Source organism: Catharus ustulatus, chromosome 8 (genome assembly GCF_009819885.2).
Source record: "Catharus ustulatus isolate bCatUst1 chromosome 8, bCatUst1.pri.v2, whole genome shotgun sequence".
Lineage (NCBI taxonomy): Eukaryota > Metazoa > Chordata > Aves > Passeriformes > Turdidae > Catharus > Catharus ustulatus.
Genome location: NC_046228.1, coordinates 23,700,894 through 23,944,686, shown reverse-complemented (window position 1 = coordinate 23,944,686; position 243,793 = coordinate 23,700,894). Strand labels below are relative to the sequence as shown.

The 243,793-nt window shown below is 39.2% G+C and overlaps 2 long non-coding RNA genes across 2 annotated transcripts; both read right to left on the bottom strand.

Moving 5' to 3' along the window:
* Positions 1 to 2,524: 2,524 nt before the first annotated feature.
* On the bottom strand, positions 2,525 to 20,901 carry LOC116999593. Its single transcript, XR_004418587.1, has 5 exons — positions 20,803 to 20,901; positions 11,052 to 11,181; positions 9,764 to 9,871; positions 5,953 to 6,170; positions 2,525 to 2,702 (listed from the first exon to the last, which is right to left on the bottom strand). It is a non-coding gene; the product is annotated as an uncharacterized LOC116999593 (long non-coding RNA).
* A 183-nt stretch (positions 20,902 to 21,084) lies between these two features.
* Positions 21,085 to 141,745, bottom strand: LOC116999594. Its single transcript, XR_004418588.1, has 4 exons — positions 141,690 to 141,745; positions 26,371 to 26,499; positions 25,403 to 25,635; positions 21,085 to 21,187 (listed from the first exon to the last, which is right to left on the bottom strand). It is a non-coding gene; the product is annotated as an uncharacterized LOC116999594 (long non-coding RNA).
* Between the last annotated feature and the right edge of the window lie 102,048 nt (positions 141,746 to 243,793).

Here is a 243,793-nt window from a genome sequence, read left to right as displayed (position 1 = left end):
AAATTGCTGACAATTACAGCAGTACTAGAGTTGCTAATTCTCATGCTTCTGGAAATAAAGCACCACTATTCTGAAGCAGAGATGTGGTGCTCACGCCGAGCAGAGCCCCTGACCCAGCTCCTCCGTGGTACAAACCTACACTGAGCTGTGAAGGAGGCAGGAAGGAATTCTGATTTATAGCATCTGAAGGGCTGACCCAGAAGCTGGAGTAAATGGGCTTGATCTAGCAATTCCCAACATCCTCACACTCCAGCAGTATTAACGATCAATTAGGAGGCACTTTGTTTCCATACCGCAGCAGCAATAGCTTTAGCCCTCCTTTGAAAGGGCACAAAAGGGCAGAGGGCAATGGCTGAGCAGAGAGATGACAAAATAAAGTGGGGAGAAACCAGGGACTCTCAGGAACCTAACTGCAAATCTTGTAACAAAATGCATTTGGACAGAAGGGACTTGGTTTCAGATGTAAAGTAAGCTAAATAGGTGAAAGAGTTCTCTTTAAACTGTCATCATTAATTTAAGCCAAACTTAATTAAAAAAATAAACTGAAACAGCTGGGTGTAGGAAGTGGCTGGCTGACCTCAGTGCTGAGGCTGTTTTCCTTTCTCCTTTTAAACCATTGTTCATCAGCTTCCACTTAAGACAAACCAGAACCGTCAGACTAACCACAATCAAAACCATAGGGCTTGCTTGCATCTAATATTTCTCTCTGTGTCATGACATCCATTAAAAGAAAGTAAGGAGTATCACTGGAAAATTCCTTTTACACATTCCCATGTTACCTGAATGAGAGGAACACTGAAATCCTTACAGCCTCAAAAGCATCTTCTATCCCAGAAGACCTTTGAATGTGCTTATGTGTTTATAACTTTTGAAAAAAACATTATTTCTACTTCTTATTCTGCACAAACTTCTGAATAAAAGCAAAATTACTGCTTAATCTCTGCCACTTACCCCAGCCATCCTTTGTAAATAGTCAGATCTTTGGGGTAGTTACTATCTTAGCATATGTGCCTTCAGAGCCTCTCCTACCACACTTCTACCTGGTTCATCCATGCAGAAATGCAGTGCAGGCACATGCTAATGGCTGAAAGGCAGCCTGCTTCAGCTCTGGGTGGAGAACAGTGCACTGCTCCTCTGGAGAGCATACAAAGCATCTCATTTACTTGATTTCCAAACAGTGGGGCACCAAAAATGTTCTAGGGCTAATGTCACTGTGCTAGTCCAGCCCAACGGCGGGTTCATTCCTGCACTCCTGTCACCACGGACCTCTCTCAGAGGGAAGGACTACCTATGGCTCACCTACTGTGGATTTTCTGTTGTGGGATGTCCAACAGAACACCTGCTTCTATGTGAAAATACTAGAGTGTTATTGAAACTCATCAATTCTGCAGTAGGAGGAGATTACTAACATACAGCACACTCCCTATACATTTCAAATACAGATCAAATGATAGTTTCTGAGAGAAGTTATTCCACAAGTAATCAATTATTCTTAGGAAGGAAACAAGATCTCTCAGCTTTTTTCTTAGCTGATAGTCATCAATGCCCTCAAGCACATCCTTTTTACTTTGGTGGGACTTACTAAAGTGTCTGAAGTTAATAATATGTTTAAGACCCATATTTCAAGAGTCTGAAAGACTTATATAATGCAAATAATCACCTTACCTTTGCAGGGCTTGTCTTAGCTTGGAACAGGCATCAGAAAGTCATTCAGGAGTAGTTATGTTTTACCACACAGAGAACAGAACTTAGAAAACATTTAACACCACACACAAAACCCAGGACAGACTAATGTATATTTTTGTAGTAGTGAGAAACATTAAACTCATTCATCATGGTAACAAAATGGTGCTTACATCACAGCTCCTGCTGCAGCAGGGAACACTGGTGCACACACAGGTGCCACGTACAGACAACAGATTACAATATTTTTCAGTATCTCAGTAGCATATTGCCACACTTTGGAATTTCTAAAGGCAATTCAAGCCAAATATCCCAATCTGTAAAACTTTAAGTCTCTTTGGTTTTGGTGTTAGTTATCATGTCTAGATTCCCACTACCACTGTAACAAAGTAGGAGTTTCTGGTGGTTCTGTGTGAGTTCTCTATCCCTTTTAAATTAGTCTAGTTAATGCATTTTCATCTCAGTGACACTTGTCCTCCCAGCCCACTGCCATGGCTACCCGAGTTGTGCAATGGCTTTGAAAAACCTACTGTCATCGCTGGATCATTTCACACATTTAAAAGGACCATCTATCAATTCACTGTTAAAAAAACACATCAAACTCAAACCCATGGTGGTTCTGTCTGTGGAAAGGAAATGGTGATCTGCCCATCCAACAAGGATTAAAGTTACCTTGTTCCTTTCTGTTCTGGCAAGCTCCTAAAAGCCAGCTCTGACCGCTGTGGATGCATTCAGAAATGTGCAAAGCACAGCAGGATCTTGTGCTGCAAAGGGCAAAGTGTTCCTCAGTGCTGTGCCTGGCATGTCCCACTCTGGCTGGGGGAGCACTCACCTGCTGCAGCTCTGGGCTGGGGCCCTGCTGAAAATCGCAGAGCTTCTCTCCCCTCCGTGGTGGGACTCCCGCACCTGGAAACGCTGGTGCTGCCTGGCTCTTGCTGCAGGGGAGCACAGGAACCATGAGATGAGTGCCATGAGCTGCCTGCCCAGCCTCTGCAGCACCTCGTGTAGTTGGAGCAGTGCTAGAAAAAAAACAGAGAGAATTTTCCCTGAAAAACCTTGAAATCAATATTCCAGTAAATTATCAGATGCTGAAGAATAAACAGGTTGTCCCAGGATGAAGCAATTAATTTGTTTTACTCTTTGACCTGCTAAAATGCAAAAATTGCTGTGGAATTTACTCTGTGTGACATGTTCAAGCAACAGAGCAGTCTCCATTAGTGCTAGTGTTTTTCTAATTACAGCTATAAATAAAAGCTAACCTCCATCCTGATTCAAAATGGATTCCATGGACTGCCAGGTGCATAGGTGATGCAATGCAGAGAGATGAATGCAGCAGCATTTGCATCATCATATTGACTTACAACTCGGGGGTTAATTATTGCATTCTTTTGCCAAGTACTGGGACAGCCATTTTTAGTCATTTCCAAAATGCTAAAAAGAAACTTGACAGCATCTCATTAGATTAGAATAGACAAGATGCTTGAATCAACAGTGGAATTTTATTAGGGATGCTCAAGTATTAAAACAAGAGCTTTTCATTTTGATATTGTATACTTTATGCTGTATTGATTTGGTTTTATTGATTTTTAATAAAAAAAAAGTGTAAGTGTTTCTCCAATGGTGTAAATTAATTGTTATTGTGCCACAGAAAACAGAAGACTGCACCACAGTAATTAACATTTCCTGGCAAGGAAACTAAGTGAGCGTGCTGCTGCAATGGGCTTTAAAGCATATTTTGACATAGCACAAAGGCAAGCATATGCCTGTGAGGGGGTGATGAGGCAGGCATGGCAATCACAGCTACACAAGCCCCATGTCCCTGAGCTCAGCTGGGGCTGAACAGGTTCCCAGCCCTCCTCCTGTGCTTTTCACACAGCAGTCTGGGGTGGCTGTGGATGGAAGGTGGAGGGTACCCCTCTTGTAGCAGCTCTGTTGAGGCACCTCACCAAACTGCAGAGGTGCAGCTGTGAACCTTTCTGAAGCTTTCAGCTCTTGGCATCCACGAATCATCCTCTGTCATATCCCTACACCCTGTGTAGGTGTAAGGGATTCTGAGCAGTTCAGCACACAGAGAGCCCCTCAGGCCTGGCTGGAGCTGATGGGCTCTGTAATGGACTAAGGAGCTTGGTCCTGCCAAGCAAGGGAAAAGGAAACACCACATACAGCAGCTATTCCAGCATCACTTGAAATGAGGAAATTGAAGATAATTTCCTCTTCTCCTCCTCCATGAGGCACCTTTAGAGGACTTGAACAAACTTTAGTAGAATGAAGTCAATACAGCTAATTCCTGAAAGATTACTGTTTAACTAAGAAGGATAAAAAAGGACCTTCTCTCAAAGTAATGAGTGAGGAAAGGGAGGTACAGATAGCTGAACAGATTAATTAGCAGCTGGGAGATGAATACTATTGTGTTAGCCACTGTAACTTAAACCAACTCAATCCCTTCTTTTGAGACCATCTACATTACAGACTAATTATAAGCTATGTGCTACAAGACAGGAAGCTCTTCTTAAATAAGTTAAAACAGATCCAGTGACAGTGATAAATCCATTAATAAAAAAAGAAAGCTTTCTATAGCTTTTCTCACACAACCAAGTTTTCTTCTTTTGTACTAAGTTAAAAGAAAATTTTCATGAAGTAAATAGTTTTTTGTCTCAGCAAAATGGCTCCACATCAACACATCACCAAAACCCAGGAGCTGGTCTTTGTGTATCCTCAGATAGAAAGTATAAACTGCTGGTGAAGACTAACCCTAAAGCTGGAAGTAGCAAGGTATGGAATATTTAAAGGAATATTTAAAGGAAACACCATATGAATAGAGAATCTCTACAGGAAGAAGAGCCTGTTACCACCCTGACTCCTGTAACCACAAGGTCTTCAGGGTTAGCTGAGAGAACAGCTAAAGCCCAACTCCAGCTCAGGAATCAGCATCCTTTGGTCTCTCAGGCATCTGATGTATATCTCTTGTCCTAATCTCCAGCTTCAGGGAAGCTTAGTAACTCCCTGGTTCCCAGTTCTCTGGTGAAGATCCTACACTTAGGCAAAAGCAGAAAGACATTGTGTAAACAGGCAGAAGATTTCTGTAACTGTTCTCTTTTCTTTGGAAGTGATAGAAAAGTGGAAATTGAAAGTGCTTTATGTTTTGTTCAGAGAGACTTGGGCTACATGGATAAGTAAATCTGATCTCTCACCTACTTTCCCAAAAATGTAACTAAAGTGCTAAAGATGGAGACTCCATCCTACTGCTGTCTTTCCCTCTTGTGCAGATCTTCACAACAGGGTCTTGCTGTGGCATGCAAATCAGACTCAGAAGGAGTGTCCATATGTCATTTAGCCTTTGGTACATGTCATCCAAGAGGTACCAATCTTCTTGTGAGAGCACCAGTGAGGTCCAACTATCTGGAGCAGAATTGAGTTCTGGGGTGCATTAGAGGCTCCTTTGTGAAGCTTCTATGAAGCATGTTTCAATAATTTTCAATATTTGAACTAGGTATTTTATCAAAATAAAATTCTCTGTCAAGGTAGTATCTTACTATCTACTCTTCCTATTGTCAAATTGATTTTTGCCTGTAAAGGGCAGTCGGTGGTGTACACAGATTCCCAAATACTTCAGACATCCTGCTTGTTGATTACTGATGGCTCCAAATCAAAGCCTCAAATTCCCATTTTGGTATTTCAGATAGATTTAGAAATAAAAGAACAGAAAACTTTATTCCATCACAGTAATAGTTTATGAGATTAGTTATAATACAAAATTTATTCTTCATGAATACCATTTTCCACTCTCAGTCAATTTTCCAGAAGTCCTGCTACTGGATGAATTACTCAGAAAGTTTTAGACCTGACAAGCCCTGCCTATATGGGCAGATGGAATAAATTAAGGAAGTTGTGTGAAGTTCAAATTTTTGTGTCTGTTTTTCATATAGCTGTATTTGATATCACGAGCCTAAATCAGAGAAAATAGCAGCAAAACTCTTACTGGTATAAGTGGCAGACTGAGATGAGCAGTACTTCCTTCCAACAGGCTCCATAGAAGTCATGTCACAAAAGTGACAAAAAGTATTAACAAGCATGTGGGTAAGATGAGACCTATAAGGCAAGAGCAAAGCCATGGGTGGTTCTAACTCCATTCGGTAGAGCACTGCATTATCAAAACTCAGTTTAAATTTTAGGAAATTATATATTCCAATGGGCTGGTACAAAATAAATCTATACTGTTAAGTGGATCAAGACATTATGGTGTTAGTCATGCTGATAAGGTTTTCTTACCCTTGTGGTGATCTGTAGGAGAAAGAATGTTTGCCTGCAGAGGAGATAAGACAGTAAAACTGCTCTGCTCTTGTACTGCTGTGATTCAGCGGTCAGGAGCTATTTCCACTACTGAGAAGTTCAGGTCCAAAAAAAATCCTCTGGCAGTTTCAGCTAGTGACTTCATGATAACTTCAGACAAAGCCTTTTGCTCGAGATAGGATATGAATTGAAACAATCTGGTAAAGAAAAACATTCAGTCAGTATTCAACAGAAGCGCAAATCTAAAAGTATCCCCCCACCAGACATATTTTAATGAATGCATAGTTACAGGGTGACTATGTTATCTCATAGTTTTCTTGTGTCATTAACTGAGAAGAGAGTTCTAAAAAAGTGTCCCCACAGAAATCTTATTCATATGTTGCATTATATGTTCCAGCACGGGCACCACTTTAGTTTAATGGTATGTTGGATGATGGTACAAATTTATAGGCAAAGGTTTACATCACAGACAGCTGGAATGAATAACAATAAATTAATTTAAAGTGCTACAAAAGTGCTCCCCATAGTATGCAGTGCTTATGTGCTCAAGACTAATAATTTATAAATGCACATCTTTTATAATACTGGTCTAAAGTCCTGAAAGCAGCTAGTTAAAAAGCAGTCACATGACATAAATTATTTTTATTAATATTTCAAATGCATGATTAGGGTGGGCACCATGGTCATTAGCATTAGAGGGCTTTCATTTATGGTCTAGAGCAATGAAGCAATAGCCAGACACAGAAACCAGCTGAGCAATGGCAAACAACCATTGGGACTCCTAGGGTCATTCCTGCTGCTTCCTCCATGTGCTCTTTAGAAGCCAGTGGTCATCACAGCTAAGGCTGTTTCCCTTCCTTTTGCTTCTCTGTTATGTTTGTCACATTAGACACTCAGAAGGCTTGAAGAATAAAAAGATGTGCTACTGAGTGCGTCAGAAGCAGCTGTGCATCTCTGCATGGCTTTCCTTCCATCCCCAAACACCAACAGCAGTGGTGCAAAGGGTGCTCTAACCCCTGCCCTCATTACACCAGCAGTGCTCATTTCAACACTGAGCCAATATCGAACTCTTGTACAAACTCCTGCTTGGATGGGGGAGGTTGCTTGAAAACATTTTACTTGCTTTGGGATGACACATTTTTGGTTCCGTGTCAGGGAATAGGAGAGAAGTGATGCCTGCAGGCAAACAAGTATTTGCACTAAAGCATAGTGGAGACTTAGGATCAGGGCAGGCCATAAGCTTTCCTTTTGGGGCACAGGACTATTTTTTTCCTAGTGTAACCCAATGTCTTTCTGCAGTCTTGTGTAGTGAAAGGGTATATTCGCTATTGCTTGTGAGGGCAAAAGAGAAACCAGCTCAAATAACTGGGGTAATGTTGCATCTTTTTCCCCAGTGCAGCTCTCTGGGATACCTCACTGCGGGAATGTCACTTGCCTTAATACCACCCTTACTTTCCCCAGGCAAATTTGGCTGCTTCTCACTTTCCTTGGTAATAAAATAATTTACTTCCTAAATGCATAGTTATTAATCTGAGGTTATAGAAGGAGTCTTTCACACGGAAAGAAGGATCATGAATAATTTCTGTGTCTCTTTTTTTGGGCCATTGCCATGTATTAGACTACATATTTGAATCTCAGCAGATTGAAAAAGTATGCGCCACAATCAACCCCATTCACTTTGGTGGTTCTTTAGCAAAGAAAGTGGAGTGAGACACAAAGTGGGCAGAAGTATCATCATCTGGCCCCTCCCTCTTTTTAAAGAAAAGAAAGCTGTTTGTGCTACACAGAATTCAAGCTTCTAAGTAACAATGCCCGATTAACTTTTTTTTAGTATCACAAACATTTGCAAATTCATACTCTCTCTCCTCTTCCTTTCTGGCTTTCTTTGAAAGTACTTTGTAATGTAACACGTTTTTCCAGAGGTCAATGGGGACATATTTGCATTTTGATACACTTCAAATTTTTGCCTGCAGCACGCCACTCAAATGCACTGTGCTAATCAGAAGCCAGTAATGATCTCCTGCATGCTTCAAGCGGGTGGCTGGGCATATAAAAGCACCTCAAAATGCAAAATTCGTGAGAGAGCAATACACAGTAAAGATAAATAAATACAAAAAAGGGACGATGCTGGCAAAAGCAGTTTGGATTTGTAAGCTGAGGGTTCTGCCTGAAATAAGCAGCTAATGTGTTTATGTGCACCACTGGAGTGATAAGGGGACTGGGGGGGCTCCTGCCCCAGCCAGCTGCACTGATGGACTGCAGGTTCCTCTGGGCAGATCACTTGTACATCAATACACCCAGATGAGGCATAAGCATTTCTGAAGGCTTTTTATATTGTCAGTGATACCTCATGTTCTGAACAATCCAAATCCAAGATTAGGCAGGATCTAGGAAAATGGGGCAGCCCCAAAGCATGGGTTTAATCTGTGTGGAGGTATTTTATTTTTAGCAGTAATGATAGGTTTACACTCACATTTGCCTGCCTAAAGTAAGGGGGTGTGTGAAGCTGTATGGGAGAGAAATAAAAACCCAGAACTCAAAAGATTTTTTTGAAAAAAAAAATAAAATTTAAAGCATGAATATCTTTGACAGACAGAGTCACAAGAAAACCTGAGCATTTCCTCAGTAACCACTGCATCAGGAGAAAAACTCCCGATAAGCAGATGTTGCTTAGGCAGCAATCAGCCAGGCAGTGTGTGTGTGTGGAGGGGGAGAGGGATGGAGACAGAGCCAGGCAGACAGGTATTAAGGCACTGTGGTGAGTGTGTGTGTGGCTGCAAAGGATGGCAAACTGCCTGAGAGAAAATGACATATGAGCAAAACCAAGCTGCTCTGCTGAGTATTTTATATGTGTTTTTAAGAGAAAGCAGCAAAAAGAAATCAGGAGAGAGAGACTGAAGAGACAAGGCAGGAATGACCAAGCAATTGTATGTCTGGGCTAACAGCGGCATAAGGCAAGAAATCCAGGCATCAGGGAAATCATTTAAAGCCATATTGATTCGTTTTGGAGGTGAGAAAAAGCAGATGCACTCAGCTACTATGGAATGGCTCTGACAGCAGCTACAGCTGCTCGATTTTTGTTATTTTTTTTTAAAAACGAGTTTCATTCACAGAAAGCTGGCACTATAGACCCAAACCAGCCTGCACCCCTCACTGCATCACCTCTTCCCCCAGATGGAGCTGCCACCCAGGGGTGCCCCAGCCAGGCAGCGCCTGCAGCCTGGCAGCTGAACCCCAGGCAACCCAGGATGGAGGAGAGAGGAACAGAGGGACAGTGGAGGGCAGTGGATCAATGGCTGAAATCCAGCAGCTCGGGCCATTTCCAGTGAGCTGGGAGCGTTTGGAGGCAGAGCAGGTTTGGAGGCAGAGCCCATCCATCTCCAGGACAGCCAGCAGCTCTTCCCGGGAACTCTGCCCAGCCCCGGGCCCCAGCAGCGCACAAAGCAAGGCTGCAGAGCAGAGAGGGATCCAGCACTGCTCCTTGTGTCTGGAGAACACGAGGTGAATTGCACATGACACGGGAAAACAAACGGGTTTAGTGTTCTGTAGGAATCCTACCTGTTGGGGAAAGAAAGGGTGGGGGTTTCTACATGGAAGTATCATCAGGTGTTGCCTGTTCTGCAAGCACTGTGTCTCTTTAGATTTGTATTGATACCTTAACTCAGCTGGTCCTTCACCTGTTTATCCAAGATGTGATTATAGAATTCATACAGAGACACCATGGCTGAGATCTTCAAAATACTGCTCTTGAAAGCCAGATACCTGTCAAGCTCTGCGCTAGGTGAATTACCCTCACTCACAGAATGATCCTGATCCTCAGCCAAGGCTTCTGAGCCTTCCCCAGATTCAGATTTTTCTCATGCAGTCAGCTTATTCACTGTGAAGTGTGGTTTCAGACCTACAAAATTCAGTTCAAACTTCAAGCATAGTTACAGCATCCAGTTCAAAATTTTCATTTTCTGTTTAAAAAGAAACCAGACTCCATGACAGTGAGGGTAAGGGATGTTCAGGAAGGTTTCCTTAAGAATAAAAATACTACTGTTTTATTCAATCTGAAATGAAATTTGGTGTGGTTTTATTATTTTTGGAAACAAAAATCTAGGTGCTCTTCTGAATTAAACCCTAATTGCTCTCATAGCACTGCAGACACTGTCCCATACTTTGTGTTTTCTACTCCAAGAACCTCAGGTGTAACCAGAAAAGGATGTGTATGTGTGTGCTCACTGGCTTGGTCTTTCACAAACATCTGCTGAGGAGCATATTTTATTCATAGAAATGTGAGTTTGGCATAAAAAAGGTCAGAATGTTTCTATCAGGACAGTTTTCCCATAGAAAATAGTTTTCAGGTAGATGGAGTGCTTTGTAACTATATAAAATTCCATTTTTCTATTGAAAATGGATATTCTGGTAAAAATGTAATATTCCCTTCACTGAAGGTACATGAAAAAATAATTAAACATTGTCTTAACTGGCACTAATTCACATTTTTTTAGTGGCTACACTGAGGAGCGTTAATCCAGAGTAACTTCTCAGCCTCATTCAAGTTATTTGACTTATCCTGTTGCAAGTAAGTTTGAAATGTCAGTCTGGTTCTTGTGATGAATACCTTCTAGGTATATACATACAGACAAAAAAATTAACAAAAAACCCAGTGCAATTCAAACCAAGAGGCTTAATGGATTCTGTGTCAGGATTGTTGTGAAGAGTTCCAGCTCCCAGTGGATTTGGTTTCAGTACCAGTGGTTAGAACATGTCAGAACGTGTAAATTTATAATTAAAAGTAAAAACATACAGCCAAGTACTTAAAATAATTTACAACTGTATTTTTATCAGCTATAATTTGAAAATGATCAGTGTTAACTAGAACACTGGCTCAATTTTAACAGTTAGGTACATTTTCCACTAAATTAAACATACCCTAAAATATCTTTAGATCTGATGACTGAGTAGTTTAACAGCATCTTAGCAATACTGAAACATCTTTATAAGTCTTTAGATTTATTTGTAGATCAACATATTTTCTTTTTCACTTGCTAAAAAATTTAATCCTTTGCTTTAGATAAAGAAAGAAAAATTACCATGAGATAGGGTGAGAGTCTTGTCTTCAGAAAACCACAGACCATTCCCACAGAAGCCAAACACAGGGTGCAAAGTCTTTGTATTACTGGAAGTACTTCAGGATCTGGATTATGAGTCAATGGTAGTTCCCTGCATGGATTCAAGTGGAGAAGGTAGTTATTGATATGCAAATGCTACTTTTTATTTTTAATTCAGCTGGTTTGCAGCAGGCCAGATCACTTAATCTGAAAGTATCAATTAAAATGATCACGAGTGCTGCACTGATTTAGTGTGACAGGTATCACCTTGAACAGGATCTACTGTAATTGGCTTTTAATGCTTTTCCAAAGGGGTGCCAATTTTTTGCATCTAATAAATAACTAAATTGGGGTAATTCTGTTTTCCAGGGCAAATATATAAAGTCAAGAAAACAGGATGAGAGCAAAGTAATCCCTAGTGTAAACTCACTGACTTCAGTGGTATTACACTAGAAATAGTTGCAGATTGGGGTTTCTTATGCAAAAATTGACATGAACTGTGCCTAATAAGAAAGTACCTTAAATCATGCCTTGGGCAAAATAGCTCAGTTAATCCCAAAATGTTGTTGCAAGAAAATCCCTTCCTTTCCACAGTTTTCTAAGGGAGTTATAAGGTATGTTATATAGCCAAGCTTTTCCAAGGAATTTAAATAATTTCTTGATTCAGATCAGCCTAATATTTTTGTGAAGCATTTTATTAGTTAATTTTCATCTCTTTCCCCCTCCCAGCCACAAATCAAATAGATTTACTAGGTTACTTACTGCAAAACTTCACAGCTTTTCAGTCAGCTCTTGCATATGCTACAGAAAATGCCAATTCTGCTTCCTTGTCTCTACGCCCCTAAAATAATCTGGGCCCCCTTTTAATTCTGCTTGTATGAAGTCAGGAAACATTTTCATGGAGTTACATGAGCACTAAGTAACGCAGTTGCCCAGAAATTATTTTAAAAAATTTCAGTATATAATAAAATCAAAAGAAAATGAAGTGAAAATGGCCAATGTAATGAAACATTGGCACTCAGTCAGAAGTTAGGTGCTGAGTTTTACCTTCGCTTTCCTGCCCTACCCTTTCTAAAATACTATGAGAGAAAATAAACACTGAGATGACAATACTGAAATAAATCCCAAAACATTTCAGAAAAATCTCTGCTATGAATTTTTTAAAATCTTTTTGACAAAATAGTGTTTACAGGCAAAAAGGATTCTGTCAAATAATTTTCAGCTGGCTTTCCAAATGAACAGCACTGTGGAAAAAAAAATATGTCCTTCCCAATGTGTCTGTGTGGTGTGCCTGTGCCCACTGGTGACTAACCCTCAAGCTCAATAGTTTCAGGTTTGCCCCAGTGCTGAGTGATTGCTTTTTTCCCTACAAATTTAAGAAGATGGCAGCTTTTACATGAACAGAGCATCTTGCTTCTATTCCCTTCCCTACAGCGTTTCCACATGCAAAACAGCAGCCACAGAAGTCCACTCTGCTTTGCTGGTGATGTGCTGCACATCAGACCCACTTGCAGTGCTAGCAGTCTGAAATATTGCTGAGTAGGGGCAGCAGGAGCTGGATCTTAATGATTTGCCCCCTCCCAATCATTTGGGCTCATTGATTTCTCTAATTAAATATGCATTGCACTTCACCATTATTCCCAATGATCGCATTTAATCTCAACAGGGCCAGAGATAGGAGAGCCTTTCCTCACAAACTGCTTTTGCCAGCCCTGCTGTTCTGGAGGGGCTCTTGGTATTTGTCTGGTGCTGTTTGGCTACATCCTCCTTTCCTCACTGAACTGTTTTCCCCTATGTATTTAAGCCTCTCTTCCTTTCAGCTGAGCCTTCCAGCTTTGCTTTAGAGGGCTGGAGCTGCAGTTCTGTCTGACAGTCGTGTATGTAAAGCTGATTTATTTGGCTGCTGTGGCATTGCGCCAGGGAAGGGGCTGTCTGAATGGTGAAGCTGTGAGGAAACTAATTGCATGATGGACTGCAGTTACAGGAGAGTCTTCACTGTTTGCTTCATCTAATCGTATTTGCTACCAAGGACTTTTCTTGTTTGCCCCTTTTCCATTGTTTGAATTGGAGGAATACCAGGTTTACACCAGGGATGGGCTTGGCTGATTGGTTCCCAAGCCTGTATCACTAGTTCCATTTGTTAAAGAGACTCAAAAACTGCCACTGCTGTGAGTGTTCCCTTGCTTTCTCATCTCAGACTGGAAGGCTTTGAACTTGCCAAGCTCTAAGTTCAGCACTATTGTTTGTTCTTCTTGTGCTGATGAAGTCACTAATCTCTAAATGAAGGGCAGGGAGCTGTTTGGGTTAGCAATTTCATAATCTTCGACAGAGAAAACAGAAAGCCTTGCAATACAGGTGGGTTAACAAGAAAAGGATTTCCCTCTGCCTTGCTTTCAAATATCTTTCTGAACAGTGAGCCTGAACTGAAACCTTGGTTTGCAAAATCCCAGCCTATGGAAAGAGCAAAATCACAAGAGAACTCAGTGCCCCCAGATGACCTTTATTTGGGCCGTGCTCCATTTCTTTGCAAGCAAACATGCCTTGCTAGGCATTTACAGAACAGAAAAACAGAAATACTGCTGCTTGTCTTTACTGTTTCTACTGTGGGAAGGAGTGTTGGTAAATGATGGGCCCAATGATAAGCTAAGCGATTTCCAACCTCAAACCACAGCTGCCTTGGGGCCAATGCCAACCACTGCCCCAGTAGCACCAGACAGTTTGTTACTCTGCTTGCACGGCAGCATTGATGCTCTTTCCATGCTGTTGGTGGTCCCATTTTTCATTTGAGAGGTTTATGTTTATCTTCCTTATGGGTGCCAAGTTCAAGTCAACATTGACTCATTCCAAACTAGAGAAGCTTGAGGTGAAAACTCGGAGTTTCTCCTGAATCCACCACAAAACTTTCTCCATAGCCACCACCTGCCTCCAGAGAGATATGGGCTGAATCCTGAGCCCAGACCATATGCAGGCACAGGGGAATGGCTGCAAAGCCTTTATGGATATTTTGCAGACCCCTTATATGAAATAGTTTTAGAACCCAGCCTTATCTAAATCACTTTCAAACCTTTACCTGTTACATGTTTCAAAGTGGACATGTATCACTCAGCTTTTCATTCTTAGTTGGTGTTACTCTACCATTTCCTTTCTTTGCTTTCTTTCTTGTCTTTGCATAAAGCAGAATTACTATGCTGGTGCTTTCTTTTTGAGGTTAAGGGAAAGTCTCCCATCAACTTCACTGAGCAGTGAACCAGACCTGCTAAATTTCAATCGTCAGGGCAATTTCCTCCCCTCCTTCATGGTGTCAAAGACCAAAGGCATGTTTGGAAGGTGTGTGTTTGCTCACTACCTGAGCTCTACGAGGTGCTCCCTCTCAAAGCCAAGAACTTCAAACAGGGACCTGCACCCAGTGGTAACAGCCAGCAAACAAAGGGAAATGACAGCTGGAGCTCAATGCAAAAAGTCGGTCTGACAGCTTTGCTGCATCCTCCCAAAGAACTCAGAGAGAAACTTTTGTCAGCTGACATCTTGTTTACAGTCCCTGGTGTTCTTCCTACAAGGACAGAGTAATTTTTAAAGCAAGATTGGCTACAGCTTTCTCCATCTCCTAAGGTAGCCACTAGTAAGAGCTCTGCAGCTTAAGCAATGTCAGGATGCTGCAAATTTCTATCTAGTTCCCTCATTCATGAATTTCAGCCCAAGCTTGAGGAAGTTCAGCCAATACATCACCTTAAATCTTCCCCATACACTTCCTCATGTAGGAAGCTGCAAACCTTGCCAAGCCCAAGGGAGCCACCCTCCCTTTGCAGGGCTACACTTCTCAGCAATAAGGGGCAGGATGGCTCAGACAACAGAAACATTCACAAAACAAGATAGCATTGCAGAAGTTTTCAGAACTTGGACTTCTGAGTAGGAAAGGTTTGGGGAGTTAGGGTTTCTGGGCAAAGTGGAAAAAAAGGAAAAGAACAAAAACAGGATGATGAGTAGACACTTACTTTGATATACCAAATCATAACTTTTAGCAGAGAAGCAGAGTCTGGTTGTCCTTGTGATATCGCACATCAATAAGCCAGGACGTTATTCGTCTCTCCTCGCCCTAACCATGAATTTTTCAACTCAAAGAGAGACTGCAGATTTGATAACCAGGAAAACTACAAGAAAAAGCTAGATCAAAATGAAACATATATGCTGCCCGGTCAGATGATGGTAAGAGTAGATGTGGGCTTTGTGGAGCCTGAGGACATTCAGAACATTGAAGAAACATTGCAGAAAAGAGCCAGTGCCATGGCACTGCACTGGTGGCAGCTTTGAAGAGATCAGGTCAATATAGTAGATTTCTTCTATGGAGTGAGTACAAAAAATACAAAATACACAGAGGTACAAAAACCCATTTTCTATCAGTGTTTCTTTGTTCATCTCCCTCTAAGCCCTTCACATAGTTTGAGCTGCACATCCTCCTCACATACCACACTCCCCTAAAAGATTAGCAGTGCTTATCTTGCGTGTGCCTGGGGAGCATGCGCCTGGGCAGAGAGTTCTTGGCCAGCCCACAGTCATTTTTCTGGGTCCTCCTTAAAAGAAATCAGCAGCTTCCCCCTTTAACTTCAGAGGGCAAATTCAATCATAGAATGACTTTCCTGCAGTCGGTACAATTAGCAGGAATGTGTTTGACCCCAGCTTCACCTTTTCTGAAATGCAGTTCCTGGTACAAAGTGTTGCAGGGCTCTTGAGAGTGACATGTTATGAGTAACTGGATGTCAGGATCATCGTCGGAAAACAAACAAATCCCAAATAACTGGAAAGTCCTGAACCAGAAATTGGCATAATAAAAGTAGAAATAATTCCTACCTTCCCACCTTTCTCATAATACAAAACCAGTGCAATGCACCACAGCCCTCACCCCAAACATGTTCTGTTGCCTATCATGTCTTAGAAAAGCACAGCCAAAAGTTGGGGTTTGATGGCTGCTGCATCATGGAAATGTAAATATACACTTCCACAGAGACAATGACTGAAACACTCCTTGGGGCCATGGAGGAAGTGAAAACCTTTTGTTTCACACATATTTTTCTCATGCAGCTTGATATTTAAGTATTTTTTCCTAAGGAAACAACAACAACAACAGCAATCTGCCTAAGCTTACACTCTATTCATATGTAGAAAAGAGCCATCTATCTTAGAGCTAGGAAGCTGGGAATCCCAAGTCAGAAGCAAAGTCCTGGACACCCAACAGACCAGCAGCGCTGGCATGTGGCACTCAGTCTCAGCTGTGCTGTAGTCTGGGGACAATATTCTTATTTCTTGAGAAATACCACATGCACTGCCCTGCTCCTTTCATGATATATGTACAATGACCTCTCTTTTCCATGTCAAACATGGTTTAATTCTTTTCCTAGGGCATCATTTGCACAGTAAGCCTTTGCCTTCTGTGACAAAACAACAAAACTCCCTTTCCTCCACTGCCACTTGTAGAACAATCCCTTACTCCTAGGAGCACGTGGGCAGAAATCCTTTATCTTTGTGCCAAACTCAAAATGATCACCTCTAGCTTGCCTCCAATCTGTTTGACAATGCAGCCCTTATGTTAATTCTATGAAGAACACACCACAGTCATTTTAATCCCAATTTACCCAAACACAACTTTCATCTGACCACTGCACAGTATGAAATGCAGTAATGAAAAATGCAAGGTATACAGCCCAAATTTTCTTAATCTGTATTAAAAACTTCAGCTTTTTCAGATGTTTAGAGAGAGGCAAAAACAGATATGTGGACATTGCAACACCTTTGCAAATACTTTTATTTTGCTTTTGCTCACCTCTTTTTCAATGACATGATGAAAAATTATCATGAGGAGGGGAACAGGAGGAAGATAGAAATTTGGATGAGATTCAGAACTTGAACCCAAACTTAGCCTTTTAAATTTCTCTGGCTTGGGTACTTTACACGTGAAAGACTTTTTTTTTTTTTCCTTAAGCTAAAAAATGCTTTGGTTTAACACACACACTCCCACCCCACTCACATCAGACCAGTCACCAAAGCAAATCAGAGTGAGAAGATAAGACAGCAGGGACCAGGACTGCAAGCATCATCAACTGGACAAGTAATTTAGCCTGCTTTACTCCGAGTCCTATCCAAACTCAAACAAATCCCTGTTAAACCAGGGCTTAACAGGAAAGCCCCACCTGTAGCTCATCCCCTGGGAAGCTGCAGCAATCTGGCGGGAGTTAGGAATCAGCCTTCTAATTTGATATCCCCTGTACACAGCAGCATTGCATTTAGTGATGATTTGGGTTTAAAGTGATCCTGTTTATTTCTTTGGGATGCTTATTTCCACCCTGCTGCACAGCATGCTTTCAAAACAGGGGTCAATTAAATAAATGCTGAGTGTGACTTTAGCAGAGCACCCAATTTAGACCCATTGATTCTAAATGGGTTTTCCCTGCTTTTGGAGTGCCATAGGTCTGGCAGGTTTGGTTTGGCACTGCCTCTTTGGTTACTGCACACAACTTCCTTGTACCAGGACTGACCAACACCTCCGTGTGCTCCTGTGATTTGCTTTGATATCCCCTGTGGCTGGTGCATTTGAGGTGCAAGATTTCCTGTGTTTGCTCCCAGAGCAGTAGTGGTCGGTGCCTTTAGCTCCTGACTGCCACAAGGGCTGCTGAATGAAATTCTGGGTGGAAAACCACCACTGCATTTCCTGAACAAAGATAATAATTATGGTAATTGTATCACTTTAGCTTTGCTTGCCTGTGTTTATGAGCAAATTGTGTGAGTCAATGAGAACAGCAGCTTCTTCCCTTCAAATTAAGTTGTGCAGGGTAGATAGGATAAGATTTTTTGTTTGCTATGTTTTCTTCTTCATCTTTTCACATTCACCACAATTCTTCACCTCCACTGTCACTTTTATGGCAGTGTTTTCCTTTTCCTCCTCTTCATTCATGGGGATGCTAATCTTTTGTGTCACAAGAAGCACAACCCCTCCTTTATATGGGCTGTGCACAGCCCTGAATTATACAGTTAAAAGAAAAAATAATTTCACCTACAAAATGTAAAACAACATAATTTTTGCCACTGTTGCTTTTATTTTCATTGCCACTAAATCCAGTCTGGATTGAATAATTAAGCGTCTATCTGTGTCATGGGTTTCAATGCTGAACATAATCCATTAACCCTGCAGGAGCAGGGTCCTTGAATTCTAAATAATTCCGGGACTAAGCTGTGATGAATCAGGACTGAGATAAGAGCCATGCATCTCTAAAAAAATCTGGAGCATGTTCTTGGCACTCAAGGTTTTTTCTGTGTTGCAAGCAGTTTTTGCTCTTCCCTTTTTTAATTTCCCTCATTCAACTGACTGTCATATGAAATGCAGAAAACCTCTGCTTAGAAAAAGTGTTTGTTATAGTTCATTCTATTTTTTTTTTTTCCCCTCTGAAATATTTGTATATAAAGAGCACCTTACCATTATTTGAGGCTCATCTGTTCATATTGCTTATTCTGTGCTTGGAATTGTCATAAATCTCACTCTGGTCTCATTTTTTCCTTCAGACAGAGCCTTATTAGCCGTAACTAGTCCTGGACATGCTGATACAGCATGGTTGGGTGAGCACAATCAGTAACAACATTCCTGGCACCAGTATGAATGTGCTGGCCTGTCTGTACCTAGCAAGCTGTGGGGCCAAACAGGTCTACTAAACAGGTAAACTAAAGGTGGACAGTTCTCTCCAGCACTTCAGCTGCTGCTGGAAGCAAGGGAATTAATGTTTTCTACATAACACAGTTCATTTCAAGATCTCTTCCATAACAGATACTTGGGAGGGAGAATGACAGCTCCACCCACGGATGCACAACTCTGCAAAATAATAATAATAAAAAGTACCTCTGGGCATACACAATACCCTCCCCAGATAAAAATTCATAGTATCACAGCATAGTTGGAAGAGATCCACAAGGACCATCTAAATCTATTTCCTGGCCTTGGACAGATCATCCCCACGAGTCACACACCCTGTGCCTGAGAGCATTGTCCAAACCCTGCTTGGGCTCTGTCAGGCTGGTGCTGTGACCACTGCCCTGGGGAGCTGTTCAGTGCCCAACCACACTCTGGGTGAAGAACCTTTTTCTGATATCCTAAACTTCCCTGTCACAGCTTCAGGCCCTTCCCTCAGTCCTGTCCCTGTCACCCCAGAGCAGAGATCAGCGCCTGCCCCTCCTCTCCCCCTCTCAGGAAGCTGTACCTGCAGTGAGGTCTGTCCTCAGTCTCCTCTGCTCCAGGCTGAACAGACCCAGTGACCTCAGCTGCTTCCCTTCAAGCCCCTTCACCCAAAACTGTCCCCAGCACTGGAGGTGGGGCTGTCCCAGCTCAGAGCAGAGTGGGACAATCCCTGCCTTGCCTGGCTGTGATGCTGTCCCTGATGTCCCCAGGACAGGGATGTCCCTCTGGCTGCCAGGGCACTGCTGGCTCACATCCAGCTGGCCACTGACCAGGACCCCAGGTCCCTTTTCCATGGCACTGCTCTCCAGCCATTCCCCTCATCCAGGGTTTCCCTGTCCCAGGTACAGAATCCAGCACTTGTATTTATTCTGGTCTGCTGCATAAAAGCAGCCTTACAGCTATTTTGCCCCATAATTTCTGTGTCAGCACCAACCACTTCTAAATGGACTGTTCCCTTCTGAGAGCTAACCAGGTCCGATTTAAAGACTCTGACTGATGGAGAACTTTCCCACATTTGTGATCAATTACAAAGTTTAAGTAATTGACTGATTGCTTGTCCTCACAGCTACAAAACACTTATCAGGCCTGTGTATTGGCATAAACCTCATGAGCAGTCAGCAATGTGAAAAGGGCTCCTGCCTGATAGAGGTGGTGAGAGCAAGCCTTGTGCTGGGCCTGTTAATTCAGGAAATACGGAATGCCAGGTTCCAAGGAAGGACTCAGTCTGGGGTCTCTGCTGGTCAGGATGGACACTACCATTTAATTCAGTGCTCTGCAGTGTTGGAAACTTTTTCTTACTGATTCAGCTCCCCTTTCTCTGTTTGAGACCACTCCTACTTCGCAGATTTAAAACTGCTTATCTACTCTCATTTGAGAGAAGATGAAAAGAAATAAATAAAAAAGAAGAATGCATTAGGTGTAACATCCCCTTCTTCCAATGCTAGCCATGTCACAAGACAGCCTACCAAAGGGCTAATTCTGAACTCTGGGGAAGCAGAACTTCAACTATATAGATATTCTTTCTGTACTCTAAGAAAACATGTACAAACTGAGAAAAGTAGGTATAGCATTAGAAGAAAATGTTATGAGAAAATTAATAAGTATATTTAGATATCTCAAAATATATCCTCAGTCCAAATACCAGATTGAACAAACAAAACTAGGTATGAGCCATTAACATTACTAATGCTGCATAAGTTGGGAGTAATCACCATCATTTAATGATTGGTTGTGAGACATATTCCAGAATATAGCACATTAGTAGTGAGCTTTGGTTTTATCACAGGAACATAATAACTGCTGGGGCTAAGCACAAAAATGAAACCACTGCTTTTCAGGTCACAAAGAATCTTAAGTTTTCCTATAGTAAGTTAACGCTTTGCAGAACAGCATAGAACTGGAACCTGAAGATGGATGCAGGCTGACTAATGAAATGTGTGAGCATTTGCAGGGGAGGGACCTTTGTTTCTTGAAGAAAATTTGGCATTATAGTAATATAGAGATAAGTTGCTATGATACCTGATATGAAGTAGGATGAGCATGCTGGTTAAGTTTAGACATCTTTAGAATATCAAGACTTTTCCCTTTGTCTTCCTCTTTCTTCTTCATTACCTCATTTTTTCTCTCTGAGGAAGAAACAATAATTTAATTCTGATTAATATACAGAAAGTCTCCTACAATGGGGATGGTTAACTTACAAAGAAATACTTTTTGAGCCATGGTTTTAGCTTAACTGAATGGCTTCTGTACAGCTTTAGCTTTGCTTTGTGGACCTCTAAGAACATAAGGCCTTACCATTTAAGCAGGACCTGTAGCTAGTGCTGGAGTTTGAAGGGGCCTCCTGAAGTAAGACACTGACCTGTGAAGGAACCATTGTCTTGGGAAAACAGCACTGGTGTGAAACCTAGAAGAAAACATAACCATAACCACAGCAGAAACCAGCTTGCACATCTGTGAGCTGCCTCCAGCTCCTCATAAACAAGAGCTGTAACCTCATTGCCAACGACTGAAAGAGCCCTAAGAGAGATAGATCTGTTGTTTTACTTGTGCAGGAAACCTCGTTCCCAGTTTCTCCAGATACAGCAGGAGTGGAGAAGGTCTGATGCGTCCCAGCCCACCCACTTGCTAGGGAGGCTCTCAGTGGACTTCAGCCACCCATGGTGGCTGAATAACTGAACCAAAGCACTGCAGAAATAAACTGCTGGTGTGCCCAACCCAGGGTTCTAATGACTGAGATGACCAAACTTCGTGTACCTGCACGTGGCTCGCAGTCTGCTGTCTTTTGGGGTCAGTCCCTGCATGTTAGGAGCCAGCTCGTCCCCTGAAGCTGTGGAGGCACGTGCTGTGCTGCTGGCTGAGGAGGACCTTGCTTCAGCCTTGGGCCACGAAGGCAGGTGTCACACTGCTCCCTCTGCTGCTGTCACTGCCATTATGACCAAGGATGTGGTACCAGGATGTGTTTCACTAAGCAGAGATGTTGCTGAAGCTGCTCTGGATCGATGAGCCATAGCTGTCCCTTCCCATGTAGAAATACCACACGTTTCTGAAGGACTGGGGACTGCTACTGAGATCTCTGGTGTTGTACACAACCTGCCACAGTGACAGGTTCTCATCTAGCCAGTAGATGTGTGCTTCTCAAGGAGATAATTACAGTCTGGGGAGGCTCTCTGTGGGCTCAGTGTGTGCAGAAACAGCAAACAGAAGTCTGTGGTGTTGGAGAGGAGCATGGCACAGTTGCGTGAGTCAGTCTGGTATCAGAGTATTAGAGAATAAATTGCTCTGCCCACAACCTTAAGGACTGCAGATAATGCGCAGCAATGAAGTTTTATCTGTGCTCAAGTACATATTTTTTTATGCAGCTAAAGCTATGTTGCAGATGTTCTTCACTAGAATAGATTTTGCCTTTGCTAATCCTGTATTAATCTGCTGGTAGAGCTATAGCTGTGTGATTAGCACTGGGCTCCTTGCAGAGAGGAGCCTCTGGTCACCCAGGGCACAGCTCCTGCGCCCGTCCCTCGGCACAGCTGCAGCCGGGGTTCGGGTTTGCTGCACCCCGCTCCTACTCCCAGTGCGGGCTCTGCCAGGAGAGGGAGCTAGGACTCTGGGATTCAGGGCCCTTTGATGTTTTCTGTTCACAAACCATCAAGGTGCTCCTGCTGTCCAACGTTAACGTAGGCTCTGCTGTGTGGCTGAGTGCATGTTCAGGGGGCTCATGCTTTTCTATGGAGGACACCTATTGAGGAGGTGTTTGGCTCCTGCCAGAACTCTGAGGATTCTGATGCTCTGAACTGTGTTTTGAGGCTCTCAATCCCTTTTTGAACTGCTTCACCAGGTGAACTCCAATGGGAGTTGGGACTGGGTGAGAACGAAGTGAAGCCCACAGATTGTGAAATCTTGCAGTAGGTTCAAATCCACTGCTGGAGTGGGGAAGGCATCCAATGAGTGCAGAGCAAGGCAAGCAATGGCTGGGAGGAGGGAAAAGTTTTGGATAAGGCTACCATGTGGCAAACAGATGTTGGACAACATTTCTTTTAACCTAAAAACATATTAGCCTTCTTTCCCCTGCAGTATATGTGTTTCATTTTGAACAAGTAACTGGCAGCTGGAGAAAGTTATTAGAAAATGCTCTGTCTATATTCCAGCACTTGCAACGGCAGCAAAATTACCTATTTCCTATTCTGCCCAAGCTTTATGTCTCCTTTCTTAGATATTGTTGGCCTCAAGTCAAGTTTTGCTTAAGTTATGTATCAGAAAGGGAATAAGTGGAACTCCATCCTTGTTTAAAGTGTAGAAAAGGGAGTTTAAACAAAGCTGGCAGAGATACTGACACAACTATTATCTAGGTTCTGGATGTGGTTGGGCCTGCTGGTAAGAAAACAGGAAATAAGTGAGAAAACAACTCTTAAAAATGTGAAAACCAGCCAATTCTACAGGGCTCCACTCTGTGTTCAAAAGTCTGTAAGTACTGATAAAAGAGCCCACGTGATGTGAAAGTGCCGTGTCATTATCACCGGCCCTTTCAGTCTTATTATCATTTCAGTTTTCTCTGAGTTATGAAGCCTGGCAAGGGAAGAGCATGCTAGTGAAATCTGGTAGTGTTTCCTACCTGATTTGAAAGCAAGAACAGAGTAATTTGTTTGGGACAATCATGGAGGTCAGAGGAAGAGCTGCTCAAACAGCTGGGCTCTGTTAGCCAGGAAGGGGCCAAGCTAGAGAAAATATTGTTCAATAAAGCACGGTGTGAGCAGACACTGGATATAGCAAATAGTAAGGGAGGCTCCTTCCTAAGAAATGCATTTTATTGGCTCTGTATGAGTAAGAAAAATCCTGTGATCTGTTGCCTTTATTGCATATTACCCTGGGGTCCAAGGGGTTGGCTTTGGCTGCTGACACCAGCAGGCACTGCAGAGCACTGGGAAAGAAGCTGCTCCCAGAAGGGTGGCCAGAAGCCATCAGGGTTCAGGAGGTGTTGGTAGCCAGGCCCCCAAGTTTATGGCTCTCAGCATTTCTATCTTCACAAAGAGCTCTAACTGATAAGGATGAATGGTGTGGAGTTGTGCATGTAAGAGCTGTGGTTGTGACTTCCTATCTCTGTACCAGCCAACAAGTTATTATAAAAATAAATACCTCAGTGGCAGCAGCAGCATCCCCAAGGGCCTATTTACTTCCACTGGCATGAACTAATTCCTGCAGAGGAGCTCAAGCCAAATCCTGCAGAGACCAGCGGGAATCTCTCCAGGCTCTTGCAAAGGCAGTTTGCACACTGGAGAAAATGCTGGTGCTTGGTCATATTTATTGCCATGTCAGTTAAAACATGTTGTCAGTTAACACCTTCCCTAACACAACATATATTTTCTAAAGCTGAAGGAAAGCGAGCTTTTTCACCTCCTTTTATTCTTCAGGTAGTTATTCTGATTTATTTCTGAAATTGCACAACACACTAAATGCTGGTTCATGAAGTGGCCAGGGATCAATTATTACCTTTTCATGTGCAAACCGATCTTAAGGCATCTATCCATCTCTTATAGTCCTATCTACAGAAGATCTGTTCAATTTCAGAAAACTGAAAACATAAAAGGGAAGCTAAGGCAGGGTGACATTTGCTTTCCTTAGCTTGCTCTCTAAATGTTTGATGGGTGAGTTTATTATCTGCAGGAACAATGAACAAGCCAATACACCCTTTTCAAGGTTTACAGGTGCCTTAATGTAACTTGCTCATTTAATTTGGATCTATATACCTCCTGAGAAGGGCAGAAGATTTTCATTTTCAAGGCCTTATTTAGCCATAAAATGTGTATCCCGTTAGCTGAGATCAGATCTATGAATTTCATTTCATTTGGTGACAGGAGAAATAGCGATGTATGTATCACCCTCTCAATAACTGCTATTAGAAGGTGTGGGTTTCATGAAGAAATAGTGTGTTCCATGTCATAACATCTTTCATGAAATAACATTCAGGGCATTTGTAGCATAAGTATTTGAAAAGTATCAGTTCGCTCTAATTTTAAGAGTGTGGGGAAAATACAAACCCCTTTTGTGGCTGGAGCTGGCCACCTGAAAAATTAGGATGGATTTTGCTGGCTCCAACAAAGTCAGTAGGAGATTTTCTACAGCCTCAACGGGGCCAAAAATTCTCCTAGATTTCATACTATTATAGATATTGTACAATTTAGCCACCAAGGTCATTAAAATGCTATAATCCCTCGTGTGATACATGATGGGGTAAAAGCACTTACAAAGGTATTGCTTTCTAAACTGGTGTAATTATAGTAGTAATTCCCAGAGAAGTATTGCAAATGCATTTCCAGTTCCAGTTTCTCAATTTTTTTGTCAGTGTTCATTACAGTAGTGATATGCTTGTGTCTAAATCTTGTTGATGTCCTTCCAGAGGGCAGTAAAAAGCCCTAAAGTAAGTAAAGAAAAATTTAGTTGATGATTCTGACTGGCTGCTGAATCGCTGCCTTTTGAGCCCTGTCCCTCAGCTCATAATCTATAATGTTTGCTCTTATACCACACAGACTACTCACTCTTTGTTTATATTCATCTCCTTACAGTTTGTCTAACTTAAAGAGAAAAAGGAAAAAAAAATTAAAAAAAAGAAGAAAATTAAAGTCCTCACCACATCAACAGCTGTCAACGCTGAGCTGCATTTTCAGCCCCTGGGAAGTTTGCAGCTGGGCAAAGCTCTCTGTAGGGCAGTGGGGGCTGCTTTTGTTCAGGCTCTGGTGACAGAGCATGGGGCTCTAGCACCAAATCTCAGAGCAGGGGTCTACCCCTTCCAGCAGTGCAGAGAACAGAAATCTTCTCAAGATACCGAAGAAACACTGAGTTGTGAGCCCTCCTTTTCTGGTTCTAAGAAAGGAAAGGACATCAGGTCTCTGAATTATGGCAAAAAAAGATTCAAACTGAGATAAACATGAGTCTTGCAAGGGGTGAGAAAAGGGCCTGTTTCCTGATGGTGATCCTCTCAACAGTGATGAAAATCAGCTAGAGGTAAATCAAATTAAATGTTGTCTTTATGACAAGTGAGAAGCCTGATCTTAGGGCCCACTTATTTTTAACCTTACAGTTGCCCCATATTCCTTAAGAGCTGGAGATGAGGCAGTGAGGTGCTGGAGGCTCTGGGATTTTGCTTTTCCCAGGACTTGAAATTAGCCTTGTGCTCTGTACATGGGTGATACATGAATTTCCATCTGCTCTGAAGCTATCGAGATGTGCATTTCTCTTTGCTTCACAAAGGCACCCCTTTCTACTGCTTAACTGAGCTCTCAGATGTTATTTGAACAAAGAAGTGAAGAAAACCAGTAATAAGCCTTGGGTATTTATTCTTTTCCTGTGAGTGTGTCAGTCCTTTGACTGATGCTGACAGGATTTCTGTTCCTGTTGTGTTACTAGCTTCTTCACAGGTGCTACCAAATAAATACATCACTTTGGAAGATGATTTCTTACAACTGCCTGGCAAATTGCAGGGACGCTGTCAACTCATTCCTCACATGCTTTTATCAGACAGATACCAGACTAAAGACTAAATGAACAATACCTACTTTGATCAGATACAAGATTAAACATCAAATGAACAATACGTACTAGGCCTAGATTTGAAATGGTCATTGGGTTCACTGTGGTTTTACATCTCCTCATTAGCCCCTGGAGGAATCCAGTCACCAGCAGAAAACATTGCAAAGGAGCTTTGTGTCTTCTAAGGCAGAGGGAAACCTGCAAATAATAACATTTTGATTAAATACACCCCCTGAAAGCTTGTGGTGTTTCAAACAGATTGCCAGTTTGGACTTTCAGAAACCATGCATTTCAGTGTTTTTTAAGAATGCAAAGCATACAACATTTACATCTCAGAGTTTCATACACTCTTTTCTAGTAAATAAACCCAAGAATTTCTATTGTTTCTCAAAAAAATTGTTGGTGTTTAGTACATGTGTATAGTACACAAACAGTCTACTAAATCCATGTTTACAGCTTTGTTGAAAGTTAAAGGGACATAGAGGTGAGTGGATATAACATTGCACTGGGATTCAGGCTCCCACCTGTCTGGGGAAAACCCAGTTATTCCACCATTTTTGGATTTAATTGTGGAGGGGTTTTTTTTTTGTTTTTTGACTTGAAGTATTTTGGCTGGCAGTGTTAAGAAGCCACCACATTCTAGGCCAGGATCTGCAGTGTTTAGCCAGCAGGTGTTTCAGCCCTTGGTGAGTGTGAGAGTCTGTAGCACTGTACAGGAGACACAGGTTCAGCAGCTGTGTTGGCCACGGAGGTGAGCAGTGCACAAATCAAACCCTTTAACCAAGGCTTTATGAAGCAGATGCTGCCATATATTTTACTGATATAAAAGGGCTCAAATCTCCCAACTGGTGGCTTTGGTTGCTATAATAAAAATTATACTAAAATTAGTGTCTGATATATTAATTCATTTTTTGGTGATAAATAGCTTGATCAGTTCTGTGAGAAGGACAGAAAACTTGATAGGACATATAATCTACTGGGACATCAGAAACTGTTGTTACTCATGTGTCTACATGGGAAACAGGAAAGCAAGAAAATGTAGTGCTTCAAGCATATTCTAAACAGATCATTGTGCAGAAAAATTCTCTCAACACAGAAATCAAAAGGTTTGTAACAAGGAGAAGCAGTGCCTGCTCTGCAGTGACAGCTTCATGTTTATTTATTCTAGAAAGAATAAGAAGGAGATACTAAAGTAAAGACAGGATAATTTTATTCCCAGATCAAATAAAGGAACACAGAGTGTGTTCTGAACAAAGTGATTACTTTAGGGGGAACTAATACAATGAATGTTATTAAATTAAACAACTTTTTATAGGGCATCTCACATTAAGGATTTTAGTGTAAGTAATATTTCTGTCAGGCAAAGTGATGCAAGACAAAATAGCTTTTATAGAGGTATTCCTTAATACAGATATTCCTGTAAAAATGTATTCTATCTAGTACACTTCCTCTGTAGCAAATTATCACTTTGCTTAACAGCTCTGAGAAACAGCGATGTCAGGAGCAAAGATGACTGTTCTCCTTTCACTAGATGCCAGAAATCTTTGCTTTTAAATTAGTTTTTAGGTGCTAGTATACATAAAGCTGAGGTAAATGTCTGCTCAGCACAGATAGCTGGGAGAAATCCTCAGCTCCATGGGAGCTGTCTTCAGTGCAAATCCCAACTCCTTGCCTGTCTGCCCTACCTGTGTGTGGGAATTCTCAGGAGCAAACCCTTGCAGTGCTGAGCACAAGGTGCAGCTAAGCTGAATTTTTTACAGAAACCATGCTTTTGAGTACATTTACACACATTGGCTGTGGCAATCAGAGCTAAGAAATGTGGACCTATTGCATCTTTTCCTCTCCTGAAATGGACATCCGTATATCACCACACTTGAAGACCTAGAGCTACATTTTATTATCCTAGAATCTGAGAGGTCTCAGGGGGTAATTATGTATAAAATGACTAAAACATCTTGCCTCAGGTGCAGAGCTCTGGAAAGCCATGTCTTCTCTAAGGGTCGTAAGAGTGAGATGAAAAAGCCTGACTGCATCATCTTGTATTGTTCCCTCCAGTGCCTTTGCCAGTAATTTATCAAATCTGTATTTATCTTAGCATTTATATATGGCTCCCATTGCACCACTTTGCAATATTCAATTCCTTTATTCTCACAAGGGCCCTATCTGGTATATCCTGCATCACATCTCATGCAGTCTTGAGGAGAAGGATCATAGCAACAGAAAATGACAGGAATGTAGTCCCTTTTACTTATTTGCTACCTCAATCTCTAAATTGTGGTCTGATGCTTACTAGATAGGGCTTTGGTCTCTCATGTGGGAAATATGAAATGAGCAAGAGGAAACTGAGTTTGTTTAGAAATATGAAGGGCTCAGAGTTGTCCTCTATTTTTTGTTACTTTCTGCCAAAATATTGAGGACTTTTCAGGAACTAGAGAATTTACACATCATGTCACTGCAATTATTTGGTCAAGGTCTATAGCTTTTATTATTCAGGAAAGTTGACTGCAAAATGCTGATGTGCTTTTTGTGCTGAGGTATAATTTCCTTTTCTTATGGCACTTGCTGAAGAAAGACCTGCATGTTTTAATCCAATTTTGTGTTTTAATTCTTTTACTTTCTCAATAAAAATCTAAAAAAGCCTCCCAAAAATTCCACACAAAACAAAGGAGTGAAAAACAATAAATAAATAAATAAATAAATAAATAAATAAATAAATAAATAAATAAATAAATAATCCACCCCTAAATCTTTTGTTTCTTGTATTGGGAAGGATTTCTAAATGCTTTAATCTTTGCTCTGACCAAACATTACTAACCTGAAATTCCATCTTCAGTTGGTCATATGCAGAGATGGTATAGATCTCTTTTCCAATGCAACATTTCTCTGGGACAAGAGATTTTGAATCTCTGTGGTTCCTGAAGTATTGGAATGTCACAGAGAAAGGCTGTTTGGGTTGGGTACAGAACCAAGAACCAATTGTTGGGCGAGGAAGTGTCTGCCTATTTTCTTTATGCCAAGGAGGGAAGCATAGCATATTCTGTTAACTATTTATGCTCATCCTGACTTCATAGAATCATGGATGGATGCAGGCAAGTGACACTTGGAAAAACAGGACTTGAGAATTCTACTGCTCCCGGAGAGCTTAAGTGGCAAAGGCACTATCCAAGAACAATGGAGGATATATTTTGTATGGAAAATATATTTCTGGTGGGCCTAGACTCCATTATTAACCTTAGAATTCCCCAGGCTTTTATTAGCAAAGCACACTACCTTCAGTCACAGCACTTACAAGTAATGTCAGAAACCACCTGTGCTGACCTGAATGGTTTATTGGTCACTTGCACAAGCTATCAGGCAAAGTACAGTGGAATAATAAAACAGATTATGAGAAAGTCTGCTAGAACTTTCAAAAAGTTATAAAGTTACCTACACATACAGAAAGGAGGTGCAAGCTCTGGCACTTCCATGTCTAACCCTCAAACAGCCATCGTCTCCCTATCGATTTGATAGTAATTCAAGTTTTGAATAATACATTGGAAAGACTGTGATCTTGAGGACTTGTTACAGACATTTTCTCAACAGTCCAATCCAGACTGGAGGCTGGAGGCTTTGTCTACAGGCTAATTGTTGACTCTTGTTTACCCTCTGGGCACTTTTCGCAGTTCTGGCAGAAAAAACAGCCTTGCAGTGCTTGTAAAATATGGAATACATTTGCATCGTAGCAAATGAGAAACGAGTCCCAAAGTCTTAATGCTAACATTGGTATGAATGTAAATTTAATAGACCTGCAGTTTTTCCTTAACAGCCCCCATACCTTCTCTTTGTGATTCACAAGAGAAAACAACTCTTCAATAAAAAATATTTTAACCTTCGAACCATGCAAAGAAGTATTATCGTCCTGAGGAAGAAAAAGCATAAATTCAATGTAATTGTCCATTTATTTTTATTTTACTTTTCACACATAACAATATTACCCTTCTCATCACTCCTGCTATTAACAGATGGAAATATTCAACTGTAGAAGTTGCCCCAGTTATGAGGTTCTCTGACTTGTTCTAAACCACGGAGGGTAATGCCCAGGCTGCCAAGAGGCATCATTCTTTCATTTATGAATGCATGTTTATGAATTTCTGGGGATGCTGAACCACCTCTGACTACATATTTTGAGATAAGGACAAGTGCTGATGAGACTTAAATCATCCCCTTCACAGACTTTGTATTAAGGGGTTTGCAATGCACATAAATACTTTTATTACCAATAAATGCACCACAAAGTGCATTAAAAATCTCTAATATCATATATTGATTTCACATCTTGTGTCTTGTTTGAACTAAAATTTAAACAAGTGAAACTGGATAAAACACTTCTCACCAGCTTTGCAGTTTTAGAGAGATTATTTAATTTACTTTGCTGGAATTTTCTCACTGACAAACCTGAAGGAGTACAACTAAGAATGGTAGACTACCAAACAGCCAGTGAAAATTTCTTCATGCCAGGTAAAGAATGGACATAAAGAATTTATTAGCGGACTTAAGCGCAGGTGTTCTCCAGTGCCATTTTAAAAGTTCATTCCTCAGTCAAGGCAAATAAAAATAAAAATAAATTTTAAAATATATTTAAAGTTTGCTAAGTTCCTGTATTTAAAACATGTGAGTAGTTTAGCTTTCTCAGCACTTCAAGATACTCGAAAACTGAGCTATAAAGGAAGCTAGACACCCAATTTGCAATGGAAATATATAAGATGATGAATTGGATTTAATGGGCTCCAGTAAATCATAACATTAATGCTATTGCATGATACTTCACCTTAGCACCAGATTAAAAAAAATCTGTCTCAAGTTGAAAAACATATGCTCTAAACCCTCCAAGTCTGAGAAAAGAGCCAATTACTTTGAGATCTGTAAGCATATTAAGCACATCTGACTTTTGGTTTCAGTACAGATATGAAACATGGATGAAATATCCTTAAAAATTTTACTCTTTAAAATTTAATATCGGAATTTTCAGGACTAATGGACCTTTACAGATTAACATGTTTGTCACAGTTTTAAAAAGAATTGAAGAGTATGCCTGTTTTGGGGATGAAGAAACATAACCAATTTCACAAATGCCTTTTATCAAAACATCAATCCGGTAGAAAACACAAATATCACACAGAGAAATAATTAAAAAATGTACGAGCTGTGAATCTTGGATTACAACCAACTTAATAAAATTGCAAAGCCTTAGTCACTTTATTAGATGCAATTATTTTGTCTGAATTTTCTATGTGAAACTCCTATGACTTCTGTTCTTTCTTCTGTTTTGCCTTTTTTTTTTCTTTTGAACATGACTATAACTTTACTGTCTAAAATTGTGAGTGCAGTAGAAGTTTCTGTCATGTGGAATGGAAAGGAAAAAGTATTTTGGCAACTAACTGAGTAACTAACCCAGAGAGTCTCTGTTACTTAATAGTTGGTCAGGATATTTTCCTAAAGTTCCTCAACATGAAAAAGAAACCACCTCCTTGTGAACTTCCAAGTGTGAGCAGTAAAGGAGTTTCATACAATTTTCCAATGGCCTTTTGAAGGATAAGGAAACTGTAGTGTTCTCTTATTTCTGGCCCTTCCTTCAAAACTGCAGAAGACACTTATCCAAGCAAATGCTAAATATATCATTTAAACATAATTCTAAGAAAGGTGAATAGTTTGTCAACCTGGGAATCTAGCAAAGAAAGAGTTATTCAAATATATCCATAACTGTAACAAGCCATAGAAAGGTCACAAAAGTGCAGGCACAATTACACGATATTCATGGCTAGGAGAAAGATAATCCAGAAATTCTCAGTTGTACTAAATTTACAGACTCCTAAGCTTGTGTTCAGAAGGGTCAACACATGTCCTGGTGTTGGAACCCTGAAGCCTGGGAGTTTTGAACTTTCTGTACTTTCTGGCACTGACTCTCAAAAGAGCACCACTTTTGACTTGAAGCCTTGGAGAAGACTTCCAAATTTGAGTGATGGAGTTAAAACCACTGGTGTGGAGTCTATGTAGAAGTGTGTAATACCACTTGGTGAAGGGTTTGAAATTTGGGGTTTTAGAATACGGGACAAGATGGAAGTTCTTGGGCACTGACCCTTCTTCCTTCCTGTTCCTTTTTCTTCTTGATTTTAGGTAGTAGTTTTTGGTTGGATAGAAAATCCCACACTGTGGGTCACAGGCATTTGGGTCAAAACTATAAATAATGGAGATGTTAGTTTTTAATTGGATAGTTAGGCCTTAAAAGACCTTGTAATGAGCAAGACACAGCTCCATTTTGTCAATTTTAGCTTGTTAGCTAGAAGTGCTGTAGCACTCACTGCACTATAGATAATAATTAATAAACGACTGAGTCTGAACATGAAAATCCATCTCTTGAGCTTCAATCCTGACTCTGAGTGAAGGCAGAGGAGAAAAGAAGCCAGCCACTAATATCCTGGTGCCTCTGAGCTGCTTTGGGGCACACATAGAGCAGGCATGGCTGGGCTCAGAGGAGGGAGCTCCTGCCTCATCCACTGGGCTCTGGCAGTGGCTCTGCCCCATGGTCTCTCCCAGGAGCCACAGATCCATTCCTGCCCTTGCTGCAAACCTTAGTGAGATATGAACAGCTGTGCCAGACCTACTTGTTTTCCCCTTGTTACCAGGGTCTAATTAGACACTATCTAACACAGAGAAAAACAAAGAGACACCTTAGTGAGGAAGTTTTCAGTTTCAGTGAAAGAACCAAAGCACATGGAGATTCTCAGAACATGGGTCTCACGTGCACATGTCAGTCATGAGTAAACTCTTGACTGAGAGTCATGTTTGGAGATGAAGCAGCATCTTTTGGGTGAATTCTTCCTCTAAGGGATGCTGAATACCCGGGTCCCCTTCAGCAGGACAGACTTCCTGAAACCGCATCTTTCCAAAGGTTTGAATGATTGGGTGTGGCAAAGACAGTCTTGCCATTTACTGGCATCTTTGACTAAAGGAATTTGTTAAATAATCATTAAAAAAAGAGAGTTAAAGAGTTCACTGTTTCTCATTTTCAGCAGAAATAGAGGAATTTCTTCACACTGGTTCAGAAAAGGGGAATCTTTTCTGGCATAGAGGGAGTGGGAAATGGGCAGCAAGGACAGAATCACAACAGCTGACTGTCTGTGCAATTTATGGCATGATTTTTCAGAGAGAACTGCCCCATCTGTGCAGACTAAAGAAGCTGCCAGCAGTAGGAACAGGCAAGGTTTTTTTATATACTTGGAGGTGCTGGTGACATTTCCCACTTGAAGCTAAGGACAGAAATGTGGGGCGCAAAAGGAATAGTAGAAGTATTCCATGACCTGTTTAAACATGGTTTTAACAAAACTAGGGCTAGGGTCACCTAAGCCATCTACATTTTTACTTCAACTGGTCATTTTGTTTCAGCAGCTTCTGTGTATCATACTGAGAATTTCCATACTTGATTCCTTCTATGCAAATGCCTGCCTGTGTTTCAATTGTCAATACATATGAGTGGGGAGTTTGCACACTGACTTGTGTATAAGAGACAGAAAGGGAATGCATTTTATCTTTGGCAGTAGAGCAAAGCTTTTAACATGTGGTGCACTTATTAGCCTGACACTCGCCTTTAAGAGCTGCTGTAGTTATTATTTATCCTAAAAATGTGATATATTTTCTACTGTCTTTCTGAGTATGACAGAAAAGGAAATTACTCAGATTTTGCCTTCAACATCTCAATAGTTCAAAGAAGCAAGTAGAAAATAATTATATGACACAAAGGGAAAACTAAAGCAACTCCCATAATTATTTTCTCCCACCCAAATAGTATTACTGGCATTTGGAATTTCCTCCTGCCATCAGAAGAACACCTGGATTTCCCTTTCCATTGTACAATTTACATTTCTATAATTTTTGCACACCCAGAGCAGAAATACCTGCTTCTATTCCCTTGCAAATACCCTGTAGTAATTAGAAATGACCTGAAAACACAGTAGGATGTTGGCAGTTTCCCAGGGAAATCAAAGGTGGGAGTTGCTGGGAGAATTTGAGCTGGGAGGGCTGTGTCCACACTGGCTGACAGCACCTACAAAACATCAATTGCAGGTTGAGGCAGAAAAAGACAAGAGGGAAAGGTGGCTCTCAGCCAGGTCAGAGGTGGGAGCTTGGGTCCTGTGTTCTGGTGTGACAGACACTGCATGGATGTTGGCCACAGAACTTATTTCTCATGCACCATCAGCCTCAAATCAAGCTAATCCAGGAGGCTGGCTAGGCTTTGGGCAAGTCAGAATGGTTATCATGCCAACAGATCATAATGTGCTATTGACCTTGGTTTAGAAAAGATAGTGAGTTTTGTCTGAGTCACTCTAACACTGAAATATGTCCTTGACTTTAAGCTGGGACTAAGTCCCACTGAAACACTGTTTAGGACACAGAATGATTACCATCAACAGTGTTACTTAAAACCAGAGAAAAAACAGAGCAAATTAAAAAAATTAGAGCAAAAATATTCACAGTTTTTAATAAATGCAGGTAATGAGACCACTCAGAGCAGCAGGAATTTGGCCTGGCCAGATGTATTTGTGCAGCCAGGTTATAAGATCTAAATTTAGACAAGCACAACCACAAACATAAACAATGTGTAGTGAGTGTTTATGGCCTGCTCATTTATGTATGCCATGATTTTGTCTGTGCATCCTGGCCTCATAAAATCAGATAATTGTTTTGTTTAGATCCCCAAATGTCAATTTGGGCACTGCTGGATTTTTTTTCTCCACAGGAAGGACTTCATTTTCAGGAGGTGCTGAAAGAGATCTGTTGAAACTTATCCTGTGCTGGGTATCCATACAATAGGGGATGACAGCCATGGGAATGGTGACACTATTCCTACACCTTCACTGCACAGACCAGCTCAAACACCCATGGTAAGTGAGGAGTTCTGCAATTGGGAGGTGCATGTACCAGCCAGCACCACACACTCAGAAATCCACATTTTCCATAATTATAAACCTGGCTTATAATGTTCTTTAACGAACGTGTTTGCCTTGACTATAGCAGCCCATATAGAAACTGAGACCTTAGTAAGAGAGGGAAGGCTTCATAGATACAATGAAAGGAAAAATCAAGCCTCAAAAAAAGTGAAAGGAAAAACTGAAAACACCTACACTATCTATATTGTAAATATTCTGGATTCTTTCCTGGAAGAGAAAAAAAGAGGGGGGAAAAGGCTCTTCTGTAGATATATGTAAGAAGTTGAAGGTTTTGATTTGATCAGTTACTGGCATGATGCCATAACTGACAAGATTCTTCAATAAGTTAGATTATCCACCACTAAAATCTTGATATATTGGGTTATTAAGATCCAATGTCTTGCTGAAACCAAAGGAATTTAGGATCCAATCCTTAATTCAGTTTAGATTTACAAGGAAGAACTCTCTGAAGAGCTGAGAATAAATCCTGCAGACAGGTAGTTCTGGCACTGTTCCAAGTCTTACAAAAGCTGTGATGTCTTTCTAAGAGGTCCAGAAACCTGGGCTGTTTCTGAGTTTGTCTTTTTGAGCACACCTACTGTGGGCACAAATGCTCCTGCTTCTCAAACCCCACTGGAAGAACAGCACCTTTTAAAAACAGTCTGGTGATAATAAAACCTCACCTTAAATGGGGATTTTGTTGGACAGGAAGGGTTTGAATATTCATTTATTGTCTCCCTCTACATGCCCAGTACAGACAGTTCCATGAGACACCTCATCCCCCTTGTACAACGAATGGTGCACTCTGTGGCTTAAAACTCACTCTCTGTGCTCTTGCTCTCATTATGAAATGTTATTGTATTTGGAACTTGACATAATGATGCCCATAACTGACCTGTCAGTGTAGATCAGAACAAATCATATTCAGCATGGCAGGTAATTGTGATTAAACCTTGGCCCTATTTTGTAATATGAACAAGCAGCTCAAGACCTGTCTGGGAAGGGCTCTAATAATCAGACCTCCATTTTCAAAGGTACAGAAATTTTGTCGATATGAGACAACTAAAGTGAGACAAGAATTTTAAAAATTCAAGAAATTAACATGATGTATATGCTGCAGGCTGTAGTTTAATCTTTGAGAAATACAGCTATCTGCAGCAGAGGCATATAGGAAATTTTTAAGGTAACCAATGGTAAAGGTATAACTTCCTTTCAGAGCATCATCCTGTACATTTAAAATCCCTTTTGGAGCAAGCCAGTGTTTTCAAGCTGTTCTCTGCCAAAATGCCCAGTGTGTCCTATTATCTACAACAGTATGTGTGCTATTCTTTCCCAAATCAAAGCTGGTATTCAAAACTGGACACATGCGAAGGGAGCAGGGCCTGGATATGGCCCAGGAAAGATTTTCAGTATTTTGAGATCAGAGCATTTTATTCTTTTGGAAGATGTTGGTGCTTGTTTTTTGTGCAACATGATATCGGCAGGTATGGCTCAGAAGATACCGTCCTCACATAGAGGGGCGAGCGGATCCACACCTGCGTGGCTGCACTAGATATTGATCATGTCTTCTGGGGATACACAAGGAAAGAAAAGGAGGATTTTTCCCTTTTAAATCCGTGTTAGGAATTATGCAGTTCTCCAGTGGAGCCCCTCGCTGGCTGTATGTGCTGCTTTGTTTCCTGTAGTGAGAGGGATATAAAAAGTGCAGATAACGAAACCTAACTAGAAGGGTAGGCCTCTTAAAAGTATTCATTGTCTGGGGAAAGAGGGAGGAAGGAACTCACCTGACCTTGACCACCCAAGCTTTTAACGCTCAAAAAGACTTTCAAAGCTTTCTGAGGGAGATTTACAGCTGTGAAAGGACGCTGGAATTACACTGCGGCAGAAGGAATATAATTCACCTTGACTCACTCCCCTCCCCCAAAATCATCCAAGTCACTTCTGCATTTTTAGAGATGTGAGTACATTGTTTTGGAAATTGATTGACAGAATCCAAGGAATTCCTAGTTTAACGCCCTCACACAGTCTCTTCCTCTAAATTTCTAGCAGTTCCCTCTCAGTGGCTGCCTTTGCTGTGAGAGTCAGTCTCCACATCCCTGTGCTCTCTGCTACAAAAGAAACCCATCACCCAGGGTCTGGGGCTGCTGCAACTAACACATTGCAGCCATAATAAGCTCCTAAAAGCACTTACTGATAAAGGCAGCTGTTGTGGGCAGGCCATAGTTCTCAGCCCTCTGGGCTCTTATTATCAATAGCAGTCCAGTCTGGATGCCTCCTTACTAAACTACTGCAATATTATTGCTGGCTCTATCCCCAGAAAGTCCAGGCAGGGTTAGGGAGCCACAGTGTTGCACACTCAAAATTCATGGTCTCTAAATTTTGCATGATATTGTTATTGTGCTAATATGTCCCAACAGCAATAATAAAAAATATCTGCTTCCAGAGGCACTGAGAGAATGACTCCAGATCAACTCCCTGTTCAGACCTCCAAGAGAAACTGTTTTTGTCAAAGACTTCTTGAATAATGGGGAATATACAAACAAAGCTCCTGGAATTCTCAGCATCTAGGGCTGCTGCTTCAATTTTAACTTGCACAAACACAGGATTGCTCTGGTGGCAAAAAGCAGGTGCTTTTCTTTTCTAGTATTTGAACAATTTCAGGGTCTTTGGGTTTTTAGTGCCTAAGGGTACAAAACAATTCAGTGCCTGAGAGAATGTAACTCTAATAATTTCTTTCAGTCAGAGAAGCTGCAAAAACAGAACAAAGTTTTCTTTTTCACTCTTCATGCATCAAGAAAATGATTAGAGGCTGGGGCAGCTCCTGGCAGGTGCAACTCCCACAGGGGCCCTGTGCCACTTATGTCAGGGGTACGTGATGTGCACACAGGACTGCTGTGCTGCATCCCAGCCTGTCTCACCTGCCCAAAGAGATGCTTTGGAGTGCTGGGATCTCTGAACCTGCTTTCAAGTTCTTTACTGAAGGTACAAATAATCATGACAAGCTACAGGAATGTGATCTCTTCCCTTCTCTCCTTTCTCTCTGCTATCATGTATTATAGTGAACATTCTGGAGGAGATCAGTAAAAAGTCCCTGAATATAAGCCTCTGCACTTAAAATATCAAAATTGCAAGTAGGACCGTATTCCCTGAGTTTTGGAAAAAAATGGTACCATTTTATTTGCAGACTTTACCGCTAGGATCTTCCTGAATTATTTTATTCATTATGTTTCTTCTTTACAATCAGTATTCATTTCACAAGTCAATAACATATGGGACGTATCAATACGCTCAAGTGAAGATGACACATTCATAACTCATACAGCTGTTTTTTCACACCTGAGAAGGAATATAATGCTCCATATCAGTGCTCATCCACAGCTGTAGCACATAAATAAAAAACGTAGATTGTGCGGAAAAAAGAAACAGTGACTTAAAAGAAAACTCAGCTGCTTAACTGCACATTGCTTCACTCCTCAGAAAGCTAGGAATCTATTAAGCCTGGTTGTGAGAAGTTGTTCTTTCCAGATTAACTCTTTGTCAGGGAACACTGCTGGCTGTGAGCTGTGATTGGAAATGAAAGGTGTGAAGCACCAGGAGAAGCAGCCATGCCCTGGGCAGGGAGTGTCCCTGGGAACTGCGGTGCATCCCACCACTTTAGAGCCTTTTAGACCACAAAGGAAGGGTTAAAGATTTTGCTGCATAGATTTTGCACTTTACTACAACTCATTTGTGTTTAAGATCCAGCTGCAGCTTTCTAGGTGAACTCAAAGAGCCAAGACCCACACCCCCCATAGTCTCTCCTCCAAGAGCAAAGCAAACCAACTGCCACTTCTGACAAATGCCAAGACCTCCCCTTTCTCACCATCTCTTTTCTTCCTCAGCATTTTCTCCTCATCAGACAATGCTCAGATTTAGGATCCTTTGCTCTCCTGACAGCACTCACTCTGGTCCTGTCTGTGGCAGGCACAGCCAGGTGCCCCAGCAGTGGTGGCAGCAGCTCTGCTGTGAGCAGGGGGCACAGAGGGCACAGTGCCCCAGAACCCAGCCCCTCCCAGCTCCAGATTTGCCACTATGCTCAGACAGTCTCCCTTTAATATCATCACCTGGTTATTTTGCTTCAGCTTCCTCATGCTGTGTATTTGTGGGGGCAAGAGCTACAGAGCAAATTCTAAGTATTTTGTTCAAAGTAGATGTTTCAAGACTTTTTAAAATGGTTTCCACTCTTTTCATTTTTTCTTCCAGCACTATTTAATTTTTAAAAAGATCATCTTTAGAAAGAAAGGTCTGTCTTTTAAAATATTTGCCAATTCTGAGACTTTAGAAGAAAAAAAAACTAGCCACTGTTTCTCTCAAACCTAGATAGGACCAAAGCTGTATGTTCCTGCAGAAATTATGTAAATAAATGCCCTGATCCCAGAGAAGCGCTGGCCTTTGTTGATCATGTCTGTGAAAAAACAAAGCAGCAAAAAGACAGCACAGTAATGATCACACTTCTACAGGAACAGACAGAAAGGAATTGGTATTTCCCAAACAGATTAGGAGGTAGTTGAAATTAATGTTTTCCAAACTCTTTTGGTCTAAAAAAATAACGGAGGCAAAAAAAAACTACTAATAAAATTCATTTACTTAAGGCTTATGAAACTCCTTCCTATTCCTTGGTCCTAGCTGTCTGTTACAATCTATTGCAGGACTGTGACAGCATTTAGGAGTTTAATGCCCATGGAATAGAAAGTTGTCACAGGTTGATGGGCTCCTGCTGCTAGATAGTGTCCACATCATTAATCATGGACACTTATCTCCTCTGCCTCACAGGAGAGCCACAGTGACACTTGCTCACTTTACAGTGGAGGACACCAAAAACTATAATCTACCAGTGGTAAATTTACCATGAGATTGTGACAAGGACCAGAGACAAGTATAGGCAGCTCAGGAACACATTTATCATGCAGTGATGAGGACTCCAGCTGACCTCTGGCCTCATCCACACATCCCTGCTCCCATCTGCAGACCCCACACTGCCACTCAGCCCCTGTGGCCAGGGCTGCAGCCAAGCCCCTGACTGCCACTGTGCCAGCACCTCAGTCTGCAGTCTGAGCTGATGGACCAGTCAAAACAGCAGCCTAGTTTGTGTCTGAACAGAAAGGAACATTTTTCTTTGCATTAATCCCAAAAAATTCCCTTACTTTCATTTGACACAGAAAAATTTTGTTGGGGAAAAAATATTTGCTTTATATTCTTAAAGACATTTCTGATGTAATTAATTCAATTGAGAAGGAAAGGTTAATTTCATGCTGCAGTCAAAAGACAGAAATATGTGTTGAAGTAAAACATTAGTCAAAATACTCTGGAAAACCAGATTAGCTGAAGTTCTAAATAGGACCTGAGTTAACAGGTCCATTTAAAAAAAGACTATTGTAACTAATGGATTATAAAATATTCTAAGTGCTGTCCAACACTGTAGAGAGATAGGGGACACTGCAGTGTCCAACACTGTAGAGAGGCTCTTGATGAAGCCTCAAGTCACTTTGAGATTTGAGAGCTGTGCATAAAAAACAGAGCAAATCACGTTCTACCAAGATACCAGGAAAAGATGTGAACACACACACACTGTATAATATTCTGGTTATTTACTGCTAGCTGGAACTGGGACAGCAAATACAATATAGTTAAGAAAAAAAAATTACCCACTGCTATGACTTACTGAAGGGAAGGTAGATGGCAGTGTATTCTATTACTTGAGATATCTAAATCTGTCTACTTTTACACAAAACAACTAGATTTGAGTATGTAGGGAGAATTTTCCTATGGGAGGTTAATTATCACTGCTCAAAGCTTTTTTTTAGTCAGCCAAATAAGACTTTTTTTTGCAGGTCCTACTTTTCTGTAGGTAACTGATAATTTACCTTGGACACCTCCCTTTACATCAACCAGCATGTCCATAAGAGCTGGAAAAGTGCTAATGAAAAAAAGATGATAATAAGCAAACAGCCCTCTTGATATTTGCAGCTCATCAAAGGGCTGGTCAGTGTTTTCTTTAGTTTATTTGGAGCAGATTTTGCATTCAAAAGTCGGAAACTGGATATTTTGAGTACCAAAGAACATCACAACTGATTATGTAATCTCAGAGGGAATGATATTTTTCATTATTTTCTTCCCTATTGCTTTTATTTCTTTGTATGACCTATAATATGTCCCATAAACAGAAAAAATAAACCAATTCTTACGGTTTTTTAAAATGAAGATGTTAGATGTTAAAAAAAAAAGTTATAAAATCATTATAAATGATAATACATAAAATAATAAATGAACAAACAAATAAATGCTGTTAGATGCTATTCATCATGTTAGATGACTGTTCAAGCAAATGAAAAGATGAGTACATTGATAAGGATGAAGTACTTTGAAATTATTTTGCTTAGAACTCAGTGTTACAAACACCAAAGGTGGGATTTTGATCCCACTGTGGCTTAAAATTGGTGCAATTTTGCTGAGTTAATTTGGCTTTATTGAGACATAACTGAGGTCAGAACTGTATCTTGATGCTGCTGTGAGTGAATAAAGGATGAATCAATATTAAGTTTGTTCTTTCCACGTTTGTGGTTTTTTGATGGCCTGTAACAATGAGACACCAGTGTGCTACTATTATCCTTCATAATGAAAACTTATCTTGACTTGGACTTTACATTTCAGGACTTCCTTTTGATATTTCCAGATAGTTTCTCTGTAAAGATATGTATACTAACGTTATGTTGAAGGGCAGCAATATGATAATACTGTTCTAGCTGAGATGCCAACAAAGCTAACTCATGCAATTTCTATTTTTCTCAGTTTTGCCTTCATGAAATTTATATTGCTTGATTTTATTTTTAAAAGGAAGCAAAGCCAGTATACCAGATCACAGAAATAAACGACCCTTTTTCCTTGTTTCTGTAAACAACTTAACTCTTTGCTATATGACATAAAGGAAGAACATGCAAACCACACACAAAAGAAAGAAAGATAAAAATGAAGTGTATGTTCTTAAGTGATTCTGACCTGATCTGTTATGATCATTTAGATACAGCGAATATCTTAATAATTCGTGCCATTGGGTATCTGTACTGCAGTATTACATAAACATGAGTGACCAGAGATGTCTTTTCTATAGAAAAGATTGAAATATTGGGCCAGAAGAGAATCATGAATCTTTTGAAAATTTGTGAATGTGTGATTATGAATGCATTTCATAAAATTCCAGGCACTTCCATATTTTCCCAATTTTTTCACTAATTGTAAGATTTCAGATATGTTGGCCTGCTGCAGGTACACTTGTAACCTCCCCATCAGCAAACACAGCCTAATGGGAACTGTCTTGCCACAGATTTACTTTGAAATACATACTTTGCACATATCAGCCTATTTTAATGCCAAACATATTGTAAACCTTTATTAGTGATCGTGGGTCAGAGTGGAAATGAAACAGTCAAGGTAGAAAGGAGGAATACTTGTTCATCTTGAATTTATTTCAGGTTTATTCATTTCCCCCATGTTTGAGCCTGTCTCTCATCTTTCAAACTCAAAACCTAGAATTAGTGTACATGAATAATTTGGTGTAACCACATACACAGTATATGAAAAGAAAGCTCAGGAAGAAAGAATTACTTGACATGAATTGTCCTGTTTTTCAGACAGTTTTTCTGGCCTGATAAAATGTTACATTTGTATATTTGCAGTGCAGTGTTCCAGTAGCATGTGCTGCTATATAATTCCACTCAGTCTCTTAGCCTCAAAGAATAGATCTGATGCTTTCTTTCTCATATTTTACTTGAGACATTTAACTTTTTGTTATTTTCAATGCTTTTAAATACTAAAATGTGGGATATCAATAAACTGGTACCATAATTTAAGACAATTTGGGTTTTTTTCTGTTTTCTGTGACACTCCTTTGCTCTCAGGTTTAAGACAGCTGGTGAAAGGCAGAAAAGCTGCATTCCAGGAGAAGGAAGAAATGCAAATCTCCATTCCCCCTGGTCCCATGCAGCATTTCAAACTCTTTATATCATTAGGAATAACCTCCCTTCACCGAGTGCTTTGGCTTGGGACTGTGGCAGTAGGAAGCTAATTCAGTTACTGTCTATTCAATTTGAAAACATATAATTGTGTTTGTTTAATCATGGCCTCTGCTGAGACATGATCTTATGATCCTGTAATTTTTTTACCAGACTTCCAGGCAATAAAAATCCCAGAGAATTCAGTGCATCTCACAATGCTCACTTGATTTCAACATTTGAAAATTCACCATTCAAGAAGTCACTACCCTGGGCTGTGGTAACAAATCACATGAGTGTTCCAGGTCCATCTCAGTACAGGATTTCTTAAATTACCTCTTCACAATGGGTCAAAATAGAATAATTTTTTTTACAGCTACAGCTATTTCAGGGTAAATATGTGAATAGAACTATAGACTTTGGACTTTCAAAGTCACCTGAGAGAATTCAGCATCTTGCTTTTATGTCAGTTCTACAGGCCTTGAAAACTTCATTTGTGTGTGCTGAAAAACTCATCCTCTATCCTTTTAGATACAGTGATAGGAAGATTTTGCATTTGTATATTATATGGGTACATACTGTAGCCACTTAGTCATAGGTATGAGGAAGTGTCTTAAAGAGAAACCACATCACACTGGATGCATGCAGCCCTCCATAACACCACTGCTATGTGTTCAAATACTGAAATTTTATCGCAACTTATTTGTTGTTTTCCAGAGAGGTAAAGCTCACTTACAGTACTCCATGTTTATCTCACGGAATACTGTTCCTTAAGGAATAAAAATATGAAGCATCAGTAATCTGGGGTTATTTGTGAAACCCAGTCACATTTGCATTTATTCCTTTGTCAGTTGATACAGGGATATTATGTCACATTGTAAGTTTGCAGATAATTGAGGGGAAATAACCACAATAATGAAGTCACTGCTGGATTACATTCTGATAGGTGGCAAATCAATTCATTTATGATACTTCCTTTGTCATACTAAGGTATTTTATTGTGCAAAGAAAACCTCTCAAATTAATAAAACTTAAATCCATAAAGTCCTATGTATCAAGTAGCGCACCATAGAAAAAGTATCAATCACTAAAAGAAGAAAACTGATAAATGCTAGTATGAGAGATCATTTGTAAAAAGAATCTTGCTTTGAAGAGGATTATGCTCTAACAGGGATACACCATGGTATGAATACATGCTTATACCATCAGTGTGCAGACATCTGTAGATATGTACACAGAAAGCTGTGCACACACACTGATGCTGTGACCTCTGTTACCTCTTTTGTATTTGATTAGTTCTGCTGGCAGGTACCAATTGCAACACAGAAAGAGCCCAGTGAGTCCCAAACAGTTGCATCACAATGTTATTTAATAATGCTTCTGTGGTGCTTTTGATTTCAAATGAAATATGATTTAATAACAAGAAATAAAGCTGTTATTAGGCTCTTTCTAACATGATTTAGCTCAAATGGGATTTCGTAAAATTGCTAAACTTGTGTAAAAAGGAAAGAGCTTAGAGAGCCTTACAAATTATGTACGCAATAATGTATTTATTCACCCCCCTTCCATCACAGCCTGTGCACATTTGCAAAAGACTCATTCGTGCTGCACAATACACTTCAAGAGGTCGTAATGAAGCAGTGATACCATCACCACCTTGTCAAAGATACTGCACAGACAACCCTGGCAAATACAGAGTACAAAAAGCTCTACAGCAGTGCCCTTCAAATTCATGGGCTCTCTTTAGTGATCCCACCACTAACGGTCATTTCTTTGGTAACACTGAAAGAAAAAATTTCCTTCTTTAACATAGTGAAAAGCAACATGGCACAAATTAGGCTAGGCTGAAAATTTTAGAGAATTGACATATCTTGAGGAAACCGAATTATCAATTACTGGAAGATTAAAACTGCCTAGCCAGTGGGTCAAGACTAACTTTTAATTAACAATTAACAATTTAATGCATGTTAATGTTTTCTGCAGTTTGAAGGGTTTCAAAGTGTTCAAGGTAAGTGCTAACTAATATTTCAAAGAACAGCTAGTGTGCTTTAAACAACAAACAAACAAAACCCAACCAACCAACCAACCAACCAACCAACCAACCAGGCTTTTAGTTCTTTAAGTCAGATTCTGGATTTTCAAACGTACCAATACTCTATGGTGGGGTTTCAGTTTACCACTTCTTTTTTAACAAAGGAGTGGATGAATGGATGGATGAAGAGGAGACTGAGGAACCCCAAAGCTTATTCACAGTTGAATAAATGATGAAACCTACTGGAATTTGCTCAGCTCCCAAAAACTGTAATAAAATTGGAAATTGAGATAGAAATTTCTCAAGATTTCCCAGGAAATTTTCATAGCTATTTTCTCCATTGCTCAGGTAACCCTGTCCAGATGATTTGTGTAACCAGCCCCTGAAGCCCAGGCTCAGCAGTGTGAATTCTGTGCTGACACATGTATTGACATCCTGAATAGGCTGTTAATTTTTTTCCCCCAAACTGGAAATGTTTGCTTGAGCATCACAGTAAGTAAACAACCTGTAGTTAAACAATGATCAAGTGATTACAGCATCTACCCATCAGTCCTAAAAAAAGCCTTTTAGTACATCATGGGCCACCAAGACCAAATCTTAATCAAACACAGTAGTATATCTTCACTAAATAATGGAACAGTTGAAAGATGATAAATTTCTATAATAATTTCTTTCTAAACTGATGCTCTGTGAATATGTTTAATGAGTTGCCAAAAGAATTTCAGCCTAGCTTAAAGCAGTAGAGGAAAATGTAAACTGCCCTGTGGACATTTCTTGGTGCTGCTGGTATGGGAGGCTTGACTCACTGGCACCAATGACAGCCTGATTTGCACAGATGTAAGTCTCATGAATTTTGAACCAGCAGAAGCACATATATATCACAATGAAATATGATTCTTTTTCCAAGTGGCACTACAACAATGGAAATGTCTTTATGCAGGCAATTAAAAGGAATTTGTTATTTTAAACGGAAGCATAGTTTTTTCCCCATGTGTTTACTCCTAATGAGACAATAGCAGCAATTGATCTGATTTACTGGAAGGCACATCTTCTATAAATTCTTCTTGTAAAACCAGTGAGTTAAAAGAATTTAGAGTAGGGAGGTTTTACCTGCATCACTTGTGTCAGCAATCTGAAGGGAGGTGACAAATAGGCATATAATGAGACACATGGCTTTATACCTGGCAATCTCACACATAAAAAGAATGTCAAGCGTATTTGACAGAATGAAATGAAACTAAAATGTTAGCATTAATTGCTACTCAGTGCTGCATTACCAGCCCCACAATCCAAATCAATTATGAAGATTTGTATCAGTTGTGAGACCAAAAAGATTTTGGAAGCCTGTCAACTCGAGGGTGTCATTACCTAATGATGATATGACTGCTCTGGGTTCTGCTCAGAACAAGGATAGTCACAACCACCCACTTCCAGGACTGCAACCAAAATGGTTCAAATGTAGTATGTTAAAGGAAAGTTGACAGGTGTATGGTTAAACATCAGAGATTTGAACAAAAAGATGTATTTTCCACGTGGAAATACAAACCTCAGATTGCTTAGGGGAGTACCCCCCACCCTGCTCATCTAAGTTAAATGAGAATTCTGTGTGCTGCTCCAGAAGCCATTACATTTATTTGATTAACAAAATTAAAACACTGATACACTGAGGAATTATAGATTTATTTTTTTTCATAATAGTAGATATATTTTGGTACCTTAAAGAAACAGTTGTGTGAAGACTTATCAAAGTTTGCTGTGTTGGTGAATTAGTCAAGGAAGTAACTCCTCAAGTGGTGATAGCAGAGATGATAAAATCTTACAGCAGAGTACTGTTAGATGAAGAGAACTTCTTTGTTACTGAGAAAAAAAATTCCATCTAGAAGCAATGGCATGGGATTTTTGTCCCTTCATTCCATCAATGAGATCAAATGGATGGTGATTTAGGTAACAAGAAGAAATTTCATGTGAAGGAATGGTAAGTGAATGTGGTCTTTCCCATAGGCCTTCCCACGGTGCTTGCAGAAGGATAGAGAAGACTATATTCAAAATTCTGCTTTTATTTAAAAAAAAAAAAGCTTCCTCCATTTTCAAGGGAATAAATTGCTCTCCCTTTGGAAGTACAAGATGCACAAGACTGTCTAGGAAGTGTAGCATCTCATCTCCATGTACAGTGCACAACACCTCTGCATCCCTATTGAATTGTTTCCTTTGAGAGAAGTCTTTTGCATATACTGAGGAGAAAATATTAAGTAAAGCAAAATATTTCTGCAAAGCAAATCTGCAGAATGGAAGAAAGATAAAAGCAGAGTTAGCCAGAGGACCAGCAGCCTCTGTCTCTCTGGGTTTCTTTTCCCAGCTGAGCTGTGATGGAATAGCAGCACTGACAGTTGTCACTCTTGTGTTGGGTGTTGGTCTGATGCATCAAACATCTTCTACTTTGAAACTGCCCAGCATTAAATGCAAATAACTGGTTAAATCACACAACCCTGAGTCCTCCTAAGAATAACACACCTGCATCCACAGGAGAAGGGAAAGGAGAAGAACATGCCAATGAAGCATGACTTCCTGAGTTCCAGTGGGTTTTGCTTCTTGGTTTGGTGTTGGGTTGCTTTTTTTTAATTTTAAATTTTTTAAAATTTTATTATTAAATGAAGGTTGAAGCATCGGAGTCTAAATGTCCCATCTTGTGAATACATTTAAGCTATTCCTATTTGTCCCTGATCTAAGCTCTACACAAAAAAGAAACAAGCAGTGCCAAATGAGTAAAACCTACCACTGGGTGAAAATATCCATTAGAGAAGGATTCTAATTTTAGAAATAGGTAGTTTAAGAAAAAGTATACTTAGTTTATCTTCAAGATCATCAAAGCATACATTATTCTTTAATGAAAGAATGGCATCTACTTTGCGTTAGCCAGACTTTACCAAATAAGGATGTTCTTTGGATGGTGCTGAAAATCAAAGTGTTAATGTCAAAGCTGAACGAAGCACTGTTTTACTGTATTTGATTCTTGCTATAGGAAACAGGCTCTTGATTTGCATCTTGGGACTGCTCTTCTGCTGTCCCTCCCATTAATTATGAGCTTCCAATATTTTACTGACATTGATACTACATGCTGAAAGACAGGAACAGCTCAGGAAAGATCACGGAGTGAGGGAACAGTATCCTTCACGTCCCCTAGCACAGAAGTCCACTGTCTGCTTCATCTCCCTTCACCAGTGTGTAACTGAGGTCAAGAAGATTTAGTACTTTGGGGTATTTTAGTCAGCCAAAGAAACGTTAGAAAAGTTAGAGAGAAAATGAAGGCAAGAGCCATATAACTTATGCTTGGACCATGTTCAGTGGAAAGAAGGACATGAGCCCATCACATGGAAAAGCTAGGTTAATGTTTATGCATTTTCAGTGGTTTTCTCTCCATATGTAGGCAGTATAAAGATTACTAACATAAGATTTGATTTTTGTCCCTCAAAGCCTCTAAACAGACTAGCAGTACAAAATGTTGACTGTGGAGTCCTTGTGGTGGCTGGGCTCTGAGTCTCCCACAAACCTTGAGACTTACTGAAAATTGCTTCTTACTGAGCTACATCAAATCCTGTTTTAGCAAAATTTTCTAGTTCTCCTGACTCCTTTTCTGCAAATTCACCATTCAAAAAGAGTTTAAATAGACATATATAGTAAAATAATGGAAAAAAAGAAGTAATTCCCTTTTCAGTAGCATGAAAATAAGATATAAATATGCAGAATTGGAAGTCTCACAATGTCTTTCAAACTATATGCTACTCAGTGTATTAGAGACCAAGTGTGAAACACTGACCTTGTTAATTCTAGTAGTCAGGGACATAATTTTATGTTCCAACTAAAAAAGATTTTCAAATTTACTAAATCTTCATAATGTCTGTTTTCACTTACATTTCAGAATGCCATTACCAAGATAATCAGTGCTAACTAGTACTAGTTATCTTTGAAATTTGTTCCTTGATCAAGACATCAGTATGTTTTGGACATACTAAACAGCATAACAGCTAGCTTTTTAAAATTTTCAATCTACTCCCTGCTCTCTCTTCCCCCACTCCTGAATTTTAATCACCTTTTGAAATCCATATAAAAAGTTAGCAGTGTTCCTGTGAAAGATTTTAATGGTTACCATGTAATGATTGGGATTGTATCTTGTCTTGTACACTTTCAGAGAATAGTACCAGGTGCTTAAAAAGAGACTGTAGGAGAAAGGCTAAACCCATGTGTCCCACTTACTGCCCTGTGATTATGGGGTGTTTTGCCAATCAAGAACACATTAATTCACAAGTAATATCTTGTTATAGACTACCTAAAAGAAAGTTGTTACACAAGGTTAATTTTTCAGCTAATAAGCACCCACTCTGCTTTCTTCAGTAATTCCTAAAGTCCGCGGGACTTCTTTATGATTACATCTTTGCATTCAAACCAAGCCAAACAAAGCAAAGTACACAGAAGCCTTCCCTCAGCTTTGGGTACTCCTGCCTGCACTACAGAGCAGACTCTGAGGCAGGTTGAACTCTGCCAGCTATCCTGAAGTTTATGGCCTCTCAAGGATGAATGGTGTGCTTCAAGGAATAAGATTTAGAAATGCACCCATCATAGCCCTGTGAAACAACAGACTGGAAGGATGAATAAGAATCTTTGCTCTGGCCTTTATTAAGTCACGGAGGCTTAGTAAAACATTTCTGGGAGAGCAACTACATTTATCTTTTCCATTATAGCATTTGAGCCCTGAGCATCTATGAATCCTATTCTTCTTTTCTATCTGCTTAAAAGCAGCACTAGTAACTGGTGTTAATATCATTGATAGATAGCATTCATTTGTGTAAAGAAATAAGAATTTTACCTTACTTCACACACAAATCCTCTACTGCAATTTTTGATCCTGTAATTTGTAATTGCAATTTGTGCTTGATTCACGTGCTCACAGTCTGCTACTGAAGTGTTGTCTATCGGATTTTTGGGCATCCTTCACACACAGCAGGTGACAAAACTCGGTGCAAGCCTATTCCAGTGAGACACCAAGTATCCCAGTGCTCCAACACTAGCCAAACCTGGGCAGGGCTGGGACCAGTCCTGGGGTGGCACATGCCAGGGGGTGGTTCCTCTGTCTTGGAGAACTCCTCTGTCTCAGATCACCAGCAAGTATTTCATTCCTTCAAGCACCCGGCTGCTTAAGATATATTCCCTCTGAATTTCATGTCTTGTTTGAAAAGATTACTCAAAATCAATGAGGAAGACAGGCTAGGAAAACAAATGTAGCCAAGTAATTTCTTAAGCACGGTTATCTTTACTCTGAAGAGAACACCAGGGAGTTACTAATCTTTACAAAACCAAAAGGATCCCTGAGACATGCTGCTTTTCTTTGCAGCCCTTCAGCTGATATATGAGTCCAAAGCCTGGTCAACACTTAAATCCAGACAGACTCCCACTTGAATTCTCTGCACTGGCTCATTTTTCTGGCAAGTTGCAGCGGCTCTGTATTCAGCCCAGACAGTATCTTGCCTTAAATACATTTTTAATCCTGTTTTGCCACATAGTCAGCCTACATAATTTGAACCTCGAGCCTGGGGAAGCAACCCAATAGAATAATTACTGAGTCTTTCCTAAGCGATGCGTCCGGCCAGGCTGTTACAGCAAAATCAATGTTTAGCATCAGCTCCCAGTCTCCACCTCTCCTTCCCCCAACCTCCAAATCAAGCTAGTTTTTCAGTAAAAAGACGTCCACATAGATTTTCACAGACAGCCAAACAGAGGATTAGAAACCACAATTTACAAACCAGACCTGGTTTGATACAATAGATACTGAATAGGATGTACGAGCTTTGCTCAGTGTCCTCACTGACTGCTTCTGGTCATTAAAAACACCGGTTCCCTGGAGTATTGGTGCCTTTCCTACTCTGACATATTTCAGTGCAGCTCCTGAGACTCTCCCTTCGAAATCTGTCTGTTCTCATTTCAGCAGGATGCAGTATTTATTTACTTCTGCAAGGAAAATTCCTGCTCAAATTGACTGTTGCACTGCATCTCAACAGCATTTCCATTTGATTCCAAAGGTAAGAAATACCAGTAATTTCACGATTATAAGCCGCACCATTTTGACTAAAGTTTTGCTCTGTACCCGGAAGTGCGGCTTGTATTCCGGAGCCGCTAATATATGAAAAAAAGTTCAGAAATTTGCCAACTGGAAATGCGAGCATGCAGCAGCCCCAAGCCAAGCCAAGTGTGTGTGGTACTGAGCAGGGCCAGGGCTGCCCCCGGCAGCTGCGAGGGAGGGGGAGCTGTGCTGGGCCAGGGCAGCTCTCCAGTGGGGTGGCGGGAGCTGAGCCGGGACAGCTCTGTGGCGGTGGCGGAGGGGCTGGGCCGAGCCTGCATGGCCCCGAGCCAGTAAACCCCGTGTTCCTGTGATTCTGTTACTAATTGGCCACTTTGTGAAAGTTGCACATGGATCCTCGCTGTGAATGAAAGTGCGGTTTACAATCCGCTGCGGCTTATATATGGAGGAAAAATGAAACATTGCCGACACCCTGGAAATGTGGCTTATAATTGGTGCGGCTTGTAATCGTGAAATTACTGTACATGCAAAGAAATTCTGTTAGTTCCAGAAAGAATATTTTAATTCTTTAGAAAGAGAAATGCTGAAATAAATTATCTCCATTAAAATGCCTATTGCAAAGTGTTTGATCACAACAAAGGCAGATTCAAAAGAAGTTTACCTTTAGGTCAACTGACTGGCAAAATAGGTTGCAAGGTTTTAAGCGATGCCACAGAAATGGACTGAAGAATGGGTAATGTTGATGTACAATTTATTCAGCAATCTTATCCCATTAACTTTGAAATAATGGGTTTGTGCATAAACACAACTTTACTGCCTCAGACAATATTTCTTTGTGGATTAAAGTACCTAGTACATGGCCTATAATTTGAGGTACTGCTCAAATGCATGCATAATCTCAAAAAGCCTACAAATAACATTTTTTGCCTTTTTTCTTTCTTCCCAAATGAGCCTACGGTATTTTCATCAGTTCTATTCTTGGTATTTATCCAGTTCTTGGTTGAATTCTTTGGCAAATCCCATAAACAAGAAGAAAAAAGGTGAAATTCAAGATTGCTGCCATATCTCCACTGCTGCTTTTAACATCTTTCTATGTTTCAGAACAGTGATGGTTAGAATAAGCACACAGTGCAGCATTATTTTTACTCAACCCACTAATTATATTCTTAAAAAAATTAGAAATTGCATTTTCTTGTAACAACAGCACTAACATAAATGCTGTAATAATAAAAATAGCCTCTAGATTAATAAAAAATAGCTTCTAGATTATCATAATTTAAAAAGAAGTTTAAAATCCATTGGAAAATGCAAGTAATTTAAAGACTCTTTTGAAAAACAAGAGCTACTCTGGGCAGATCAGCATTGTATTTATTATTGTAACCATGGAAACAATATAAATTCCCATCTGTTAAGGTATTCGTTTGCTGCCTGCCAATGATGAGTATACTGTACTCAGTAGGTGAATGAAATGGTTATAATTTCAATGAGTAGCCAGATATGTAATTTTTCTTCTCTGTGAAGCACAGAAGAGAGCTCCTGGATGTGATTTAAAGCTCTATGAAATGTTTGGAATGAAAGCACAAACCCTGGGAAATTTGCCTGGCTCCAATGCTTTGTGACAAACCAGAAACTTGGAATCTGCCTTTACGAAGGGTCATACTAAGTTTTGAGAGCCTGGGGAGAAAGGGGAGTGGGGAAAAAAGAAAACAAAACAAAACAAAAACCCCACCAAAACCAAGCAAAAACCAAAACAAGAACCCCCCCCCAAAAAAAACCAAAAAACCACACACACACATACAAAAAAAAATAAAAAAAGAGAGAGAGAGAGAAACACTAAAAAAAAAAAAAAACCTGCAAAAGAGAAAAAAAGCAGGGGGGAAGTAATAACTTTTGTGCCATCACAAGGTAAGTTCAGTCAATCTGGTCTCCTTGATTGAGTCCTGCTTCAAGGTTTGGGCTCATGCAGGGTTTGACGAGAGCAGAAGTGTCTGCTCCAAACTCTTTGAACTTTCCACATGCTGAGACCTGGATCGGAGTTTGGGATTTGAACTCCACAGCTTGATCTGTCTGTAATGGGCTGCAATGAAACAGTTGAACTCAGCACTACAGAAGCACATTTGATTGTGGAATTCAGGCCTATTTCTGGTTCAAAATTGCAGTCAGAAATTCGGCTATGTGCTTTTTATTGCTCCTTCGTGGGCACACTTTGAAATATGTGGCACCTTCCAGACATTCAAAAAGGTGTAAATTTTGTCTATCTGACAAAGATAGACTGTGTTCATCTGACTCTTTTGTCCTAAGGGAGCCAGAAGCTAGAAGATAAGGAAGCTGAGAGAACTAAAGAAAGAGGAGAGGAAAAAAAGTTTATGACAGTTACTAAATTCTTATAAGTCTAAATGTTTATTTGACAGATATTCCTGGTAACCTTTGGGATTTTGCAAACAAACTTATTATAATACAGGTGCAATATGGGAAAAAGGGAGGAATTCAGAAAGAAGCCCAGATCTGTTGTATAATAATCCTTCTGACTCTGTGTATATCATTATTTTTTATAGTGTGAAATAGTGCTAGAGGAAGGAGGAATTTGCTGGACAGGGCTTTTTTTCTTTCAATGTTTGAAAAGGTTGCTATCCAAGTGATCAACAGCCTAAACTTTGAAATACAGTATTTTTACTCCAGGGGGAAATCACTGTTGCCAGCAATGACTCTGAAATGGTCAGAAGGAAAATATTCAGAATGTCTGAAGAATGTATTGACCAATAACTTTTTTTTTTTTTTCATAACATCCTCAATTAGGCTTAGCATCAAAAACTAATTATACTGTGAGATGTTATACTGTTGTCTTGCAGAGCATTTTTAGTTATGGAAAAGATATTGAATGTCAACAAACATGAAATTAAATAATAGTTGAAAAGTAAGAATGCAAAAATGATAAAATTGTTACATGTAAAGCCTCTTTCTATGTGTTTTTCAATCAAACAGCCTGGCAGTGAAGTCTTAGGATGACAGCAGGTAGTCCCATGTAAAAATCACAAGTATAAACTTACAAACTGGAATTGGTTCTGCTTTTCACATCAAATGAGTTATCAATCGAGAAAGGAAGTGATAAATATTTTTGGTACAAATTTCCAACGTGGAAAGAAAATGGATTGGTGTTCAGGAACTTAGGAGAGCCTGCACAGCCAGAACTATTGAAAAAAACTCCACAAGAACTGGATTTTGGAATAGTGTGTGGGATATGAAAAGCCATTTGAATATAAGCATGCATTAAAATTTGAGGGTTAAGGGCTCTTTAAAAAATCTTCCTGCTTGCTCTTACTGAGTTTTCAGTCCCTGTATATATGCAAATAGTTGAAGGGAAAGGATTAATAGGAAAAAGCCAGAGGAGTGCTGAAATACGCATCCAGATTTAAAGTTAGAGCAGGACTTTAAATTTACAGGATTCTCTCTCAGCAGGTAACTTTGAGAGACATCTACATCATAACAAGCCAGAGAATACACGAAGATCCTGCTGGATTTGGCCTCACACATAAGCTATTAGGTTAGACAACATTTGCCTTAAAATATTGTCAAAATTTTCACAGAACATCTTTTCAGAATTTGTTGAGCATCTATTTGTACATTCTCTGTGATTGCAAATGGCACTCGTGTTAATGTGCAGTTTAATGTAGGAAGATGCATTTGGGGAGCAGCAGCAGATTTTGTAGGCATATTTAAGAATGTTAATTTGAAAATGTGTGCTATAAACTTTGATAATTTTGGAATACACCCTAGAGAACTCTCAAGTGGCAAACATACAACACCTACTCAGAAAAGAAAGAAAAATAAAGAGAGCATCAACTCCATTATAGGCAAGCAAGCAGAGCAGAACAGGAAAATTACCGGGAGGAATTTTACAAGACTGAATACCAGAATGCCCTGAAAGCCATCACCAACCTTCCAGACAGGACTGATTTATTCTCTGTGGAAGGACATGCTTAATTAACATAGAGGGCCAGTGATAACTGCTACAGTAAACATGAACCCAATACACTTTACATTTTGATTTTCAAGAAGCATCTGATATTCAGTTTCAGATCAGAGATTGCTGGCGTTGGCACTGAGACATTAGGAAAGGTACAAAGCCACCTGCTAGGTAGGGAGCTGTATTTAGCAGCATCTTTCTTGATGTAAAATCAAAGAAAGAGGATCTAAGAATGGCTCCCCTCTCTATTGAATAAATAACTAATGATTCAGTCAAAGAATGACACCATGAGCTATGAACTATGAGCTAGTGGCTACATTAATGTGACAAAGAACTGTATGTGTCCCAGAATAATCTCGCCGTGTTGTAGCAGGAGGGCAAATGTGGGAGACTTGGTGTTATATACATTCCCTTCACTGAAAAATACTCATGCATTTTAAAAGATGAATAAGCACAATAGTTGGTGAGTTGTAGAGACTGAAACAGACAGTCCAAGTAAATAACAAAGGAAGAATTAAAATAGATAGAAGCTTTTCTGAGACGCCCTAGGTATTTTCCTACAATCAGTAGATCATCACCATCACCTCTAACTGCAAATTAGAGACCAGATCTGCGTTCATTTGTCACATCAGCAATGTAGATTTGGTAGCACTTTCAAACTGAATCCAAGACTGACAAACCCTTTCTTTCACCACTTCTTTAGAAATCTTTAAGTATATGACTGCTAGGTACAATAACATCTTTCTTCAAAGTAACTAGAAAGAGAAAAACCATTCTTAGACTATTAAAAAATGGATTATACTGAGTCAAAGGCTTTTGTCTTGACTGCTCTGATCATGTGTTCTAATAATTTTTTAGATTTTATAAAACACAGAAGTTATGTCTTAAATATTTGTTACTAGTAAAATAAATTCCCTTATTTTATAGTAGAAGGTCTGGCAAAAAGTAATGCCTGTCTTAAACCCAAAATATATTTATAAATTACTAGTATGAAATATCTCTCAGCTGTTTTATAACTTGTAGGAATTCTCCCAGGGATTCTTGCTCTTAGAGTAAATGTTTTCTGTGCATAGCTAGATTATTGTTTTAGTAAGCTGTTTTCTCTTTTTTGCTCCTTCAGGTGTTATAGGTTGTTCTCATCTTTCAGGGGATTCTGAACAAAGAAAATACTTGCGCTCAGAGATTTTTATTTTCAATTTTGTTAACACTACAATAATTTAATTTATCTTCTGCTTCTTTCAGAGAATCAGATTTGATTTTCTCTCTCCCAACACCCATAGAAGAAGGGAAAGGACCAGGTCTTACACTGCCACGCAGAAGAGTTTGTTAGAGGTGAAGTGCATTCTCTCATGCCTCCTGAAGCAATTTTTACATTCTAATGTAAAGTCCTCTGTCAATCCCAATCTCAGGCACAGAGACTCTAAGCAGACTACAAGGAAACAAAACAAAAATATGCTTGGGGTCTCTATGACCTGGGGTCAGGAGAATGGGTGGAGCCTGAGCTGACTGATGGTGTTTCTCTGCTGGGCTTGGCTCTCTGACAAAAGTGATGTGTAGGTGGTCACCCCTCCTTCAGCCTTCCTCAGGATCTATTGCATGTTCCCTTTACCTCACCAACTGGCAGAGAAATTAGAGGTTTTGGTGGTCCTGAACTAAGGGGGTGTGTGCATTCTCTATTCAGCTTGCACAATAATGAAGACACATGTAGGCTAACATACCTTCACAGCACAATAAAACACTGCAAAACCCCCAAAATATTACCTTGCTGTCAAAATCAATAGCTAAACTGCTTCTGATTTCACAGCCATAATAGTTTCTGTTTAAGTCTTTGTATTGTTCACTATTGCGAGATGCCTGCATGTCCTAATAGCTCTGTGAAATGCTTGGGAAAAGCATTTGCTATTGGTCATGGTCACTGAAGGGGTTTTGCTAAAAGTAGAGGTAGCAGTCTGAGGCCCCCAGCACCTGGGGAAATTCTCTGTACTCTGGCAAGTTGCTGAAGCTGCGAGATAAGACTACAGACTTTCAAAGGACCACTACACACATCCAAGCAGCCACTCCGACATGTGCATGAAATTGCATAAGCTCTGTATCTGCCCTGTCTCTCCCCTGTCCCTTGACCATAGCAAAAAGTCAAATTGTCTCTTCATGGAGGCCAGAGAGCTGAATGTTTATTTGGACCCTGAAGGGCAGAATCAATAGGATCTATTTAGCAGCTGAAGAATTCCAGCTTTTGACTGTTCCAGTTTATGTTGGATAGTCCCTAACAGCACTGAGTAGCTTTATTTAACATGGTGGTAACATGGATTATAGGCTACAGGGAGAGGTGTCCGAGAGGCATTCCTGGACAAACCCAAATGTCCTGACAGCCAGTGTGTTCATCTGAACTGCTAGAGAAGAAATAGGACAAGCCTAGGCATAGCTGAGACCCTACCAACTGTACTACTGTTTTTAAAATGCCAGTAAGAATAAATTGTCATGATGAGATCACTCAGATGGAGTTGTGTGGCAATGGTACCCAAAAGCAAAATGCAGTAAGAATGGAAGGAACTGATGTGATACCCCCATCCTAAGAGGAAGGGGTCTGTCAAGGGTGCTCTGTAGCAGCTCCTGAACTCTACCAAGTTCCTTGCTGAGGAACAAAAGGGTAAAAATGGGGATCTACTGCTGATTTTTCTTATGCCATTGGGTACATGGCAGTGTGTCATTACCAGAGTAAAGCTAGAATTCAAGATTTGCTTTCAGAGAGTGCCAGATATCTGATCATAAAGAGAAAGTTAAAGGGATTAAAAAGTCAACTGGATTTTTGTAGATACACAATTAATTATGAAGGCAAAAAATATGACAAATATAGCTTCTAATAATCCAAAATTTAAATGCTGTAAGCAGACATCCTTGCATGCATCCTGGTAGGTTCAGATCAAATCACAAATTCATCAGTCTGACACTCCAATTCACCTTGAAAGGTCACGTGTATGAGAGAGAATTGCCACAGGAAGGAAACTGGAGAGCTTTAACAAGAGGTAGCAAATCAAACAGCTTATGAACACAAAACCAGAAAATGGTTTCTGATATCTCCTAGCCTGTGAATGGCACTAATCATCTTCTATTCCAGTTGTGAGATATTGATACTAGACAGAGGTGCCATTGAGGCTGACATCTGTACTGTATTTGTTTATCAGTGCAGAGTCAAAGGGAAAATACTTACCAAAAAACCTAAAGCCCAGTCAATCCCCCAAAAATCTAGTCATTTTTACCCATACCAAGGTTATGGGACAATTAATGCAGCAAATTGACCAAGTCCCCAAGCAACAGGTAAGATATCATTTAGAAAAATACCGCAGTAATATAGGTAGTATACGGGGTATATGTAGAGCCCTAGTCTGGACAGCAGTGGGTAGCAGGAGGCCAACAAGCAGAGAGAAACAGCGGTTCCTCTATTGTCCTTCATGACTATTGAAAGAAAAGGCTGCCAGACCGTTCAGAAAAGACCAAAACATTGTCCAGTCGTGAGAGAACCCTGAGGGCCCATATTATGCCTCCTGCAAGAGGTGCATTTGCCATGCAAGGGCAGTACATGGACTTACTATTCTGTTTATATTTCTGAGAGAACCACACCCAGAATTTTGACGGCATTACAAAGCAGGAAGGCAGAAGATGGAGATGTTCAGCTAAAGAACCCAAACATTCATACAGTGGGGACTGTTTCCCTTTAGACAAGGCCTGAATAAAATCTCTCATGCACACATTATCTCATCTTGCAGCATCTCATATTCCATTAAAACTGCCCAGGCAGACATGCATGCACTTCCTCCTTTCTGTAACACTTCTGGGACCACTGCTTGTCACTCATGGGCATAATTCCTACCCCTATAGGGATAGATCCTGTTGCAGCACTCTGAAGTGATGAGATAATGCATCCCCTTCCTGACACAAGAAAGAAGGAATGAACTAACAAGTGGAGTCACAAATGACTAAAAGTAGTCTCCACAACAACTTCCTCTTGCTACGTTTTGAAGCACTGAACTTCACTTGTCTGTTGCCCAGCTGTATCATCAATAATTATAATGTGCCTTCCTTTGAGAGAAAAATGAAAGAGAATGACCTCATGTTATTTCAGAAACAAGATGGGATTTTTTTGCATGTGTTTCATAGTGAAAATCCCTAGTATTACTCCCACGCTGTAAACAATACATCTACTATTGCCCAATAATTTCTGTATCAGTGTGAATAGCAACAATTTTACAATAATTAAAATAGGGTTATATTTCTCAGGCTCTTGCATTCCAAGAAAACACATTCTTTTTAGTAGCTCAAATTTTTAAACAGATGCAGAAAAACACAGGTGACTAAAGAGTATGGGACCAAATTGCTTGTAGTTGCAGAGTGCTGCAGCTCCCTTGGTGGTCCTGAGCTAGATACTGGAGAGGCACCTGCTGCAGTTTGCTCCTTCTGTTTTGCTCTGTTAATGCAGGAGAGAGTTACTACACTATGAGAAATATGGTCCATTACCAGCTACTTCTTCAGGATGTTCAGGGGGCAGTGTAATTGCTTTGCATAAGGTACTGAGAAACTGTGCTCTAATCAATCACTGATGGTTGGAAATGCTGTGGAATTTAAGGACTCTAACTGTCCATCCATCTCATTTAGGTGCAGCTCAAAACTCACTTGTTTTGTTGTGGAATGTTCCATTTAAAAACCAGATCAATTCCTTAAGTGTGGATGGAATTTTTATCATAAAAGATTATTATCTAGATTATTCTGCTTCTCTGTCTGCATGGTGGTATGATTAAATAAATACAAACTAAAGCTGTGGCTTTCTTCTCTCTAGGAATATTAAATTAATTATAAAAATTGACTTAAGATTGCAATAGTGATGCTTATTTGAATGAAGAAATTCAAAATTCTGTGGCCTATCAAATTTGGACAGAAAGACACAATTTTATTTCCCACAAAAAACCTTCTGATATGATGAAAGCTGATGATGATTTTCAGTAGGAAAAAAAATACAGACAGGGTAGCTCACAGTCTATCAGGGATGCTTTTTCATAGCAGAAGTGACAGAAATATTTTTCCCCCTAATTCACACTGTATCCTGAAATTTGAACATAAAACTTTTGTTATTAGAAAATTATTATTAATGAATAAAATACTGTGTGTTTTGTTGTTTTTTTTAAAAAACTGGACGCATCCAAGCATTATAATTTATACAGATAACCTTTCTAGATGTGTTTGTGACTTTTTAACATCCTTTTTCTTAAATAAGGCTATGGACACATTAAAACATAATTTAAAGAAAGAAAAATGAATTTTCAACAGGTCTCCTTTGAGCATTGTCTGTTTTATGGTATGAGGGTACTACTAAGTCTGTTGAACAAACAATGAGGTCCAATTAATTTCTGCTTCAGTCTTTTTAATTTCCTCAAATTAAAATTTACCATCAATAACTTAAATCTATTTGTCCTATTAGTGCTTCATTAATCTAATTTTAAGTCTCTGGTTAGTCCTTATTGGCCCAAGGAAGGCATTTAGCGAGGTTTGGGAACAGGAAGAAAAGGTGTATTACTAACAAAATTTATTACCAACTTTTCTCAGAAACAATTTCTTAGACCATTTATTTTGGCTCTCCAGTTGCTTTTCAGGGTAACTCTGTCTGTGGAATTTGAAATATGTTTTTTAGACTGAAATAACAAGACTGCTGATTGCCTCAAGTGGAGCTTCTCATTCTGTGCAGTTATCCATAGCTTCAAAAGCAGTCCATTACAAACCCCTCACATGTTAAATCTCCCAGTACAGTACTAATACTTCACTGGTCTAAGCCAGTTTGAAGGATTTTTTTTTAACAAAAGAAATCTAATTTGAGCATATTTCAGGAAGGTTTCCAGAATGTTTTCTTCTTTCCTTACCTCAAATGCCTTAGGATTATATCAGAATGCTCTAAAATCAATGAGAAGGTAGAGTGACCACTGTTTATCTAGCACAGCAAGCAGAATGTTGAAAGGATGATGACTGTTCTCTTCTTCCAATATCTGAATTCAATGCATAAACTGGCAATTGCATAACCTGGGAATTCCATTGTAATTCCAGAGATAACCGACACTGAGCATTAAGAATTTAAAGATGGTACTCAAACACAGTAAATTTGTAGCTATTCAGTAGAGGTCTTGGTGTCTGCTTTGTACCTTCCATACTAGACCCTCACCAGGAATCTGAGAAGCATTTTACTGGTCCAGAGTGCATTATCCCTGTATCCTCTTTCCCTTCTCCTTGGAAATCCTCAGCATGAAAGAGAAGAAACCACTTGCTCCCCTGATGCTTGTGACTTTGGGTTTGAAAACCAGGTTTACTAGAGAAGAATTTCTCTTTGAGACAGGTGTAAGATAACTTCAGCTCTGGGATCTGAATTCCTCAGGATTAAAGTGTGCACCAACACTTTACATCAGTGGTGAATTACCTGGATTCCCTTGGCTGCTTTTGCTCAGTCTTTACTTCTGATTTTCTCAGGGGCTTACAGAAGGCTCCCAAAGCACTCGCTAAAGCCTCTTTTCAAACAATTGCCCAACTCCTTCCTCCTGCTCCCACAGGACCACCTCCATCTCAGTTGCTGTATCCCTGTTCTGCACTGCACCCACTCTGATTTCATGACCAGCAGGCAATAACAAAATGGATACAGCTGACAGAGTATTTCTCTTTCACTTCCCCCATCTCATGAGGACTTTTCATGAATAATATTCACTGCCAAAGACACAACCACACTAAGCCTTGTACTGGGAAATGAACAGCAAGTGCTGCTACAGATGGCCTTGGAGTGGTTAGCTCCTTAGCAAACGCTGGTGCACGTGCTGACAAGTGTTATGATTCATTCTGAGTGCCTGGTTAAGGCAGGTCACTTATTGACAGGGGACAGGAAAAGCAATCTCTTAACATTCTACCACATGGAAACCGTAAAGAATTAAACAAGAAAGGCAGACACATTTCTCTACCAAAAATTCTTAAGCAAACACATGGACATGATCCCTTGCAAAAGGTCAGGGAAGGCCACTGGGGTGATGTATTTCCAAAGTGGATGGTTCATTTAAAAGATTCAGTCTAATTTCTGTTAGCAAATCCTCTTACATAAGCACTACATTTTTTAAAAGTGCTTGAGGATTTAAGTATTCCTCAGTTTCATGGCTCCCATTTTAGTTAGCTCTTAAAGAAACTAAAATTTTTTAGAAAAAAACATTTTTTCAGCACTTTCTGTAAAAAAATAGGTCACTGCCTCTCTGTCAATCTGGGAGCACCAGAAGAGAGCTTGGAACTCCCTACTCCAGGCAGTTCTGCAAATGGTGTCATTTGAAGCAGTGGCTCCCAAGGAGCAAGGTGTGATCACATTGCAGAACTTTGGGTACATTACAGGAGAGGTGTAGAGTTCCCAGTCCTCACATCCAGAGGTGTGACATGACAAACTTGGGGCTGACAAGGACGGGAGCTACAGATTGGGTCAATGCCATCGTGCAGGGCTGGTGGAGGACCAAAGCTGACCAGGACCCATGCAGAACAACTTGTGTTCTCCACAAAGTCAGGAATCACTGACTGAGGGGCTCACTCCTTCTCTCCTCAAAGCTGCTGAAAATTTTACCATTCATGAGAGGAGCTAGATCTAGTTCAGTTACTTAACTTTGAATGTATAGTATCATTTCTTTCCCCCCACAGCCAAAAGAATTAGCTCCATTATTACATTTTACCATTTGACAGCACTCTGCTAAACAGTGCTCAGAAGTAAAAATAGAAAGACTTTTAACCAGAATGCTGATTTACAGCTCCAGAGTGATAAGTAATCTAATGCAAATAAAAATAAAATCCTACATATTGCCTTATTTTTTTTTAAATTAACAATCTCCATAGCTGTAAGCGAGAGAAATTAATTATGCCTGGCCTTACATCATGCTCAATGTGTACTGATGCAAATGCACCCTATTTTAATTCCTCTGAATGTTAATAATAGAGCAAATGAGCACTAGATTATGTTATACAAAAGCAATGGAAGTAATTAAACTTCATTTAATAAAATCATCAGGGATACAGAAGCATTAATGACTTACACTCCTCCTCTACAGGGAGTGGAAGACATGTTGGTACACAGGAGCCTGAGAACCACTGAGATGAGAGCAGTGTAAATACATAAACAGGAATGCTAAGGTAAGTAGTGTATCATATATGAAAAGTCTTAGAGTGAAAGCCCCAGGCTACAATAAATTATTTACTTTAAAGCACCAGGAAATAGTACCATCTCAAGCAAATGACAGCAAAAATATCTTCCATCCTCTGAGAGGCAAAGCATCAGTACTGAATTACTTTGTAAGTGCAAAGCTGGTTAAATGTTGTACTGACAGTGTTAGAGGGAAAAAAATGCTTGGACTTTGAATGGTTGTTCACTTTGTACAGCCTTCTGACCCTCTGTAAATTTATATTCACAACGAGCATTGTGTTTGTACAACTCCTGTCTGGAATCTCTGTTAGCTCTCCGAATGCTCTCACTTGGACACAAAACCATATATTCATGTTTTATGACCATGAACACAGGCTGATCACCATTTATTCCTTGTTTTCACCCAGCCCTAGTCATCTTTTTTCTGTTACAATAACTGCCTCCTAGCTAGGAAGAGGGAAAACTACCATACAAATTAGTTGATGTGTACCACAAGTGATAAGCAGTGATACCACTGCTTATTGGCAAGAAAATTTAAAATCTAAAGAAGCTAGATTTGAAAGAAAATTAGAGAAAAAAATTAAAAATCAAAAGGAGCTAGATCTGAAAGAAAATTAGAGGAAAAAAAGAATCCACATCAACAAGAAGCACTATTCTGTCCTCATGGCAAATGGAATGGAATTAATTTCTTTGCTACAATAGCACTACCCTAAAAATGTTTTTATGAACATTAAACCTCAGATGACTGCAAGAATCTGTAAAAAGCAAATTTAAGCAATCATAGGTATTTGTTTTTGTTTGGACTGTGTGCTTTTATTATAAGTATCTTGACTGCCTACAAAGGATTAATGACAACTGATGATAGCAGTGATAATATTTTGGTATTTTTCTATAGAGAAAAATCTTTGTGCAAGTATGAACCATTCATGAGAGAAAAAAAAGCCTAACTGGACAGCAGACATAAGCAAAATGCTTCAGATGTTTGAAGGTTCTACATAAATCTAATTACAAATTTTACAACTGTTTTTGAGCATTTTTCAGAAAGTGTACTCATAGCATAATTCATGCTGTGCACTTAGCTGTGGTGGCATTTCACCAAGAGCTGCACTTTTAAATTTTTTGTAAATAAGGCAGCCACCAGTGACTTGTATGATAACTTGTATTTTTTATTTGAATCCCAGAGAAAACAGCTACTAATGTTTTGTACATCATCTGTCTGTATGTGTTTGTGCATATATATATGTATACTACATATATATATAAATTATATTAATTGATAAGATTTTCTTAAATCTCTCCTCTATCTCTGGAGTATTTTTTTAAATGCAAAAACTTTTTGATGTTTATCTCAGCTCAAGTTTCATCCACCTTTTCACCTTGGATATATTATCCAAGCCAAACAAATATTTACAACAGAAGGGATTTGTCCTGAGTTTAGTTATGTCCATATCCAGCACTTTCTAAAAAGAGTTGAAGTGACATAAACCGAGCATAAAATATCTGTTGCACAGTAAGTGATAGCTGTGATATGTGATGAGGCTTTATGGGATTTTCTTGAAAAAAGGGCTTTTATGAAAATTAAATGTTGGTATTACTGCTCATAAACTCTTGCAGAAATATAAATACATTTGGCATAGATGTGACTGTTAAGAAAACTTATTGAGACTGTGACATACATCAATGTTTTGTTATAAGCATCAATAATAGACAATAATAAATTTTCACTTCTGGCAAATGACTCAGGGCTCTCTTGCAGCATGGGTATATTAGAAATACTGCTTCTCATTAGATGAAAAAGAAACAAACAACAACTTGAAGGCCAGTGGCTGAAGTCTGACCCCAGCATCACAGGCCAATGTTTGGGGCAATGCCTTCTGCTCCCAAGGAGTAACTTTTGGTTTGCATCACTGTGTCCAAGATCAATATCTGTCCCCACAAGTACAGCAAAGGGTGATTTTCCTTCACTTGACGTGCAAAGAAAAAGGGGTCATGCTAGGAACACTGTTCTCTTGAGGAAAGACAACAGCACAATAAAAAAACAGTAACAGCAGGGAAATGTTCAATCAATCCTGGAGCATTAAGGTGGCACATCAATTTGTGCAGCACTAGTTGTCACTGTGTGGAAGCTGGCATTGGTGCCATTTTCTATCCAAAGAGATTTGACTTATTTTCTGAGCAACAAAAAACTCCCACTGTACTAGGACCCCCTTTTCCACTGTGAGAAAGCTTTATTATTATTTCTATGACAAGAGAGATCTATTTCAAGCTTAAGGCAGGTTGGATAAAAGCAAAGAGTTCAATCAATAGCAGATCCCGTTCCCACTTATATTAAAGAATGATTGAAGAAGAGTTAAAGACAGGTTGGTAAAGACAATTTCAGCAGTATCACTGAACTGCTGAGACACAAAGCGTGGCTCTTTTACCTTCCTTTGACCAGGAATTAAATATCTTCTGTTTTGTTAGATATGCAGTGCAGGAAACAAGATTGTGGAGGCATTCTCAGATTTACATCAATGTGATTGTGATCAGTATTATTATCAGGATAGTGTTTTTATATTGCTGTGCTTCTGTAATTCCCATTGAAGGGCATCTGTTTGAGGTACACTAAATAGTACCTGTTTTGAGAAGCTCTTTACATTTATTCACTTGAAATATTGATGACTGTTTTAAGTTGGTATAATAGCATATCATATTTCATGAAAGGATTGCAAAACTGCTCATCCACAAAACTGCCTAAAGTGATACTCAAGGTAAAGACTGCAGAGGCTTTTAAGAATAGCAAGAAACAGCAAGAATTGGTGCCACTGATGTGACTAATTTCAGAACCTCCTTGCTGAAGTTCTCCTCACACATTGTCCTTGACTCTGCCCTGGTGGTGCAGCGCATTTGGTGCATGAAGCACCCGCTGCCTGGAGAAATTTCCAGTTCAGCCTAACAGAAACAAAGGGGGAAATGCTGCAAAGGAACACATATTTAATCTGAACTGTAGAATTCTGTATTTCTGTAGGATTAACACTAGCATCCATTCTTCTTCCTAATTTCTAACTTGTGATGCTACATGTACTACTCAGTATTTCAGACATATTGAAATGGTGGGTGGTTTTACAGACCATATGTGCTGTAATCTCGAGACACATCACAGCATGTTAAAGATGGAGAATCAGATGCAGTCCTCAGATTGAATTTTTGGTTCCCTTGTTTTGTGGGTTTTTAACAGATTTACCATAAAGTTAATTGAATTCTGCTTTCATTTGACTTTAAGCAGATGTGTAAGTAAGAACTTTTCATGGAATTTGTTGTGACTTGAAGTGAAAGGTGAGATAGCCAGCAAAGGATTGTTCACAATTCAATGAAAATCAGGATTAAACAAATGACTTATTCTTAATTCCCTTTGAAAGTTTCAAAGTCTTCATCCTCCTCTTCCATGTTGTGCAACATGAGAGTACAGGATGCTTAGCAGATACTATTAATTTCTAGTTTTATGCACTCTGGTATGCGTGATTGGCTCATGAAGTAATGACTGTTTTAGACTATGATGTAGAAAGAAATGAGTATTACTGTGAAGCCTTAGCCAACTTTAAAAGCAGTCTGTAGCCAAATCTTTCTTGAATTTTTTTCATGAGAATCTCAGCTTGATTTTAAAACATTAACAATGTTAAGAACATCACATATGTTTTAGAGAACCAGCTGAAGTATGCAGGGTTCTCTGCATGGATCCTAGCTCACTTATTTTCATATTTGTCTGCATGTAGTTATAGAGGATGGTCTTTTTCATATTTTGCTCTTTTACAATGCTTATTAAAAAAATTAAATTGACAATTAGTCAAACCTGGGGTTCCTGACTTACAGAAGATGACTAAAATGAATGTTTGAACAAGACTGACAGTGAGCACTCAGCTTTAGTTTCAACACTCTTCATACCCCACATCCCAAAAGATCTACAAAGTAAGGCAGAAGATATTGGAATACTGCTGAGACATGACACACCAGCATATTATGCACCAAGTGCAGTTTATCAAACATGACCTCTGTAAGAGCTCTGGTGCAGAGTTTGTGTATTTATTACAAAAACCCAGCCCAAGCAACCAGAACCCCAAGCCACCCACACCTTCATGATCAATACCTTTCACTTCATTAATTGCCCTGGATGTATATAGCACACCTACTCAATGTTACCACAAATAAAAAATGTTACAAATGTTACATGGCCACCACTGTAACACCATCAATGGTGTTCCTACAGGTATGCTGGGAGGAAGAGTCTAACTTGAATCCTTTAAGATTTCAAAGTGCTGTCAGCTGAGCTGGTGGTGTACACTAACCCAGACCACCTATTTCCTAGGTGACTACCACATGCAGGTATTCATAGATAGAGTTTTGATACTTCAAGAAGAGCTACTAAATAAAACTCTTCAGTTGTGTCTTACCACTAAAGACTCCCTGTTCTGATTCTCCAGCTCACCAAAACACACATACACGCAGACAGTATCCACCTAGTTTGTATTGAGCACTGTGAAAGAAGTGCAAAATTGCTTACCAAATTTCCACATGCAATACAGCAATCTAGCCAGAGCCATTTCTCTCCAGCTTAAGTAGTTGTAAGTCATCTACCAGCTCGGTGTGCAAGCAGTGCTTAACCATTTGTGAAACAGTGAGACATTTGTGGACCAGTGTTATTTACAGAAGCTACAGGAGAATTTTTGCTGAAAGCATACATTTGGGCAAGGCACTTCATGGATATTCTGTATAGGAGATAATTTTCCTAATCATGCAAGAACACTTAGAGGAAAATGCACATTTACATCCAGTGAGATGAACTGGCAGAACTCCCTCCCCCATGCTGCACCCCAAGAGGTGTGAGAAGCCTCATGACCAGAGAGGAACATCCCTGCCCCCAGCTACACAACCACCCATCTTCAGAAGTTACAGGGTGCCTGCCAGCTTTAAACTGGCCCAAGTTACCTAAACGTCATCTGATCTTGCTATCATCAGAAGACTCTCTCTTGTCTCCACCCTTATCTGCTCTGAACAGGTCCTCCTCACAATCTTAGAACATTATAACAGTATAAAGTATAACTACTTAAGGCAATGGCCTTGGTTTCAAACAATTTTTTTCATTTTAATATATGACAACTTCAGGGTAGAAATAGTTCTCCTTTTTTCACTCCCTTCACGAGACAGACTCTTAAACTAGATGCTAGGTCTTAAATTAGTACAATTTGTTTCTCTAGCGATGTAAGTAAAACTACTTTTTGAAACCAGAAGAGTTAAATCAGCAAAACCCCATAAGGGTACTTTTATTTTAAGCCAAATACTTTAGGAATTGTTTTTGGCCAAGGTAAAATATGCTACTTTTACAGCATGATCTAGAGGATATACATCTGTTGAAACAATTCCACAGAAAAATGTAAAATGCAGATGATGAAGCAATAGATGAGTCCTTAGTGCAGTTATTTTCATGACTCACAGTGTTGGTTCAGGTGGTTTCTCACAGTGTAACTCTTGTCCCAGAATACATAAGGATGTAGAAGCTTTTTTTTTTTCTGGTGATGGGAAACCAAAGGAAAGAAGCCAGCTAAAGTAGATTCATGAGGAAAGAAAAGAATTTCAGTAAAAAACTTAGGCTAAAGATTGTGTGGTTGCTCTCATTTTGTTTAAACATTTGCCTGTCATGTGGGAATTTGGGAAAAAAGAAGTTTCACTTACAGCATGAATAGGAATAAAAATGTTAATTTTGAACGATACCCATTGTAAAGTCGGCCCATTCCTTAAACTTGTGATTATTAACTTTGTAAGTGCCAGCAGCACATTGAGAAAATGTGTGGAGAAAGATCCTTCCCTGCAGAGTTGTGTCTCATGGCTCAGCTGTGAGTTTTTGAGCCCCACATATCTGGTACTTTGACAGAATCAGCTGTGGGTGGGTTTGAGGACTTGCCCTTGCCAACTGGTGCTAGAACTCAGAATAACACATCAAAATATGGATTGAAAAACTGGAGAAAAAGGAGAAGAAGCGAGGAAAATCCTACCAGTGCCCTATAGTTCTTGCTCATACATTCAACATGGTAATATTAGAAGCTGTAAATTAAGAAAACATACATATATACATATGTTTGTGGAGAGAGATATGTTTAGTCTAAGTTGAAGAGTCCATGTTTTAGGAGGGCTCAGAAGCCTGCAGTCAGGAAAGCACTATAGCTATTAAGTTTAAATATGTGTTCTAATGATCAATATTTAGCAAAGCTTACTGCAACACACAGGGAGTCCCACTGGTGTTAACACAGACTTTCTAAGTTGCTTCTGACCTAAGCATGTTTAGCTGACCTGGATGCACAGAAATGTGAAGCTTGCAAACAGGTTTAGGGAACATATCTTTTAGTGGTTTAGCATAAAAGAAGACATAGAGATGGAATTACATTTTTATTCAGTTTAATATTCTTTACCATAAACCTAAATGCAAGCTATGTCCATATAAATAAAAGAAAAAAAAAAGTAACATGAATTTGAATTAGAACATTTCCTCCAGACTTTCTTCTTAGAGGCAGGTTCTTTCCCGGTGCAAATTTCCATAATTTAAATGAGTTACAACTGCTTATACCAGCTAGACTTGGACCCATCTATCACCTCTATTATCTAGATAATGTGGAAAATAATCTGTTCAGAGCTTTCATTTTGAAAACAATGTCATGTTACAATTCTCAGCAGAGTCAAAAGGCTCCCCAAAGCCATGCATGAAAAATAAACTGTAACCTTTTAAGATTTCCAAGCTGTATGATAAATAATACTGAACTAATAATAACTCAGAAAGAGAAGCACTGTTTATCTTATTTTTCTGCTTTAGGGGAAAGAATCTAGGTAGCAGATTTTGTCATGATTTTATTGCTCATTTTCTGTTCTGCAGGTTTCTTTCTTTGTGCTCATAGATGGTAATGACTTTTGCAAGAGAAATAAATTGTATTTCCATGGGAGCCAGGGCGTTAGGCAAATTGCAAAAGATGATGATGAAATCTGGACTAAGCTCACAACACACTCCAGGTCCTGATGATTTAAAAACATTCCTTTAGCAATAAAAATCAAGTCTTTAAGTGCAATCCTAGCAGCCTGCATGAAAACAAAAACATACACAGGACTATTCTGGTTTGATTTATAGTGCTTTTGCCTACTGGAAAACTTAGTGCAAGAAGCTTGCCAAGGTCAGTGCTTCTGCTTTCAGATTTCTTTATGAAAAAGGAGAAAGCAAGCCGCATTTTCAATTTTTTCAAAAGACTCTGGCACAACGCCAGCCACTAGGCATTCAAGAGGTGTTCTGTAATCCATTCAACTGTAACATAAAGTTTTGTAAAAGGTATGCTAGCATATTCTGCACTGGTTCTGCTAATCAGTAATGTTCCATTAAATTGGCCACTGTCATATTAAAGAAAGATCTATACAGTTTGTGCCCTCTTGTAACAATAATATTTGACAATAATTATAGCGATACCAAGGTGTAGGTGGTCCAGTTGGCAAGAACAGCACAATATTTCTCTTTAATAGTGACTTGATCAAACATGTGTGGGTGCTTTGTTGAGGCTTGAAGAGGACTATAATAGCTGAAATGAGATAATTTGCTGACAAAGTTGTTTCTTCTTTAGGAGAACACATCTTTCTGTGCATGTGTGTGTGTACATGTACATCCCCACACACAACCACCTCCCAGAGAAAATAACCCTTAAGCAACTGTGCACTGAGAATGCTGATGGGGTGGAGCACTGTGCCAGAGGGAAAAGGGAAAGCATGCCAGGCTTTGTCTGTTCGGGAAGAGGCTTTAACAAACAAGGGCACAGCATTGAGGTTTCTGCCCTCCAATGAAGAAATGGTGACTGTGATATGGCAGACATAGTGCAAGGATAAATTTTGTTTAATACCACAGGGCCACTCTCCTAGCTCTGGGCACTCATGTCTGCCACGTGCTACGATTGCCCATATATTGATCGCAGTAGCACAATAAATGATACAAGCCAGAGCACTGAAATGATCACCATTTAAGAAGACAGCAAACCTCTCTATCCTCACTGCCTACAGAGCACAGGAGTGAGCCACCAGCAGCAAGAGCTCCCAAGTCAGCTGTCCTCCTCCAAAGCCCCCACACTGCCCCCTCCTGTGCTGAACTCCTGGCTGAAGGGCCACATTATTCACTGGGCCAGACAGCTCTACAGTGCAGCCCCACCAGGGGCCTGGAGACAATTCTTACCAACAGCTTAGCTAGGAACTCTTAATGGTGTTCTTGACAGACCATCGTGTGATAATGCCCCTCTGTATCCTCTACCTTGGCATGGCTGCTGAGGCCAGTGAAAAATGGCCAAATGAGACACTACTGCTGCTGCTGCTGCTGGACTAAGCACCCAGGAAATGGTAAGTGCTGGGAGCTAGAGGTGTGGTTTCAACGTTGTACAGAGGGGGAATGCGTGTGCAAAATGAAAGAAGCCTCAGCTTTCAGAAATACATCTTTGAGAAGACATAGGAACACAGAATGGCTTGGCAGGAAATTCGGGAGATCATCTAGTTCAATGCCCCTGCTCCAGCAGGACCACCTAGTTCTGGTTTCCCAGTACATTGTTGTCAGGTTTTGAGAATAGCTGGACTTCACAACCCCTCTGTCCAACTTACTCCAGTGTTCTACCACCTCCACATGCTCTTTTATGTTCAGATGAGTTTCACACGAGCCAGTTTATCTCCACGGCCTCTGTCTTGTCTCTGGAAACATGCAAGCTGAGCCAGATGAGTGATCTGTCAATTCACAGAATTCTGGATTCGCTGTGAATTCTGTGATTCTGTCAATTCACACTATGAATTGTGGATTTGTGGGAGTTGCATGGACACAGCAATTAGCCTAATGAAGAAACCTGTGCAATCTCTCTGAGGGGAACTGTATTTTTAAGTTCTTTTCTCTCTACCCCTTTCCAGTATCCTGTCCAGTTTATCAGGAAAGCCTAGAGTGCAAAGATGTCAACTTGAATATATTGAAATGCATGGAAGAAGTGAATGGGGGCTGGGGGGTAGTTAGTTGCTGGTACAGCATGGTAAGGATGCTACCTTGGATATCTGTAGAAGTGTCAGATTTTTTTTTCAGCTGTACATGAAAGGTGAATAGAACCAATGCTTCAGACATAAACTTGTTCAGCCAGTTCACAATCTGGAACTGAATTTGTACCATGATGATTTAAGTAATTAGGTACTTTTTTTTGGCGAGAAGAATAAAAATTAGTATTCTGTCAGTTTCCAGATGTTTTTGCCCCTAAATAAAACAATAACATAACTAAAACTGCCCAATTTCAATGAAGCTCTGTATTCAATCCCTGGTAGTGTGTACCCACTGCCTCTAGCATTTTACAATGGAAACCAGTCGTTAGCAATCAGAAAAGAAGTCAGAGCCTGGACAAGTATTTCCCATTGTACTTAGTGGTGATACCTTATGAGGTTATTAAGAGATAATGCACAAAGTCCATGTGGTTTCCCCTCCTTTTCCTCAGTGTCTCTCTTGTGAAGCCTCTGTGGTATTCAGAGGACACCAATGCATGCCAGCAGGAAAGCTGCCCCCCACTCAGAGTGATCCATTATGCCATTGATTCAAGCCAGATGCAGGGCAGGACAAGTGCTCTGTGCTCCAGCCTGGCCACCAGCCCTGGGGGCCCCAGGCCAGCTGCTGATGTCCTGACCTGCTGCAGCACACGAGGCCACAGGATCACAGCCTGAGGTAATACAGCCACAGGCAAATTTTCTGTGATTGCTCTGTTCCTCACCTCCACCTTCACTTCATGCTGAGAATGCTTTCATGTGAGACAGTGACAAAGACTGGCAGAACCCAGAAATCACCTGTTGCAGTTTCTGCTCTGACTTTTCCCGGGGAGGACAAGAAATCCCTTATGGGGTATAGCTCATTGTTTCCCCCTCCCACCCTTCAAATCAGGATGGCTTCCCTGGATAACTTCCAGCAAGTATCCCATATGTCAGAATAGGCTTTTCTCTTTGTTCTAGAGTATGTTGAAAGGAACTGCCAACAGTAAATTAAAAAAATGAAATAACTAGCGGAGAAACTAGAGAGAGACAGCAGTTGCTAGTGAAGGATATTGCAAGATGATCACTAGTTAAAACAAACAGGCCAAGTTCTAGTTAGTTTTCCAAGATTTAAGAGAACCACTTTACAATACTAATACAATATGGTCAGTAAAATGATTTCTGGAAAGTTCTAGATAATTTTGAGTTACAAGTTATTATCCTCCTTGATTTTTTAATTCTTAATAACCAGGAGGTGTGAGCAGGAATATTATTAAAGCCACCTGAAAGCCCATAAGTGAATTTTAATTAGATGATGTTATAATTGTGTGCTATTTCTGACAAATGCTTTGTTGATTTGTCTTTGAAACAAGATCAGAAAAATAATATTTTGTTGAAATTTTAGTGTTTTTATATACTTTGTCAGCTCAGTAACTCCAGCCCATCTTCTGCATATTATCTTGAGATGAGTATAAAAACTAAGTGGACATTCATTTCCACAGGTGTAACTATAAAACAATGTGAGACGGATTTTAATCACATTAAATAATTTTCCCTCTTGCAAGACAAAATAAATCAACAAAACAGTCTAATATTTATAGTTTGGAAGAAGTATTTGGAGAGGAACCTCTTTTAGAATAAAAAGCAGTTCTGAATTCTTCCTTAAAGGTCATACCTGCTCTAGTGGCTAACTTTAAACACATCTGAGACACTATTCAAAGTAATGAGATCAGAGCTAATGGGTTCATTCACCCATCATGAAAATCTCATTTTTTCTGTTCTTAATGTGTGCTTGAAAAAAAAACAAATCTGTATTTTTGTCATCCAAAGAGGAACTAACAGTGAGCATAGCAGAATAAGCAGTTTTCACAGAGGAGCAGATAGTTTGATTTGGCCTGACTGCTCAAGGCATGAGACATCCTGCTTAGCTAAAGGATGCTGGAGCCTCCACTCATCACATCACTGGGTATCTTCTTTGCATGGGTGGTTAAGCTCCATGTGAGGGTTGGACAGCCAGCAGCCCAGGCACCCAGCAGGTGTGAAGCCTCAGCACAAGCAGGGGAGCACCCTTTGTGTGCCAGCAGAACCTGCCTTTGCTGGAAAGTGAGAGCAGCTCAGCAAGTGTAAGGCAAAGCTTCTCGGGAAGTTTACTCTGGTTATTTCAAAAAGAGCCAGCTGGCCGCCATCACTGAGAGCTGAAGCCAACATGCAATTTAAATCAGACCACAGGCAGAGATTTATCTGTGCTCCATCTGTAATGTGGGGATGAGATCGAACTGTGCAACTTTGTGTTTGCGAGGTACCTTGAGACTGGGTGGAAGGCCAAAAGGGAGTGCCAAAGATTCTGTTATTATGAAAAGCCATTCAAAGATAAGCAAATGTTGATGTTAGCAAAAGCATCAACTTCCAAAGCCTTTTAAAATTCTTCTATGAAGTAAATTAATTTACATATGAAATACCCCAAATGTATTTTCTTTGGTAACAGCAAATTATCTTCCTATCAAGTAAGTACAGATTGCAGAAACCTAATTGGACTTTAACAACTTGTGAAAAATTATGGATGTTGTATTTTATACATGTAAATGTTTGATTTTGTTTAAAAAACAGTCCCCTACCAAAGAAAAAAATCAATACATTTCATGTAAATGAAGCTAAACATAAATGTCCCTATTGTAGCCTCAATTTGTTTATGTAACTCCATTGGCAGCAATGGATGCTGTGTACATATCCAACTGAGTGACATATTGTGTTAGCAAGAATCTCACAATTACAGACAATTACCTTTTTTTTTTTTGCACCTGGTGCGTACAAGTATTCTTTGTTAGTTGGATTTCTTGAAGAAGGAAAGATTTTAATGTAAATCTCCAATGTCTCCTGAAGTTAAAGAACCCCAAAACCAAACCACCACCACCAACCTGAGAATAACCCAGTAGAACTACAAAAAATCACAAACAACTCTTAAACTCGTGACATGGTGGTGTTTTAAAGCGAACAAAAATAAAAAAGCTCTAGGTATAAACAGCTTCTCTGTTCAGAAAGAAACAAAACCAGGAATACCTGTTATTAATATATAATTAATAATTATCAGTAGTCTAAGTCTCTGGATTATGTAAACATGTACTGCAAGAAATCCTTTTCCATCCAATCTTCTGCACATGTGTCCCCTGCAGCACTTTATAACAAGTAAAATTTGAGTGCACAGGTAAGACAGGAATTACAGTAATTTCACTACTACAAGGCGCACCGGATTATAAGGCGCACCTCTGGGAGTCGGCAAATTTCCGAACTTTGTCCATATATAAGGTGCACTGGACTATAAGGCGCACTTTTTTTTTGTAGCAAGGATCCACGCGCAAGAAAGTAATGAATTAGCAACAATCACGGCAGCCATGCTGTCTTGGGTTACAATACAGGATGTGATCAAAGTATCTATTCTGTCATTATATGTTGTGACCAGGTGGGGTAGTGATCCTTATCTTCATGGGAGATACTCTGCTAATGGGCCATCCATTGAAACCAGGCAGGCCATTGTTCTTTATCTTTGCACCCCCCATCCTTCCTCCAGGAAGTAATTTTCTGCTAATGGCCCATTGAGTCCCACTGTGTGACTGATAAAATTGCTGCATCCCATTGAGAGTTGCTCCAGCCAGGGGGGAGCCCAGCCTTTCCTACCTAAATAAAAACTGAAATTCTGGGACAGCAAGTCACCTTCTTTTCTCTGGACTTCAGAGGAAAACCGTACTTTTTTTCCATATCGTCGCTGGACCTTTGGAGGGAGGCTGCACCTTTCTACAGGAGCACTGCTTCAACTGAACCACATTTGTCACTGCGGGAGGACTGTAGCCACCATAGAATGGGACTGCTACCAACACCCTGCCTGACGGGTGTCACCCTGACGGGGTGTCAGGTTGTGCTCTGACTTTGTGTCTTAGTTTGGAGGACAGGTGTCTGCTAAGAAAGGCAGGAGCTTCTCTTTGAAAGGGAGAATGTAAACCCCCTCCCTCCAAATTATTATAATTTTGAAATCAAGGGGTTCTCAGGTAAAGATACGGGAATTAGGAATAACAGTTCTTTACTAGGGAAATTAAAATAGAAATACAGTACTACAAAGAAACAAACTCCAAACACTGACAAAGTCAGAGTACAACCTGACAGCCCGTCAGGCAGGGTGTTGGTAGCAGTTTGATTAAATAGTGGTTGCAGTCTTCTTGCAGTGACAGATGTGGTTTAGTTGAAGTAGTGGTCTTGTAGAAGGTGCAGTTTCCTTCCAGAGGTCTAGTAGTGATGTGGAGAAATCTCTTTTTTTTCTAGAGTCCAGTAGAGAAAGGCCTCCTCGGTGTCCTACAATTTCAGTTTTTATCTAGGCAACAAAGGCTGGGCTCTCCCCCTGGCTGGAGCAACTCTCAATGGGATGCAGTAATTTTATCAGTCACACAGTGGGACTCAATGGGCCATTAGCAGAAAATGACTCCCTGGAGGAAGGACTGGGGGTGCAAAGATAAAGAACAATGCCCTGCCTGGTTTCAATGGATGGCCCATTAGCAGAATATCTCCCATGAAGATAAGGATCACTACCCCACCTGGTCACAACATATAATGATAGAATAGATACTTTGATCACATCCTGTATTGTAAACCAAGACACTTTTTCAGTGTTTGGGGTTTGTTTCTTTGTAGCAGCTTGCAGCTCGCACTTCTGGGTTGGCAAATTTCCGAACTTTGTCCATTACATAAGGCGCACCGGACTATACCGAACTTCTGGGCTCAGACCAAAATTTTAGTCAAAAGGGTGTGCCTTATAGTAGTGAAATTACCATACCCTTGTTCGTCAGAGCGTGAAAGAGGAAGGTCTGTCAAGAGATAAAGACCCTTATTCCCCAGAAACAGCAGCAGTCCAAACACCCAGGCTGAATAAGAATTTCTGTTGTTAAAGAAACTTGTAATTTTTTTGAAAGGCTGCAACACTTCCACCACCCTAAGGTAAAATGCTAAAAGTTGACAGTGACAAAATACCTACGATTAGAGACATGTTCTTTGCTCAGCCTATATATTCCTCTTTCAGTTTGGATAAGTTATTAACTTCTGAACTTCCTTTAAAGCATCTGCAGCATTCTAGAAATGTTGTGTGTTCAGCCAAAACCCTAACAAACATTGCAATGTTAGGCTCATGCCTCTGCCAAAGCATCAGCAATGCCACATGCTAAACTGGGAACACATGGACACTGATGCAGTAGAGAAATAGAGTGAGAAATACAGAAAGTCTCCTCACTCCCAGAGCTCACCTCTGTCCACTCTGTCACACCTGGACCTGTGGGTTGTACTTCTGCTATGAGTACAAACAAAATGAGAAAGCATCCAATACCAGAAACTAATGGGCCCCTTCAGAACGACAGTTTCTTCTACTGCAAACCAATTTCAGTTTAATTGAACTAATTACAACTCAATAGAATACTCTCTCTTTGGAAAAGTACAGCATTGCATACACAAAAGTATATTTAAAATAACCCTTTCTAAAGTAAGTTTAGGTGCTTGAAATGCACAAAGTGGCAGATCAGTCTGGCACTTGACCTCAACTCAGCCCTCTTGCATGTACAGGGTATGATGCAGTCTTTAATTATATGGTTACATAATTATATTTCCACAGAAACCCAGATTTCTTCAGTGGAGTGGGATATAGAATGAAAGCATATGGCTTTAAAAATGTATTTATGGTAATTTAAAGAGATTAAAAAACAACCAGTACTGAAAAGATCATTTATCTCAGCAGTAGCAGATGGGGCTCCTGCTGAGATCAGGACTTCATTGTGCTCTGCTCCGTACATGCACATTAGATCAGACAGCAGTTGTTCCAAAGACTTTACAGTCTAAGTAGGGCAGTCAGGCAAAACTACAGGAAAAGGAATAATTTCCTTCATGTTACTAAGGGGGAAGTGGACATACTGAAGCACAAATAAGTTAAAGCAAGGTCAAGTGACTGAATTCAGCTTTGCTAAGATGAAACCAATTTTAACCCATTACTACTGGCCTCCTGATCTTATACTGGTTTGTAAGAGGAATATAGTTCTAGGCATTCACAGATTTAGAGGTTGGGGGAAGTGTTATTACCATGAGCTAGGTTAGTCTTAGTAGTTTCCCATTATTCCAGATTTCTCTAAGTACCTGAAGGGAGGTGTCAGAGGATGGAGCTGAACTCTGCTCGCTGGTGACAAGCAATTAGAGAAGAGGAAACGGGCAGAAACTGATGCACAGGAAATTCCACCTGAGCACAAGGAAGAATTTCTCTACTGTGCACTGACCACACATGGGAGAGGGTGTCCAGAGAGGCTGTGGAATCTCCCTCACTGGCGATAATCAAGAACTGCCTGGACACAATCCTATGCTGTGTGCACTGGGATGGCCCTGCCTGAGCAGGGAGGTGGGACCAGACTCACCCCCTGTGGGCCTTTCCAGCCTGGCCCCTTCTGTGATAGCTGCTGTACTTGTTTATCAATGCTACAACTGCCACAAATTTGCTTTTCCCTTCATGGCCAAGTCAAGCCAAGTTGCTCATTAACTGTGCCCTAGTAGGCAATCTTGTGTTATAAAATTAAAAATTATCAACTAGTATTTCCTCCTAAGAGGGAAAAGTTCAGAAATGACTTCATAAAATAAACTAAGTTTAGCAGCCTTAGAATTAGTAACTAACCGAGTAAGCATATTACACAAGTATGACATGTTTTAATTGAATTTACAAGTTCTTTGCAAAAGAGAGGCAAAGCCCTACTAACACAGTGCTGAAGGTCAGGGCTAGGGATAATTTGTCTCTTCCAGAATCAATAGCACCTAATAAAAACCATGTAGTGGTCTAGACCTAGTATAGTGGATTCAGGAATTTCAAGATCTGAAAAAATCTGATGAGAAAGGATCACTGAAGTTTTGCTTATCCAGGAAAAGGTTTGTCAAAGAACAGATTTCCTTCAGGCTAGTAAAACCCTTCAGCTGACAACTCCTAGACAGTCTGCCAAAAGATTTCTTAGCTCTCCTTTGCCTGCTTTCTCTCACCCAAATATGCAGAAGAGTTAGTTAAAGGAAGTTCTTGGGAAAGGCGCGTGTGGTTTAGGGAAGATTTTTAACAGAAAACCAGTTCATGATGTAAGGTTATTTCGAAAGAATACCATTGAGTATTACAGAAATATGGTGTATTTCTTCTTCTTTGGGAAATCTGGAGAAAATATATTCTTATTACATGTCTGTGTGTACCAGGTAAAGTAATAAGATACAACACATTATTAAATTCAATTAGTATGGTTAAAAAAAGTTTTGTATCACAGATCTCACATTTCCTTCACAGACATGAATTTCCACAAATAAATTTTAAAAAATCATCTATATACCAACATAAACAGCTGCAGTGCTTTTCAGGCCTCAGTCATACAGGTAATATAGAGACTATAGCTAAACTCATTTGCTGAAGCAGAAGAATCAGTTTCTCGTATTTGCATGCTTTTAACCATCTGTACGACATACTTGAAGAAATCTTACCATTGTAATATTCTACAAATCATAAACGTTACTACACATTTCAAAAGAGAAAACCTGGTTCAGTGCACAAGGAAAGTCTTTATTCGGAATAGACTTACTCAGACTTTTTCTAATCATCTGTATCAGACCTTGACTCAGAAAGAGCATTCCTAATTTGAATCTACAAGTCAATCTTGAAGCCCAACTCTGCTTCTTTCTCTACAGCTCTTTGCTATAGTTTATGGCAATAGAAGTGGAAATCTTCTTTTACACTTATCCTGAACAGCTCTGAAAATGAGATTAGATGTTTTAAATAGAATAGGAAAGGGTGTGGGCAATGTAGAAATTCCCAGTGTTGGCAAGATCCCAGTATTTATAGGATGGATATATAAAATCATTACTTCTGGTGCAAAGTGTTGCAATTAAAAGCAAATTTCAGAATGACAAAACAATGTCTGATGTCTTGCAGTTGATACACAAAGCAAGATTAATATAGAAGAAGCAGAGAAGGCAGAGACAATTCTGATGAATGGTATTTCAAAAGACTTCAAAAACTGAGTCATCTTGAAGCAGCATTAAAACAAACAAACCAACAAAAAAACCCCTCACTACCAAATTAAGTCCCTTATCTGTATTTTTATGTTTAAAAAAATGGAGCCTGGAACTCTTGCAATGAGAGGCCTCTGTTATTACAAAAGAAGTTGTAACAGTTTTATTTCTATGCAGAATTGCTGGACTGGAAATGTCTATAAAATATTAGAAAATACTGTTCAATTGCTAAAAGTTGCAGAGAATTACATCTCATACAATTGCAAAGTATGTAATGTTATGCACAATGAAGTTATGTTCCATGAGATATTCGTGAACAAGAGTGAGCCTGTCCCTCAAAACCAAGTCCTCAGTGAAGCTTGGAAAATTTAGTAAGAAAAACACGAACAAAGCCTTCAAGAGAAAACGCCCCTGTCTGAAAAAGTTAGTAACATTATTTTACACAGGTGGTTAATTTCCCATCACATAAACAGAAAAGATAACACATTCTACTTGCAGAGCAGCACAGGCATTGTCATCAAGTAATTTGGGACTAAATTTAGTTACATGTATATTTACCTATCACAGTGAAGCCAACATCATCATGGTACTACTTTGTTTTTTACTCTGAAATTTCTGCTGCTTAAAAAACTTGAAAGACTATATTTGTTTTCTCATAAGCTTCTGCCTTTCAGAAGAAAAAAATAAAAACTGCTTATGATTCATATGCATTTGATTCAGAACTATGTTACTCTTTAGCAGGTAATTAGATGTAAAACAATAAAGGTTGCTCATCTGGCTGAAGTGAGGAAAATATTATCCTGAAAAAAAGCATGATGAGCTCCTTGAGTAGCAGTACTGGATATGAGTAGAGAAAGTCAGCGTTGCAAAAGAAAGCAGAGACACACTATCATCATGATGTGTGGTTAAATCTTTAAGATAAAGAAATCAACATGCATAATCTATTGGACTGAATATGAATGAAAAAGAACTCTTTTACCCTCAAGTATAACTTTTGCTCACTAGATAACCCCCAGCTCAGACACTCTCCTTTACAGTGTATTTAGTCCATATCTGTACCACAGGTCTACATTGCTTTGATCAGCCTCTCTAGCAGCCAAATGTTTCAGATGGTTTTCAAAGGAACACATCTGCTCACAGAAACAGTCACATCTCATGCTCTGGTGAGGACGGTGGTGCTGTTAGAGCCAGCAAGCAAGTGGCAACCTACAGCTGGTGCCAGGAACTCTCCCTTGGGGTGGTCACACCAACTCTCTGAAATATAGATTTGTTTGTTTTGAGAGAAGTTGGAGAGGTGGGGGGCTGATGCAGCAAACCAGAGAAGATGATGTTGGTTCATTTCTGACGCCTCAATACACATCAGCTATGCCAACAGCATAAAACTAAATAAAGTGAACTTCACTTTTAGGGTATCTTTTTTTGGGTCAGTTTTACATCCTGCTCCATTTGTACAATGGGATTTTATTCACTCAGTAATGTTTTGATAGTTATGCTTTATATAATTGCCGGCCTTAGCTGTTCATTTCTGCCCCTGTGTTACCCCTCTTTCATGCCAGCATAATCATTTCTGCAGCTGATTTTCTCAGTTCACTTTACTGTGCAATCTGGCTCATAGTTAGCAAGAGAAAATGTGGGTTTTTTTCATGAACCAGTTTCCTGAACTTGTTCACTATGAATATGCAAAGAAGGAAAATACTTCAGAATACCTAAATTCTTCATGACTGCTAAGGGAAAGAAAAGCTTTTCTAATATTATCCCACAGGAAATATTCCATATTCAAAGTAATAGCCAGCCTGCAGAACTGACTCCTGAAACACTACTGCCTTGAAAAGGCACACAAAAATTTCTCCAGAGCAGACCTATCAAAGGGGGTAATGGTTATCACACCAGTTACAAGTGGAGCAGAGCTTGTGCTGTGGAGAAGACCAGAGCCTCAGTGGAGCTGAGTGCCACGCCACACCAAATGTGATGGGACCAGTCCTAGATCCAAGTCTGTACAAGCAAAGGGAAAGATTTATCCTAGGCTGGTTCTAACTTCTATCTGCATGAGATTTCTCAAGTCTAAGAGCCAGCTAAGCAGTGAAACATGACAAAATGCCTAATTCCAAAGCTAGCATTGCTAACCCACCAGCAGAGCACTAGTGAAAACAATCTGCTACAGTTGGCTATGTATTCATCCTAATATTTGGAAGACAGCATGCAGGGGGACTTCAACAGGAATAAGCCCTTTCTGTTCTTTGCCTGTATTTCATCCCCTGCCTCAACTATTACAGATCTAATTTCTCCTGGTAACACAGCTTCAAAACATGACTACAATAAGGCAGTGTTTTCCTTAAACTAAAATTAATTTTAAAAAACAATTTTCTGTATATAAAGTCTAGATAGATTTATTTTTCTATTGAAAATTAAAGTTTACTTTTGGCAGATGATGAGGGAGAAATGGGTTAGTGGAAAGCAAAGACATGTTCTACCCTTGACTTCTTTTGTCCGGTCATCTTTCCTCCATTTGCCAGAAATTACAAAGCAATTGAGTTCAAAGGCACCACACATTGTGAGTCAGACTGGATTTCCAGCGTGTTTATGTTGGATGTATTTGCATGATGGTTGCAGTGAGTGCTGTGGCCCCACAGCACAAACAAACATGCCTGCACTTCCCGCAGCAGCCTCCCAGCACCTGACGGAACAGGAATTCCTCACTGGGCGCGACTCCCTAACACCCTGCACGTTGGGAAGAAAGCACCTTCATATTGGCATAACAGATTCCTCATTAGTGCTTTTTTCTTGTTAGAATATGAGACCTGGGCCAGATTCTGGCTCATTGTGTGTACTCTGAGCCGTCTCAGGCGGCAGGGCATGGAGCTGCTCAGGGGGGCCATGGAGCTGCTGAGCTCCTGCCCCCATTCCTGCCCTATCTGTGCAGGACAGGCTGATGGAGCTGAGGAGTTCATACCCCCATTCCTGCCTCGGGACAGGCTGATGGAGCTGCTGAGCTCCTGCCCCCATTCCTGCCCTATCTGTGCAGGACAGGCTGATGGAGCTGCAGAGTTCCTGCCCCCATCCCTGCCTGCAGGCTGCTCCTGGCACAGCCTTGGCTCCGGGATCAGCAAGGGCCTGGGATAGCGGCGTGGCAGCGGGCTGTGCCAGCGTGTGATTAAGCCAGACTAACAAGGAGCCTCGCCCTGCTCCCCACCCTGGCATGTACCTCTGAGCCAAACCTTGCTCTTCTCTAACCTCACAGTGAACCTGCTTAGAGCACTACACTGGCAGAAAACTCACCCTACCAAATGAACCAACAAAAACCTGACAAGATTTCTGCCAGATTTCCTCCCTCCACCACTTGAGCCAAGTGCTGGTGCTGCAGCAGCCAGCCAAGGGGCAAGGAATGCAATGTACTAACCATTAGCTGAGTCCCATTCTGATAGCACCCATCATTGAACCATCTTGGCTAACATGTCTAGTTATATCCTGATGAGACACAGACACCCTTCATTCTGCTGTAGGCCTTAACAAGGGCACAGACAAACATAACCTTGAAAAAGCTGCCGTGACAAGACTTGAACATTTAGAGGACAAATCTAGCAGATAAGCTCTGCTCTCCCTTTCTAAGCAGGAGGGAAACCAAATTTCTTTTGAATAACTAAGAGGGGTACAAATAGAGAAGGCACTCATACATAACAACAGATGCTATGGCAAGACCATTTTAAAAAGCTTTCAAATTTTGAATTTTTACAGTTGTATTTGTGCCCCAAGGATGATTGAGAGAAACAAGAGAAAATACAGATGCAAAGAAAGCAATAATCAGAAGTGCCACCCCAGGGAAGGCCAGGGAGGAAGGGCTCTGTAGCATGAAAGCAGCTGAGGAAGTGAACATGGAAGCTGAGAGCAAAAGAGCACCCATTTGGGGCACAAGACACTGCCTTTAGTTTTGGCTGATGAACAGACACACATGGGAGAGACACACATGGTGTACACACAGAATGCTTCCCTTCTCCATTTAAAGAGTTCACTCTGGGCTAATTGCTTGAGCCTGAAATGGCACTGCTGGTGTCTGGGAAACTGTTTGTATTTGTTACAAGCCTTCTGTTCCCCAGACTGTACCAGCACAGACTCCACAGGCAGGATCAGACCTTTCTGGAAGGGGATGTCATGCTGCAGTGCTGGGCAATCAATGTTATTGCCTCCTCTGCTTGTCACCCAAGGAATGCTAAGGCTCTTATTTCAATTATTTTTCGTGCAAGCAGCTTGTGCTAAACAGCTGCCATTATTTCAAATGGAAAATGTGGTTGGTAGAACAGGTTAGCAACTCGTGTTGGCCTGTTTCTAACTGGCATCATGTTATCACATGCTAGTGCCTGCAAATGTGGATGCAAAGGTACCTTATGCCAAAACACGGTATTAATGTTCGAATTCCTGCATGGTAGCAGTACTTAAAAAAAAAAAAAAAAAAAAAAAAAAAAGAAGAAGAAGAAGAAGAAAAAGCTTCTCTTTCTCTTCAATCCTCCACTGCTAGGGTTTTTCTTTTCTACCATGACAATTTTTGTGTGTGAACTATAGTAGCTTTTTGTATTGAAAACTGGCCACTCCCTAGCTGAGGAGTTCACTGCTGTTTGCATCCTGAAGAGACATTAGGAGAAAAACTCAGCAACAGCAAATCAGTTGCTTCACTGAAGAAAAACAAGCCGTGGTGATTTATGATAGCTAACAGTCAAGATTCATCCTGCTTGAAGACACAGCTTGTTCCAATAAGGAACCTCCCTCAGCTTAGAGGGGAGGGATGAAGCAGCACTTAACCAGGTCAAAGGGCAGGTGGGGAACCACAGATATTTCCAAATGTACTGAGAAAAAAAGCTCCACCACCGGACTTGAAAGATGTACTATAAAGAAATCTCTGATTATACCAGTACACTAGTCCTATACATTTTCCAGGAGAAGACTCACACAGGCCAGGGAACATTTGATTACTTCATGGTGGGAGTGCAAAAAAACATGCCCAGGAGAAACACCAAAAGCATAGCTTCTCAGATAGCAAAATTTCTTCTGGAGTTCCCTGGTACTGGTGGAGCAAGCAGTGCAGGGTGAGTGACTGCAGATTTCTACTTTACTGAAGAGGTGCAGTGCTTTTTCCCCAGCAGGAGGAAGGGAATAGGTGGAATCATCAGCTGTCTGCTACCCCTTCCCTTTGGAAGTCACACCTTGTTATCAGCTCCATCTCCCCCTTCCCAAAATGCACATGCTGAAGTTTGTACAGATGCCATGTGGTTCATTGTATAAGACCTTGGGGGAAAACAATACACTCACTTCTGTTGTTCAACTGGTATTAACTCTGTGTGCTACTTGCATTCCAAGAATCCTTTGGATCAGTGATGCCATGACTGCAAATATCAGTAGAACTGCAACAGACTATCATTCTTTTCTGCATTTGAATTTCATCTTGGAGTGGTTGGTGCGACTCTTCCCAGCAGGACACAGCTAGTTCCCATTGTTTTACCCAATACAGTTTTACTGGTATTTCTAAGAGTTTCAGGACAGCAAAAATTTGTTTGTTTTTATTTCATCCCCCTCTTATGAATGCAGTCATAGGTTTAAATGTGCTATGGCTCACAGTTGACAGCTGTGTAGGTTTCTTTTTCAGTATTCTAAAAATTACAGTTTGCCTTTCACAATTCCTACTACATACCACTCCTACTGCTCAGTTGTTAGGAAGCAAAGCACATCAAAAAAAAAAAAAAGAAAAGAGAATTAGAGGGTGTCAATTCAGTTTAAGACAGAAAAAGCCACTGAAAAGCCACGTCACTTAAATCTGATTCAAAAAAGATCACATTGATACCTGTATTGTTACACGTGGAAGGACTTTGTAAACCTACACCTTAAGTCAATATTTCCCTGCCATGCTTGTAGGGAAATACATGACACACTGTCAGGAAGTCATGGTAAATGTATCTTTTTGAAAAGTTACAAAAAAACAACAAAAACCAAACAAACAATCCCCCCCCCTCCCCAAAACCCCAAAAAAACACCAAACCAAAAAACGCAGCCTAAGAATTTTGCATTTCCCCCCACATTCTAGGAATGTTTTGTTTTATTTGGCAGTTACTTAGCAATTATTCAAGTTTGACATTATGAAAATTAATGTTATTCCATAGTATAAATTATCTTCAGAGGTCAGGTGGGAAAAGAGTATATAATCATGTCTTTGAAATACACAGTTTATCATTCAAAATTAGAACAAAACCCTAACAATTAAAAAAATGAGAGAGTTCTCAGAGTAACAATTTTGCCTCCTGACAGATAATTTGCTTTTAAGACCTCTGCACTTTTTGCTTTATGAATGATCTGCTGAATGGCCTTGCACAAGTCACTTATCCTCTTTATGCCTCGGAGCAGATATGGCTGAGAGAGATACACACTGGCCATAACCATGTGTCATCGTGCCAGGGCAATGCAGTGTGTCAACCTAAGTGTTATCTTATCCTACCTACATGGGGTGCATCCATGCAGATTTTGCTTACCTAGACAAGTGTCCCATTTGCAATTTCTAGTAAATGGGGTAAGGAACATAGATTGCGACTGCTCAAAGTTTAGAGAAATAACTCCTCCCTCCCTTGCCCCAAACAACAACAGTCATTTTTCCCTCTGTCTCTTGTGACTGCAGTTCTTGGAAGCAGAGCTGCATACATGATGCAGCTAAAGGCAATGGGTAGCTGTTTTCAAATATCTGAGGTACTGCTTTCAGCTGCATAAGATGTTGTGGTCTCCTGTTCCATGACAGCAAGAAAATTCAATACCTGTTTTTATGCAATAGCAGAGAGGTGTGATTGAAATGGCAAGACACTCTAAAAAGAACAGCCGCATTCAAGGAGGGCAGGGGGCACAAGTGTGTGGGCAGCAGCCCTGGGGATAGGTGCCTGGGTGGCAGGACCCTATAAATAACATTTTGAGGTGCATTATTGTTAGCTGCCTCTGAGGTTGTCAAGTTGCTACACCTCTGATTGCTGCAGCCAAAATGCACCCTGCAGTTATGACATTTCCCTTCTGAGGAACCTGCAGGTTTAGAGCAGTTTCCTTGCTTGGGTGAAGACCTTTCCTGCTAACTACAGATCTATATGTTTGTTATCAATGGTGCCGCCCTGGAAGCACTTAATCTATTAACAGCCGTATGTTTGAGGATATTACTGCACACAAAGGCAAAGTCAGAAAGATTATATTAAGCACACATTAGGGTACCTGACATTAACTACAGCATGTTTACAATGTATATCTTCCCACAGCTTGTCTGCTTTAAATGCCTCTGCTGAAGTGGCAGGTTTCTATTCCACAGTTACCTGAAAGATATGTGAGCAGGAGGAAACTCTTGAAGCTGCAGCTCTGTGCTAGCCATATGTTACTTGCAGATGCAGAAGACTTACCTATTAAAATTCAGAGCAGCTGTGTTCAATGATAAAATGATAACTAGTATCAGCGCTTTCTCCAGGGAGCTGAGCCACCATCGTCTGTGTAAGGGAAAAACACTGAACTGTTTCCAGTGAATTGGATGGAAAGTCATACACAGCCAAAGGAAGGACACAGAATACCAGGAACTAGTTTTGTTTGCAGCATATATTCAGGTCAGCTCATGAGGTGAGGGATCCTTAAAGGACCTGCACACTCCACAAAATCAGACTTATTCTGGTATTTCCTTGTATATTCCTTCACTCTGTGTGCATGGAAAGCTCCCTTTTAAAGTTGCCATTCCTGCTAGAAGCACTTTTTATAATCTTATCCTTCTAGGTTCAGCCTCAGCTCAGCACCCACTATTTAACTGGCAGCTGATCCTCAGTAGCTGTGTGAGCAGCCAACAAAGGTCTTCCCACTTTTTATCTGCTGCTCTTTATTACAACTGGAGCTGAAAAATGAGATGACACATCAAAAGGATTTGGTCTGGATTTCCAGTTTCACAGTATTCAGGCTTTTGTTGATTCCCTTATTTTGGATTCAGACCACTTTAAAAGTCAGTCACCAATAGCTCATTTTACCTCCAGATATCAAGTTCCCTCACACAAACTCACACTATGTCTGCCTACACAGTCCTCAGCCATTTAACTCTGAATTGCTTCTCACATGCTGCCCCCCACCCTGATGACAGCTCCCTGGTAGCATTTGACAGTGATGTCCAGTATTCACCCTTACTTTACTCTCACAATTGCCCTTTCCACCGTGGCAACAAGAGGGTGTTGCATGGGCCAGCTGACCCTTTTGTGCTGAGCTGCATGCCCTCCACACTCCTCATCCATCTTCTCTTGAGTGATGTTGTTTTCATTAAGGATTCAAATCCATTAGTGGAGCTAGGCTAGAGACATAATGCATCTTCAGTGTTTCTTTTTGTGAATACTTATTTTTATCTTGTCTCTTGTAATTCTTGAATTTACTTTAATTAAGCCCTGAAACAAAATCACTCAGCTTTACACAGTAAGTGTGACTGTGTTCTCAAGATGAGAGTAAAGTACAGCCACTAAAGCTACAAGCATACACCTCAGTGAGCACAAGTGTCAGCCTCCTGCCAGTGTGGCATTGGCTGTCAGGGTTGGAGTAAGCAACAAACTCCTTTTTTCATGGCACTGCACGCTGGTGCACTCTCTCCTCCAAGAATTCTGGTGATTTTCTTATTTCTGCCCCTTTTTGAGCAGTGAGTCCAGAGAAGAGTGGCAAGAAGACAGAATGAGACCTCAGACTTCCTCCCTGCTTTGGGCACAGCAGTCTACACTGTCCCAGTTCACAGAACACCTCAATTTAGTTTTCTTCAAGATCTGTGCTTATCTGCTGGGGGAGATCTCTCCTCTTGCTCCTCACTGTGAGCTCCAGATCCAATGATGCCCTCAATCAGTGCGTGGGATCATTGAGTCATGATCAACATGATTTTGATCAGTGCTTAATCAACTGAAAATCTAAAATCTTGGAAATGAAAGATTTCCTCCACATGCTGTGCTTGTGCATAAATGTGAAAGGCTTCAAGAAACACAGTTAGGGATGGATGGCTGCAGTACAGACAAAAGTCTGTTCCCACAGATATATTATATATGCAGGGCTGTTGCTTTTTAAAATTCTCTTCTCATGTCAGAATAGGAGACTTACAAGCCTTTTTTCATTTAAATATGTGTTGTTGCTACCAGATTTCTAAATTATAACCTAGACCTTTGCCTACTGATCAAAATGTGAAGGTGACACACCATCCTCTGCATCTCTTTATAGAATGACAGTTTCATTCACTAGTTTTAGCTGAAAGCTGGTGTGGTCAGGAACATTGCTTCACTGGTCACTCAGTTCCTACCAGTAACTTAGAAGTAATTTGTGACTGGGAATAATGACAGTTTTTTTCCATCATGGATTCTGTGGAATTGCAGCATGCCAATGGTCAGCAAATCACAGCCATCACAAATAGGTGCATGCCAGAAACTCTGCCAGAGCCCCAGTGCTATCACAACCACAAGCTCTTAGCAATTCTTACACTCGAAGGCCATTCAAGCATCCTAGGCCAGTTTTGTGCTATAATTTACTAATGTTTTGTGGCTGTAATTATTAAGGTCAACAACCTTCCCTTCATATAAATATAGGCCCTTAAGTTGTTGTCCACTCCTACTACCCTTACTTTTCTCAAGACCTAAGTATCAATTACACTTCTTTATTTTTAACCTGGAGACATCCCTAGTTCTTGTAACTGCTCTCTACAATTTGTTCTGTCCCCTCAGAAGTTTCCAACCTACATATTATTTCACTTAACTCCTACCCCTCCTTGTAAATCAAGAACATTTTCAGAAGCCTTTCTTCCATGGTATTGTGCCAACACACAACCTGCGAATTCTATGTTTTTTTTGGTTTTCACAGCAAGTTTTATCACTTCACTATGCCCTTACCAAACAAATTAGCAGTGTAAGAAAATCTTCATTTGTGCCTTCTGAGACAGGGTTCAGTACTGCTGTCTGTACAAAGAGTCACTGTCTGTAAAGAAAAGCCATAAAAGAACAAGACAGAAGGAACCAACATGTGCATTTAAAACCAGAGGAGCAATGAAAAGGTCAATGGAGTTAGACAAGACTATCAGTACAGAATCTGACCAATTTTTATATTCAGCATTTGTTTCATACATTCTTAAAAAAGTTATTAATTTCTAATCAGCTGAGAAAACACCACTAGCTGTTAAATAGCATGTTCACAAGGTCTTTGCCTTGCAAGCTTAATAATGTTTCCTCCTCCTTGCAACACTGAAATATGAAACCTGAGAAACTACAGATTTTTATATGCTACTGAATCACTTCAGAGGCAGAAGCAAATGCATCTCCCCTCTGAAAAAAAAGCTGAAAATAACTAGAAGAAACTGTACAAAATTTAAAACTAACATCTGCAAGAGCAGGCCATTTTTATTATGCTAAATGTGTGGGAACTGTTGGTTTTGGTTTTATTGTTGTCATCATTTTTTAAAGTAGGTTCCATGTAGGAGAATTTCTATTTCATTTTGAGGCATAGCTAATCCAAAAGTTAAACTTAGAGGGCAGAGCACACCAGGGAAGATGGAACAGTAGCCTTGCTAAGACCAGAGTTACGCAGAAGGAAGATGAGAAGATGGAGAAATGAGAAACTCACTGATGATTTCCATTCGCTCTCTCTTTCTCAGGGATAATCATAGAAGATAGTGGTGGAGATGGATTCATTTTAAAAATCATAAATGTAAGGTGCAATGAGGCAGCAACCCACAGTTGCAGTACATAATAACACAAAACAAGGAAAACATAAGTGCAATATCAATTCCTATGCAACCAGTGAAGATGGAAAATATTAAAACCATAAATAAGACAAAGAGTAGAACACGGATTACTAAATCATTAACGTGCAATAAAACTAGTTTTTCATATCAGTTAAAATGAAAGTTGAATTTCTCCAATTGCCATTCTGATGTTGTGTGTAAATTGATTAGCAGTAGCAATTGCTGTTTTGAAAAAACTACCAGCTCTCCCCTTTACCCCAAAAGACAAAAACAAACCAAAAAATCCAAACAAGCAAATCTCAACAAAAAAACCCAGAAACAAAAAAACCCAAAGGTCACCCAACATTCCATAAAAACTGTTTTTGTCTGTTCCCATAAAATAGTCAAGTTTTATGGTTAGAAACACAGCCCTTACTTTTGAATTATGATATTTTCTCTTTCATAAAGTGCATAGAAGACACTTGAAGTCTTGGGAAGGAGAGAAAAAGAACAAATCAACTATTGTTTGTTTCAGAAAGCTTTGGATGCAGTCAAAAGATCTTGCAGTTCAGACACAGAAGAGTTTAGAGGTGAATGTTTTATTTGCTCCTGGAGATAGTCTGGCTTGTTTAGGAGCAGAAATTTATTACTGGCAGAGAGGATGCAGCTGATTTCTGGTATTGCTGGGCAGTGGAAGGGTCACAAGCAAATAAAAGATTTCAGGTCTGCCATATCTCAGGTGAGTTAACACTAACCTGAGCATGTGGAATTTCAAGTTTTGAAGAAGATCAAGAGCCTTGTGGTCTCCCCTAACCCTGCATCTCTGCTTCCCTGCTTGTGGGCAATAGTGAAACAATGCTTCATTATCACCTAGGGTAAGGAGCAGAGGCTGAGGCTCAGCTACAGAGCAGCAAGGGAGACCTATTTTATAAAACTGGGAAGCCACACACAGTGAGCACAGGATGTAGCATGAATGACTTTGTTTTCCTTTTAAGAAGGAGATAAATTCTTTCATAAAGAGCATTTGCTTCAGGCAGCAGTAACAAACTCCCAGGCCTTGATGCATCACTGACACTGTCCTTACCCCCTAAAACAATGGGCCACACTCCAGAGCCTCTGAGGAAGGCAGAACACATTTGGAGAAAGGCACAAGGGCCTTAAGCCCTGTGACAGAGCCTGTACACACAGCAGTAGGCTCTAAGGCTGCTGACAAGCGTCCAGGCAGCACAGACTGCTCTGCCCCTAAATAGATCTAAGTTACAAGTCTGATGTTTTACAATTTCCAGCCTGCAAAAACATTTGTTGCTACCTCTGTATCTCCATGAGGAAGTAAATGGATACCAATATAATTGAAATCCAAAGTCACGTTGGACTAACATTAATGTTAGTCTTGTATGCAACACCAAAGTGCTTGTACATTACAGTTTGCACAAGTCAAATCCATCTTGCATCACAGCAGAGCTGTTGGAGCTGGTGGGCACAGATGCCAAATTCACACAAGCACCAAAGCACACAGTTGCAGCAGGACTGTCCCATGAACACTGCAGGCAATATTTGCAAACCATGAGGCTAATGGCAAGTTTATCAGCAACAGGAAAGAGCTTTTTGTCTGCGTGCTAAGGCTTATGATCAGCAGAAGATACAGTAGCAGTGATGAACACCTTATTCTGTGGGTTCTGGACCTTCTTTTGCACCATCAACCCTTATGGCTCAAAGTCTGGACAGCTGTACCCTCCTGGTGTCCACTCTTGCAGACATATCCCAAAGAGGTGACCCAAGATTAGCTCCCCATCAGGGTTAGTACCATATGACTCAGTAATCAGATCAGCACTTTTATTAATATCTATATTTCAACTCATAACATTATTATTGAAAGTATGAGATCATCAATAAAATGAGAGAGATTTAATTTATTTTTTCACTAAGATTTTAGCCAGTGTTATCTAAATCCATGGTCAACATGCTTTTTTTTGCTCACCTGCAGTATCACTGATTTCACATTTACTACACTGCTACAGCACATTGTGCTTCTACTGGTGTCTGTAACATTGAAAAAGTATGCAACAAGAATCTACACATCCAACCTTTGCCTCTAGAAGAAAAAGCTTGCATATACCCCCACTGAAGTGCATCCACCTCACAGAGGGCAAACAGCAACAGCTCAACAACTGTTCACGGCTAAGCAACAGTTCAAGATGAGATTTGTAGAAACCTTGACTCTCTGCCACCTCCCAGTTTACTCAGTTTGATTTCTCTCATGTTTCAAATAAAAAAAGACAAATGAAAACATAAAGTATTCCACAATAAGTTTTACAGCAAAATATATCACTGGGAACCAAATAAAACAACAACCAATACAAACAGTTTGGTACGACAGATAGAAATCAGATTACTTACAGTCCTAGCAGCCTTCCACCATCTTCTACAAAGAGTGGTTCCCAATTAGAGCTATATATTTATATATTTCGGTAAACTTTGTTTTTTGTGTTAAAAATGAGCACCAAAAAAAAACCCCCAAAAAACCAACCAACAACCAAAAAAAAACCAAAAAACAAACAAACAAAAAAAAAAAAAAGAAGGGAGAAGGCAGAGAAATCTGTTTAGAATTAACCCCTAGCTTTGAGGCTGTGGTTAGAAAAGTATTCCAACTCCCTGCCTCACACTACTGGTCCCTGAAGAGCAAATGAACTGTGTCATCTTTCTCACATGCAGGGCAAATTCACAACATCTGGCTAAGCAAAAAGATATTATCCCACCAGAACCTCATCATGCAAAGCAAAGATCATGCAATTAAGCCAATCTGTTTTACCTCACTACAGCTGTAGCTCAGCCCCACTGTTATAACCCTTTCTTGTTTGTATTCTTTGTGGGGCTCTTTTTATAGAATATAAATATTAGTTTTATAGTCAATGAGTACAGCTATTTTTGAGAAGGGATTGGATCAGTTTTGGAGAGTAAGAGAAATGCAAAACAAGCACAGAGGTTGAAAAATTGAAATTACATATCAAAGCATACCTTAGAAGGGCATCCTCAACGTTGCAAAGCCAAGTACTTTAAAAGCTACAAAATAATAAAATTAAATTTGTTTATGCAACTTTTTTTGGGGTCCTCTTGTGGATGTATGGTATAATAAAATCCTAAAAAGTGATCACATACAATCAATTCTCAATTCTTCTGAACTCTCTCCCTTTCATTGCATGAAACAGACAACGTTCACTTAACAAGAAGCTATTCAATCTTCTGTGAGTTTCTTTGTCAGTTTTTAATTTTTTAATTATTTTACTCAATATTTGGCCCATGCCTTACACCCAGTACAACAGTATAATTGTGTTGTAAGGACAGAAGTATTAATTTCTTTTATGGTCTATTTTATGCTGTGCGTTGCACTGGCATCCAGCTGTCCCACTGGCAAAGATGTTTTTAACGTGTCCCTGGTATGAGAATGGAATGAGCCAGACTGCAAAAGTAGGTCAAAAATTGGTAAAGTAAAAAACACCCTATACTTTTTGGTGTCTGGTTCAAGATGTGTACATACCCTTTTTTTTTTTTTTAATTCTCTTTTCTTAATTAATGTTTCCATGTGTTAAAACAGAGGGAAGGTAATAAGGACAGAAGCCCATCTAACCATCTGAGTACTGAAAGGGAAGTTTCAAAGGAGCCAAATGTTACTGTTGCATCACTCTTATTTTGTGAACAGAGGAAGAAAGTTTAAATGCTAATTTATGAAAAGTGGTGCAAGCTCCTGAGGACATCACCACAATGATGTGGTGCCCTTCAGTATTTTTATTAGTCCTGCAGGATTCTTGGTCATTCACACTTCAGCCTTTATTTCAGACCACTATAAGGAAAGTTCAAATTGCTGTAATGATTTCCACAATCAAAACACATTTTCAAAAATAATGCATGATTGAGCTAGATTGATGTGACTCTGTATGAACCCTGCAAGACTGTTTGCTTTCACAGTCTCCTCTTAGATCAGCTGCTAGATTCCCACAAACTACTCAAAGTAAGCACTTCCACTTTTGTTTTTATCATTACTGCCTTACTCAATTCTACCTGAGCTTGTAGTTTCTTTATTTTTTTCTTAAAGCCAGTTCCTGATATGAAACTGTAGCCAATACATCAATCACAAGTTCCCTGTTCCAACTTCCTTTGGAATAAGTGTCTCTGGAAGCTCCAGCCTCATGTGATCAGCAGCTCAGGTCAGCACTGCATTATACACTGCAGACTGGGACATTTCAGTTCAGCCAAAGGATTTAAGACTTGTGTTTGACAGAGCCCTCGATGAATGGGTCGGGTCTCTTCCAGAAGCAGCACAGTGAAAATCAGAGCACCAGTTGAACATAAAAATTGCTGGTAAGGTAGGAGATTGCAGACGTTTCTGGGGATATTTTCGAAATGAAATATTTTCATGTTCTTATGAACCTGGCTCACCTCCCTATCACTGAACATGAAGACTGGCTTTAGTCATCAGTGACTTATGTGGTTTTATATTGATCCAAAATCAGTGGCCTGGAGCTTTTCCTGAAAGATCATTTAAGTACCACAACTATGTTTTCATCTCTGCCTTTAGTCTTGGTTCATCTCAGACAGACAGTAACAGCTTTCAGGAAAATGTCTTTTGGGTAATGGGGAAAAGAGGAAATAATCTCTGCTATAAAGGATAAAATCATCAAATCATAGAAGTTCTTAGATTGAAAAAGACCTTTAAGATGACTGAGTCCAACCATTAACACAACATTGCCAAGACCACTTGCCACTAACCCATGTGTTTAAGTGCCACATCTACATTTTTAAATATTAAAAAAATACTTCTGGTGTATTGTGCTAGAAGGAACAGTGCCTCAGTGACTTCCCCAAGCATCAACATCCTTTCTCAATGCTTGATAAACCTTTCCATGGAGAAATTTTTTCCTAATAATCAATCTAAACCCCGCCTGATTCAACTCAAGGCCATTTCCTCTTGCCACTTTTCACCTGAGGGAAGAGGCTGACCCCCACCTGGCTACAACATCCTTTCTGGTAGTTGTTCAGAGCTCTAAGGTCCTCCACCTCCATGTAAGCCCATCTTTATTAGCACACTTTAAATGTAATGAGTTACTTGCATAAAATGCAAAGTTGAACAATTTTGAGTGCACTGTTTTATTAAGCAAGTCAAAGCCCAATAAAGGCCATAACAACTTATTGTTTTAAATATCGAGTTACAACATTTGCATCCATCATGAATTCCATGTCTGGGGTCAAGTACTCATAGGGGAGTAAGATAAAGCTTTTGCATAGGATTTAAAGAAAACCATTTTAAGCTTCCAGACTATGGGAGCTAAAGTACCAAGGAAAATTCTCTGTCTTTCAGTACAACTTGTTATACAATTAATTTGATCTAGGAACAGAGTATTTACAGGGTAATTTGCAATATGTAAACTGTTAAGCACAAAATGGCACACTTTAAGTCATTAAACACAATTCACCTTCATTACGGGCACAGTTGGGATCCAGGGATTTCTTTTCTTGTGAGTGTGAGCAGAAAAAATGGTTGTTGTCAGGAAGATGACTTCTGTAGAATTTAATCAGGTCTAATACCAAGTATAAGTGATCAAAATTATGTTTGATCAACACAACTCAGAAAATATTTCTTTTCAACAAGACTCTGATATTGAGCTTATTAATGCACTCAGGAATTCACCTTTAATGTGTAACTCTAGGAGCACAAAGCAGTTAATGTGATCACAGTCAAATTGCAATTAGGTTTCATCAAGACTGATATAATGGTATTTTCCTTCATGCTGGATAAACTGTTAGTTAAGGGACTATATCACTGTTTCACATGCTTTCTGGTTTTAATAAGCATACAGACTTGAAAAAGCCCAGTAGTGGCTGCTTTTTAACATGTTTTAATCATCCCAAGTAGTTATGCCTAAACTGAAGTCTAGGACAACATACAGATTTAACTGTTTCACTGAGTGGTTTTAAAGATTCAAATTGAGTTTTTCTTCCTGTGATTTATACATCTGTAAGGGCAAATAACATTTTCCTAATGATCCTGGACCTAATTAAGAATAAATTATCTTTCCTCATGTGAAATTCATGCTGATTTCTACCAGCAGAAAGTTGGGGTGCGAGTTCTAAACACTACATTATTGTCTGTAACTTCGAAAAGATGGATGGGCCAATGGGCAGGTTCATTCTTGTGTGCAGTTTCCAAGAGCTCTCCCAAGCTAGATAGATGCACCATATGTGTGTGATTTCCCGTCTGTGTTCACAATCTAAAGAATAAATTCAACACCACCATTGTTTTGAACAAGCAGGAACGACTCCAGTGTCAGTATTTATGTAGAAGGCAGTAGACCTGAATCTTACTCGTGGATGACAAGAAGAAACAAGAAAAGTGTTTCTGACTGAAGGAAACTCTCAAAAACCAGGTCAAGTCAGTCTTCTGTAAGAACTCAAGAGATTTTCACACTGAAGTGTAAAAAGTATAACAAGAAAGTAGAATTTTCTTTTCCTGAGAGATGTAAAGTTGGATTCACCATTGTCCTACCTTCTTACTTAGAGCAGATATCATCTAGTGAACCTACAGCAGACAACTCAGACTCAAAAAACATTACAAGACAAAAATTACTTGCAAAAAGAGAGAACTGGCAACTGCCAGGGATTTTTGATTATGAAAAAGAAATAACTAATTTCCCAGCATCCAACTGAAATACAATTCTTAGAACCTGGACTTGAGAAATAAGAGTAGGTATTTCAATGCTTTCCTTGATTATTTTTTAATTTTAGTTGAACTAGTGTATCTTGAGATGGTATTTTTTAGACTACATGATTATGGAAACAGAGCTTTTAAAAACATTTGTATCCTAGCTCATAGAGATATTCACCTCTCTAACATTTTTGTTTGATGTGTAAAAAAATAATAGAATGACCCAGATTTTTTTAGAGTTAAATATAAATTAAAATCACAGAAACACAGGACAGAAGGGAGCTCAAGAGAGCACTTAGTCAACCTCCCTGCATGAAGGAAGAATCAAGAACACTTAAATCATCCTTACCATATTTAAAATGATCTTAAAACGGTTAAGGACTTTACAAGAATCTTTCTGTGTAAACCACTGCAATTTCTGAACACACAGAATTCAGAAGTTAAATGCATTTATTTTTGGCATCATTGTAGGCCACTGAGCATATCACAAATTAAAAATATCTGAGTTGTACTTGAAAGTTCCATTTTTCCTGTAAGTCTTTTACTTTCTGGGATAATTAAGCAGTGTTTATTCAAACTTGCTCATATGCTCTGCCTCATCATCTTTCTATATGTAGACATTTTCTGTAGTGTGATATCCAGAATTATTTACTAGCTGAAGCCTCAGCCATGCTTATCACACCTCTTATTTCTAATGTGACATTTCTGTTAGTACACCCCAAAAGTTTCTTTTTTTTTTTGCAACACCATCCCATTCCCTGCTTAAAACTTGATGTAACTCTTAGAATATATTCTGAACTTTGTAACTGCTCTGTTTCTGACTGCACCTATTGATTTTACTCTTGTTGACACCAAGCCATTTTCTCAATTTATCAAGATGTTTTTGAATTACAGTTTTGTCTCTCAAAGCGCTTGCAGCCAAACCCTTGTGTTTTGGTGTCACCCCCAAGTGATGTAACTCTATTCTATATTTCATTGTACAAGATACCAGTGAAAATAATATATAAGAACTGAGTATAGAACTGGTCCCTGTAGATATCCACTTGAAATTTCCTAGTATTTGAGAGAATCTTTTAACAAGCTGTGCATTCCCATTACAGTCATCACATCAGGACTGCCCTTTTCCAATACCCCTTGAGAAAGCAATGTTAGAAAATACCAGATTCTTTATGAAAGATATAACCTATCTACCATTTTTCTCTGAATCCCTTATCACAATCTGATAAAGAAGGGAATTGAATTGCTTTGATGTGATTTATTTCCCATGGATATATCCACCTATATTTTAATAGTACTATTGTCTTCCCTGAAGAAAATAGTTCCTTCTAAATAGATAATTCTAGAATATTTGTGGAGACTGATCGGTCTATATCACTCATATCTTTGTTCTTCCATTTTTTTTATTTTTGAAAGGAAGATTCCATGTTTATTCTTTACCAGTCTCCCACAGGCTCTCCAGACTACTCAGAGATTATTTTGGTTAGTTTCCTTAAGTACTCTAAAATAAATATCCTCTGGTCTTGAAGCCATATCCCACACAAACTAGTGATTACAAGAGTGTCTTTCAGTTTTCTTTCTGGTTCTCTCTGGTCCTGTAGAAATTCACAGTGTAAATAAATATGAAATGGCAAATTATTAAATACCCATACAATAATATATATTTACACTAATGACTTGAGTGATGTGATGTAGCAGCTCATGAAGCAAATTACTCTTCACTTCCCATTTTAGTGATACAACACCACTTGTCTGTGGCTGAGAGATGGTTAAAAGAAAGGTAAACAGCTGTCAGGTATATGTGGTGTAGAATGAAAAATTGTAGATTGTTGCTGCTTTTGCACTGCAGTGAGAGCACAACAGAAAATTTAAAACATTACTACTTTCAAGTCCAGTTAAATATCTACTATTAAAATAGTTTCAGCTGATGCATCTGCCCTAGAATCCCTTGACGTGCTTTTGTACTGCAACCATACTTTTTCCTCTCTTTGAAACCAGTTTTGTCCTCTATGGTCCTCCTGTCCTCACCTTGAACCACAGGGAGTAGACTCATTGAACATGGAATGTAGAAGAGGTGGAAAATTTGTCATGCAGCAATTGAAAGGAATCACTTTTTTAACAGCAAGCTAGAAACTTCATTAAAGACCGAAGAACCGAGTTTCTTTTCCATTCCCACTTTTAAAAAATCCCCATGGAAATTTCTGGACTTCTAGTTAAAGGAAAATTATTTTAACTCCTCATAGTTTTTCTCCTGGAAATACATCCTTGATAATGAAAAGGTCTGAATGTTAAAATGTTTCTAAGTGTTACAAGGTCCCTTTATTAAAAAACAAAGTGCCAGAATTTCTTTGCCCAGTGAGTAGAGTACAAGTGTGCACAGGTAAGAAGTGGACATTTTGTACAAAAAGATTTCTAGATAGTAAAGAGGAAGGGGGAAGAAAGGCAGGGATGATAAGAAGATGGACTGACACTGCATTGTGCAAATTGACAACTCCCCCCTTCTTCCTTTCAAAACCAACCCAAAGTAAAAGCAAAATTCCAAAGAAACACTGCCAGAAGTGTTTACTAGCATTTTTAGTAAGTTTTTTCCCAAAAATTATCTGTTCACTTTTTACATATCTGATTCAAGTCTCTTCTTATATTGTAAACAGTATATGCTGAAATGTAGGTCCATATGTAGGGCTGAGTGATACCAATAAAGCTGTGCTTCCTGTGGAACTACAGTCATACTACATAGACAATAAAATTAGGGATTTTTTTTCAAAGTAACCAGAAACTGTAAGCATAAAGTGTGTCTGGTCACATATTCCATAAAGTTACGAATGGCATGTCCCTGCTTTCATTCCCATACTCCTCTGTGATTTGCCATAAAATAGCAAGTTTGATAAACCTAGAAGTGGATATATTTCAGAGGAAAAAAAAAAAAGTTGTACAAATATAATTCTCTAAGGAAAGTTGGAATCCCATGAGTACAGAAAGAGATACCAGCATTAAGAGTAATTTCAAGGGCTGAAGTCATAGTTTCACAGATATTGTAGACACTACAGACTTTGTAAATTATTATAATTTCAAAAACCCCTAAATATTTCATGAACTAAATTGTATAATCTGGCCAACATTTACTGTAAACCAAATAAGTAAGTAAGCTGCCCATTAATTCAGAGAGCAGAGTGTGATAATAAAACTGCTCTTAAAAATGGGAGTCGTTGTGAATGACTGCTTTTAACATTTTAATAAGCATCATTAACTTCATATGAAAGGTTTATAAACATTTACTTTGCAAAATTTCTCTACTAGCAATAGGACAGATTTCATTGCTTGTTCTTACAGAGGGTCCTTTCTTAAATCATGAACTGAAAGTAGGCAATGTGCAGCCCAAACTTCACTGCAAACCTTCAGACCGTATAAAATATTATAAACCTTCTCCTATTCCTGAGTAGCTCCAGCACATACCATAAGATAGTCACTTATATTCCACAGAGCTCACTTTTCTTTGGATATTTTCCTTCTTTGTCAGTTGCACTTCAGGCAAAACCTTCCTTCTCCCATATTTAATGGAATAAACCTATTAGCAGTCAATCATTAATTCCTAAGGGCTCAATTCAGCAAAGAAAAAATTACCTCCACAGTTGTCTGCTATGAGATCTCCTGATGACAGTGCAGATGAAGAGTCTGATCAAAATAGCTTACGTGGAAGTAATAAAAGGAAGACATTGCAGGTACATGGCACTTTCTGACTTAAGAATCTTCACATATTAATTAGTGAAACTCCACAACACCCATGTGAAGCAGGTAAAGACTATGAATGCTGCAAGAAAGGGTAACCAAGGTATAATGAGTTGAAAAGCACTTCCAAGGGAAAACAGTAAGTGGTTACTGGACTGGGGATTAAAGTTGCTCAGGAAGTCACTTTATGCAGCACTGCATTTCTGCAGGTAGAAGTTTTAATCACACACAATTCTCTTTTTTTCCTCTCTGTGATGAATCCCAGTTCTCCACTGCTCTTTCCTGTGCCCCTCTGTCACCCATGCCCAGCTGAGGGTGAGCGCACTGCCCCCGAGGAGCAGAGCAATGTCACCAAGTGTGCTTGGCACAGGAGTCTGTGTATCATACACTCAGCATTTCCTGACGAGTGTTATGGAAACAGGAAATTTCAAAGAACACTGGGTGCTTTGTGTGCTGGACTGGACTGCAAACAACTAACACAACTAAGTTTACTGTCAGAGAATTTCTAATGAATTCATTGCTCTTATTTGTTCCTTACAATATGGTTTGTTACTGCTGGGGAGGCATTTTATCTGCTAATTAAAATTAGGCCAGGAGTGCATTTTTGCTGGGAGTGAGGACATGATCCTTTAAGAGATGTCAGAAATACTGGCAAAAGCCTTCCTGCAGACATATATCAAATTAAAGGCACTTTTGTTGGTATAGCTTATTTGCTCACAACACCCAGTATCAACTATACTGTCAAAGCCATTTTTTTTAGCCTGGTTTCTAAAGAAAAGAATAATGAAATCGTGCTACCAGCCTGTCTGTCAGCCCTGACCCTAATGATCTTGAACATGCCAGCCAATTTCAGCCACATCTGACAATGCCTTCAGGACACAGGTCTCAAAAATCTTCCTCTCCTAGGAGCTTAATGAAAATCGTTGGTAGAGGAGAGAAAATGGCTGTGTTATTCCTTTCTCTGAGGAGAGGACACGGAGAAAGGAGCAGAAAGGAGCAGAAGGGAGCAGAAAGGAGCCTTTCTTTATTCAGCTGGCAGCCGCATGTTGTGAGCAGCGCAGCTCGCCAGGCAGCACAAACATCCCAGCTCCAGGGCTGCAGAGCAGAGAGGCAGAATGGAAATACAGAGAGGGCAGGGACAGGCTGGGAGGGGCACAGAACTGCTGGGAGCGAAGAGAAAAACGTGTGACACTGCAATAGGGGGTGATTTTAGGAACAAGAACTGGGGTATGGACAGGGATTCAGGAAAGAGGGGGGAACGGGGAAGATTGTGAGACTCTTTGGGAGAGAGAGAGGAAATGGGGCACTGGGTTTGGGGGGGAGACCTGCAGATACTGTAGGCAGGGCTGCCATGGGCTGGCTTACTGAGTGGAGGAGATGTAGGTTAATTAAGCCTGCTGCTTCTGGAATCATTTATTAAATTACCTGCAGCTTCTGCACTACAAAGGTTGGCTGCTATGTGCCTGGATAGCACATTGTTTAGGACAGGCCTTACACAGGAGTGGCTTTCAAATACAAGAGGGGCATTAAAAGGACTGTGCTTTTTGCTTCTTTCATGGTGGGCAAATAGGCAATGAGTCACTTCAGCTAAGGGGAATGATTTAGTGATTGATCTAAGTGTCAGGTTTGAAATCACTGCTGTAGACTCCTTGAAGTTACAAGGTCATCTCAGCCCTTCATCGTTCCAAGGAAGAAAAATTAAGTGCCACGCAGTTACCACATCTGGTCCTGGCCTTTAAAAATGAAAGCCTATTTGTTCTACACAGATTTGAAAGATTCTGAGGAACCTGCTCACATTTTCACACCCCCTAGTGCTATGTAGCAACATGCACAACACAGATTTGTGTGTTTATCTACATCCAGTTGATAAGGTATATTACAGATAGATAATATATATATATATAACAGAAGGATCTATAATACAGATTAAAATATGAATGAGCATACATTTTTCACTGAAAAATGAGACAACACTATTAATAGCAGTGCTAGGCATCATTCTGTGTGAACAGATTTTTAGAGGACTGACCTCTGCTATATACACACATGAAATTCTCCTATTTTCTTACTTTACTTAGAGTAACATTATAATGCTCCAGTCAAATACTAAAATGAATTATTACAAACTCCATGCCACAATGACAATCACAGAGATTCGGCAGTAGCAAACATGTTCTCAGGGAGTTTTATTTGAATTTCACCCAGACCCACATATTTGGGTGTTCATGAACTCTCATGTTCAAGAGAATATCTTGACTGAAAACACCCAAACATCAGCTCTGAAAGACTGAAAGCACCTCTTCATCAGCTCTGCACTGACTCTGTGCAGCTGAGTTGCACACTGGCCAAACATGGAGTTGAAACAAGCCTCTTATAACCAAAGGTTACTGTGCCACTGTCCATTCTTCTTGTTTGTAGAGTACACAGGGTACAGTGGGGTCCTCCTCCATGGCTGACACTACAATGTACTGCAGAAACAGCACCTGCACTGCAGTACTGATAATAAACATTTCTGGAACTGTCAGTGCACCAGCTTTCCATCCCAGCCATACGTTCACTACTGTCAGATTCTCAGTTTTAGGGAAGGAGGTCAGATTCAACCATTTCACACTGAAAACTAATGAAAAAGAAATAACACAAAGTGGAAAAATTAATTTCATGCCACTTTTAAAATAAACTTAACAGAACAGAGAGAAAGCCAGGTAATAGCTACTTGTGTTTTTTGTAAGCTACTTTGACAAGAAATCAAATCAAGTCAGGGAAGCATGTTTCTCCAATATTGAGAATGTAGCTATAATAACTGTTACATTAGCTAACATAAATTGAGAAAGCCTCCAAATCTGTGACTTGTCTCCACATGTCAAAAGGAGCATCTGGTCCTGTGATTTGCTGAGAATGAAAAATACAGTTTAGTGTAGGGGGAGAGCTCTAAGTGACTTCTGAACAAAGGACACAGCTATCTGAGTGCAGAAGGTGTCTGATTTAAGTTCAGTTTAATCTTTGCACTTTTACCTTCTTTGTTTGAATGTATCCCTTCAGATGGGGGAGGTAAAAAAAGTCTAAATGGAAGGACCATCAGGTACTGTTGAAACTGATTTAAAGTGCAATCTGCAATAGGCAGGGACTTAGTTTGCTGACAGAATTATAGCATCTGAGGGGCCTGGAGAGAGGGGCCTTAGCAAAAATGTGTGTGCTTTCGATCACAGATAAGCCTTGACTTTTTTTCTTACATGATCTGTGCTCTGTATGAAATCATTGCTCCTGAAAGAGATAAACTAATAATAATGAGTTGGGCAAGGCACAGAACAGACAAGGAATGTGCAAACTACACACACAGAGCCCTGCATGGAACTGGCCTGATCTTCCCAGCTCTCCCTCTTAACAGGATGGGTGACATAAGAACTTTAACACAGAGTTTTACTCTTGAATAGAATAGATGTACTTCAAGGTATTGCCAGTTTATCCACAATTTACTTATTGTCTCTAGATTTCAAAACTCGTCTTGAACTATCTCTGCATATACTCTCCAGTTTTGTGTTACTTAAATCCCACATTTAAATATTGACCTATAATTTCTTTGCCTTTATAGGACTCCCATGAATAATGGTTATTGATCTCATCCTCTTTTCCCACTTATCTGCAAAACACCTTCTCACCTTCCTATTCCAGACCACTGAGGTAGTTCTCATGTAAAACTTTCCTCTTTGCTTCAACCAAGGACTAGCTGACTTTCTCTTCCCTCTAGCTTGCAAAAATCCTGCTTGCTTGCATTTTTGCTCTTTGAAAACTTATTTCTCTTTCTGTGTCCTTCACTAAGTTTTCTCTTGAGATGTTTCTCTACTTCTGCAAAATTGAACTGTGATGGGACCAGGTCTGCTGAAGCAGTGTTATTCACTCATTCATTTCTTGAAGGAATGAGATCTCTGTCCCTTACAAAGTTGCTGGAATAAGAGGCAAAATACAAGGGACACGTAGAAAAACACTGAATGGAATATGAAGGAGGAATTCATCTTTCAAGGAAAAGTAGTCTGCCAAGAAGCCAGGATATGTGGAAAGCCCCAGAAAGATGGATGTGATTGGTGTCTTCAGTAAAGAACACCTTCAGTTTTACAAACATGACTCCTCTCATGCTATTTTCTGAAAGGGAAAAATTAGAAAAAAATGTGGCAAGGTACTTACTAATTTTCAAAATCCTCAGCATACCACACAACGCCCTATCCCTGCATTTTCCAGCACGTCCAAATCTCCTCTAATTTCATGTGTTTTTGACTCAAAGGCTAAACTCCAAACAAAATAAATGTATGCATTCTTTTTCTGCTGCCCTCATCTGGTTATCTGTCTCTTTCCACAGGCTCTTGGAGGTCAGATATCAAGACTTCAAAGTTTAGTTGTAGCCTAGCTTGTGATAAGTATTTATTCCTTGCAGTACTGAAATGCTTTGACACTGAGACTTGGAACATGCCAGAAACCCTCCAGTGATTTGTATGCATTGTTTCACTCGACTTTGCTCCCAATAGCCACAATCCTAAACATGCAATTGTTTTTTATTAAAAGTGTGTCTGCATTGTTTATCCATGTTATAATTCCTACTGATTTCAAGTAAGAGACTATTGGAAAAAAACGGGGAGAGAAAGGAATACGCATCAGATCTTGAGCTGGTGTAAATAGCTATTGATTTACTGAATCTTTACTGAAGCTGACAAAGCCAGGCTAATTTACTCCACATCAGGATCTAGACCAAAATCATGCAAGACATTCTCCAGCTGAGTGGCACTGAAATACAAGTGTTTCTGGATGTGCTTTGATATGGACAGGGAAATATTTTATATGCAGTGAAGATATCATAACTTGAGCAAAATCACACATGATGCTTTTGGAGTTTAGATGTGAAACCACTTTGTGGCCTCATTTAGGTAGATTTATTTCACTGCTGACTCCCTTCCTGCACATTCAGTCTAAAACTATAAAAATCCAACCTGTCTTATGGAAAGAGTTGATGTCTTCCAAAAATACCTGAAAAGTAATAAAATTAAAAGTTCTCCCCTCCTCCTAAAGAAAATAGAAAATGAAGCCTATTTTTAAAAGATTGTTTTTTACTCAGTTCTACTCACTGCTTTTATAGCATCCCTTGTGAACAGCAAATTTTATAACAGATGGTTGTTAGTCTGTGTCAGTTTTGAGGAGAAAAGATAGTGCACTCTAACCTCCAGTAAGTTAGTAAATGTCTTTATTCAGAGAAATAAGACTAATGAAAGTAGAAAAATTCAATGGAGTGATGCTTCTTGTACATTTTAGATATGCATTACTTTGTCTATACATTGATTGCCTTGAACCAGGGCATGAACAATTACCCTGCATCTAAGGCACTGTGAGTAGTTGGTATTCTTACACCAGCATGTTATTAATCAGTCAACATAATTTAGAAATAAGTCTCTTTGCTTGAATATAGTCCCTTCTTTTTGATACTGCCTGGACAAGCAGTTTCTCACTCAAACAAGTGACCATTGAGAAAGCAGTGTCACCTCTCCAAAAAAATGTGCCGTAAGCCAGGTCCTTCCAGGATGCCACAGGATGCCACACATGCTGCACAAAGTGCTCTTCTGGCTGGGGACAACTGGCCAGAGAATGGGAATCCAGCATTGAAAAGCATCCAAGTGACACCTGAGAGAGACTGTTGGTCCTCACCTCAGGTACTTCAGCTCTATGATCATCACAGCAATTAAGCACAGGAGTGAGGTGACGGTGAAATTAAGGTGGAATGTCTCACCTTGAAGCCAGCATCAGTTTTGCAATTTGTTGAGTGAGAACAATGTTTCATCACAAAGCATATTAAAAGTTTAGTAGATACTGAAATAATTTTCTGTGTACTTGCCTTTTTTGGCAAATGCAAACACTGTGTGCTTTTTTTTTTTTTTTAATTCCCTGTAGGAGTTCTATTTCTGCAGCCTCAGATTCATGATACTGCTTTTCTCATTTTCTGGAGAGTTCACATTTATCTGGAACGTAGAGACTAATGAGAAACATCTGAGAAATGCTGCTTTCTTATCACAGTAGAGCCAAAAAACCCTTAAACAAAATAATCTAGCTCCTTTTTTGGGTATGGAGTGTCCTCTTTTATAGGAACTGTTTCCCATTTTATGTGTTGAATGGAGCCAGTTAAAAAACCCAAACAGATAATCGATTTGATAATGTGCGAGAGAGCTGGTAACCTCTCTTTAAATATGCAAATAGAAAGCAAATAGATTTCATATGAGTAGTCACTGTAGCCTCCTCATTGCCAGAGCAACAAAATTGATTAAATATCTAAAATAATGGAAGTTAAAGAAAATAAGAAAAACCCTATTTCCAGTATTTCCACTTTACTATTTCCAGCCCACATGTTCCTGTTACCTCAGATCAATTCCTTTATCTTTAAATTCAAATAAAGAATATTATGCTGTTCCTGTACTATTATGCTGCCCCAATTATTCTTTTAAAACAGAAGTTCCATTAGAGCACAGGTTAAAATAATCTCCTTAATCAAGAGTGACCCAACACGATTTTGCATGCTGCCCCCAGAGGATGGCCAAATGTTTTGGGATGTATGGTGGGGCTGGAACACCCCAAGGCAGCAGCTCCCACCTTCCCTGCACACCATGGCTGGGCACAGTGGGGTCTCACAGAGGCCCCCTTGCCCCGAGTCCCTTGCAGGGACAGGGCTCTCCATGGCTTCCCACTCGTTCCCTTTTGCTGATGACATGGCCACTGTAAAACCAGTGAGATCTGCACTCAGAATAATTTTCAAATATGCTTCGAGACATTTACTTCCATTATTCCAATTAAAAACTTTGTATTTTTATATTGCATTCTTTTGGGAAAAGAATCTACTACTCTACTTAAACCGTTTAATGCTAAAACCAGATGAATTTTGAAAAAATCAATGAGGTGTGCTCTGTAGCTTTCAGTGCAAAACCAGTGAAATTCCTACTGAGTTTAGTGGAGATTGTACCTAGCCTACAAAACTTGTCCCCTGCTAACCAGTCTTCTTTACAATATGAACAAGGGCTAGTCTTCAGAAAAAGAGCAGTCTTTTCTTAACTTTAGAAAATATCCAATATTTTGAAATAATTTATGGTTTTGTTGCATTTATTATTAAAAATTCATATTTATAACCGCCAGTCTTTTCCTCCCAGGGGATTAAAATTGTTCTGTCCCACATTGTACACACACGCACATATGTATTTATATGTATGAGCCTAAAAGGCTTCCTTCTGAGCATAGTCTGAGACCATTTCTGTCCATACAGCACTTGACTGTAATCAATCAGAGGTTGTGTGATTCTCAGTTTTTCAGCAACTGTATTTAATTTCTCTGGAAAACAACAAATATTTTAATTTTATATCTTCTACTCTCTGCAGCCATTGATTTGTCAGTAGAATGGAATGAAAAACACTATCAGGCTCTGGCAGCAGAACTGCAGTGGTGATGAAAGGTTGCCCTGCTTTTACTCTTTATTACACCACTCACTACATTTCCAATGATGATTTGTCTACACTATCGTTTTTATTAGCTTTGGTGCAAAACAAAAAATATTCTTCTCAGGTCATAGTTAGAATGGAGGAAAAAAGTAATCCTTTCATTTCCATCAAGGAGTTTCCATAATAAAAATAGCAGAGACAAAAAATCTTTCCAATTTAATTTCTATTTAATTTCTTCCCTGGCTATACAACACCTAAAATATAAATGATAGCTGAGGTTATGGATAAATTAAGCAAGCTGAAAAAAGGAGACAGGGAAAAATGCAACTTTTCACCATGCTCTTATCAAGATGTTTTGTGCATAAAGATTGTGACTATCCCTTCTAACTTGATCAATATTCAATTAAAAAACCTCACATATCCCAAAACACTCAGTGAGAAAACATTTGTTTATGTATATTTTTAATACAACAGTAGCAAGAGAAAGAGTTGGAAAATCATTCGTAGTTCTTGCAAGTAGTCTGTGTCCATAGGGATCAGTAAGAGTCTCCCTGCCTGGAGCTTGAACCATTGTTCTTTATTTCACTCTGCATCTCCTCCAAATCAGAGTCTCTTACTGAGCATATGAGGAATGTAACAAAAACATAGGTTTTGGATTGATTTGTAGACTAAAATTGCTTCCAAGTCTGAAAAGGTCTTCATTTCATACTATATTTATGGACTTTTGGGGAGTGGGCAGGGACGTTGTGCTCAGCATGAGAAGAAGTAAAGAGGGAAAAGCCCCACTCCACAAAGAGGTGTTAACAGAGCTTGACACTCTGGGTCTGTTTCTTGGGTATTTACTGATGCTGTGAAACAAAGAGAAAGGCATATAGGTTTAAGGTGTACTAAGCTAATGTAGATAATGCACTCAGTGGTGTCAGGATGAACTCATTGGAAATTTTACTCATGAGAGCAATCCCAGAGAATGCAATGGACCTGCTCAGAGGAGTAAAGCAACCATAGCACTGTTGGGCTCAGACCCATGCAAGATTCCCACGTAGAATAGCTGATAGGACAAAAGCACACGTGCTCAGTAACAACTGATAGTGCTTAATGAAGACCATGTGTATTAATAGGCCTGAGCTCAGGAAATGAGAGATTTCCCCCTGCTCTTCTAATGATGTCTAAGAGCAAGATCTGTGTAAAGAAATATTTCTTTAGGAAATAGCTGACTGACTGGAATCCTTAAGAAAAAAAGAGACAGATTTCCATTACTTTTTTTCTTGGATTAGAGTTAGTCTTGGTTTATACTGCCTTCCCAGATTTCTTAAAATTGTTTTCCAGACATTCCCACGGTGCTAATGTCAGACCAATATCTAATAACTTTTTCCTGAAGGCTGATATTCTAACACAATATCTTTCAGCTCAGAGTGCATAAGCCAATTATGTTACTCTCCCAGCCAACACTCAGGACACACAGAAAAACTTTCCTGCTTCTGATTAGTAGCAGATATGGTTTTGTAATGGATTGAGACAAAAGTTTCCAAGTGCTAACAAGTTTTCATGACGTTACCAATGTATATGTTTAAGCTACAGAGACTAATCCATGCAATTAGTTTATAATGTAAACTCTTGAGCAGTCCAGGTTTAGTAGTACAGAAAAATACATTTGTTGCTATTCATAGTTAATTATTGAACAGAAGCTGGAATGTTTATTCTTGTACAACTGCCTATTATCACAAATAAAACTTCAAGTGTAGTTCATAATTTTTTACAGTTATTGTTTTGTTGCTCTATCAATATAACCTGATTTTCTTGAGATGTGTCACGGTACTACCAGGAACAAGATATAATTATATGAGGAAAAAACCTCAGCAAGTTATTCCCAACAGCTTATTTATTAGACAACACACCAAATTTCACTAGCAAGTAAGACAACTTATTTTTGTTAAACAAGGCTGTGCACAATATTTATAATGCCACTACACATGCAATTATAACATGCCTGCTAATAAAGAGATCTTGAGGGAATCCAAAAGTCTGTGCAGCACATTCTCACGTACAAAGTGCCATCTATCCTGGAATACTATTACCTGTATTAAAATAGTCTTATACTTGTCTGCCTTTCACACCAGATTAAACAAACTTTGTCTCAGAATAATTTTAAGAGGTCCAAGAATTTCATATATGATCCTAGCCCAAATCATGAGTAATGTGGCTTTCCTCTTCAGACTGTTTTTATGGCCCTTTATACTTTACATGTTTAATACATTGTGAATAGCATGAGGCAATTTCTGAGAAAAATGCTATCTTTTCACAGGACTTTTCATAGACCCAATTGCTCCTTAAAGAAGATGTTTTATGTTATCTTCAGGAGCTAGAATAGATATAAAATGTATATAGCAAAATGATGGAATGCAATTGATTTTAAAATCTGTTAAAAAACTACCAATTGTAACAAAGAAAAGCTAAATCAAACACGGTGATCTTCAATTTTCTGTTGCCAGCCTTTAGAAAAGCACCTTTGAAGCTACTCCATTCAAGTATTTGGCCATGCCAGCCTCAGTCTATATTGTTATGCAAAGTTCCTAATAGCACTTGGCTGATGTGATCATGATGCTCCCCAAATAAATGGTTGCTCATATGTGTTACAGTTCTTAATCTGATTTTTCTTCCCTGCATCAAAAAGAGTATCCAGCTCTTTCTCGATACCTTATTCTCTACGCTAGCTCCAGATCTGGCCAGGGAAGATACAAGTTTTCTGCATAAAAGTGGCCCTCCAGAACCATGCAGATTTGTTTTTTTCTGGACAAATCATAATCATTCACTTAGTAGTCTCAAAAGAAAATTTTTGGAACGGTTTGTTGAAATTTTTAAGAAACTGTTTTCTTAAGAAAAGAAAGAATTTTGTCCAAACTTCTGAACAGGGGTCATTTATGGAAGTAATTGGAGGACCTCTGCATTTTTAGGATGTTTATGCTACTAATAAGAGCCTCTCCACATTTTTAGGGTGTTGCTGCCAGATAGGACCAGCTGTTGTTGAATTGTTCACCAACATGATTCCCAGGTGGATTCCTAGAGGAATTTCTTCAGAAAGATTTAACAAATATATTCCAAGACTTTGAGACCAGTTCCTGAAAGTGAGCAAGGCTGCAATAAGCAAATCTCCAGTTTTCATGGAATAACCTTGTAGCCTGTCCTCAAATCTCTAGAAGACTTCAAAAGCATAAGAATGATACAATAATGTGTCAAAAGGACCAGAGAAGATAACAGTTCAAAATATAGACAATTTTAAACAAAGGTTGAAAAATAATGCATTTTCAGGTTTCCTTCTTTTAGTATTTTCGCAATTCAGTTACAAAAAGTGTTTTATTGTTTTTAAGACACTTGTATTTGTATTCTGGCCTCCTAAAAAGTTTTTATGAGGTTGAGATGGTTTTATGTGACCTTCATATCCTATTGCTCCTGCACAGGACACACTTCTGTGTTTATCTTTAGCAGAGTCCTAGTCTATAACCAAGCAAGCAAGGGGGTTCCCTGTCTGGACCACACAGCCCTGTCACTGCTCTGGGCTGGAGGAGCTGGTTCAGGCAGTGTGTGGGCCAGCTGGCCCAAAGTGATGAAAAAGAACCACCAAAGGTCAGTGGTAGGTGTGGCACATTTTTTCCAATATTTTAGGTGGCAGATATGTGTGTGTGTGCATACACACTTGGGACACACTAGAGACAAGAAGATAGCAGCAGCCCAGAGGCTGAGTCTGTGTTGGTTCATTTGCTCTTACTCTGGAGGCCTGGGTTGTTCCTCAAATCCATCACTGAGTAGAAGGTTAGCCTGAGCAGACAAATTCCTCCCAGATTCAAATTCCCTCCTCTCCATGGAGGGAGAGGCGCACCTCCTTCCATGCACTGACCCCACTTCCCTCCAGGAGGGACAGTGCCCTTAGAGAGAGCTCTGCAGAGCCTGCAGCTGACCCTCTCCAAACCCTTCATGTCATAGACATTTTCCTGCAAGAAAGCCCAAATAACCTTGAACATGATGGCAATTAAAATTACCTCACAGCCTCATCTAAAGCATGCATCTGCAGTTAGAAAAGGAAACTTACAGTCGCTTATTGGTTTCTAAATGAGAAAATACATGGAACACTAAAACATTCAGCAGACTGAAATCTATTTTACTTCTGCAGTGTAAGTGGAAAAAATCCATTCTCACATCACCACATACATGGGCAATAGAGCTCATGCAAAGCCTGAGGCAGACAAATGCTGGAGTTGCATGGAAGCAGCAAGGAAGGGCCTCAGGACTCCAGGTACCAGGGAGAACGATTTTCAAGTTTAGATTTCAACACATCATCTACTCTACTTTAGGTGGATGACACTGTCCAGCCTGAAGAATTAAGAAATGTGTCATTCACTGGAAAAAAGGTAGTAGCCTATAAAACTAATGAGAAATTATATTAATAATAATATGACTGTGAACTATACCATGCATTTGACATGGAACCACTGGGCTAAGATCACTCAAAACTCTAGGCAACAGCTTGCTTTCATACCACCAAGTGTTTTTTGTTGTAGCAGAAAGGAAGAGTAAAGAGTAGAGAGAAACAGAACCCCAATGAATGCCCTAGCACAGGGCAGTTTTGGTGCTGGCATTTGGGTTCTGCCTCCCACTGTCTACACCCATTTCCAGCAAGAGTATCTAGCTGAAGAAAAGATGTTTTTTTGCTGCTTTACACTTCTGAAAAAACTGAAGAATCAGAGTTGAGTGGACAACATTAATTCTTCGTGCTGTGCAGAAGTTTCTCCTGAAATGCCAATTGGCTGGGCTGGCTCTGTGTGCCAGCAGAGGGACGGGCAGAGCAGCCTTGCACCTGGCTCCAGTTGTTTGGAATTGTTGAAAATGCTCAGCACATTTTCATGCCACTTTGCAGGCAGGGCTGCAGCAGCAGAACAGAAGTAGAACATGTGCCTGCACATGTGCCCATGCAAAGCTCAGCAGCCCCTCAGCCCCTAGCCTGCCTCCAGCCAGCATTTTCAGCTAGGGCCCTGAACTTCCTATTAAAGAGTTAAAGCACAAGCGCTAAATTCCTTCTGCTGAAAGGAAAGGGAAGTATCGGGTAGAGAGGCAGACTATAAAACCGGGGTCAATAGACCTTAAAGTTCATTGGCAAGCTCTCTGAAAGTGTACTGCCAGAGCTAAGGCTAGCCAGACAACAAGTCATGGAGCTATGTAAAACACACCTCCAGCATGTTATTTGTACACTCACTGCATTAATTAAAAAGACAGCCCTTCCTCCAGTAGGATGTAATGCTTGAAATTAAAACAGGAATATATATCATGGTGTTTCACCTTGCAATCTGTTACTGTTCTAAACTAATTAATTAGGCTTCTTACTGCAAAGATAAATATTTTCAATGATGTTTTAGATGGCCTATTTATAAGTGAGCCCAAAAGACAGCTTGACTTTACGTTTTTGCCAGTAGCTATTGAATGTATAAATCAGCATCCTAGAGACTGGCCTGCAAGTGACTTTGCCTGTACAGCTAAATGGAAAGTACTGTTTGTTCTAACTGCTGCTTGCAGATGCTTTCTTCGTGGTTTCACGGCTTGGTCATAAGGCAAACCTTTTTAATTTTTATTTTTTATTTTTACAGCTGTTTAATTGGGATAGTCCCTGCTCTGGTATTTATTTGTGATGCTTATTTACACAGAAAGCTTTGCAAAGACAGAGTTTTGCTGGGAAGGGCCAGGTACAGTGTTTGTGCAGCTGGTCACCAGGTAACCCTCCCAAACACTGCAGGAGACCGCTGGAATCAAGCACAAGGACTGGAATGGTGCTCTTCCCAGGACTGTTTTCGTTGCAGCACAAGCTCTGATGTTTGCTCAATTTTATTTGATATCATGCAGACCCATAATTCTACTTTGAAAAGATAAAAACTGTGAAGCAGCAATTAACTTTGTTCAATAAGCACATTTTAAGCAGAAGAAAATTAACAGTTTTATTGCTGAGTGTGGCTGGGGAAAACTGTGATGGCTTATTAATACAATTTCAGTACATGGTTAAATCAAAGCAGTCAAAAATCCCAAGACCAAGATGCTTAAAAAAGAAAAATTAAAACATCACATTCGTTCTCAAATAATGAATTTGAAACTTTTCTTTGTGTTTTTTTTCTCTCTGGTTGAGGCAGTAAAGAACGTGGGCCTGACTCTCAGCACTAGATTTGTCTCCTGTCCCCGGGATTAGGCACAGCATGTGTGTAATTAGCAGCCAGCCCTGCATGAGAAGTGAGGTCCTACTGCAAAGCAAGCCCTGGGGGTGCTGGCAGTGCTGGAGGAGCCTTTCTGGAGGGCACTGTTTTAGTCTGAGCACCACTGGCTGTTCATAAAGATCTCTAAAGCTGGCAGTTCTGCAAACCTACGTGGAGCACTAACAAAAAGGTTTTGAAGTTTATACCAACGAGTTACAAAACATCCCGAAAAAACCAAACAAGCCAACTGAGCAAACCAAAAACTCCACAACCAATTACCAAACACGTTGAACACAATTTAATTGTGACTGTTCCCAGCTGGACATTCATGTAGTAAAAGTCATAAGAGAAATATCCTATACCTTCATAGTAATAATGTAAATAAAAATAATCTATAATGTAAATATGAAATCCTCTCTTTTCTCCCTCCTTTGAGCCTGTTAGACATTCCCTCCCAGAATTACTTGGGTGGGTTGGGTGTGTTCTGTTGAAGAAAAATTGTTGATATTTTCAGATAGTCACAGGCTTTCAAAAGCTACAAATTTAGAAGAACATTCCTCACTCTGGTCACCTCTAAGTAGGTTTGAAATTAGTTAAGTAGTAGGTTTATTTGGAATCACTGGGAAGCAAGACAAATTTAAATATTAAATAATATTTTCTTTTGTACCTTGTAACAATGAAGAAGCACCAAGACAGTACAATGCACATTTAACAGGTCTCATATTTTTAATTTTGGTAATGTCATGAATTTCAAAGTGCTTGACATGTTTATGTTTTATAGTGCATCTGTAGCATTTCTAGTCATCCCTCTCTGAAACCTGTATTGTCATAATCCCACTGCAATTCTGCACTAACTGCAAGATAGGCAGCCTGCATATGGAAAACTGGCTCAGAACAGAACTAAGCCTACTGAACATGTTTGTGGGCATGTGTGAGACAAGAAAAGAGCAGGAAGGCCTTGTCCTTAAGGAATATGCCAGTCACATCCCTCACCCTGAACAACCTAGATGGTGAATGTTATTTGGTCTAAATTTCTATTTTCTTTTGCCTGGATCAACCACTGTGAGCCTTTTTCCTTTTTCTGTTATAGTCACCTTCTGTCTTTTCATCCAGATATAACTTCAAATAATGGATTCCACCAGGGAGTTTTTCCTTTCTCCTTTTCAACATCGAGAAAGAAGTTAAACAAGGAAAAAAGGTTCTGAGCAAATCAATGAAGCTAAGGTTAGTGGCTTTTAAAAACAAAACCCCTATAGTACTGATACTAGAGTAATGGTAATTTACCAATCTGTTCCCATTCCCATGGTTACTAATCTAAGTACTATGGCAACAAACCTAAACAAACATAAATATTATCTTTCCACTGGTCTCAAAATTTTTACATTTAATGTTGTTTGATAAATAGCTATACTAGCAGTTCCTCAACTTTTGTTCACAAAGACATTCTACAATAAATAGACTATCATTGTGCCTACCAAAATCTGCAAGCAGTTGCAGTACTTAATAAATAACAGGTGATTATACATCCAGAATTGGTTTTATTTAGCAATATTGGTGCAGGTAACAGTAAGTAGCCATATGTCAATGAAACAGCATTTTAAGTAAGACAGGCTTCATGAACTTACTGGCATGGCTTATCAGTTTGTTTGACAGTCTGCAAAACTAAAGCTATTTTCCATGATTGTAATACCTGTCATAAACATATTATGTGATTAACTTATGATTGTAAGGAGAATAGATGCCTTTAAAAATTCTTATTCTAATGGAAATTCATCTCAGAGTTCAGGTAGGCATTTGGCTCTTTTCTTCTTGATCTGTTTCTCAATGTTATATACATTATTATTTACCCACAATTCAATTTTTGTTTGGTAGCTTGATCACATAAAATCTTAGCTTCCTAATACAAATATACCCTGCTGCTCTCTGCCAAGTGAGCTTTCCAGTACACACATCCTGGAGACTTTGCAAGCAGCTGCCTGAGGAAGCCCTGCCTGTCCCTGCAGGGACCTGCTGAGCCCTGCCCACCCTGCAGTGACCCAGCCTGGGGCTGTTCATTGCAGGTGAGCTGGCTCCAAGCAGTGGCTGTGCTGCACTGCCCTTCTCTTGGATCAGCACTGCCAGCTGCACACAGCTGTCAGCACACCACAGACACAGTGCATCTGGCATACAAGGTTTGCACAGGATTCTGATCAGACAGCTTGGGTTTTGAGAAGAGAGGAAGACAGCCCAAAATAGTGACTCTAGAAAAGCAGTTGAAATGCAATAGTTCTCTCACTCATCTCTCCCTCAGAAATCCAGAAAGTTTGATTGTCAAGAAGACACAGATACACCCTCTTTTATGAGGGAATATCTCCATCATGAAGTAGTAAAAGTGGTTTCCAGAGCTGGGAGGCTCTAGCCCTTCTGTCACGTTCCAGTTTGCCATCACATGGGCCTGCTCAGCACCACAAAGCAAGCACAGACCAGACCTTAATGCTCAACCTTGATGAGAAGTTATGTCTTCCCATAAAGACCTGTTTTCCAAGGTAAGAGCTTGTCTTTAACTTGATTTGATTTCAGTGGTAGTCATCAATTCAAGACTCTGAGTTTTCTGTCTCTGGCCTTCAGTATTCCATCACAGAATTCCAACCAGAGTATGAAGAGCTCAGTATTCATAGTGGAGTGTGGAATTTGTTTAAAACTCATGCAGAGACCTCATAGGCTCAGCCAGATTGATATTGCTTGAAGAAAATAGTTGCTAACCTGGCCAAAGGGAAAGGGCAGAAAACACTAACTCAAGTACCTAAGTGCAGGCTCACATCTGCAATGTTTCCACTAGGATTGCTGAAACTACACAAAACACACCAGCCCTTGATCTTGGGCTTGTTTGGGTTGGAGGTCTAATGCAAAATCTGTTCTCAGCTCTAGTCAGCTGCTCCTTGGCTTTGGGCATAACCACAGTTTTGCATTACCTCATTTTATCTGGAAAACACTTTGGGTTCTACACAAATACAGTTAGTCTTAAAATTACAGATTTCCTGCTTTAGATTTATATATTTTTCTGCAATGTCTGGTTCACCAAATGTCAGCAGGGAAAACTGATGGTGTTGCCTGTCTTTCTTGAGCCAGTTCATAGCTATTGGAGTTGCAATGGGAAATACATTTCCAGTGAGGTAAACTGTTATTTTTGCATAATGTGAGCTGATAGTCAATGGCTGATAGTCAGTTGTCAGTGTTGCTCAGAGATACAAGAGGTAATGGGCACAACTTGAAACATGAATTTCCATCTCAATAAAAAATCCCAAATCACAACTTGAGTACAGAACAGGTTGTCTAGAGAGGTTGCAGAGTCTTCTTCCCTGGAGATACTCAAAATCTGACTGGTCACAGACCCTGCTGTGGCAAGCTGCTGTAATTAGGTGACCCTGCTTGAACTAGAGGGCTGGACCAAAAACTGGATCTCAGAACGTCCCTGCCAACCTCAAATGTTCTGTGATTTCTTTCTGGGCCAAATACAGTGCAAAGGCAAACCAGGAAAGGAGTAATCAAACCTCAGTGAGGCTTTATCTCTTCAATTTTCTGTCAAAAGTGATATGAATCACACTATAGCACTTCTCAATCCTATTCTTAATTTGTTGATAGAGAACTCAAAATCCACTGGGACTTCCAAGACAGATGCTTGCACTGAAGACTATGTTAGTGTCTCCAGACAACTATTTTCTTTCAAAAAGTTCCAAAATTCCCTGACCTATAATACAGGTATAGTCACCTAAAGACATCTGTTCTTTGCAGATGTTTTCAGACTTAGACCCAGAAGTATGTCTGGAATGTAAAAATTTCTCAACAGTGGATTGCATCTCAGAGGGACACAACTGGAGACTCTATTTGCCTTTCTTTGAAGCAGGAAGCTCAGTTACTTCAACAATACAACTTAGATTGGGAAACTTTTGCTTAGTTTGCCAGCTTTTGTTTTTAGTACCATTTATCTTGGTGCTATCAGCTAACACCTCAAGAAAATGTCAAAATCCAAATATAAGACTTAGCCTTTTCTCAAATCCCAGTTAATAGGTTCAAAGATAAAATCCTAGGCAGACCAACAGATAGCTGATGAACAATCCATATAAGCTTTTTCAATAATCTGCAATCATTTTTCCTCATTAATCTGGAAATCTTTAAAAATTATTTTTAAGTGGCCTAGCTAATGTCTCTAGATATTTGGTAGAAAAATGCATGTGTTTGATTTTTCTTTAACACAAGCAGTGCTGTTTCTCTGGATTCTGGGCTGTACATGCACAAGAGTGTGCTCTGACGAGCTCACAGACAGGAAGTGAGGTATTTGCTTACCAAAATGCTTTAAAATAAACCAGAAAATCTGAGACACATGTGCAGAAGTTTGTTCTCCAAACACATTTTTCAGGCTCTTAAAAAATAAAACTATTGTTACAAAGATCTTTAAGTGTCACTATCTGCAGTTTGAAGAAAAGAAAAATGTCTTTCATGCAGTAGGATACTGTAAAGAACTAAAATTATTTGATTAAAAAAAATATTATAAACAATCCATATTTTACACAACTTAGGCATAAGGAATTAATTTTTATTACATTCTAACCTGCAATTCAGTGCAGTTTATTAGGATAATTTTATTGTCACAAAGTTGGTACTAAAATCATGAAATTAAAAACCTAATCTGAAATGTTTCCTATCAACTGATGTTATCAGACAGCACTAATTGCTACAGCTACTGCTTAATTTTACAAAAACCTAACCAAATTCACATTCTTTTGAGCAAGTAAGTAGCAGAAGCTCGAGTTCCACCCAGGCTGCCAGTAAGTGATGAATAGAAAACAGCCATACAGTTCCAAAGCACTGCAGTGTGAAAACTAACAGGGTACTAACAGTAACCCTGTAACTCCCAGACAATGTTTGATGTCAGATTCTTTCTTAATGAACATATTAGTGCCAGTGAACATATTAGAGCTAGTTCTGAGCATTGTACACCACCATTTACTACCTTTATACTGCCTTTTGCTCTATATAGAACTATTAGCTGTTAATATTTTTAAACTCTGCCATATCTGAAAAATCAATAACCATCCTCAAAAATAATGATAAATGTGAAACTGGGAAGAAATTAGCAGATTTTACTTCATATGAAGCCTGGGTATTAAAGAATTGAGGCATTTTGAACAAAGAGAACCTGAGAGTAAGGAAGGAAAAAATGTTAGAAAATTTGACACTAGTATTGTAGTGGTCTTACAGAGAAATTAAGACATTTCTCATAACCAGATTTCCTAGTTCAGAAATTTACTGCAAGCAGGAATGAATTTTTTATGACAGTATTTCAAGGTATACTCTTTCTTGAAATTCCTAGCTCTGATACTTTATTTTTATTTTCAGTCTCCTAGCTACTAAAGTTCAGCTTCAGGATGGTGGCTTTTCCCATACACCATTATTGCCATTAGCTGTAGATTTCTATCCCTTGCCAGGAAATCCGAAGCCTGGAAGAAGAGAGGAGGACCTGCACTCTAGAAGTAGAATTTGTCTCCTGCCTCATGGCACACTGTGGGTTCTGTTTGTTCACTCCCCCGTTCTAGGGTGTCTCTTATTGCGTGTCTCCTTTCTGCTGCTAGACCAGGAATGTACAACACTGAGAAGAAACAGCCATTCATTATTTACCTCTTCACCTGTCCCTTTTGGCATTGATATATGATACTATGAGGTTTTGGTGAGGGTCCACTGACACAAGATGCAACACATTGTTTTGAAAGGTAGTTTGTATTTTTTGTACACATATTACCAGAAGCAGCTTTCTCTTTGTGCCCAGCACACCACTGAAAACAAAAAGGACTGTACTCCCTCTTAAGGACTGGATGTATAAAAAGAACCCTGTTAGTGGGAACACATTGCACTGAAGTGTTTCTGCTGACAAGGTACAAGGTATTACAGTCTGACCCCTCATAGAAACACATTTCCACAGCAAATACACAAACTGTTTACAATGGCAGTGATAAAGCATTTCATGCTTCTCTCCTGTCTTCCTGCTTAGACTAGAAGCAAAAAAAAAAAGGTTGAGGCTCCTGAATATTTCATTAGTCTAGAAACAAATGACCATAGGAGGCAGAGGTCCACTTTATTAAACTGAGTCAAAGTTGTCCTTGTCAAGCTTGCACTTCTTAATAGTTTGTACATTTGGGTTATTCCAGTAAGTGTTTATTCCTGGTGATTACTGCAGTGACTCTACTTGGTGCTGCTGGAGAGGGACAGAAATCATCAGCTACTTGAGCACTAATTCCTTGCAGGAGGTACAGGGTAAGAGCAAGCTCTGCCTCAGAGATCTGGGCAGGCAGGTGTGGGAATGAGAACACTGAAGCACAAAGGAAGACGGCCATGAGCCTACAGTGAGCCAAACACAGAGCCTTGCAAAGAGCAAATAAGGAAATGAACAATGCAAGCCCTGTAGCAGCTCTCTCTGCTGCTCAGCCAGCAGACACAGATCTACATTGGCATGTTCAATACTTGAACGAAGGCAAGGGAGAAAGCAGTTTTCATAATTATGAGACAAACTCTCCCAACTCACCTAGCTGCCTCCTCTCATCCTGGCATGGTACCCCAACTTATCACATCCATAAATACAAAAAAATGGAACAGTAGTTGTAGTTGAAGATGTTCATATATATTGGTATATTGGAAACTTTCAGTTTTGCTTCTGGTTTTTTTTTCTACTTCACATTGCTGCAACAACCCACATCCCTGCTGGGCTTTGATTGCAGTTTTAGCTAATTATATTAGTTGAAACATTTTGTCATACAGTGAATCAGATTCTCAGCTGATCTAAATGAATGCAGCTGCACTGATGTTTGTAGAGATTTTCCTGTTCATACCAATTATTCATTATCTCCCCAAAAATGAAAATGCTAACTGCCATATGTAAAATACAACTTTTCAAGCAAAGGGATATACCTTTAGTAGCTCTTTCCAATTTATTTCCTAGAATACTTTGGGAACTTCTTTTGCACTCTAGAAAGCACTAAAATAGCACGCTGGCTAACAAAGAGAAATGAACTATACCTTTGGTACATTCTCCAGATGTGTTTTCCCATAGAAATAAAACTTTCAGATTATTACAACACCAGAATGTATTACATCTATCCAAGAAATCAACAAGCACGGAACTCTACTAGATGACTATTGTTATACAGAGCATAGGAGAAACCAGAATAGGAAAGACTGCCTCACAGTTTTCCTACTGACATGGATTGTTGCATAGGAACAACCACAAAAACATTATTTATCTTACACCAGTTCTATTTGGTCGGAAAACGGTTGTACTTTCTGGCATGTCAAAAGCTTTACAAAGCTAATGAATAAATCCCACCTAAGAAGCACACTAGCTTTGAAAGGCTCCAGTGTTCTGCAGCTACTGGCATCTAGGGCACTGGATTTGCTTTTTCAAACGGTGTGGCATGAGATAAAAGCAGATGACTTTTCTCCGTCAGCTACAGATTTTCTCAGTCTTTTTGCACAGATGACTGTACACATTCTTCAGCTATCAGCACCTAAACATTCAAATTCTCCCTGGCAGCATGAACTCTGGTTAAATTTCAGCTGTCATCCTGCCTTGTCCCTGATACCTAGAGCTACATCTTTATAGACCCACTCATTTTCCACAGCCTTCTGGAAAAAAATCATCCCCAAAACAACCAAACAAACAAACAAAAAAAAAAACAACAAAAAAAAACAAAACCAAAAAAAAAAGGCAGTCTAACAGAGGTTTATTTCTGCTTTGGCATCTAGCTTAAGCCCCGTGTGTCAGCAGCGGAAGGAGCTGTTTTGGGAGCAGCGCGGCGGTGCTGGTGCGGAGGCTGGGGCTGCACACGAGCCCTGCCCGGGGAGCGCCGCCGCCCGCGGCCCGCCCTTGGCAGCCCGTGCGCTCCCCGCGGGGAGCAGCAACAGCTTGCAGAGATGCTGCGGCTTTTCCAGCCGGGAGCTCACAGCACATTTGCCGCTCCTCGGGCCGCCCTTGGCTCCCCCCTTTCCCCGGAGCCGCCCCTCGGTACCGGGGGTGGGCACCTGCTGCAGCAGCCGCTGCCTCATTAGCGCCAAGAATCCTCCAATGCTGGGGAGCGAAGCCTTCTGCCGGCGCTGGCTCGGGCTAGATACTAACAACAAAATTGCTCATTGTTCAGGTGACTGGTGCATTTCCCCCCTTTCCTTTCAATTTTGTCAATAGTGCTTCTCAGGCATCACAAATAAATTAATCACAATCCATAATAATCGTCTATGCCTTTTCCATTTCTCAAGGGAAACCACTGAACCCGACCCTTCCTGCTATATGCAAGCTGAGAAAATGTTTTCTTCTATTCTTTCCTCTGACATTGTTACACTCTTTATCCCCACTGAGAAAGTCGATATTTACGAGACCACTATTCTTATAATGGCGATTTTGCTGACTTTTCCATCATAAATGCAGATGATTTTAAACAGCTCAGTGTTCAATGGCTTGATTGTGAAACTCTGATGTTAACGGGATTATTCATGCAAGCACTCTCCATATTACGCAACAATTGCATAATCACTGCCTGAATATTGCCTTAGGTTCCAGCTCCAGAGATTCTCCAGAATCTCATCCTCCCACCCTGTTACAAGTTTTTATGCTGCATGCAGCTATGACAAAAACTCCCTCCTGTAAGTACTGAAGATAAAGCACTAAAATTGGGATTCTTTCAGATTTCTAATGCAAATCTTAGCTCTACAGCTCAAGAGAAGGCTTGATGGGATTTGGAGGATGTTTTTATTTGATTCTGTGTCTGATTTTTTTTTTTTTGTCCGTTGTTGTTTGCTGAAAGGAACAGAAATGGCAAAGACAAAACAGTTTTCCCCAGTTCCTTCCTACAAGTGAAACAGTTTTGTTTTATAGCAAACACAAATGGAAGTGCAGCTGTTCAAAAAGGATTTCTAGACTTTGCCATTCTGAAACGGAAAGAAGAAAACTAGGTGATCATTGCTGTTTTTTCTCAGTCTCTCACATTCTGACTTTCTTTGTAGCCACTGCTCTAATAATTTTACTACTCTTCAAATAATTACATTGTTTCTATATGGTCAAAAGGTGGATAAAAACATTCAGCGTTTAGAAGGCACATTGCTCTGTAGGGACCAAAGCTCATCATCCATACTAGGAACAGTAGTAAAATTAGAGACCATCTGGCCTATTTACCTGCTGATGGAGAAGCCACAGGCCCCAGGCCAGCTGGAGCTGTGTTTGCCAACATTTTGGAAGTCCCCAAAGCTGAAATTAATGACCAGATGTTAGTGGAAGCTCAGCATCACCACCTCCACTTCAAACATCCTACTCCTTTCAGTCACAGTTTCAGTTGCCTTTGGGTGCAAAGAAAAGCTGGCCTTAGATTCTCTAAGCCCTGCTCAGAGGCTTAGAGTAAGCTGATTTGTATGGTAGTAGGGAAGGGATGGAGTGTGCCAAAGTGTCCTGGGGTTTGGCAGGGATAGAGTTAAATTTTTTCCTAGTAGCTGGTACAGTATTGTGCTTTGGATTCAGCAGGAGAATGTTGATAACATACAATTTTTTTTTTTCAGTTGGCATTACTTGGTGCTGACCCTCAGTCAAGGACTTTTCAGTTTCCCCTGCTTTGCCAGTGGGGAGGTACTCAACAAGCTGGGAGGGAACAGAGCCAGGACAACTGAGCTGAACTGGCCAAAGGGATATTCCATCCTATAGAGCATCATACCTAGTATATAAACTGGGACAGTTGTTTGAGAGATGCCAGTCATTGCTCAGGGATGGGTTGAGCACTGCTCAGTGGGTCATGAGCAATTTTGTTGCGCATCGCCTTCCTTGGGTTTTATTTATTTCTCCTTTTGTTCCCTCCATTTCCATTATGATTATTTATTTCAATTATTACATTGTTTCTATCTCAACCCACAGGTTTTATCTTTTTTCCTATTCTCTTCCTCTTCCCCCGGCACATGAGCAAGTGGCTGCGTGGTCCTTAGTTGCCAGCTGGGGTTAAACCACACCACCATGAAACAATGTCTGTGACAGTAAATCTAGTCTGAACCTCATAAATATGCTTGCTACTTTGAGAGCTGCATGTATGAAAAGCTGATCAAAATTCAAATGCTGTATACTCCCAGGCTCTATCTGTACTAACAGATTTTCAGTTTTTCTCTACAGTATCATTAGCAAGTGCCCTGAGTCTAGGCTCTCTGGTTTCTTTATATTTCTATGTCTGGCTTCCCCCCCACTTTCTGTCATTATATCACAGAGCTAGGAAAATACAGAGCATTGTAGTGTGTGCAGTCAGTATGTGCTGGCTCAGTGACACAGATTCCTTCAAAAGACAATATTATCAAATTTATTACAGCACTTTGTGAGCGCACTTGGAATTCAACACAAGCTGTTGAGATATGGAACTTGAAAGATGCTGAAGCCAAACCCCTCCAATCTGTGGTCTTTGGGGAACAGGATGGCAATTGTTGCCTGATGTATTGGGAAGTTGCAACTATCACACAGCTATGGGTAATCTCCATAGCACAGGAAGAACTGGAAGCAGCGTGGCATTGCCTTCCCCCAGTAAGATACTTCTGCCACCTGACACCCAAATAAAGGTTGAGGAAAACTGGACTATTAATAGGTACTGCAGACAATAACAGAAATTACAGATTAACACTAGAGGTTCTCAGTATCATTTCCTGAACAAACTACTCCCCTTCTGTCTTTATTAAAGTCAGAATAAGAGACATCCACTTCTCTACTAGTCCACAGAACCACTCATTTCATCCTAAGCAAGCCTGCAGATTGTTCAGGCACAGTTTGCTCTCGTCAATCTATTCTGACTGCTCCCAAGCATTATCTTATCCTAGATGGAGCTGAAGATGGAAAATACAAAATGGTATACTGGTGACAGCCCACACAGATTCCTGAAGACTACACATCACTATTACAATGGCAAGAGTAAAAGGGACAAATACAAAATATGCAATCACAAGTATAACAATACAAGTGTCCCAGCACTCTTCCCCCAACACTCCAATCCCAGGAAGCTATCAATATTCAGGCCTATTTTGTATATGTAGGATAACTCAGATGATCCTACATTTTGTATAGCAACCACTGTTTGTTAAAATAACACATTGCCAATCTCAGAAATTCCAATCTAATACAAACCAGACAGTATCAGTCAAAGCCAACAGAAACCCCTCCCTCTCTCCAGTTCAATTGCTACCAAATGTGAATGGTTTGTCTGAAGGGACACGGGGCACCTCTACATCTCCCCATCTGAGTAGCGCTTGTGTGAGAAAAATGAAATGCTGGCAGCTACATCATTTTAATAGGGAAAACACATTAGCAACTGCAAAGCAGCTAGTCTGTGTTTAAACCTTGTCTTCACTCCTTTCTTAGTGCTTACAGCTCCTTTGCTCAGGCACGCTCCCTGTTAGATTAATTGTGAGAAATTTCAGAAGCTGGCCAGTAACTCAACAAATTGGAAAGCATTCTATGCATCAAGTCCTGTTGTCCTGTTACCCTTTTTTCTCCACAACCAACCTGAGACACTCTTAAAAATCTTAAAGCTGGTATTTGTGTGTACCTAAGGACTGATCTAAATTTCTTGGGGACCAGTGGCAGGGATTCCATCAACTGACATTGGACTAAACCCCTTCTGCTCAAGAGGTGACTTCTGTGCATCACAGGATTTAGACACACCCCAGCTGTGCATGTTAAAGGGATGTGTGCAAAACCTTCAGCTAGCTAAAACCGAGCGGTCCCATGTGGAAGGCAAGCCTGTAACAGGGTAGATGAATGACTTTCCCCATCTTCTCACCCCCTACTCCAGAAAAAAAAAATCCCCATAAAGAAATGTGGGTTTTATTCTCTGTGTTAAGAAGCTCTTAAACATATTTTCCTCTCATATTGTTTTCTTTTATCTTCTGGAAATATTCCTCTCTATAGTTGTTCAAAGGGGACTCTGTTCTAGAGATTTCAGTTCTGGGGAAAAAATAGCATGCTGAGCTGGAAAAGTGAAGGAGGACAACAAAAATTATGCAGAAAAAAAATTCATGGTATAGCTATAAGGGAAACTAGTCAAAAAGTACTTTACAGTTCCCAGGAACTATGCCTGCTCTAGAGTTCAGGTTTGGACAAATTTGAATTGACAGTAAGACTCTGTTAAACACACATATTTTCCATAGAAAATAAGTTCTCAGGACCCTGCATCTGCAATGACTGACTCATTTTCTGTAAGCCTTACAATTCTCAAAAATGATGGATTCTGGACAGACCTGCTGGGAATCCAGCCCTGAAGTCATAGGCATGGGACAACTATTCCCATGTTTTCACCCAATTCTTTAGGCATGCTTCACAGCAGGAAGCAGCAGAGGAGCAGAGCCAGGGCTCCAGCTGGAAGTGCCACCAGATGCTGCTACAGGGCCACCCGGCTGGGGCAGCTCTGGGGCTTCCTCCGCAGGACACAGCTTGCCGTTTCTGCCACAGCCTCAGAGACAAATGTTGCAGGACTGTTCCCAGATTTGGGAACACTTGCTTAGGCTCCACAGACTTCACTTTTGGGGCAAATCTAAGGACAGCCATTTTTCCCAAGGTAAGTATCAAGTCCTTTCAAGGTTGCTGGTCCTGGGTAATCCAGATAGGATGCCTCAGCTCTCCTGGTCCTTTGGAAAGGTTTAGTTAGATGCAGAAACTGGGCAAGCTTTGTGAACATGAGGAGTGTTTTAATTTCCATTGTCTTTTGGAATTTTTACAAATAAGAAAATTCCTTTGCCTGAAAGACCTTTAGCTTTAGTTCCTACCTTCCTTCATGGGCCAGGCATTAACAAGCTAAAACTTTACCTATAGTCCATGTCAGCTGGTGGATCACAAACAAAAACTACATGCAACTAATTTAAGATCTATTCCATTAGTTCTAGTACAATTGTTTAGCCTTTTACTTATGTATAGTACTGCATTTATATTAAATTTCTTTCATTTCATGAAATGAATTCATGAGACACCTACTGCTCCCAAGATTTAATTAAGACCTGATCAGATAAGCAGGTTGTACCTTCCACACAAATATAACTACAGACCAGCAACCTAATTTCTGAATATAACTGCCTCTTTCTACCAAAATATGTCCTATCTAACAGGTCTCTGAAAGCCAGTTAATAAATATTCCATGAGATCCTATCTCCACTTTACACATACAAGTTTGTGACAGTACTCTTGTGTGTTAGTAGCAAAACCATAAAAGCAAAGCATTGGAAAGTTTATACATATAGAAATGCTTTGCCAGAGACACATGGGGAAATGGAGTCAGAAGGAAAGTTTTCAGTAATAAGAAAATACTTAGAGGAAAAAAAGTCATGTGAAATATTTAATTATTTTTTTCCCAAAAGATATTTGGTCCTGTGCAAAATGTGGTATGCACTTTAACTAATAATTTCAAAGTGCAGGAATCTCTTGTTTCTCAAAATTTCATCTCTGATGCTTTTTCCTTATTTTCAGTTCACACCAAAAGCTATTATGAATTTTCCAAAGGGTGAAACTTTAACTTCTGTCTCACTATGATATTCCATTTCTCAAATAAACCCAAGCACAAAATTTCTATCGGCTATAAAGGCTTTAATGAAGCTATTGTAGTGTCATCATGCATTTTCACAGACAACACAGAGATATTTTCTAACTAAACAAAGACAAAAACATGGATGAAAAATACTAGAAGCCTTCAAAGCAGCACTGACTTACTGGAGGGACCAAGACATTCCACCATTACACAACTATTTTCCATGGTACACTGCAAACGACTTGCAATGATCCTGATAGATACTATGTGGTTAGAAGCTCACAAAAAGCCTGAGTTTATCTCAAGATTATTAGTTCATTTTTAAAATAAATTGGTTTCGTTATTTTAAAAGTTAAAATTCCACAAAAGTAAAACAGGAAAAAAAAGTAAAAAAAATGTATTCCTCTCAATTTATTTTCAATTAATTTTTGTTAATGTTCTTTTTTTTCAGAATTGCATAAACCAGAATCCATAATATAGTCACAGCTACTTCTCAGTCTCTCCAACAGAGTGGAGAGCACAGAGTGGAAACATGAAATACCCCAGTGTTGAGACTGACAGCACACCCCACCTACAAGTAGTTTAAACACTGCTTTAACAGCACTGAAGGAAAGATTTTACTGCCTCCTAACAGCATACAGCTGAGAAGTAGTTACAGCACTGAATATCTCAGAAAATTCAATCTATCCTTTTTTTTTTTTCTCTGTGTAAAGCACCTAGAGAATCTTATCCATTGTCTTTCCACTGCAAAAGTAAATTTAATTGGTAGCTCTTCTGCCATACCTAAATCCTCACAGTTTTACACTTCAATTTATAATTTTGACTAGATATTTTAGTTTTCCCTTGTTATCACTGATTTGAAACCTCTAGGACAGATGCAGTAGGTCCAGGTCTGCCTTTCCTTAATTATCAAACTAGCTAAATCATCAGCTAGTGGTGCAACTTAATAGTTTGACAGATTTCCAGTGTACACAGCAGTCAGACGCAAAAATAGATTTAAATTCAGCTTTGTGATATCAGCTGTCATGCAGTCATCAGTTGGTATCTAAATAAGAAAAAAAAGGTCAGGGAAAAACCTAATGTGGTTTGGTTTGAGAATGTATATCTATATCCAAAATGCACCATTAGTCCGAGTGCCTGAAAGTTGTGGCTTATTCTGTGTACTATCTTAGAAAATTGCCAGTCTGGACAAGCAAGTCTGTTCATTTCTTTAAGTAAATAAAGAGGAAAACAGTGGACTGACCTCAGAGCAACTGAGCCGTAATATAGTCATCTACAGAAAGTTAGTGAACCCGGTAAATGTTTGGTCGCTAAGAGAATGGACATTAAAAATTGAACCATATGGACAAAATGAAATAAAAATGCTTTTACTTTTAATGGAATACCCTTTTATCAATTATATAAGCAAGGTCAGCATATAATGGGATAAAACCCTGGATACACAGGAAAGAATAAAATTTTTTACCATCAGGATATCAGTTACGTACTACAATTTAGCAAAATTGAATGAATGCTTAAAGTCTAATTCCAACCTTCTTAGGGTGTAGTCACTACTGACTTCATCCCACAGAATTTGGCTTGTAAAGGCCTTCTTCCTTAATGCACACCTGGTTTTGCTGTGTGAGACTGCAGTGACATAATGCAGATGCTACTACAGCATTAGCCATGGATTGTGGAACTGCACTGGGATCACTGTTGTCTCTGTTGCAGGTTACTCAAGAAATAACTCTTTCTCTTGCATATGCCAGGAGTTTGCTGCTACTCATGCAGTGATTGATATTCAACTCAATTACCTGACTCAGTGGTAGAATTTAGTTAATCTTTTTCCAAAACAAAAACCAAGAAATAAGAATTAAAACAAACAAACAAACAAACCCACACCCCTGGATATCCTCCAGAAAATACATAATGCTCTTTTCTGTTTAAGAAGGTCTTATTCTGCTCCAGCACTACTACAACTTGTTGTACTGTTTACAGTACTTTTTCATTGTGTATCTCTAAAAGAAGTGTCTAAACATTTCTGTTTAGATAATCACAGGAAAGATCAATTTTTTTTTGGTTTGTAGAGTCAGAATGATTGGTTTAAGGTTGAAATGTTTTGTACCCTCTATCATGTTTATTTTCTTGACCTCAAACAAAAAAATCCCCCTGTTTCATCTAGGTCACTTCAAAGAGCGAAAGAGGAACCTCACCACATTTACAAAGTTTAACCTCCTTACTTTAAAATACCATGGAGTAGTTTCTTGGGATTTGTTACAAGCACTATGAACAAAGGCATGCTAATTATCTGATCTAAGTTTACATTTGCTTTATCTTCTGTTTGTGCAGACTGTAGCATATTAATTTCATGCTGCCTTCTTAAAAATGGCTATTAGAGCAGCAATTGGCATTCAAACCAGCTCAAGGCAACTTTACACTGGACACATGCCTCAATAGCACAGCACTGTCCACTGCACTCTTACAAAAGAAAGATGAGCCCAATGACAAAGAAAAACAAAATCAACTCATCTGATGCTGAAGATTTCTTTAAGTGTAATTCCTAATATGTGTCTGCAGTTGTTTTCCAAGGGAAAAAATTCTTCTGAGTACAAATGTTGATTTTCAGTAAAATCTTTGTGTATGGCTCCCTGAGGTGTTTTGCAAATTATTCATTTCAGTGTCAGTAAAACCCTTGTACCTTTTCTGTTAACCTAAATAGCAAACTTTGTTTAAAGGGGTATTGAGCTTAATAGAAACGTAAAGTGATCATGCTTGTACTCCCAGTGTCCAGACATTACAGTACAGTAAAGTGCAGAAGGCAAGTGGCCTTGTCAGCAGGTTTTTGGGTATTAGTCTACCTCTGAGAAAAATTATTGCATTGCAGGACACTAGAGACAGCTGTGAATGTTTTCCTTCATATGAGGTAAGGACACCTGAGGAAAATGGATGAGATTTTTCTTCATTTCTGTCAAATTCCATACACAGAGAAAACATTTCATTTCTGAACAGGGTATGAAGCAACCTGTCTAAAATAAACAAGTCTAGCTTAAAAAAAAAAAAATCAGGTATGAGATGGCAAGGACTGCTGCCAGCATCTATAAGAAATGATTCCATAGAGTGGGGTAAGGTACATCTAAAATGACAGGACAAGATAAATATAGCTGTGTTACCACCTTCCACTGACTCACAGAATATAAAATCTAAGAGTAATGTTTTCTTCTGCTGCAGTTGGTCTAAAACAAGGCCTTCTATGATCAAATGTTTAGGGGAAAAGGCTGGAAAAAACATATAATTATACTTGTGAATAAGTCACTTGTTTTTCAACCTCGGTGATCTCAATTAAAATTCCTGCCTTATGAATGAGTTAATTGTTTTAACTTTCATGACCAAAAAATACAAGCCTCTACTTTAAGATTTCTAAGGCAAGGAATGCTTATTTCAGGGTTAATGGAAAATACACACAAAAATAAGTACCCTCACACATCAGGAGGGCAGCAGATTCCTTCTAGGAATCCTTGGTGTGCTGTTGCATATAGGTGCTCCCACATGAAACCAGTGTTTTTGTTGTAGCTGGACTGCCTGTCCTAACAATGCCAAACATTTTGCACATTTTCAACAGAGATGGACAACCAAATGCCAACAGCTGTGACCTGGAACTGTGCAGCCCAAAAGCAATCATTAAGCACAAAATCTACTTTTTTTGGGGGTAGTGAAGCACTTTGGCTAAGAGTTTGCTGACAGTAATGCCTTAAGTTTCAGTTTTCATATTTTCCAGATTCTCTACTGCATTAGTATACAACTCTGAACTTCATAGACAGTGTTAGCAAATTGTCTTCACAGCTTAGTTAGATAAAACAATCCTTTTCCAGCCTGAGAATCAAGGACACCATTGCAGCTTCAGGCCCAGACAGCGTAAACAACAACAAATTGAGGCGAGCAATCTCAGGGATGAGACTTCATAACCTGAAGCTGTAATTAGATAATTAACCCCAAAATGTAAATGGTCCAAAATTTATGGAAGTGTGAAAACTTGTGACTCAGAGTCCATCTTGGGGGGAGTCCATCTTGCAGTGCCCAAGGTTTATGCTTTGAAGGCCCTTAAATACATACTTTATTCCTTTAGCACTGTCTAGCCTCTGTTCCAGGTAGCCTCTCAAGGCATCGATAGTGCAGTGGAATTCACACTCTGTTTCCCATTCTACATCCACATACAAAGAGCTTGTGAGGAGGAAGAAGCCTGATAAATAGTTATAGAAGCATTATGGTCTTGCAACAATTGAATTGTCTATTTTACAGACCGTAACAGAAATCTCTGTGAAAATGAACTGAAGTTTCAGCTCACAAGGAATTTCTAGGTAGAATGGAATTTCCACAGCTCTTGTAATTCCAGACTTCAGCAGGGAGTTCAGAAAACTGACAAGGTGACTAAAGTGAGGTAAGTACCTACACAGATAAAAGTCTTTGAGGCAACAAACAAAAGCACAATAAAATCCACTGCAAAACATCCTGGAGGCAGCATCCCATTTATAGTGAAATAGCACATTTCCCATAAAGGTAGCAAAACCAAAGGGTGCTCAAAGAGATCCCAGAATGGATAAGGTTGGAAGGGACCAATCTGCCTGCTCAAGCAGACCCATCCTCAATCACACAGCACAGGATTGTCTCCAGACAATTCTGGTGTATCTCCATTGGGGGAGACTCCATGACCACACAGTAAAGTTCTTCATTTTCAGATGGAACTTCCTGTGTTTCTGTCTGTGACATGAGAATCTTCTAACAAACAGCACCACACCAGCTTCAGACTAGCAACAACTAAATGGAAAGACCCTTTTCTAAACAATAATTTAAAAAATAGCTCAATCCTTATCTATTCCAAACTTGAGAATGATTTGCTTTGTACAAGAGTTGCTTTGAAGTCCGGGGAGTGTGTGCACAGGTTATTTGAAATAGCACAATGATTAGAGGGAACAGCTCACATCTGGGGAAGAAATTACAAAGATCTGCAGAGAAATTGTTCCACAAGCAGTGGAGCTAAGTACATCTGGTTTCCACTGGACTAGCATCTTCTAGTTGATTAACTTTTAACTGAATGTGTGAGGTCATTCTAACTAAATATCCAGCAGGTATTAGATGGAAAAAATAAATCTTTTCCCGTTGCTCAGCGTTTCAAAAGTGGTAATTCAAAAGAATTAAAAGAAGGAAAGAAAGTTTAATTGAGGAGGGGATTCTCTAATGCCCGAAACAGCAAACACTCCAAAAGCTGCTTTTTTCCAAGCAGCTAGGCATCCATGATGTACTATTCTGTGTCTTTTTTTCCTTTAGTAAGAATTTCAGTGATTCTTATCTTTCACCCTCTCCAATGGACATCTTAAAAAGATATTTGCCTTCGAGGAGAGGTATTTTATTAGGAATGTAATGTGATTAAGAACTTTATTCACAAATATGTCTGATTCAAAATGGAATCTAGGTAAAGATGTTTTCATAAATCTTATTTCCTTAGGAAATGAGGATTCAAATAAACCAGATATACAGAGAGATGGAAACAACCTGGGGGATTGGGTAAACTTGGAATTCATAATAGTTTTCTCATTGATGAGTAGAATCTTATTCAACATTCTTCAATGTGGAAGAACAAATGTCCTGCGAAAACCCAAGTACTTTTGTGGTTACCAGACCGCCACCTACTCCTGAAGGAGCCTATGATCCATGCAAAGAAAGGAGGGAATATTACTGCTGTTTTACAAACAGGTAAACCTAATACTGCTGTGATTTATGATACTGATTTCTCTGCATGTTCAGGGACATGTAGCTAAATCTCAGAGTTTGGATTACCACATTGCTATGCTGAGGCTATGAGGACAGACCTGCTTATGGTCCTGGACCTGCTCAGGGATATATGAATACTCAGGGATATATGAACTTTTCCACCTGAGTAATCAGGAGAGGTCTATGCAGTGGAATGCGGCAGGCTGCCAGCAAACCCAGCACTGGTGGTTCTGGATGCAATTTATAAATGGAATTTAGGCTGCCTCATTAGGGTCCAGATTTCTCTCAATGTGGAGTGCAACAAGATAGTGAGACTAAGTAAAGACACCACTACAGAGAAATCAGGAATACTGGGTGACAGATAAAGGCGCAGACACTTCGCATGTTTGAAACAGTGCTCCACTACATTGATAATGATGATAAAAAACTATTGGAAGGAAAAATTTGCTATGTTCACATTTTAATTTATGGATCTGTCAACAAAAAGTGAAGGTTTTACAATGGGCATATTCAGAAGAGTAGTAATGTGTGGTTTTTTTTTTTAATATGTGGCAAATACTGGGATCTATTTCAGACAATGACTTGGCTTTGAGATAAAGTGAGAGCATTCTTCTAACTGCTGCCATTGTCTTTAAGTAAAAACCCTTCTTAGCATTCATTCCTGCCCACATAGCATTTCCATTATACTTGGGTTTTGTTTTTTTGTCCAACTTACAAGCGATTTAGTTTCTTTTAAAATGAGTAGAAGTGATAAATCTACTATGAAACTACAAAGCCTACTGAATGACTTGCATTTATTTATCAGGGAACCAAATCAGACTCTGCTTGGCTACCAGGTAAAACGTACTTTACTATTTACACTAGAGAATACAAATTAAAAAGAACTAACCACTAGAAAGAAAAGAGAAAATTTCCTGTCCTGCCTTTAATACAGTCAGAAAAATATGCAAACAGAAATGAAAAAGGAAGCTGTAACCTCATTCAGAATAGAAAAAAGGCAGGATTAACTCAGGGTATCTCCACTAATTATCAAAAGGAGTGGGAAGCATCCAGCCCTATGAAAGTTTCAAGGTATGAGCTCTAGAAGAAGCAGTAGTTCATTAGCCAGTCCCATAAGCTAGAACCAACAACTTCTAAATTTAATGACTGACTCAATTGCTTCTCTCTTTTTATCACTTAATTGCATTAACATAAACCAGTTTGTAAGCAAACATGTCCTAAAAATCTGTTGTGGTCTCAATGGCTCCTAAATGCTCTATCCCAGCACAGAACACCCCAAAGTTAACAGGCAGCTGGAGACCGAGTAGCTCCACCCTTCCAATGCTGTGCATCCTGCCTTAAGGCACAGGGAAGAAGTAAAAGTAACTTGGTTATTCTCCTCAAAGTTTAACAGGCAACTTTGGGGAATAGAGACAGGACTGGGTGTCTGCTTGGAACTACTTGCTGGATCATGGTGAGGAAACATTTCACAAGCGCAATCCAACTGCAGGGGAGCACTGCAGTGCCTCACCTTCACTCAAGGGGGATAAGCTGCTCTCCAGGGCACTGAGCAAGAGCAGTCCTTTGTTACCCAGTGCTGATGTTGTGATTAAAAGCAGGAAACTTATTATTACTAAGTAATGTCAATTATATGGAGCACTTGCACAGATTCAAGAGTAAGAGCTCTAAATAGTATAGGGAACAAGGAACACTTACTGCAGCCCTGATCATAATGAAATTTCTATTCAAGTTTTCCTCATTGAAAAATGGCTTAGTTCCAGTTCTAGGCAGAATGAGCCTTTTTTTTTGATTTCTATGAAAAGATAGCACATTCAAATACTACCTCCTGGTCCTTAAATGCATTACTTTGTAATGGGGAAGAGTGAAATCAGACAGTTGGCCCTGTAAGGACCACCAGTGGAGACCGCAGAGCAAAAGTGAAGAAAATCCTTTTTCTGCTTTTCCCATTTCTGAAGCTGCATTGGCCATTTTCCATCACATGAGTAACAGCAAGAGATGATGTCATTCTGCACTGCCTCCACCCTTCTATCCTAATCTTCAGGGATGATGCTCTGCCACTGGGAATTCAGATCAGTTTTAGAAACTTCTATCCCCAAGAACTAAGCCCCACAACTTTCTGGTTTTCTCTCTTTTGTGTCTGGAAGAGGAGAAAGATTCAGATGCCTTCAATATTTAAAGATACCTTTCCATGCAGTCTGTCAAAATTAAGGATTCCCTCCTCTCTGACACAAATAACTACCATAGATCCAGAAGGAAGTTGCACATTTTCTGTCTGTTCCACACAATCCCTGCAACAACTGCTGCTTTTCAGAGGAAGCAAAAGGGTAGTAGGCATCGCTTACTAAAATAGACAGGGAAACCCCAGAGCCCATCTTTAACAATATACTTTAGACAAAGCTTATTATGCTCTCTGGAAGCTATATTAGCAAATAAATATGTACAGAACAACAGGCTGAGCATTTGATTCTCTTTCCATGCTTCTGCTTTTGCACATTTTAGGCAAAATTCCAGAAAATATCCATGGGAGTCATAGTCTTGAATCCTTTCTACCTTCCTATGACAGTATATTGGCTTTGAATTTGTTTTTATTCAGTTTTAGAGTATCCTAAAAGAAGTTGCAACCCTATGATGCCATTGTGCAATGCAAAGACAATACAATAGCACTTGGTCCAGGTATGAGTGTATCAAGTGACTTGGCAAACTCATTTAAATCCTCTAATGGAAGTTTTTTCTCTGCAGTCACATCTAGAATATGCTATTTCTGTTAGTGATGTGCTCTGGGACAGAATTTTGCATGAGGCATCCATTTTTAGGCCAGACAAACTGCTGGTTGTGCTTTATAAATATCATCTCACTCCTGCCTCAGGACAAGTGCCACCTACTGACAGCAAGAGCTGCTTCTGCTTGTTTAACTAAATTCATCAAGAATTCTAACCACAGTTCTTGTTTTTCAGCCAGTTTCAAGTCCAAATGGTGAACAGAGGCCTTCAAAGATGAAGGAATATTTCAAAAATCTGGAATGGTATGTGCCTGATTGCTTTTAAAACCCACATGTCCAAGATGCTGATGACTGATGAATTGTCTAGCAGTATCATCACCAGTCATTCTATCAACCTCTTTTGAAAAAAACTAAGCAAATCCAATGAAAATATTCATACTCTGTAGATTATCAAGTATTTACTCCAAAAGGAAAATTAGAATGAAATCAAAAGAGCAAAAAATCAGTAGAAATACATGTCTAAACCTGGAAAAAGACAACAAAGCTCTATGTAAAGGAGACTGAGCATTATAGGAATAATAAAAAAAACCACTGCATGACAAAAAATCAGCTGCATGGCTTAATTTAAAAGTCTTCTGAAAAAAATTGCTATCAATTACACCTCTCCTCTACATACAAGCTTCATAAATGAAGTATAGGGTTTTAAGAGACATTTTCTCTTTCTTTTGTCAAGTCTGGAGTCATTAAACAGAGATTAGCTGGATAAATAGAGGAAGTGATTTTTAAACTGTTTGCAAACTTAATGTGAAGAGCCCAGCCTTGCAAATTATCACGTCTAATCAGAGATGCACGCTTCACTGCTCCAGTAATTGTACTAGTATTAGTCAAATTCTTGTTGTCTCCTCATTAGCCATGAAAAGGAGACTCAAGATGTACTTCATTAGAGTATCCTGAATATAAATTTTAGTGTAAGGAGGAAGAGATGTGTTACATACTGTACTGTATATAGAAAGAAAAAATATTAAGAACATAAAATATTGAAGCATTCTGTTTTTTGACTGATTATATATCTTTAAGAACCAAATCCCTCTTTTCTGCTTTACTGTCTTGATCTCTTCTTTTATTTACAGTGAGAATATAGCACTTCAAAAGGGAATTTACCACCAATGTCATAAAAAATATTAAGAAATGTGCTGTGTTATGCAGCTCTTCCTACTTCCATAGCCAGAAGAAACAGCTTAATCAAGGACTGTCTTTAGTAGGGACATTTAGTAAATTCTTGACTACTGGATAGGTGATCTAACTTGCATTAAATGTAGATCAAATAAAAAGGTTTGTTCCTTTGATCAGCAAAGCATTTAAGTACATGCTCATGCCCTTCTTTATTCAGCAATACCCTTAAGTATATGACACTAAATCAAGAGAATTTAAACACATGCCTAACATGTGAAGCATGCACTTAAGGGAATTGGGGTTGAAAAAATTCAGCTTGAATACAATTTCCAAACAGGTCTATTAGAAGGCTAAAAGTAAAAACATTTTCAAGAATTTTGGTAGAAGGAGAGGCAAAACAAATGTTCACATTTGTTTTTTCACAGTAAATTTTTTTTGGTGCAAATCCCAGTCTGAAATATTTGCATTACTCAACCACAGTTAAGGGAAGCTGAAAACGAACTAGGCAGGTCACCAAAAATGCTACCAATAGATGTCTTCTACCCCCCTGCTTTCTGACAATTAAAAAGAACCAGAAAGAAAACAACATGCAAAAATGTACCCTTTCACTCCTTGAACTACAGCACCAGATCATCAGGAAGTTGGATGTGTGGAAACTAGAATCTAAGCCAAACGTGGTGTAGTATTTGTTTTTGTGGAACACTAGGAATGAGAAGTGTAAGCAATTCCAAAGGGGAATTAAGTCCATAATGCATTGTTCAGCAGCTCTGTGTACCACAAGAAAGTGAACTGGATTTCTCAGCCCGAGGTTTGCTCCCCAAGCTGTCTCTTGTCAGAACACAGCAATATCCTCACCCAACTTCAGCTCTCTCCATAAAATACAAGAAAATTCAGTTGATTATTAGTTACTATAGTTTATACAGAATGCAGGACTCATTGTGGAAAGGATGATGCTTGCTTGGTCAAAGTATTCTGGACAAAAAGAAAAATAAAATTGAAATACTTCCAGGTACCTCTTTGAACAATATTAAAACACTTCAGAAACATTTCATTCAGAATTAATTAACATAAAAACCAGCCTCCACAATATGGCAGAGCCCTAAAGTGGTTTGTGGAATTTAATTAGGCTAACCTTCTTTTCACTACACTGGTACCACTCTATAAGAAGTGCAAATCATTATTAATTCCTTTGGTGTTCACTGTAATAACATTAAACATGATGAACTCTATTAGCAGTAAAGTGTATGTAGTACTTAATTCCATAATTTAGCATTAACTTGAATTTAATTTATAAAATATACTATTTGTCACCATATACTGAACACTCACTCACAAAATTCCTGCTCACAATAGTATTAGGATAACAAGATATTGAAGGTCCCATCCAACCTAAACTATTGTGTGATATGATTCTATTAATAGTTCAATAATTCATAATTTTGGGAAGAGGAGGCATGTCTGTGCAGCAAAAAGAAAATCAAAACAAGGTCAAGTCCAGTCAGAATGACTGTCGGTATTGGATCCCCAAAAGATCTGTGATAGAGTTTCAGCACTTGTTGAAAAACCTGAAGGACACAAATTTTTACCAGCATTTTTGGTTTCTCTGGAATTTGAAATAAATTCAGAACTTGCATGTTGTTTGTAAAGAAACAATTTACTGTCAGAAAACCTCACTTGCTCATCAATTGCATCATTGTGTGAAAAATACAGCATAGACCTTGAAGCTCAGGAAAAAAAAGAAATGAGAAGAGGCAGATACAAAGCACAAGTGCTTGTCAAGTGACATATCTTGTCACTGGAAATGGTAAAATGATTAAGCTTAAGATGCTATCAGACACCAAACATATACAAACATCCCCAGTGAATGATACTAATGGAAAATAGTTTTGTCTTTCCACAGATGATTTGTTTTCATCACTGGACAATGCAAAATCTTTTATTAAAAATTCACAAAGGATGCATTTGAAATCCTTTTATCTGTCTGTCTAAAGTATTTCTAAGGTGCCAATCACTATATTATCTAAACACATTAACAGAATAGCTGGATTTTACTAAATACGAAAACAGATTCCAAAGGAATTCAAGATGAAAACACCTTATCCTGGTACAGAAAGCCCTTCTCAGTGCTGGGAAATGCTTCCTCACAACAGCTCTGAGGATGTGCCTTTGGCCAAGTGTAGGCACAAGCAACACTTCACCCCATGTGCAGGGCCCAGAAGCCGATGAGAACACATTTACTCCTACAGCTCTTAATTCCTTCTGAAATCATGGCTATTACAGTTTTTGGACTATGCTATGGCTGACATAAACTGTGTGTGAGGGTGAAGCAATAGCACATGTGAGTATATGCTGTGAGTGGGAATGAATTTTAGCATGTGTTTGCACACTTGGTTGAATCACTCCCCTCACCACTTGGGCAGATCCTCAGTGGATTTCGCACCAGCATTGCCTCAGCAGAGTTGCCTCTCCCTTAAATTGGTACAAGTGAAACACAAGAAGTATGTCCCATAAATCTCTGTGTTGAGAAGTATTTCCTACCTTATATGAAAAATACGTAGCATATATTTTACTCCATATGATTACTTTCCCAATACACTAGGTTTATGTAAAAATAGCTATTTAAACAATTTCTTCTAGCCTTGTATTTAAACCTGTACTTTGCCCTTAAAAAAGTATTAAGTTAATTTACATGAAAGAAGACTCTGCTTTGGAAAAAGTCAAGGATCCTTTGCCTCACCTATTTTCTCCCACAATTTAATGATGGATAAAATAGACCAGAAGGATCAGATCTCCTAGAATGGATAGTTAGCTGCAGACCTTGCATAATAAATATCTTCCTTTTATATTATTGATAATGTTAATTACAGGAGATCCTGTAAAGAAGAATCAGCCATGATCCTGTAGTAAGAGCCTGCACTAAGCTTCCTATTGAAAATGTACATTCAGCTATTTAGTGACACACAAAGAATTCAGTTTATTTGCCCCCAAATCATAACATTCATTTTTTGAGTGCAGAAAAACTTGAATAATGTATATATTAACACTCAAATGACTTACATTTAAGAAGTCTCCTCAGACTTGGTGTTTAAAGTTGGAACTTGACTGAATTCCATTTATGTTCCATGTCAGTGATAATTCACTGTGCTGCAAAGAAAGACACAACAGTTTGGAAAAATTATTATTTTCCTTCTATATTTGGTATTACAAGTGTGTTCCTAGTCATGCTGAAGAACTCTTCCTCATTCTGCATTTTTCTGTGTTTCCCTCATCGGTACTGGAATTTAACCATCAGAATTGGAGAGGGACAAATTTCAATGAGCCCGACCCTCATTACAACAGCTATCAGGGCTCTTGTATGAACTGCCACAGTCCAGCACTGGCCTAATTCCAGCACTGCTTTAATGCTTTTTCTCCTGCTAACTCTGCTCTTTTTCTTAGTCTTACTGTCCAGTTTTCGATATGCTCTTTTCTGCATTGTTTTCCTTTTCCCAACTTACCTTGTTTTTATATCCTTCCTCTATCCTTCTTTTTCCTTGACCCAGTATCTAGCTTCCAAAACTCAAACACTTGCCCTTTTTATTTTCCTTTTGTCTTCAAGTTTTCCCCGTTGATGAAGGCCCCTCTTGTCTTCCAATACGCATTTTGAAAAGAAATCCCAGCAAATTTCCTCTCTGTACAAACTGAGACTTTCTCTAAAGAGACCATTTTTATTGCAACTCAAAATATGTTTCTGCTGATGCTACGACTTCACTCAAGATCATAAAACGTAGCTTATATATTTTACCAGCCTAGTGATTTCAAGTTTTTATTCTCAACATATGTGAGCCTGAATTAAAATTTCCAGCACACGCCAGAAGTCACAGGTATCGCTCCAAACAAATTACTACTCAAATTACTTCATGACTGTCATTCCAGAAAAAGTGTCCTAGATATTCTATCAAAGGCTCAGCCAAGCACCATTTGGAGACCTACACACAATATTTATGTACTCTATAAAGTTCCTTTCATCCTTAAGTTTGTTTTTTTTTTTTTTTTTTTTAATGAACTATCCCTGTGTAGATGCCTTTGGGTTGCATTTTTTGGACAAAAGGAGAATCCAAAAGTATCCCAAGAAGAAGTTTCAGTAAAGCCTACAGGGTTAGATTCTTATAGAACAAATGGTGTAGAACATCCGATATTTCTGGAATAAACAGAAAGCTTAGGACTAGAAGGCTCAGTAGAAAAATATCATATTGCTTGCTTTAGAACTTTAGAATTGTGGGAATAAAAGAAAACAGAATATTTACGACTTTTTTTTTTTAATAAAAGATTCCTTGAAAGTGTTCTCAGCAATTTGCTGTGATTTAAAACATCCTTTTGTGTGTAGAATTGCATGCAGAGAAAAAAGCTAAGTCAATTAATTACACACAAAAATTGGGCCAGGTAACATTCATGCCACAGTCTCTTTACATAACTTGGAACTCTTGTGAACATGAAAGAAACAGGAAGCTTCCCAAAATTATTACATCAAATTCTTGGCTGGTGCAAATGAGCACAGCTCTTTTGTGCTTTGAAAGTGGGAGGAATTTATACAGCTAAACTGTTATTTAATCACTGATTAATAACAAGAATCATGTCTCAGTGTAAGATTCTATACTCCTGTCTAATATGCCCCTGCAGGTTTTAGCTCTGTCTTCAAAAGCAGAGGTTACCCAGTCATTTCCTAGATCTTCTACCTCTCTTCCAAGCTCAGAAGGAGCAGATTGCCACCCAACACAAGGTATTGTAGCTGGAACCATCTATTTCACTGGGAAAAAGGTACTTAAATGCCTCCCACACCAATGAAATATCATAAGGAGCTCCTTGCCTCCTTTTCCCCATGACACAGCAGAGGAACAACTAGGCTCTGTATTAGCCCAGGGGTCAGACCTGGTGCTAATAGTGTCAAGGTTGAGAGCTTGACCCATGTGCAGGCCATTCACTTAAGAGTTGGAGTCAATGATCCTTGTGGGTCCCTTCCAATTCAGAATATTTTGTGTGGTTCTGTGATTTTTCTTTACTGGAGCATCAGTTCCTCTTCTCTGAGGTCCTTGCAAGGCTATGCACCTATATAAGACTGGCTTGGTTCTCCAGGGCAATGCAGTCCTTCGGCAAACTGACTCGTTGCTCTTTGTGCCCAGGAGATACTTCGCACAGCAAACTGTGCCCCACACCTGCCCTGCCAGGGAAGCTTGCCTGGGAATTTGCAGTTACTGCTGGCAAGGTAAATACTCCTGGCCAGCAAACCTGCATGGCATGACTTCATAAGCACAGTCTGCTTCTTACTCTTTAACAACCTATGGAAATTTTTTCACAGATCTCTTTGACTGTGTGCCTAAGCTTCCTCAAGTGTTACATATACCAATTCATTAGCAACATTTTCAGGTAATGCCCATATATTTATACATTCCCAGCTACACCTCAGGTTGTCAGCTAAAAATCACCTTAAAAAGATAAATGGGTTGCTTTTAGTAGCAAGGAGATGAGAGGAGAGATATTAGTAGTGGTCTTGGTTCATCTTCTAATAATAAACTACTTCAAATAGTAAATCTACTGAGATTAGCAATGAAGCTAGAGTAGCAAATGAGTAACAAAGATCATCTTTTTAAGAACTGTGATGAAACCAAGGGCATAGAGGCACTTGTAGTTCACTCACCCAAAACTAACACAAAGCCTTGTGGATGCTACACAGGTCACCTCATGGTGGCTCTTGGAGATGAGAATAAAACTGAAAGAGAAGATTCACCTCTATTCTAGTGAAGTATCGCCCACATCTACAAAGTTCATGGCAAATTTACAGTGCCTCTATGACACAATGAGGAGAATATCAACCTCTTCCAACAGAAAAACCTTCTTCTAAAGGCTGGGGTTGATTCACATAATCTGGTATTGCCTTACTGGAGAGAAAGCTGGCTATGCCCTTCCATTAAGCATGTCTGTGGCATCAAAGGATATTAAATCATGATTTTATCTAACTTTTTTAGGCTGCTTCTGAGGATGAAGCTAAGAGTTCACTGCACTTTTCAAAATCATTTGTTGAAGTAAATATTGCAACCCTGAGCAGCTTAAATGAAATTATCTTGATAGGAAGACATTTTATTTGTTGTTTTGAACTCATATAAGGTCACAGGATCTCAATGGATCTCTACAAACGAAGCCAAAGTTCAGATGCGATTGTCTTTTTCACAATTACAGAAAAATCCCTCCCTTCCCACTCTCTCACCACCTTCATGGCAAATTCCAGTTCTCTCTCATGCTACTGTTAAAGAGAAGCTACACTCTTAAAAATGCAGGCATTTGGAGAGTGGTTGTGATGATAATTTATCTTGTGCATTCAAACCACTTTTTTCTTAACAAACATACACAGCCATACTTACAGAAATCTCTTAAGGATAACACACAATCAGTTCACCATTGGTATTGAATGCATTACAGAAAAGATGCTGAGTGCAAACTGGCCTTTCTTGGTTATGTAGGAATGGGTCAGACAGAAATCACCAGAACAGCTCCGGCCAACACACCAGCTGACACTTACTGCATATAATGAAAATCATTTTTCCTCCTTTGTAATTACACCTGTTTCCAGTCATGAAGGGAGGGAGCTACACAAACCAAGAAAAAGTACCAGGCTCACTAAGGAAAGCAAGGAAAAATCTGGAATCAGTACAAGCCAACAGCTTGGGGAAATACATGAAAAATGTTTAGAATTTTAATCCATATTACAAATAAATCAAATAACCAACAAAAACCCCAAAGATTTAGAAAATACTTTCTAGAGACCCCTGCTTACCTGACCCTGCAGCTATGAACAGCTTGTTTACCCTCTTTCTTGCTTTTACAACTTCTTCTGCCTGCTCAGCACAGGTGTTCATCATTCCCACTTCAGCACAGGTGTGAATCCTTACACAAGGCTCAAACAAGGAACGTGTGTGAGGGAAGGTTTGTTAGCTCCAGGAGAGCCCTCAATTTCTTTCTAGCACGTCTTTCTTTGCATTTAAGCAGTCCCAATATGCCTCAGCGGGCAAGTTACTCAGACTAGAGCCCTAGTTCTGAACTCATGGTACAAATGACATGGAGGAAATGAAATTTCATCATCTCAGGGAACTGTTGGAATTACTGACAGATTTGTTCTGATTTTTCAAACAAGAAGCACCAAACTGTCTCCTCCTAAAAGAGCAGTTCTTTCTTTGCAGCCACTATTATGCATTTGCAGCATAACAGTATTACTAACCCAAACACTGAGCTGGATGCCAGAGAAAGGACTAAGGAAAACAACTCAGTGAAAATCCTTTCAGTGTCTTTGTTTAGTTTGCACCTTCCTAACTCCTTGTCACTGCTGAGAATTTCCCAGCCCCTTGGTCTGCTGATTGTTTTTACCCTCTGCTATCCCCTGCCCTGTCTGGCTTGGTGGCAGCTGTCACACAGCCCCACCTGCCATACTGACCTTCCCTTCTGAAGCTGTATGCTTCTCTCCCCACTCTGCAGCTAGCCTGAGCAGCACTGCAGGAATAAACTCCAGCATATAATAAATAATCCAATCTAGTGGGTAAAAAATTAATCTTAAAATCATTAAACCCTCAGCTGAGTTATTTATATTGGGTATTTTTAAGCAGGGAAGAGAAGACAAAAGAAGGTGTTTTGTTAATTTTGTTGTAGGTTTTTTTTTTTCCAGTACAATGCTTTAGACAAATTATTTTCCACAGAAAAAACAAAACAAAAGACAACATAGCAACCCTACAGTAAAATTATGGGCAGTGCCTTTCTTTTTAATCATATAAATTATTGCCAGCTGACTGATGAAACCACTCTGGGCAACATGACAGTTTACAACCTTAAGGATTACAGTAGTACAGATGCTATCATCTTAATTGGAAAAGCACAGTATTGCCAACTGTCCATGTTAGAAAATGGAAGACTGCATTATTATTATTTTTCCTTCACATTCCCCTGCTTTCCTCTAAATGGCCAAGAACTATTAGATGCTTTGTATGGTTTTCTTTATTGAAGTATTTTTATCAGCTCATAAAGACAGCATTTTTGAGACAACATAAATCCAACTGCATGAGAGCTCAGCGTTTCCATTCCCTACACTCTTATTTTCCTATCAGGAAGGTGAAGATGCAGGAAGACCTTTTCAAACATCAAGTTCACCCCAAGAAAGTGTCTGAGCTTAAGCTCTATGTCAATAACACAGTAAATACATCATATGTGATAGATCACAACCAGTAATTACAGTGAGAGAAGGGAAGAGGGATAACTACATTGTTATGGTAATCATCCACAAGTCAGGAACTTTCTGGTCTGACTTCTGTTCTCCTCTTAGCTGTGTGCCAGAACAACAGTTTAGAGCACTTCTAAACTTTTTATGCAGTTACCTCAGACTACTGGAAAAAAATGTAATTCTCTATTTAAGAAACAGAGGGACTTTCAGAAACACCTGACAAGGCACTGAGCTGAATTGGCAAGGCTCAGGCAAATGCCCTAGCCATTGTTCCTTTTTTCTGTCTTTAATTGTCCTTCCACTTAAATCACACTGTGTCTGAATTTCCCATCGACAAAAAGCCCTCTTAGACTATGTGTCACCAGGTTTGCTCCTTTTGTGGGGAAGGCACAGTCACAATGCCTAATTACAGAATGTAAAATAATTCCAGTTGGGTTTATGCGTGTGAAGCAGCTGGTGAAAACCTTTTTGGGTCTGCCCTCCTTCAAAGTATCCGGAAATACTCCCTTGTGACGTGGCAAGTTTGGGAAGGAACAGGGAGGAGGAAGAAGAGGCTTGAGCCAATCTTTTGATGCAGGCAGTGATTTAAGGGAGATTGTTCACATGCAGTTCAACTGCAGTTCTCTCCTGCAAAATTGCTAAACAGAACAACATATTCCTACTGCTTATAATCCTTCTAGGACAAGCTTTGAGAATAGGAGTTTCAGAAGCATCTGAGGGAGTTAAGGACAAACCTCTTTGATGTCTTATTGGGATTTCTGCTCCTAAATTCCCTAGATATTGTGAAAAACCCCTTTATATTTTTGACTTCTTTTAGAATATGCGGAAGAAAGGTTGCTTCTAGTACATTTTTTTTTGTGAAATCAGAATCATCTCACAGTATTTCCTAAAGGAAAATCTGTCAGTGGCAACTGCCTTATTCCAGTCAATTGAATTATACAGGTTTCTTTGTAGAGAAGGTTGTAAGAGTAGGGGCAAACAGCATGATGCTCTGGGGCTGGGGAGCCTTTACGGACTGAGGAGATATTTGCTACTTTTAAAAGGAAAAAAAAGGAGTCAAAGCTCTCAGTGCTGGAGACACTCTGGAGCTCTGCCTGTAGGGTAAAATGAATGGAAAATATACATGGAAATAATTTTAAAAAGGCACCAAAGCAATTAAAATAAGATATGAGATATTAGAGGCTAGAAAAAGGTTTAGTTTAAACAGCATAAAATTACATAAATAGCACAGCATGAAAAAACAAATTAAAAAGTCCAAGATACACTCTGTGGGTTTATTCCAGAAGTCATAACACCAATTTACTCATGCCTACTGCAACCTTCATGCATGCTTTTGTATTACAGTTGTTATGGTTTGTATGTAATGTATGACCATGCATGCAAAATAAGTCACCAAGTCACTCTTTTTAACCTCTCAAATTCTGGCTTCCTCATCTCAAAGCCAAACATAGAGTAGTACTGAAACAGACAGAAAGCTCATTTAAGGGGGTGGAATGGTTTTCATATATGTAATGACTGCAGCTCTTCAACCTGGAAGAAAGACAGCTGAGTGGGTGTATGATAGAGATGTTTAGAACATGAGTGGAATGAAGACAGTAAATACAGAATCAGTATTCATTGTTTTTTCCAAAACAAGGGCTACCGTGCATCAGATGAAACTAGTAGGTAGAAATTTTAGAAGAAAAGACTACTGTGCTGTGCAGCATAGTTGTGGAAGTCATAACAGGACATTAGAAGAGTTAAAATTTACATTTATTCAACAACCGATAAACTCATCACAGAAAAATCCACAAAGGGCTATTGAATGAATGGGAAAGTAATACACTTAATTTCAGAAAGACTGAACTGCAAATTGTTGAAGGCTGTGAAACAATATTTACCTGCTCTGTTGTTATGAACTTCTGTGGGTGCTAATGGTGTCATGGGAGATGCCTGTAAATCCCATCTAGTCCTGGCTAGTATTGTTTCCCAGCAAGGCTCCTCTCAGGTCTGAGGTTTCAGTATATGAAATCATTTGACCCCCCAGAGTCAGCAGTGATGGGCTGTATTTGTTGTGACCTGAGAGGAAGCCTTTGGTCCTGGTGCAGCCCTGCCTTCAGCTGCAGCTCGGTGCTGTGGCCCATCCTTCCCCTGGTCTTGGTCCCACTGCTCTGTAGCCAGGTTGCTGAGCTGCTCCAGCCACACAAGAAACACAAACAGAAGCTCTGAGATTTGACAGAAATGCTGTCCATGTGCAGAAGTGTGCTTCAGGCTAGAAGAAATTAGAGCCGCAGAACCAAGTGTCTGTATAGAAAATACTTTTCATATGAATAAAAGTAGATGAGTATTATAGATGATTATGCTCTATTCCTCTTCTTACTGAGGGACTTCAAAGTGAGTAAATTCTATTTCTTAATATTCCATAAGTAGAAATGTAGCTAATGTTATTCAAGCTTTCATGGTTTTTTTCTTTAATTCTTCCCACCTCTCCAACATGTGGTCAAAAAAAAAAAAAAAAAAAGTGAGTGTTCTAATTAATCTTTTGCTTAATCAGTGAATACATGATATTTCACCCCTGCTGGCACTACAAAATTGGACAGAAAGGTCACTGGGTGATCATGCTGAAAATGAGGAGTCAGTGTGAGACGAAATGGGGGACAAATGGGAGAAAGATGAATTTGTGACAACAAATCAGCCCAGTGTGACTGTTTGGCTAGGAGGTACATCCAGAGCCACTGCCTATCCTACAGCCAAACAATTTTCTCTTTTTTGCTGTACTCTGTTGCCAACTAAATCCTACTACAGTATGTTGGTTCCCTTCACAAGATGTCTGACATCTGCGAAAGCATTAAAGATGCCAGCTTGGTTTTCCGTGACTATGAAAAGCCACAATAAATCCGTTACTTCACACCTTTGCTTGATGAATGCTGTATAACTACATGGATTTCCTTCACTTTCTTATAAAAATACCATAAGGGAAACAAGAAAAAAAAAATTTAAAATATCAGAGCTTCTTTGTACCAATTTAAAATGAGCACAACTTTAATTTGAGATAGGTAGATGATTATGAAGACCAATCAGAGGTAACATATTAGTTTTGTCATGAGCTGTAATGGGAAATCGTCTAATTAAAACTTGTAGTTAGAAAGCTTGTTGCAAGTTTTCAAAGTTCAGTAGGCTTGGGATCTTATGAAGTGCTTAATAACGAAAAGATTCTATGGAGAATTTTAAGGCAAGGAAGAAGAAACATGGTATTTCTTAATTAGTCTGTGGCCTGTTTCCCCATTGGGCAACCACGCCTCTCAAACATTTTAAGCAAAGCAATCTGCAAGCAGCTGCTTCTGTGACAGACACGTCTTTGCATATTCGCTGGATGGGTGTTTGATTTGGCATTTCAAAACCAGTCAGATTCAAGGGGGAAGAAATCACCCAACAGTATTAAACCATATGAATACCCAGCAGATATTTTCATTTTATTACAGCAATAAACATAACCAAATAGCCTTTGATTCATCTGCAGAGCTTGTTAAGACCTTCACCATCTACTGAGAGATGAATATTTGACGCTCTTACTATTGCTTTTTTCTCACTAACTTCTGTTTTCCTTATACATTCTTATTTTTCTTTCCTTTTCTTTCTTCATGCTCACCCTGCAAACATAAAGTAGAAATGGCAAAAGGATAATCTGGAGCAATCACCATTAAAGGGACATTAAAGCTATTAATTAATTCACTGGTAGTGCTCCGACAGCACACAGCCATGGCAGACACTTACAAACAACACGAGACCCGTGCCACTGTGCTGGTTCTCAGTTACTGATGGCAATCCAGTTAGGATTATTCCATCTGATAGCTCAGTCCAGAGGATCATACAATCAGCAAAATGGTTTGAGTAGGAATCAGAGACCTTACAGACCATCTTACTGCAACCTCCCACCATGGGCAGCGACACCTCCCACTCGACCAGGTTGCTCAGGGCCATATCCAGCTTTGCCATGAACACTGACAGGCCTACGGCAACCAAAATTTCCCTGGGCAACCAGCTCCAGTACCTCACCACCCTCACAGTAAAGATTCTCTTCCTAATACCATCTAAATCTACACTCTTTCAGCTTGGAGACATGACCCTTTGTCCTGTCACTTTGTCAAAAGTCCAGGTTCCCTGTAGGATCCCTTTAGGCACTGGGAGATGTTAGAAGGTCTGCTGGAGCCTTCTGTTCCACAGGTTGATCAGCTCCAGCTCTCAGAGCCTCTCTCTGTAGGAGAGGATAAATAAAAACTTTAGCATAAAAACAACTAGGAGCTTAGAGCCTTTTAAGTTTTGTTATACCTAGGAGCAGGTCTCCAGCTGCTGTAAAATGGGTGCTTTAGTGAATTCCATACAGTGTTTAGGAGATGCATGGAGGAAGAAATCTGTGGCGCAGGAAGCCTTATTACTTCTACAAGAAACTGGAATGATGACATATATTCTTCAATGCCATCTGCTGGCACTTTATTTAATAGTGAATTTTTAAAAAATATCTACATTTAACATGCTTATGAAAACAGGGTCTGAAGTTTCATATTGTTTAGATTTCAGTGCCTGACCAAAGAGAAACATGAATCTGGACTGCTCATGACCATTGCTCCACATCCCCCTTGTTACCTTACGATCTATAAGGATATGTCATGGATTTTTAGAGTGGCAGGGCCTTTTTCATCTCTAACTATTTTCAAAATTTTAATTCTATTAGCTACTTTATACAGTTACAATACAGGATAATTTTTTTTTTTTAAACTGGCAAGGAAGGTGTCTGAGATACTCAATTTACAAGGGATTTCCTAAATCTATATAAAATATATATAATCTATATCTATATATAAAAATAACGAGAGCACTAATAATTGTAACTAATGTGGGTTCAGTTAATGTTTCATCCACAGTCATTAACTGGAGCTTTTCCTTGTTCTTTCCTGAGTCTGTAGGCTCAGTGCACAGAGCAAACCCTGTGACGCCACAAAGCAGAGATATATTTATAACAGGACCAACAGCTGAAAAATCAGAAGACTTGTAAGAAGCTTAATGTGCAAAAGAGCTTGATGCTGGGGTGAAAGGGAGGGCACTGGGACAACCAGTGCTTCTGATCTCTGCCTAGTCTCCTTTTAACATAATGACAAATGATCCTCAATGATTTCTACATTATGGACTTCTGATTATACTTAAATTATTTTGAAAGCTTAGATTTATGTTAAATTAACACTTTTGCATGATTTCTAGAATAAGGCTGTCCAGTGCTGTCACAGCCTGTAAATGAGCTTTTGCAGTATTCAGGATTAATCTTGAATGGTCTAAATTCTGTAAGAAATTTATGAAGAAATCATGCAATTAAGATTGTTTTCGTACTTCTTCCCTTTGAGAGGAGCAGCAAGGTGGTTGCTTAATTTTATTGGCACTTATTGTATTCACCCTTTTGTGCACTATTTTAATTATTCTAGGACTGACATAATTCAGAAGACCTTCAAATTAATCAGACTTATTAACCTATTAATATTTTAAATTTTATTGAAACACTTCAAACACCACACATCAAATTCTGCATTCACTTATTGTCTCTGCAGAGTTAATCCAGGAGGAAGAAGTGGCCCCATGTCACAAGGGACACAACCAGACTAAAATTACTTAAATAGCACAAGAAGATTGGAATGGTTTGTGACATGTAGCATGTCATTCCCCATTGTCTTGCACCTTTTGTAGTCATTTATATCAATACATTTATACCAACATCTGTAAATGGCACACACATACATGATTGTATTCCCAGGAAACCCTGAGATACCAGACCCCATTTTTACAGATACTGCACAAAGAAATTGACTACAATTTATACTCTGTTATTCATGTATGAAAGACTAATTCAAGGTTTTGATCTACACAATATTCATATCCTTTTAAATTATGTGAAAGCTACTCCTTTTTAATAATTGTGCCTCTTACTCATAATAATACAGAAAAAATTACTTGCCTTTAAAAAATTCTACTTGGTCTTTCTGTGCAATGACCTCCTTAATTTTGTAGAGATTCATTGACTCTTTAATCTCAGGGCTGAATTCAGTATGAAACAAATGCATACATTTTTCAGGAAATAGGCAGGTTAAAAAGTTAGAGATGTTCTGTAAGCCAAAATGTAGAGGCAATAATTTAGTTCCAAAAAGGAAAAAACAAAACAACACAAAACAAAACAAAACAAAAAAGAATAAATTTGAAGATAAAGTCAAATGCTTGTCAGCCTACAAACAACCCTATTCTTACTACATTTTAGAAGCCCAATTCCTCCAGTAAAAATGATTTAAAAAAAAAACCAAACAAGTAAGGCCTATATTTCACGAATGCATTGAATATATTTTCTGTGCTTTCACCAGTGAGACCTGCAGAAGTTGTTACTGAGTTTCAGAAGAAAGAGGATGAGCACTTGTCTGGAAGGACTTGTTATGCAAACACATAGGTTTGCATAATGGGTAAGTGGTGTAAGTCAGATTTTTTCCAGGTAGGTCTGATTCAATTCCAGGTAGATGTGATTTAATCTATTAATTAAAAAATTAGGACTGAAAATTGTTGATCTGATTTTCTGATAAGCTCAAAACTAAGATCAATCGTATTTCAAACTATTGGAAAATTAACTCCTTTTTAGCAACCTCTAATTTAAAAACTTTTGCAACTATTCTAGGCATGAAGTTTTCAAGAGGCAGGAGAGGATGCATCCTGTCCTAATGAAAGCCATTGAAAATGAACCAGAGCTGACAAGTCTCCCAGCAGAACCAGGAAGAGAAAGTACCAGATGTTGCCACAGGTAGAAACAGTGTATGATCTGGCACAGTGCTATATCATCAACAATTTGGAACAACTATATCTTATTCTGTCAAACACTCCTTGTGATGGCAAGTCAATTGTTCCCCTAGAATTTAGACTAAAGTGATAAACCGATATATTCTAAAACACCAAGACTGAAATCTCTTTGTATAAATCCACAGGATTTAATTCAAGGATGAATTCAGCATCAATGTCACTACCTAGCCTCAAATTAGAATAAAGATTTTAAAAAATAAAATGCACAACAGCCTAATTTCCTTTCATGAAGCTACGCAGATTCACATGCACCTATCATTTATTCCCCTCTCTTGATTAAAAACTGCTTTTTTTGTGTGACTTTCCAAACTCATTTGGGTTTTGCAGTTCAGGAGATCAGCTAAAATGTGTGCACTGACTTTTATGCAAAGATGAAAAAATAAAAAACCCCTGTAGGACTCTAAAAACAGAGAAAGCACCAGGAAAAGTAAAACCAATGCAGTAAATATGTACAAAAATAGGCTGAGGCATTAGGATAGGAGAAAGAGCATACCTTCCTTCTGGGCCAGGCTTCACCTTCTCAGGAGCCAGAGCCCCTTGTAAATGCATGCTTCCTTTATTATTTTTTTTTTCTCCAGTACAGTTACACTGAAAATTTGATGTCCATGACACGAACAGATGGAATTAATGCTAGAGTCATTAACTTAAAAAAGCTGCTCTGAAATGCATCTTTCACAAAAAGCTTGATCTTTTGCTTTTGATCAAAACTATCAGTATTTTCATCAAGCCAGTAAAGTGTTTTGAACTCTCCCATTCTTTCTGTTGACAAACAAAAGAAATATGAAATCACAAGCAAATGAGGAGAAAGCAAAAGGCTTTTCCTTTGTGAGAATTAAAAAAAAAAAAAATTACTCAGAGACAAAGAGAAAAAGTAGTCCAGTAGAGTGCTAATGTTACCAGTCAGAGAATCTCTTGAACTAAGTGGAATACCCTGCCCAGAGGGATTATTCTGTTGGGAACAGGGCTACCATGCATCAGGGGAAAAAAAGCATTCCAGTTCCACAGTCAGGAAAGGGACAGGGACTGTTTCCAAAAGTGCTCACTGTGTGCATTAAGTCCTTTCTCACATCAATCAAAACTTCCAGCAGGATTGTTTTTGAGCCTTCTAAAATGGAAACTGTAATACTTAGAATATTCTGTGAAATCTGTGGGGGGAAAAAAATCAAGACTGGAGGAGGGCTTTTGGAGAAGCACAGTATAGAGGGCTCTAGATTACAAATTAGATTTCAAAATCTCCATTAATTTGATCTAACAGTATGAAAAGTGGCAAAAATTAGTACAGGTGGGTTAGAAGTATACCTTAGTACTTCTTAGAATTAAGGTTAGGATAATATCGTAATATTGTGATATTGCAATATAAATCACTATCCTAGAAGGATGCACTGCATCTCTACAGCATCACAGAAGTGCAATAGGAAAACAATTTTCTGTGTTTTCAAATTACTTAAGATATTGTTTGGATTCATAAATATTATGGAAAAAATCCCAACAGCAGCATTTCCTAGCCTATAAAACAATCCTTTAAGAGAAATAAAGGAATCCACTGTGATTTCCTAATTTAGGAAGGATAGGACAGAGTGCTGGAAGATACTCTGTAGTGAACAATATAATATTTGCTAGTGAGCTGCACAAGATGACCTAATACGCTTTTAGCATGAGCCTGTGATTTAGCCAGATGCCCTAATTAAAAATATTCATCTGAGGGTGAGTGATTACTAAGCAGAGCTTCAAATTTTTGGGAAAATCTGTCTCATGAACAGATTTTTAAAAAGAAAAGTAGAGCCCAGTGAATGTAACAAGTCCAAAAAATCAATGTCATTGAAGACATTATAAACCAGAAAAAAAATCGGACAATTAGTTAGGAATTGCACTTTTTCCTTGTCTTGAAAATTCTTTAAGTTTCTTTCCAGTGTCCCAGTTAAGGGAGAGATTTGGGATCTGTTCTTGCCCCTAGGTGTCCGCTGGATGTTACACTTGAAAACTCATTGGAAATTATTGCCCAGAGAAGATAAAAAGCTTTTCTTCATGAACTGTATGGGAGAGGTTGTACAATTATACAAAACTATATATAAATTGAGCATAGTGCCTACCTCAGCATCCATATATCATGAAGTCCTTTTGCTGATGCATGGATCTCTCTCTTATATATTATATTTGGGATCTATCAGTAAGAGTAGGCATGCACTGTGCCACAGGTACCCAAACTGTTCTGAGCTATACTACTGCACTGAGACAAAGTTTCTAGCAAAAATGTGTACCACTGCTCTAAAAAACACAGCTTGGATGTGATGTGCCGCCTTCTCCAAATGCACCATTTCACAGGCTGAATTTTTTTATGCTATTGTTAAATCTGAAACACGAAAGTTGGTTTGCTCAAAGTAGATGTTTGAGTTTTCATTCAGGAACACACACTTCTATCATCTGTCCAGAAAAGACTGGGTTAATTTAATTTTCAGGTATTTTTGATCTCTTTTAACACCATTTCGATGAGCAGAAAGCTCAGAGTATTTAGGGGAAGTCATGTGTTTGAAGCAAAGGCTAGCAGTGCCTTTAAATTGATTTGCCTTTATCATTTTCTATTGTTTAATTATGTGGGGCTACTTCCAGAGATTACCTGCAGGTACATTTCCCACACAGAAAACATTATTATATAGAGAGAAAATGCAACAAACACAGTGTTGTGGTGTATGCCCAGCCAGCAACTCATCTCCAGTTCACTCACTCCCCCTGGGTGGAAGGGAGGGAATCAGAAGTGCAAAAGTGAGAAAATGTGTGTGTTGAAATAGAGAGAGTTTAATAGGGAAAGCAGAGCAAGGAATTTATGCTCCACTTCCCATGGGCAGGCAGGTGTTCAGCCATGCCCAGGTGAGCAGGGCTCCATCACACACGACTGTGACTTGGGAAGATGAATGCCAGCACTCTGAGCCTTATCCCTTCCTCCTCCTTCCTACAGCTTGATATGTTGAGCACAATGTCTTATGGTCTGGACTATCCCTTGGGTCAGCTGGGATCAACTGTCCTGACCTGGTCCCCTCCCAACTCCTTGTGCACTCCCTGCCTCTTTCTTGGTGAGTGAGAAGCAGAAAAAGCCTTGGCTCTGTTTAATGCTGCTCAGCAGTAAGGAAAACATCCCTGAATTAACAACACTACTTCAAGCACATACCCCAAACACAGCCCACACCAGCTACTAGGAAGAGAATTCCCCAGCCCAGCCAAATCCAGCACCATAACCACACCATGGAAGGGCACAGGGACAGGGCTGTCACCCGGGCTGTGCAGGGACACTGTGCTGTCCTGGTGAGGGCCTCTTCTGAACTAGCTCAACCTGCTAACTGAGCCAAACTGCCAGGGAAAGGCTCTGGGGTTTGGGGGGTGATGTTCAGCAAGACAAGAGTAGAATTCTTCAAGCAGCTGAGAGAGATATCACTAGAAATAATTTGATGGAATTGATAAAGGGGAAATTTCAGTGTAATATTTTGACGCTCCCATCAGTGTCACCAGGACTGGTGAGACTTGTTCAACTGTGTAATAATCATCCAGGAAAGCAGATGAAGTTTTGTCACAAGAAAAATGGAAGACTAATTTGACACATCATTCAGATGTGTACCTTCTGAAAGAGTTCTGTACCAGCAGGCAGATAGGACAAACCAGCTCTTTTCTGGGTCTGGGGCCAGCTTCTTATCAGTATCTCTTCTCTGAAATAAGGAGAGCAATCCTTCCTTACATCTGACAACTTGACATTGAATTTCTGTGAGGCTTAATGTCTACTTACAAAACACCTTTGCTGAAGTCTCATAGGGGTTTTGACTCTGCAATAATGTGACATGAAAATTTCCAAATTGGTAATAGAAAACTCAAACACATCACAGGAATAAGTGGTTATTTCTTGCTAAAATATCTCTATAACAGTGCAAGAAATCTGATGCCTATGACAATTCCGTGCCTGTAGTGGAAGGTAGAACACAATCTGTTACTTTATGGACCAGGAGCCATGTTTAAAAAAGTGTGAAACATCCCTTGTTTTAAATGCAAAGCAGTTTTCAGGAAAAAAAAATACTGCTTCCCATTTCAAAGTATTTTATCTGTGAGCTGCATTTTTTTCTCTTTAAGAGAATAGACAGCTCTGCAAAAGGAGTTGATATTAGGATACTCATTACAGGGCAATTATAGTCTACAGCAAAGGCAGTTCTGGAACTTCCATAAGAATCTTCTGCCTCTTTTCCACTGGTCATAGATCACATTTTCCAGGCTCAGACATCAGAAGCCTCATAAGTGAGTAATCCTTAAAGAGTTTGCCTTCATCTTTTGCAACCTGCAGGGAAAGGTTTTCTGAGATCCGAAAGCTCACTGATGGTAAACGGTTCAGGTGAGACCATTTTCTCCAGAGTTTTATCCTTACTGAAGTTAAACCCACTGCACTGAGTACTCAGTTGCTGTTTGAAGGGGAAAGGAAGAAAGAAAAGGCATAAAACCCAGTCTTTCTCCAGCTCAATCCAAATGCCTTTTCTGTAGACCTTGGAAACTGATTGCAATTTCAGTCAAAGGAGCTTATCTGGACGGGGCTACCATTTTCTCACAAAGCACCCTGGCCAAGGAATTGTGTACAAAATGCACCCCGGGAGGATTAAATCTGAGTGGGAAGCTCATTTCTCTCTGTCACTTGGTTTGCTCCAGCATGAGAGGGAGTAGTATGTTATCAGCAAGGGCAGGACCCATGATCTTAAAGCCTTGCTTTGTCTGGACTATGAGAAGTGAGAAATGAGACTGGAACACTCACTATTTCCCTGCTCAGGCACGTGCTTGACAGCTCAGTCAAATGTTTCACCCATGGCATTTCATCAAAGCTCCCAGATTCCCCACAACTCCAAACACACACACACACAACCACCCAGAGAGGTGGAAATATTTAGGAAATAAGAGCAGTGTGCTGACAAATGTTCATTGTGAAGCGTGCTGTCACAGCAGCAAAGGCCTTCCTAAATCCACACAAATGGTTTCCATTAGCAAGATCCAACTGATGATGTTTGCTTATAGGAGACAAAATTGCCACTTAAAAAAGACAAAGGAAAAAAATGAGATCATGGTTAGACTATTAAAATATATTTATGTATTTGGGTGCACTGTATTTGCATTACTATGGAATTTGCATTACTGTGTATTTGCATTACTATTTGGGTGAATTGTATTTGCATTACTACTTGAGTGTGGAAGAAAGGAGACTGACATCTGCCAGTCTTTGCATTGTACTTTTCTGACAGCAGGACTTGTGGAATAAAATCTGTTTTATTGGCCACTCATTTATCATCTCAACTAGAAATATTACTAATGAATGGCACTTACATTGCAGCAGTGGATTAAAGATTTTTCTCAGAAGAGGTATCTGAATAAGAAGAAAATAAGGCAAGGCTGGTCCTGGCAGGATCCAGGACACTTGTTTGGCTAGGCAATGGGTGCGAGGCTGTGCAGTTGTTCCTTTACAATGTATGTTCTGACAGGTATTTAAATGTATGACCTCCCACAGCTAGGGGAGACAACCCTTTGATTTCTGTTTCATTGTAAACAGAACAAATAACATTTTTTGTCATTCATTAACTCTCTAATATTTTCTTAATTTAATCTCTTCCACTTTCAATTATGAAAGCCTTTGAGATTTGAGTTGTTAGTCAGGCATGGGGGTGCTTCATTTAAGGGCTTTTTGCAATGGTTTAATTAGCAATCAGAGGCTTATCTGCTTTGCTCAGAGACACTTTCAGAAGAAATAGTGATGCTTTGATATTAAATTTGGAGAAGCAGATTTCTGATGATGTCTGATGAACTAGGATAATTCTGATTATTTTTCCTTTCTCTATTCTCATCACTACTACCATAAATATGTCCATTTTCTAGTTGTCATCCAGACAGGTATTCCTTCTCTAACTTTGGATAAGCAGAACATGAAATTTTCATTATTTAAAGAGCAAAATTATTAAATCCTTGAGGTTAAGGATGACCATTTGGTCTGACAATACAATGCTGTAGGAGACATTCACAGTCAGGTGTGTACAAAAAATATGTTGCAAACTTACATGGTAGTGAGTAGAGACATTTTTTATAGCCTCACAGCGCCAGGACATGCAGTTGGCTGCTTAGATGCTTGTGATCTACTGCATGTGCCAATTAACTGCACAGGCATTTTCTGCCTAGATTTCCAAATAGATTATGACCCTGATACACTTTAAAGTGCCTTTCCCTCAGTTGGAAAAAAACAATTTTCATTATGTAATGATCTTTCCATTTTGAATCCTTAATTTTAACACATAAAGCTCTCACTCTGTGGAAGAATAGGCATCAGAGTTCATGGTATATCCACAGACTGGATGGAGTTGCTTTGCTTTAATGCATTTGGTGTTATTGAGGGAGAGCTGGCAGTATAGATCTCAACTGAATACTGTAGATTTTAATACAGGTTATATTTTGAATTTTAAACAAGACTGTGCATACTATGAAATTGTAATTCCGTCAAGCTACTTAATTAATGCTTAGAGATAGCTGAAAAATAAGTGCTAGCTTATTTCCTACAGTAATTTTGACATTCAGAATTATTTTCTGTAGTGGCTTTTTAACACAAAGGTATAATACGAAAGGGTGTTAAGAAATGTTTTAAGACAATCCAAAAGATCTTAACGAGATGTTTTGAATTACCTCATTATAACATATAGTTTCTATATTTTCATCAGAAATATAATTGAATTTTTCTCATAGAAAAAAATTTTTCTTTTCTTATTTGCTGTGAAAACTGCCTAAAATATTTTAAACTATTATATTTCTGATTATTTAAAGTTTACATGGACTACAGATGCTGTGAAATAATCATATATAGAGCAGATAAAAATGTATAATCCAAATGATATAGCTTTAAGGCCTTTTTTCCATGTACTACTGAAGCTGTTAAAAACTGCTTTACTTCACTGGGAGTGGAGCCTCTGGGATAGCACAATATTCTGTGCCTAAGTGGCCCGGAGGGAATTGTCACTAGGATTTCAGATGGAGTTAAGATAGCTTAAGGCCATTACAGGTCACTTTCCTAGCTAGGCCAGGATGCTTTCAGTGTCTGTAGCATCATGTGGTACCAGGCACTGAACCAGCCCTTCCTTCCTTGGTCCTCTGGCTGGAGAAGGGATGAGAGGGGAAACGATGGTGGTGCACTGGCTCCCTTCCTTACATCTTTGCATCTGGGGAGGAGGCACTGGCTGGACTATCACTTATTTCCCTAAGCTTGCTAAAGAGGGGGGTAAATTAAGTGGGAAATAGATACAAGATGGCCAGACACTCAGCTTCAGGACATCAGGATGCTCCTACTGAAATCTGAATTGCTCTGAGGACACCAGCTGAGCACCCACGTTCCTTAGGTCTGGGCAGCTGTAGGAAGCTCGATTGGTGCATCTAAAAGACATGATCAGAGCAAGAATAGAAGACAGAGGCAGTGATTAAAACCACAATGATCCACATTGTACCTCATATTTTAGATAGGTTGAGTGAAGCTCATAAAGCTTAAGAGCCTTTGGTCTACAAAACAGAAAAAAGTTTTAAGGCAGCACTACAAAAGTCCACAAGAGAGAGCCTCTCAGACTTGGAATAAATACAAGTAACCTAAAAGGCACTGGTCATGATTATATCTATTACTCCAATTGAGTCTCCAGGCTTACAAGAGTGGCAATGATGATCAGTTATTGATGTATATACCAGAAACATGCTGTCAAGGATTAAAAAAAAGTTATATTCTGCCTATTGTATGAGGACTCAGCATTAAGTAGAAGAATTTTTAAAACAAATTATGCTGACAGAATTGCAGAGGAGGTTAATACAAATAGCTCTTCTAATGGAGGCAAAGTGAATATCTGGGCATCTGAGCTAGATTATGGCTGGCTACTGTGTGTGCATGTGTGACTGTGAGTGACTGAAACGACCGGTTTCCCCTGCAGAATGCACCACAGGGGAGAGAATGACACAGGGAATGGCTTATGGCCTGTGTGTCTGATGGTAAAAATCAATGACTTGCCTTATTGAAAGGTGCCCTCAGGGGCAAAAAACAGTGAATAGCTTATTAGTTTGTGTGTGCATGCTGGCAGATGATAAAGCAGCATTGAAATCAGTCATAGACCATAATAAAGTACCCATCCCCATCTTAAAGCCAGTGTGTACTTCTGTCCCAGGGGAGAATGCCTCCATTAACCCAAACTGTGCAGTAACTCATCTTTAACCACAGAACAAATATGCAGTAGAAGAGGAACCAATAACGATTCCTTATGGTTACTGATGCAAAAAATATAGCAGATAAATTACTTATGTGTAGGGCAAGATTATTTTTGGTGTGATATTCCATAATTCTATTTCATAGCTATTTGGAATGGTGTGGAAGAGTTCCACTGTGAATCTGGCCTGATGCCAAAAATGTTTTACTCATTGACAAAATAAAAGAGGAAAACAAACAGTGATGCAACAAAGAGTAGATATAAGAGACAGAATGTCCTGACCTTTTCATCCTGTCAGTGAACTCTGCTTTGGAGTTTATTCAAATCATCCACTCAGATGCACAAACCCAGATACTATGACAACTATGTTGTCACTAAAGAATTTACTGACCTTAAGATGTTGTCATGCTAGGCATGACGTGCATTTGTTGGCATACCTCTGATTAATGCCCATAATGCCATCAGCAAACATAAGAGTCATTTAATGTGAAGCTTTCCCATAAGAACATGAGGGTAGATCTGGCCTAAGAAGTAGAGGTGATGGTTTCTCCTGGTTTTAAGGTGAAAGTAACAACTTCTGTATTTTCACACTTTAATTATTTCCTAAGAGATGCTGAGGGCATCTGGGCTTACACCCAAGGATATACAAAACTAGTACAAAGTGTGTCTTCTTGAAAGGACTTGACACTGCAAAAATGCAGTATTTTGCCTTGAAATGTGTCACAGTGATGTCCATGTGGGGCAGAGTAATTCCCTTAGCTGGAGTAACTGATGTGCAGCGTTTATTAAATAGGCTGAAAGACACGTGTACACTCACACACAGATCTGCTAACATTATGATAGTTATGGCACTCCCTGAAGGACGTGCCTCAGGAAACCACAGGCAGAAATCCTGTCATCATATTGTTATATAGAAAGGTGCTAATGGCTTCCATAATAGAGCTTTGAATGAAATGCTACAGGAAAAGAGTTCAGCATAGGGTAGTGGCACCCAGAGTCAGTAGGACTCCTGCACCATTTAACCACATGTTCCTGTCTTAGACATTTCTGAACTTCCCACTGCAGCAGCTGCTGAAGGAAGAGTGATCAGGCTATCTTTGCAACCCTGCTTATCCCAAAGGACCCTTGCAGCAGGGAGTTTCTCTGGTGTAAAAACAAGAGGGAAAGTCTGACTAAGCAGGTAGATTCCACTGAGATTTGTGCCTTGTAAAGAAGTGGAGGAGGTATTGGTGAATAGGATAGAGATAACCAAGCTGAGAAATCTACAGCTATAAGTTGTCCCCTCCTTTTAAGGAAGCAGTCCTTATTAGGCACAAAACAAACTCCTCCTACATTTAGAATATATCTTCACATTTCATCACAGTGTAAAAGACTATTCCTTTTCTACTGTGGCATATATATGTGGCTTTACTAATGCTACAGAGTAATTCAAAAGAAAAACAAGAAACAGAAACAAAAATCCCCATCAACTTGACACAAATATTTGTTCGTTTGACAGGTACACATATACCATGCTGCAAAGTACTGGTCAAGAGATAGAGCACTTGTGCCCTTCTCTGTCTCCTTCAGAAAAAGTCATGTGTAATATGAGGCTGCAAACATTTTCAGTTACTAAATTCTTCATTCCACCATTCCACTATTTTGAGGGTGGTCTACATATGGGAGCTTGGACAAACCAATCCTTGTGTGGCATTTTCCCACAAACTGTGTAGGGCAAAGGCACTTACAGCAGCAGCATGAAGTGAGAACTGATTGTGAAGAATGATTGTGAGACAGCAAATCTTTGGTAATATGGAGAACATATGTATCTACGACAGATTAATACTGGCATGCTTTATGTGATATATTATATAAAATGTGTTTGAAATTTGTCAACATTGCACTAGTCCGTTAAGGATCAATCTTTTTCTTATCATTGCATTTTGGGCTTTCAACACAATCATGAAAGCAATAACACTGAGAGAATATGCAGGCCAACAGACATGAAGGAATGGGACTTGCACTTGGAAAAGGAAGTGGGTCCTTCTGTAAAGAAGGCTTTGTTTTATCTCTTCATGGGCCATCTGCTGAGAAGAGCCAGCTATTCCCCAGATAAACATGCAGGAAGGAAAAGCAGATAGAAAGGCAAAAATGAATCCAATATTACCCTTAATTTTTTAGAGAGGAAAGACAGCCTTCCTTGTACAGGGTTCCTCTAGTTCTTCAGAAGATACAGAGTGGTTTTGGACTTGTTGCACCACATATAGAGAGAGAAAATCAAAATGTCTATGCTGCCAGTATGGACAATTTCCTAGAAGTTTTCTCCCAACCAAGAGTAGTCTTCAATCAAGACCAGTCTCTACACTTGATTATTATACTTCCTCCTCAGAAAGTACACACTAGAAACTACACCTGCTGGGTACCTTAGTCTCTCCTAACTCAATTCTCTGAAAAAGAAAAGGACAACTGATAGCCTTATCAGAGGACTGATCCAAAACCTGCTGGATGCAATGACTAATTCATGTTAGTGTTTTGGATGAGACAAGGCTTCTAGAAAAATTCCCCCCCTTTTCCCCATTTACTGGGTTTTGATTTGCTTTTGGAGAGCATTGGATTCTGTTTAAATGAAACTAAATTGGAAACGCACTCCTGGAGCATTCCTATGCATGCCAGCTCATGGTAGGAGGTCAGTCTGTGAAACTAGACTAGAACTCAAGTAACCCTCCATTCCCAAACACACAGCCTGTAGGTGCCAGGTCCTTAGCAGCCACCCTTTCAAGCTTCAGATACACTTCTGTTGTGCTGCCCTCCTTGTGAATAAAGATATAGCAAAAGAAGTCCCCTTCTGGACACCTGACCCATGCACAGCCTGACAAAACTGAAGACAGCCCTGCACAAAGGGAAGACTGGGTAGCATTTTAAGTCATGACACAGATTCCCAGTCAAAATGGGAAAGTATGTTCTGTTTTTCTGTAGTTTGACCTTTCTTCAGGAGCTGCAATTTTACACATAGGGAAGAAAATAAATGCAAAAATTACTAAAATACTGGGGACAGTAGCATTTTTTGTGCTTTCCTAGGAGCCTTATAATAAGACTATCCTTATTCCCCAAGGAGGTAAATTTGATATTTCTCCAGTGAGAATCCAGACCCCTTCTGGATATTAATCCACTTCACAAAGTCATTACGAATAATTTAGCATAAAAGCAGCCTTTTTCCTCACAAGACAAAGCACAGTGAGTGAAGCATTTGTAGAGCAGTGTGAAAAACATACTGTAGCTGCCTTGGCTCCATTTGGATGGAGTATAAACAAGGAATTTTGGCTGCAAATCCTGTCAGTCTCTTAGTCTTATTTAGGACAAATATTCAGGAAAAACAATGATAATATAATTTGGCTTGCCTTTTTTTTTTTCCTTCTTTTCCCCCTTTTTTATTTTCATAGTGCTAAGTCAATGCATAATTACTGGAAAGAATTTCTGACTGAATTTTAGATGAGAATTTTGATAAAATATAATATTGGAAACAATCTTTATCAAACATTCATGTGTAGTGTGAGAGATAAAAACAGGAATCCATAATTCATATGGCAGAATGTATTACCAAGTGTGAATAAGAGGCTGAATTTAAATGAGGGGGTCTGAACAATATTTTCTGCGAGGCATCTGCTTTAATCATTTACATTATTCACTAGGTTTCCCAGAACTGTAAATCTTAAATATATATTTGTGTTAGTGAGGATGTGTATGTAAATACACACATATATGCACACATACACAAAGCATTATACACATCCACACATTAGCACATATTCACACAGATACAGAAATGTGTTTGTATACAGAGACACAACAGCTTAGGGCCTGATTATAAATCATTCCACATGGATGAGAAGACTCCTATTGGCAAGGGTGGATTCTGGGATCAAGGCCTTAGTGCCTTGGTTTCTCACATCAACCAGATTAACATTAAAGGGAAGATAAATCTCTATTTACCTTAAAATAATTGAAACATTTGCTTATTTGACATACATTACAGAAAAGAGAAAATTCCACAGTGAAACTTCCTATCCTGAGGTGAAATCCTTGAGACCTTTCTGTCAAATGTATCTGACTGAGCTTCTCACCAAATTTTCAGTGCTGACTCTCTTTACTTTGGGGTGCAATGACAAAAAAGACCTTGAGTAACTGTGCAGGGCTTGATCAAAATCTGCTCTGGGGGCCCACCCAGACCTTGCTGTCCCACCTTAACTCAGATGGAAGGAATCTTAATCCTCCTCCCAACAGCTGTCCCTGCTTAGTTTGACTCCAGCCATTGGTCCTTCATGATTAACCAGGCCCTCTTCTCATTGTGCTTTCAAATCCCAGAGGAGTTTGTTTGGTTTTTCGTTGATTTGTTTTTGTTTGCATGTTTGTTTTGTTTACAACATACAATAATAATAAACTTAATAATAATGCCTAGATTTCACAAAAACTTAGCTACTTGCCAGTAACACTTAATGTTTTCATGCAGGTACGTTTTATGTGTATAGCAGCTACTGGCTCATTTTTCACTTGTGCGAAGGCAAGTGAGGCTGACAATGATTTTGAGAGCCTGCTGCTCCCCACCCCTCTTCTGGAGGGACACCAAGACAGTCTGTCTTTCCCCAGTTGTGGTTACTGTGTACAGTTCAGCCCCTTTACTGAGAATTCCTTTTCAGAGACTTCCTTAGGACTGTGTATAACCAAAGGAAGATTCATGATGGCAAATAACAAAAGACAAAGGCCAGCAGTAACCCAGACTCAGAGTCTGATGCTCACATATTCATTCTGACATTATATCCCACATAAGGAGCATCCACTGTGCCAGCTTCTGTGTAACTATGTCATCTGCATAACTAATCCTTTCATTTCCATGTCCCAGTTTAGTGCCTGGTAAAGCAATGTCACAAAGCAGTAGCTGTCACTTTGTTTCATGAGAAGGGCAGAGGGCTAGAAATGGCTGAGTCCTACTGCACCTCTCCTGACAGGGCACAGGATTGCCTGTTTAAAGAAATCTCTCTCTGCTCCTTCCATTACTGCTCGTTTGTTACAAACAACAAACAATCCGCCTTTTTATTTTAATTTTTTTTTTTCTTTTCCCCCCATTAGAACTCTGTGTGCCTTTCATTTCTCACTCTCTTCTATTTAATAATGTGTTTCTTGATTCTAGCAGATCTATTTGTCAGGTCAGGAACAGCTGGTATTGTTGCACAGGAGGTTGTCTTACTCTGGCATATATGTGCTTATTTCAATAATTGTTACTTTCTTGGAGGGTAACAGTGAACAAATGATAGAATTAAAATACTCAAACACGCAAATCTTTCTTAGTACAGCATTCACTGAGTTATGTAGGGCACATTAAAAAAATCACATTTTTTAATTATGTACAACAGACAAGTCGATGAAGAATCGTGCATGAAATCCAGTCACTCTGAAGACCAATGAAAAGGAATTTCACCTCTTTTTATGAAGCTGAGACCAAGTGATTAAAATGATTGTACCCTATCATTTTAATTCTCTTTCCTCTAAGCTTTATTTAATGGTGCCCTCTTCCTCTGCTTAACCAAAATGATGAATTAATCCAGTTTCTCCCCTGTGGGGCAGAAGAAAAGCAATATTCACACATCCCATTCTGCCTATACTTCATTCACAAGGCACATTACATTTACCCATTTTTCCCCTCCTTGATTGTTTTATATTGTTATCCTGAGGAATAGACACAGATCATAGAATTTGTGACTATGAGACATTCTGATAAGACAAGAAATCAGATGCAGTGCAAAACTGTGCAATGTAATTTGGAACAAAGCACTGCTGGGAGGATGGTGAAGAGGGAGAGCTGCATGTTTCTAGGTGATAAAAAGGGGCTGGCTTGCCCAGGATGTGTACTCTAGAAGCAGTTACACAGCCCTAACAGCTCTGTGACGTTTAGCTGGTCACTTGGGGGTTCTGACACTGCCCTTTAAGTGAGCTGGGAACACGGGTTGTGCCCCAGCCAAACCCTTAGAGCACTTGTGAAGGTATCCTCAAAGTCAAATGACCCAGCCATACCTAATCTGTAGATTGCTTTTCAGGGTTCTTGTGTGTTTCCTGGCTGGAAATTCAGGAAGTGTAACCCAGGGCCTTTCAACAATGTTCCAGGGCTTAGATGAGCTATTATCCCAATGTGTTCCTGGTGAAGATTGCCTGAATCTTCCAGTTTGTGTCCCACAGGGCATTGTGGCATAATCCTCTATACCAAGCCTCACAAAAGTCCTGCCACTCCAAAGACACTCCATGTTTCTCAATGCTCCGTGGCAAAGGCAGAACAGGTATTCTTTCCACACACCTGATCCTTACATCAGAATCCAGATCCACTGTCAGCTTCTTGTCCAAGGGATTAGGAGACAATTTGGAGGTGGGAGATGATGTAGGTACTTCACTTCAACTCCTAAGAAGATATTTTGAAAGGCTTTTCTGAAAGCACTTTCATTCACAGATTAACTTGGTTTAAAGTCTTAGATTAAAAGAAGCTTTGTATCGAAGTTATAAGCAGAATAAAATTGAAAATAAGGCTGTGACCAGTCACTCCTACTTAGATTTGGACACATTCCTGACTCAGGAATGAGCAACCACTGTAGATACAGTAGTTTCACGAATACAAGCCGCACGGATTATAAGCCGCACTTCCGGTGCCTCGACAATGTTGCTGTCTTTGTCAATAGATAAGCCGCACCCCGAATATTAGCCGCACTTTCGTTCGTCGCGAGAATCCGTGCGCAGCTTTCACAAATTGGCCAATTAGTAACAGGATCGCGGCATAGCGGGCTTTACTGGCTCGGGGCGGGGCCAGGAAGGCTCGGCCCGCTCATGGTTGCCGACGGGGCCGGGTGGCCCAGCTCAGCGCCACGGCTCGGCGGGGCTGGCCGGGTGGTGCTGCCGCCGCCGCCGGGCTCGCTGGCCCCCCTCTCCCGTCAGCACCGCCTCGCCGCTACGTTTACGTAGTCGCCCCGCCGGCGGACCAGCCACTGCCGGCTCTGGCAGGCATACCGGCCGCCTCGCCGCTGCGCTGTTTACGTAGTCGCCCTGCCGGCGGACGAGCCACTGCCGGCGCTGGCAGGCATACCGGCCGCCTCGCCGCTGCGCTGTTTACGTAGTCGTCCTGCCGGCGGACCAGCCACTGCCGGCGCTGGCAGGCATACCGGCCGCCTCGCTGCTGCGCTGTTTACGTAGTCGCCCTGCCGGCGGACCAGCCACTGCCGGCGCTGGCAGGCATACCGGCCGCCTCGCCGCTGCGCTGTTTACGTAGTCGTCCTGCCGGCGGACCAGCCACTGCCGGCGCTGGCAGGCATACCGGCCGCCTCGCCGCTGCACTGTTTACGTAGTCGCCCCGCCGGCGGACCAGCCACTGCCGGCGCTGGCAGGCATACCGGCCGCCTCGCCGCTGCGCTGTTTACGTAGTCGTCCTGCCGGCGGACCAGCCACTGCCGGCGCTGGCAGGCATACCGGCCGCCTCGCCGCTGCGCTGTTTACGTAGTCGCCCTGCCGGCGGGCCAGCCACTGCCGCCGCCGCCGGGCTCGCTGGCCCCCCTCTCCCGTCAGCACCGCCCCGCTGCCGCGTTCCCTAGCCCTGCCGGCGGGCTGCCGCCGCCCGGCTCGCCGGCCGCGCCGCGCCGCGTTCCCTAGCCCTGCCGGCGGGCTGCCGCCGCCGGGCTCGCCGGCCGCCCCCTCCCATCTGCACCGCCGCCGCGTTTCCTTGCCCTGGCCGGCACTGCAGGCCCCCGCACCGCCGGGCTCCCCCACGCTGCTGGCCCCGATTCTGCTGGGCTTCCCCCGCTGCCAGGCAGCCCCACCCGCCGGCCTTCCTGCTTCTGCCATGCTCCCCTGCACTGCTAGCCCCAGTTCTCCCGGGCTCCCCCGCCATGCTGGCTCAGGCTCTGCCGCCCGCCCCTACACTGCTGGCCCCGCCTCTGCCAGGCTTTCCCACCTCAGCCGGGGCCGGCCGGGCTCCAGCTTGGCTTGGGGCTGCCGCGGGCTCTCACTTCCGTGTTGGCAGCTTTTAGAATTTTGTTAATAGATTAGCCGCCCTTCCGGGTTTCCACCAAAATTTTGGTCAAATTGGTGCGGCTTGTATTCGTGAAATTACTGTACTTATCAGGGAAGTTGCTGTAGAGTTATACACGATACCAAAAGAGGAAGGCAGGGATCCTGTATTTTCACCCAAATATTTGCAGGGAAGAAAAATCCGGCTGTGGGCCTTCTCCAGCCAAAGAATGGTCACCAGTCCAAAGCAAGTTTTTGATGGCCTGGCCCATGCACATCTCTGTCATACATCTGTCATGCTGAGGCTGATCACAAACCTCACTCCAGTGAGAGTTGCTATTTAGTACTGTGTATTTGCCAATGGGCCCCTTTATCAGTGATTCTCTGCTCCACTTAACGACCATGACTCCAGTGGGTGGAAATAGTTCACCTCAAAAGATGCCAACCTTTCTGTCTGAGTGACAGCTGGCTGCTCTAAGCTGGAAGTCTTGATTAAGACTCTTTTGGTGTATCTTCTCTGACTAATATTTCCCTAGTGGAAAGCTCCTTCCATCTTCTTGGATAAACCTTAGTGACAAATAAGGAGTAATGCAGAATGTCAGTGAATTTTCTGCGTTATTCTGCTCACAAAAAGGGAAAGATTAGTAGTGGGATTATTCATTGAACCAAATCTTTGTTGCAGGAATGTGGGTAGGGTAAGAGACCCCTGTATTTGGGTCCAAACTGCAGGATCATCCATTATCCAGACTCTTGGCACAGGGCAAAATATTTTCACTTGATGAAGCCTTTGTCATGGTAATTGATTACTATATTGTCACATCTTTTCAGTTAATCACATCTTTTCAGATACTGCCAAGGTCTGGTTTGACTGCAGCAGGGTCATGGAAGTTATCATTCAGGGAGAGAATAGACTGTGACAGTAGCACAGGGCATCCACATGTTCCTGAAAAACATCTCTTTCAGTGCTCTTTTCAGGAGGATAAAACAGTGCAGAAAATGAAGGCTAGAAGAGGGCAGGGACTTTTAGATGCCACAGAGCATGTATTGGGCAGATCAGTGAGGTAAAGGCAAATACCATAAGGTTTGTCTAACCATGTGATATGTAGATGTGATTTATTTTGGGTAAGTAGTTGTCTTAAAAGTATGAAGTGTGAATTTGCAATGTGCAGCTGAGGTAATACCACTGGAGGAGAGCCCAGCCAGTGTCAGCAAAGCCACTAGCTTTAAATGATGACCCAAAAACTTGAGATAGCCAGCAGACCTCTTTCACTGACCTGTCACTTCTACCTTGGAGATGAGAGATTATTTGAGGCTAATAAGAAAATCCTCCTTTTATACTTCAAGGCTCAGTAGGCAACATGAAAATAAAGAAAGTGAACAATGCCTTCATAGGTTGACCAACAAAACAAAGGAGATGCTGTTAAATGCATTTACCAGCATTAACAGCAGCACCTTAAAAGGAAGCAATTTTAATGTTCAGAGCAATTGAAAAATGACCCAGAACAACTAAATCCATAGCAGTGAAGATTAAAGAAAGTGCATACCACCTTTTTTGTATGGTCCATTTCTCCTTAAGGAAGATAACTCAAGCCTATGTATACATTCATGAAAGAGCAGATTTGGATGAAATATTGAGCTGCAACTTGAACAAGAGCAATGTTAAAAGGTAGTTTTCTAATAAAGATTCCATCCACATACATAATGGCTTACTGCAGCCTAATAAACCTAACCCTCCTACATAATTATGTAGGAAGTGTAATACTGTGTTGCCCTGCTCCAACAGTCTCCTCCCTGTGACACGCACACACACACACACACACACACACACACACAAATTCCATTTGTAATTAACAGCAAAATTCTCTGTATTAGTTTTCTTTGCACTTTATAGAATAACACAGAGATTAATTAAGAGGTCTGCATTTCTATTTCAAGGTTCAAGTATTTTCATTGAGCACATTGTGCTTTCAAAATCTGTAGTGTCAGCAGAATTCCTTACTTCAAACCACAGACATTTCTCTTCCTTAAGTTTTACTTTTATATGTGCATTAAATATCTGTGGGTAGTTAGGAGGCCCAGATCACACTGTCACCTTTTATGTATTGAAGCTGTGCTGTAGATGTGTCAACATACACAGAGAAAAAAGTTTTCAATGATGCTCATGACTTACTGCTGTCTTTAAACACAGCCTTTCATTGGCAAACCAGCCAAATTAATAGAACACTCTTTTCCCTCTGATTATTATCTTCGGCGACATGTTCTTTCTACTTTTTCTTTTTTTTCCAGTGGGTGAACCATTCCATTGGGAGGAGTATTTATGTAGCTGCTAATCCTAAAAAATATTTACTTTTGTGACTAATTTTGGTACAGGAGCAGTGCCCCTAGGTGTGAGAGTTAGTTTGGACAACAAGGGCTGTGATATAAACCACTCAGTCCTGTTCAGCAGAAATCTTTGAGTTTTGCTCACTAAGTTTACATCTCTCCTTAAAGATGAGCAGAGATTTAAATGACCACCCTGAAGAGGAGCCTTGGTGTCTGCAAATGAATATACAAAAATCAGGAAACAGCAAAATTATATTATCTTCCACTCGTGCCCAGAAAAACACTTCTCTGCTGTTGTGCTGTAACTCTAGCTCTGTGAAATGGGAAGGGATCTCTCTGGAATGAGAGAAATGTTATCTCATGACAGAACTGGATGGAGATCTGGGGCCTGACTTGTGCTTGTTCAGTGCCTAACAAGTTGAGTATTTTCAGTAACTCCCATAGAGATCTGCAGGCATCAAGAACACTCACTCACTAACAAGGCACTGCCAATCAGACATTAAAGGGCAATGCTTTTCTGTGGACTCTTGTAACCAAGAATTTAAACTCAAGGTCAGAGTTAAAATGAAGAAAGGAAGGGAACAATTTTCCTGCAAGGCAGGAGCCAAGGAGTTGCACTTTGAAGCTGCAGCAATTCTTTCATGAACACTTTATTGTTGACACCATCAACACACAGAGTTCTCACGAGTGAGAAAAACCCTACCATTAAAACAAGAAGAGTGCCAGCAGCACTGATCATTCTGGGACGTGCTTGCAAGGGCACCCTTTTTGCCCATGAGGGTTGGCCAAGGCTCACTTTTTATATGATTTTGCATAGTGTTTAATATATCAGAAAGCTATCACAAAGAAAAAGACTAAGCAGCAAATAATAACTAACAGACCTAGATCCAACCATTTACTTTCTAATGTGTTGCTGAAAAGCTATTGAAAAATAAGTTATATTTGTATTTTTAAAATAGACTGCAGTGAAGTGTAATAAATTCAATATAAACTATGGAGACGGTTGCAGCCAATGTGCAGCATAAAAAAACATGTGGGACCAGACTCTGAGATGATTTTTGTACCTACTCACTACTTTCTTTTTATGACCATGAATGGCATTGCTTAAAGACTACGAAAAGGAATGGGATTGACATGTATTAGCCAATATATTCTAAAAATGTTTTAAAGGCCTAAGGCAACTGAGTGTATAATAAAATATTCCTGACTGCTCCACATTAGGTGGTGTGAATATAGTGAAATACAGTGATTAACATATCATAACACCACTGTTTTAGACAAAGCCTGGATGGTAAAGACAACCCAACAGCCTAGCTCTTATTCAGAAAATGTAGTGTGTGTTATTTCCCAATAATTTGGAATGCAGCTAAACATTTTGAGCATTTTTTAAAGTTCTGCACACCAGAAAATTAAAAGACAAGCAATAAATCAAAGGAAATATAAGAATCACAGAAATGAGACATTGTGGAAGAAAAGTCTTGCCTCTGTGCCAGCAGCAGTCACAACACTGACAAGTTGCACTCTTGCTCAGCCCCTGGGCTCCATCACCATTTGTCAGGACTTCAGCATTCATGGCTGATACATTTCAGTCAGAGAATCCAACCTAGAGAAGAGAATAGCAAAATAGGTAACCAAGTTAGAAATATCTTTTTTTTTTTTTTTTTGGAAGGATGGATAGATTTTTGTGTGAAATAAGACCTTTTTTTTTTCCCTGGAACATTTGCTGAAATAATTTGCAATACTAAACAGTATTTGAAACAAAAAAATTTTAGCATTTTTATCTGATACACATTGGAAAATCTTGATTATTCTATCAAGAAGTATTCTGTTTGAATACTTGCACTGCCTGAGAAAGATCCCAATGAGATAATGTTCTGCAGGCCTTTTTCCAATTTCCAGTTGTCTTCTCAAAAATCAGAGAGCCACTTGGCAATGCTTGCCCTCATTATTGAGAGAGGGAGTTGAAAAGCATTGTACATGAAAACATTATTTTTAAAAATTAGGAATAAATATTCCCATTGTTCATGTTGATTGACTTTAGATAAACATATTGAGATAAGACTGTATGCCTACATTAAAGAACTGAAACAACATATATAATTTACAGACAATTATTCATGATAATTTAATTAGCTCTTTGTTTCCCCTTGATTCACCACTGAACTGTGAGACACTTTGTCACGAATCTGCAGAGAATGAAAAAAATCAGAAATGTAGTGAAGCATGTATTTCAGAAAGGAATGAAAATTTTACACTTTCTAAGTAGTCTTTAACAGCCTGTCATCCAAGGGAAAATCCCCACAGGTCTTCTAATCCAAAACAATATTTTTGGAAAATCCTGTCATCTCTTCCCACTACAGCCTTCTGTAATTGAGACTGAGAACAGGATTCAGTTAATCTTTGGGTCCACCTAGGTATTTATCACCCTTCAAGTGTGCCTTTCACGGTGCCTGTCTAAAGCTCACTGGTTTTTGAAAGAGTAGACTGCTAAATCATGCTGTGCTGAAGATTTCTTTATGCAAACAAGATCTGTCTTCAAAATTGAAAAAAAACAGAAACCAGAACTATTTATTCCAAGAAAGGGAAACTCCATCTGCCTTTAATCAGTACATGGACAACAAAGACACAGTGCAGATTTTCAAGCATATGCTTTTGCACAGATGTGTAAGCCCGAGATTGTGGGTGTGTAAGACACAGGCACACACATATCCCTGTGTGTAAGTTTATCCCCATGCCCTTCATAAATGACAGACACATGCAGAACTGTCCTTCCTCACCAGTTTGTGAGGTTTGTCCACCACTAGAATTTTTTTGTTTAAGTCAGAGTTATTCTGAGGTATTTAATAAAACAAAAGAATTTCAGAAAATTGTTTCATGCTCTTTTTTAGGATGACTGAGGGGGAAAAAGGATATTTTAAAAAGCCATTGACAGTGACAATAGCTATTAGGTTAACCTCTACTAACATGACCTCAATCTGAGAAACCTTTTCATCACCAGCTCAGATAGTAGAAAACTAAAATCATTATATACCAGGTAGCTGCTCAGAAATCTAAGAGGGCATGAATGGAGTATCCCAATCCATTTCTTAGTGGATAAATATGGATTCCCAGTATTCACATGCTTCTCATGGTGTTGAAAGTCACTAAATTAGCTGTGATCAAGGGCCAATAAGGAATCATAAAGGATACTCATCCTTTATCCTCATCTAAAAAACCACTCTCTACCGAATAAGGCAGAACTTAAAGGATGATGGTAACTTTTTAATATGTTCATAGAGTTCAACAAAATGTGACCCTGCATCTGAGGCTTTTGTATCTGGAATCCTTCTCACAGCTTTCTTACTTCAGCAAAACTGTAAATTAATGCACCTTAAACTGTCCATATCTGGTTGGAGCTCATGTTTAACCTTGTTTCTGAAACAGGTTTAGGGTAAGAGAAGTAAACTTTTAGTTTCCTGAAGCTGTGTCATCACTCAGACTTGCCAGACCCGCACTCTGTTCATCATTACCTGGTGGTAATGAAACACATATCAGCCATGAAAGCTCCTGCACTGATCTCCCTGCTCCTTCCCCCTCATGGACTCTCCTTTCCCTCAGGAACATGCTTGCTTTGCTCTGGGTATCTAGAATAATTTAGTTACAGGTTTACTACTAATCTGTAACAATACGAATCCTGTTCCACAGAATTCCACAAAATTAATTTATTTTAAACCGTGTGTTTTAATTGTTATATTCAGCACATTTTTTCAATGGGGAGTGTGGAACAAGGGAGCAGTGGTCTTAAAATATTTTCCCTTATATTTATTTTAAAACTTTGGTGTTCCAAGAGGTAGTAAAATAGCATTATTTGTTGGTTTTTTGGGGTTTTTTTGGGAGGAGTGGGAAATGGAACAGATCACTCAGTTTTCTTCTCCTGTATCCTTGGGAACTGTGCCTAGTATATCTACACCATGATCAATTAACATATTTCATGTTTTAGGAGGCATAAGCTTGCACCTCATGAGATGCATGGCCCTAATAAGCCCAGTGAGATGTGGCCAGACTTGTCACATTAGTGGGCTTTCAGAAAACAGTGTTAAATTCATTGCTTTTTTTTCCCATAAACCTGATTCAAACTCAGGTCTCAAGCTGAGAGCCTGGTGAATTAACCTAATGCGCCCACTTGACTGTCTCCTATGTATCATGATAGATTTCTTTTAATCTGCTGCAGAAAATAAATTGCTGGAGAAAAAAAATAAAGATTTGTACTCTTTAAAGACTAATCACTTTCAGGCACTGTATGGCAAACAGCAAGATTCAGAATGAATCCTTTTACTGCATTACTCATGACAGCTTACAACTCAGACTATTAAACATTCATCAATAAAAATTTAACATCCCATCTTCCCTTTGATATCCTCAACTGCTCCCTACATAAGACAACAAGAAGGCTTTCCACAGCTCAGTGTGATGGCAGGACATCAAAGCAGCCTCCACAGCTAGCCTGCTTCGAACTGTGTCTTGTATTTAGAAAGTAGAGTTGTCACATGGGAGGGGAAAAAGCAATGCAGGAGATTCTCTCTGGTTTGAATATATATAATCCCTCCCAAGGGGTGCATTATGGCCATGTTGTGGCTGAGCAGCAAGTTGCAATTCACTTTTCTTCGTATAAGGATATGACAGACCACACAAAAGCAAAAAGAAGAGCTGGATATTTTCCTTTGTTAAGCAATGAACACTGCATGCCAGACTTTAACTGCAGGAAAAAGAAAGAACAGGCTTTTGCTTAAAAAATTACCAGGACTCACAAATTTGTTGTAGCTACTGTTTGCTAGAGAAGTGAAGATTGTAAACAAATAAATCTATTTGTTTTCCTGCTGCCTACAGAAGATTTGTGCTTGCCATTGAAAAGCAGGGAATTTTCATTGGGCAAATTCAGTCCACTTGAGCAACTTCCATTTTTAGCTACTTAACAGAAAAGAGCTGGAATATTAGACCCTGAAATAATCCTCTCCCAACAACTGCTGGGCTTCAGTTGTATTTATTGCCCTGAACCTAACTCAGATCGCATTGTAAGAGCTCTGTGATGCAGGTAGGTTTTGGATCAGGCGCTAAACTGAACAGGCCTTAGGGTCGACAAGCTTAGACTTGTTCCATCTGCATTTCTCCTGCTCCTACCTCCTAACACTGGTCATTTTTACTGCCTGCTGTCCACCTGCAATGGCCTGGGGTTTCAGCAAATGCTCCTGGCCAAAGCCTGCCTGCTTCATGAAAAATGAAGGGCCAGATGCTGGAGAATAAATCCCACAGTGTGCATCTTTTCAGTTATCATGTTCAGTTAGAGCTTTGCTATGAGAAAGAATGTACCAGGGTAAAAATGAAGAAAGGAAAAGAAAGAAAGCAAGGCTCTCATGGTGGTAGTAATTCCTAGGTTTTTTTATCATTTGATTGGAAACTTCAGGTAGCTCAGCATAGATTTGGACAGCATGTTACAGTATTAGTTGACAAAATAAATTGAATTTATATTAGCAAAGGACATGGAAAGAGGAGCAAGTATTGTCCACGCATATGTTAAATTAACCTGGTTTTCCTTAGCCTGTAGTGACCTGTTTAGCATGTGGAGTGCTGCTAAGAAATCTTAGAAAAGACATGTTCCCTGTCAGCCTCCTTGTCTTCCTGCATTACTATCACAGAACCAAAGTTGTTCAGATTGCACATGGACTGCAATCACACCTGCTACAAGCGTTTCTGTGGCCTTTGACTTAGTTTTAATTTGTCTTAACCCAAATCCTTTGCACTCTGCTCAATTATAGCATTAAAATATTAGCAGAACAACAACCTAAGTTTAAAAAAAAAGCAATAGAGGTGATATGGGGAATTTTTCCTGTTCTTAGATTTAAAATCTATTCCCAGTATTTTAAAATTTTCTCTTGCTATTTCTAGCAATAGCAGCAGCAACCAATATTTATTACTGAAACAAGAAAGTGTCTGTCATAATTATGTTATAGAACAGTTGGTGGTCTAAAAATTAGTGGAAATTAATACATTTTCCTATTTTGTTTCCTCCCTTTAAGAAGCAGATTTTGTTGTTTAGTTTGGGCTTTGTCTTCAGTTTAGAAATAATTCTGTATTCAGCAACCTTGGATCTTTGTCTGTAATCTGCTTAAGGGCTTTCTATTGACTTTCAAACTCTAATAGTGAAATAAAATGGGGTGAGAGAATGAAATGATCTGGGTGAGACAAGAGATTTCATTAGATTTTGAGCCAAGAAGGACCAGGGAAGGAAAATCACACCTCTTTATGTTGCTTCAGAGATGTAAAATCATGTCAATACTACCAGGGCAGGCACTGTGCTGAAATCTTACAACTGGTAGTGCAATCAGTAGTGCAACCACTGGCTATTTGAAAATAGCACAGTGCCGTATATGTCTCAGACCACACTGCAATTTTTGTATCAATGCCAATTTATCCTATGCTAGGCTTGCCTTTGCAATGAATAGATTTCACAGGATCAGTTGTGAAATCATAAAATGGCTTGGATTGGAAGGGACCTTAAAGATAATGTAGTTCCAATGTCCCTGCCATGATCAGAGAGCCTTCCACTAGATCAGGTTGCTCAGAGCCCCATCCAACTTGGCCTTGGACATTTCCACGAATGAGGCAGCTACAATTTCTCTGGAAAAGCAATTCCAGTGCCTCACCACCCTCACAGGGAGGAGTTTCTTCATCTAATCTAATCTAATCTAATCTAATCTAATCTAATCTAATCTAATCTAATCTAATCTAATCTAATCTACTCTCGGTTTAAAACCATGCCTCCTTGTCTTGCTACTACATGCTCTTGTAAATAGTCTCTCTCCATCTTTCTTGTAGGCTCCCTTTGGGTACTGGAAGGCCACAATTAGGTCATCTGGAAGCCTTTTCTTCTTCAGACTGAACAATCAAAATTCTCTGATTTTTTTCTCTTAGGAGAGGTGCTCCACCCCTCAGATAATCTGGGAGGCCTCCTTTAGACTCACTCCAACAGGTCCCTGTTCTTGTGCTGGGACCTCAGAGCTGGATGCAGTATTCCAGGTGTGTCTCACCAGAGTGGAGCAGAGGGGCAGAGTCCCCTCCCTTGTCCTGCTGCCCACACTGCTTTGGATGCAGCCTGGACACGTTTGGCTTTCTGGGCTGTGAGTGCACATTTCTGGCTCATGTCCAGCCTCTCATCCAGCAACACTCCCAAGTCCTCCTCAGCAGGGCTGCTCTGGATCTGTTCATCCCCCTGGATTGACACTGGGGGTTGCCCCAACCCTCCACTTTGTCTTCTTAAACCACACACCCCAAGGGCCCAATTTTTGAGCTTCTCCAGGTCCCTCTGGATGATATCCTGTCTTTCAGGTGTGGCAAAAGCACCACTCCTCATGGTGTCACTTGAAAATTTTCTGAGGGTGCACTTGATGCATTTCTGAAGGTATTGAATAACACTGGTCCCAATATAGAGCCCTGAAGGATACCATTCATTCCTCAGCAAAGATTATTCCGACTGATAATTACTTATTTCCTGAAAAAGTTTGAGCATTTGTTGTGTTTTCATGAAAATGATACCACTAAGCATAAATTCCCTCCTGAGATCCATTTCAAGAGAAATTTAAACAGATAGGACATGATTCACCCAAATGCAGTTTTGCCATGATAGTGAGAATAGCACCTTTCCTTTCTCAGAAGTTCCATATGAATTTTAATGCCAGCATCCTTTGAAGCAGTCTCTTTCCCTGCTCATTCATCTAGTTTCCATTACATTGCTGAGCAAACACAGTGCAAATACACACCATGATGTTTGGTTCTTCAAATGTCCTAATACTGTCTGCTTATGGGGGTGTGGTATGCAGGTTCAAATCATATGGATTTGATTAGTGAAACTTAATCTACCAAAATTGTATGATAAATATTCCTATTAATAATGACTTCTATTCTTTACTACTAAAATGGGTGCAGAAGGCATTTCTAATTTTAAACAGGACATATCCTCAATATAAAAATCACATGGTATGCAGAATAAGGCTCTGCTGCAGGGCAGAACTGCATCTGTTACCTCCAATATGTAAGCTGTGACTATCATTTTAAAAGGGAAATTATCTCACTTTAATACCTGTGCATACAATTTTCATTCTCCTTAAGTAGATTCCAAACAGCCGTCTGTCCTAACTGCAAAGCGATTTGAGGAAATTCTCAGCACTTTGGTCACAATTCACACCTGTGCAGAGACTGCACACACCATCTCGTCATTCAAGTCCCACTCACATTCAGTGAATCTTGCCTCTACTCATTTTCTAGAAGATGATGAAAGTGGAAGGTGCTCAGCATGTCAGAAGAGTAGGCATATTTTTTGTAATAGTAGGCATTCAGTGTTCTCAAGTGGCTGAGGTAGGTGTTCTCTGGTTTAAAACCTTGTCTAGTTAGTTATAATTCTACCTGAAAGCAATTTTAGCTCTAAATTTGCAGAATGTTCTAAAATTCGCATGATCTTTTCAAATTTACACCCAGATGTAAGAATCAGGGGAAGTATATTGTACCAGTACCATTAGTAATTTTAAGCTTAAGTGGCACGAGGGTATAATAGCAATATAACAACAACAGTGAAACTGTAAGTGTAACTGTAGTAATGCACAAGTCAGTCAAACCTGACATTTGTGTAGTAGAAGCAGAATATAAAAATAACTCATGACAGTAGTATAATAAAAACATTGATGATACACAGCTGGTAGATTTCACCACAGTGAAAGAGTTCTACAGACAATGCGAGGGGGAAAAAGGCATCTTAATACATTGGACCTCCTTTTCCTGCTGGTGAAAGCAATTTAGGGTCAAGCAGTCTCTCTAACATCAGCCATCTATCTATACCTGAACGTCTTGGTGAAAAACTCCTGTGCATAGAACAAATACTCTTGTAAACTTCTCTACTCTTGCATACTGCATATCTGAACTAAAAAGAAAATGCAAAGTATAAAAATTTTCCACTCAACCACTTTATTCTAACAGCTGACAATCAAAAATACATTAGCTGCTGTCAGTCACCATCACAATTTTATAATGTTGATATCTGTATAGCAGGAATTTGATCAACATATCAACTAATTTCACATATGTAAACACACAAAAGCTGATTCAGTCATAATAACCCTTACTATACAAAAGATTTTCAAATACCTCCACTTTTACTCTTCCAGATTCCACTGAAATATATTATGAATGAGAGAATTAAAAATAATGAAATAGTATCCCCAGTCTATAGATAGTGAAGTAAAAGCAAAAAACTGGGATAAAATAAGTATCACACTGAGAAAACCATTAATATTTAATTTTCAGTGCTGACCCCAGGGGCAAAGGAGACCAGAGAGTTGAGGGCTGACACCACTGCAGCTCAGCAAAGTCAGTGCAGACCAGCAGCACTGAGGAAATGCAGTTCCCCCAAAGAATGCCTCCCCCAGATAACTCTGAGGTTAAAACTCCTAACACAGCCCTCCCTAAGATAACAGAGGGTTTGTTTAATTGCAGCAGTGGTCCCACAGAGCTGTGCTTGCAGGAACAGTTAGTTTGAAACTGGTCTGCCCAGGAGTAATCACCAGAATGGTCCAACAACCCCTAACTTATCCTCAATTACAGCTGCCCACCAGAGTGATACCCACAGCACCAGTGCAGAGTCCTGAACCTACTCTGCATTCCTTAGAGTTTGAATATTTCTGTGTGTTTGTTTCAATCTGAGACAAACTGCTTGAGATCCAAAAGCCTCTGCTGAGGAGTGACAGCACAGTTGCTTAACCGTGTATTTGAGCTCATCATTCATTCTCAAGCTTCTCCTCCCAGGGTGAATTTGGCACAAAATGTGCTGGTCCAGGGATTTCTCACTGCTCCCACTGTTCACATACAGACTTTTCACACTGAAGCACTTGGCTGGTGTTGAGCTCTAGACTGCCATGAGTGCCACTGCATTTACTGGGATTCAAAAGTGCCAATGAGGGAGAAATTCTAAAAGCAGAAATGAAGAGCTAGCAGGCATTTAACACAAAAGATCTGACCAGCATATGTTTATACACATTGAGTTTATGTTTACATGCTTTTGTCAGCACCAAAAGTAAAAGTGGGCAATATGATGTTGAACTGTCCATTTTAGTGCATTTCAGTTGTTTTGAAGTAGCTACTGGTAAACCATTGTTTTGATATTTTACAGATTTAACCAAGGCCCTGTAACAAAGCCATGAAGCCTCCTGCTGCAAATGTTATCCTTTTGCTGAAGCATTACTCCCCATACAGTTGGAAGTGGGGAGGACAGAAAGTAAATAAATAATGACATTAAGGCACAAAATCAGAGTCACAGCTCTATACCTAGGGTGACACTGTCCTTAAAGATATACCTTCAATAGAAGACAGTCCACAGGCCAGAGCTCAAAATCAGAACTTGAAGCACAAGCCGGTCATGTTAAAAATCCATTTGAAATGGTTTACAGAGGGTTAATATGCAATTAATAGATTCTTTAACACATATGGTAAGCTCTTGTAGCTTTTGTGGTGATTATACATGGTTGCAGATGTTCCATGTACATCAGTAGAAAGTGATGAAGATGGTTATGAGTCACATTTGACCCTCCTATAAACAACCTATAATTATTTATTAAAACACCCACTAATCTTTTCTGAACTTTTCACACACTATATATGGATTTCTTGGTTCCAGTGCTGACTAGCTGTCATTTTTCAGAACACTCAACTTCCACAGTTATAAAAAAAAGAAACTGAAGTCATGGACCTTATAAAAATACTAACTAAAGTTAAGGTTCTGTGGCACAAGTTATACAAGTCAACTTGAGCTACACGGTTCAGTCACTATCATGACCCCTTCTTACAACAATTCTACACATTTATTTGTCACAGATGAATTCCATGATACTTAGTTTTTGTGAAATAAATTCACTATCCTGGTTAAAGACTCACTGCCTTATTTGATATAAAACATCCACACACCAGTCAGTACCAATCCAGAACTAAGAAAAATTGTATCTCCTTTATGTATATGGAACTGAGCCATGCAAAGATAAAGGACCATATTTTCCTGGGAGATCTTTGCCTTCACCTGCAGACCATACTTTGTATACCCTGAGGAAAATGCCTCGGTTCATTTTTAAGATAAGGAATGCAGAGTAAAATCCAGTGCTCCATTTTCCCAGTGCTATGGGATACAGTTGTGCATTTACAACAGGATCATCCTGTCACTACTTGTGAATATCAGACATACATTTAGATAAAGTCATCAAACATTCAGGGCTGAGGACACCTGGGATATATATAATCCCATACTTTTTGTGTGGGATCCTTGTAGGGCTGACAGTCCCAACTCAAAATAATAAAAATGTGACCCATGCTTTTATTTATGCATTTATTTTTAATTTAGTTTTTTCTTTTTGAACTACCTTAAAAACCTATTAGTTTTTATCAACGAATAATCTTATTTTCCAAGCTTTCCAATCATATCTTCCAAGTTAGGAGTTAGAACCTTTCTTTGCAAGATTTTAAATGAAAGCTAAATTATTTCTGAAAAAAACAGCAGACTCAAGACTTGCTACAAAACTAAAAGAGATGGAAATACTGTATATTTTACCATTTCTGTACATACAATTTCTCTCCCAATTAAACCAGACATTCTGTCTAGCAGGTAAATTTGAATATGCCCAACTCCAAGGAAATCCAGGGACTGCACATTTGAGATTTTCTTGAGTCAAAGAAAGTTTAATGTAAATTCTACAGATTCCTGTATGCCATCAAGACCCATCCTAGTATTTTCATCAGTTTCATTTTTGGTTCTAAGAAGGTCCAAGAAGAATATAAAAAAGGAAAATAAGCGGAACTATTTTTAACTCAAATTAACTGATTTTGATTGAAAGACTGGGCAAAGTTCCAGTGTGAAGTGTGTGTTTTATACAATCCAGACTGCTTTGCCCTTTCCTTCCCACAATGCTAATGAGTAACAGAGTAACCTGAAAATCTGAGCAGTGAGGTATGCTATTGTTTGGGTTAGTCTATTCCAGTTTTAAGAAGGATTACAGATTGGGAACTACAGCTCTACTGAGGTGTGGAGCTGCATTAATGGTTTTATATGAAATACTGAATCACTAGACCTGTTCCTGCCATTCTTAAATATCAGACTGCATTTGATTCCCTTCTCAAACAATTAGACCAAGCATCTACAGTGCAGCAGAACAGAAAAGAGCAAAGGGGAGTCATCAGGTGTTAAGCAAGAAAATGCCTGTAAACTCTGCCTACATTTTGTAAACAGCCTGATTTTTGCAAGCCATCCAAGAAGTATATCAATACCGAGTACATTTTTTATGTCCTTATGAGTAAAACAATATTTTTATCTTTTGTCTTCCAAGGAAAATAGTTAACACAATTGTTTGGAATAATTTTCCATGGAGATGCTATATTAAAAATTTATAATATTCTGGAGTAACTCTTCAAAGATGGCAGTGGTTTTGATTTTGGAACAGGAAGACTGCACAGTTAACTCTTCCAGAACAGTTATTCTCCAGTAGCTAAACCAGTATGTTTCCTTGTAAACATGGACACTAATGGATTATCTTCAGATTATTAATCCTATTTGTTCTTCTTTTATCCAAGGGAACAGTTTCATTCTCAACTAAAATTGATCTGAGTCCATGTTTCTGTCAAAACGGATGGTCCCTTCACATCCTTCGGTTGCACACACCTACTACTTTTTTCTTGTAAACATTTGTGTTTTTATGATTGCTCATGGATCCAAAGGAAAGAAGAAAATTAACCCAAGACTGAAAAGTGATAGTTTTCATCAGTATCAATACCTGATCTTCCTGTGCACAAAGCTCTCTAAGATGCATGCTGGCAGAAAAAAAGATATTATAATTGCAATAAAAGTGGGGATATCCCATTTGCTACCTTTTTGAATTTGTGAGTTGAAAGTAATAATGAAAGTGCACTGCGTCATAGTTTCTCTTTCCTCCTTTCTTTAAGATATGTTGTTCTTTTAAAATTATAATATAACACATTATAAAAATTATAAAATAAACTAAATGATACAGGAACATAGTATTCAGGTGACTTTTTCTTTTCCCCATGGGTAAAGACTTTTTTTTACTACCAAGATTAGTTTTTAGAAAAAGCAAAGTTTGATTTCTACATTAGGTCCAAAATACAGGTCATTTAATGTTGTTGGCAAGACGAATGATGACAGCTGGGTTACATAATGCCAATACTTTAATTTAGCAGGGGACACTTACTGAGTGACTGGCTGCTGTCAGGGCTTCATAATCTGTCAGCTAAATATTGCTTGAGGTACCATGCCTGTAAAATTGTGTCAGACAGGGAACATCCACATCACTTCACTTTAGGCTGCTGACTCAGGTGAGGAAGTAAGAAATTCCTTCTGGATCCTATACATGCACTAGAGGGACAGTAGCTTCTCTGGAGTTCAAGTCAAAGCTTAATGAGGGTGGTGTAAATGACCAGAGAAATCTCTTGTTTTTTTCTTGTGACTCTACAGAGAGACTTGACTTAAAGGCAAAAAAAAATAAAGGTTGACTTTATCATGTTAATAAAAAAAATGTATCATGTATCTTAGACCTTACTGGAGTGAGTTATATAGTCCCAGGTTTCACACTTGATTTGTTTGAAGAGACTGGGTGGAAATGCAATAAGACAGAGAGAGTGAAACTCGTAAATCATAGGAATTAAGGATAAGGAGGAGAAGCTTTGCTTTTCAATTCCACAAGCTCTATAAAGGAAAATGGAATTTCCAGAAATCCAAGACCAAATCACCTTTGAACAATGTAATCATTTTATCAAGGAGGATTCTTTCCTATGTTCAAACCATGTCTCTCTATCAAAAGAAGACCACCAAGAGAACTGTACCAGCATTTTCTGGCTTCTTAATATTGTTCTAGATCATCAGGAATCTTGAGGTTACAATCATGAAAGTTCTTTTTACTTTCCATGTTTTTTGTCTTGTTTTTTTTTTAATTAACTGAGAGGTAGAAAAGGCTTTTATCCCTTGATTATAGAGTGTGAAAATGTATGTATATGAATCTCTATGATCCTGTAACATTTACACAAGAAAGATGTCAGACAAAGGTTTAAGTATTATTGAAATAATCTCATAAATATACTCCAATATTGAGTTCTAAACTAGTATTAAGACCAGCTTATTGATTTCTTCAGTCTGATTTGCATTATTTTAGACAATGTTAATTTTGCTGTTATGCTAGCACATGTGACAGTATTTTCTAAGTGTTAGTTTTTAAAATACTTTTAGTATATTGCATAAAAGGGAGTCTGTGTTTCTTTCCATCAGCAATATGTTTCAGGGATCTTTCAGACTCCATCTAGCTATAAGCAGGTTGACCTGAAAGCCCTGAGCAGGCATGGACTCACACAGAATTTACATCCATTCCCATGTGCTGACTACATCTTCACAACTGGCCTTGTAGCTCATACAGCAGGATAAACAGGAACTCAAATTTCAGACTTCTATTCCTGCTCTGCAGAAAAGGAACATAAACTTTCTTTTCTCTTGGCCCCACATCAGGCACCATCACAAAAACTTCAGATATAAATATACATTTAACCCATGTGCAGCTAAAAAAGGAAAGTCATGGGTGCCAGCAGCATTTGTATTTTGCATACAACCAGTTGCCTCAGGCCACTAGAGGCTACTGTAGGCTAGTAGTAATACTCATTTTCCAGACTATTCTGCCATATATTGTTTAAAAAGAGAGGACATGGAAACAGGGATAAACACACCTGATATAATAAATAACTGGGGGGGAAAAAAAAAAAAAGAAAATTAAGTACATCTATGAAGAACATTTTTGCTTGCTCCAAAACATTTCTTCCAAGAGTCTGAACAGTGGCATTATTTAAAAAGAGAAATTGTTTTTTACCACATAAATTAATTAACCTTTGAATTACCTTACGCTCAAGGTCTTAGAGCAAAATTTAGAATTTCTCTTCCCTAATCCCCAAAACCTCACAAATCATCCTGTTTTGTTCTCAAACAATTTTTTAAACAGAGTAGAAACAACACACTGTTGCCATAAGCTTTGTTGAATCCTTTAAACCAAGGTAAACTAGATTCGGATTAGAAGCCCTCATGTCTACATTACATTCTCTCTCATTTTCATAAAGATCATAGAGACTCTGGCCTATATGGCCTCTATTTGCTTTATAAATTTTTTTTTGCTTTGTTTTCCTTCAGATGCAATAGCATACCGTTTTAGTTACAAAGAAAAAGTGCATCTACATGAAGCGAATTTAGGTGCATTTCTAATACACAATGGTACCAGCACTCATTTCTAAGAGCTCAACAGTTTTTATAGCCAAAAAAAAAAAAAAAAAAAAGAGAAAAAACACATCCAATGCTTTGCATGGTTTATATTCTTATCCAGACTAAGATTTCGGGCACTTGACAAGTGAATAAAAAGCATGATATAAAAGTAATCATTAACAGCATTACGTAGAACTTTTTATGAACATATTTAACATCAGCTCCTAAGGGAGAAATTTAAAATGAGAGATGAGCTGCTGCAAAGGGAATTTAAAGGGCACAAGACAAAAAAGGGATTAGGAACTCTAAAGCTAAAGAATTAACACCAAATTGTTCTGCAAATTTATTTATTACTCAATTCTTAAAGAATTTGCAGAGATTCATTTACTAAAACAGTTCTAAAACATTAACCATATTCTATATGTTTTAAATGTTGATATTAGTGGTCACTCCAAGCTCCTATTTTCTCCCTACACGGTGTTTGTACAGTAGTCATCATGACAGAGATATGTTCACAGGCTGGGCTTTTGAGCAGTAGTGTCATACAAGTGAATAATTCAGGAAAGATGGTAGTGCAAGGTCACTAGTACAGGGAAAAACGAGTCATGTTTTGCAAATTCTTATGTCACTGGTCCAACTGACAGTAGAAACCAGGTTTTATACAAGTATTTTAAAAAACTACCTGCTCTCAGCTGCTGTTTCAGAGGTTTCCAATTACACTCTCTGAAGCAAGTGTATTTTCCTTCCAAGATGGTTTTATCTTATCTAGTTTTAACCCCTGTTTTCCAAATAGGCTGTGTAGATAGCACTGCCAAAATAATCATGATAGCGTACTTTAATGTACAGGGGTTATCAACATGATAACATGGATCAGAAGAGAAACTGGACCACAGCTTGTGCTGGGATTTATCACCAGCTGGGTCTGTTAGCAGTGATGACTTCAGAGACCCATGTCCCTCCCGGCAAATTCCTGCTAGCGCAGGGCACTGCAAAGCTCAGCCTGGCATGGGGCCCATGCCCTACTGTGCTGCAGCAGGCACTGCCTTGGCCTCTGCCCACTCTGGGCTGCAGCAGGGGACAGGTGCACAGAGGTGGGCACTGTGCTGCTGGTAGCTTTCTTCTGGAGAAGGTCCAGGGACAGCGGATGGCTGAGCTGATCAGAATCCAAATGGAAAATCTGAACAGATGTTAGAGGGACAGGAGGTTCTAAACAAAGGCTGTGTCTGAATCTAAGTCAAGTTTTGAGTTACAATGCTCTGGTTAGAACAACAATGAGTTGTCTGTCTCCAGGGCAAGGAAAGCAACCCTGGATTTTTGAATCCAGTAACTGGTTTTGAGTTATTCATGAACAGTTCTTTTAGGATGCTTCAAGAACATTGGGGGCTATAATGTCTGTTCCTGTGGATGAAAAAACACTAAAGGAAAAGGAGCTGCATCACATTTTGCTACTAATAGGTTTGGCCTCAAAACATCATTAACATAAATTACTGACACAAGTTTCATAAGGGCTTTCTAAGCCTTGACACCACCTCAGAGCAAAGAAATGAACATAATGTTAATATATCTCATTCTCAGGGTATAATACCGGTAGCTTGCAGCTCCTGTGGGCTCCCACTCCTGAAGTTTTTGGTGAGCTATGCTGGGCTGGGCTGGCCTGGTAATGCCAGTGCAGTTTTACACTGTGTGATACACTTTAAGAATTGTATTATCAAGTAGACTGTTATTATATTACACTAGTATCTTCTGGAATAGGTAGAATTAATAGCTGTTTTCTTTTAAACTAAGTTAATGGAAAATAAATACATAACACAATGAGACAGAATGATGTGGGCACCTGTCTGTTCTGTGCCCAAAATAAGGCATGCTGATGGAAGAAAAATATTGAAAATTCCATTTTCCTTGTCCTGAATTAGTAAAACTATCCATGAAAGTTATTGTTATGCAGTAATACTCAGACACAGACTAGAGAAGCTAGAGAGGAATGGGTTTTTCTGTCTCCATCTGTGCCCAAGTTTGAAGTTTGCATTTTTTTTCATGCTAAGCTACACAAAATTCTGTCTGTTTTGTGGAGAGTTTAGCAGGTCACTCATTACAATTAACCTATTTAAAAGGGCATATACAATAATCAGTGCTTTCCTGTATGTTTCAGGATAGCAAAAGTTGTATTTTTAATGCAAACTCATTCCTCCACAACAAAAAGAGGATCTTGCTCAGTAGGGGAAAAGAAGACGACATTGTCTTAAACAATAAAAATAAACAAAGTATCTGGAAGGATTAAAACATTCAGAGAAACTCTCCACTCAAATAAAAAGTTGTCCTTCTGGAAGTTATTTTGTTAAATTTAAAACCAGATTATGTTGTCTCAAGTATTCTTGTTGCTATTGTTTTAAATACCAACTTCAAAGAGTATTAAGTAGAGTGTGGGTCTTTTGCTTTCACTTACTGAACATAAAATGTTCCTAGAAATTAGCAAGAAGATTGGGATGAAGAGAAATGTAATTTAACATTATAGTGTACTTCAGCATGAAACTGGAGCGTTTCTGTTATGTTCATATGGCTTACAGAAAAAAGAATTTCTGTTCTATGGCTCCCATTTCCTTTATGCAAAACTTACAGAATTTTCAACCCAAGAGAATGACAGAAGCATTTCATTCCACTCATTCGCTTCATAGCTCCTCTGGCAAGGTACTCCAGCAAAAACATCACTTTCCAGTGTAGCTGAGAGCACACAACCAACATCTCACTGTCCTCAGCGAGCCCTAAGCATGTGTTGAAGCACTTTGACAAAGATGGACAAACCAAGCACATGCTTAACTAATTATTCAAGTTTAGATAGACTCAAATGTAATCTGCTATAGCTCCCTGAAGGCTAATTTGTAGAAAATTTGAGAGAGAAAATTCATATTATAAATAGAAAACAGATCTAACTCAAAAATTCAGTGACAGTTTAGCCTTTGGGATATTGTATCAAAATAGGGTAATTATAATAGGCATAACTGGAGAACTGCTGATGGGACTAATATCTATTTCTTGTTGAACTTCAGACTCAGAATATGATACCCTAGTTCTTGTTAGAAGATATGCCTGTAGTAAGAAAATTATCAGTGCTGGCACTGGAGTTTTCAATTGATGATCACATAAAGGATGGTAGTAATAACTCTGATTTCAAGCATCTTAATAACTGAATCTCATAGACTGTTATAATGATTCATTCTAGGGTCTCAATAGGGAGGAAAAAAATCGAAGTAAAACACCTTAATCATAAGTCATTCAAATGACAAATGTGAAACAGATTCAAAACCTTATATCTGTTCCTTTTTGGTGTTATGTGAACAATCTTCTGTTCTGGAGAGGTTTGTGGTACAGTGGTGTAACTGTGCAAGCCATGAACATATTAATAACTATAACTGCATAGTCAGCCATTAAGAGCAGCTTATATTTTAAGAGGTGTCAAATGGATTTGAGTACCTCAGTATTCACAAAATGATGTTTCTCAAAACCACTTGTAAGTTTTTTAAATGCAGATGGATAATTATAACCCATTTATAGTCAGTCATGCTAATATAGTTAAAATTTATATTATATTTATGCCCACAAGATTATCTAAAAAAAGGTATGTGAACGGATTTTTAGAGAGATAAGAGCTAGATATTTACATTTTGAAATTATTTCATTTACACCCATACGTGTGTAACTTAAAGCAGCTATTTCAAGAAATTTTATCCATCATTTACAAAGCCCACCACACTCTTTGATGACTCTAATCCTTGAGAGGAGCAAGGAGTAAAGGTTTTAACCACATAATAAAACAAAAGGAAAATAAAGAATTTATAAAATTGTTCCACATTCTAAAGAAATGGGAGAAAAATCCTGCTGAGATGGTGGCTGCCAATTCACTGTTTTTTCGATATTATTCTCCTCTACCCTCTTGCAACTGGTTTACAGACTTCCCCGCTCTTACATCGGTACTGCTACATCGGTACTGAAAACAATGGCAAAATTCAGCTTTAGGGAAGGTCTTCACATGGCATTAATGTCTATCACCCTTAAAAGTCAGTACTTCTCACCATGCAAGTACTAACTATGTATATCCTCACAGCTAATCTTTAGGATCTGAAAGGATAAAAGCAAACAGGGCTAAGAACCAACCTATCTGTTATGACTTTCACTGACCAAATCCCATGTTTTCATTAATTCTAAAGAAAAAATAAGAATGAACTGCAGTGTGCCAGAATAGCATTAGAGAGAAGTGCAGTGGCATTAGTGCTTTTAGTTTTCATTAAAATCAAAGGAATGAAGAAACTGAAACTTCTTCAATATAATCCCCTAGTTAAGTCAAAATTCATTGAGAGGCAAAGAATTTAAAATAATGTACTGTTGTAGAAGAAAAAACCACACATTAATGGTTTAAACCAACCCCTTTTTAACAGTGCTGCTTATTTACATATTCAATGAACATAAAAGGATCATTAGTAACTTGTACGAATGTGTTACTCTGTATCATTAGGTTTCAGAGAAAGTTTTCAACCTAACAGAAAGACTTGGCTGATTTCATCTTAATGCAGGAGAAAGACTTCTCAATTAATTCTCTGGGCCCAGACACAAATGCCTGGAAAACAGGATTAAACAGGTCTGCTAAAACATTGTTTGCCCTTATTAATGCTGAAGTCCCATATTGCATATTCTCTAATCACCAATATTTCCCACAGACTAAATTAGATTATTAAAGTTCTTATAGTCTCATTTTAAAGAATATAAAAGTTCTTTAAAATTCTCATCTTCTAAGTTCCTTACCCTAATTTTACTTCCTCAGACCAAGCCTCTCCCTCTCATTGCTGAGAAATGCACCATGCCCAAAACTTCTTCTACTCTAAAAACTTTACTTAGTCAGTTGTCAAGAATATATTTTATTACTTCCTGTTTTCCTTCAAATAATGGAATAGTGAATGCCCATATTCCTTTTTAAAATGTCATTATTGTTTTCATAAATTTTTTTAAAAATCAAATTTTTGAGGACTAATTTTTTTCAGTCAATTTGTACTGTCTGATTTTCCCACATTTGTACCCAGTAATCACATTGATTAGCCCTGATTCACTTGATTCATAGTTTTGAACATATTTGAATTATTTATAGTTGATTTTCATGTCTTACTTATCATGAAAGTTATTTTCTATATATTGATCTCAAACCTCTGTTCTTCACTAGTTTTCTGCCTTGGTTCAAGGATTTGAGTGCTTTATAAAAGGTCTTTTCTGGAACTGATGGCCTTGTTACTCCAAAAATCTTTTGCTATTTTTTTTCCTTTGAAATGTAAATTCCTTAATCATTTTGAAGTTGCTTAGTTGTTTTTTTGATAGGTGGATTTGGTCTTTGGGACAGTCTTCCAGAACGTGGGAAGTCTCTGGTTTGCATACATGGCTTGGAAAAAGTAGTGTGTCAGAAAAGTTACAAAGACCCCTGGGGGATGGAACTAAGTCCAATGGCAAGACATGAGCTAGGGCAGTTCTGATGCTCATTTAAAGTACTTTGGAGTGCCAAGTGGCCCTGGAAGAGCTTGGATATCAGAAATTACATGAATGATTGACAGGAATATTTTCTACCACCCCTAGCTGGGCCAAGTGCAGCTCATGCTCTTTTTCCAAGGAATGTGAAGAACAGATTTTTCTAAATTGAAGATGATATCTCTGTTCCTATCTATTGTCTCTGGTTAAAGCGTAATTTTCAGGTATTGTTATTTAAGATCATTCAGTGAGTACTTAATCTAAATGTTGTTTTCGAAATCTTTACAGATTCTGTATGAGATTCAGAACTGGGACATAGGCTCTGTTTCTTAATTGAAAGGCCCCCACCATCTGCTTTCATTCAGAACTTGTTCTATTTGTCACAAATAAAATTTATTGCTTTACTAAAGGTGATTTTGGATGCTGGCCTGATAGAGCTGTTTGTGAACCTATCTTTTAGAAAGACACAGGCTCAAAGGATTCCACAGCTGAATTCATGGTGGCAAATATAGAAATCTTTTCCCTCTCTATTTCCCTACCGTTTGTTAATAACCCTCTTGAATAATCACAAGAAGAAGTAATACAGAACTAACCTAACCACCCCACTCTAATGCCTCTATTCTAGGGCTTCTTTTTCAAAGCTTTTATTAAAAATGAAATCTGTCACAAGCAGTATTTTCCAAAAAGAGTAGTTGTTGTATACCCAAAGGAGTTGCGGGCAGCAACGTCCAAACACACTGTGGCTGTAATGTCCACTTGATTTCTACACCTTTCCTCAAGGACTCACTGTCTGCATGGCAAATAAGCAAGGTTTCTTATGTTTTTGTTTCACTTGTAATGATAATCAAGAGGCAAAGGGCAAACACTAACCTATCACAAGTGATATGACTACTGTGTAATTACTGAGTTTGTAATAAACAGACTTCAGATGTACTCTACTGAAATAAAAAAGAATTATTTCAATAAACAAACATAAAAAATGGTATAAAAGGAGCATATTCTCTCAGCCTCACACTTGATTGATGGATTCCACAATGAAATCAACATAACAAGTCTTGTTTTCTTTGTGTCTGTCATTTTACAGTTTTAACAAGTAAACATTTTTTAAGGAAAGAAATGCAAATATGAAGAGGTCTGGTTTAGCTACCAAGGCTGGAAAATCAGATTGACTAAAACAGGGTGCAATCACAGACACTACCTTGCATGTTGTCTGCACTCTAGGCCTTGGAAATGGCAATGGCTGTTCTGATTAAATGTGTCACTTGCTCACTGAGACAAATCATGCCTGTGAACACAAGGGCTACCCAGAGAGAGGCATAAGAATGTGGCAGTGCAGCAGAGACAGTGAACTGAGAGCCAGCAGGGCCCGCACAAAGGGAGATTTTACAAGAGGGAGAATGAGTGAGGGAGCACTTACACAACCTGGGTTTGCATTCTGGCCCCAAAAGAAGCGAGAGAACAGAAAATAGCTCACACAGAAAGAAACCCAGGGTAGCCAGAAGCTAAAAGAAAGCTTTTATTGCACAGCGTTGGAACGGAAAGATAATGCAAAATCTCAAAGTTTCATGGGGACAACCTCATGGAGATTCAATAACATTGAAGAGGAAAAGGAAGGGTAACAATGCAGTAGGAGAGCCAGTGGTAGCCATGTGGGCTCCAGGAAAACACTTCTGGACTCCTGAACAGCCTGTTTAGCAGCAGCTCAGTACAGCCCTGGGGGATGTACTTGCAATGTGTCACTGTTTGACACTGCAGCCTGTCAGATACAAGGACACGTGTGCCCTCTCTCTCCAGGCTTTTCTGGGACTCTAACATGGCAGTTCTCTCCAGCCTGCATCAGCTCACTGGGATATTAACTCTGACAGTGCATGCCTACAAGGGGGGGCCTTGCGTCTCTATCCTCTTTGGACATACCTGTGTAGGAGAGGTACAGCCCTGCATATGCCAGGCTCAAGTGGAGGAAATAAATACTTCTTGCACATTTATTTTATTTTGTATTGAAATGCCCCCTGCTCTGTCACAAATTGGTCAGATGCACCAACACCAAAGAGACACTGGAAAGACACCAAAGTATTCAGTGGCATCAGCACTGTAGTGAAATGCCTGCCATGAACCATTCTCAGCTGCCCCTCACTTCAACACCAAGACATTTTTTGAACTCTATTTTCATAAAAATATGATGAGATGATGTCGATTTTTAGTTCCTGTGGACAAAGGAAATAGGTCATATATATTTTATCTTCTGTATAATTTGCTACTATTTTAATGCTATTCCACAATGTAGTAATGCCACAAAATGCTTTATTGCTGCTGCTATAATTAAGGAAGATTTGGAAAATCGGTATTTCATACTGAAACAGTTATACTTTTTCCAGATTCAACGGGTTCATTGTTTTGGTTTCTCTGATTAGTTCAGTGTTTCCTTAATAATCAGTTTAACTTGTATTACAAAGTAAAAATTAACATTAAAATATTTAATGTCAAATTATATTTTTCTTAAAATGTATATATTCCTGAAAATTTGTATTTCTTTATCCAAATTGAAACTAGAAAGGGGTGCTATTCCTAGTAAGATTAAACACTGGTATTTTGGTTAGCTTTACACTTCCATTTACTGAAAAATGTCACAGTAACTTAATGGCACAGTCACTGACACACAGGAGAGACATCCCCTCGAATGTGAGTTTTGTGCCACTCCTTGCAAAGTGTGCTGGTTGTTTCAGCTCAGCTCGTGCATATGTCCATAATTTTAACTTTGCAGGTTCTTGGTGTGAATTCATGTCAAATGCCAGGGGTTAGATCTGCACTTAGTAGTAAGGGAGGAGGAAAATGACACCTGGTTCATGCCTCTAACTTGGATTTTGGAATGAGAGTGAACAGGTGGTGAACCTACTGGCTTTTCTTAATATGGCACCATCAAGGTTTTCTAAAAATGTGGTATCATGTGTGGGTCAGGCTTTTTGCTTTGCTATTTCTATCACCAAATTGCTTTTGTACAGATTTCCATATTCTACATATGGGTCACAAGCATCCTTGATTAAGTAACCATGTCAGTAAGCATCAGTTACTCGGAATAGATATGATTCTGAATTAGGAATTCACCCTCCAACTCCTGTGATGCTTCTTTCAAAACAGTAGGAACAACAAAGCATTTGCTCCAGAAAGTGAATACAGGGAAATCCTTGAAATTTGAAGTTTCTAATAATGCAACAATCAAGTAGCCAAAAAACCAATGAAGTATTGTTACCACACTGTGTCCATACCACTCCTGTCTTTATAAATATTTGTACAGATTTCAGAATTCCAACTTTTATTGCATACAAATAATGTCTGATTTTGAGTGGGTTTTCCTATATGAAACAAGATTTAGGAACAAAATATTGGAATAAAGAAAATATTGGACATGTGACAAACACTAAATAGTGTGTCACGAATTTTTATATGACATTCTGATTTCAAAAAATTTGGGATGATTACTGATAGCTTTTAAGATTTTTGATTGTTTTTTAACTTTTAAAGAGTTTCTAATGGCTCATTCACTTTGAATATTTTATCACATATATATCACATATATCATATATTATCATTTATTTGATTTTTACCACAAATACTAAGGTCATGGAGCTACATGATAAAAGAATGATATACATAAATACGTATGTCATGCAAGACAAAAAAAAAAGAGAGACATTACAGAGTAGTATTCAAGAAGAGAATGATGTGCTGTGTGCATGAATGATACTGGGCTTGGCGAGGCACAAAGGTAACAGCAACGCTCCCCTTGCTGCTTGGAACGATGACTGGAATTGACCCTGATCCAAGATTAGCAGTCAGGCGTGTCATTGGAAACTTTTACATAACCATATGACAGATGTCACAGAGCATACACGGGATGAATGCATCCTAAGAGTCAGGATAAGCTGCACTTAAAACTGATGTGCAGTCCTTATGCTTCCTGGGATTAAATGAGACGAGTTGCAGGGTGTGCTCAGTCATTGCAGCACACATTTGAACAGATTCTCTAATCTTCTCCTTTCAAGCAACTTAGCACCAGTGCTTTTACTGTATGTACTGTCAACTGGGGGAAAACCAGCTGAAAGGTTTTCCAGATTTTAAGATTTATTTTTTAAATCGATTTACTTTGATTGTTTTTGCCACAGAACACCAATGTATCAGGGAATCAGTCACCTGCAATAAAATATTGCCATCTCCAGGAAGCAGTTATTCTGCACCTGCAAGGCTTCCCACCTTACATTCTAAAAAAACCCCAAAAACCTGATAAATTCAGCACCAGAAGAAAGTAACTATATAGATAAGATCCCAGAATTACATTCTATATCATGAGAAATGCTTGGAAATATTTTAAAAATTAGGATTGTTTAATAATTTATGCAAAATTACAGTATTTTCTAAACACACTCCAAATATAAATTTGTGGATTAGATTAGGATTAACATAGACTCAGTTTCAAGTAGAGTTTGAAGCTCTTTCTTGCTTTTATCCCCTATAAATATCAAAATTATCAAGAACTTCAAAATTAAATGGCTAGTCTTTTGATTGGCCAGTGATTTAACCTGTATTACCACTCAGATTTCTTGTTGGGAAAAACTTTTGTCATTCACAGTAGGAACAAATAAGAACAGATGGTGACAATACAGCAGCAGAAAACTGGCTTCTTATAGAGGTAGTGCTTAAAAAACCACAGAAGGTGTGTAAGTTTAAGACTTGTCTTAGTTTAGTACTTCATGTCATATCAGAGGTTTTAAATTTAATGTTGTGTTTCATAAGAGAAATAAGAAATTTTTTAACTTTGCAAGAAAAGTGAGACTTGATTTACTTAGGCCATTTAAACAGCTCACAGTAGAAAGTGTTAACTAAAATTTCCATATTTGTATTCCATGTAGATTTTTCTCCACATCTAATAATAGACATATAATAGTAAGAACAAACAGAGAACTGTAAGGAGCCCAATTCTTGTACAAAACAGGAATCTGCTCTTTTGAATACATGGATTTATGCCAGTGCAAAACTGATTTCTCAAGGACTGTATCAACTCAACCACCTACTTGGCAAAGGAAATTGTAATCGTATAATAAGATCATAACCCAAGTTTTGTGATATACCCTCAGCATACCAATTGTAATTTCTTCTCTGGGCACAAGAGATTTAAATTGCTTCTGCTATTCCTTTTGGCAAAGGAGATGTGACATGTAATATGCAATACAAGAAAGAGCTAAGCTTCCACCAGCACAGTCCAGCTGAATCAGCCATGCTGACCAAATCAGGGAAGAGAGAACTTGGAGTGCTGGGAACAACTTCAACTTTGATGGCACAGAAGGAAGGAGAGGGAATCCCTTACGAAGTCTCTCAGGAAAGGTTTGTGTGAATGAAAAGAAAATACTTTAGAAGCAGCACCTACCTTTCCATCCACAGGACCTCATCACAAGTTAGGAAGCAGGTGTCTCTGCAGGAGCCTCTACTGAATGAACAAGTGAATGTCCATAGTCTGTTTTATATCTCTAAATCACTTGTTTGTTTGATAGTACTCACTGATCCCTTAGACTAATTTAAAGTCCTTGGATGAGAACTTCAATTACAAGAAGAACAAAATATAAACAGAACTTGAGATACCTATTATACTAAGTATAATGTAACATTACAGAGCGTAAAAGGAGCAACTATTTTTCACTGACAAATCAATTTTCAGCTAAGAAAAAAAAATTCCTTTAAAGATGTCAACAATGTCTTTTATTTGAGATGACAGAAACCCCCAATTTCCAAGGCCTGGAAACTTGGAGTCAGTCCTGGAAGTTGTCCCACTGATAGGTGTTTTTTAAGATTCCCAAAAATTCAGACCCATGCAAACCCTTGGAAAACAATAAGTAAAATGTCTGAAACCTTCATGCAGTGGGCATATGAATTTCACTATGTGAAAATCTCAATTTTATGGAAAGAGAGATACAGAGTTACACTAAGTGAACACTCCCATTCATGCTATCTTGCACTGAGGCCATACAACACACAGACAGGTAGGATTATAGGAAACAAACATGTCTGTCTTAGGCTAAAAGAAATGCCATGGTCTAATTCTGGCCAGGCCTTGTATTTGCAGTTCCTTGGGTTACTGCAGACAAAATATATTTCTCCACTTACACTCTTGTCACAGTGGTTATGGTTCATAAACAGCAATACCTACTGCAGATAACAGGTCTAAAATAAACAGCAAGAACACCTAAATTTTCATCACTCTTTCAACAACTAGAACTATAAACAGAGCTGGTCCTAAGTATGTTCAGAGTGGAAACTAAACATATTATTTGCACCTTTTCTGTCCCCATGTGCTACATCAGGAAGCCTCAAATTAGACTTTTTGCCCTCCCATCCCATTCACACAGACACTGAGCAGCCTATAGCTCTCTCATTACCACGACTCCATGCTTACATGTTCTCTGTTACACAGCAGGAGACAGATTGAATTGTTGCATGGGTCTCCAACAGCAGCCTTATTTCAGGCAATCCTGTATTTGGCAAATGATGTTTATTGGGCTTGTGGGCTGTAACAATATCTAAAGCCTCAAATGCCCTTGAGAAACATGGAAGAGAGACTATCCTCTTGTGAAACTGATATTACATGAAAATAAGTATGAGTGGGCGATTTGAAATCCAAAGGAGTTCTGCTATCTGCTTCAGTGGATTTCAACAAGAGCCTATGAATGTAAATCTCATAAACTGTAATATTCCCAGGCTGTATGGTGTCCCTCTGTGCAGACGCTCATGGTGGAGGCAAAACAGTACTGAATGACTCAGGGCTCTTCCTTCTTTACCAAACATATGCACATCCCTCCCTGTGAGCCTTCCCCACCAAGGGAGGGAAGAGATCAGTGTTGGGATGTGGCCTTATACAGATGATTCCTCAGTGCTTTGGTGATCAAAGATACGTTAAGCTCTGATCCTCGTGGACCTCAACTTGATGTCATTACTGTTGCAGGAGCTGCACGACGTCCTTTGTGCCTTCACAGACATTTGTCTCATACTACAAGGAGCCATGCAAGGCCATGCAAACAGCTGAAAGAAGTTTCTTTTGGACTTTGCCTTACAAAACCTCATTATTCAGTCACAATGTGAGGCTATCAAGATCCCATTTCACTATAACTTTTCCTCCCAAAGGAGACAAGTGCCTCATAAGGAAGGTCTCTATGATCTTGAGGGAGAAAGGAAGATTTTAATGTACTAATCTGAATGCCAAAAAACAGAGGGGTAGATTTGCTTCCTTATCTGTAGAGATAAAGATTAAATGAGATGAACTTGCCTTTGCATCTCTTACATATTTTAAGGCACTTATCCCTCAGCCTTCATCTGGATTACTATTCCCAACAGAGTGTTGTGAAACTACTCAGATAAAATACTTAAAAGTGTGGAATTGGCAATTTTATATTGTCAGTTATGAAACCTTTATTTAGGTTCTACCTTTTATTAACCTCCAGGGTTCTCCTATTGTCCCTAATGACATTATATTGCATCAAAATTAAGCCAAAGCATTTTACTGGGAGCTGTGCTATTTCTCATGACTTGGTAGTGCTAATGTTTAAATTCTAAGTCTTCTTACTGCTGATTAAACCTCCAAAGACTACAGGAAAATTTCTGCTTGACTGCTAGAAAAGAAGAAATCCAGCACAGTTTGTACCAAAGAGATCACTTGAAGAATGTACGTAAGGTTACTGCATTAATGAATAAAGCAAAGCATTATCATTTTTAATAGGAATTAAACAGCTAGAGGGAGAAGTAGGGCAATGCTGTGATCAGTGCAAAGAAAAACAATCTAACCATTTTAATTAACTGTATTTTAATAGCTTTAGTTATAATTGAATAATTTAAATACCAAGGGAAATAGTTAAATCTCCTAAAAGCCTTCTTTTTATTTACATTTTAAATACAGTTCATGGAGAAGGGATGGCACTGTGAAGGCTTAAAATAAATGGGTGGGGAAAACCTTACTAATTTCTGCAGCTGCTGGACCAACAGGAAATATTTATGGTATCTTAGTCATTGCTCTCTGCAGGAGCTCTAGACCAAACCCTAATATGTTTTCTGCTTTTCTCTCCGCTTCCTCAAAATATTACACAGTCCCTGGTGGTGCTACCCTTGACTGATTTTATAACCATAAAATGCACAGAAAGATAAATGTGAAGCAAGGATCATCTAATCCAATTTTTTAAGTAGGCATTGGTGAAGAGGATCGCTGCAGAAGATAAAACTATTGGTCAATGAGGAGTTTCACTTAGATTTAGACAGAATAAAGATATTTAGACAGAATAAACTGACACATACATTTGTCTTAGATAAAAAACCCAACACCAGTCACAAACAGAGCCTCCCCTACTATACTTTTCGTGTTGCCTGTAACAATGATCGTTGGCTTCTGAGCTGGTTTTCGGAGTCAATCTGTTATGAGGCTCTGGTTCCTCTCACATAGGCTTTACGTCTTCATGGTTTCACTGACTCTGTTCCATTGCAGCAGTTCAAGTGAGAGGGGCAGGATTCCAGCCCTGTCTGTCACTCCATCCAGTCTCTGAGATGTACCCTGCCATCCACTGAGCCCACTGTCCTGCCTGCCACAGCACCCAAAATGCCAAACATGCCTTTGCAGGGTGAACACACAGTATAGCTCTCTGTGATACAATCTTATGGCACTCAGCAAGTTTTGCATTTTAGACACTTTCTCAGCTAGAGGAAATATTTCTGTGCTTGAATAACACAAAACACAGTTTCCTTACGATAGTGTCTCTACATGACTTTAGAAAATGGTGTAAACTTTTCATGTCCAAAGTATGCAATGGTGAAGCCTCTCTGCCATGCATTGCCTTCTGCTGCTTTGACCCTGCCATTACTCGAGGACAATTAGTCCTTCTCTTAGAAGTTACAATAAAGAATAATTTTCCAATCACTTCTGCTTGCTAGTTAGGATTTAAGAGACCTCTGTCATATTCCTTCCAAACAGAAGAACCCTAGTCTACTTAATCTTTCTATTTTAAAAGTTCTTCCAAACCTTTGATGAGTCCTTTCACACACCTCCATCTCTCTAAATCTCCTAGAACCTTTTCAAATATCAGAGAAACTGTATATGAAGACAGTATTCTGTTCACACATTTTTACCTTCAGCAAAAGAATATTTCTGGTTTTCTTCCTCTGTTTCTCTTTTTTAATATTTTAAGTAAAATGTGGAACATATTCTGGATGCACAGCATTCCGCAAAGGATAGAGGCAAAAGTGTCAGTAACTGGAAATAATTAAACTAAATGCATAAATTAAAGTATCTGTATAGACTTCATGAAAATATGGAAACCCAAAACAACTAAGGGGCAGCTCTTTTTTTTTTTTTTTACCAGACGTTAATAATGATGATATTAACTAAAGGAAATTTTGTCAGAATAATGTGGTTTTTAATGGAATTATTTGTAAAGTGTTTAAAAATCCTGATCCAAAATCCAGACTATAAATTTTGATAGGCTCAGGTTTCTAATTCTGGCTCAACTGTTTCTGGAAATATAAAGACAATGCCATTGAATCTCATTTTTATTGTTTTTTCTGGGAGCCTGAAGTGCCTTAGGTGCCTCACAAGCTAGGAAAGAGACTGGAGCCAGTCTCAAACTGCTTCCAACCTAAACACACAAATTTGATTAAGAGTTTGGAGGGTGGACCCAATGTAAAAACAAGATGACCAGTCTGGTGTGGCTGACATTTTTCATTAGGGGATATTTGGCAACACTCTAATTTAAAAAATTCAGTTCTTCTAGAAATTCTCACATGTTTGATTCCTAAAGCCCTTAACCCCTTACAATCAGGGTTAACATTTTAATCAGTTTTAGCTTTTGTTTTCTCATTACTGGAAAAGTCATGACACGCTTGCATGCTGTAGCATGTTGTACATTTGAGTAAAACCAGGGAATAGGATTCTTTTGTCACCATGAATGGCAAGCTGAAGAATTCCACAACTAGGAATTCTGACCATATTCCAGAGCATATTTAACTGTCCCAGTGTACAGAGTGATGTGAACATCTAATCTAATTTGCATCTTATGCATTTCTATTATAGAAATACAACATAAGAAAAACTGCAACAGGCATCCAACATTTCAGTCCTGGCTTGAATTCCCCACTGATTTCAGTGGAAAATTTACTGCTTTTTATGAAATACATGAAAGTCTAAAATCCCATCTGAGCTTTTGGACAACTGGTTGCAACACTCTGTATTGACTCAAAATCATGTAGAGTTAAGTTTCCATATTATTCAATGTAGGATATAATGAAAATTCTGAGCTTCTTATCATTAGTTACCTGAAATTCCCAATTCACAGTAAAAAACAGACTAATGATAAAAAACAACAAAAAAAGTTTTTATTAAGACATAAAGTATTGTCATTTTTACATTTTTACTATAGTCTAAGAGAAGCTCTTCTGCTATTTCTGATTCATGTTTAACAATAAATATTTTATGTAATAATTCTGGATTCCACTTGGCAACAATGCATTCACACTGTTTATTTTTGAATCCCAAATTCACTCAGAACATAGTTTTCTTGGTATTTAACTTCCAAGCCAGGCTTTGTTTCTAAAAATTAGAAAGAGAAGGCTAGGAGTAGAGAATTTTGATAATACCATATATGACAGAAAAAACCCCATCAATCTAAGATCAAGTCCTTTCCATAGCTGGAAAACAGTAGGAAGAAAATGGTGTTCAGCTGGTGTCTGGATGGGGAAGATCCATGCCTATAAAAGATATTGTAATTGTTGCAGTAAGGAGAAGGGAACAGGAAAAATGGCAGCAGGAAGAAATGCCAGGTTCTGGAAGTGAGACATAGAGACAAAGAAGTCTTGAATTCCCAAAAATTGTCTAACATTTGTAATAATAATAATAGCCAATGAGCAAATTGAGGCAAGAAAAAGGATAACATCACTTTATTTTATAGTGTCTGTGTATGTATATTAACATAATTTTGACAGAAAACCTGTGCAAATCCCAGAACACATACACACTGAAGACAAGTCTATCTCCATATTTGGAGCTTTAGGAAAATAGGTATTTATGCTGCTGTGGAATATGAAATGAAAAGTCAGTGGGAATCCTTGGGGCCAAGGTTTTTAAAATATATAACCTATATCTCTCATTCCACCAATTACATTCTGAATATAAAGATAGTCAGAAGTTTTAATATGGATACCATAGATCCCTGACCCACTATCTTCTAGATCAAAATTGCTCAATCTCCTTTCCTTCTCTCAAGTTTCTTTGGCTATCAAGCAATACACTTATTAGGGATCTGATCTAATCCCCAATGACACATCTGGTGTGGGTGGCACTCATTAGAATATGCTCTCCAATAAATGATCTGCTGAGATTCTGACAAAATAAATGTTTATTTTCATTATCAGTCACTTACTCCCTGCCACTTCAATGCACGTCCTCCCAGGTATGGCTTCAATCCAAACTGACATCTGAATTACAGTCAAGCGTGATGCCAGATTTCAGTTGATAACATGAAAGAGCACATGTAAACGTGGAAGACACACAGCTATTTACAATATAGAAACAGCCTCAGAGGTGAGGGCAACCAATGAGAATAGTGCAATTAATTACTTAACTGGACAGTTTGCAAGAAAAAGACCAGAAGAGAAAAAGGATAAAGGATAAATAGCAGCAGTCTGAAGAGCCCAGCTATGAACATTTCAAGAGAACATTCCCGTCTATCAGTGGGAACAAAGAACAGAAGGAGAGTGGTAAGAGCTAACTGGCCTCCTTACTGGATTGTCCAGCAGTCTGTTAGCATTATGCACAGCTGATTTCATGCAAAGCCTATATCTGACTTTCTGAAGCTTGTCAGTAACCAGAAAAATGATGTGGAGAAAGGATTATCAGTGTGTGTGTTTCTCGATCTGTGGCTACCATTGGTAGGTAAAGCTGGACACGCCAAAAATAACTATATGATTCTTTTTGACATGAAACCGAAAGTAATGAAAGAATTTTTACAGTATGACTCCTTCTCATAAGACAGCAAAATGATGATCTAAGCTGTATGACAGATGTCAAGAAAACTGATGTGTGGTTTAGGAAGATGCTTTTAATGACATGCTTGCAGCAGTTGGAAACAAACTGTCAGACTAATAGCAATCCTTTCTACTGCAGACCAGCCCAAGGAAATGGAAGTTCTGCCTTGGAAAATACTCAGTGGAGAAAGAATTGCATTACCGCAAGCAAACAAATAACTTTCCTAACATAAGAGCAAAATTTTCAGAGTTAAAGTTTTCATTTTTATCATCTTCAGTGTTCAGGGTACAGTGGTACATGTTAAATAATCAGTCAAACGCTTTGGACCATAGTATTTTACTCTTCAGTGATAGTCATGCCCTGCCACTATGCTTCAAATTCCTGGGAATGGATAGGGAATACCAGACCCTACAGTTTAGAAACAAAGGCAGGGAGAGACTAAAGGACTTGCCAAGGTCATACACCAATTGAGGCCAGACTCCTGAGTCTCATTCAATGCCCTAATTACAAGACCTCTGTTTCCCTTTGTAGTGAAATAGGAGATTTACCTGGTATGCTCTTGTGTTTGAGGTAAGAAGCCCCACAGGGTTTCTTACAATGTAGGCTGAAAATGTGGCAGGGAAGACAGCAGAGGAAAACAGGGGTTTGTACTGTTCCTTCAGCACCCAGGGTGCTGTGCTAAGAGGAACTAAGACCCTTAAGGGTGTAAAATTAAGTAGAACTATGGGAATCTCTACACAATATTTGCAACAGGGCAGTAGTTGGACCCTATGACTCTCTGATGTAGCGTGAGAGCTGAGATCTTTCTCCAGATTTTAACTTCTCTATTTTTAATAAGTTAAACTTTATATCATGGTAAATGGACTAGAATTCCCAATCCTTAGTTAATTCTACAAATTCATATTTTCTCCCTGTTCCAGATGCAGTTGGTGTTTTACTTGGTTTCCTTTCCACTTGATTATTTAATGCTACAGCACAATCTTAAGCAGATGGCAGCACTTCAGAGACAGGTGACTTCCCCAGAAAGGCCAGCAGTAACACACAATCCTTAGAGATGGAAACGATTATTAAAATCTATTGTTGTCTTTACAAGAAAGCCAGTGCATGATTTCTGCAGACCCTTTTGCATCAGTTTTATTCTCAAGACTCTTCTCACCTAATATTTCAGTATCTTTACTTTCGTTCAGAAGGCAAAGTTTCCCTTCTTTCTCACAACATATTTTTTTATTTATTAGCAGATGCTGGACCAGCCAGTACAGATCAACTCCCTCTTATGATGATCTCTGCACAGGCTCTTCCATAAAGACAATTAAACAGATTTTGGGAGTTAAAGGTTGTTCAAGGCAAGCAACCAATGGAAATCAGCAGTGAAAGAAGTAGGACTTGAAATATCTCAATTTAACAAGAAGTCACAAATACACATATTAGAAATAGGTAGTCAGTAGATCTGTATTGTAGGCCTGAGATCAAGTTTGGAATGCAGTTTTCTCATCATACCCTCTCTTTTTCTCTCTTTTTCTATTTTTTTTTGAAAGAGGACACATAACAGCAATGTATTTTTTGCAAAAAATATCTTTTTCATTGTATTTTTTTTTAAAGGACTACTTTAGCTTGGAGGAAGTAAATAAAAGCTCTGTGCTTAAATCTGCATTTTAATGGCAGTCTCTGTACCATAAATGAGTCTCTGATCATAGCTATGATCTATTATAATGTACCACTGAAAGTTCATTACTTTAATGTGTAAAACATGGATTAAAATGTGACAGAATGCGATTGCAAAGTAACAAATCAAGTCAAACTGGACTAAATATTAGTGTAAACAGCATAAAAATAAATCCTTCAAAAATTAAAACCTACTTTCTTACTTAGCTTTGGGGGTTATTTTAGCTCATTGTAATTTCTATGCAGTGAACATTTCTTTTGGGGCAAAATCCATTCCCTAATAAGTTTACATAATGCATATTTGCAATCAGAAAATGATAATACAGGATGACTTTTACTATTTAAGAAATGGAGTACTTCTAACCGGCGGTCATTTCAAACGTAAAATTTTCTTGACCACAGGCAAAATATTTTTGGATTGCAGTAAGTGGAGGGTGAGTCCTGTGGTCATAGCACAAAATGCAAGTTAGAGAGTTCAAGGTCATATTCTGAGCGGTGTCATACCATTCACAGGTGAAAATAAACAAGTCACAAGCACAGATATTTAAGGATTAGTATTAATTACTGTTATAAGGTGGAATTTTCTGGACAGGAATAAGAAAAGTAGATATTGAATATTTTTAATAGGTCTCACAGTACCTGGGAATTAATTGGTGCTGCATTTTTATGAAAAAGGTAAATATATCTGGGATATGCTAGCTTTAGTCTCTCCAGAAGAACTGGGGAGGTATAAATTGCATTGTGCAAAGTATAATGTGTAGGTAGAAATTACTCTGTTCTGCTGCATGTTCAGGAAAGATTAAATCACATGCAAAAAGTTTGTAGAAAGGTTTTAGCATGGCTAGGAAGTGACATGAAAATAGCCTCCCCAGGAAGTTGAAGAGAGCTGAGATTGTTTATTTATTTGAAAATTAACATCCTTATGATTATGGTCTGTCAAAGACATTAACTTGATAAAGAGCTGAGCTTTCAATGCTCTGGTTCACAGCTGATAAAAGAAGAAACAGCAGCAAACTAAACAGAAAAGTTTGGACAGTCACTAGAGAAGTGAAGATATTTAATGCAGAAAAAAACCTAGTTTAAAGATGGAGTTTGGTGGGGGTTTATGCTGCTGCTGCTGTTTTAGCAGCAGAGTGCATTTGATGAGCCAGAAGTTCTGTTCCTGCCAATGGTGTAATTTCTCTGTAAAAGCACATCAAGTCCTGAAACCAGGCTAATGTTCTGCTGGTTCCTCTGAGTAAAACAATCACAAACATTTGAGAAGCATTCAGACCCTTCAATGTTGGCTACTTTAATCATATCCTACCTCAATAATCAGAAAACAGGTTTGCAATAACTCAACAATACAGAAAATGGATTAAACTATTTATTAGGCACTCACTTTAATTCAGACAGATTTTCTAATTCTGAATTACATACCAATATGCAGATATTAGTTAAATTCATTATGCCAGTATATTGCTGTTTAATAGAGTTAAGGAAAATTTGTAACATAATATGGAATTTGCTTTGTCAGTACTTGATCACCTTGGGCAGATATATATGAGATATAACTTCCAGAATACTCATTATTCCACAAAACCCTCAACGTCACTACTAATAGTTGCAATTTTACTCTCAAATAGGTTTGTAAGGATTTTGTCTAATATAAAAATGGCTGAAGTCAATAGGAAAACTCAAAAAGTCCATAAGATTCAGAATAATATAGGGAAGACCTTTTATTAATGCTATTTTTCCTTTTTTTATTTTATTTTTACCACAAGTAGAGAGCTATTAACCTAAGTTCCATTACAGTAGCTGATATATTGAGGCAAGAAACAGTGATATGTGGTTTTGAGAGTGATTATTATTTGATGGAATTGTTCTGCATTGTTTACATTAAGCTTTCAGTTGAAGCTTGCAGATTTAATTTATGGAAAATGCCTAGAGTGTTTGACAGATGCTAGAAAATCAAAATGAAATAATTAACTTGTAATGAGAATAATAGGTCTAAGGACAAAGACATGAAAAGAACAACAAAGTCATTCAAGTTGGGGAAGCAGGGAAAGCAGTGGGCTCCATCATTAGAATTTTCAAAAGATGACTGAAGAGTGGACTCATTGCAAAGGGGGGGCTTTCTAAAAGCAAAGAAAAAGCATTACAGAGTGAGGTAGAATATGGAGGATCAAATATTTATCTGGCTAAATGTCAAAAAACCTGACCGCAGATGAAGATTTACCTCTGGAACAAACTATTATAGCCGAAAAACACTCACTTAACAGGCTCAAATGAAGACAGGAAGTCTTTCTTGAACAAGTTAAAATAAGCTTAAAATTACTTAACTATAATTAAAACAAAACAAAATTTAACTGACTATGCTGAAACATGCAAAGCACAACGGTCTGTGAACAACAAAAGGTGAGATTCCAAAGCAATACTAGAAGGGAGCACTGTAATCACTTATTGTGTAAAACAGGTATTGTGGCAATCAGATAACTGACAGATTAAGGTGGTAATAAATTAGTCTATGACCTGTCCTGAAATGTAGGACTGTCCTTCTACAGGATCTGGGCATTAAGTTGCATAACTCTGTAGTGCTTCTCCCCCACCCCACATCACAGACAGACCCACGCGTGTTTGATAGCCGCAGTAAACTCAAATAGGAGGCGAACTGCTGATGCAGTCAGCATGGCAGATATTTTAGTTTCCTCACAATAACCTCAAGGCAGAGCTAGAAGACAATGTAGTGGAATTTGTTAAATAATATAAAATGACAGGGCAGCTACCATCACACAGCAATTGTACCCTACGGTCCTTAAGAGGCACGAGGCAGAACCAAACGCCTCCCTGACCCCTGTGGGCATGATTATTTTGTAATAACCATGCGCACACCCTGCAGCTGCTGTTTGCCTTATAAAATATCTTTCATTGTCCTGTGGTGAAGAAAGAAATTGTCATTCTTTACTAATTAAAACCACAAAAGGTGGTGGTTAAGCTGGTAATTAACAGCTCTAGTAGACCTAACATTTAAAAAGACTAGTTCAGTAGTCTACTGGCCCTTCTATCTCAAATGGTTCTGCCACATCAGTGTCTGTTATGTCCTAGTAACACATGAGATTAATCCTAGTCTGGCCTTCTAAAGCTAGACCCTGTGGCTTTCTGGGGTGTTCTTTTCAATAAAAGGCCCCTTTACACCTTAGAAAGAAATTTTTAAAATTAAAAAAAAAAAATTAAGGACCTATTTTATGTATCCTTAAAGCATAGAAGGATAAGTCTCTAAAGTGCAAGAATAAAAAATAGAATCACCATAAGCAAGAGAGACAAAAAGCTCTCAGAGTGCTTCTTGGCTTTCAGAAGTGGATTCTGTCCTCTGGAAACATTACCATTCCATACTGTTTTACAAGGTTCAGTAAGGGGATGTTGATATGAACAAGGACCAGCTAGCAAAGTTGCAGGCAACTGCAAGTGTTCAATCAATAGCTCCACCCGGGCTATGCAAGGAGGAGCCACTTCTTGTACATCAGTGGTTTAGCAACTTCTTATCTTAGCATAGCTGCCCTTGACCCTTTTGTCTGCTTATTCATGTTGTTTGCAAAAAGTATTCTGCTAGATGCTGTTTTCCTCCTGAGCCTGCTGTACAGTCAAAGTGGGCTTCTGGTGTCAAGCATTCACTCAGTAGAAGGAAGTGAAGTTATAGCTCTGGGATTATGATGTCTGTGCTGCACAAGATAAAGCAGAAAACAGACTGAATCCAAGAAAAACTTTCCATAATCACCTAGAAACTACCATAATAACAATGTGAATATATACATCAAGCAGTAAGAAGGGGAGCAGGAGAGATCTTTTTTGCCACAAAGTAGAAACCTTTTCTCAAAACAGGCACTTGAAATGCAATTCTTACTGTGGTGAAAAAGACATGATGTAAGTGTCGTGTAAACAGAGTTGCTTGAGGGTGTCCTTACTATTGCTAGCATACGGTGCCCCCGTATTTAATATAAAATAATTAAGCTCACAGAGTTGATACAAATCTGTTGCCCTCAATAAATTCTTACTTTTTAGAAGACTGAGTTATGTAATTGCCCATTTGATCCAGACTCAGCCAGCCGAAGTTATTAGTTCAGGTAACATGTACAAACACCACAGCCAAACAATTCCAGAGAACAACAGGAGCTAACAGGACTATTTTCTAATGCTGTTCTTCAAAATACCCTTCATCAAATCATGATAAAGCTTCTCTGCTACTACAGTTCATTACAGACTATACAATCTCTCTTTGTAGTCCAAGAGCTGCTTTTAATTCATCAGATTTAATCTTTCAAATGAAGACCAAGCTTTCCCCCTTCTCAGTCTTTCTTGTACTTTCTTAGATAACTTACAGTCTTTAATGGAGCATTGCATACAGAGCAGCTTTCTCTCTAATCAAGTTTTTGAAAATTACACCAGACACCTTTTCGACCCACAGAAGAAGAACAACAACAACTTTACTTGATGGAAAGAGCACTCAATTTTATAACAACCTAGCTCAATGATTCATGACAAATCATGGTCATCAAAGGGAAACTTGTGACTAACTTCCCCAGCTTTTAAGAGGACAATTGCCTGGGAACCCTTTACTCCCTAAAAGAAGCAAGACTTGAGAAAGAGGCTCCTTGCTTTAATAGTGCTAATAGGCTAACTCAAACATACACCCTATCTGCCCATGTGTAGCAGCTCAAAAGGAAAATATGAAAGCACTTTCTGCAAAGTTTGAAGGCAATAATGAGAGAAAAAAAAGCAAGAAAAGGAATGTATTTTTCTTTTAATGCTTGTTTTCCCCTGCTGTCCCTCACAAAAAATCTAACCCCTAATAGAAGCCAAATTGACCCCTCTGAGCACCTCCCTTTTACAGAGGGCTGAAAAACTACTTAATTCTTGACAGCTGGGTCAGCCCAGAGACTGGAAATCCCTGTGCTTAGGGGATGCAGCTGTGGACTTCTCCCCAGTCAGGAGGAATGTTAACTCTTTCCAGGACCTGCTCCAGCAAAATCCATGCACGGTATCTGAAATGTGTGAAATGCTGATGTTCTCTGTAAATACCCTGTTAAGGAAATATCTTTTCAATCTGTGTCACTGTAAATCTTCCTCAAAGAAAGTGTCTCATATTTTTTCTCCTACAAAGTTAACTTTCTCTGAGAAATTGGTTTATATTATTTTGCACTCAGGTGATATTTAGCTGAAATCCAGCCGTGCTGATTAATAAATTAGTCAAATATGTAATACTAAAGTCTCTGTACTACTCACATTTGGAGAAGAAACTATTTAAATCCATAAAACTCAGAGGAGTTAATGACAAAGTGATATTGAATCAAATTAGCAACCTAGGGGCTAAATTTGCCTAGATCCATTGCTCCATTAAACTTTCTAACTGCGTGGGGTTACATGTCAATTAAGCAGTCTAGCCTATTTAATGTTATGAAAAACAAAATTGGATTGTGGAGCCAGTAGCTGAGCTGAGGTGTGTGAAGGAGAGCTGTCTCATTTACTCATTTGGTCATGGCTCAAGTGCATCAGGAGGAATGTCTCGCCCTCCTCACATCTTCTGTGTGCTTAGGCTGGCTGCAAACACCCCAAGAGCATTTTTCCTCCATGCACTGCATACTGTAAATACTTCCCACAGTGCTGGTCCAGGGGAATCTCTGTCCATGTTCTTTCCCTTGGGCTCTCCAGGTCATTAGGAGGCTGGATAAGAAGCCACAGGCACACGGAAATGGTGGCCACAAACCACTACATATATTGGGCCCACTATACACTGGGCCCACTCCTCCCACTGGCACAGCTACAGAACCTACTCTCAGGTATGAGCAAGAAGCTGTAGATTGAGATATTGCCATTTACTGCATCTAGACAAAACTCCTGTGCCTTTATGCAGAGATGTACAAGACTGGTAGATGAAAGTATAGGTATGCAATGGGTATTTTGTAGATATACTTACTTCATGTATAATTAAAATACATGAAATAAGTATATCTACAAAGTGAATGTCAACTCAGCACCTATTAATCAAATTACTGATATTTTAACTGTTTCTATAGAAAACAAGGACTGCAAGCTGCTCTGCCTGAGTATCACTTCAATACCATGTATGCTGTACATGAAGTTCATGAAAAAGGCTTAACAGGCCATCAAATCCCGTTTCTCTGGAGTACTAGCACCCATTTATACGTCCCTTTTTATAAAGGCATCAACTTCTGATAAGGTTTATTAGACAACTAATAAGTTTCATTCCATCTGCAAGGCTATTCCAAGACCTCTCCCTTAGGTAGTAAAAGATTCAAGAATTTTCCAAACTATTTTAATTCATAGCAAGCTTAATTTAGCTCTTTTGTTTCCATGAAGTTTATTCCTATGAAGTAATTATATAATGTAATCTTGTTACCCTCAATGGGAAAGAATGGACTAAACCCAAGCCTTTCTAAAAAAGTGTTCAAGTCTATATTTTTATTCATTGTGTTGAATAAAATACACACATGAGAAGAGTTCCCACAGTTTTTAAGGTTAACACAACCCAGCCTCATGGACTGCCAACTGTAGCTACTTGTCTGTGTCAAAGTCATGTGAAATTTGAAGTTACCAAGACATCCTTGCTAAAAATAATCAAATGTATATAGACCTTTTCTGGAAAACTTCATCTTTCACTGGTAAAGGCAGCAGTGAGACACTGCTCAGGAAATGGCCAATTAATCAAATATTCAGGAAAGAAAAAAAGTAAATCAACTCTCAGCCACAATGAAAATCTGTGTTATTTAGAAACATTTCACTAAAAGCAGAAATCCTGCTGTGCAATATCTGCTCTAGAGCTAGGAAATCTGACACTAGTTCATTAGTGGCTTTTTCTGTTGATTAAGACTGGTAAATTAGTTCAGAGCAAATCAGAATAGCCAAACTGACTTTTACTGCTCTAAAAAATATCAAAGGTTAGCCCTTTCCTAAAGGCCCTCCAGTTAGGCTGGTGGTAGGCTCATGAAAAGAAACGTTCTTGTGACTGCAGTACTCACCACGAGACAAAGCAGAGAGTATGAAGCTTTTCTTCAGATTTATATTACCCAATAGTCATCCATTTGCGTGATGATGGAGAAATGAGAGATCTGTGAAAAGCAATTCAACAGCTACACTGGAAAACTGTGGTCTGATATTGTGCATCTAACCTTAAGTTGCAGATTTATGCTTCAGGTTCATTGTGTTTTACCTCTGAATCTCCTTCTCTTGGGAGGGGGCAAAAATGGGATTGGATTTATTTTCTTGTGTTTTCTGAACTAGACACTGCCTAATAATATAGGAGTCTAGGTACAGAATGACATTAAAGGCTGTGAGTATTTGATGTTAATCAATGGATGGCTGTCTCAGTGGGAGTTTGCTCATTTCTGCCTTAACAGAGCTAAATTGCTACATCTAGCTATGCTGGGCAGTATTGAAACAAGCAGTCAATACTTTTCCCCCCAGAATCAATATATAAAAAAGCAACTCAATGGAAGTGACCTGAGAAATGTGCTAGAAGGAAGAAAACAAGAAGCAGTCCACCTTGTGCACTATACCCCATGCTGGTTAAGCAGACAAAAACATACACACACCTGTAAGAGGATACAGTATTTCACAGGGACCTTGCCTGGCCCAGAACTGGCTGTGTGAACTCCTCAACAGTAAGACTGAAGATTAAAAGCAGCGAAGACAAATATTTCCCCTTCCATTGACAACTGATACAGAAAAGCACTTAATCATTTGCTTAAGTCTACCCCAATTCAGCCAAGCTGTTAAGTTTAAGTGCTAGAAAGTCGATAGGATATAAGCACGTGTTTAACTGCATTGCTGAAAGGGGCAGTTTGCAGCTCAGGATGTGGAAGATGTGACATGAAACGCTGTTTTCTGCATTGACCTTTGCCCAATGCCAAATCCAGCTTTCATGGGTGGCAGCTGAATCCCTTTTCATCTTTAAACTGAGAGAATGGTAAAGATGGTACAAGTTATACCCCCTGAGAAGTGCTGAGCACTGGGAATCTCCCTGATGTCTCTGAAGAACTACAATCTCTCCAATGGAAAGCAACAGAACAGGTGAAATTGCCTGAGATATATCAGTAAGTGCATTTCTCACCTTCTGAGTCTGCTCAGTCTTCTTACTGCTGGTGATCCTCACAATTAATCCAATATTTGGGGAGCACTGGAAGGGACTCCAGGCTGTTTTGATGGGATAATAAATGACAGCCTTCCTAACATAGTCTGGTGCATTCCTGTGAAGCAGCTGAAGTAGAAACGAATTCAGCAGACTGAGTAACCAAAGTCAGAGATAATGTGCAGTGACATGGTAACACTGAAAGCATGCAGTAAGAGTGTGTGTCTGTGTGCATGTGCCTGTGTGTTTGTGTGTAGGAGGAGAGCTGCACCTGTGCCTCAGTCCCAACATCTGCTTTATTAATGGGTAATATGTGCTCTTTACAAAAACAATTTTGTAATGTGATTTGCAAAACATGAGTCCCAGGAGTATTTTAGTGGAAGAGTAGAGATACTCTGCTCTGATTTCCTGATCAAAAAGCAAACATGAGTGACAAAAAAATTAAACATTATATTCAGAAGTAATATTTTCTTCTTATACAAGCTTAACAGTAATTCCATTCATTTTTCATGGTCTCAAAAGAGACAATTAAATTTGCTGTATCATAGGAACCTACAAATTAGGAAGGAAATGGAGGGTTGTCATGATGTGCTTTTAAAATCATGTCCACTATCTGCTGGTAAAAGCTCTCTTCATATGAATAGAGAGGCAAGACCAAAGTGTATTGCGAGAGGCAGCATCCCGGAAATGAAGAGCACCTCAGTCCTTCTGTCAGCCTGGATTGCTGTGATGTGTCAGAGATCTTTACTGACAGCTAGAATTTGGGGTCAAATTGGCACCTATGCTATTTTTGCCTTTTTTTTTTTCCCCTGTAGTTTTTTTTTTTCTAATATAATAGACAAAACAGCTTGCTGGAATATTTTTTTCCTTTTAAGCTTATTTTGAAAAGTGTGGGTGCACAGAGCAAATACATTTGAGTTATTGCTGTTCCTCTGGAAGTGGTGAATCTCTATTGAGTAGTCTATGCAAGGAACTCTTCACCTGAACCAAAAATCCAAAAATAAGCTCAAGACTCCCAGGAAAAGAAATATGTCCACTCAGAAGCTTCAAGGACTACTTTGGGTGCTAATACTTTCAGGCATTGTGTTCTGGGAGAAAAGCAGTCTCTGGGCATGAACCATTACACTTCTGACAAGAAGCAGCAACAAAAAGAGCCTCAAAAGTTGCCCATGGCAGCTGAAAAGAGATGAGTGTTATTGGATATGACAGAAAGTGATGGGGAGCTGGTTGCTTACCAGGTGTACATAGGCTGGAAATAGATGATTATAAACACTGTAAGCCTTAAGTGGTGGATCAAAGGAATACCTAATTTTTTTCTTGAATAGAGGGGACACAGTTTTTGCAATGTGACAAAAGTAAATCCAAATTTATTTTTATCTCTGGCTCCAGATCATTAATTTTATTGACAGTCTAGTTTGATGGTACTACTATAAAAATCTAGCTTAGCTGTTCTTTATGCTCCTTGCATAGCAGCTGCTTGTCAGTCATCTGGGATACAGGTTGAACGTAACCAGTGTAAATCATGCTCTGGTTGGAAAGAGCAAGCTACCAGTTTAGGAGAATTTCTTAAAAAATTTAATTTTATATGTATTGTTTTTCCCCTGGCTTGTTACCTGTGTCTTATGCAGCTTTTTCAATTCAGCATCAGTATTTAAAGAATTAGCTCAACTTTAGAATAGTACTTAGATAATTTAAAAGTGAAATTTTCTCTTTTTTTGCTCTCCAAGTTTGCATATACCTGCTTCACTCGGAGAAAAAGTTTTAATACCTTGTAATGAACAAAGTTTGGTTTCCTTTATCTTGGGGGAGAAACTCTAAGTAATAAATAAATTTTAAAAGCTGCATCACTAAATCCAACCATTACTCAAAAGCTGTGGTGACATCAGGTTTATGGTGATTTGTGAGGATTTTGGGGAGAATCATGGAAAATGGGTAAGAGGACCTACAGCCCAGGTTTGTACCAGTTTGACACATAGCTTTCTCAATTGAGAGTTGCATTGAAAAACAAAGCTACCTCTGTTCAGTTTCATTCCCACAGCAGGAAAATGAGAACCCAGTATTTAACACAAACTGACATTTCCAAGGCTGGTATCTTGTAATGTGTTAACTAGATCACATTTGATCATTATTCCAGTGCCTAGAAATGTGGTCAGTAATATTTCTTTCATACTTCCAGAGACCTCTACAAAAATCAATTTTTAAAAAAATCTACAGTTAACTGAGAAATAAGTCTTTTTCATATGCCTCAGGGCATATAATTGATAATACTTACCCCAAATGGCACTTATTGCAGAAAAATGTAACCAGCTGCACAGCAATGAAAAATCATGATAGGACTTTCTTTTACATACCAGTGCAGCCAGAAACATAACCTGGAAGGTCCCATTGGCCATTAAAAACTGTTCTGACTGTAGTGAGGTCATGTTAGGTCAGCATAGATGCATATATTACTGACATTTGTATTGTAAGTAGACATTAACTTGGAATCAGATGGCTATAACCCACTGGAGATTAAAAATGATTCTGTGCTTTACACAGATGGAAAGGAGAATGCAGAGAACTGGTACACAGAGTTGCAGCTCCCATCCAAGAGGTATGGATAGCAAAAGTCAGAAACCAGAAAGTAATAAAAGCAATACCAACCTGGAGACACAAAAAGCCTACCCTCCTGCTTCTGGAAAGGCATGGAAAGACAAGTAAAACAACCCACTAAACTTAATGGCACTTTCCTTCTTTGGACTGCACATCTCACAATAACTACCAGTAATTTCCTCAGTTTCAAAAGATGTCCTGGCACCACTGGGAAGACCTCAACTAATTTGAGTGCAAATATACTCAGCTGAGAAAATTTTCATACAAAATGAATACATAGTCGTAATATCATTAAAGGAGATTAAGTAATGGTTAATAGAGTTAAATTAATCATAGTTAATTTATTAAAGTCTATGAACAATTTTTTCAGCATGGCACCTTCATTTGGAAAGCAACTTGGTATGTAGGAGTGGGGAATGGGGAAGTTAAAGCAGAGAAATGTATTGAAGGAATATGGTAAAGCCTGAGAAATAAATGCTATTAAAATTTGTGGGATTTAACATTTCAAAAACAAAGTACCATGTAAATCCAAGAGGATGTTCCCAGCCTACAGGTGAGAATGATATAATGTTGTGAGCAGCAAGGATAAACACAGGATATTCCTCAGGCTATGTCTCACATGTTGCAGTGTACCTATTATCAGACTGAATCAATCTACTCCTTGAGCATTTAATAGTAAGTGGAAACTTTCCAAAACCCAAAAGCAATATGAGTATAATAATATATTGATTTTAGTGTTTTATAGTGCCCCAATTGGTTTCATTTTCTTGCAAAAGGAAATAGATTTAATATCCTAATTCAGCCAAAAATAGAAGAAACCATTTAATTAATTAAAGTTCATGTCACTCAATTAAATTATGAGTTTAGAAACCAGTAGACCATTTTTATAGTTTTACAGAGCTAACAGAAATACTTGCTGTAGGCTGAAATTTTTGTAATTGTTGGGTTAGGTTGTTTTTGTTTGTTTTTTTAACAAATAAATCAATTTTTATATTATGAATAAAAAAAGTTTAAAATCCCCAAACTTTTAAAATGACAGCTTTTGAAAAGAAAATGTCATGAAACTGGCTTAGAATTATGAACAGCACATCAGTTCTGTAAAATCCACAGAAGGTTTAATTTATTCATATCTCCAAGAGTGATATTTTTCAGTCAGGCCAGTGACCCTTCCCACGTTTCAATTATAGTGTTTATCAATCCTAGTTTCCCCTTCTTGGTTAGAAAGCATGTCTATAGAAAACTGAAGTGGAAAGGGAGCTATGCTTATGTAATAACTGACAATTACATCTGAATTATAATCATCAATGTCTTTCATTGATTCAAAGCCTGTAGCACAAGCAGGAAGTTTGTGTTGTGTGTACAGCAAAGTGCTGCTTACATCAGTGGCTTGGACCATAGCAGCAGCACAGTTTTCAAGTCAACACCACATTATTTCTGTTCTCAGAGTATTTTGGTGTTCATAAATTAGAATCCAGTTGGAGAAAGCTGATCTGAAAGATCTGTCACAGGTGCACATCAAATGTGCACCAACACCTTTGGGAACGTGTGGGTTTGAACCATTTCATTCTTCCTACAGTTTCAGACTTCATGGATAGCTGGGTGTTCACTCCAGGGGACCAGACTAAATTTAGTCTGGAGGAAAACACCACAGTGAGTTAGGGTAGACATAAAGGCTTTAGTACCAACTGTTAAGATCTACTGCCAAACTCCTATTGTGCCTAATTACCTGCAAACATAGTTACAGCCTAAAACTCTGTTGCTTTAATTTAGGGCCATTACTTCTCATTCCAGATAGTAAAACAAATTACTCTCTGAGTAACAAATTCCCTTTCTCTTCTAAAATAACATTTACATAGCAGAACACTGTCTTTACTCAGTACTCTGCAGACATCACAGCCTAATCCTTCACTTTTTCAAGACATTTCTCCTGGTTTTCATCTGGAGCTGCTCTAAGCACTCCACCCGTTCCCAGAGGTGTGCTGCCAGCCTTTATTGGCACAGTGTGAAAGGCGAGGCTTATTTCATGTATTTCATGGAAGATGCTTCTCTTATACTTTCCAATACAAGATCTGCATTTTTCCAGTAAAGGAAATGGACAGAATGCTGATTCTTACTCACTTAAGCTCTGTTAGAAGGCATCCTTTGTACAAAATTGCCCCGCAAGAAGCTGTTCTCTGGTGCATGTCTGTGAAGCTGATTATTGCTGTCAAAGCACAGAGCCTCATACAGCGAGGCCTACATAATTCTCCAGCAGAACTCTGTGAAATCTGCATTTTCTATTTCATGACAATTTTTGCTTAGAGTTTCTACAGTCATTTATTAGTGCTTCATTTCCTAGGAAATGTTGTCATAAATGGACTTTAGAAATAGAATGCAAGTACTTGTGTTGAAAAACTCGATAAATTTCATTCTTGTTTTCACTTGATAAAATTATGTGTTTCAGTCTAAACATAAATGATTGAAACACTCATTTCAAAGAGAAATGTGCTTTTTAAAGAGCCTAAATGAAATCTTTTCAGTGGTATGTTTATCAGCTTTTAAAGAAATAGCACCAAAATTGGTGTGCTTCAGCAAAATGTTTAAATGAGTTGATGTTTTCTTATATTAAAATGCACTACATCAGAAAATTTTTGACCAGCTACTCTCTGTGTGATATCATGGATAATTTCATTCTGGATATTGATTTGAGAAAATATTATACATTAAGAAAAACCTCAAAGGGTGGTAACCAAGAGGGACCGGCTCTTTAAAATGTGGAGAATAGTATTTCCAACTGAGATAAGTCTGCATTTCACGTAAACAGATTAGAGAGTTTAGAGACAGTACAAGCTGGCCAGTTGTTATATAATGTGATAATAGGCTACAAATTATCAGTGTTTGAAAAATGTCATTGAAACAGTTCTTCACTGCAGACTCTATTCAATAAACTTTTTTTGGACAAAGCTAAAAAATCTCAGAACACACAAATATCTCAAGATGTTATTAAATAATGTGAATAAAATTATAATAAAAATGCATGGAATTAATGAAAAATTGAACCTTTTCCCTCCTTGCTCTTGCTCTGCATTTAATTTTCTTTAAACAGATTGAAGACAGATAATTTTATTCTTAATACTTATAGCTTAAAAATCTCAAAAAATGCCCTAACAGGGCCTGGATGTTACTCCAAGACCAAGTGCTCTCCATATGAAGCAGAAAGGTGGTAGCAACTAAATGATATCTGGATGCTATTCCACTTCAACAGCTGTGAGTTCCAAGGTAAGAATTTCTGTCTTGGTGCTAAGGTAATTCTGATCTGGGGTTTTAAGATGAACCTCTGTTAATCATTCTCTAGGGTTCTGTTTAGCAATAGAGTATCCAAAAAACTGTTAGCAGAATTCATTCATCTTGTCCTCAAAGCATGGCACAAAGATCAGTGATTTAAAAACTCTGAACAACTATATAAGCAACCTTCTGTTTAATACATGAATAAAAATAAACCAGGATGACTTCCTTTTTTTTTTTTTTTTGTGATGACTGCTCTGATAATTTAATCCAGTCCTTTTGAAAATTATTAGAATGATATTTGTTAATTAATTAATACGATTGGCAGAGAGTGAGTTAGCATCATCCATAGTGCTGGGCCCTGCACTTGAGCAGATGGTAATTGTGCACATGCTCCAAAGCTGAAGCAGTAACACAGAACACACAGCATGAAAAGAAACATAACTGAATTACTTTCCATGTATTTCTCTTTCCTGTCTCAGTGACTGAAAACCTAGAATCAACTTCTCCCCTTTCAAACTCTCAATCCACTTTCCTTTCCATTTGTCTTATTCTTTCTCAAACACCAAACTGAGCCCATGGATTTCACCTGAGATTTGCCTGCCCTAACTTGTGCACTGCTTGCTGGCTATGTACTTTCTTCTGTATATTGTTATCAAGTTACAAGTGAGATCTGTGTCTCTGCTGCTCTCAATGCAGTGCCTAGTACCATCAGGTCCCAATCTCTATCAGCAATTACGAAAATCTTTTAATGAGCCTGTAGCTCCAGCATGATTTTTGGTAGGCAAAGCTGCTGCTGTGATAAGCAGTGAAACACAGCAAAGTGCTACCCCTTTGGTATTAGTTTTTTCTGTTCTTTATCTAGCTTACTACACATGCACTATGGGTCTGCTTCTTAGTTATGATAATATTGCTTTGACAGAATGAAGGCTCTAAAAGTAGATTTAGAAAATTCCCCCAAAATCCACCTTCTACAGTGAGCCCTGCAGGCTCTGCACAGCTTCAAAAAGGCTAAGGGGTTTTATAGAAACCCTGCTTCCAGAGCCCAAACATGGGCAAAACTGGGCACTCAAGCAGTTTCAACCTGTAGACTCTACATTATTCCAGGGAATCTGATGAAGGTTTGCAAAGAAAATACGCATTTCATCAAGCTTCAATCATCAGCACAAAAGATCATCACTCCATTGGGAAATTCCTACAAATTGGATATTAACAGAAAACTTTGAAATACTGGTGCTTGTTTCCCTATTTGGTATGGGATAACAGAAAATAAATTCACATACAGAAATCACAAGACCCCACCTATGCCAAGATACAGGTGTTTTAAAGTCCTGTCTGTTCTCCTCCCACTCTGTTAGCTGTATTAATTGAGATTCAGGTAACAGGATATAAATAAAAAATCTGAGTTGTGCTAATGTGTTCTAGTCTATGAAAAAAACCATCTGCAAAATTAGGTGATTAAATATACCTGCTTAGAAATATCAATTTGAAATGCAATTACACATTTGGTTTTTTCCACTGACAGTTGAATGTGGCAGTTTATGGACTATATATGATTTTCCTCTCCCAGATTCCTCCCACTAAGTAGTGGAGGTCATCCACCTTTATTGGTAGTATTTGATCTACAGCAATTCACTGTCCTTCAGCAGCATGAAAAGCCTCTAATCAGCTGGCAGTGTGGACCCCAGCTGGAAAATGCTGTATACAGTGGTGAACATGGTACCTGTTCAGAATGAAAATGTCCTGCTCTATTTGCGTAAAGCTATAGGCAGCAAAGCACCACTCCTTTCATGTTAGTCAGTTTGGATTGGATCTTTGGAAAACTAGGATTCTGAGAATTTGCAGCTCTTGGAAGGTGGCAGTGTTTACAAGAAGATGATTAAAATCACCAAAGATTTGTATGCAACCGTCCTGTCCCCCCACCCTCATACTATTCTTTTGAATAATTCATGAAAATAAAAAACAAACACCTCTGTATAACACCCTGCTTGTCTGACAAAGAAAAGAGCAGAAGATGTAAAGCATGCAAACATTTTTTTGTGTATAATTTTAGCACAACAGTTGCTGGCAGTCTCCCACAAACATCTCTTCCCAGGAAGAAATTAGTCACCAGGAAATACATAGGCATGATTGTTTACCAGTAAGGACAGGACCCAAGACATACCCTCTATAAATGTTGTGTATGACAATACCGTTGCCTGAAGATGTCTTCATAAATGCATTTACCAGATCTATCAGATGTGATACTTGACACAGTAATTCCTCAAGGCATTGTACAGAAGAATTAATCAGCTGTATGCAGAAAGAAAGATACAGACAGCACCTATATAAAGAAGGCACACACATGCAATTCTTACATTTTGTGGCTTTTAGCAACTCCAATGAATGCAACCAGATGACAAAAGTTGCCTCAATAAATGCATCCAGGAAACCAATGAAGGTAAGTGAAGCTGTGCAGGAGACACTGCAGCAGCAGCCAGCAGAGAACACCCAGTGGTCAGAAATGAGGATTTGCATTTTTATAGCTAATAAAGCAAAAAAAAAAGGTAAAACTAAAACCACTGCCAAACCCACCAGCTGTGACTAGACCACAGCCATGCAGGTGAGGAAGCAAGGAAGAAAGGGCAATGACCCAGTCAATAACTTTTATTCAGACATGAGGTAGTGCTGTGGGGAGCTGGGGGCAGGCCACAACCTTCTGGCCCCAGTCATGTGGAAGCTGGCGAGGAAGTGATGAAACACAGATGAGAAAATCAGACATCTGTACTATGTACTAGGCCTACTCCATATAAATTCTGAAATCTGCCTGTGAGAGTGCAAATTCTGCTAAGCTCTACTAAGACAACTTGGCCAAGAATAAACTGGAGTAATTTTTCATGTGGAGAGCAAATATCTATACAAAACATTTCCTTTTCTGCAAAGAAGAGAAAGAAACAGATGTGACAGCAAAACCTGTGCTTTCAACACCTTCCTTATCCATGTCAGCTCTACCTTGACCCTTTTCCTGAATGGTGCTCCAGAATCTCTCAGAACAGATCTTTAGGATGCATCTCCAGCTCATAAGCTTATCTGTGTTCCTAATTGTAAAGCTTTTTTCCTCGGGAAACTTTCAATACATCAGTTTGTTTGTTTTGTTTTGTTTTGTTTTTTAAAGCTGCCTTCTAAAGCAGTATTTATTGATTCATTCAAAGTATGTACAGCAAAATAATGAAACAATATTCAGGACCATAAATATTTTTACTTTACAAAATTCTTGGTCTTTCAAGCATTATTAACCTCTTTTCATTACAGCTACTCCCACCTTTGGCTAGGAGAAACATTTGTATATTGTGAGAGACCACAAAGCCCTGTTAGCATTCACAGATATTTCCAATGCAGTGCTGGGGAAATACTCAGCCCCTTTCTCCCTTTTCATCACCAGGGCAGGGCTGGGAACTGTAAATTTTTTCTAGAACATTGGAACCAGGCTAGCAGTACTCCACCCAAATAATAGCTTTCTCATCCTTTCCCTTGAAACATCAGGTATTTTCTAGATTATCCTTGTTATTACTGTGAGGGAGATTTTCCCAATAGTCTGTTGCTTTTAACTTCTTACAGGGGGAAAATGTTAGAAAGCTAAACTAAACTATATGAGAGACAGAGAACAGGTTTTTTTGTTCATTAGTCCCTTCATGCTTACTTTTTCCATGATGTCTGTGAATCAGACAGAGGAATCTGTTATGGAATGTACAAGTAGGGATATTAATGAAAATGTCTTTTACTTAAAAGCAACATAGACAAATGCCTAGCAGGGAAGTTCTTGTTCTCTTTTTATTTTCTTTTTTCTGCTTTTTAAAAATAATGATCCGTAAATTCATGTTTGTCTTTAGAATAGAGCTAAACCCTGAGAAAGAATGACACACCACATATTTTAAATAACTACTGTAATAATCAATTTCATGGGTTCTCCAAGGTTGAGAGCAAATTAACCAATCAACCTCCACTTTAATCAACTCTTAGGTGATTAGGCCAAGTGATTTGCAAGGCAGCATGAACAACACATATCAGCTTGCTGAGTTTTTGCTGACTCGAGAAGCCTTCTGTGTTTGCATAATAGATCTAATAAAGATTGAGAACTACAGCTGTGGAAGGCTGCCCGATATGAAATATTCTGTGAAGGATGTTATGATGATAATCTTTCTACTGCTGCCATACAAATAAGTCAAGTTGTATATATGTTTTGTTTGCACATATGCTCAATAACTGGCTTCTACCTCACAGTGCAGCTTCTCAAAACAGCAATAAAAAACACAGGCTGGCTCTATTTAAATACCTAATATGACTAATCGAGAAATTCTGTTCAATGTCATTTTACTTCTTCCTCAGATAAAGCTCTCCTGACCCTCTTAAATGTCCTCTTAAGGAAAAAAAAAACCAAAAAACAGCCATTCCTGGATGTGAAGTGTCAGGATCTAGTCCTTACCCAGTTACATAGAGAGATGAGAGAGATGAAAAATACCTGGTGATTCTGTAACCAGAAAGTGGTTTTATTTTGTGCAGCCTATTTTCCTGAGAACTTAAGTGCCAGTGTATGCCATATTCTGTCCAAATGCAAGATGGTATGTGGGGGAGAACTGTGTTTTCAAATCCTGACAATATAAAAGCATGAAGTCTAGAATGCAATCTAAGTTATCCAGAAGCGTCCTGTGCTGAACACCTGCAGACTCAGGTGTTTCCCCAGGAAAGATGCAGTTGTTCAGGGTTCCTGAGGATTTAGCCAAATAAGATTAATATTACTGACAGCAACAATTTCCTGGGCACTTTCTCTGGTGAGAATCTGTGCAGATAAATCAAATAATTATACAACTGAATCTAGATATTTAAAATATCTGAAATTACTTGTATCAATGCAATGCCTCAGGTACATATACTCAGTTCCTCCTGCCTGCAGGGACACTAACACGCTGCAATGTAAGAAACAACTGGCCCTTTTGCTAGAGCCATATTTTCTTTCCTGGCTTATTGTATCTCCTGCTCCACTGAGTCTCAGCAGGATTTTCTGGTCTCTTCTAGCCTTAGCTATATTCTCATAGTCATAATCTTGTATAAATCAACAACTAAGTGCTGGACAGTCCAATCTCTGGTCCACTTGAGAATGGAAATCTCAGCTATTTTCACAGGCTGCTGTCACTCTGGGACTCGGTGAGAAAAACAGCCTGGCAATGTGAGATCATCATGGGGCAGAATTTGTCTGAATTTTCAGACAGTCTCAGGATAGTTAATTGCTGTAGCTTCTGAAGCTAGACAAGAAACTTTCAGACCCCAAAGCTAAATCCTTAAGAAGAAGAAATTGCACTGGGCACCCTGAGGCAGATTTAATAGACGCTCCTTCCCACAGCTGACACAGGAGACTTTCTGGAAGTTACTACTGCTTAATGTCCAGCCAAACTTTGCATGTGCTGTGGCAGTTAACATTTTTTGACAAAACTGACTTTAGTACCTTGTCAGTAACTTGCAGCCTCTATGGCAGACCTAATGTACAGCTCAGATCAGCACCCACAGAAACCAATGAAAGCTCCAAATAGCTGAAAATTAATGAAGGGACAATTCTTCACATTTTTTCAGCCAAGAAATGGTTTTTATTCTGTAACTAAGAGCACCCAAAACATGTTTTAAAGAATAAATTGAGGTTCAGAAAGTACAATACTTTAAGAACCAAAAGTGAAGATACACTGTGCAATGTTACAAGGACAGTGATGTTTTTTCTTCCAGAACAGAAATCTAAATTTAAAAAATTAAAATGCAAGCAACTCTATTAAACTATCAACTGAAAAACATCTGCCTCTTCACACAAGAAACCAAAGAAAGATACCCCTTTAAAAGTCTTTTTTTTCCCTAAATGTTTATTTATTTGCAGATTTACATGTATTTATGTTCAGAAGGACTTGTTCTCAGCCTTAATCAGATCAACATGCTTGTAACTGTGTATATTTTTCATAAACTTGGGTGGGCTACTAATCTGCGGAGCCCTAATAAAAAGGACTGTGTGGCAATTAGCTCTAACCCACCCCTATATATAAGCACTATTACATACTGGCAGCAAATTATCAGGACAAGTCATTAGAGTTATAATAATGAGATCTGGAATATATTGAATGCCTGGTTACATAAATACACAATCCAGCATACCCTAGGAAATTAAAGGAAATATTATCCAAAGAAAAATAATCCCTATTTCTATTATAATACCTTCATTTTTTCAAACCTTTTTTTATTTTGTCATATAAGACATTTTAAATCAAACTGTTGAAATGAGAAATACTGTGGTAAACCTTTCAGTAAACTTTATTCTAAGGAACTCGAAAAACAATCCATTTGAAATGTTTCTCTCTTTGAATTTTGTGGCAAGACCTAAATTTCAACTTGTGTTTTGAAAGAGAGAAAACAGAGAGGTACCAGAGCAAGCCTGAAAGCACCTGGTGCAATGAAATAGCATAGATCCATAGAAGTCTTCAGACAGCTCATGTGAACAGGCTGTTATATTTTCATACTATCTTCAGAGCATTCTACTACTTGTCATGAGAACCAAACCAGACCTACTTCCCACCTCTCCTACAAATCCTTGCACACAGAAGTAAGAGAGCCCGTGGTGGGAGGATCTTTGGCTCTTGGAAACAGCACCACTGGCTTCCACGCCCAGCTGCCCTCTCAAGGAGCAAGTCCACAGCCAGCCCGGACCATGGCGGCCACTAGCAGTGCAAAATCAAGAGTGGACTGACATGTTTTTGGGATGTAGGAAGAACATCAAAGGAATAATGCTCAAGGCGCTTGGGAGTGACCCAGAGGAAAGGAAGAGCCTACATATCAGCATGAGAAATTACTCATCAGCACAGTAATCCCCACAGCGCTCTCAGGGTTAATCAATTTATTCTTTATGTAAATCACAGATGAACCTGTCACCTGTTTGATGGCACCTTCATCTCTAGCAGTCTGTCTGCTACTGGATTATTTTAACACTCTTGTGACCCCATGAAGTCACGGCATTATTGCTCAGTTTCAAGCCACACCTGCTCAGGAACACTGCAGAAGCATGAAGGGATGTACCGTTCAGCATCCATGTACCACTAACTTACCAGCCTGTAGTTGTCTTGTATACACAGAACTGCTCATTTGTTTTACCTCTACTTAAAGTGATCTATATGAAAACACCAGATTTCACACAACTAGCCTGTGCAGGTACAGAGAAGCCAGTATCTTTTAAAACACACCTGGAAACAAAAGAAATTAACACCATAGTTTTGCTACTTATTTACTGTATTTTGAATTAAAGCAACTTATCAACTTTTATCAAGACATATGCTTTATTTCTACTAATAAGCTCTATTTCCTAGTTATTTGAATCTTTCATTATTTTGAACTATAGTGAGAAAAGGAAACACTGGTCTCAGTGAGGAGTCTTCATAACAGAGTTAAACTTTGTAGCTAGAAAGAGAGAGCATAATAATTTACTCTGCATACAAACCTGCCGCTGACTCCCAGTTATCTTCAGAAGTTCTGTTAATAAGGCAAGGCCACTAGCCATGGCTCAACACCTAATTGAAAGTTTGGCCTTTGATCACAGCAGAGGAGCTTTACTCTTTCATTGAGGATGGCCAGGTCTTGGCTTCTGTCCTGAAGAGGTGCAATTCACCAGAGAAGTTTGCTGTTTCTGTATGTTCCTGGTACCTGCTCACATATGTAAAGGTAAGCATGTGCCTAGTCTCTGTGAGTCTTGAAACCTATTTTATCTGCCACAAGAGAGCAACATTCAGTCCTTATTAAGTAATGGGATTTTTTCAAATGTAAAAAGCTTTTAATTGCATAAGCCTTTTTTTTCTCTTTTTTTTAACATTACCATACGTAAAGGAAACTAGCCAGAAGTCTTTTTTTCTCTGGAACTTAAGGAATAAAGGTCAAACACTTCCTTTAATTCTGATCTTTGACACATAGAATTTAAAACATGGGCAAGAAACTACACATCTGGCACCTTTGTTCTTACTGTATTAATCCGTTCCCATCCAGTATGAGGCCTGAGTTAATGAATCACTGGTGCTGAATCTGATCCTCAGGGAAGTTTTGAATTTACTGTGCTGTGTTTTATATTGATGGCATGGTGCTGCAGAACTAAAACAGACACCTGCCCTGGCTCAAAGGCATGTCTTTCACATGATTCAACTAATAAAGTTATATGAATAGGAATTTATTACTGAATTTTATGAACACTAAAGTCACCGTTTATATAGTCCAAGGCTGGTCTGATCCTTAAGACGCTACAGTATATTATGTTGCAGCATTCTGCCAAATAAACTGAGCTGGCTGTGAGTTAGCCTGGGTACCAGAAACAACATGACCATATTAGCATACTGGTCCAGTAACGCATAGTGCCCTGATCTACCTTTTCCTAAGCTAATATATCAGCTACAATTATTTTAATGGCAAGTTACTCTAATCAAATTACTACCCTTTTTATTTGCCAGTTGCACTCAGCATTCAGTGATTGGTCTGATCAGGCACCAAGACTAGAACACCCTTCCAAAACTGTTATTTCTCACCTAGGCCAGGCAGTTTTCTCTGAACTACCCAGAAGAAGGGATTAAATAGGTTATTTGAGCTGCTTCCTCTCTTGTGAGCAGCCTGGCATAGGCCTGAGGGAGAGCAGTGAGCTCAGGAATGCTGATGAGATTCTACATTTATCTTCCTGATGGAGAGCTTGTTTCTCTAGTCTCCTTCCTTCACACATTTTCTGCCTTTTCAGTACTCTTGTACTACTTGTGCTCAGCCAAGGCACTGGTACAGAGCGTGATCTCTTTGCTGTTCTCCTCCTGGGGCCAGGGCTGTGGGGCGTTCTGTGCTTGGCCATGCGCAGCGAGGCTGCTCTGGGCCTCCTGCCCTGGCTCAACAAGCAGGGCTGCCTGTGTGGAACAAGGGAGTGTGCTCTCTTTCCCCCTTTGCAGCTCACCTGCTGCTGCTAACTGGGTAGACATACAGCACTGCTGCCTGGATTCAAACAGAGTCTAAAGGAAACAGTCTCTCTGTTATCCTCATGGGCAACAGGAAGGGCTTAATCATGGAGCTCTCACTCTTCTCATGGAAAATCTCTTTTGTGTCCTTTACAACAGCATACAGAGACGTACTCAATGCAAGCAGATTTCTAGGTAATGATACCAATTCAAATATATTTTATTAGCATTCCCCCACATATTTAGTCAACAGCTTTGTGAAGCCAAAGTTGAAAGATGCCACAATTTTGGAGGAAAAGCAAAAGAGTCAGGAAGATATATAAACTGGCTTAGCATAAGTGGAAACAACACAAAAAACTCCTTAAAAACTGCTGCTCTTACAGCTCCAAATCAGTGTCCATTGAAATTATTGCTTCCTGCGTGAGTCTTCTTTGCTGAAGACTATCAAGGCACTTACCCATTCTTGGCACTCTTCAAGATCTCCCAAACCATTATTGTAGTTACTAAATTAGGAGAGACGATTAGCAACTTATTGTGACTAATCTATGTTTGTCTTAACAACTCAACACCATTTCTAGTCTTTATTACAGTCTATAAATGGAAAATTAATGAGAAGTGTTCAAATTGCCTCACTGAAATTAACTAAAAAATGACAATATCTACAATGCAAGAACCATAGACTGGTGCTGTACAAATATGGTCATGAAACAAGTCAGGCTATTAAGGCTCACCCAGCCTCCAGTAACAGACAAGACTGAAAGCATCAACATACCAGCTCCAGAGAAAAAGGGCTCAGAGAGGATCTGACAAGGGCTGGAAGATGAAATTTAAGAAATAAACCCCTATTTAGAAAAAAATAGATACAATTTTAAAATCTTGATTACTTCTCTATTCTATTTATTACAAGAAAACAATTTACACTTTCTCATACTCACTGAATATTGTTCCAGGGTTTGGGTTTTTTTTTGTTTTGTTTTGGGGTTTTTTGTGGTTTTTTGGGTTTTTGGGGTTTTTTTGTCTTTTTGTTCTGTACATGTCCGTGATGCATGACTGGCATTGTTTCATGCAATAACTGCAACAGTAACAAAAATACCTCAATAAACAATATAAATTTATCACAAAAATTAAAATATTTATTCTAAAATATTTTTTCAAAGTCTAACCTTCCTTCCTTCTCTCATACCCCTTTGCTTTTTAGCTCTATAACAGGTTATGTAAGTCAGAATATTGATGTGAGCCATGCCTTCACTATAGATGTAAATTACGTTTCTTACTCCCTTTGAACTCACGTCCTATGTAGTAAAGGAAACTATAGCTACAGAAACTCAAAGTTTTGGTTTGCTAATGTCCCTGCTGACTTAATCAATTAGTCTCCATGCTAGTGAGATGATCTTATGTCACTAAATTTAAGCAGAAAGGGACTTTTTTCAGAGGCAAGCAGCCATAAAGCAATCAAGGCAGCCAGTCTCTGTTAAAAGCCACTGAAGTTTCCCAACTCCTTTACAATGCTAGGACAACTGCTTCAGGAGAATCCTTTTAATTTCTAAACCATAGGTCCATTTGTAACAGTATTCTCTCTAAAGGTAAATAGTCCTTTTGCTTTTCCAGTTTTTCCTTCTAGCAGAAGGAACATTATATTAGGCTGAATAAATCAAGGTGTTTTTTCTTTCTCTTGTGGAACAGTATATAAGTTTCCCTGTTCATTCCAGTAAACTTTTTCTATTAACACCTTGGAATCATCTTTCTTTTCTAAGAGACTAATGTGCTCATCATGCCAAAAAAGTCTTCAACATTGTCAGTGTTACCTATATGATTTTTTCTTTCCAGACACATCCTCTGACCACACCTTTTCCACAGTTGTGTTCACTGGTGTTTCATAACCCTACTGTGATCAACTAAAAGGCCCAGAATTTTTCCTTCCCCATTGTTTCAATTTGTACTGCTTCTAGATTATATTATGAACTGCTACTTCACAATTTGAACAATTAATCCCACCTCTATAGACCATAATCCAGTTCTCCTGTGACATTCTTAACCTCCTGCTTTTAGGAATCCCTTATCCACTTCTCATCAAGTGTCATTAGCTTGAGTCTATTTCCTGTATCCGGGTCGTTAAGAAAAATATTAATATTAGTCCTAAGAGTGGCCTTTGGGGACTTAACTGTTGCCTTCCTTCCTCTTTCAGCATAATTCCCTGTCTCTTCTTTTTAGCCAGTGCCTTATCCACTTCACAGTTCTTGCTCTAATCCTCATCTCACCTGCCTTCACCAATAATTTCCCAGGTGGCACCAAATGCTGTACTGAAGGCCAGAAGGATTAGAACTACCACATTTCCCTTGTCTTCAAACAAGCTATTAGACAAATCTGGGAGACAAGGGTTGAATTTAGATAAAAATCCCAGTAAGAAACAGGCCCTGCACCAAAGGGAGTATCAGGAAAAGAAACACTAATGTCAGGGGAAAAAATGTAGACATCAGGATGCCTTTGGCCTTTGAACAAAATAGGTGCCATTTAGAATTTCTTGGAATGACTTTGAAAAGAAGGAGTACAGTAATAATGTTGGCTCCTAAGTGAACTTTTTTTTCAGGACAAGTGAAGAGGATTCTGAGGTATAGAGAAATAAGATGAGAGAGAATCTCCCCATGAACAGTCCTGGGTAATTGTGCTTCAGAGTCTGATGACAAGTGAGAGTGAGTCACTTGTGTTTCAGGCAGTAGCACTGGCCTTTTTTGATGCATGGATCACTAATAGTGATGAAGTAATTATCCATGTGTGTGACATGGTTATATTACTAAATTAAGCTAATTGAGGTACCTCTTCTCTCCTTTGCTCCTCCTCCCGAGTCTTCTGTGTGTATCCAACAAATCTTCTGATAGAAGCACAGTCTCACAGACTGTGACACACACACATACAGTGTCAGCTACAGTGGAGGGCATGGTTTGCATCCCAGATAACTCATACATGCATCTTGGACATACTTTTTCCCCTGCCACTGATTTATTCACACAAGTATTGGAGAAATTACCCATGCCTTTCAGCGTGGACTTCTTGATCTCATATCTCATAGATTAAAAGTCATTTAAATTATCGAAGCAAATTCTTACACTTGTATATGCCATTGCTGAATGGATAAGTTCTTTGTCAAGTATGACATCAGTTACTACATCACAGACTTCAAAATGGATGTTTGAAAAAAAGACAAAAAACAAAAGCAACCAAAAAATGTTCGAATTGACACTTTTGTTGCTGCACATTTCAGTCAATTTAAATGCAAAATAAAATTTAAATTTAAAATCTAAATTCACCTTGAAAAGTAACAGGTAATTTTTAAATTAGACTCAGTCCACTTCAAGTCCGCACAAAGCCTGACTTGGCCACACACTCAAGTTTTAAAAGAAATGTACACTTGTTTTTAGCTGTTAAGGGTGTTTTTTCTTTTCAAATAGCCAGTTCAGAGGATTAATATGAAAATAAAGCCTTTCCTATCAGCTTGTGCAAACAATAGAGCAGCATATGATATTATGATCAGAAAATGATGCAAATTCATGTATCCTATGTGGGAGCTTCATGTATGACCTGAGCAAATTGGCATGGCAGGGGCAGCAGGAAGGCAACTCAAGGAAGGAATCCTAAAGACCAGCCCAGTAACACAGAGTGGCCCCAACCTTTTTTTCTGGCCTCAAGAACAAAATAACAGATGTCAAGATCCTTTGTTATAGTCCTGTTGTGGCCTGCCTATAGATTGGGATATTTGAATTTCATTTCCCTGCCTCCACTAAGAGTTTCTTTGAAAGCCTGGTGACATTGGCTTTGTGTAGGTGAGGTGGATTTCCTCTATAGTCCATGTTGGCACAGTAGCACTTGAAATGCAAAACACAAACATTTTCTTAACAGTGCTAAATGTCCTCATTATTCAAAGGCATGGAAACAGGCCAGAAACTGCTCAGATTACCAGTGAACCATTTAAGCTAGCTGTACAAAAGTAGGTATTATAACATGTGAGAAGGTACAGAGAAAAGTGACAACTCTGTTGACTGAAGGAACAAAAGCAGCGACAGTATAGATAGTTTATAGTGCTTAATCCCTATAATCTGAAAGGTGAGAAAGGATCAAGAGGACTGTATAAACTGAAGTATATCTGATTTTAAGGTTATGGTTGCAGCTGAGAGATAATCAAGCACACATTTTAGAACAGTGTGTAAAATGGAAAGGAATCATTTCATACCTGACATTAGAATTAATTATTCTTGAAAAAATAATGTATCAGATGCTACCTATACAAAAGATGGTGCAGAGGCAGGGAACATAGGGTTCTCCTGCATCCTTCAAAAGACATTTTAAATAAAATAACATTTTAAAAAATGAGCCTCAATGGGTTGAAGAGCCTTTTTTCATTCCAACATTCCTGATGTTCTTCATAATGGGCCTTTTTTTAAACATTACCCCCTCAATTAACTCATAATTGCTGTCCGTGCCATATGAATTATGCAGCATTTGATGTAAATTCAGATTCCCTGGCAGTGAACAAATCTAAGGGCATTTCAGAACTTGGTGTAATTACAAAAGTAATCCCTTTAGACTGAGAAAGAAAATTAGTATCATCTTTTTTCATCTGGTTGGTTTGTATGGTACTCCTGTGCTAAGTTCCCCTTGGGCTGCCATGAAAGTGCATGGATTGGGTCTGGCTGAGACGGAATTCATTTTCCCCACTGCAACCCTCACAGAACTGTGCTCCTCTGGTGGCTAGAAAGGTGTTTCTAATACACAGTGTTTTGGCCCCTGCTCAGCAGGGCTGGCACAGCATCAGGGCTGTCTCTCCAAGAGTTACCCCTTACCGATAGGCTGGGATTGGGCAGGAGTTGGGAAGGAGACAAAGACAGGAGAGATGACCCAGAGTAACAAAATGCAATAAAAACTCAGAGAAAGGAGGAGGTGAAGGGCATTTGTTTTTACAACATTTGTCTTCCACAGCCACCACCATGTGTACTGAAACTCTGCTTCCTGGAAAGGGGTTGTGCATTGTCTGCTGATGGGAAGTAGAGAATAAATCTTTTGTTTTCCTTTGCTTCTGCTGAGGAGGATAGAAAGACTTGGTGTACACCTGGCATCAAGTCAAGATCAGCCCACCACAATGCAATTGCAAGGAAGATCCTAAATTGAGGTAAATAAGCACAAGTCAGGAGAAATTAAGGAATCTAGCCCAGTTTACAACAGTGATACCTGTGCCTCCAATTTCTCCTCAAATTTTATCCTTGGTGAGTTCTTCACTGAAACTCCCACTGAACTAGACTCTGAGTGGAAAATATTACTAAAAAAAACCAAGCAAAACAAGTCTTGCAACGTACTATTCTCTGAATTATTCAACTGTTGAAAGATTTAACGCTTATCTAAAATAAGAATAGAGACAGTGAATTAGTGCATTTCAATATATGGCAACTTGTAGAACAGTGGACAAAGGAGTAAGACAAAAGGCAATGGGAAAAACTGATGCATAGGAAGTTCCACCAGAATATGAGAAAGAACTTTAGTGTGTGAGTGACTGTGCACTGGAGCAGATTGTATACAGAGTGTGTGAAGTCAAACTGTCTGGATGACAATGTGATCTAGGATGACCCTGCCTGTGCAGCGAGGTTGTGCCAAATGACCCATGGTAGACCTGACTTTCTCCTTCAGTCTCCGTGGTTCTATGAATATTTCTCTAATTTGTTATGTTTATTTCTGGAATTTGGCTTATAAGAGAATAAATAAAATATGATTGGAGGGAGTCTGGATTCTAAGCAATTTCTAATGCTCTTGGAAACTAACAGACTCTCAACAAATGTAGAAAAATACAATAAGATTTACATGCATCAAAATTTTTCAATGTACCTAGCACAGAAAAAATTATTTCTGAAACTGTTCTTAGGCGGGAATACATCTAATCAGCAAAGATCCAGATGTTTACTCTACTGGCCAGACATAAAAATCTCAGCATACTGACAGCCTTGCTGTCAGGTGATTGGTGAGAATTTTCACTAAATACAAGATGAGAGAAAGCAAACTAAGCAAGAGAAGATGTTCAAGGTTGACTTTCATATGCATTTCTTAGCTAATGTGCTATTTTCAATTTAGAGAGAAGGCAATCTGCCTCTCTAGATCTTCATATGGAGATGGGGTGTGTTACCAGGGTTGAGAAGACCCTAGAGAAGCAGCGACAAGAAATTCTTGGAGGAGCTGAAAAAGCAGGAATAGGGAGAAGACAAAAAGCAAGGATGGGAGACAAGATAACAAGACGATACTGTGACCAGTAGTATAGGTGGATTGCACACCAAATCAACAGTTCTTAATGCCTACAGATTTTCAGTCTGAATTTTCTCCAGTTCAAGGGAATTTGGGCTAATGCAAAGCTTTGCATTTAAACAAATTTGACACTGAGCTTGACTAAACTCACCCTTGAGCTTTCATGATTCATTTTTCTTCAATACCAGGAGACAAAAAATTGCAACACTGAAAAGAGTTTTGGCCAGAAAGCCTCAAATACAGACGTGCCAAAAGAGTAAGGTGAATGAAGGTCTATTAAGAATCTCTCCAAACAAGTTTTTCTCTTAGATTAATTAAATAACATTACCATAAACATATATAAATATAATTCTTTTTTTTAACTACTCCAACCTGACCATAGCTCAGATTCAGTGATACAATGACATTTTTATCTTCCTAATCTATTTAACAAAGATGTGCTGTAACCAGTGCAATTACAAGAAAGAATTTTCGAAATACATCAAGCACACCAATACAACTGATAAGACTCTGATTTTTCAGCAATTTTGCTATTGTGTTTGCTGCCCCTTATCACTCTAAGAAACTTCTGAAGCTGCACAAGTAGGAGTGAAGAAGGGCTATAAGCCAGTGCCTGTGTTTAACATCCTGCTATTGACCCTGCTGTCAGGGATGTTTATGCAGTCCTTCTGATGGATTACCTGGGTGTATTATGATCTTCATTGCAAGGAATGTATGAAATACAAAAGTAGGACTATTCCTTCTTTACAGAACAAAGGTGAGCATCAAGAAAGATGATGTGATTTTCCTGAGACAATTGAAAAATAAAAAAGGAAATATGTGAAATCAGGGGTACTTAATTCAGCATGGTCAAACTTAGGCTTCCCCCTGTACAACAGGAGATAAGTAAAATTCTGCCTCCAGTTTTAACCTGGCAATCACATTCATTTATCTTTGGTGGGGGGTGATGTGGAGGAAAGAATCCAGCTCCTTTCTCAATATATTGTAAACACAGAACTTTTTGCTGAGATAAAGAGCTAAAGAATCAAACCGAATAGATACTAAGTTCCATACAATATTAAAATAAATGCTACCACTGTGCCTCACCTTTAGTATTTCTGGCTTCTGGTGGTATTTCCTGACTGTCTATAAAGGGAATCATTAATATTATCCCTGCTTTGCTGCCTCTTTGTCTCCCCCTCCCCCCTCCTTTTCTCTCTTTATATGGAGACAAGTGCCGTAGTCTCTACTGAAAACTGAAGTATAACCATCTAATTGTTAATCAGCCAGTAGAGAGTGGCTGATAAAGCAAAATGCCATGATGACTTCCACTTGAGAGTGTAAAAAATTAGGTAAACTTGATCTTTAGTGTACATTTACCATAACTTTTCTTTTTGGATACTCAGAGACCTAAACCCACGTTCTTAAAATCAAATGTCCTTCCTTTTCAACAGGCATTATTACAAATTTGAAGTCATTTGATGGTTTGCATTACTTGAACAGGACAATAGTTAAATGATGTGCTCACGGTCATAAAGAAAGTCTGTATGAGGATGAAGAAGATTTTATTAGTTGTGTACATTAACATTTTTTCTCTCTGGCTATGACAGCTCTAAAATTTATTGTCATTTCCCTAGGTAGTGCCCTGTACTAGCCTGAAACCATCTGAAGCAAAATTATTTGCTTTCAGAGTGTTTTTAAGGATCCTAAAAAGATTATGGAGTCTGACTTTATTTTCTGACACTTGGAAATAAAGTTGCATTGCTACTGAAACAAAATTCAAGAGTAATTATGTTTCTGTCTAAATATTTGTCAGTAAAGCTTTTTATTCCGCCTCCCCTTCAAAGTCTGCTACATTCAAAATAGTTAGTCACACCACAGAGCACAGAGATTCCTTTCTGAACATTAGCCATCCAATCCAGCTTTTTTTAGAAGCCACCAAGAAAACGGTGACCCCTTCCACACACATATAATACAGACAGTCACTCATGCATTAACAGCCATAAACCCCCAAAGGTCGTTTCCATGACAACCCCAGGGTCCTTAATGACCCTGACAGTTCAATGATTTTGTTTTGTTTGAGAGTGAAGGAATAATAAGTCTTCTCCCATCACCCCCTACCCCCTCCGCTGCACTGATATGCTGTTCATTATCTGATCCCAGGCTCAGCCCTGGAGACAGAGCGGCAGCCAGCTCTGAAAGACAAGAGCCTCGCTGCAGACAAAGAGCATCGAAGGAGCTGAGCGTGCTCAGCATACTGCAGCAGCACCAGCCTCATTAATTCCATCACTAGCCCAATGAGTTTAAGCAAGTGCCAGGGGTATTACAATAGTTTGTAGCAATATGTTGCATAAGTGAGCCCCAAATCACTGTACAGTTATTTAGAAAGTACATTTTGCATACCACTAGCAGGAGTGCTTCTGTTAATGATGTGTACCAGAAACACAATAAGACGTTGCAGCTAGTCTGCAGCAAGACCTATAATTTTAATGACATGATGAATAAGGCAATTAATGTACTTCAATCTATTTCCCATATGTATCATATTTAACTTCAGAGAACTAAAGAGATATCCAAGAGAAAGAAGTGTAATAATGCATCACTAAATGGATAGGCTACTCCTAATTCTTTGAATGCACGTTTCTTAGCACTGCTCTTCAGCTGAACCTTCTATTCTTTAATTAGAAATCAGCTACAGGCATATGCAGACTTCCATTCCCAATATTAAATAGAGTCTTCATTAAATGCTATAAAAAATGGCTCGTTGATCCATTTCTTTATGAAATTCCACTAAAAGCCACTTCCATTGTTTACAGGAAACTATATCCATTCATTTGATCCCAGTCCAGCATTGCCTTGTCATGGCTATGGTCTTACTAGTGCCATATTAAACCAGCTCTTTGGTGACCTATTTTATGGATGGATGAATCTAAATTGCCTTCGTTTTCCTTCACTTCATAGATTAACTGTGCATTGAACATAAATGGCATAAATTACAGTTTCCAAAAGGTTTCTCTAAGTAGTATCAATGGCCATTGGCCTTACAGCTTTCTGAGTCACTGCAAGTTTGCAAGTGTGTGGGGAGATCATAGTTGTGTCTCCCTCTTCCTGCTTATAGAGACCTTGAGGCACTATCCTGGGACTAAAATGCCCAGTAAAGCTAAGAGGTCCCTGTCTTTATAGGTAGACATGCTACTGTTAGTATAGCTTTGTACCTGCAACATAAGAGGTGTCTCAACCTTTCTAATGAGAGTGAGAAGGTTTTAATGTGCTTTAGATCAAATTATAACAACTTTGCTGTATTCAACTTTACTGTATAACACTCAATCCTTTGATCTAGAGAAGTGCTTAACTTCAGATGGCTTTAGGAGAAACATGCTATGGCACAACCCCCTCAGGGTACACACATCCTTAGAACACAGGCCCTATAACGCAGACATCCACAAGAACTCTCCCTAACTCTTTAGTTCAATGCCTGAAATTAATGAAAAAAATATTTTAGACAAATGAATAGTCCCAGAGAAACCATCTCCCTCAATACTTGAACTCAATGAGCTCCTTGAATTTTTGCTGCTATTTGTACATTACATTCAGTCATTATTTGGGGAAAGTTATTCAGTATTTTCTGGGATTAAAAACACATATAAATTGTTTCTTTATTCTGAATAGTAGAATCTAATAAGAATCAAACTACTTACAGAGGAAGTCAGAGATAGGACTGGAGCACAGGCACTAGACCCTTCTGCTCTTTCCTAGCACTCAATATCCACTCCCTCAAATATAATGATACGCCTTTTAATCTTGCCTACACTCGGTTTATTCCTCTTCACTGCAACCTAAAGCAAGGTCACTGGAAAGTCAGAGAAAACACAGCAAGTCCAAGTCTCATGCAGGAAAGAGAGATTTAAAGAAAAAAATGTAGCATCTTGCTTCTCCAGTTAATCGTTCCCAGCAGCATGTCTTGATTGTACACTACAAAGGTAATCCAAACTATCAGTTACAGCCACACTACAGCCTATGTGCTCCCCAAATATGACATTTCCTCCTGCATGCCGTCCATGTTTCTCTCCATCTTGGCAGAGTTTCCCAGGTTCTGCAGAGATTCCCCACAGAGCGCTGTACACGCCTTCCTAAGCAAGGCCTTTACTCTCAGTTTCATTACCATGTTCCATGCATACCCCATGTTATGCAGAAGTAGTCTTGGTCTGATAGCAATTAAATATGCCCAGAGGCCTGGATTCTCTCTTCGAGTGCACATGCAGCTCTCATTAATGTTAATGCACCTTATCACAAGGAGAAGCAGGGAGATCCGTAAAAGTACCTAACCTGGGGAAAATCTGGCTAGGAAGCAAAATGATATTGTGTGCAGGCACATAGGATGTAGTTCTTCATTTCAATCTAGTTTTCACAAACAGTGGAAAGCCTCCAATCCCACAAGGCAAAGAAATTAAGCACCTAAAGTGTCGAGATTCTTATGCAGCTTCCAAATGTAACTACACTCTGTTTCTCCCTGCTAACAGTACAACACAGTCAGGTGTGAAAAACTGTGTAGTCCTCTAGAAATTTTGAGATTTTTTATTATTTTCCCACAGCCAGAGATACTCAGAGATTCTGAATAGGTTAGGATCCTACTGAAATATCTCCTCAAAAAATGTGTAACCTAAGTGTTTCTTCACTAGTAAGTTTAGACACAAAACAGGCAAGACAGACAAAAGAAGTGGTTATCTTCTTTTCACACACTAGCCGAAGAGGCACAAAGATGAAGTCACTTTCCCAAGTTTACAGCAACAGGAAGCAGAAACAGATGGAAAATTTCCTGAAATCTACTTCAACTCTTTCACTATATCAATGTCTTTCCCCAAATCTAAAAGCTTCATCTCCCATCTCATTCACTTCAACAGTTCATGAAACAAAATTCAACAGGACTTTTTGTGGGATTCCCTCTTTCTTACATTTCATCTTGTTACAGGCATGGAGCACCTAGTAAAAGACAACACTTCAAATTCCTTTTCCAGCAGGGAACAAAAGATTCTCAGGTGACCATGTTCTACTACCTTAAGGAGAGATGCTCCACCTAGACAGCTGTTGGGGGTTAGGGGAGTTTTTTACTCTTTCCCTCGGTGGAGAAAATTTTTTCCATTAGCATGTTAAAGGAACCTGTCTGGGCAACTCCCTGGCTTCCAATTACTCAAGACAAAAGAGAGGGGTGGGGATAAATAGCTATAAGTTGCTTTGTCCTTGCAAGGGGCCACTCGCGTTCGCTGGCCTGAACGCGGAGGAGAGAGGTTCTTTTTTCTCTGCGGTGGGACCTGCCCTGCACTCAACACTGCTACAGCTTCCTGCTTCTGAGAACAGCACTGAGAACCAGGATGCAAACGGTGAGCGGAGGTTTTTTTCCTTCACCCTTCTCCCACCTGGGACCCCCCTGCCGCTGCCACCTGCCTGCTCCTGCAGTTCCCATGACTGAGAGAAGAGAGAAAAGCCACTCCGCCCCGCTCCACGGGACCGTGCGGAGGAGAAGAGTGTCTGACTGGACAAAAGGACTGAGACTGAGTTTCGTTCTGTTTTGTCACTGATCTTTTCATAGCTGATGTTGTTCTTGTTTGTCTTGTAGATATATCAGTAAAGAACTGTTATTCCTAAACCCATATCTTTTGCCTGAGAACACCTTAATTTCCAAATTATAATAAACTGGGAGGGAGGGAATTTTTACTCTCCATTTGGGGAAAAAAGCTCTTGCCTTTTCCTTTTCTGGCAATACTGTCTCCTAAACCAGGACAATAGTGAAAGGTTGACCCAACATACAGGATGTTCCCATAGCTTTTACTTCTGTTTATAATCTCAATTTGCTGGGGGCAATTTTAAAAGTTGTTATAGTACACAGTTATGTACTAAACTAGCATAGTGCAGAAAGAAGATGTAGTTTAAATTGAATGAACATACAGGATTTGGGAGCAGATCACTCTCATTCCCATCACATGGCACATACACAGCAACTGGGGATCAGGCCCAGACAGCATGAGTTCATAAAGACAGGTCCCTCTTGACCAACATGATCTCATTCTGTGACAAAATAACTCACTTTGTGGATGAGCGAAAAGCTGTGGATGTTGTGTACCTGAACTGAAGCAAGGCTTTTGATATCTTCTCCCAATTTTCTCCTGGAGAAACTGGCTGTTTACTCATGGCTTGGACAGGTGCTGTGTTATCTGGATAAAAAACTGCCTGTGTAGCTGGGCCCAGAGAATGGAGGAATGGAGTAACATCCAGCTCATAGCTGGCCACCACTTGTGTTCCCCAAGGCTCAGTATCATTGCCAGTCCTGTTTATATCTATGATCTGGATGAGGGGATTGAGAGAATTACCTGAAAGGAGGGTCACAAAGGTGGGTATTGGTCTCTTCTTCCATGTTACAGTGACAGAAAAAGAGAAACCAGCCTCACATTGTGCTGGGGAGACTTAGATTGGATATTCTGAAAGGGCTGTCGAGAATTGGAACAGGTTGCCCAGGGAAATGATGGAGTCACCCTCCCCAGAGGTATTTAAAAGATGTGTAGATGCAGCACCGAGAGACATGGTATAGTGGTAGACTTAGAAGGGTCAGGTTTACGGTTGGACTTGAGGATCTGAAAGGTATTTCCCAACCCTAATGATTCTATGATTCTCTGAGGCACATCTGAATATTCATGAGGCAAGCCTTTCCCATGAGAACATCAGTAATGAGGAGGAAAACCAGCAATTCAGTGTCTGCACACCATGATTCATCCCTCCAAACATCACAGCTGTTAAGTGCAATTTCCTTAATTTATTTGGAAAACTCAGAATTTCAAGTTTTTACATATATATTGACTTGTGAAATAGAATTGCCATGAAGTAAAGATTTTAATTACTAGAACAAGTCACTTCAACTGAGCTTCCATAAAATGTGTCCTAAATGTCTGAGGTGATATGAAATGTACTTAGGATTACATAACATTTTAAGACAGCCACATGGACAATGATTCAGCATAAGGATAAGTGTAAGGGAGTATTAACTAAGCATAGGTAATTATTTACATTAATGTAGTATCTCTCTTTGCAGATATAAAATAAATGTATGTTGAATGAGAGAGAGGAATTTCTTGAATTAGTATAATTTAAGAGCCATTTGAAACTCAGAAATAAGCATTACCTTTTTTTTTCCCCCAATGGCACTGCTCATAGCTATAATTTCCATGGCAATGAAAAGAAAGGCATCTGAAATGAAAGTGTTACAATAACAAGCTTTTTCCATTTTACTGTTAAGAGCAGGACAATAACTGCTAAAGTTCAGAAACAGCAGACCTGAAAAAACATTATTTTTATCACCTGCATTGCTAAAATGTAATCTGTGGCAATTTGCCCAGGCCTCCTAAGGCTGAATCAGAAGATACTGCTGTTATTCCTCCCAGTACTTGTTGTTCGTGCTAGTCTGGGCACAGTTTGATGTCAAAAAACAGGCTTCTACTGCCAAGAGGACAAGTATTTAATGCTGGAATAAAATATACTGAACTACAGCAACTTCAAGCTTTGATGCTCTACTTCCTTGTATTGGAATTATCATGAAACTTGGACATATATTGCACATTTTTTACCAGCTAAAGTTGTTTTACATTATTTGTAGAATAATTATTAAGTTAGAGATGATTTCTTCAGGTTCTGCAACTAATGACAAGCAAGTGTTCTTTTCCCCTTGCAACAAAATTATTCACAATCAAATCCTAGTGCTCATTCACAGCACAA